The sequence below is a fragment of the Silurus meridionalis genome, chromosome 23 (assembly GCF_014805685.1).
Source record: "Silurus meridionalis isolate SWU-2019-XX chromosome 23, ASM1480568v1, whole genome shotgun sequence".
Classification (NCBI taxonomy): Eukaryota; Metazoa; Chordata; class Actinopteri; order Siluriformes; family Siluridae; genus Silurus; species Silurus meridionalis.
In genome coordinates, this window is record NC_060906.1 from 12,990,538 (window position 1) to 13,241,323 (window position 250,786).

The window sequence follows — 250,786 nt, forward strand, 5'->3', positions numbered from 1 at the left end:
AAAAAAAAGTCAAAACTTTTCGAGGAATAACGTCTTCGATGGGGTCAATTTATTTTTCTTTTAAAGGCCTATCTTGAATTCTTCATAAGCAATTCACAGCGAAACACTTGAGTGAGATAAACCAAATGTTGGAACAGGTTTGCGTCTTCTAGTTCAAGTGAAGGGAAAATTGAATGCAATCGCATCCAAAGTCATTCCATACAACGATGTGACTCAAACTTCGTGGTAACAGATTGGAATAACTACAAATGATTGGACAATTCAGATGTCCAAATATTTTTGCCTATATAATGTAGTGCTTGTCAAATATAACTTTTAAACCATTTAATATGTCTGTGATATTTAAATATCTTTTTCTTTACATACATATTTGTAGTAATCTATTTTAGAGTTATATTTTTTCAATTCTGTGTGTTCACTGCCCTCTACTGGTGCCGAAAAAAAAGTCAAAACTGAAAAACAGTATTTCAGAGGTCAGGTTCCACAGGAAACCTGCAAAGCAAATCAAATCAGTTTTATCATCATATCGTTCAAAGCATAACTGATGCTAACGCAATCGTCAGTTACATCAACTTTTATACTGACGATCGAGAAAACTTGAAATCTAAAAACAGCACTTTAACTTAGCACCTATTAAAAATAAAAATAAATAAACTTTATTTTTATCACAAAAACAGTTTTATTTAATGTCTCTGTATTATTATTTTTTTTTTTTAAATAATTAAGATTTATTCTGTTCATCAAACCCTTTCTTTTAAATTTCAACATAAACATAACGGGGCCATCCAAAATAATAATAATAATAAATCACACAAGATTGATGAAAGGGACAGAGGCCCAAAGACAGAGCAATAAAAAATACATCTTCCTCACATGTAAAATCCACACCCATGATTTTAATTTGAAATAAAACAGAATAAAATAAAAACAAGGATTTTGAATCCTGTTAGCACATCAAACCTCTAACTCCAAGTGCTTGAGTCTTAAGCCACTATAGTGGGTGGCATTGAGGAATAAGACTGGTTCAGCATTCAGAAATATGCCACATATGCAGGCTTTCATTCCAAACACTCCTTAAAAAATATTCTAGCTTAATCCAAACGGGTTTACGAGCTTCCACGTTAAAGTCCAAAGACATGAGCAGGAGACGTCCGAGTTGCCAATGTTAAAACAAATCAACTTTTCCAGTACACTGAATGAAGTTTTGAACACTGCTTTTCGAGGAATAACGTCTTCGATGGGGTCAATTTATTTTTCTTTTAAAGGCCTATCTTGAATTCTTCATAAGCAATTCACAGCGAAACACTTGAGTGAGATAAGAGCTCGCTGTGGCTCACTCACGGATGGTACCAGAACTGGACCAACATCTGTCTATACAACATGAATGGAATAAATGTTGATCGTGTTGATCCATTTTGCAGTGACATTTATGTACTGGGTGTTAAGTTTCTAGTCAAACATTTCCCCCCCAAAAAAGGACATGGGACAAATAAATTCAAGACTGAATGAAGGCCTCAAGAGTGCATGAAATAACAGGACTCCATTATGGAGAGTCTTTGGGACCACACACTATACAGAAATATATATAAAAGAATATAGACTCATGTTCTCAGGTGAAGGCTTTTCAAAATGCATCCCTTAACAGTGAATGTTTTTTTTTGTTTTGTAATGGCAAGAAGTGTATATTCTCCCCCAGTGTGAGCACACCTTGTCCTTTTCGAATTTTACATAAAATTGTCAAAGGAAACAGAGTAGAGAAGGGTTTTTTTTTTTTTTTTTTTACAGTGCTGGTGGGGGAAAAACAAACAAATGCAGGAGTGTACAGTAAAGTACGCAGCACAAGAAACATGGAGATGTGGCGTCCCTGTGGCAGAACGTTGGTTTTAGCTTGATGGAAGTATGGAGCGACGTCCAATGGTTTAGGTGGGAATGATGCCGTCGCTGTTCTGAATTCCTCGTCTCAGTTCCAGCTCTTCCAGCTTCCGCCACAAGTCCTCCCGGTCCTTATCCTTTTTCTTTTCCCTGAAACCAAAAGAAAACCCAGAGACTTGTAGACTGCAGGTGACTTTCACAATTAGTTCCAGTGTAGACCAAAAAGCTAAGAATCGTACCGCTGGCGTTCTGATTTGTAAGTTGCAGCAAGTTCATCGAACAGCGCGCTGTTCATCTCCATGAATGCTTTCAGCACGTTGTAGATTAAAGCAGATATCGCTCTGGTGATCACAAAAAAAGAAAGTAAAAAAGAGAGTTTGATTTTATAAACATGTTCGCGAACACTGCATTGAATGAACACAAATAGCACTGGGATTTTTGCAATTAAAATTCACCGTGGACATAAGAAACAACACACAATCCACAAGTGCAACCAGAGCGAATAAACTATTTGATTTTATAAAGTAAACTAATGGCAACCTCAGCTGAGCATGAGCAGCATGCACTTAGATGCTGCAGCAGCTATTAATTATAGTGCTGAAACGATTCCTCGAGTAACTTGAGAAATTCGAATATGTAAAAAGAAATTAAATAAATTTGTTCAAAATATTATTATTATTTATGCTTCGTTTAGTCCATTTAACTACACACGTAGCAGTGTGTTTCACAGCGGACCATTATTACTGACGCACCACTCTCTAAACCTTTGGAGAGCTCTGGACAGGTAAACACATGCTGCAGAATGAAACAAATGGAGGAACGGAGAGAAAACTGCGAGGGGCCACATTGAATTTTTTTTTTTTGCCTAATTCCGACTTTTCTCACAATTTTGCAATTTCAAATTTATTTCTCGTTATTCTCAAATTACAAGGTTTTTTTTTTTGCCAATCAGACAGTCATCTGGTCTGTAGGGGCAGAAATATTTACACACTGTAACCCGTTTCATTTTCAATCAATATAATCGCATGGTATCAAACTGAGCCTCCGGTCCTTGGAGAGAACTAACAATCATCTAATTCATCTAACAATCAGCTCTGGAGGAGACGGAACAAGATGAGGCAGAGGAGCCTCGTTCATACACCAACAGCTTCAAACTTTCACAACATGGTGGATGTTTACATGAAATGTCACAGTTGGGAGCTAAAAAAAATCTGAATTAGGCAAACTTTTTTTTTTAATGTAGTGGAAACGGGCTTCCACAGATTCAGACAAAGAAAACGACATTTATTTATATATTTCTATTTGCATTTTGATGGAATATGGCACTTAAATGCACTAAAAGGAAAAGTTACTTTTAAGAGACCTTTCTTATTTTCTCTTGTATATTTAGTGTTGCTCCTTAATTAAAAAAAAATTTAAAAAAAGCAAAACAAAAAGTACATTTTATCCGATTATTTGAATCGGAGTGAAAACATACACCATACATATTTTTTACAATAATGATAACATGGGCAATTAGACAATTAACAGGTCATTGATTAAGATTATAGTTTTATATACAGCGATCAGGCATAACGTAATGACCACCTGCCTAATTTTGTGTTGGTCCCCATTTGCTGCCAAAACAGTTCTGACCCATCGAGCATCAACATCATTACCTTCTTCAGAAATTTGAGCTACAGGAGCTCGTCTGTTGGTTCGGACCACACGGACCAGCCTTCACTCCCCACGTGTATCAATGAGCCATATATTTGTGTATGTATAGATATGTACAGGTATAAGGGCTTCAACAACTAATCGATAATAAAGCACTGGATCTGTTCCATCATGACTCGCACGCATCAGGTTGCACGTTTTTAGTAATAAATTTTTCCTCTTTTTAAATCATGCCTGTTAGCTTGTGCATAACTTATCTGTTTTCAGAAATGATTTACTGCGCTTTACAACCTTCAAATGCTTGTTTTCAATGTGTGTATATTTCATTTATGCAAATGATTTAATTATTATACAAATTTTTTTAAACTATTCTTCTAGAAGCTTATATCTTCATAGCTCAACAAAATGTCTGTGTATTTTTTCCAAGCATGGTTGTCATACTCAAATACTTTTCTTTCTGTAAAACAAACAAACAAAAAAGCACATGTGAATTTGTTAAAAAGAAGAAATCCCACATGCACTCCAAAAAACAGCCACTATAAGCTTTAAAATGTCAAAATTAAAAAAAAAAAATGCAAAAGCCACATATTGAGTATAAGTTTAAGTACACTTTTATGCATAAACTCCTTGAATTACAGTTCTATATAGTTATAATAAGCAAAACAGCTTAAAAATAATAATAATACGATTCAGGGCTCCAGACTGCGAATACAATTGTCGCATTTGCGACCAAAAAAATAATTAATTACGAGTAATATTTCTGTCTAGATCGCCACCTGTGACCATATAATTTTGCAGGTTATGACAGAATAATCTGCATGTTATGACTTTATATGTGGGTGTTCTGTGAAGAATGGCCTCTCACATAATTTGTTGACGTAATAAACTAAGATGCAGGCTTGAGTTAAAGCGGCAAAATAACCGGACAGTAAAGCAACACTCGCCTTTCCCCATCAAACTAAACTAAACTGAAAATATCCGACTTTTTCCAAACACTCTACATCTCTGTTTAACTCTTCCTCTGATCACACACCTGTAGTAAAAAAGCAGGCTGCAGTTGTGCCAGCGCTGGAGAAAGGAAGAACAACAGACACACTGAGAACCATCTTTCTGTCAGTGAACACAGAAATAAAAGTGCCAAAAGACTTTTGAAAAACCTCTTGGATCTAAGAGTTTTCATGGCTGATGTATGATCACCAGACGCAGAAACTGTTTTGCGACTTCCGCTCTAATTGGGACAGAGGAAAGAATGGAAAGAGATAAAAATACAATTTAACACCGCCTATATGATCGCTTCAGTTCCCGGGCCATGCTGTAAAAAGATGGCAGATGAATACACAACAAGAAGTAAGTGTTTTACATTTTTTAAAGTTGATTCTTGTGTGGCGCCTGTTGTTTTTCTCATAAGAGCCACTGGCTCCTTAACTGATTTTTTTTGTCTGGAGCCCTCCAATTTAAAAAAAAAAAAATCATCTGATTAATTGATTTATTAAAAGAAATGTTAGTTGCAGCCCTAATAATTTATTTTTTAACCTATTTTTTTAATTATTTTATTTACTTTTTATCATTTTATCACTTTAGTTATACTTTTAATATACTTTACTTTTTTAAATTCTATTTCTAGTTTACATGTTGGACAGTCATAAGAAGCATTTAACTACATGTCGTACTCTGTATGAATGTGTATTTGGTAAATACAAATGTAAATTTGAATTTATGAGACATGTAAGGGACATTACAAAATAAAGTCACACTAAAAAAAGGGAGTTAGTGTAAAAAAACATTTTGCTTCATGAGGAGATGATGTATCAGAAATGCCATAAAGATCTCCTGGAAATCCAGCCATCAATGATGCCCGATTCTGAGTAAACTTACGGGTTCCAGTGCTCTTTGGAGATCCTGTAAAGACTGGCAAACATGATGGGCAGGATAACACTGGAGTTCTCCTCTATCAGACTCATGATATATTCATTGTTCCAGTAATACAGGGCTCGCTCCGCCACCTGCCAAGCAGATTTAAAGTGTTAATACCGTGTAATTGCTGTTAAAAAGATGTGGCTGAAATGTATATAGTAAATTTGTAAGTGTGAGTATGGGGATGACCTGAAAGTGAGGACTGGATACACATCTGGAGATCTGCTTGAACAGAGGCTCCTGGACCTTGACAAACTGTGTGGGCTCAATCACATCTAGGATCTCCTCCAACTCACCAAGGAACATAACCTAAGAACATGCCAGCAAGAGAATAATAAAACAGAGCAGGCATCTGCTGTCACGGGGCAAACAACAGCTTATCGCCACGCGCAAACTTGTTGTTACACTTTTTTTTTTTTTTTTTTTTCTGCACAACAAGAGCAAAGACGAAAGACTGGGTCATAGCAGGAGACACAGGAGCAGCACACTGGCCCTCTCTGATGTTTTGATTTTAGCCATGAGCTCAGTGAACAACTTGGCAGTTAGCTTAGCCAACAAAGAAACAAGAATCACACACTGATAGTGTTACATAAGAGAACCCAATAAACTCCTGTGAAATGCTCAAGCATATTTATATTCGCAATTTAAGCTACAAATTGTCATTTACCTCTTTCTGACTGCAGGTTTTTGGCCAAAACTTTAACAAGCCCCTTATCACCTGAAAAGTTCAAAAATATAATGAGACACAGAGGGGGACAAAAAAAACTATCAAACAGAAACAGTAGAGCTGTGAGCAGGATGTCACTTACAGGTTCTGTTAGCGTGGGATCTTTCTCTAGGAATTGCACAATACAGTAGGCCAGCTGCAAGAGACACAAATGTGGAGAAGTGTGTGTGTGTGTGCTGGCTTGACAACAGCAGCAGTGAAGAATTCATACAGTCCCCCTCACTCCACTCACTGCTCTCCCTCAAGGCAATCTATAGAGCACTCACTTACTTACTGTAGGGTGTCCTCAATTTCACCCCTTTTAAAGAAATCTGCTCAGATACTGACCAATTTCTTTAATCACACAAACACCAAAACTTGGCGAAAGAAATCCATCCATCTCGTGTTTTAAATGGCCTTTGCTTTTTACAGTGTGAAATTAAGAGTAAGCGGTCACGAGAAGTGGTGCAAAGGGGAGGCACATTTCCAGTACATTTCTGGAAACTTTGCATGGGAACTTCAACTAGGGAATTTTAGAAAATTCCAAATTTGGTTCCAACTTATATGGAATTTATGAGAATTCATTAGAAATGTATACAAACTATCGTATACAAACAAATATAAACATTTTATTAGGTCAAGCTGACATGCATGCAAACTACTACAGAAAAAAAAAATAAAAAAACATTTCTGACTAATTAAACTGTTAGTATAATTTGTTGCACAATAGCTTAGACACGGCACAAGAAAGATTTAAACGTAAATGTATGCAATATTTATGTAATTTACATGACATGTTTTCACAAAATTGTGTGTGCTAGATTCAAGAAAATATCTGTATTATGGTATGGAAGGAGGCACAATGTTATAGGAAAACCTGCAATTTTGTAAATTCCCAGTTTATTCACATTAATTTCCGTTAATTCCCATGGAAAGTTTCTGCAATCCTAGTCACCAGCATGGATCAAGATGACACAGACAAAAGAAACAAAACAACCCATAGTTAAACAGGCAAAGCAGGCACAAAAGCCAGAATACCTGTGCATGGAAGAGGGACAGACTTTTCGCTGAGTGTAGAGGCAATAAAACTTTTACTAGGAACTGCTTATGTTCAGCTTTCAGAGGAAGTGCAAAACCATTGATGATACTAGAAGGGAAAGAAAAATAGCATGAATCTCATCATGGAATGAATGTGTACATTCTACACTACTATAAAAGACTACAAAGGCACACACCTTCCCAAGATCTCCAACAGCTCAGCCACTCCATTGAAGTGCTCGGTTTCATACACAAACCTGGAGAAAAGGCAATGAAAAACAGAGCACAAGAGGTCAGTCTTGAAATATTCCACATCATATGATCGGACTGGTTACTAAATAAAGTACAATGATTTCTCTTTTCTTACCCTAGAAAAATGTTGTTGATCTGTTTGCGGATGAAAGCCCTAAGACCGAGGAACTTGCCATAAATTCTGTGCAGGACAGTCTTCAGGCAGTCCCTCTCACGAGGGTCCTCACTGTCAAACAGCTCCAAAAGCTGAGAACAAACAAAGCAGAGGGGAGACAGAGGCACTTGGTCAACAGGCAGGTTTATTTAGCAGCACCCAGAAACACACATATTGAACTGGCAATACATGCTTGGTAACAGTGACCACACAAAAAGAAACAGCTAAGCAAAGTGTACAATACACATCCATTTACAAAACACACACCTGTAGTACAAATTTCTGGTCAATGTATTTTTTGGCAATGCTAGGCTGAAATTCCTGACTCTCCAAAAAGCGAATGAAGAACTCGTAGACAAGCTGGAGAAACAGACAAGGATTGGGTCACATTTTTCTGCCAAGGATAAACATTTGGATATCATAATTCTACAAACAACACAGGATGTATGGGAGCAGTACGATACGATTTGTGGGTGCAGAGATTTAAATTTTGCAAAGTTGCTCTTGATTCCACCTGCAAGTGGGGCCATGAGGCTTCCAGCGTAGGTTCATCCTCCTCTGGGTCAAACTCATTACTGTCACTAGGAGGAAGTGTCCGGAATATGTTACAGGACACCTACCAGATAAACAAACACACGGTGAAACATCTTAACAGCCCTGTTGCTTATGAATGTCAAGTGAAGACAACGACAACTGATCATGACTGGAGCACCAACCATTTTGACAACCTCTGGATAGGTCTGTTCTGTGAGGTAACCACGGCTTAGTGTGACATAATCCACCAGCTCGTTCAAGGTAGAGCGCTTGTACTCCTTCATCTTGAGGTCAGACAGTGTGTCTATGAAGTCAAACAGAGTGCAACACTGCTGCAGCTTCTTTAGAAACAACTCTGGCTGCTCTTGGGCAGACACATCTGGAGGGAGAGAGAGTGTGAGATTAAAAGAGGAGGAAAACAACAAAACTGTGTGCTGTGTGTCTCTGTGCGTGCACATGCGAGGATTTTACAAAATCAGCACCTTTTTCTCCTTGATGTGTTAGAAATGAAACCCACGCCTCAACCACTAAAAGACACTTATCCTGTTTCAGAGTTTTCATTTATCTGTTGTTCTTGTCTTTTTAAAAAAAAAAACCCTGAACTCTAAACAGAAAAAACATTGTGCCCCAGAACAACAGGCATCTAAAATAAACTATGGCCAAATGCATAGACACTTACTTACCACACTGGCATTAATATGGTCTCTTCCCCCCACCACTTTTGTAGCTATAATAGTTTCACAGTTCAAGGAAGGAATAGAAATCCATTACATTCTGGAGCATGGTGGTGGGTAGGGCACTGATAACATTGGAAAATGATGCCTTAAAAAGACCTCACCTTGTACAAGGGAATAGTCATGTGGGAACAGGCTTGGGCTTCTTAGTTATTGTAAAGCTCCCACATATACAACAGTGTTTGGAACAGTTAAGAAGGTCCACATAAGGGTGGGATGGGCAAGGGTCCACATACTTTTAGCCACACAAACTCTCTAAATAACTCTCATGCAGTATTGAGCTCAATGAATACCTGACCGTGGTGGGTTTGATACCTTTCAGTAGCGGCAGCTGCACTAGTTCGATGGGTTTGTCCTGAGACTTGAACTGAGACGAACTCTGGGATCGCTTCTGCTTAGCTTTCCGGACTGACTTCCTGGAGAAGCCGTCCACCTTGTCTACGGATGGGGGTGTGGTGGCTGCTGAAGACATAGCACTGAAAAAAAGAAGAAAAGTAACATACATATATTACTATCAAACCATATCACAAAAGTAAGACCACCGCACATACAGAACCAAAAATGTCAGGAAAATAAAGAATACACACTGGATTAATAAGTAATAACATCTCTCACATTCCCTCTGCATTTCTTTCACAATTGGTTGCAATGTATGTTGTTACTACTGTATGTTTATGGTTGGCTGTATTTTAGCTGCTGTTTTTCAGGGTTGCCTCACCCAAGCAAAAGAACTGGCCCTAGGGTAAAACCGAGCACTGTTGTCTCATTGTTCAATAGAGCATACAATACAATGCCCACATGAATACCATACACTGGTCAATGAAATATAACACCGTTGGCAGGTTAAAAGCCAGGCAGCGAGTAAAGCTAGCCAGATGAAGGATGGATGTGCTAGCAGCATGTAGGTCTTCCCTCTGACTGTCAACACTTACATAACACATCCTCACAGGCCCGATGGGGAATAAAGAGGTCTAACCTGACAGGAAGTTTTCCTCACTGCCATATGCTTCACACACACATCATTACTGAATAAAGCTGTGTGCCAAGGACATGCTTTTAATAGGAGAACTGACCCTCAACCAAACTGAAAATGTTCATAACCAAGGTTAGCAGTCTGCCTGTGCTGCACATGTCTACACTTTACTGACCTTAACAGATCTTATAAACGGTCATCGTCATGATGCACATTTCATTACATAAATTCCTACACTGTGTTTGGCAAACAGACACACAAGAGATGTTAATAATGGAAGTATGGTTTCTAAGGCATTATGCATTAAATTCAGGTCTGTTAGCTTGAGTATGTTATATTACATTCTGTCTCTAAAACTATGACAAAATAAGAAAGAATGATAGAGAGATGAAAGCAGCCATAAAAATGGACTTTGTTGCAGAAACACAGTCTCTGTAAATCTGTACCAACTTCCACATATTGAGACACCCGCAGAAAGGATGAAAAAGATATATGGTCATTTGGTAAAACCTATAGAGTGGTTTTCAAGACAGAATTTATACAAGACACACTGCATTATTTAATATGAAGTGGAAGATGAGTGGATTACTACCAGACTAAAGGGCGCTATTCTAAGATTAATAATACAGGTCTGGGGTTCTGATTATGGAAGCAGGAAAGCACAGAAGAGCCCAAAAAGGTCTTGTATTGATATCCATCATATAAAAGGGTTCAAAAGACTGGAAAAGAGATTTGCACCAAATGTTTTAAATAAAACCCAAATAAATGTGGGTACCTCACCAACACATCTAAGAAGCTACATTACCTGTAATAACCAAAATGCTGAATCTTAGTGTACAGTACTAATAGTAAATTACAATCCATTGTTACATCGTGATGATATGACCTGAATGATGAAGAACTGGAGTTGGTTGCTTCTAAGGAGTATGTTAAAATTATTGAACGTGTAGCTGTGGATTATAATGCTACTACCATGACCATTTGCCAGCACTCACAGATGCCTTTGATGTTTTCAGTACAAAACTGACTAAACAGTTAAATAGGACAGTTCATTTTCATTAGTTGGATCTAGAATTCTGCCAGTTTTATTCATAAATGTGTGTGTGTGTGAGATCTAGAGAGAGAGAGAGAGAGAGAGAGAGAGAGAGAGAGAGAATTACATGCACCAATGTCACCGACTTCTCTGATGGAGTCAACTGATTGTGCCCTTTTTGTTATATTTTCCATTTTATCATCTGTTTCAGCTTGTCAATTCCATCTTCAGCCTCTGCCCATTTACCAAATCACCATATTTTCCATGCAAATTAAATGACACGCAAAAAGGACAGAAGCCTCATTCTGTATGTGACTATGCTGGTATGTTACTATAGTTACAGTTTTTAAGAAGGCAGCATATTAATACAGAGTGGTGGTTAAATGGACTGCCTGCATATTCAATGGTTTAAACACACACCTTCCATTCAATCAGAATCAAGTTTGCAGGCAGATGATGGTATAACCAACTTTATATAACATAAAACAAATTCTAAAATAAAGACTGATAGAATAGACTATGTCAATCCACAGAAACAGGCAACAAAATGTAAATCAGCAAAAACCGGTCCTTATTTAGCTTTATATTTTGGAACAGGACTTAAAGATTTCCACTGGGAAACAGCAGTGGCAGCAGTAACAGAACAGCTAGATGTGCAGTCACTACACATAATTTGTGTTTTTGGCCTCCATTAACATGAAACTGTCTTTTTATCAAGTTGCATTATTTGTCGCATAAAAGCACAATAAAATAATTACTTGCATGAAGGGCTGAAACGATTCTTTGAGTCACTCAATTAATTAGAATACAAAAATGCAACATGTTTGCCTCAATGCTTCGTTTAGTCTATTTAACTACACACGGAGCACTGTGTTTCCCCACGGACCATTATTACTGACGCACCACCCGCTGAACTCTGGACCACTCTGGGGTCTCATTTGTAAAAAAAGATTTCCATGTGAAGGTTGTGCATGCGAAGGGCTCAGAGTTTACTTACAGGTGTGCACTTTTTCCCAGTCAAATTATTATTTTTCTATAAATTACAACCTTTGCATGGAAAGTAGCATACGCCCATTTTTAACCTTGTTCTGTGCGTATGCCAGGTTTATAAATGAGACCCCTGGACAGGTAGACACAGAAAATCCTGCAGAATGAAAAATGGAGGAATGTAGAGAAATCAGTGTGGGGCTCTTTTGGGATCATTTCAAACTAATACATAAAAACACAGTTCATTTTTTGTATTTTTTTTTTTTTAAGTCATTTGAAATTCATTTTTATTGATCATTTTTTTATTTAAAGACATAAAACTGATTATTTAAGAAACATTGGGAAACATTTTATAAAAACCCAGGATCCTGCTGTAGCAGATACTGCACTAATCCTGTCAACCAAAGTTGAGACTCGGAGGCCACCACTGGTACAAACTCAACAAAAATGGACCACTTACCAAAGCTTTTAAATTAAAGAGGACTTGGGTTTTCAGATCTACTCAAGGCATAAGAATTCCACCTGATCTCAGTAGTCTGTGACTGCCTGCTATACTTGACTGCATTTTCTTCAAACAGAGTTCATGATAGAAGCAAGCTGTACTAAAAACACATCAACATGGCCAAATAGACTGTCCTGCAGAAACAACTGCAGCTGAAGAACACATGATTTCGCCTTCACCCAGAAAAAGAAAGGACTCTTTCAATGTGAAAAATCCAGATACAAGGCAGAAGTTTGTGCAAATGAGATGTGTGTTAACAGCCTTTTGGTGATTTATCATCGTCAAATTCAAAAAACAGTAATCAAAAAGTATTTGATGGAATATTGGATGGAAAATAGGGCACAGACAAACGGTACAGAGCTCTTCCTCTATAATACAGAAAATATTTATATTACACTACGCTTTTGGCCAAATACCATAGTTTAGGCTTTTGTGTTAGTAAATGGCTAAAACTGTTCTTAACTGACTAATAAGCCTTAAAAATGTCTAAATAAAAGTCTTTTTGGATTGGATCAGGTGCATATCTCTGATCATTTTTTCCCCTATCCACTCCAATGATAAAACGCTTGCATCCTGACAGCAAAAACATTTCTACAGGGGGAACAAGTTGGCAATGGGTTGCATTTCCTATATCTGGATCTATGCAAACAATCTGGATGTTCGCATAGGCGCACATGGTCATTTCTTTAAATGCCTAATGTGATTAAATACCTAACGTGAAATTAAAAAGTAGAGATGATTAGCAGTTTGAACATATACTTGGTCTGGGTGGTAGAATCTCGACTGTGCTGCTTAATTGGGAAACCACTGGTTTATGGTTGTGACTCCTGAAGTGTCCATTTTTGTTTCAGAAAGTGCTTAAAATCTGGCAAAGGATAATGATGTATATCCGGATGGGACTACAATGATTCTTGGAAAATAAAAATAAAAAGGCAACATTTCTCCATCTCCAAACAGGATGGAGAAAAAACATTTCAAGGCCAATCAAGAAAAAATCTAATCACATAGTGGGACCTGTAAAGCAGAAATTACCCCAGGACCCTATGTAAATTATTTTTTGTTCGAATAGGGCTTATGAAACAGCCAGCAAATATTTCTGATTTTCTTTCAAATGTGTCTGGCTGGAATTTAACAAATGATGCAGGGGGCAAAAAAGCAGTAACCTTGGGTTCATCTGCTTTGACAAACAGCTGATCATTCTCATGCTAATCTGATAAATGCAAGTAATACTGTATTAAGACTGCAGGTGCATTACAGTATTACCTATTTGATTAAGCCTTGTGCTAGCCAGCTAAAAAATATTTTTATATTAATGCACTTTATAAATAATCACAAAAACACCACATTGATGGATTATCTGATGGTCAAAAGAATCAATCACCACATATCTGCTGATATCAAACTTTAAATGTATATGGGTTTTAACCGTATAGTCCCGAATACAAAAAGACCCTAATTATACAATGAAACCCCCTTTCAAAGTGTACCTTTTGGGGAAAAAAATTTTGAAGACCAATTTTGTCTTTCATAAAGAAAATGCTTTAATTTGAAAATACTTTTCATATGGCATACCATATATAATCTGCAGTCATCTGGATTTAATAATTAGCCTAGGCTGTCCATCTCATTGTGGAAAAAAAAACATGTCCGTACCCATGCCAGGAGTATCCAATCGCAGAGCAGACTTACGTACTGACATACTTGCCGGTCAATTTCATCGATGTGGCCGATTTTAGAACCACTGTAAGCTTTTCTTTGACTACAGGTATTAGCATTTCTAAGACTTTAGACTTAAACATTTCTTAAGACTGTATTGGGCTTGCCATCTCCGGATATTACATTCTGGCATGTCGTATTTTTTTTGGCTGCTTGACAGTTGTTCGATGACTCGGCTGCATTTATCACTATGATTTGAAACTTTGCATCATACGCTTGCCTCAGATGGTGGTTCACTTAGCAGAACTGCTACGTTCTGGAAAGTCAATGGTCATCATGCAGTCCCGGTACTGAAGACCACCATAGTTTATCAGGTTGCTTTAGTCCAGGAGAACCTATTAACCTGTATTTGGTGCCACCTATTTTTGCAGGTATATGGTTTTATTGACATGTAATATTCTAAAGCCCGAATACAAGATAACTATTTATTAGATGCATTTCCATTAGAAAAATAAATAAATATAGTATTTTCAAGACAATACGAAATAAATGTGAAATAAATACATGGGGAAACAAGTTGGCTAAAAGTGCATGAATGAGCTTAGTGGTTTAGAGGTGAAGCAAATCGTTGACACAATGAAAACATAAACAAACTCTTGCTCAAGTGAGAAAACAAACATCCGAATATCGACTGCAAACAAATTAAGGGCATGTGTTCAAAATAAATATAATGATGTTGACATGCAGACAGTTCAGCATACGCATAAAATAAACTTCATATACCAGGCAACATAATCACTTTTGGTTCGTGAAAGCCATAATATTTTGTCAGCCTGCACTTTCTTCTTTAGTCCACTATTATTTGCAGCTCTGACACAAGATCCACGAATCATTCTTTATGCTACTTGTGATCAAATCAAATCCCTTCAGAACATCTTTTGACAATCTGTATAATAAATCGGGTGAGTGGAGGACTTTGTCACCTCCCTCACCAGGCACTTGACATGTACACCACATCAGATAAGGAATAACTTACTCAAGCAGTTTACAGGGAAAAAATGTGTGAGCTGAATTACAGTGCATGAAGCCTTTTGGGTACACAGGGTGAAATCTGAGATCCATTAATGATCAACACTATATATATATATATATATATATATATATATATATATATACACACACACACACACACACACATAGATATACACACACCCTCTTTTTGTGCAGCATATAAATGACGTGTAAATGCAAACCCCATGCAACAAGATCATTGATTTCTTTACGAGTTTATAAGAATAACATGCAAATGCAAACTACTCGAGCTGAGCAAAGCCTCTGGTTTACTGCTGCATTCTTCAGAATGACACCTGATTGAGAGTTTGTGTGAGAGATTGAACGAAACACTGTCGAAAGTTTTGAAACCTCAAACACCGACTTCTAAACGATGCAATATTTACCTCAACCCGTCAGCTTTCCAATCGTGCTGGCTGGATACCAGGAGCGTGTTCAGGGCGGTGTAAGCTAGCGCCGCTGTAAAATGCCTGCTAGTTTTCCCCTTTTCACAGGACTAGCACGCTTTCAAATCCAACCTCCAGCTCGGTAACAAAATATCCAGGCAGCCGTAACGCAATAACCGTCGTGCAGGTATTGCGATTAAAGAAACCGCGCAGAGCAGCCAGCGTTCACGCTGAACAAGGACGGAGCAGCCAGCTACCAGTCGACCCGAGCGCGCCTCGACATAGCTAGCGAGCAGGCTAGCCGCTTCTAGAAGCTAATCCCTCCGCTACTGTCCCAGCCTGGCTGCGGTTCCCCCCCGAGCGGCTTAACGTAAACGGAATAAACCGACCGGCTACATCTCCCACTCTTCTAACATGAACTCTAACATGCTTTTTAGAATTATTATCGTTATTAAGTATTAATTTTTTTCTTGTAATAGTTATCGGTTTATTGAAACCAAACGCTAACAAGCAACCGTCCGAAGTTTTTTTTTTTTTTCCTTTTTTTCTTTTTTTTCTGCCTCAAAACAGACACAACGGCAACAAACTTTACTATTTCTTAGTCAAATACGCGCATAACGATTGGTTAGTGACAAAAGGTTCAGTTTAATGATTGGTCGAAATAACTGCCAATCTCTTGTGCCGGGAGTAGACACGCCTACAAAAGTAAACTGTCGATGACGTAGGACAGTTAGCAAGTTAGGCTGAGCGTAAGAGAGCGGAGCAGAAATGCCCGGATGCTGTGGAATGTGGAACGTCACATCCGAGCAGTTTCAGATGAACACCGTCCAATGTGTTAGAAAACCAAAACCTTTATTTTTAATATATTATTATTATTAGTTTATTATTTTTTAAAAAGAATATAAAGCACGAAATTCTTGAACACAGATTTACATTACCTTTGTTTCACACACACACACCAGGGATCTTTTCACTTAAATCATGACACTGATTAATAATAATAATATTTCCAATGACTTACCGATTAATTAGTCTCCTAAATAATATTAGAAAAAACAATACAGTTATTAATCAGTATGATTTTATAGATAATGAGCAGAAATGCGACTGTATGATGAAATTAAATTCCATAATATTATTTGCAGCTCAGGTTGTTTATCAATTATTTCTAAAGACTGTATTCTGATAAGGAAATTCTCATAAAATAAGTTTAATTCATTACAATTTAGTAGGTTGGAACAAAATTTAAAAAATGGAGAAAGAAAAAACTTCCTAGTCACCACAAGGTGGCGTTATTATTATTATTATTATTATTATTATTATTATTATTATTCTTTTACTATCCAAACCTACAAAAGAAAAAAATATATATATAAATATATATATATATATAAAATCAGTGGATTTGAGGCCAGTTTTCTGTGCAGCATATTCCAGTTCTTCCACAGCAACCTAACCCATGACTTCATAGTGATTTCTGCAAAGTGGTATTGTCATGCTGGAACATGTATGTATGTGTCCCTCAGTAAAGCTAAGTCTTAATGTTACAGCACACAGATAACCAATAGGAATAAAACCTATTTTATTACTAAGTGTTTCTTTATAGAGTATCCAAAAAAAACCCACCATAGTATGTTAATGTAGGTTCTGAAAAATTGCCCAAATATACCCAATCCCATGTTTGTGGAAAATAGTCTTTGACTGTTACATCAGCTTTCTTCAACTGGTCTTTTAAAAAAATGTACATTTGATTAATTAGTGATAAGCATATAATTGTACATTTTGTGTACTTTGATCAAATATGTATTAGGTGTTAAAAGTTTATTGCTTACCCTAATCAGTACTAATGAAGCAAATCTTGTATGCTTTAATTCATATTTGATTTTAAGGCACAGATCACATCACATACCTACCAACGCATATTGGGATGTTCCAATACTATATTTATTGTGGCCTAGTTTACATATTCAGTTCAGCATCTAAAACTGCATTAATCTAAATCACATTGACCATTTACGGACTTTGTATGCGACTTACACATTGTTCAGATTTTTCTGGGAAATAATTTCTTGTTGAAATTAACAGCAGTGTATATAACAGGCATTGAAGGATTCTCTCTTAACCACCAGACATGAGTTATGGCTTTAGAACAGCACAAGCACATAGTTCTGTCGTCTATCCATAAGGTCGGTTGCGTAAGGTGCTGCATACGAGACACTCGAACTGCTCTTAAACACTTCATAATCACTTAAACTTTCAATCGCATACAAACAGATTGAGATGAGATTTGTACAACATAATGTGATTTATGCAGAGTAATACTATATACATAGTATGCATGAATACATTTCCGTGAATATCTTCCACCTCGTTATATTTTTCAGACAGATTAGGAAGCAGTGGCATTGAGTTGTGTATTTAGAGCAATGTGATTAAAATCACTATCACAACAGCTGCAAACTTAAAAAAAACAAAACAGTACATCAAGACAATTAATCATTTAAGTAAAACAGTGTTTTTCATTTAATATCCACCAATAACTTTCTATTGCCCAACCTTAATCTCTTTAATCATATATTTGTGGACACACCCTGACCATGCGTTATTAAAAAAAAAGACCACTGTCTAATACTTAAGTTTATCTGGGCTGTAAGAGGGACAATGTTTTTGTGAACTTCACGAGTCTACTTGAGATAAGACATGCTGAACAAAAAGCAATAAAAACATTTCAAAGTAGGAAATAATACACACTTTTTGTATCATGCACTTTTGACATTGATGAATTGTTTTAAAATATTTGCATGTACAGTATCAAATCTCAAACCAAGTCAAATAAACACCTTTATTTTGACCACAGACTTCACATTTTGATTGGATTTGGATGTTACACTCAGGAGGGGCTGGGTGTAGGTTGTATTGGAATTGCATTTTATTATAATTTATCTATCCTCCGGCTATTGAATTTTAGAAATAAATGACACCACGTGATTGAAATCGTTTCTTGTGCAACAGAAGGGAAAAAACCTATGACAGTCATCTGTATTAAAGATTGGAGAGAGAGAGAGAGAGAGAGATATCCACAGAACAGTCTTCTCTCTTTGTCCCTGTGGCCGTGCAGACTTGATAACCAGGAGATTGTATGTGAGACTGGAGGCTAGAGATTTAGATTGAGCATATTTCAAATTATGCACACAGAATATAGAAACAGTAATCATCATCTCCTTGTTCAATCACACAATTTAGTATGACATGATTGTTCAGTATGAAAGATAAAATCTGAAGACACGCTGCACCATTAAGTATGACCACATATTACTAGTCTGAGAACAGTGCTCTTCAAACACAGAGTCCAATTGCATTGAGCTGCTCTGAAGTAAAGAAAAAAAATGCTTCAGGATAAAGTATAGTGGAAACAAAGAATGGCCTAATAAGGAAAAAACATAGGAGTGGGTTTGTATATACAAGTTGAACATGGACAGGCAAAGCTTAAGAGTGCAATTTGGTAGGGATCCAATGTACTGTAGAACACAATGGTGCAGGATGGGTGTAGGTAGGAAGGCTGTTGAGGAGACGGGTGGAGATAAAGCAAACAGGATCCTCATAAGACAAAGCAGAAATGCACCTAAATATTATGTTGTTCAGCTAAAGCTTTTGTTCACCGCTGGATCCCAGCCAGTGTTTTAAAGCACAACTATGTTATAGTTTCACCACACCCATAAAGATGTACCATGTAGGCTTATTTTTACTGACTGTGGCGCATTAGTTGTAATTTTTGTATTTGACAACAGTGTGGCTCAGCAACAAATCCATGTCCTGGTCTAGAGTACCCAGTTAGAGCTCAAACTATATACCATGGCTTGTGGTAGAAGAAGAATTAAAAGGTATATAACTTTAGGATTTGTACATGGATTGCATGTTGGATGCCTGCCATATTTTAGATTGGGTTGAAGCCTGTAAAAGACACAACTGTCTGGTATTAGCAGTTACAGTTTTTTTAACAGTCACTAATACATTTCTGTACACCTCATTTTAAAACTCACTATTAGTGATTTCATCCGAAACACCATTCATTTCATACAGTTGTGCAAAAAAGCTCCTTTGTCTAAAAGTGACTTCTGTGTTCTGACAAAATCATTGACACTTTGGGTTAGTAAAGAGATTTAAAAAGATTAAGGATAGAAACATTTAAAATAAACATTAAGTGTCTGAAGAAGAAAAAAAAAAAAATCAGACAAAATAAAATAAAAACTTAACTTGATAACATTAAGTGGTTACTTTCAAATACCAGCTTGGTAGACAGTCTACTTCCAAAAATATTCTCCTCAAAACTGTTATTTGTCCACATTAGTGACTATGACAGAAGCCTGATAGTGTCTTCACACCAAGTGCAGACAGAGAAAGAGCAGAGGTACAAGGAAGACACAGCAAAAGGCCACTGTCCCATAAACAAGGAAACGGTAGGTAAGCTCCACACGTGGGTCCTGCCGCGCCTTGCGTACGTCGTTAGAGGGTACGCCGAATAACTGGCAGGCCAGCGGGATGGCGATGGCCTTCATGATCGCGCGCACAGCCAGCAGAACTGCCACACCAATCAGCAAGCGCAGAAGAGAGCGTCCCAGCAGTGCGCTGGTGATGGAGGGCATCTTCAGAGGTAGCGAGGAGGCAGGTGGGTCGAAGTGCAGGCCCAGATGCTGGTTGAAGTTGCTTGCCAGTGCACCCCCTGCACCGGTTGCCAGAGCCTGCGCGGTGTCAGCACGGGATGTACTCCACGAATCCAGAGAGAAGGCGAGCACGGCCAGGCCCACATGCAGCAGCAGAATGAGTGCAGGAGCCATGCTGCCTGATAAGTAGAATGTATCGATGTCTTCCAGCACAGGGAGAAAGCAAGCCAGTATCAGCAAGCTGTACAGGAAGCCTGTAATCACCTCCTGAAAGACATGAGAAAAATTTAATAAAATAAGACCTGGAAAAGCAGTCACTAAGAATACTACCAGTCTTCCACTTTTAACTGTAATAAGGTGTCTGAATATTTGCGGTATAAGCCTCAAGTTTCCACATGAAATTATTTATTCATAAGATTGTTTTCTATTTAGGCTTATTAAATTATTCAGCCCCCAGTTTACACTCAAATTATGTAATGCAAATTGATCCCCTTTAAATCGATGCACCGGTTTAAATAATCATATTGACACACGCACACACTTCTTATATAATGCTGCCATTTTCTAGCTCTCCAGATTCTTAATAGATTAATAAAATGATAATGAGTGGATAGTTCATTATATTATTACCAATTAGGCATCATAAATCTATCCACACCATCTTCAAGTTTCAGCTTGGTGTGCTGCATGTGCCCTTTATTTCCATATGTCTATGGTGCCCTGTGAATAACAGTGTATACAGCAAAAGTGCATGAGCGAGTGGGTTTATCCCCAGTTTACGTCAAAGCCTCAATCCAGAAGTGCTGTCTTGTGTTGTCGTGTTCGTATCCATACAGACTGCTTTAACAACACTTTTAAAAGATGAAGTGAAATCAAAAGTTCCCCAAACAGCTCTTTTTTTTTTTTTGACATGCAAACACAAAAATGTCACAAGCTCTTAGATGGTGAGTAAAACAAAATTTCATAGGCCTCATCTTTGATCATTCATAGAAATATTTTATGAGTCTGTGACTCTACAGCCAGCTTTGAAAACAAGCAATGACTTTGATTGTTTACCTCCAGAGAAGTAATTATGTGCCTGTCGTAATAGCTTCCTGTTTTCACTCTCACGTGGCAATTTGGACTTCCTCTTCATGTGGGCTAATTCACTTAACAGCTTTCTAGTGGTGGCTGGTGGTGATATTAGATGGAAGGTTTAAAAACTGTATCCTGACAATCAAACTATTAGACTTTACTAATATACGATACGCTAAAGTCTCATTTATTTAAATAAAATACTACCTAAAAAAAAAAACATTAATACTAATAATAATGGTGCTGTAAATAGAGGTGTTTGTTAGATGATATACAAAGGGGGGGGGATGGGGGATGGAGAGTTCTCTGAACAATATATATTTTTTAAAAAAAGCCCACCTTTTTTGTTCCGAAAGCATCACCTTTTGTGTTATTTGAACTGCGATTAGAAAAATGTGCGCTCAATAGATTAACCCTCCAGTTTCTTCACCAAAACTATATTCAGATCAACAATGCACCTTCTTCACGTTCATTACACATGCTATTGTATCACGACTGCTGATGGCGTATGGCGGAACGTTGAATGAAATGAGCTGAAAGATTATAGCTCATATTAAACTTTTATGTATATGCGTCACTTTTAACACTGCCTTTAAATTGAGAAAAAAAAGGGAAGCCTACTAGTGAAAACTAGTGTTGTGCAATGTTTAAAAGAAAAAAAAAACCCAAACACCACCACTTTTTAAAGGAAAGATATCCACCCAGAATGACTTGCACATCAGTGTTCATGCTTAACAACTCCAGATTGAATTGCTTGTTGAACTACAGATGAGCTTAATAATGAATAACTCATCTCCGATGAAAGTATCTGTCAATTTGTCATGTGTTTTATGTATGTATGGGACTACACATTAGACACTGAACATCCAAATAAATGTTCATATGTATAACTAATACAAAACATTTTGTGCCGTAAACATACGTTAGCCCATGCTCCTAAAAGCAATCCATAGACACAAAAAAAATTAAAGTAGATATTTAGTTTTTATATTTATCTTTAAACACAAAGCCAAATGCTGACAATGGAGTTTAGGTGTAGTATTGGGAAACTTTACTTTTCTAGCCAAGATCTCTGAACTGTTACTTTTGCAAAGGAGGCACAAAAATGGTATTGATGTGGTGGCATTAGACTTTCCCTTCAATTCAACTAGGAGCTCCCAAACCTGTTCCAGCATAACAAATCACCCTGTGCACAAAGCCAGATCCATGATATGGTGTACACGGTTCGGAGTGGAAGATCTTAAGTGGCCTGCTATAGAGCTCTGACTTCAACCTGACTGGGATGAACTGGAGCGCCGTCTCACCCCACATCAGAACCTGACTTTACGGCTGAATGAGCACAAATCTCGACGAGCACACACCAAAATCGAGTGGAACATCTTCCCAAAGGCCTAAATGTGAAATGGGATGCTCAAACAGCACATATGAATCTTATCAGGTGTCCACAAACTTTTGTCCATATGGTGTAACTTTACTTGGAAACAATGTTTAAATAAGAAACATGCAGACGCCACAATGCAGCAGTGACTAAAAGCTTTCTGACAGTCAGGATAATTGATATCACAGATCGCTAAAGCGCAGAAAACGGATCAAAACTGCTAGCAGAACCAGCATCCGGTTATTAACGGAGCAGAGCAGATGCTATGAGTCATCCATGATGACTCACTGATCTACAGCTTTAGCTTGTGAGCATTCGTATCCATCCCATGGGGTCTGGACTGCGGAGGTGTACAAGATACCAATTATGAATCAGCTTTTGTTTGCAGCTTATGGGCAACTGTATCCTCATTTTACATGTCCAACTTAGAATTTATTATTTGTATTTTATTTATTTCTTTTTTTTTCTCTTTTGTCTTGGCTGGGTCATTCTGAAACGGATCAAAACAAGCTTGAATACAGAAAATAATAGATAATTGAATGGAAATTCGATTTTTTTTTTTCTTTAGTTAGAAAGAGAGAGAGAGAGAGAGAGAGAGAGAGAGAGAACAATCACAAACCTTTGTGAATGATTGAGCTTTTGAGTCGAGGAAGGAAAATGTTTATAAAATGCTCGAGTCATTATGTAAAATGTGACACATGAAAATAAATCCCTGGTGAAAGTTTTACTTACCAAGACAGAATGCATTCCCATGTAGATTCTGCTTATGCATACCAGAAAGCTCCAACATATGGCCACACTCAGTCCCAACAGGAATGGGTACTGAGACACAGAGAGAGGAGAAAGCATTTTAGACAATGTGAGCAACTATTTCCATTGTTCATGCAGACCGTTTAGACTACTTCAACTGTCACATAGATCATTTACTACTGATGGCACTGATGAACTGCAGAAGTCATAATTTGTGCCAGATGCCAGCTCAAAACAAACACACACACCCACCCACACACACCCCACACACAACAAAAGCAGTTTCACCCTGTAGCTTTATTTTACTACCAGTACATTGAACTAGAGTCTAGTTACTAGACAGTGCAAATGGAAAATTGATCAATTAGGCAGAGATTAATTTATATAATAATGTATGGACAAACGTATTGTGACACCTGACTGTTCCAGGTACCAGGGAGACCCAAACCTATTCCAACATGACAACCGCCCTGTGCACAAAGCCACCTCTTTGAAGATATAGTTTGTATGAGTTGCATGGAAGATCTTAATTGGCCTGCAATAAAGCTCTGACCTCAAACTTCAGATAAACTGAAATGCTGACTGCACCCCAGACCTCCTTAACCTGAGATCATAACCTAAGAAACGCCCTTGTGGCTGAATGAGCACAAACCTCAATAACCACACTCGAAAATCTAGTGAAACATCTACCCAGAAGAGTGGAAGTTATTATAACCACAAATGGGGAGTGAATGTGGAATGGGATGTTCAAGAAGCACGCACAAATCTTAAAACCAGGTGTCCACGAACATTTCCCCCCCCCATATAATGTAAATCCAGTATCAGTATTAGCAGTGAAAAAGCTGTATTGACTTGAAAGTTAAAAAGGGAATGAATTTATCTATTTTGCATTTATTTCTCTAAAGGAAAAAAAAAAAAAAAAAAAAAATCCTCTCATGTTAAGGTATAACTAAATAAAATTAAACTAAAATAACCAATTCATGCTACAGATTGCACAATTTTTAATAAAAGTGATGGGGGCATATACAATATACCAGGGGTCACCAACATGGTGCCCGCAGGCCTTTTAAAAAAAATAGCTGTTTTCTACTTTGTTAAATCATTGTTGATAATTATTGTGAGAAATTATTAACATGATCAGTGTCTTCACATAGATAAATATTATTCATTATTAATAATAACATATAATAAAAGGTAAATTGAGCAAATTTATTTCAGCTCAAACTGAAAACTGTGCATCAAACTGGTAGCCCTTCACATTAGTCGGTACCCAAGAAGTAGCTCTCGGTTTCTAAAAGGTTGGTGACCCCTGCATTATACAATTGTGTGCCTCTAACTTTGTGATAACAGTCTGGTGAAGAACCACGTATGGAAATACTCAGGTGTCCCAATACTTTTGTCATTGTAGTGAATCTGATAAAGTGCAATATACATTTTCTAAAATGTAGTGGAGAGTCATTCAAAAACTAATAGAAAGCTGTCAAAATAGTAAACATGCTCAGTAGTGCCACTCCCTGCTTTAACCTTCACGGCTTTGCATTCTGCTGTGCACAAAGCAAATGTGTGCCAAAGTGCAAATGATGGGAATGATTTGCACAGAGGTTTGAAAAAAGGGAAAAAAACACATATCTGCTGATTCACACAAATATTGGTACAAGCAGTATCTTTCATGTTTAAATCTGCAAACACAGCTGACAAGACACACAAAGAGAAGAGGGTCAAGCCGTGACCCGGCTCCATTGTTCTCGGTGTTCTGCTATTGCTATTCTTATCTTCTTTGTAAATGACTGAAGTCACCTCAATGTCAGGGAATTCATTCACTTTGACAAAAAAAATAAAATAAAAATAAACCACACATCAAATAAAGCCAGAACAGAACATCTGGGCTTGTTTAACCTGCTCTATTGTACTAGTTTAATGCAAACAAAGTTTGTGAGGCCAGAACACAAAGCACTGTTATATGAGGGATACGGAATAAAATATAAAACAGACCTTCAGTAAAGCATGCATCATCTCCCTATATTACATCATTTGTCAAATACAAAAAAAATTATAATGGATGAAATGCATGAAACATTCATTCTTTTAACAAAAATAAGCACGATCCTTAGAAAGTACAGCCTCTTGCTATTAGTTTTCACCAGGTACATATTACGTCGAATAGGAACCTTTAGAATTTGGACAGGAAAAAAAAAAAAAAAACTTTCTACTAAATGAACTTTAGAGCTCACACCACCGTGGATATGACATCCGTGAACCCAGCTGCCTGCACACTATCTAAGAGCTCAGAGGCCATACACTTATCACACCACAGCTCTTTGCTTATCATGACAAATCCTTAAGACTCAAACGAGCCTGCTATCAGGATAGGAATGTTATACAGTTGGGCCTTACATGTAATTAGCTTATTCATTGGTCAAATAATTAACAGAATCTAAAGACTTTAATATTTAAAAAAAAACCTAGAGCAGCATCAACCTTGAACGGGATAAAAACAAATGGCTATTATGAATCAGTCTAAATTTCAAATGCCATCTAAGTGTTCAAGAAAACTTGCTAGCCCGATACAGGGAACTCGATATCAAGAGTCTGTAAGGCTTCTTGTGATGGTAAACCTGTGAGCAATGAACAGTCAAAGAGGTTGGTGGCAATGAAGCCTGATAAACATCTGTAATCCGAGAGGTGCAAAAGGCATTAGCATACATTAGCAAGGCATCAAAAGACACACCTGACAATCAAAACTACCAGGTTCACCCAAAAACTCGAGTACAACGGTTTTGTACATGGCCTCCCTGACAATCCCTGCTGAAAAATCTGTTTTTCATATGACAAATGTATAAAAACATGCACCCAATGTAGAGAATTAGAGCTAAAGAGTAGATTTAAAATCACTGACGTTTTCTACAACACTATTTTACTCAATTGACCGATTGCATATGTGCCATTCACAAATGGTGACTTTCTCCAGATACTTCCACATGGGATTATTTATTCAATGGCGAACAAAAAAATATTAATTTGGACCTGACCTACAGTATATATGTAGACTACTGTACATGTAGCCTATATGAGGTTCTTTTGCAAACTGTTGCCAGAAATTTGCAAGGAAATTTGTGGCCTCTCGGTTCACCCGTTCCAGATTTGCAATGCCCGTGTGCACAAAGCAAAGTCACTGGAGACAAAGGTTTTTACAATTTAAGAGCCTCGACCTCAAACCTATTGAACAGCTTTGAAATAAACTAGTGCATAGACTGCATTTCAGACATCTTCACATAGGATCAGTGGGAGATTTTGGTAATATTTTTGTAGTTGAATGAGCACAACTAACATTAACACACATATACACATACATACATATATATATATATATATATATATATATATATATATATATATATATATGTGTATATATATATACATATACGTATATACATACACACACACATATATAGTATGTGTTTATTTTTATTTATTTAATTTTTTTTTCAGTATCAGTTTCATGGTCATAGTGATGCCACTGGCACTGGCATGGCATCACTGCCATTTCAGAATGCCCCTAACAGAAATAAAGTATACAAGATCTTTATTATTGCCATTATTCTGAATGACAGCTCTGTCCCTGTCCGTTACCTCCCAGCGGTTGTAAGTGAGCATGAAGAGACAGAAAGGGACAGATGCTCCGGTCATGGCATGCACTGACGGCATGCTGTACTCGAAGTTGTAGAAGACCTCCACTTTAACTACGGGTGGAGAAGCAGGTCGTGTCCATCCCACCAGGTCTTTGGTGGTCTGTCCAAAGAACAGCACCCAGACCCACACCACGATCACTTGCCGGCTCACACACGCGTCCACGTTCCACATGAGGAAGGGGAAGAACACGATGAAGAACATCTCGTTGCCCAGTTCGGTGCCCATCGTAAACAAGTAGAAGAGGAACTTGCTCTCGATAATGAATTCCTGGCCGACATCATCAGTCAGGGAGTTCTTACGGAGAGGCTTCACTCTGCCTCTGCAGTCTAATCTCTCAGTCCCGGGAGCCTCGTTGTTCTCGCCGTGGTGGGGTTTTACACACTCCCCGACCTCTTGATCGCACCGCTTCATGCACGCGCCGTTAGGCGGCGGATCTCGAGCGCTCGTCTGCTCCGGCGCGGCCGATCTGCGGGAAAACGTGCCTCTGACCCCGCAGAGCTGCTGGAACCTGGCGACATGTCGAGGGTCCTGTAGGTACTTGCAAAAGCGGACGAATCGCGCGATCAGTGTCGTCACCATTGCTACTCCGACTCGGGCCCTCCACTGTGAGCGGATCCCAAGCCCGCGCGCAGACCCGATGACACGAGGGTGGTGCTTCTCAGAGAAACAGAAACACACCGCTAACGCCAACTTTCTCTCTGCTTCTTCATGCCGCTGCTTGGATCCGGGGTTTAATCTCTCACGAGCTGAAACCACTGAAAACGTAACGAAGCTCCCAGGATCCGGCTGCAGCCTCGCGCTCACGGCCACGGGCACGCGCACTAGTCATGACGTAATAAGCGGGTCCCCGCCGACAGCCTCTTTGAATACTCCTCCTGCACTGCTCGGCCAAAAGTATATGGACACCTCAAAAAAGGTCACACCCATGTGTTTTATCCGCAGAACTGTTTAAACACATTTTGAAACAGAGTTATTTAGAAAGTCTTTATATACACTGAAACACTACAATTTCCCCTTCACTTGATCAAATACACCAACCCAGGAGGTGAAGAGAGTTTCTGATGTGATGAACGTAAAGCTGGAAGGTTGTGAGATGGAGGAGAAGAAAAAGTCTGGAGTGAGTTAGATGAAGTGGTAGAAGGTGAACCTAGGAATGAAAGATGGTGGAACAGAGGTGATGGGCAGGTATGGCCTTATGGAGAGGAATGTGGAACAGCAGATGGTGGTAGATTTTGCTAAAAGGATAGAAATGGCAGTGGTGAATACTTATTTTAAGGAGGAGGATCATAGGGTGACAAGAGTGGAGGAAGATGCACACAGGTGGACTATGTTCTATGAGATGCAACCTGAAGAAGATTGGAGACTGTAAGGTGTTGGCAGGAGACAGTGTAGCTAGACAGCATCAGATAGTGGTCTGTAGGTTGGTTTTGGAGGTGAAGAAGAAGAGGAGGAGAGTGGGGACTGAAAGGAGAATTAGATGGTGGAAACAAAGCAGAAGACTGGTGTGAGATTCAGGGAAGAGGTCAGAGAGGCTTGGTGGTGGTGAAGATGTGCTGACTGGGCAACTACTGCAGAAGTAAGACCGCTAGAAAAGTACTTGGTGTGACCTTTGAAAATAGAAAGGAAGACAGACATGGTGGCGGAATGAGAAAGTGCAGGAAAGCATTAGGAGAAAGAGGTTGGTAAAACAGAATTGGGATCAACAGAGTGATGAAAAAAACAGGCAGGAGTACAAGGAGATGCGGCAGCAGGTAAAGAGGGATGTGGGAAAGCCAAGGAAAATGCATATGAGGAGCTGTATGAGAAGTTGAACACTAAAGAAGGAGAAAAGGATTTGTACCGATTGGCCAGGCAGAGACTGAGCTGGAAAGGATGTGCTGCAAGTTAGAGTAATAAAGGCTGGAGATGGAAATGTGTTGACTAGTGAGGAGAGAGTGTTGAGAAGATGGAAGGAGTATTTTTAGCAGCTGATGAAGAAAAGAGAGAGAGAGATGGAGCGAAGGTTGGATGGTGTGGAGATGGTGAAGCAGGAAGTGGATAGGACTAAGTAAGGTGGAAGTGAGAGCAGTGTTTCAGAGGAAGAGTGGAAAGTCGGTTGGACCAGATGACATACTGATAGAAGAGTGGAGATGTTTAGGAGAGCTGGAAGTGGAGTTTTTAAACCAGGTTGTTCAACAAGATTCTGGAAGGTGAGAGGATGCCTGAGGAATGGAGAAGGAGTGTGCTGGTACAGATCTTTAAGAATAAGGGAGATGTGCAGACCTGCAGTAACTACAGGGGAATAAAGTTGATCAGTCACACCATGAAGTTATGGGAAAAAGTAGTGGAAGCTTGGCTGAGAGAAGAGGTGACCATCTGTGAGCAAAAGTATGGTTTCATGCCGAGGAAGAGCACCACGGATGCCATATTTGCTTTGAGAATGTTGATGCAGAAGTATAGAGAAGGTCAGAAGGACTTGCATTGTGTATTTGTGGGTTTAGAGTAAGCGTATAACAAGGTGCCGAGAGGAGTTGTGTTATTGTATGAGGAAGTCAAGTGTGTCAGAGAAGTAAGTGAGGGTGGTGCAGGACATGTATGAGGAAAGTGTGACAGCAGTGAAGTGTGAAGAACAGACTGGTTTAAAGTGGTGGTTAAACTGCATCAAGGATCGGCTCTAAACCCTTTCCTGTTTGCAGTGGTGATTGACAGGTTGATGGACGAGGTCAGACAGGAGTCCCCATGGACTATGATGTTTGCAGATATTGTGATTTGTGGTGAGACTAGGGTGCAGGTTGAGAAGAGCCTGGAGAGGTGGAGGTATGCGCTGGAGAGATGGGGAATGAAAGTCAGTAAAAGTAAGAGAGTACATGTGTGTGAATGAGAGAGAGGACAGTGGAGTGGTGCGGTTGAAGGGCAAAGAGGTGTAGTTCAGGTACCTGGGGTCAACAGTGTAAAGTACTGGAGAGTGTGTTAGAGAAGTGAAGAAAAGAGTGCAGGGGCTGGAGAAGAGTGACAGGAGTGATTTGTGATAGAAGGGTATCAGTGAGAGTGAAAAGGAAAGTTTATAGGACTGTGGTGAGACCTGCGATGTTGAATGGTTTAGAGACAGTGGCATTGACTAAAAGACAGGAGGTGGAGCAGGAGGTAGCAGAGCTGAAGATGTTGAGGACAAAATGTTCACTAGCTGCCTAATATATCCCTCACAATAAAAAGGTGCCATGAGATAGTGTTATTCACTTGACCGGTCCTAATGTTATAATGTAAATGTTATGCATGGTCAGTGTAAATTTTAGCACAAGATGCCTGTGCACGGGCAACAATGAATACATGGCGTATAAAGGTTTGCATGAACAATGAGTACATCCTTCACAGATCCCTGATTTCAACTCCAGTGAACATCTTAGAGACAAACAAACACTGATTTGCACTCCAACTTCAACAAAAGTGATCACAAAATGATTTACATATGACAATGAGTTAAATGTAGCCTTCCTATAAAACCAGATCTGAATAAAATAAACAGTGGTTAGAACAGATAAGGGATGTGGTAAAATGCCACAATATTGCATAAAAATTGAGGACGCATCACCTGTGCAGGGGATTTGAATGGTAATGTGAGTAGCACTGGTACTGGCCACTTTTACAACACACCTCATACACACACCTTGTGTGCTAAACAAGCTTGTTATTCTGTTTTTAGCTTTCAAATAAAGACTTTGGGTTATCCAATGTGATCACAGGCTCAAGAGAATTTAATGGGGAACACGTTCATTCCCTAAATAAATTATTTAAAATAAAAAAATAAAAAAAAGAGGAGGGAGAGAGAGAGAGGGATCTCTAATAACTAGACAGGGTCTAAAAATTGACAAATTTGACATTAATAAAACAAGGCAACAGTCTATATTGGTTTGTCCATCTATAAATAACTTAAATGTAAAAAAAAAAAAAAAAAAAAACCATTAGAACAACTATAGCCACTTTAAAATAGTGATTTCCAAGTATATTTATTCTATTTAATAAACAGTTTGACATAAATCATGTTCATTTTCACATGCATATACACATTCTGTCCAGAAAAAAAATTTCATAGGAATTCCACTGTTATTACAGAATCACAAAATAAAAAAAATTATGTCGAAAAAAAAAAGCAAGAGAGTGAGAAGAAAACCACTCCCACAACTGTGCCACAGTTCACCACTTAAATCTCTTCTTCTGTGGGCATCTTTTCACTAAAATAAAACATTTTCATAATTAGCAGTATTTTCAAGAAATCCTACCACACAATCTTCATTATGGGCTCATGTAGTAAAAATTCTTACTAGCAGCTTTGTCTTCCTCCTTTGTGCTCAGAAGCCAGTGTTGCTGTTTTTGTTCTTCTGACTCTTTCGTTGAGAAAATAAAAAAATGACATCAATTTCATAAAAATCTGTTTGCAGAATCAATAGTTATATTTAACAATATACATTTGTGTATTAATAAATCAACAGAACAGAATGTTATACTTCCAGTTATCTTTAAATAAAAGGAAAAGACCTTTTTTGCCCAGGTTTTGCCAGGTTCTCTGCCGGAGGGAGAGTTGCTTCTGTTTGTGTGGAGACAATGACTCTTGCGTGTGGTCTGTCCCAGACCCTGAGTTGTCCATCTCTACCTGTCTGTGTCTTCTTGATTTGGAAGCCTATGATGAAAATCACACAAAGCTAGAAATGAAACAAAGCAGACTGATTGATCTGTCCCCCTCAAATGTCCCTTTCAACTGATCAATCAGTCTGCTTTGTTTCATTTCTAGCTTCCTAACACACACACACACACACACACACACACACACACACACACACACACACACAGTGGTTCTACCTAAGCTTTTGATCAGTAAACTAAATTGTGCTCCCTTATGGAAAAGAAAAATATGGAGATATTCAATTAATACAATAAGACATTTACCAGGCTAAAAGGACACACACAGACACACACGTGTACATATAAGACAAACCGTTGCTAGATGCCCATAAGACTTTGACTTTATTGAAGCCAGTTGATCTGCTCTCTTCGAGTTCTGCTGGAGAGAGAAAAAAAAAAAAGAAAGAATATCATTTACTCAGATTCAAACCTAAATATTCTTTAAAGTACATGGAGTATTAACAGCTCCAAATACAAATTGTTACTAGTCAGCGAGGTTAAACCCACCTCTAAATGCGGAGTGCTTTCCTTCTCCTTTTTGCCAGTGCTTTTATTTCTTGAGTTCTGGATGCAAAATGCATAGAGATTGCAACACTTAAAATTGTCAAAAATAATCAACATTCAGCAATCACATGCAATGCAAACATGTGCTGGTAATAAATATGACACACACACTTACTTTAGTATTCTCCTTCCACTGCTGAAACTCAAGCGCACATTGCTGGAGCTGCACAGAGAGGTTGACTGGTGTCACACTGACCGAGGTGGACACTTGCAGTGCCTCCTTAATCCGCTCATAATGAGCATGCACATTTGTGATTTCCTGTAAGAACACAAACAGTAACAATCTTAAATCTAGAGGGAGTGCTGAGAGAAAGAAGGGTGGGGGTCTTGGAGGGTTAGTGTATAAACAGACGTCATATCTTACAAGGAAATATCCTGTTATTGGTATCTATATAGAAATTCTACTAACCTGAAAGTGACTTTTTAATTCATATTTTATGTATTTCCAACCAAAACTCTTCGCTCACCTCCACTGTACCTGCATTAACCAGTTCCATCACTCTAGATCTCTGGTCCTGGAACAACTCATTGATTTTCTTGCTTTTATAACGGCGCTTTCCATCAAATGTGAGCTGTTGGTCAGAGAAAGAGACATGGAAGTATGTACGTTTGAAGTATTGACAGCCAAAAACTCCTGGCATACATTTCTATCCGTTCAAGAATAGTGTTTTGCATGCACCATGATATTGGCTTACAACTTGTACTCAAAAAGAGAAGACATGAATGACAGCAAGTATTTGTCTGCTTGGTTAGGAAAACTACAGCCATGGACAATAACCTGGATGGGCATTGCAGTATAAAAAAAAGCCTTCTCATAAACAAGCTTTCTGTAGACATATACAACATCCAAGTGTTGACAGGTCAAAGCATCCGAGAGAAAGTTCTGTACACACATCCAGTCCTTCAGTGCAATCCAGATCTGCAAGGGAAATGAAGGCATGCATAAAACAACAACAACAAACGAGACAAAGGGATGATGGTGTCTATGTCGGATAAAGCACCTTTTCCTTTGGCCAGACAAGCTGTGTAAAGTAAAGGCCGTAGAACATATACAGTGCCCCCACTCGGATCTGAAAGCTGTACGGGGGCAAGAAGTAATCATACACTGTGGTAAAGACGAGCCGAGTGAAGGGTCTTTTTTCGTAGTTTGTGATCATACCACTAGAGAGACGGAGGGAAAGCAAAGAAAGAATCACATAAAAAGCATGCCTACATTCTAAAACTTAATATTGAAGCTATGTCGAACAAGATTCTTGCTAAGCCTTCAGAACATCACAGCAATGTAAACACTTGACTCACTAGAGTACATCTAGTCTCTAGAGTAAACGCTTTTAAACTTTTTTTTATTAATTTATAGTTACATATAAAATGTTCTGAAAATTGTATTGTAAAGAAAGTGCTATTTTTTCTCGCTTTTTTATTTTTTTACATTCATTTATTATTTGGCTTTGAATAAAAGGTCATTGTAAAAGGTGTATTTATTACAGAAAACGTCTTCGGCAAAAGAAAGTGGACACCAGACAAACACATCTACTTGTGGAGCTGCGATTGTCACAAAGTTGGAAAAAACACAATTGTACATGTTTGTCCATGTTGTATAACTACAATTACATTCACTGTAACTAAGGAGCCCAGAACTGTTCCAACTCTTCAGTGTGCCTGTACACAAAGTGAGCTCCATGAAGACATGGGTTGCCAGGTTGGAGTAGAAGTAGTAAAAAAGTAGCCTGCACAAAGCCCTCACTGAACACCTTTAAAATAAATACGTATAAACTGGCTGCACTCCAGGTGTCCTCACCACACAGTGTCTGACCTCACTAACCTTGGGATTGAATATCAAATGCCCAAAGCCACATTCCAAAATCGAGTGAAAAGACTTCCAAGACGAGCCCAGACTAGATCTGGAATGGTATGCTAGACAATTGCGGTTAAACCAGCCGCACTTTTTTTGTGTTGCGCGTCTAATCGTGCACTTACGGTATGGGTGGTGGGTGCGGTCAAAATAGATGTAAAGACGCTTCACAGAGGCGTTTCCGGTATAAAAAATATAAACAAAAAGACAAAAGATTTAAAAATCTTACTGCATTTTTAATTATGTTCCACATTAAAAGACTCATTCAACTCTTTTATAGGTTTGCTCATTCTTTTAAATTATACTAGTTTATAGTGTCCCTGTCTATTAGTTTATACCAAATCACTCTAAACATCAGTGCATTGTCAATCATGTTCCATATTCATACACTCAAAGCATTTTTCTTTATAGGTTTGCTCAACCTTTAAAATTATTCTTATTTAGAGAGTGTCCTTGTCTATTAAAGTCTTAAATTGTAAGTCATTTTACTTTACAGTTTTTGAGAAAAGTAAAAGCACAATCACTCTAAACATCAGTGCATTTTCAATCATGTTCCACATTCACTCTAAAGACAGAGGCAGACAGAGAAAATGAGAATTATTTGAAAGATTGATTAAACTTATAAAAAGAAAAATGTTTTATAAGTGAATGTGAAACATGATTGGAAATGCACTGATGTTTAAAATGAATTTGCCTTTACTTTTTTTAAAACTGTACAGTAAAATGATTAGAAGTTTTATATACACTAATAGACAGGGACACTAAATTATTTGAAATATATTTTACACACATACAAATATTTTACACACATACATACATATACATATATACATAATTTATTTGCACCACAAACAAGAAATTGTATTTTGTGCTTTGATTTAAAAAAAATGTATTGCTATGTTATGGTTTTTTTTTTTTTATAACGGAAACGCCTTTAAATCTATTTTGACCGCTCCCACCACCCAGAACGTAAGTGTACGATTAGACGCGCAAAAAAAAAAAAAAAAAAAAAAAGGGCGGCTGGCTTAAGCGCAGTGCTAAAACAAGCACATGTCAGTGTGATTCAGGTGAAATTTTAGGTGATTTATTAACAAAACATTTAATTAAAAAAAAAAAAAAATCGACCATACTGTTTGTTTTTAATTGTGTAATCGACTATATAAACCTCTGATTTGTCTTGAAGCCAGAACTATTGGAAATTAATCAGCACTTTCTAACCAGTGGTCGATTTCTAAAAAGCACCATGCCACAATTAACAAAATTTACATGCATTTTCATAAGAAGCTTGAGTGCAAGTCAAAGTCAACATCAAAAACCCCCCCCACAGCTCAGCTCTTACTAAAACACACTGGAGAAGTCCATCGCTCTCCATATGGCCGCAAACTCCTCATATCTCACCGACTCAACCTGTTGGAAGCGCCCCAGAAGCTCCTCACAGTCGTTTTTAAAAGGAATCCGAAGGACGTCACACGTTTTCGTGGCAGCTTTAAATAATAATCAAATACTGCGTTAAAACGACAAACGCTATAATGCATCGTGAAGTACAACAATCCAACTCACCCGCCGCCATCCCGCACGAGACCCGACAAGTGGTGGGAGTTTTAGCGTTAATTAATCTCGCCTAATTAAAGCCCTAATTAAAGCTGAGCAGGTGGGTGGAGCTTAACGGGTAATTAACTAGCAAATAAATCTGTGAAACTTACTGTTGCAGTGTGTTAAATATTAAATTCACTAAAAAAATTAATTTTATATAAACCTTTTTATGTTTTCACAAATGTTAAAATTCTGACCAATCAGAGTCGAGAATTCATCCGTAAACCAGGTAATAATACACCAGGTTTTTTTAACGTTTTGAAGTGTTTGGACACCAGATCATCACACCAACATGTGGGACTTCTAAAAAAACATCTGCTATTAGGTCATAGTGGAGGCTACAATCCTTCGACTTGCCAAGCAGGAGATATTATGCCTCTAAAATCGTGAAGACCTCCAGGTAACTGTTTTGAAGGGATGCCTTTAAAAGCAATGAAATATGTAGGGAGTGAGCAGATCCTGAACAGTTGGGGAAGGTGTTGTGAAGTAGGGAAGGAGTATACGATGGGAAAGAGAGGGATACAATGTCCAGGATTGCTAAGTATGATTTGCTCTCTGTATGATTTCAGATTCCGATCCACAGTCTTTGCAAATATGAGGAATAATAAATCATTAATGGAACACTGGCATTTGTTTTTGCACTTGTTTTGTAAAAGCAGTAAGCCACACGATGGCATGGGTGCTATTTTATTAGATATTTTATCAAGGAGGGTTTTACATCAAATAAATTCATGTAAAGCATGCTCTCGTGTTAACATTTAACATAAACGTTGTTCAATGCTTACTGATGAAAGCACTTTATTAACTGTTGCCAATTCTTTTGAAGGGAATCTAAAGAAAACGAGGACCAAAAATAATAATAATAATAATGAATAAATTAAAATCTGGTCCACAATTATCCTTTAATGATTATGCAATAAACAATACATTTAGTGTTAAGGAAATGTATGTGTACAGACTGCCAAAGTAAATGAACAGTAGCGTACAACCACCACAAAAGCAAATCTTCAGCCTTCTGCAAAATATAATAAAATGAACATATCTGCTGGACAAAGTCAACTTAGGAAAACACAAGGAAAAACATTTTGTTTATCTGAGCATTAAATGTTCTATATAACATTAGACACTTGAATAACTGTTTATCAGCGTTGCATGGTCACGCTACATTACGCTTCCAAAGCATAATAGTAAAAATCTACCCTGCTGGATTACACAGGACAAGCATGAAGTGTAGGCGTCTATTATGGCAGAAACAAAATAACAGCTAAAAATATAAAAATGTATCACATAATTAAACTCAACATCTGTTGCAACCTCTTTGAGATAGGACGTGAGAAACTCCTTGTTACAGGCATTTGCACATTGACAAAAATGTCACGTTCGATGCATTCCGATTCCCTTTTGCACATTGATGAGAACTGCTTTTACACAATGGGCTGATAAACTACACTGTCCATTGCCATAAGAATATCTTCCAGGGAGCCTAGGGATGGGGGAAAGATACACTCTTAAATGTAACCGTATACAAATAAAACTGATAAATGAGGGAAAAAAAGCAACAGAGAGAGAGAGAAAAAAAAACATGGTTATAATAATTGTTAAAAGTACATATTCATAAAAAAAATGGTTTCGTATATTGCAATGAGCTGCTGGTATTCTATCTTACGAAAATAGTTTATTGTGCGACTTTAGCTACAATACAAAATGCTGGGGGTAGACACAAACAGAAGGAACACAGAGTGTGTGGGACGAGTGAATATATGTTATTCGGGAAGTGTGCGTTTAGCATTAAGGCTCTCGACTTTGCTCTTGGTCATAGTGGAGGCTACAATCCTTTGCTTTGACTAGCAAGATAAATTACACCTCTAAAAATCATTAAGGATTTGGCCTCAAGGCCACTGGTATGAAGGTATGCCACTGAAAGCGATGGAATATGTAGGGACAGTCAGCAGACTGTGAAGAGTTGGGGCAATAGTTCTACTTTGGTAGGTAATGTGAAGTAGGGAAGGGGTATACAGTGAGAGAGAGGGATACAATGTCCAGGATTGCTAAGCAAGCTAGACTCAGTTAACTTGGTCCAGAGCACGTAGCAGCTCCTCGCCCTGCAGCAGGGGGTGACGGTCCTGAAGAGGAGCATTGACCTCGCAGTCGTAGCGTGTCAGTTGTGGTAACCCACTGATCTCAAACGAGCTGCACAGCAAACGACTGGCCACTTCTTCAGAGAAAAACAACAAAACAAGACATTACTTTTAAAAACAAAAGCAAAACAAACAGTGCTCCATTTACTATTTTACTATGAATAATAGCAGCTTCTATTGTTAAGAGCAGTAATGATTATTTTGTAGTGGGTCATTGCTTACCAGATGGTAGTATCAGAATGGTTTTGTTCCCGCCAAGCAAGCTTGAACCTTTAACCTCCAGCAACTTCGCCCTCTTTCCAGGCTCAACAGCTTCATCCACAGATTGGAGCAAAGCACCCTGTGATTAAAGGCACATTAGTGTGCATGCAAATGTAAGAAAGATCTAAAAAAAAAATCCTATTATAAAATACATTGTTTGCTGTGTGAATACGTATCACCCTTTTTTGCTTTAATTTCAACCTGACTTTCACAACGGTATCAATATAACTCATTTAAAACAATTAGCATGTTACAGTTGACTTACCAGCCCGACAGCCTGAGACAGTGATGTGATCTCCAGCTTCCTCTTCCTCTGGGAATTCTGGGCAGTTAACAGCTTTGCAGAAAGCGCCTGGTCTTCCACTTGCATTCTGGAAAGCAGGAGTTGGTATTTATTATTACTAATGAATAGAATTAATGTTATTTAAATATATCATCAGTCCATGATAAACGTCAAAATGCCTGAACATTTAATTTGTTTGCGCAGTCAAGTTAAACAATTTTGCATTGAAAACTAATGGTTTTATTTTTATGGGTTTTTATGCAATATTCCCCCCTCCAAAAATAACCTTTTTGAGAATTTGGTTGTGCAGAGAAAAATGTTAACATACAAACATAAATCAGAAAAGGCAGATCTTATAGTTTAAATAGTTCCACCATCGTCCAATCAACCAGTTCTGACATTTTTATTTGTTAATAGTTTGATGATCATTACATAATTAATTGTTGTGACATATGTTCTGTGTCATTAAGGGTAAATGATTAACACATTAATTACTTTGTAAACAATCATTACCAAGAATAACACTGACAGGCAATTGTGGGGAGAAAATGTACCTCTTAGCCAGAGGAATGCCCGTCTGTGGGGTGTCGTCAAGGGCAAAGATGCTGCTCACTTCCTGCAGCAGGTGGAGTGGAGAGGGGACGCGGGACGACGGCTCTGGTTTTATAGAGCCGTTGGAGCTGGATGTTGAAGATGGACGAGAAGGTGACTGCTGGAAAAGGGAGTTCATGTCAGCACCAGTTTGAGGAACAGAGGGAAGTGGGTCCAGAGGAGAGGGGATATGCAGCTGGAAGTCGTCATCCATCGGAATATATGGGGCGAGCATTTCAAGGTCAAGATCGGCCATTTCCTTAAAGAAAGCAAAAGGGACACTTTAGATTGTGAAACGTATTCAGAGAAAACATACTGAAGTGTTCATGCACAGAGGCAACTGGAAAATGGTCACCAGTCTTACATGTGTGTTAAAGTGGGTGTTAGCATCTGTGTCAGTAGCAAACATTTTCTCAACCAAATCCAGTTTAAATTCAGAGCCAATATCTGAATCGACATGGAAGTAATCTGCTGGACTGCTCGGCTGTAGGGAGACAGCAAGAAAGCAATATTGTTTTACAATCAAAACAAAAAAAAAAATCTTTCTTAATCATAATGACATCACCAACTACGTGCTGAAAGTACAAATTCTGTATAAACAGTGCTGAACATATAAAAAGTGTTTACCTCTGAGGAACTGGCTGAAGTGGAAGGAGTATTGGCAGTGTCTTTGGTGCGGTGTGATGTGGAGGACAATGAAAACTCCTCGGCTCCAGGCTCGATTTTATCCAAAGCTGGAGATGGGTCGCTGGGAGCCAGTGGTGACAGCGGTATAGGAAGTCTCTCGCTGGTTGCGGGCAGCATTACATCATTGTAAAGGGGCACCTCCTTCAGCAGATGCATCTCAGAGTCTGAAAAACATTGAGGTTTTGCTGCTGTTGGTGTATATTTGAAATTCAGCTTACGTTTAATAGCTTAATTGAAACAAAACATTTCTAGAGAACTATTTTACATTTACATTTCCCACCCATAACTGGAAAATCATACCATGTAACTACAATCACTTAAGTCATCAACTATACCAACAACACGGCAACTACTTTTATGTTCTGCCACTTACATGTTCAAAATGTACTATATGATCAAAGGTTGATGTACACCTTATCATCACACCAAAGTGCTTTTTGGTGCCAGTTTTAGTCTTCCTTTTTTTTGTTAGAATGAATGGCATTCTTTCAGGAAGACTCCAATACATTCTGAATCATGGCTGTTGGGATTTTTTTTTTCCGCTAAGCCATTAGAGCATTAGTGAGGTCAAACTGATGTTGGGGCGAAGAGGCTTGTAGCTCAGTCCACATTCCAGTTCATCCTTATGATGGTGAATAGAGATCTTTGACTTCAATCTTGGTAAACTTTGTAGACTATATGCATTACACACAGAGACAGTGTCATGCTGGAATGGGTTAGGGCCTCTTAGTTCCACACAAAGGGAATTTGTAATAGTAAAGCATACAAAAACATCCCGTAGGATTGTATGCTTTATTTGTTTAGTGTGATGGCCAGGTTTCCACAAACCTTTGGCTCTATAATGTACTCATACTGTAGAGATAATGGCATGTATTAACCTGCAGTGTCAAAATCAAGGGAAATAAAGGTGTCTCCGGCAGCTGGAGCCAGAAGTGTGAGGGCTTCTGGTTTATCCTTGAGCTTATCATACAGGCTCTTGGGGCTCTCCATAGAGCACGTAAGTGGGTCCTCCTTGAAGTGCTTCAACATGTCCATGACTGAATTTTTCTTTTGCTCTACTTGCAGCTCTTCTTCTTCCTTCTCCTTCTCCTCCTCCTCCTCTTCCTCCTTCTCCTTCTCCTTCTCCACAACCTTCTCAGGCACGTTCTGTTGCAGAGAAAGAACCTTGTCCTCCTCCACAATACCACTGCAAAACACATAAGTGGCATCACAAAAATTACATTTTTACAGCAAAACATGTTTATCAGAATGAGCAGAAATGCAACCTAAGCCACAGGTTCTTTTACAGATAAAAGGAAATTACCTTAGAACATAGTTGACACACACAATGCATTGTGGCTGGGAGTTCTTCGGGTTGTAAATGACTGTGGCTTGGGTTTCGACCCAAACATAACCTGCTTTCTTGGCCAGCATTCGATATTGACCTGTGGTTGCCTGGCCTTTTGCAAACACTGAATAAAAAGAAAGAAAACCCAGTCAGAAAAATTCTGTTGGCACAAACTATTATATTTTCTTAGTAGTGCTAACAAACCTTTGGTTATTAGGTGTGTGATTAGCATGCAAAAACACGTGTCAGTTTTAGTCATGAATAACCTAAGGGAAACTTACAATTATGATGAGTCTTGTTGAGATGGTCAGAGTCCAAGGCATGGTAATATTCATACACAGACTTATTTAGCAAGTCATCTGGCTCGTGTCCCATTAGCTCTGTGATTCTGATAGACAAAATGATAACATTATTCAGATATAGGACCAAGAGACAAGAACAATTAATTCCTGGCACTTTCAAGGAATAGAGATCATCATCAATTTAGCCATAATTTGCAACACATAAGAATGAAGCCACCTATATTTCAAGGCATTCGTCAATGTCATAGAAAATTATATAAATTATAGAAAAAATATTTATTTGCATGTTATCTGTTTAAACCTATTTGTTGTATTGACAGACTGTATTATTAAATGCAAGCTCATCAGAACAAGATATTTTACTAAGTGAACAGTGTTCAAATGTCTTTCACTATTTTAAGGATATAACTATTTACTACCACTAGGTGGTGATAAAGCCAAGCAAAATCCTGCCCTTCCAGTAAATACTCTGCATGATCAGAAAGCTGGTTTTCAAGACTGTGGCTAAAATCCTCATGAATGGCTGAAGGAATATGGCTAAAAATTATATAATCATAAATAAATCCATGGGCGGCAAGAATAATAAAAAAAAAACCTTAATCTTTATAACCTATGCACAATTCCAGAAAAAAAAAAAAGAAGTATGCATTCAAGTGGCACAGGTCTATAAAAGAAAATACAGGTCAGAACAGTATGAATAAGCTCTCTTCACCTTTCATCGCAGTACGAGAACTTCATGTCCAAAGTATGGCGACTTAGGAAGGTTTTGCTATCCAGAGGCACCTCGATGTTTGAGGGGTGGGGAATAGGCTCACAGATCAAGACCAAGTAAGTAATGGAGGGCTCTTTCAACCCGCCTTCTGCAGAAATGTCGCTGTGCTCCTGAACACGCACATGTCCTGTGCAGTGAAGAACCTGGAAAAAAAAATACAACAGATCAGATTGAGCAAGATTGAGCAAGAATAATTATGGTACATTTACCAAAATACAAAGTGTGTCCAATATCAACAAGTAATTCACTAGAAATCTGACATGTAACGAACTTTTCTGTTAGGTGAGTCAAGAGGAAAATAATATCCAGTGCTGTCAAGAAAAAGACTCAGTGCCTGTCCTAGATCCTAGTATCCTAGATACACACGGAGTTTGATGACAAGATTGTGGTACTTTTACCTGACTCACAATGTTTCCAAAGTTAAGCCTCCCTGTACGTCTATGCTTAGGAAGGTATAGAGTAATGAACACAAATACTTACTTTCCAAGTGGCAGACTTGATATTGACAGTGCGTCCTCTACTAGTTAGTGTGCACTTCATGCGCAGGAAGAAGCTTCGCTCTGTGTTTTGCTCCTTGGTTTTCTTGGACCCTACACATTAAGCATGGTTCACATGGTCATTAGCTAACCTTTGCTTAATGAATTTAATTAGTACCAAGACCAAACTTTTAGCTACCATGTAATGAAAATGATACGAGGCAATGCGATTGGCTCACCGGTTCTGTGCACTAGCATCTCCCTCACTTCCTCGTGATCACAGGGGTGTGCGAAATCAAAAATGCTGTGGCCGGTCAAATCAAACTGAGACGAAGAAAATCGACAGTATTACTCGGACATTTTTGAGCACGCAGATGGAACATGAATTTGGGTAAATGTCTACCTGTGTGAGGCCCATGCATTTGCAGATATTTTCGGAGAGATAGACCATGTCTCCATCCTCAGACAACACCATTAGGAAGCCCTCCAAGGCCTTCAGGTAGAAGCTGTTGAGCTGGCTCTCCAGTTCAGACTCATCCTCTCCTTCATTTAAACACAAAAGTCTGGTTAAAAACTATTAGCATCAAAATCATATCTATTATTATTATTTCCCAATGACGCTTATTCAACTTCAGCACTAGTATAAAGTCTCTTCGTACACTTACTTTCACAGGACTGCTAGTTAATTATCTGAACCCACGCTCCATATCACAAATTGATCAACAACACTGATCACCTTAAACACCTAAACTTGTGCAAGTGTCAAGTGATTTTGCTTTACATAAAAGTCTTCACTAGTAATGTTAACGATTATTCCGCTACCCAGCAAAGGATTTCCATGGTAGTGTAATAGCAATTCCACCTACTTCCAACACCTGAACAAAACTCATAAAATAGTTTCCTTTACAGTTAATAATTAGTAATGGATTTTTACTGCCTCTAAATATGATTCCTAAAATTTTGCAACAGGTTTTGGACTTTATAACACAGTACTGAAATAGTACTAAATGGATTATAAACATCCACTGACCCTTAGACTGACAAGAGTTCAGCAGTTTTCTCATGCGCAGATAGCTGATAGTAAGCCTCATGATAGAGGCCTTGTCCAGGTGGGAGGTGACATTGTGAGGCAGGGGCAGCTGGTGTGCGAGCTCGTAGAACACCTCAGACTCCTTGCCCCTTCGACATCGGGCTGCATCCCTGGACTTCTCCTTCCTGCGCTCTGAGCTCACCCTGAAAGGACAAAGAGCAAATTATTAGAGCAGTACATTTACAAAAGCTCCCGCTAAGCCTGACTAAATTCAAGGTCATCACGTTTTATTCTGCAGTTTCATCTCATTTGCATTGCCCATGTATATGTTTCCTTTTTAGCCAACAAAAAAACAAAGATCATGTAAGCTGTTGTTGCTATTGGTTAAATGTGGTGGAAAAAATTCATGGTGCAAAATAGATGTTGTTGCCAAAACAAAAGGTTGGTGAGTTATTGCCACAGTTTGTTTCCACATTTCCACTGCAAACAGAGAATAAACTAAAATTATACAATGCTTGTGAAACCAGAAGTTACTGTACAAGTTATTGCTCTGGTCAGTTATGCAGTTCCTTCCACATACCACAACAAAGCCAAATCTGAAAATATATGTAATAAATATATAAATATAACCTGATTTATTTATTCAATTATCCAAAATTGTTTTAGAAAAATATGTAGTGAAAAGCATGCATTGAGATCCTGCAATTTTAATATCTTAAAATTTCAAATATAATCTATATTTCGCCACAGTTGCGCAATGCAAAATATGCATCAAATACCGTTAACGCAAGAATTTATCGTAGCGTTCTCGAACGTGTGCTTCACCTACGCCTTTACTGACTTTCTCTAAAAAATTTCCCTTTGGCTTCAATTTTAAGTGAGTTTAAAATAAATGGAAATGGTCTGGGTAACCACCCACATGCTCAACTTCTACAAGTGTCCTTGTGGAATACAAGCGCGCTGTCTGTCTAGGAAGCAGATGAACAAGACTATTTTTAAAACAGAAGTCAGAACTAAGCAGGACCTGATCTTCCTCAGCCCACTCGATCTGGCCAAATGCATTTCGAAAAGTTAACTGGATTTGTTTCGAAAAGACTAAAATGTCCAGATTTCAAAATTATGAGCAGAAAAAAAATAGGTCACACTATAAAACTTTGGGCATGTAAAACAATCCCATCGTGGACACAACAAAATCAGAACTACAAAAAGCATGTAATTGTTTGGGGTTTTTTTGCAACAAAAGCCATCCAGCAGTTGACACTAAGTTTTGTCTCTACAGAAATAATTTTATTCTTTTTACTTTTTGTTTTATATTGCTTTATATAATCTTCAAAAATATACAGTATGAACAAGTGTCCTCAAAATATTCTTTTTGTCCCTGTTGACTGAATCCCAATTGTATTTACTTCATATGCTCTTCTATACAGCTATTCACAACTGTGCTGACAAGGCCATGATCAAAATTAAAAGGCAGATGCAATACAGAGGCTGGATTCACATTCACAAGACCCAAAATCATTGTTTTTCTAGACACAACAATCTACAGCAGTCTTAGGTGCAGCAAAGTTTGTAAAAGGTGGCTGGTGTCCTGTGAGTGCCCTTAAAATCTTCTATCATTATCCTTCTATTCTCCCAAGGACCATATATGCTGCATTCTATACCAGATAAAGCCGAGTACACATTACACATGTTACAGCTTTATTATTATATAATACCAGTAGCGCTACAGTCAAGTCGTAATGAAAGCGATCACTAACATTTCTGCACATTTGGTTTAAATCAAGCAGTCAGGATGTGATTGCAGGCTAATATTTAACTAATCATTGAGGAACTGCAGCCATTTTTACAGAGTGCTTACATTTTTACAAGCTCAAAGATAACTGTGGGGAAGAAAAAAAAAAATTAAACCTAGCAAAAAATCTGGACGATCCGAATCATCCGAAAACTTATGGACTTGGCGCTATTTAAAAAAAAATCCCACTGATTTACATGCATATATGAACAACATGAAAATACAACTTCATTTGCAAGCTACGAGGCTGGACCAAGAACATTTTCCACTTCAGGGTGTGCTGTGATGCATCTTAAATAAACACCACCTAATCTCAGCTCCCATTAAATATAATGTAATTACTTTAAACATGAAAAAAACATTTAATTATACTGAGATTACACCCAATTTGGTCACCGGCCTACACTTTCCCATCACATGACAGCTTCCAACCTACACAGGACAGAACATCATCTCACTCAATTTTGCTCTCTTGGAATCCAAGCCATGGATGACTGACACAATGCGTATTCAAATTCATGTTTTTTGCTGCTGGAGAGACCAGGTAGTGGCCATTTTACTTCTCTTTTCAGTCCTGTCATCAAAAACAGACGTGCACTATGAAAACAGTGCTGTTTTAACAAGGCACCACACTTTTCTCCCAATGTTGCTCTTTATTAGCACTCTAAGCTGCACGCAAATACAGTTTCCATGCACGACTGACACACAGGATTAGGAAAAAAGAACAGGTTTGATCATTTACTGTGTTAATATTGGCAGTCTTGATTAATTCACTTGTTAATAATTCTCCCCAAGGAGCAAGTCTTCAATCTAGACAATGGGGTGAATCAGTAGTCAGTCAATGTGCGTCACAAGTCCGACTAATCATCGCAGTTCCTACGAAGGACAAACGCTGTCATCATGTAGATGTAGCACACGTGCATGCGCAGAGCTAAACACAAACTAAATTGTTCTGCTCTTGCATAAGCAAGCTCATTTGCATATATAAACACCCCCAAACTATTTATTATTCATTTGTTTCTATTGTAAAAACTGAATATGCAGCTCAAGGCACTGTTTGTTGCAGACAACACATAGCAAGGCAAAATGTCTGAGCACAGTGGGGTAAAACACAAATGGTTTATCTTTACCTCTTTTACAAAAAGAAGGTTTTTATGGCTACATTTGTCCATTATATTGCCCCAATTACATTTAGAAAGAGGGGAAGAAAGGGCTAGGACAGAAGAAAAGAAGATGGAATTTCCCATGCAGAGGGGAATAAAAGGGCAAGTCATTTTAAACCTGTAATAGTCAGAAGCTTTTTACAAGTCTTTCCCCAGGGTTAGTTTTCCTACTGATATTACAAGCAGAACAATAAAAAGCCTTCCAACCTAAATCAAGTCATCAAGTCACACTATCCTTATCCAACGAGTTAGAAAATCATACTTGCTTGAACAATGACTGAACAGGCTGTCAGTGGCCTGCACAAAAAAAAAAACACAAAAAAAGGGAAGGAAATACATCAACACTGCAAACTGCAAACACCCTGCCAGGAAGCAAAGCAGATTGTGAAACAGAAGGTATAATAATTTTAAAAATGTGTTTCGATACAATGGTAAAAAGGATGTTACTTTTACACAAATGCATAAAAGAGGATATTGCATTTAAAAGGTTATTGGGACACTGAATCTTCATTAAGCAACTGTTATAGGCACCACACACAGATAAAGTACATACATAATAAACAGTGTATTAAAGTATCATAGTATTAAAGCTAAATCTTTGTTCAAAATTCACATGTCCTGAGAACAATAGTTCTAAAATTTATTAAAAAATGAATTTATTTTACATTATAGACTAGACATTTTAAAGCTATCACAATAGCCTTGAGTTATAAACCTTGTATAACTTTTTTTAATACGATGGCCACTGGAAAATGACCCAAGTTGGATATTTTGTATATCAACAGATACTATTATATCAACAATATAAAACTGTTTCCCTACGCACAGTGTTTGGTTGAACTTAAGGATAAGCAGCCAACAAGCCTATTTAGGAATGAATAATATCTTGGGTGAACTTATGTTAAGATGATCATAGTCATCAGAAATCTAAAAATCTAAACTTTATCTATAAATCTATAATTTATACTATAACCACCATAAAAGCCATTGCACTCTTTAATTAGCTCACACTGTGTTGTGTAGTGTTTTCGTAGGTGCTGAAGCTCAGATGATGTGCTGTATACGATATCACGGTGTACTGCAATATTTCTAAGAAATTATTCCAAACTACCAAAACCATCGCCATGCATTTGCAGCAGGTTTTCTAATAGCAGGAAGGCTAAATCGATTCAAGCCGCTTGTTCTGGCTATCCGAGTATTGTTTCACTGATCGGGTAATAAAAATTACATATTTAAAACCTTATTTTGTAATAGACAACTAGTTAAAAAATCTTAATTTCAGGGGTGAATTAAAACGAATTTAATGTTCAGATCCCTTGCTGGAATAGAGAAAAGTCCAACAACCAGAAGACCATGTTTCAATCCAATATTTGCATTAAACTCAACATGGTTTGTTGTATGGTGACTTAACACTGTATTATTTACCTGCTGCACTACATACATCAGCCAAGGGCTAAATTGGTGTCAGACAATATACTGAAGAGTGTGTGCTTACTACAAGACATACAAAGTCAATCAGCTGAATCTTTTCAAACAGCTGCTCGTGCAAGGCAGTGCAAGAAACTCAGAAAATGCTGTTTACTGCCTTATATGCTTAGATGAGTTCAAAGGGACCCACAATTGTTAAGTGTCTTTTTATCTGACTGGAAAGAGAGAGACAATGACATCCCTCCCACCTACCTCCATATGCCCACCTGGACTAATAGCCACCGATTGCTTAGACACGGTCAGGATTTAAACCCTCTATGCATCTATAACCTTTCACTATCATATACAGTTATCGTGTATTCACACATTTTGGGGGTTATATAATAATAATTATAATGATGCTAGCCAGACTCTACTATTATCTTTTACGTACAACACAAAACGGGAACAACTTTTATAACAAATTGCTGGCCAACAAACGTACAAAACACATTGTACAGCATCAGACACACAGATAAAGAGATAATCACATGGCTGCATGCTCCTGTCTGAATTTGCTTCCATTAGTATGTATTAATGCACCAAGGTAACTATACCTTTTTAGCCTGGGCCACCCAATCACACGATTCAGTCTCACACTAGAGCCGTCTTGTGCTCGGTAGATCGGTTCATGAATTTAAAAAAGCATCGCTTGCAACACTGGGTGAAGAAATGCTTCTCTCAGAATGAGAGGTAAGTATACTTTAAGGCTCTTCTCTGTTCTGGCACCGAGTTGGTGGAATGAACCCCCCCTAGATGTCCGTGACCTAACTATCTTTAAGCGAAGATTGAAGACTTACTTCTTCCTAAAACACTTAAATTACTTTCCAAGTTTGCTTTGTAGTTATATTAAGTTTGTAATCTTGCGTACCAGTGTAGATTTATTCATTGCTAGAGACTCAAAGCACTTTTGCACATCGCTCTGGATAAGGACGTCTGCAAAATGCCGCAAATGTAATGCTTAAGAGTGAAGATGGTATCCGAACTTGTATTTTTTTTTTAAAGTCTAGACGGTGGAAACCCCTGTTTAACAGACATCTTTCCTGTACATAAACTATTGATGATAAATCACAAGGATGACAAACAGTAGCAGGATTATCCGTCAGTAGCAGACACCAACCTCAAAGTGGAGAAAACTTAACACGAGGCTGTTAAGTGACTTATGAGCTTATTTGTAATTATGTTAATCGCCAAGTAGTCAATGAGACACTGCTTAAGGGGGGAAAAAAAAAAATCACACCTAATACAATGTCACTACACTAATCCTAACAGTACGAGAAATCGTGCGTCGTAACGCTCATATGTCCTCGATTAATAGATATTGTAGTTAACGTGACTGTGTCTTGCCAAACCAGTGTTTCATTATCACAGCATGTCTCATTTTAAATACAACAAAAGAAACCCCAAATGGGATCATTTCGGTATTACTATGATAACTTTTACTGCGGCTTTGACCTCGCACACAACAAACAAAACATACCAAAACTGAGAATAAATAGGAAGTATAGCAGACAAATTACTCCTATTCCTGGTAGAGAGCAGGCAAATGTATTACCACAAGCCTAAGCAGGAAATCCTGTTGACGTCAAAGCCTATGCTGAATTAGATACGAGTGTAAATCAGGGTTGAACAGAAGTCGGATATGAATGTGACACCTAAAATATGAGTGAAATGTAATGTAATGTCATCACTTACACAATGAAGAAAAAAGAAAAATACACAGGTATTACTGAAGAACTACGATCCCCATTCAGCATGCACTCAAAACGTCATAATCATAAACATCATCATAGATATCAAACTTCATTAATAAAAGAGATAATAGTGATAATAGAGGTGTATAATAGTAATAATAAAGAGATGAGAATGAGGAGCAGGAGTACAGTCTGCTACAGTATATACTCCATACAGACTCATGCCACGCCGACATACACGCTGAATACAACTATCATAAAATATAGAGAAACCTGGTCTCTAAAAATGTCTAAAAAGTATGACATTGTGATAAAAATGTAATGGTCAGACTGTAAATTGAGGTATCTACACTTTCAGCTAATAATAATCCGCAAAAAGCAAATCCAGTGTTAAACCAACGGACACAGAGGAGCTATAATTCACACAGGCGCGTCCCCAGGATTTGGTCAGATATTTACTTATAATTTAATAAACAGTAAATAAGAAACAACAATTTATTTTTTGGTTTTTGTGTGCAAACTTAAATAGTGAAATAAATGCCCCCAGACGGAGCTTCCGACGCAAAATGGCGACCCGGCTAATAGACATGTTGTTTGCTAACTTAGCTCGAAGCGTTAGCGCTAAAAATGCGTTGTGTGCCATTTAAACTTACAAAACATGCACGAGAGAAAGAGAGAGAAAAAAAGCGCTCATTCTACCTTTTCTTTTCGGTGACAACTCCTGTATCCATTCCTGGGTGAAACCTCTTAGTGTGTAAGGTTTTACCCCCGTACCAACGCCGCAACAAAACGAGTGGCTAACGCTAGCCTGGTTCCCGAGGACGAGAGAATAAAGGACGCGTCCAAAAGTCTTTACAAATATAACGGTTTTTCCCAAAAATGGCACACACGGGCCACACGGCTGGGACGCTCTCGATCCGATATTCCGATCAGTCGATTTCAAGAGGGAGGTCGGCCCTCGAAAAACCCGAAGGTCAAAACATTCGTAGTCCAACACTCCGGTATCTTCGACGCAGAGACTCTCACACACACTCTCACTACTCTGAATGCGGCGCGTTCATGAATCCGGGAGCGCGCAATCACATGCCTCCCTGGCATGGATACAAGAAACGTCACTGAAAGCTCTCTCTCACTGCAGCTCTTTCCATGGGATCTGTGTAGGCTAAAGATGGAAACAAACAATGTCCACGTGGATTAAAAAAAAGAATTGTCACCACAATCTCTACCTCTAAGCACAATATTGACATCTGACATAAATATAGAAGTGTGAGAGCTCATATGCATGTTGTATCTGCCCACTGCTTGTCTTGTGGTGATCTCTTAAAAAGGGATGAATGAAGTAAAGAGGGGAGCCTGATCATTAGGGTATAACTACAGATGGACTATAGGACCTACAGCACCTCTTCAAAATTCAATGTACAATTGCCTGAGCTGCAAAAAACTTTGCAAGGGGAAATATAGTCAAAATGACAGTGTTTCAAACAATACCAAAAAATATATTCATTTTAATTGGATCTCCATCCATCAATTTTCTATGCCACTCTTCCTACACAAGGTCACAAGGTGATGTTTCTATACACATGTGTGGTGACATACACACACCAGGCATGATGACTTTATAACGTTATGACCCTTGTAGGAAAGTCTTTCCTTTGAATTGTAATTCCATGCTTCACCACTAGAAGAAAATTCACAATGAATTCCTGATGTTATCTCTGTGACATTACAGTGTACTGCTCTCAGCTGTGCTTAAAAGGCCAGAACACCGAGCAGCAGATAGCATACAATGTTGGACAACCTATCGAGCAGCAGCTTATAGACGACTACACAACCTAACAAGCATCAAACCTTTCCGTTTCCGCAACCAACAGTGATCTATTTCATCCACTGCAAGAAAACGACACTAGGGTTAGGGTCCACCCTCACTCACCCACAAACCGTACCCATATACGTCTATACCTACCCAATACCTCAAAAGACGGAATCCATATTATTGTACCCAACTAATCAATAAAGTTGTGTGGATATAACTCTCCGAGCCATTACTCTCTAACAGGAGTCACCTGTCTTCAAGGCCTATCAGAACCCTTCCAAAGTTACGCTTCTACAAAAAAAAAATATATATTTTAATTGGATCTCCATCCATCCATTTCCTATACCGCTTTTCCTACACAAGGTCACAAGGTGATGTTTCTATACATGTGTGGTGACACACTGACTAGGCATGCCATTGTGACTTTATAATGTTATGACCGTGTAGGAAAGTTTTTCCTTTTAATTGTAATTTCATGCTTTACTACTAGAAGGAAAATTCACCAGGAATTAACAACATCAAGCAGCGGACAGCATACAATGTTGAACAACCTATCAAGCAGCAGCTTATAGACGACTACACAACCTAACAAGCATCAAATCTTTCAGATTCTGCATAACATTATGCATAATATTATGACTTTATAACATTATGACCAGTGAATAACACTGATTATCTCTTCATGGCACCTGTTAGTAGGTATGATATATGAGGCAACAAGTGAACATTCTGTCCTTAAAGTTGATGTGTTAAAAGCATAAAAAAATGTGCAAGTGTAAGGATTTGAGCGAGTCTAAAATGGGCCAAATGTCAAAATGGCTAGACAACTGGGTCAGAGCGTCTCCATAACTGCAGCTCTTGTGGGATGTTCCCAGTCTGCAGTGGTCAGTATCTATTAAAAGTGGTCCAAGGAAGGAACAGTGGTGAACCGGCGACAGGCTCATGGGCGGCCAAGCCTCACCGATGCACGTGGGGAGTAAAGGCTGGCCCACGTGGTTTGATCCAAAAGACAAGCTTCAGTAGCTCAAATTACTGAAAAATGTAATGCTGTTAAGTCAGGACCTTTTTGACAGCAGAAGGTGAAACCAACACAATATGAGGCAGGTGGTCATGATGTTGTGCCTGATCAGTGGTCATAAAGTTATACATGTACATCGGTGTATGTGCGTGTGCATGTGTGTGTGTGTATGTATGTATGTATGTATGTATATATGTATGAAGGTGTGCCTAATAAACTGTCAACAGAGTGTAGTTATGGATAAATACAACCTCGGCAATCACACATTTGACCTTCACAATCACAGTCATCTATCAGCAAAGACCCTCAGAATGACAAATGTTGAATGACTTGACAAATGTTCCTGCTCCAAGTCAATATGTCCTTCATTTCTAATAAGCCCCCACCTGTGTAATATTATCCCCAACAATAGCACTGTTTTTCAAAGACACATGCTGCACATCACTCAGTACAGTCAACTGACCTGTCAGAGAGGAGGATAAAGTGAGTTGTGTGAACAGATTTGGTTCCGAAGGTCAACACGCTTGATGCATCCATCAATAGTGTTATTAGATAGTGCTAGTATATTAACAAAAACCTTCACTAATGTCAATGAACAAAATATTTTGCAGAAAGTTGCAAAGTTGAATGAGTAATTTGTAATATTTACCATAGGTTCTTTCTTTCTTTCTTTCTTTATTTGTTCATTTGTTTTTAGGAAAAGTACACTAACATTTCGCTTTTTTGCTTCTAGCCTTTAACCTTTCTCTTTCTTCTGCATTTTGCTTCCACATTAGAATCTGGAACTCAACATCTCTAGAGCTTTCATATGTAAATCACTTTGTGTTTTATTAAGAAGGCAGAGCAGCAATGTAGACTGACTGTGGCCAGAACTGCTGCATTATTTTAGATGGGGCATGCATGTAACTGAACGACTCTAATTAAAGATAAACTTTACTAAAGTGACATTATAACCATTCATTTATTTTGTAATAAAAAAAATGTTACAACTGAACTGAAACTGCAAATCCATATCAAATTAATTGACTTTGAAAAGAAAAAGTAAGAATAAGCGAAAAGAAATCTGAGCCCACTCAGCTAAAATATGGTAGAAACTAGCTAACAGTAAAAAGTAGGCCGTAAAATATAAGTATGAAAGACTTTTCCTTTTCAAACAAATTTGAATATTGTTTTTTTGAATATTGGGTGCAGCATTATAAAACTCATACAAGATATATGGCCATATATGAGATATAAGATTAATATGGCAATAGGTAAACGGATGTGGGTGGATGTTTAACCCTTTCTCCTATCAAATCGTGCTTTAGTTGGTCTTTTAAATCACTTCATGTCTTGTACTTATTATTTATATATCTGAGAGCTAATGCTTCTAATCAGATAAGCCAACAAATTCACAGTGTCGGTACATATAGTCAAATAGTCAATTAATTATCTTAGAAGCTATTCATGATGACTTGTACATCATAAGGTTATCATTCATTATGCAAATATAGGCTGGGCGCAAAGACAAGAACACAGACTGTGGCATGACAAAAAGCAAACATAACATACCTATCATATTTACTTTAAAGATAAAGCTTTTTTCCCCATGAGCTATTGCACTACTGTGGTATGGTCATTATAAGGACGTATGCAGTTTTACATACACTACCTTTAAATTTGAATGTAGTCAACAATACTTGGTTTCATTACAGGTAAAATGCCAGACAACAAAGTTATTGATAGAAATCATTGCAGCATATAGAATAACCATTTGAAATATGAATACCTCAAAATACTGATGTAATTTAATGACAAAAATGTTCACATTCGAAACGTGCAGAATATTTTGTAATTCAAATTGCTAGAAACTTCCATTAGCCGACATCTGTGAAGAACCCAGTGAACTTCTCGGCAGTCCAGTGACTCAGTGCACTGAGTCACACAGACACCATTCAACCACATTGAGGCAGTTTTTGGCAGTCATAACTGCTGTGGAAAACGTCAGCCCAACTGAACGCATGGCTAAACTTTCATAAGTAGCACAGACTAGTTCTTGCCTGGGCCCCAGCTGGAGAACCGGTTTGCCATCCACAAAAATGAAATTGAATACATTTCCGCAAACCACCACATGATGCTTTAAAAATTATTTAAGTAAGCATTATTTTATTTCTGTTATTTCTGGGTGGGCAAGATCATAAAAATTGTGATCACATTAAATTGTAATAATCGGAATAAATTTAAAACCATTTATCCGAAACCAGCTGGGAGTATGGGAGTAATGGGAGTAATAGGAGTATGTTGAGAGTTGGGATGTTTTCTCTAAAGCCAACTAGTTGCAACAGATGTCTGTGAAATTCTTTAGAAAATAACTGCATGAATTATGTGAAGTAGTGCTGCGTTACTGAGAACAATCTTTGATCTAAAGGTCTATGTGTCTAACACTCTTCATCGAGATATGGCACCTTGCTGTTTGCAGCTCTAACACTTGGCTGTTCAATCTCAGTGTTACAGGAAAGTGTTTAAATTTAGGTTGTACGAAGCAAGAACTCCAGCTGCCTAACAGATATCAGGCACAAGGCGATAAGGAGATGGGATGTGAGGGTGTTCAGGATGCAATGACATTCACAATTCCTTTAACTGAACAACAACAATGAAAACAATATCTAAATAACGTCATGAGTCTGCTTGGTAAAATTTCAGGATTCCAAACGTGCAATGACTTTCTCTATTACATTGTTTCTGAGATATTAATAAGTGATCTTTTTGTCTGTACTATATATTACTGCATATACATAAATTAAGTAATACATGATGAATAATTTACCTAAAATATATTGCCATTGTATACTGAACCACGATACATAAGAAATGATAACGTATGGCAAAAAACTGAAATGAAATAGTTCAATTATTCTATTTATTTATCTGATTAAAATGTCTTGAATACAGATTTTGATTGTAGTTAATAAAAACTCGACTGTAGGAAAAAATGCAATCTGATTTATTCTGTTCACGCTCAGAGCAGGTGATAAGCCGAATCAAATCAGTGTACATAAACTATCCAGTTTTTTCAGTCAATTCATAAAAAGTCTTTTTTCAGTTGATATATACAGTGCCAACATCATGACCAAAATAAAGAAGTGTACTCATTTTGGCATTTACAGTAAGTGCACAGTTATTTGCATATGTACAATGTGCAATAAGGTATTTATGAACATAAAGAAACAAGATGCCTGTTTCATGTAAGAGTTAAATCTACCTTAAACCCAAACGCACAGTATTTGAATAATCCTAAACAAACAAGCAAATGAATTATAAAAACATACACAAGTTAACTTATAGAGGATTCACAGCAAATACTAGTCGCTGGATTGAAAGTATTTGTGCTTAGTCAGTTTCCAAGCAACAGTCCTGGATTAAATGTTTTCTCTTCTATAAAACACATCAGGACAATAGACTCTTCAGTGAGTCCTCTGAGGGATGAGTCAGGCTTGTCACACTCTTCTCATGGGAAAGTCACATTAAATACTATTTGTGTTTTTCTAAAGCATAACAAAAAATTACTCGTTGATTATAGGATTTATTATGAACAGATTTAATCATGTGTTTGTTTAAGCAGGAAAAACACAACATTCTGGATCTAAAACAACCAAGGTTTTGAATCACAGCACTAAAATTGGTACTCCAGGAGGATTCCAGGACAGAGTTGGGGTTAAAAATAAAATAAGGTCTACATGTTCCTGGGCGTTTGGACAGCAGTGAATCAAACAGTGCACAAATTCCTTCTGTCGTATTCCAATAAACACTTTCATTGTTTGTAGAACTAAAAATGTTTTGGCATGTTTAAAATGTGTTCATGTATGACCCTAAGTATAAATAAGCACTACAGACATATTTGTGTTTTAAGTATGCGGTTGCTCAGGAGCTGTGTATGAGAAGTCTTTAAAGTCATCTTGATTCAGTGGGATTAGTGCCTCTTCTATAGGGGTGAGTGTGGGCTCTTCCTGGGTGAAGTCGGGATCAAAATTGTTCACGTCCTCTGAAGATTTCTGCACGGTACATTGCAAAAAGGGCAGTGGTTATAAATAAAGCAGTAAACTATTTCATATTAGACAGCTGCATTCAACATATCAGTCATGGCATTTAGGTTTAAAGAAGTTATGGCCTAGCACAAGTCTAAATGAAAACCATAATGCTGGTGCTGAAAGCAAGATGGTGTCATGGTGTTGGGTGGCTTGGCTTACTATTCGAGGTTTGAAGGGTGAATCCAACTCGCGCTTCCTCAGCTTCTCCCAGTCCAAGTCTCTGAAGAAGGGGTGAGAAGTAATGGCCTTCTCCCCTCCATCCCTCTCTGCACAGCCCAGCCGACATGAAGCGTCTCTCATCAAGAACTGGAGAAAATCAAAAGAGTATGTGCTCACTGCTGAATTCTGCAATCCAGTCTGAATCCAGTTCATATTTGGAGACTCAGAAGTCTTTTGAATAGTGATGTGAAAGACCAATGGGGTAAACTATTTACTACAGGTCAGCAAAAGTCAAACTCTTACCCTTTGTGCTGACCCAGAAAGTGTGAAACTTTATTACGCACAGATGGAAACTAAACCTCGTCCACATAGGATTAGGGATGAAGCAAAATCAAAGCAAATGCACTACCGGGGAAAATCACTGTTTACTGTGTTGCTGGGATGACTTGTGTTTCTATCTACAATAGCACTTAACTGCAGAAACAGGTAATTACATTATTATATGTGTTCTAAGCCATAAATTATGCTCTATTTTCTCTTTATACCTGAAAGGATCCAAATTCAGACAGTGAGTAGCAATAAATACAAATCCTGGCAAGCAAAAAACTGCAAAGGAATATAAAAGGAAACAGAATGCCAAAGGAAACTGTATAGCACTGGGTGCATTAAACCTCAGTGTGTGTCCCTCTAATCTTCTCTCCACAAAGCTAGAGTCACATGCTGCAGGGGATGATCCATGCAGGCACAGCCTTTTAACCCTTACTGAAGTGGAATGGGATTAAATAACCATAAATGAAACTTGCCCTGACCAACAGTCTTAATATGATCCAGATCAAACCCTCACGATCTCCTAGCAATTAATCTATTAACTAGTTTAAAACAAATCTCTTAACTACAACGTGCTGCATTTTCCCCATATACACTGTCCCCACAATTACTGACTCGAAATCATGGTATAGCATGGATCTGTTAAAACAAAAATTGATCTGGAATGTCTTTGACTTTGTCTCTACTTGTTTATGCAGTAAGGGCGGCGAATCCTGCCAAAGGCTTTAGACAGGATAATGTAATTGCAAGTAGAAGTTTGGGTCATACCAAGATAATGAGGTAAATCATTTATTTTCTCCATTCACAGTCTAGCAGATGCCAGGCTTCATGGTGCAGGATTGGTGCTAATATTTACAACCTCATGATGTTGGGTTAATGTAAAAGGTTATGTAAATCTTCTGCTGGTTAATGGCCTCTGAACTGTAGAAAGATATATACAGTCTGAGACCACATTTTAAACTGGAAATAAAGAAGGTTTTAAAATTTTTTAAAGGTTTAATACAAAGTAGATATTCAATAGTGTGAATATTTAATATTATGGATTCTGTACTATTTTTATTTATTTAAATTGAATTCAATGTATGATATTGACCATATTAACTGATTTGTGCAAAAGGTCAGAGTTTCCTCATGCTTAATCTCGTCTAAAAAAACAAATTTGTAATTGAATGGCTGGTTGGGGGTGAGGGAAGAGAATAAACAGGTCTAAAAGTGAAGTGAAGAAGGAAATAATTTTTACAAAGCATTTCTTGCCATTGTAAAAGAAAAAAAGATTTGTGACGTGTTGTTTGTTTTTCAAACAAAAGAGTCAGCATGGGTAACTGGAAATCAGCTTTTCCTTAAGCAATAAATACAACTCAATGACTCATGTAGATTGACAAGTGATGCACGGGTCAAAGTATAAAGAAATTGTTGTTTTGAGAGATGACTTCACACCTCCACACCCCAGTACAGGTTTTCTGGCCTGTAGCAACACTTGAGCTTTTCTTGAAAGACTGGACGTCTATTTTTAATTATTTTCCCTCATTTACAGACAACTTTGCCAAACATTACTGTAAAAGCACTGACCTAATCTTAAACTTACTGACTCCATCCAAAGGTTTAGCTTACCCCTCGAAGGATGTCCTCTGCCTCATTGCTAAGCCACGAAGAATAGATCACTTCATCCCTGAGGATACACTCAAACAATTCGTCCTCCGTCTCTGCCTCGAATGGTGCATGTCCACAGAGCATCTCAAACAGAAGGACACCCATAGCCCACCAGTCCACAGACACGCCATATGGTTCCTCTAGAATGATCTAAGAGAAGAAATCACACCAGATGAGGCAGACACATCAAACTATGTGTATCTTACACATAACACAGACATTAGATTATTTTTACTCTTCAAAAATATTTACTTCAGGTGCAATGTAGTCTGGTGTCCCACAGAATGTGGCAGTCAGGACCCCGGCAGTAATCCCTTCCTTGCACATTCCAAAATCTGCCAGTTTACAGTGGCCATCTTTGTCAAGTAGTATGTTGTCCAATTTCAGGTCTCTATACCAATATATAAAAGTTATTAGTAATGAATTTTACAATTATTTACAATACAAATTAGCTTTACTATACAATACAATCAAGGACATCCCCATGTGTACATACTGTATAAATGTATAAATAATCAGACCCACGTACATTGCTGACTTTATTTTTCAGTATTCAAATGGATGCTCAACTGCTAAGTTGTACAAATGAGATAATCTGCATAAAATTGTAAAATAGGTGTAATGATGTTTCACAGTGAACTATAACACTGTCAAGTGATGTGAAAAGACATGCTGCTTTTCGGCCCCAAAGCAATGAGTGCTTAAGCTGCCTCTCTGCCGCAGGGATGCTATATAATGGCTGACCCTGTGCTCTGAAATGTGAAAAGTATTTCACTGTGCTGTAAACCAGATGGGCTCTTAGTGTTATGATGCAATAGCGATGCATCACATAGGGCTCGTTTCCTGTCTGTCAGTTATCTGTGTTTTAGGTCTACACACATTTTAAACATTTCCACAAAACAGAGAAGATAGAAAGCAGATATGGGTGTGCTTACAGGTGGGGCACATTAACACAAAATGTTGATCATGTGGCAGAACAACTGCTTGGATTCCGAACAAAGAAATAGGGCCACGGATATTCTGAATCCCAACGGTAATAATTTGGCACAAAAAGATGGCAGTTGTAATTACATACTGTTACAACCCAGAATAAGAGTTAAAAGCCTTCTCTGCTGGCCTAAACACTACCAGAAGCACTGACCTACATTTACAACCTAAATTCATTTTTGTATTGTAATCATTTATTCCCAACATTTCCTAGTGTTTCTCTTGGCTACAGTGCTTCCAGTATGTGTATGTGAGATTTTTTTGTCCAATCAGATTTCAGCCTCTATGTGCTGCCATGTCAGTATAATCTGCCCAGGGCCTTCAGAATCAGTAGTGCTGGCCGATGTAACTTAGACTATATTACCAATGGGTCTGTTTCTTTAACTAATCAGATTTCAAATTTGCCTCACAGGGCCAGCTAGCTCAGGGCCAGAATAGCCTTAGCATTTTTCCATCCTCTGATTGTTTGGTGTAGAAAAACACATCTGTAGTGCTCTGCACACATTAATACAAGTTTTTTCGCCCACAATGAATGACAGAGGAAGAGAAAGTGATTTCAGACCACTGGATTACAGCCTCTGAAGAGTGGTGCAAATTATGATTACACATCTTTGATGAGTAGGTTGCATTTTATTTAAATCTTTTATGTTTTTGTCATGTTATTAGACAAATATTGATTCTGAACTGCTCCAGATGATATTGGTGCACAGTTGCAGTTGTGGTGTAGAGGTTTGGAGCTTGCTTTAGTAAAATGGTATTCACTCTCCGTATGTGAAATGCTTCTCTCTCTGTAATGCAATGCGTTGTTATATTGCATTTTCATATAGTATTGATGGTTTCTATAATAGCGACGTTACAGTGGTGGTATTAAGAGGAGGATTAAGTCGGGTAAGTCCCCACAGGAGGCCCAGGTACCAAATGCACGGCCGGCCACTGAACTTCACTGATACCCCAGACAGGTTTAGTGACTGAAGATGTCTAAAGCCAGGCTTAGAAGACAGCCAGCTCTGTAGACGAGAAAAAAAGTTGTGGAAAGCTGCAAATTGCAGGCACGCCAAAATCATGTAGTTTCTCACGTCTACAATGGTGAACTGCTGGCACTGGGGTGTACGGTGCAGTGCAGTAACTATTTCAAGAATTAACCACAAACTAGAGGGAGAGAGACAGGGAAGGTTTGCATCAGACACATCAGATCTTTTTTTCCAGTTATTTTTTAGCTATTTAGCCATCTAATATAGAAGTGTACTGATAGAAATCTCTTCTATTTCACCTCTTTCACTTTGCAAGTCGTAGACTAATCCCAGTGAAATTGAGTTACAGTGATTTAAGGGAAGGATATACGCGAAATATTCATGCTTATTCAAAGATTATCCAAGCACAATTAGAAACATTAAAAAAATATTTCAATACTTCTTTAAGTGCATTCTTTTTTGAGAACTGGGCTAGGAGAAGAGAGGACACAGATAGCAGGCTGTGGACAAAGCAGGCCACAGGAAAACTTCTAGTCCAACTCTTCCTGAGATTAGATTAAAAACAGATTAACACTGGATTAAAGTGTGTACACTCCTAATCCAGGATCATTTGTCCACAAGACTGAATGGTGAAACAGACAGTCATATTTACAATGCATATCAGTAATGACTATTCATCTTAAAAACCCCACTGATGCCAAAACAAAGGATTTTTGATGGCAAAAATTCCCACATTTCATTAGAAAAAACACTGAATTCATGCGCAGGATTATGATGCAATGGCTCTGTGAAGTGACTCATTTCCTTTTGGTGCGCTGTGTGTCGAATACAGGCATGCGCTCCATTCTCTGTGTCAGAGCAGAGGAAATGTATGTAGATCCTGTGGCTGAAGGACTGATGGAATACTTACAGGAATGAGTGTCCTAAGGTGAACCATTCCACTTAGCAAGAAACAGAAAAACACAAAGGCACCACTGAATATTTTACTGAACAAAAGATTTCATAAATCTATTTAAATACACCAGTATCACGCATAACCAGTACACCAGTATGAGTATAACCAACACTTGTGACCGTGGAAACAAGAAATAGATGGGCGTAGTTTATAAGTGAAAACCTTACATGACATTTAGAACAAACACAATCCTGATCATCATCTGGCCTCATTTTACGCTCAGCCAATCACCACTTAGAAAACCATACAAATTAATAGGAAAAAAACAGCTATCCACCAGGATCAAATAAGACTGGTAAACCAATTGTAAAGTGTCAACTAACAATCTACTAACAATCTTTCCTATGCACTTCTTCGTAATCGTGTGTCTAGCTTAAAAAAAAAAAACAAGCCCGAACATGAGTAGAGTTCATAGCAGGCTGACGTAGACTAAACCACAAACTACAACATACACCATGTTTACTAAAAACACCTGCATGCTCTACAGCACTACTGGATCAACTGTAGACAGATGAGATATGCAGACAGTATGTGCATAGAAAAAAAAAAAAAAAAACAGACCACAGACAAGCTCAACTCAGTTGCACAGCATAACAACGAGGGGCTGCATTGCTGTTTCTTGTACATTTAGTGATGCATGATGAGAAACATGTTATCTACATCTCACATGAGAAAATGGTTATGCAATATGATTGAAACAAAAAAAAAATGCACAAAATAGAAACTATAAACACTATAGTGCCTTACTAACTAACACTATAGATCAAAGCTGAAATAATTGTATGACTAACCAACAGCTAATAAAAACGTGCTCGGAATTATGTTATATGAAGGTATTTAAAATCTAAACACATGGGGGTTTCATATAGTTCCATTAGTGATTTGCCTATTTAAACTAGTTAAATAATGAAATCGGTGCATTTCCTATTTAAATCTAATTGATTTTTATATTAAAATCTAATCTTTATATATATTTAATCTATGGAATCTATGTGGGTCAGTGAGCATTCCGTCCGATGACCACACAGCATAAACTAAGGCAAGCAACTTGTATTGAACACTGAAATGAAAAAGGAGTTTAAAAGCATTAATAATTCCTCATATTAATGTTACATTAAACCTGTCCCTATGGAGGGGCTAATATTTCTCACCCATTACTATTCATCTCCGCAATGCAAAAATGCTCCGTCAGTATTTACCCATCTCAATAATTTCCCGTAAGTTTATACTTCGTTTTTACTCAAAGTGCGGTGGTGGACAAAGGCAGAGCAATAAACAATCCTGTCCTACAGATAACCTAACCAAGCATTCCCAAGTGACCCAACTAACCACGTGGAAGAATACAAATTTGCTGATGCAGTCCACCAGGCAACACAGATCATTTTTGCATCAGCAAATGTTTTTACTAATTTATTACCATCCTGTCACTTCCAGAGAGATAAAGTCTACTAGTTGAACTACTAACAAATAGAACTTTCTATAATACTAAAGTTAGCTTAGGATACCTGTAAATGTTAAAAGAAATTGATAGAAAGGACAGTACAGAGCCTCAACATGTTATAATGATTTTAGAAGGAAATGAAAAATGTCACTTAGAATTTTTTATTAGCAGGTGTTTACTCGCTAACTTGACTTCCTGGTGTGATCATGTGTTTAGTTTGCATAGTGGTTTCCTGTGGGGTCTCTGGTTTTCTACCAACTCCTAAAAACATACAAGTTATATCGGCTGTTCTAAACTGCCCTAGGAACGAGTGTGCAACGGACTGGATGATAATGAGGTTTACAAAAACATTCCAAAGCTCCCACTAGAGTCGTGCAAATACCAGAGACCCTCGCAAATAATCAGGAGACAATGGCCTGTCGTTTGACTGGGCTTGGGTTGTTGTGGATTTCTTCCTTGAACCAATAGGAGCTAATAGATCACACAGGGTAAAGCAGGTCATGTGGGGAAAGGTGAGATGAGTTTGTAGTTTACCCAACTATGGGCAGAAACATCAGCTGGGGTGTGTCAATCCAGTAAAATTCAGCACAGACAGGTACAAACATACGCACTCCTAAACAAACAAGTATGGCAGGTGAAACAGCCTCTTCTGTAAATGAATAACTTGTGACGTACAGTTAGTGAAGAGCACGTTTGCTTTTGCAGACACTCATGAATGACATCAAGCTAATGAAAATCCAAAAACATTGGGCGACACTTCGAAGAGTTACATAGCTCTATGTCCAAACATTCAAACACACAGAGTGAACAAACCTGAAAACAAATAGTAGTATATAAATAATTGAGAAGCAGTACTTTACCTGTATATGATGCCTTTAGAGTGAAGGAACATAAGAGCTGAGGTTATTTCAGCAGCGTAGAACTGTGCTCGGGCTTCATCGAACCGTCGAGACTTCTGGATGTGAAACATGAGGTCGCCACCATTTACAAACTCCATGACGAAGAACAAACGGTCCTAGCAAAAACACAGACACCAACCAATGTAATGAACTGTTGAATATTATTGTTTAAAATAAAAATGCAGCACAAATACCATATTCATCTTTAAGTAGTTGGCCTTTATTTTATGCTGTGAATAACCTGCTTTAGTGTGGGTTGACATTTAGATGCTAGGAAGCAGTAGAAATCATTACAGGTCATTATGTCAGTGCCTGAGAACTTGAACTTCCTGAGTAGTAGCACAGGCTAAAACAGGCTTGTGTAGGCCAGTTCTGGTATGCAGAGAGAGTCACGTGTTTAACGGGAAGAGAGATTTGTTTTTTCCAAGCTCGCACTGAAAATGTATCACGTGCTGCCATCTACTGATTGAATATGGTTGTTCAAAAAAAAAAAAAAAAAAAAAATTAATGACTGCTATCAAAGGATCGGAATGGAAAGGAACTACCTGAACTCACAGAGAGTTTATTTATTTATTTATTTATTTTTACTTTAACCCAATTAATTAATTAATGCAGCGGTCATTTCTGTTTGACTATTTTTTTTAAATATATAAATAAATATAAAAGAGACTAAATTAAAACTAATGCAACACACGTTCAATCACGACGCCCTTTCTTTACTCAGATATGAAAATAAATAAATAAACTCCACCGATTTTTTTTTTCAATCAGTAAACATTTACTTACTGATGCACCAACTACCAAATCAGCATCAAAATCTGCCATAATGCACACAATTTACCCTCTCGGGTCGGCAAACGCGCCGGCACGTTTTGTGATTTTTTTTATTATCATAACGTCGAGACTAAATGAATTAAAGGCTCGAAATGTCTAGTTTTTAACAAACCAATTTACATTCTCTGATTATGTAATACGTATGAAAGTTGGAAAAGGTAGTTTCTCCGGTATCACTTCATTAACCGTCCGTGTGGAAACATAGCAGAGTTTCCGTTTGCTGTCATGATGATTTATGTCATTTAAAACACCACAAAATAAACATTTAAAACATTTATAATAATTTTTTGTCTTAATGATTTATGTTGAGTATGTTTTCACTAATAATAAACATACATTTGCATAAAGCATCCATATTAGTCCATGAACTTGTTGATTAGAGTATAAAAAAACGTTAAAAGTACAGTATTAATTTAAGATTCATTCACAATAGATAAATATGCTCTTAAGTTACGATTAATTGTGAGCTGACACATAAAAATCATGCGATTAATCACAATTAAATATTTTAATCGATTGACAGCCCTAATATTAATAAGAAGTGAGGGCCAGTTACCAGCGTGACACTAAAACAGGTAGTAGCAATGGCTACTTTTTACTTAAGTACATTTCAGAGCCCAAACTTTTTTACTGTTACTTAAGTAAAAAAGTATAGTAAATACTTCAACTTTTACTAGAGTATTTTTAAATATGAGTATCTGTACTTCTACTTAAGTGAAGGATGTGTGTACCTTTGCCACCTTTGGTCAAAATTAACGTGTTTCAGGTGTGTTTCAGGTGTTTTAGGTGTGATAGATGAAACAATGCATACAAGCTAAAAACTCTAATAAAAAAAATACATTCACATTTCCATAAATATTTATTACTCTGGTAGTGCTAAATGCTTAGTTATCTAAAAGAGTAAAAATATGTGCAGAAATAAACCCAATGATCAGGTGTATTTTTTCAGTTTTAATGATCTACACATTATGTCAACCAAACCCCAATAACCAGCGGGTGGAAAAATGTGACGTAAACTGTTAGCTAGCCAAGTTATATAGACTAGGTAAATCTTTTCTTGTTTTAGAGTGTGAGAGCTCTGTAGCAAATCTAAGTTGACACTTTGATATTTACTAACAACTGCCTGTGTTAAAGTGCTTCAAGGTAATGCTCAGGGTGAGTCACATCTCTCCTAGATAGCTTATTATGTAGCCAGAAACATTAAGGAATTGAGACGTGCTGTGTTAAACTTTTAAATTCACATACAATTTCATTTATCTATTAGAAGAGATAAGTAAAAGGGAAAAAAATGTGAAATAACTATAATATAATTTTCTTTTAAATCCCCATGTGAATGAGGATCATAGCAATCCAGCAGCATGAGTTTAGTATAATTCTTCAGTGAATTTAGTGCATTAGTGCAGAAGTGTAGAGAAGGGACATAGGGTATATCGGTAGGAGAATGCTGAGGATAGAGCTACCAGGAAGGAGCAAAAGAGGAAGACCAAGGAGGAGGTTTATGGATGTGGTGAAGGAAGACATGCATGTAGTTGGTGTGACAGAGGCAGATGTAGAGGACAGGGGGGTGTGGAGACGGATGATCCACTGTAGGAACTGAGTTTGACACTCTTTTTAGGCACTCACAGCAGTCTGAAAACAGCAGTAGAGGTGTGTAAGGTATGGGTGATGGTGGGCCAGAGCCAAAACCCGCTTCTCAATCATGGTGGACTCCACATCATCATCTTGGAGAATGATATCTTTCTTCAGAACCTTCACAGCATACACTTGTTCATCACCATTCAAGCGAGCCAACATCACCTGTACATGTGTGCACACACAAATTCACTTATACTGAATTTTAACGGAAACATAGATTAACGCTTGTTATACAATAGGTGTTTTCTATCCTGACTGAAAGCATAGTTTATTTGGTGGTGAACTAAAACGAGGATCGGATGGTTTCGCATAAAAAAAACATTTTTTTCTTAGTTGTTTATAGCAAACAACAACATTTTTATGAGCTTGTGAAATTCTTAAATATAAATAGAACACATGAGTCATGTACTTCAATAGTAGACATATTTGCTTCCTGTCTTTAAACAACCCTAGCCACCAGTGCTTATGGTATATTATAAATAGAGAAAACTCAAACATTTTGAGATTGAAAATAAATCTAGATCAGAAATATGTAGATGAGTTATATAGATATTGTTCAACAAGGCCAATATATGAAACATATTTAATCAATCATCATGTTATTAGAAACAAAATCAAGCTACTGTATTCTAAGTATAGAACTATTCTAAGTATAATAAGTAAAGCATATTACTTATATATTATATTGTATTGTAAGGTTAGAGAGACTCACCTTGCCAAAGCTGCCTTTTCCCAGGACCTGTAGGAATGTAAAATCCTCAATCCCTACCCTCATAACCTCCTCCTCAGCCTCCTCAGGTTGTCCTAGACTTTTAATACTTGTACTTGTAGGCTTTACTGTGGAAATGCTTATCTATTAAAAAAAAAAAAAAAAAGATTTAAAAGGTCAATAGACACACATGTACTTACTTTATTTGGTTTCATGGTCTAACAGTAGCTGCATGTTTCACAATACATCTGATTTTCTACCTGGGATTGGCGCTTGCTGAGTCTGCCTGCTTCCAAGCCAATCTCTGCCAACTTGCTTGCCAGCTCTGCACTGTTCACCCCACAATTGGGAGCAACATTGTCTTCACAACGAATATGCACGTTCATCTTACAACCTGACCATAAATGAAAAATGCTTTATTTCCACACTACTTTCAGAAGCATATGTGAAATCAGATATAGGAAGGCAAGAGGCAAGTAAGAAATAAACGTAAAAGAATGTTAGTTTCTGAATGGTTCTTACAATTAACCTTCATAATACTTTCACATTCATAGACCATTCACATTCTGGAAATAATACTTGATAGGCTGGGTTGTTTCAGGGGGGCCCAGCAAGCAATGTTAACACCTCATTGTTTCAAGGTCCCTGATTTGAAATATTTATATGGCATATGCAAGATGCCCTTATCCAGAGCAACTTACATTTATCTCCTTTATACAGCTAAGCAGGTAAGGGTTAAAGGAAACTTGGTGTATATATGTGTATATCACATTCGTTTTATATCAAGTCTAGTATCATAATTAATGAGGTACCACTTTCACGGGGATTTTGCTTTAATCCAACCTCTCTAAAACATACCAATAGGTGGACTGGCTAATAAATATTGCCCCTTTGTGCGAATTTAAATGTGTGTATGCATGATAGACTGACTTCTCATTGGGTGTATCCCTGTCTTATTACCATCCAATGTAATAAATGAATTGTTAGTGACATATGACCTGTGACACTTTTCAAGAGAAGGAAGATAAAATAACGTATGTAACGTAAATAACGTATGAGTAAATATGAATATGAATAAAGTACATAAACTTATCTTTGTTTTTATATGAACCTTTCATAAATGTTGCACCTATTTATATAAATTTTACAGTGCTTATAAATGTGTTATGAAGACCCTATAAAGTTACCATTCAACTACATTTTTTGAATGGTGACATGCATTGCATTTGCGTTACCTTTGCATTGAAGACCCTGTTTCACCAGACCATACAGGAGTGATCCACAGTGGTTACAGTAAGTGGGCACTTTATAGTTGCGTACATGAAATCGATGAGGTATGTTGATTCCAAAGCCTTGACTGGGACCCTATGAGAAAGAAAAGATTATAATGATTAGGTATTGTCAATGATTTACAAATTCCTTCCCTCTTGCCCCCCCTATAAAATATTCTCATGGGTTAAGCAGAAATTGTAGTTAATTACAGGCAAAAATGGAATCATACCTCACTTGCCATTTTTTTCATCTTGGGACACTCACTAACAACCAGGTGGTGGCATTTCTTGTGGATCACACAGGTGCATACTGACATATTGGGAAAAAAGTGTATTTGGGTTAGAACTTTTGCAATCCTTGCTCCTGTATGTGCTCTATTCCTATTTTACAGATTCTTTTTTTTTTTTTGCAATTAAAGCTAGTGAGCATGTAAGGTATTTTAACAATCTGAGCAATTCTAAAGAGGTTTACCTTGACACTGGTAGCCCTGCTTGCCAAAAACGCCCCTGTAGAGAGATAGTAGATAAACATTCAGGATTTGCGAAGTTAAAGCGAGGCCAAGCATTTAAGCCACTGTCTATATTTAAAGGCTTTATGGAGTTTTTCCTTGGTGAGGTTTGACTTAACCAGTCAAAGGCAGATAATAAAGAAGGTAAGGGTCCAAGGTTTTCTATTGTCACTGTCACTGCAGATTTTTTTCAAGCATATTAACTGTTCTTGCTTTTGGTAATTTGCATTGAATGCTGAATTTCCCAACCAAAAAACAAACCAACCTTCCTGATTTCTTCATCAGGAACACCTGTATACCCATATTATTTATGCAATTATTCAGCCAATCATTTAACAGAGGTGCAGTGAAAAACATCTTTGCTTTGGGCAGTACTCATATCAAGCGAAAATGGCCAAAATGAACTGCTGAATTGGACCAATTCTGTCACAAATATCAATGTACTGAGGTTACATTTGGCACAACCTGACCAAAACTGGACCGTTAAAGACTAGAAAACATTGCCTGGTCTGATGAATCTCTATTTCATTCTGAGGTACACAGATTGTAAAATTTGAATTTGGTGTGACCAGCATGAATCCATCATTCTAACCTGCCTTGTCTCAAAAGTCCAGGCTAGTGGACGAGATAAAATGGTTAAGAAAAGGTTCTAAAACACTACAGTTTTATTGGACATGATAAACAGTCTATTGACCTACTTATTTAGCTAGAAATTAACCAATCTAAGTCAAGTGACCATAGATACATACGTACATACATGCATAAATACATACATACAAACATACATACACAGATTTTGACCTGATGGGTTATGATATCTACCATTGTCTCAAATTAAAACATCCCCAAAATTCTGACCTCTGTGACTTTATTCATCTATTCAACTAATTCAAATTACAACATTCAAATTAATCCGGATACATAAACACATTTATTTATCTATGACACTTATGTATCTATGATTGTGTGTGTGTGTGTGTGTGTGTGTGTGTGTGTGTGTGTGTGTGTGTGTGTGATAACATCACCATATAAAATTTTTGCAGTGGCAGCAGAATGTAGGCTGCTTCAGGAAAGTGGCCATGAACTTGTGTCCATTGACTTGATGCACTTTCCTCTTTAAAGCCCTCTGTCGTTTCCTGCTTAACTGCTTATGAGACCTCCATCCATTAACAGTGGCATCATCTATTTGACCAGTACAAAATATACATAAGGTTAAAACAAACAAATATCATTGCCAAAGGACCTGAGTGTACAAATAGTTGGTGGAATAGAGAAGTTGTGATATAAAAGAGGAAGCTATGCTTGTAAGCTAATAAATGTCATAGACTTTTAATATATAGGCATAGGTGGATATATGAAGATATAGGAAGTCTGTATAACTGAGAATATACAACCTGTGTTTTCCATTGTGTTTGCAAAATAATGCTCAATTTTTTTGCTGCCTGTCTTTATTAAACCTTCTGTTCTGTGTCTCATTTCCCTGGTTGTGATCTTGTTTTGTTCCCTTGTTTATGTTCATGTTTTGTCTCGTTCATGTTATTTGCTGATCACCTGAACTGTGCCTGTTTTCTGTTTATAATTTTATTACATTAAGTTATTATACGTTTTTTTCAGATTTACATCTTCTGTAATATTATTCATTCATCATTTTTTGATACAGTTTTCTTGGCAAAGCTAGAATGTAATATTATAAAAAAAGAAACAAGTCAAGTAAATTTGTCCCATTGCATTTGGGGATGAGAAAGCTATTAGGCAGCCCAACAGGCAGCCCAACATGTTAGCATTTATTATAGGCATTAACTGAAACCACAGCCTGAATATTGGAAAGCCCATGTGTGTACATATATATATATATATATATATATATATATATATATATATATATATATATATATACACATACACATGGGCTTTCCTATATTCAGGCTGTATATATACATACATACATACATACATACATACATACAAACAAATCACGGATTATAGGAACTAAAATGTAACTGTGTACATGTCAGACAAAGTTGAATCAAAACAGTGTAGCTGCAGATACTCACCATCTGTGAAGGTGCCTGTAAGAGTCATGGAGACATAGACCTTGCCCTCTGGTTCCAGGTTAACCTGGAGAAATGGATACAAAACAATTAACAAAATGTTATTTGTAAACAATATAGAAGATAGGGCCATCTCATCCTTTATATAACATCTTTCTTTGGAACTTCTGATTATTACATATTTTTACTATCTAATTTTTTATAACATACATCATTTATTTCCATAAAATGTGATTATGTCTGACAAATATGTATGTAAATATAAGTAAAAACATAGAGGTCAATGTTGGACTGACATCTCATCCAGCATGTGTTTTCTCTGTGTGCCATGTTTCCCAGATTAGCTCTGGATTCAAGACATATTAAATAACATGGGTTTTACTCACACTAATCTAGAAGCATTTTACAAGATGGCATTTCTTTTCTGAAAATAGGAAGTGGCCAGTCATTCGGAATCCAGTAAGTAAACCGAGGCAAGAACAAACAAACCAAAAGGTGCAAAGAATGCTTCAGGTTTAGTATACATTTGTGGCTTTGACGTGTGGCAATGCCTGGTCTTTTATGCTAAAGTATCTGTCTGTCTTGAAAGCACACATACTTTCACTCTGCACATACAGCAATGTAGGGTGAAAACAAGTCAAACCTGTTCTGCTGTTCTTTTCCTAATACACACTCCTCAACTACATTTGGTACATTTTCATTAACTGCATTGAAACTTGTCATTCCTTCAAGAATTGTAAAACACACAATACAGACTTATTACTTGCTTGTTACTAATCCATCATCAGACACCAGGAACTTGAGAAATATCCTAACTTTCACAGTAATGGTCATAATGTTGTCACAATGTTTAAACTTAGAAAGGTTTTACTTATTTACATAATTCATGGCCTCTGGTTTGAGAAAATGTCTTTAAACCAGTGGCCTCGACTTTGAAGACTACTGAGCTTCAAACAGGGATTGCTGTGTTTACAGGTCATTTCTAATTACTAGTGGCATATTATGTATATTAGTCATACTAACTGGTTACCTGGATAATGATTTTGCTTTTAGTTTTTGCTGACATGACCAAAAAGAAGAAAAACAGCTGACCTTAAAATATATTTGTTTTCACTGACCAAACAGTAGTACATAAAGTTGCCATAATAATGTACACCTTTCCAAATATTTTATAAATTCAAAATATAAGTAAACATACTACTAATTTACAAGACTCCCCTCGTGTCAATTCTTAATTTATTTTAATAAAGTAGAGGTCATTAAATCACTGAGTCCTAAGTTGGTCATTATCTAAATGGAAAGAAAAGATCAATTGGGGCATGAAATAATGAGTCCATAGCATTTTACTTGTTATTTGGTTGATATTTATGTACCTCTTTCAAAATTGTTATTCAAAATATAATGCTTTCAGTATCATAATAATCTTGCTACTTCCTCTCTTTCACCTATAGCGTGGTCAGGATTGAGAAACATGTGGTTCTGTGAGATAGGGAGTAAAAGAGGAATCCAGTGGAGTTAGTTCTACTGCATACCAGCACTGATGATAAGAGAGTTTGACATCCCTTTCTGCCACCTCATCCCTGAGTAGCCAAATAACACAACAAAATAATTCACTATTACAATTGTATACCTTCAGCATCAATTCAACGAGTCTACTAATGTTTTTGCATTAACCATTTAGGAATTACAATAATTATTTTATAATTAAAAAAAATGGTCTGATTTATCAATTGATTGATTTAATGGCAAAGTATGGCCAGTTTCCATATTATTTCAAATTAAGCAGATAAAAGGTCTGCAGCTGATTTTACATTTGTTAGAGGTGCTTGGAAACTCTTGATATGTGTTCAAAGGAAATTTCAATAGAACTGAAGGAACAGATCATTAGATAAAAACAAACAAACCAAAAAAAATAGTCCTATCAGAAGCATAACTAACTAAATCTAGTAGGAGCATCCAAATTAACAATTTGGTAAAGTACATTCCTAAAAAGATGGACACCCAAAAGTCCTGGCAGACCATATAAAACAACTAATGTGAATGATCACAGAATTCATTTCTTGGCGAAGAAATAAACCAACACAAATCAAGATTACTTTTGAGGAGGTGTTTCATTGTCAAAGTCTGCAAACAAAAGACACTTGTTTATGATATGCCTATATGAAAAAGTCCAGAAAAAAAAACATTCCAAAACAAGAATTCCTTTTCCAGGATGATTAAAAAAGAAAATTATGGAGAAAAAAAATGACGGACTCATGATCCAAAGCATACAGCATCAACTATCAAACATGGAGGCAATGTTATGGCACAGGCAAATATGGCTGCCAAAAAAGAAGCAGGATGAGTTCTGTAATGCATAGATCCATACATTCTGCTCAGATTCTGTCAAAAAACTGATCAATCAAAAATATTCCAAAATGCACAATGAAAGAACCCTATAAACTTCTCAATGCCAAGCGTATCTACAGGCTGCCCAGGTGCTTGTTCAGTCTCTTGTGATTTCAAGACTCGACTACTGCAACTCTCTGCTGGCAGGTCTTCCCCTGAACGCTATTCGTCCACTGCAAATGAGCCAAAAGGCAGCTGCACGACTTGTGTTCAATCAGCCCAAGTTCTCCCACACCACCCCACTGCTGCACTCCCTTTACTGGCTTCCAGTAGCTGCACGTATCAGATTGAAAACACTGATGCTTGCCTACAAGGCCAAAAATGGACCAGCGCCATCTTACCTCCACCACGCTGTCTGAGATCCTTCAGCACTGCTCTACTGGTACCACATTCTCTCAGAATGAGAGGTAAGTACACTTCAAGGCTCTTCTCTGTTCTGGCACCGAGGTGGTGAAATGAACTTTCCCTAGATGTCCGTACAGCAGAGTCCCTGACTATCTTCAAGCGACGACTGAAGACCTACCTCTTCCTGAAACACTTAAATTAGCACTTTCCAAGTTTGTAAAATTCAAGGGTTATATTTATATTAAGTTTGTAATCTGGCATACCAGTGTAGATTTGTTCATTACTAGAGACTCGAAGCACTTTTGTACCTCTCTCTGGATAAGGGCGTCTGCTAAATGGCACAAATGTAAATGTAAATCTAAATCTAAATCTAAATGTCTGAATAAGTCATCTGAGCTTAACCCACTTGCATATGCCTTATGCTCACTGAAGACAAATCTGAAGGCGGAAAGAACTGATGGTAGCTACAGTATAGGCCTGGAAAAGTATCTCAACGGAAGAAACTCACAATTTATCATGCAAATATGGTTCAGACATCAGGCAGTCATTGACTGCAAATGATTTGCATCCAATTATTACAAATAATTCTTATATACAATAGGTCAAACATTACTGAAAAAATTAAGAATTTCTAAATTTAATACATAAATTAGTACCTTATCAACATCTCTTTTTTTCAAGAAATGGATGTGAATAATAGAAGTGACAGTTTGACTGTGATAACCCTGACAAACTTTCCCTAGCTTTATTTTAATGACAAGTGAGAGACCTATGGATACTATAGACCACATAAGAAATGCATCTAAATCTAAATTCAAACTCGCAAATAAAACATTATAAGTTAATAAGGTGATCTATTTTCGTTTTGTCATATGTAATTGATTGATTCCTGTTAGTTAGTTGTTAGTTACTGTTAGACTGAGAAACTAACTTCATGGACCCTATGACGTTGCAAAAATACAAAAAAGAGCAGTAACACAATGGGAAAAAATATAAGGGAATAAAAGGGAAAAAATTTGAAATTGTGCTCCCAAATTAAGTAATATAATACACTTGTGAACACAAGAAAATCAGCCCAAAGCAAGCCTAGTGTTGCACTGTGGCTAAATGCAGAGTTTCCATTACGCATATATGGGTTGCAGCTCTGTGGTTTTTTGCAAAGGCCTATCTAATGCATGAAGAGTGCTGTGAAGATCCTTTCAAAGGAAGCAGTTACAGGGGACTAAAAAACAAAAGGCAATTACTGTATAGATACAACTTATGGCCAGACAAATGCAACTTCCTTTTAGATTCCTCTTACGTGTCAATACATGAGCTGCCAAAATATTAGCATACTTAATCAAGCAAAAAACACAATAAATATATTTAAATATTATTTAAACAATTGACACATTTCAATGACCCACCATCCTGATTCATTTGATAGCAGTTTATATGCTATTTTACCCTCTACCTTCTAGCTGTATTATTAGCTGCCTTGACAAATACATCAGATATTTTATTTGGGACACTGCAAAAACCACTAAGCAAAGCATGTACCAGATGATATCTAGCTAAACATGCACACACATGCACACACACGCACACACGCCGCACGTGTTATTGCTCACATCTCTTAAAAATTTAAAGTATTTAGTACAGTTTTGCACTTTTAAAATGTTCCCAGATCTAGAAGGCCCATAGTCACAAGTGAATAAAGTTCTGAAGAATATTATTATTCAATACTATGGTTATATTTTGCTAAATGTACAGTTTCTGGTTTACACTTAATATATGTTTTGATTTATTAACAGATAAACGCACCATATTGCAGCTTAAGCCGGATCAAAAAACTTGACCGAGATTTTCGAGCATTTCTTTGGTCATCACTTGTAGTGAACCTTTAAAGGGAATTTCAAATTAAAACTTGTTGCTCATATCCTTATCACATTCTTATCATCTTACTATAACTCTAAAGCAGACATTAATGTGGTTTATGAAAAAACATATGTTTCCATTGCCACATTTAACACAATGTATTACACAGAACAATTACTATTGTCTAGGCAAACCACATAAAGCAATGGCATGCATTTCCAGTTTAGTATACTTCCTTTACTATGCTGACTGACAAAATACATTACGAAATATAAATCCACTGAAACAAACAAGCAAACGAACAAAAATTGCCCAACACCACTACTACCATGACTACTACTTCTACCAATTTACTTCTACTATTATTGATAACAGTGATGATAATGTTATAGGTGTTGCATTGTTGTGGTACTATGTGTATGATTTACACCTACACTTATTTTTACATTTGCATACATTATTACATTATACATTTATACATTATTTCAGACATATAATTCCTCTAGTAGCTTATTAGAGACAGAATTAAACTATATACATGCAGGAGAGCATGTACTGTATAGCCTGTGTGTGTATGTGATGGCTGTGTGTACATATGAGATCTTATTCCATACCCATCCCTCAAACGTCTGTCTGCTGCTGGTTGACGTTAGAAGACTCTCCAGCTGCATGGTGCAGTTTGCGACGAAATCATCATATCCAATCGGTGTATCGTGGAAAACGGCCAGCTCTAGCACTTTGCCCTCGCATACATACGGGCAGATTTCTTCATTGAAGACGGGATGTTTGGTCTTGGGTCTGACGGCTGTCTGGCCCACTTTAAAATTGTCCACTTTGATCACGATGTAAGGATCCAGATGTTGCGTCTTCCTCTGGTAAGTGTGGCGCGTAGAGAAAGTGGTGGGCTGTAAGTCCACTGCCTCTTTAATGAGCAGTCTCATGTAGCCCGTGAACCTCATCTTTCTTTGCCCTCAGAGGACAGAACGCTGTGCTTCAATGCGACGGTGGTCCCCCAGGTGTTCACTCGCCTTCTGAATGAGTCGAATGTGAAAGTATGAGAGACACAAAGCGCAGACGCCGACAGCGCGACACAACACACTCATGGCAGGACTGTCAAACGCTCAGGAAAGAAAACGCACATACAGGACGAAGTTTCCGAAACGAACAAAACGTGGTCTACTTGAGAGCGGGGAATCAAGTCGAGACTTGAAGGTCAGGGAGTCTGAGAACGTCCCCGTCTGCTGCGTGTTTCCTGCTGTGAATTCTTCACTCCTGTCTATCGCCAGGATCTTCCCTGTAACACGCAAACAACGCGTAACCACACACGCACACGCACACACACACACACACACTACGCCCATTGTTGTATTCAAAAGTGAAATTTTGCCCTGATATAAACCTTTGAGTTTGGATTTTCTAATGCAGGATGAATTGAGCCATCAGGGCAACTAAGGGAGATTAAAAAGTATAAAAACTTTATTTTTACAACTTAGTTTCAATCCTGAAATGTAAAAAGGTCTATCTAAGATATAACGATTAATAAGAATAATATGGTTGAATTAATATGACGCATACTGAAAGTAGGTGTGGTGAGCAAATTAACCTCAAGCAGAGGAAAAATGCCATATGCTTTGCCTCTTGGTTTCAAATAAAGTTATCAACTTGTCATATGTCATATTTTATTACACATATTTGATATATATAAATACACACACACACACACACACACACACACACACACACACACACTACGCCCACAAATGTGTATACATGTGTGTGTGTGTGTGTGTGTGTGTGATATATATTACACAAATATATAATGCTGTACTACTGATACTACAGATAAGATGCATATATGAAATCTTCTTCTGTACCAAAAAAAGTTATTTCACATCATGTAAATAATAAATGCCCGAATTATCAAGTAAAAGGTAAAATCAATAGATATAATGCTTGAAACGATTCAGGACAAATGGTTTGTTTTATGTCAATTATATGGTCAATATAAATTATATTAAAATCAAATAAACTTGAAAATATAGTGTTACTAAGGTACTATTACATAATATGTAGTGATGTTTACTTAGGGTAAATTATAGTTTAATCGTTAGTGTACAAACCTAAAATATAATCATTTTTTCTTCACAATTAAATAACCAGCAGTGAAGATTTTAAAAGTTCTCTGGATATATCTAAATTTACTTAATAATTCAATGTTGCTTATTTCTGTTTATGAATTATTTACTATTTTATAAACCATGGTCTTGTTTAAATCTACAGTTTTGCCTAAATGTACATTTTACAACCATTTATAGGTTGTGGTTTATGGGTACATGAACATACAATATGCTTTCTAGCCTATAGAGGGAGACACAGGGTCAGTAATTTAGACATAGAATTAAAGAAAACCTGTTAGAGAAACTGGGCCATGGTAGTCAATACCAAAGCTATACACACACCACCCATTGTACTAGGTATACCTCATCATGCTTAACAGCATTGCCAACATGTCCACTGTAGCCTTAGAATCCTGTGCTTATCTGACAGCAGTGGAACCCCATATGTGTATTTCTGTTATTGTAATCCAGCCACATAAAGATGTGATGTTTTGTGCATTCCAAAAAGCTTTTTGGCTCACTATGGCTGTAAAGAATGTCCTAATTTTAGTTACCGTAGCCTTCCAGTAAACTCAAACCAGTCTGGCCATTCTCTTCTGATCTCGTTCATTACCAAGGTGTTTCCATTCGTGCAAACTTGTCCTGTATCTGCATGATATGTATGCATTGTTCTGCTGCCAATCCCAAATGACTGACTGTATAATTGCCCGAAGGAACAAATGTACCTAATAAAGTGGTCGGTGAGTGTATATACGTGCATTATGATTTTCAGCAACCATTTTATTAATGATTTTTTATTATTTTCAGCATATAAATATATATCTGTCCATTTGGGTAAACATTGTTTTAACCCTTGTAATAAAACAAGCCTTCTACTCCCCTGGTTAGAGTAAAAGTGCAGTTTTCACACATAAAATCAAAGTGTTAAAATGTGTTTGTAAGTGCATACCAGGTACATCGGTATATTGTACGTAACAATGTTGTACGTATTTTGTGCATATGTTGAAACATATGTTGTACATACCAATATATGTTGAGTTGAAACTCCCATTTCATTACCAGAGGAGTAGATTTTGAGACACCACTAGATGTCCTCACTCTTTAAAAAAAGAAGAAGAAGAAGCTCAGTGCAAAGTCTTACTTCATGGTTTGTGTGCATTGAACATTGCCTGCAGATCTGAACCACATCCACTATTTTACTTCTCTTTCTCTTCCTTTCAGTAAACGTCTTACTTCCTTCTTCTTCAAATGTTCACGCCCCATTTAATGAATTCTCTTTATGGTAAAGGCTGTAATACTAATTAGTTCTCCATTCTTGCAGGTGGTAAGGTGGGGAGATAGCTGACATGAATGCTAATAGCCTTTTAGGATGACAAACAGAGAAAACATGTATGTGAGCTTCTAATATGACCACATAGAGAGAAAGAGAGAGAGAGAGAGAGAGAGAGAGAGAGAGAGAGAGAGAGAGAGAGAGTGGTATATGAGTGTGACATAAAGCATGAAGAAAGAAAAACAGCACCTGCTCTGCAATTGCAGTCCCTGCAATGTGACCCCTGAATGTCAGCTGCTCGGCTACTGAGTTACTATATTGGCAGACGGACGAGTCAGCGCTCGACAGCAGGCAGCACCTCGTACATCATTCTCTATAGGATCCTAGGGAACACGTATATCAGAACTAGCTGCACAAAAATAGATAGCCAAAACATCCCTTATATTGATGTCCTTACTTACGTACTCACACGATAATTTACTGTCAATAGAATATGTTATTTTACTGCATCTATATCAGTACACCTTATGGTGTATTTTGATGTAAAACATGCTGAGATTGTTGTTGTACAGTATATAGCTATACATTTTTCAAAGGTGCAAAACATTTGGCAACTAACTGAATAGAATTATAAGCACTCTTAAAACAAAGTGTTTCCTTTTGAAACTTAATAATCTTCATCTCGGAGGCAACCATGGTTCTATTTTAGGATGAGGAAAAACATCAGCTGAGGGATCTGAATTAGGAAATAAAGGTAATAACTACCAACTATATGATGGAAACAACTCCAAAGGTTGTGTTTTTGATGGTAGGTGTGTGTGTATGTGTGTGAGAGAGTGAGAAAGAGATAGTGTGAGAGGGAGAAAGAGAGAAAGAGAGAGAGAGAACGAAAGAGAGAGACAGAGAGTAGTAGTAGAGTGGTCTGATCAAATTAGAGATCTGAAAAGGTTCTCAGGCAATCCATGAATTGTATAGTCACCAGGAAGAAGCTTATGTATTATTGCCTTTTGGCTTTAGGAGACACTACATGTGAAACCACTCGCATGCGCTCACATAAGTGCACTCAACCTAAATGATACCTCCAAGACACGTATCCTTTATTTAGTTGCTTCTTCTGTGGCCCTGGTTTTGTTCCTTATAACTGACATTATGGTCACAGCTAAACCAAAAAATCCATCCAGCAAATTTTCAATAGTTTTTGTATTGTCCTGAGGGGAGAAGTGGATAAGAATACATAAAAGACTAAAATATTAGTGCTAAATTCCAAACGAGTGTAAAATATACCATGCAGGGAAGGGTTCCATATTTGATAAGAATGTAAGTAAAGCATTCGACACACATGGACAAGCCCTGAGAGCTATGTTTGGTTTCTGTAGAATTACTCATGATTTCCACGCATGGGCTGAGACGACGCTGTCTGCCAGCGACTGGGAAACATTTGCCTTAGTGGTGCTTAATTCAACCCATCTGTGTGAACATACCACTCTGAGGATGATGCATTGGCCACTGCGCAGAGCTTCTTGAAGTGAAAGGGGGAAAATCAGCCCAAGACATCATTTTCTCAAACCATGAACATCTCAATAAGACTTTCCCAGAGTGACTCGGTAACACATTTTGGAAACAAAGTAATGTATATGCCATATTGATTGTGCACAAGCTTCAGATAAATGTTTTCATATCCTTATAATGGACTTGAAAGCCTCAGTCTAATCCTTTCCTGAGCACATGCTTGACTTTAGTATGATAGATAATGCCTGAAGGACTGGTTCTAAAATAGTTTGATATTAATTAGGATTCAATGCAACTCTAGTGTGGATGATTTGGAATCATTTTAAAGAGTTATTGCAGGAAATGTCCCTCCCCCCCAAAAATTCACATCTAACCAGCATGAGCATGAAGCATTCTGTGCTTTTCATTAAAACCAAGCTTCTGGAAGAAAGAAAAACGAAATTATATATCCAGATTTAATCAGACATCATGCCACACTCTAGACCATGTTTTCTAAATCCTTTATTTAAATAAATACAAGTCTAAATCCCAAATCAAACCAACATACTTTGTATAAGAAATGAAAGTCACAAGTGGCATTAGCTATATACCACTATATCACTATAACCATAACCTTAAGTCAATTCAAGTCTAATCTCGACCTCTTTCTGGCCAGGCACAAACATCTAACAGACATATATATATATATATAAGGAAATTTCCTTTGACTGTTATTCCGTTGGGAAAAAAAACATTTGGATGACTAAGAAATCGTAATTATGGAAATTCATTAAGACTAGAAGGCTTGATTTAATGACAACCTCCAGGTGAATGAAAATCCGTAAGAGAGTCTAGGAATGTGGTAATCATTTTGAGCTAAAATAAATAAAGAGCTGACTCCAAATGTAATTCACTTTCCTGTAAGCAGTGACCTTGGCTCATACCACGGCTGAGCATAGCAAATCAAAACAAACAATCTGGATTTAAGCCAAATGCGTTTTTTGACCATTATTCCAAGAGTGGGCCAGCAAGTTCAGGAAATCTCTAGGAAAGCCAGGAGAATTAAACTCCAGGCCCTGGCCGGATATTCCTAAGCTTGGGGTTCAAGGCTTCTTTTGCAGTCCTCCAGCTGACAGAGAGAGAAAGAGAGAGTGAGAGACAGAGACAAATAGAGAGAGAGAGAGAGAGAGAGAGAGAGAGAGAGAGAGAGAAATCAACAAGAAAGGGCAATAATGTGTTCATTCTTAAAACTGAAGTCTCTGTTCCATCCATTCAGGTGTTCATGTCAACCTGCCTTCAGTCCATGTCTCATTTCCTATCTGTCTGGGTTTTCAAACCCTGTATCTCTTGAAATTATTTAATTTCTACTTTGGTGAACACTGGACCAAAGGCAGGAATACACACTAAATGGCACACCAATTCCACACCAGTGCGTTCTTGGGAGTTGAGAGGAAACTCGATCCTATTTGCCCCCTCAAACCATAATTAAAACGTTAACTAGCCATAACTGTTTACAACTTTTAAAAACACATGTAACGCTGCAGCCTGAAACAGTAAGCTCTTCCCAAACAGACTGTCCTTTCCTGACTCAACTCATCCAGCTGCCGCTGTAAGTCAAGACCGAGTGGGTGCTTATCATTACCCGTTACCTCTGAATTTTATCAGCTGGAGCTCTGTCCAGTGCAGGCAGTTGAAACCTGTTTTGGATTTCAAGGCTATGCTTGGATCATATTAGAATAACAAGACTGACATTAGCAACACACCCACAGTGGACCTCAGGCAAGAGAAAGAAAACAGAGCTGTAGGAGCTATACTTTTTAAAACATTGTTTTATACATTCATTGCCAAGTAAAATAGCGCTATAATAAATCTGTTTCAGCACTTCTCTTTATAGCATGAGACAATTTTGTAGCCGTTATCCTTATCCACGTCCACCATGAAGAATATATTAGCATATATCCACTAGTGACTGCAGTTAACAATATTAATGCAGTATGCAACCATGAATGGTGCAGTCAAATACAATAAATTATTTAAATTAAATAACTAGTACCACTAGCAACAACACTCTATTATCTAAGGAAAATGCCTCCCCTTTAGTCCTCTTTCTCATAACAACAAAACTATAATTACACTCAATTAGCTCATCAACTTCGGACTGGGTTAAGTGGTATTTACTCAACACAGCCTAATTGTTTGGCAGATGGTATGTGTGGTAAATAGAGGGGTAGAGGATTGTTTGTTGTTCGAACATTTGGGATAGGTTCGCTAAGGTTGCACTAAGGATTACCTGAGCTAATGATGTGGTCCCCTAGGGCAGGGAAGTGAGGCTTGAGAATTCCACTCAGTGGGGTTCCCTCCTCCCTGTGCTCCAGGCCACACAGTTCTCTGTACATGGTGGGGGGTAAATGTATACCAGCACAGGGAATACAAAAAGCGATTCAATAGCATACATATACAGCACAATTATATGAACTATAAAACGGGATCATCTACTATCAGTAACACTACCATCACTAGGTTTCAATTATGTAGAGATTTTTGTAAAAACAGTGAAAACTGCGAATTTTAAATAATATTAAATTTACCAGTTCATGTTACTGGGGTAGAAAAATGAACAGTACATTTTTGCACCTTTATGTTTACCTGGAAACATGAATATATGAGTATACATTTCTGGTGCAGCTTTGCTATGAAAGCTAATTAACTGGCACAAGTGGACATTCTAATGCTTAATAGGAAGACATTAAGTGCACTAGCGCTAAGACAAGATGTCATAACTGATTCGAATCATTTTCACATTATTATGAGGACCTGTCAAGTGGGTGATTGCTTAAAGCAGTGTAAATGTGTTCTACATATCGCATATATGTGGTTCATGTAAATAATTTATTTATTTTTTTAATAAGGGAACACTGAAATTTATTTTAAAATATTTGTGAGAAATAGCTGGTGTATTCACAATACGTTTCTTAGATTTTCCTGAACAAGATGGAAACACTTTTCCATCTAACCAAGCAGACTTTTAGAGTTAATGACCAGTGGTATGTCAGTAGCTTGTCAGCATGATGACGTATGATACCTTTGAAGTCAAACCTATTCTACCTTCATGAGCAGGGTTCTAAATCGTTTAGAAGAACATAATTATGCTTAACTGTTTAGAACCAGAAAAATTCATTTGAGATTTTTGTCACTGGTACTAATAACAAAAAGATTATACCATTATTTTGGTTTCATGTAGTTCTTTTTCCTATAATTGAAGCCATATTTCCTTAATTCCCAAATGTTTTTAGATAAACCTGACATCTTGCAAGATTTTATTTATTTTATCTTTTTCGCATACACTGAGCAGCACAGGCTATAATATTCTTGGACATTTAATTCAGATCATCTCCGAGAAAAAGACAAATGGCAGCACTGAAGTAAACGTTCTCATAACATAAAACCTCTTTATTTTAAAATATGCGTTAGAAAAATAATCATGTCTGGTTTTAGCCAACCCAGAGATGTTTATGTACTTGTAAAGAGGGAATGTGCTAGCTAGTTTTTGACAATGTGTTACATTCATTTAGACTAGGAATGTAATTTAATACATTACTTGAAATGACTCTGTTCCAAACACAATATGTATACATTTACAGAAGCACATTGTTAGAGTTTCTTTTTTTTTTTTTTGCTTTTGGAAAGATAGATTGATTTTTAACAACTCTCTGGTCAGAATTGCAATAGTTGAAATTAAACTACTATATTGTTGTATGAGGGGGATAAAAAAAAAATCTGAATTGAAGCCCAAATTGAACTAAACAAATACAGATATTTGGAGAACTAAAAAGATGTTGATTCAGATACTGGCAAGATGTACAAGTGAATGGCACCAGCCAACCCAAAAATGTTTATTTTATATTATTTTCACGTTTCTTAGTACTACATTCTGAACATGTTAGAGTGTTTACAGAGAAGTATAAGGGAGAATGTCTTCACTGAGGACACAGTGACAGCTGAGAGCTTGACTTTGTGTCGAGACAGCTCTGCAGCTGTCCTACTTGGTCAGAGTGGATTGTCTCACTGATCCTTCTCTAACTGGACAGATCCGGACCGAACACATCACCTGCTATGCCTGGCATGTCCTACACAGGGGAGGCCTGACATGGGAGGACTGGAAAAAGGAGCCCTTCACTAGTAAGAGTGTGGGATTTGAGATCTGCTGATTATGCTCTTCCATACTGCAGACCACAGTTATTACTGCACTCCAATATTTACTACACAGTATTACACTATTTACAGAACAAATACATCAGGGAAAATGAATGTTCAGCAGTAGCAGTGGCCAGGTAGAAGGGTTAAGGACTGGTAAAGCTCTCTGCCTGTAGAGAACAATAGGCCATTCTGCCCTCTCTGCACCACGATTTGCAAGATTCACTATTTAGATTTTTTTTGTTAGTCAGCGAAAGAATCGTATTATAAATTCTGATGACTACTGAACAACAGGATCCTTCTGCTCTTTATCTGTTGTCTCCAAGGCATTACAATAACCAAACATGGATGTTTTACTTGTTCTTTTCTCACCACACCTTTTATACTCATCTGAGCTGATATAGCTTTTCCTCATTGGCCCATCATGGTCTTCAAGTTCAGATGGATAAACCTGTTATGTAAAGTTCTGCTAAGGACAAGCTGAAAAAGAAGCAAGGTATGGATCAATGAGCTTTCATATTATCCTAAATGGAATGCAGTCTGTTATAGTCCAATGGGATACACAGTGATTGGGTTTATATATATATATATATATATATATATATATATATAGAGATGTTTTTAAGTGTATGTTTTATAATCTCTAATGCACAATTAACACTTTGGAAACTCATGGTACCCGAATAGATCAATAAGTTTAGAAAATTAAAGGGAAAAATAAAAACAGTGGGCTTCAGTAAAATGAGCATTACATGTGTTGACAGACAGCATGTATGTACCCCACAGAAGCATGGGTGGCTTAACACTGGCTTGAATGCAGGGCAATTCAAGTTAATGAACTGTGTGTTTGTGAAGATTACCCTTTAAAGCTTGAGATGACTGAGAAGTTGTTCTGGGGAACTATCATCTAACTGGCCTTCAGAAGGACAAGGGAAGGCTGAAATAGAGAGAGAGGAGGAGGCAGGTGTAATAAAAATGCTGATGTGCCAGGGCCACAAGGGTAAGACGAGAACAGCACGGTACAGCATAAATGAAGTTGGCACGGTGCAAAGCGATGAGCTAGTTCTCAGTGTCTCCCACGATTAGTTCTAAATAGCATTAGTGCTAGCACACAATAGCAAAATCTTTTTTAAAAGCTTTATAAAAGTTATCATTAAACACAAAATAAACACACACCATCTAAGATGATAGTGATGCATTTAATGTAAAATATATATATTAATTAAAGATGAAGAGGATGGCAGAGAACTATCGAGAGACCTGAAGGGAGAAAAATGGGTAATTATTTGTAAATAAACGCATATAAATTATTTCTATTCATACAAGCAAATAAAATAAATTATATTGAAGTTTGATGGAAACCTAGATTAAATTCTTCAAACTAAATCTTGAAAGAAAAAAGTTTCAACTATGCTAGTTCTAAAATGTGGGAATAGTACATACAAAATATACAGATATTGAATAAATTTAATATATATATATATATATATATATATATATATATATATATATATATATATATATATATATATATAAAATAAAATATATATAAATTTAAATATATAAAGGAAAGGGTGTTTGGTGGCCTGTGGATATCATTGGCAACAAAGCCACCAAAAAGCCACTATCAACTGTCACCTCAATTCATCTTACAAAATGTTTAGCACCATACTTTGTTTGTATTATATGATTTTACTCTTGAATTGTTGAATTGAAGATTCCAGTACTGCTTAAAAACAGTGACTTCTCAAGCATATGAGAACATAAAAAAAAACGAAGATATGCTTAGACATAGTACAGTATATTTGATTTAAAGTCCATATAAAGATTTTAGCTTTAGATTGTCATGTTCGATTGTCTGGAGTAATTTGGCAAACTGGATCCTACATGGTTCACCTTAAGCTGAGGGTTTACATATCCAAAAAAGCAGACACCACAATAACAGCTGAACAGCTAACCTTGACCCGAAATCTTGCTAATACTTCCTTTTCCTTATGACAACAACTCTCACCCCCTAAAAGCTGCAATAGAAGTGGATAAAGGGAATTACCCAAAACAGTGTTAATGCACACACATGATACACATGCCTTCATTTTATGTGGGCACATAAAATGCGTGATACTCTGTCTAGGAGAAAAACAGAAGTGTATTGATTAGCTTGAATAATGCTCAGGGCTATTTTCATCTATTCGGCGGCTGTCCTTCCTGGTTTGATCCCCTAGGCAACCGATGTGGTCATTCCTTCCAGAAAATGGAGAGCTGTATGTAACCAAACACCAGCAGGGGCCCCTGAAGAACCTAGAGAGAGAGAGAGAGAGAGAGAGAGAGAGAGAGAGAGTGAGTGAGTGAGTGAGTGACTGTGTGTGTGTGTGTGTGTGTGTGGGTGGTGGTGGTGATGGAGGGGGTTTTATCCATACTTCTATGCAAGAATAGAGAGGAAAGAGAAATAAATAATACAATTTTCCAATTTATAAAGTCAGAGGTGTTTCTATACCTGCCTATGAAATGTTCTGACTTGGCCTCATGTTGCAGATTTTGAGCAATGCTTCAGCTTAAGCTAAAGGATGTAGTTAGTGTTTGTATACTTTCATTCACATGATATTGTATTGATGTACGACCAATTTAAACGAATTTCAAAGCTTTGGCTTTCTTCATGTCAAGGATGACGCTCATCTGCTGGTGCTGAATCAAACTCTTTTCCCCACAATTATATCATTTTTCTTTCCTGTTTTCTTTCTTGTTTTGTCCCTGATCCCTCACTCCTTCCCCAATAGGCTCCTTCCTTTCTCATCATTGCTTTTCACCTTTTCTTTTTCCTCTTTCTCTCCCTCTCTCCCATTTCCTTCACACAGGCTGTGCCCTGCTTTGTAAGCCACCTTGAAACCCAAGCTGCCTCAAATAGCAACATCTTTCAGCAGCAGGTCCTTGCTAAAGCATTAGCTGCAACTTGATCTGGCCCTCAAACAGAGCTTTGTTATTGGGTAAATAAAGGGCATCTGGAGAGCTGAGGGAACGAATGATCCACCTACAGAGGGCGCTAAAGGAGTGGGAATTTACATACTGAAGTTTTGAAATGCTGTTGACAGAGTAAGTACATTACACACTTCGTACATACTTGGTATGGAACAGCAAGGTGAATGTAATGATATTTCTGTAAGAAACTGTTGTGAAAAACAGTTGTGTAGTTGAGATCTACCTGGAGACTAGTATGTGTTGGTATTCTCACCTAGTCATCATGGAGTTATTAGTACCACAATGAATATATATATATCAAGTCCCATCCCATTCTGCCTGAATACACCCATAGTGGCTTGCCAAGGCATGCCAATATTCTGACAGGGAATCAGTGTTTAAAAAATGAGCACAATTCATGAAACTCAAACAATCCAGAAGACAAAGAAGGAAAGAAAAGCAATATGTGTCAGAGTGCAAGGTGAGAGAACAAGATGATGGTGATGTAAAGCATTGTGGGGACAAGTGTTGAAAAGTAAAAGAGCATGAGGCGAGAGTTGGCGGATAAGGGAGAGTGTGTTTGTAGCTATGGGAGAGAGAGGTGCTCTCAGCAGGGCAGCTACAGGTCCTCTCTCACATGTGTTCTGCATCAAGGCAATCAAAGGCTAAGTCCCCCCCTGCAGCCAGACCTGCCCTGCTGTAAAGAGCCATCAAACGAAAGTGTGACAGACTGAAGGGCCTGTAATGGGTATATGAGGGGAGAGGGTCCCGACACACACATACACACAGACACACACAATTATAGACATGCATGCAGACATAAAATAGAGGAGTTTGTCTTCCCTCACTCTCACTCTCACTCCTGAGTGAAGGCAGAGGGTAGGCCCGCTGCTTAAGGAGGAGGGGAATAAAGGCCTGAAGTTCTCCCTGCTGACTGGCCTTTTGTGATTGCCCAGAGTAATTAGTCAAGGTGTCTGTGTGGAGTAAAAACAGCAGGCAGCTCATTCTCCTTCACCCAGTCCTACAAATGGCCAATACTGACTAAAACATCTACGACTTGCTCATTTAGGTAAAGCCATACGACAAAGAGAGCAGCCAGTGTCATAAAGTTGGACTTTACAACAGACCGCTCCATTAGCAGCAGCAACTAGAACAACTGCTGTCATCTGCTGTCAGTGTAGTCCATTATGCTTCATGGTCATCTTGAGGAAGCACTAAGTAACCATTGTGGACTGGACTGGTATGACTGCTCACCACTTGTGGGAATGGATACAACTAGTACAGGTTAGAGCATTTGTATTGTTTAATACTATTTGAGTAATCCTCTTTATCACACACCGCGAGAAGAGCATACGTGCTATTTTAACTAAATGGCAGGTTTGTGTAATACAGCTGTACACGCCATATGTCATATTGACACTTCTACGCATGCAGTCCAACATGTAGGCCTCTGAGTCTGAAAGCCAGGGGTGTATACGTGACAGAGGGTAAGAGGGGGGTTATGGCTTTAGCTGGGCAGGGTTGGGCTGGGTTTTGGCTGCAGAGTGAGGGATGAGTGCCACACCTGCTGGGTAATCTGTCATTACAGCTGGGGGACAGATCTCAGCTGCCCCCACTAATCACCCTCCCCTGCTATCCCCTACTCGAAAACACCTCCTACATTCCACATGCAGCTCCACTTACAGACCTGGGTGTGTGGGCCAGCACATCACATAAACTTTACACACTTTCATGGATGTGGGCAGAAGTGTATTTAAAGAAAATTGTGATTGGGGTGAGCTATATACGTGACATACAATAGTGCACATACGGCTGATTGTCTTATGACTCCTTTGGCACTATGCGGTTAACTCTTACAGTTAAATTAAAAAATAAAGTGTGGAATGCAATCAGCAACCAGTACATATTGTCCAGTCTGCTTGTCGCACATTACACAGGAGCTCGGCAGTGCTTAGACTAGTGACAGAGGTTAAGCTCATTTGTCTGTCAGCAACAGGAAGTTTTGATGGGGTCATTTCCTCTACTACTCCTCAGTGCTGATGGACCTGGATTTGTTGAGATTCAACAGATCTGATTTCACCAGCGAAAAGAGGGATGCAGAGATGATGTAGCCAAGGTACACCAGTGTTGCCCAATGTAGTAAAATGTGTTTCAAATAATACAACTGTAAAAAGAAAATACACAGAAGGTCTAAGTGTTAAGGTACCTATAGTGCCTAAGGACTGACCTGATGAATTGCACTTTCCTGACAGAATAAGGTTTCTCAAACCATGATCACATCAGCAGATGTATCTATCATCTGGAATTTACCCATCCCTCAAGGTGCCTTAATGTGTAGTCATTTTCATATGTAATCTCACACTTTTATAAGGCATTGGTTCCATCAAGTTATATGATTTTACTTACAGGCCACTGCAATAGGAATACTGGTACACCCTCTCAATCATGCAACTATTTAATCAGCCATGCAGTATTTGCAATGCAATACATAAAATCATTCAAATCCAGATAATGTTCACATCACAACATTAGAATGTGACCTTACTAATGACTGTGGCATGGAGGTTGGTGCCAGACGGGCTGGTATATGATTTCAGAAACTGCTGATCTCCAGGGACTATCACACATAACAGTCAAGAGTTTACACAGTATGGTGTTAAAATACCTCTAATGAGCAGTAGTTCTGCAGGTAGGAACACCGTGCTGATAAAAGTGCTCAGAGGATAATGGCCTCACTGGTTTGGTTACTGCATCTCAAGCAACCGCTTTTTAGAACCGTGGTGAGCAAAAAACAGCTCAGAAAGCATAACATGTCAAACCTTGAGGCTGGACTACAACAGCAGAAGACCATATCAAGTTGTATTCCTGTCAGAACAGGAGTCTACAAGGGATAACAAAAAATCCTCATTGAAACTGCATTGTAGAAGGTTGAAAAAATAACTCATAGCCTGTTTTTGAACCTGTATGATTGAAAATGTTTTACTTATTGTATGAATATGATCAAATAGTTGTTATATTATTTGATTATTAGATTATTATATATTTGATCAATTTCATATGTCAATTACAAGATGTATATAAATGCACAAATGTACAACAACCTATGGGTGAATATAAAGAATATATTCAAACAGTAGACAAGATGGAGGAATGATGAAAGTTGTAAACATGTTGTCTGCTTGGTTGACTGACAGTTTGTGTTCTGGGTTGTTTGGAGTACAGGAGCTACCTGGTGACCTAACTGCTCCTTCAGTTGGTAAGTGACCACATCTCCTGAGGCATTTGTAATGAGAAACAGCAGCTCTTGCCCCTCTGCAGACCTGGATGGAAACTCGATCTGGCTGCTTCCAGCTGCAGTGGATTTTGTGTGGTGGGGGAAGGTGACGTTTTGGGAGTACAGGAGGGACACTGGGGCAAAAGTGTGACAAGATTAAGAGTGAATATTTCCAAATTATGAACAGGCAAAAAAGCAATTAAAATTATTAAGACACAATGCATAGTTATAGAACAGTTGAAGACATTGCAGTTGCATAAATAACAATTCAACAGTCCAATGAAAAAACACAATATCTGAAAAACACTGTTTAAGACTGTGTAATATAGCACATATAATTTGAGCAAAATTCAGCTCAGTGTTTTGTACAAATTTGTCATCCCCACAGATTCTAACACAACACAGGGTGCCAATACCTCTGACCTTGGATTGAAATAAACTCAGGCCAGGATGGAATGGTAACCCCCACTACCCCCTGCCTTCCTGCATTCTCCCCTCTCCTCCCCCACCTGCAAACAGTCCCCTGGCACATGCTCCTGATCCAGTGTTTACATGATCACTTCCATTGCGATGGCAATGCCTCCAGGACAAGAGTGATGGAGTGAGCTCCTGCTGGTCAAAGACATAAACAAAGACACAGATTCACATACCGATGTGCATACATGCACACGCAAACTTGCAAATACAAACGAAAATATTTGCGCTTGAAGCAGTTCTGTGTACAAAGGTCATGTAGTTGGTTGTGAAGGAATGATATTTGGTGAATGTGGTAAAAATTTTATTTGAGTAGAGACCTACATGGCATGTTGTGCAAAAAACACAAGAAAAAATAATTGAAAACTGAACTCACAAGAAGAAATGCTGTTTCCTGCAGTAAGCAAATCTTCTTCTTCTTCTTTGTGTTTCGGCAGCTCCTGTTAGGGGTCGCCACAGTGAATAAAATTCTTTATTATTATTATTATTATTATTATTATTATTATTATTATTATTATTAGTAGTAGTAGTAGTAGTAGTATTTGTAATCTTTAGCATTTCCATCTTAATATGTGTTACTCTGGCAGTAGTGGGATGTAGGGAGGCACACACTCAAAACACCACTTACTGCTTTTCTCCTTTACCTTGTTAATGAGAGATGACTACAAGCTGAATAAATGATAAAAAAAAAATGCTTTATTTTTATCACCAATTAAGTGATAAAGGAAGAATGGGTCTATAGATTCTTTTCTTGATTAACAGTTAATGCTCAGAGCACTGTGTCCCTCCAGAATATAAATCAGTTCTCTGTACTGGGCCAAAAATAACTTTTTCTCACTTTGTCTTTTTTTGTCAGCAGTTAAATTTTTTTTCAGTTGTTTGAATAACAACAGCATGAACTCCTGCCCCTTCCACAGTTTTTCTTCCTTGTGATAAGACTACACTCTGCCAAGACACACACACACAACCTCATCTGTCAGTTATGTCCAGAAGTGCATACGTCTATAACTCTGTAAGTGTAGATGCATCATAGCGAATTCCCAGTCCAACACATCTACAATTATTAATGACTCACAGTATATTGATCTGTCTGGGAGGCTTCCTGATCTTCACTAACACACATCTCTTCTATGAGTCTGCAGAACACTCCTGCCTATCTATGTAGGCATAAACAGTTTCAGGAACTATCAAGATATGCATCTGTATTGGCAGTTTTAATCTCAGATCAAATCTGGCAAATGACCAACATGCCAAGTCATAGTAAAATTCCAATCACAACCTTAATGTGATTTACTGCTAGCTCTTACTTCATTACAAAAACATTTTCATAATGATTTCATAGAGCACACTGGAATCCTTAACCTCGAGTGTTCACCACGTGAAATGTTCTCTTAGTTTTGACCCTGCAGCTCTCACAGAGATGTCATATATATACACCAGAGAGCTAATACTGATCTCAAGTTCAAGTTCCATTTTCGAAAAAAGTAATATAGTAGAGTGTGATTTAGTGTGCGAAGGCCCATGTGAGGCCCCCACAGCTGTCTTATAAAAAGTCTCACAGAAAAAAACTGGTTTCTCATGCCTCTGAGATGACAGAATCAGCAGGAAGGAACACTCCCTATCCATCAAGTCCTTTAAGGAAAAAAGAGAGTAGCTAATACAAGTTACGAGGCATGGCTAATAGATAATCAAATGAAAACACAAACACAATAATTTATTTTCTGCTTTATAGTAAAAAAAAAAAAAAATGTCTGTTTGGGAAGACAATTTTTTCTGCAGATCAGATATTATGCAGAGGGAACAAATATCTGACACCCATGTGTAACCATGAGTCTGTATTGGAATTGGTTAGAATTTGGTAAGTAAACTGACTATATAAAAGTTTGTGGACACATTGCTTTAAGATTCATATGTACTTTTTAAACACCCTATTACACATTTAGTCCCCATTTGCTGTTATAATAATGTCCACTCTTCTGGGAAGATGTTCCACTAGGAGTGTTTTGGAGTGTTCTTGTGGAGATTTGTGCTGATTCAGCCACAAGGTTGGTAATAAAGTCAGGTACTTATGTAGTGTGAGGAGGCCTGGGGTGCAGTCAGCATTCCAATTCATTCCAAAGGTGTTCAGTAGAGCTAAGGTCAGATCTTTATAGCTCCCACTTCAATCCATGTAAACCACATTTATTTTGGAGGTGGCTTTGTGCAAAGGGGCATTGTCATGCTGAAACAGATTTGGGTTTCTAGTTCAAGTGAATGGAAAATATAATGCTATCCAAAGACATCCTATACAATTGGGTGACTCCAACTTTGTAGTAACAATTTGTGAAAAAACTATATGTTGCTGAAAAAGTCTACCCAATGTCTTATAAGAAGATAAGTGAAGATTAAAATTAAATAAGTTATATAATAAGAAATAAGGTTAAAAAAAGGACCCACAAACATGAAATGTTGCATTGGTTAATGACCTTTACCGAGTATCCTATTAACTTTAAAGATTGATCTGTATCCCACCTTATAAAATCACTTACTGGAAAACCACATATCAAAATTTGTTTATAAAGAAATAGGTGTTATGTGTTTATGGTATGTGTTTTTTTGGTTGTTATTGTATTTTCAGTTGTCCTGTGAGACGTTAGTGGTTATCAGCGGTTATTTAATAGATGAAAATAAATCTCTAACAGATGAAACAACAGTCAGAATTTGCTGTTACATCTAAAACAAACTAAAGCTGTTTTCTTCCTATTTTCCATTAATCTTCCGTGTCATTGATGGTATTGAAGAAATGTAGACATTAATTCCTGAGCTCAAATGTTGAGAATGGATTGTAGTTAAATCGTAGAGTTATGAAAGAGACATTTATTATGTTTATTAGTGAGCTAGCTGGAACGTTATTAAACGTATAAAATTAAGGATGGTATAAGAGGGGTATAAGAGTGTATAGATGAGGAGGTGAGACTCCTGCACACTTGAAGGACTACAGTTCCACAGCATCAGTTTCTTTAGTTAGACATGAGTTTTCACTGGCTTCTCTATCAGCAGGTTGTAGACTGGCATTATGGGTAATGTAGAAAACCATAGGTCTCAGTGAAAAAAAAATAACATACATTTTAAAATATCAAAAATGTCTGCTCAAAATAAGAATGAATTATGAAATACTACTACTAATAGTTTTAAATGTAATCAAAGTTTTTAAGATAACATGTTAAAGATGATATGAAAGGTATTTTTGTTAAAAAGTTGTTTTGGTATATTTTGTTAAAAAGACACCGTGTAACCGTTTTAGAATTAGTATTGTAGCTCTGCCTTGAAAGCAGTCATAAAAAGCTGAGCAAAGCAAAAATAAAAAATAAATAAATAAATAAACAGAGAGAAACAGAGAGAAAACACAAGTACATAAGTAAGAAAATGCAGAATCTTTTTATGTTTGATGCATGTGCATGCAAAATAATTCTGATCATTTCAAATTTCTAATCATTTTCTTTAACAGTACTAAGGATCATGCTTTTAAATAAATATGACCTGAAAATGTCTGCGTTTTCTCCCACAACAGCTGTGATCTACAGATATAATTATTCCCAGCAGATTCCAAAATCATCTGTTTTATATTGATATTTATTTTTTACTCTTTTTATGTTTTGGTATGAAGGTTTTAAAAGCACTTTTAGTATTTTATAGATACAATCTCATGAAATAAAAATTGTGAGTGATGAAAAGTAAACACCTGTAAAAGAAGTTGGCTTGTCGCCAGCAGTGAGACTCACTAGGGCAGAAATTTCACTGTGCCAGTAAGAGGGAAAAAACCTGACAGTGCACACGTCTCAGCACTAAAGCCTCAGCAGCAGCCCCTATCCATACACACACACACACACACACACACACACACACACACACACACACACACACTGTGATACTATAAGATAAGGGTTCCCACATTCAAAGAGACTAAAGGAGAACCTACTGTATGCATCTCAACACATTCTTTATATGCTACTTCATGTCAACTTGTGTAAAGAGGATGATCTGTGTTAAAATAATAATAATAAATAAGGGGTAGGTGTTGATGTACAATCTTCAGTTCTGCACCTTTGTCTGTCTCTTATCCATCTCCCAATCTTTCCATCATCCATCTATCTTTTTAAAACTTGGCTGTCAGTAGAGCATTAGACTTGCAAACACAGCACAAGGCAAAGCTCTTGGCTCACAGTAAAGACCCCTCACTGAGCAAGACTGAGGCTTGTTTGAAAGTAATTACAAGAGACAACAAGAACCACAAAGAGCTCTTTATCCATGGTTTGTGTGTGTGTGTTTGTGTCTCTGTGTGTGTTTGTATGTGTGTTTGTGTATGCACACTGTAATATGCCAAATAATACAATACTCTAAAAATACAATGTGAGCTACGTGGCATTGCTGTTTATTATGGATTAATTCCCTACTTTATTAAAATTTTTATATCTTGATTAAAAATAGTCAACAATAGAAAGGTATGGCATTTAATGTGTCGTTCTAATGAAATATGCATTTTCTATACTTTATCAGTAAATAACGAACAAAAGCCTTTGTGAAAAAAAAACCCCAAAAACCCTTTTATTTTTGTATGATGCTATTGTTGTAACCAAACAAATACTCCAAATACCTTTTAAATAATAGCACCATTCAAAGAATGCTTGTTCTATTATTCCTTAGAAATCAAGTAAAATGATTGTGGAACTGTGAACAAAACTGTGTAAAAGTCATTTAAACCAAATGGCCATTCAGAACTTAATTATTATACAGTACAATAATTCAAGTAAGTATTTATCCTAGGTCATTATTAATTATTCCATATGAAATATTAACTTTTTTAATGCTGTCATTAACAAAAACTCTAAATATATACATACATTGTTTCAAATATTCTAAAAAACTACTTAAGCTTTCATTAAAATAATTGTTCTTATGATTGTGAAAATTTCTCTCATTCCCCAGAATATTTGTCTGTATCACACATAGCCATAGGGGGAAACTACAGTGTTACATATAAAAGAGACAGATGGTTGTTGACTTTCACCAGTCAGGTAATTGATTTGAAATATTAGTCACCATTTACAATACAATCAGGGCCATACTTTAAAATTAAAGTGTGGATTAGTTGAAAATGTAGCAGAAAGAAATGTATAAACACACAACCTGGGGGCTCTTCTAAAGACTGATGGCATCATAAATTACCCCTAAGCGGGGAAATAAATGTGTCTGCCTTTGCCAGGAGATTTGAGATTTGACCCAAGATAAAGCTTTCAACAAAATGATGACACTTAAATGCGCATAAAAATGACAGCAGGTAAGCGAAAGTAATGTTTTGTAATGACCATCTAACTAAAAAAAAACTGCGGTCTGGATGGTGGAGGTAACATACACAAACATCAGAACATAAACAATCTTAAAACAGATAACATTTTGCATTTTATTAGATGTGACAGGAAGAATCTCAATGTTGATATTGTCTCAAAGGGATGCTTTCATAAATATTAAATTTTTGGGCCAGGAAAAACTTAACTTTTGAGCGCAGGAATAGTGTTCAAATGAAACCTGTGTAAATAAATTCAAAATCAGTTGACTCCACGTGTTATTCGTTTTATATAAGTATTGCTGTTAATAAATATAAATAGCCTGTCAATAAAACTATTTATATTCATTCGTTTATTGTCAGGAATTGCTACTGGTCAGGTTCATTGCGGGTCCAGAGCCTATCCCTTGAACATGGGGCATGAGGTGGGAGTGTATTTAACATCTCGTTGGCTTATTTTATTGATTAAAATAGTTTAATACAGCGTTGGTCTATATGTGATGTGATGTGAAGTGATGTGATGTGATGGGAGGTGAGGTGAGGTGATGTGAGGTGATGAAGCTGTACTGTGAGAGTGTGCGTTGTTGACAGTACACAGGGCAAAAAGACACACCCTGCACTGAGGGGCCTGGGAATGGAAGGTTTGTTGGCATTACAAAACACAGCATTGTCATCAAACCAAAGGTGACCTACCAAGAGAGGAGGGGTGTAGAATTAAAATGTTTTAACTCGATTTTATCAGAACAATGATTTAAATACACTGTTGGCCTGAATTAATGCGTCCTTCGATAAAGTATGTGCACTCCACTACCTAATGATTTATGCAATGTAAACTACCATACTGTACCATCCTGAATCTTCACTAAAGCCAAGCAATCACATGTACATAATAAAATCTATTATGATATTAATATTTGCTAATTCTTTACACCCAATTTACAAATGTGTTGAAATACTACCTTGCTTTAGAACTAGAAAAACTAATTACAGAAGGGGAGGTGTTACTTGTCAGATAACTCAGAAAAGCACAATGAGTCCTAGCAATCAGGAGGGTAATCTTTCTGCAGTCAAAAACAAAAGCTCTTTCTTCCAGGTAACACAGTCATTCACAATTGTCAATCACATGAAGAAAGAAAGATAAAGTCGGCTTTTCCCTCCAGCGGTAAGTGACAAATAGATTAAACACATGCCTGCTCTACGGACTGTGAATCTGTGAAGTAATAGTATTAAGCTGACAGGAATGGGAAGGGGAGATCCTACTGCACATTGAATTTCCTACAAGCAGTAGGCCTAACTTGTTATATTTTGTGATTAAGCAAGTGGTATAGACAATGTGTTAATAGTCAACAGAAGACAACAACAGTCCAATTCTTAACAGACAAACCCTCATGACTATGACAACTATACTACACAATAGGCTGGATGGAGAATCTACCTTTATTTTACAGAATGCAGAAAAGACAATGAGTGCAGACATTTAATACTAACACTCATTTTTTTCAGTAGATTTATAGCATTGCTTGAATATTTATATTCAGAATCTTGTGTATTTACTACGGCCAAGAATCTTCATTTTATGGGCCACTTTGTAGCAGCGAGAACAGGGTAGTGATTATTAGAAACTTTGGCTGTATTGCTTACATTCCATCTGAAACTCAGCAGTGCATTTGAATCAACGGCATTTTGCGCATTGATTGCTTAGATAACATTCTGACACTACACGAGAATAAAAAAAAACAAAAAAACAGGCAAAGACTGGTCGAACCAGACATAGGGGAAACTGACAAAGTCAATACACACACACACACACACACACACACACACACATGCACACATACATTCAAAAAAGCTGAGCTATGGGTTTCTCAGTGTGTTTACTAACAAGCTTCAAACGATTCACTCCTGTTGCTTTTCTGCCTCACTCATTAGCCCACCAGTCATCATCCATGTTGGCTCATCTCTGCTATGTGAAGAAGGGGTCTTTGTTGTGGGTGAACAGGGGCAGGTGTTTGGTGGTAGCCCTCAGGCCCAGGTTCAGATGGATGGGGAACATATGGAGAAAAGGGTGAAGGTTGCACTGGGGTTGGGGACGGTCATGGCTCTGTGCTGGCCGGACCACAAAGAACCCATTCATGGTTGTAGCGTCGGACATGTGGATATGCCAATAGCGATAAAACAGACACGTTGAAGAAGACAAAAAAATATCACTGTCCAGCATGAACATACATTTGAATGACTTGGCGACAGCTGTGAAGACCACATGCAGGCACATAAAACCCCTGTTCCAAAACCTGCAGGCAATAACAGTGGAGGGCTGTCCAGGATTAATTATATATTTATAATATATATATTTATATTTATAATAGAAAATCTGACTTAATTATAAAAAAAACTAAGACTTGTTATAAGTGATGTTCATCTCCCTGAATAAACAATTTTTTTTTACTCTGATTAAATGCAAGTCTGCCTGACTTCCTCTCTTTCTCCCTCCCTCTCTCCCTCTCTCTTTCTGGCTCCATAGATCCTTCTCATTTGAACAAATATATAACATGTGTTTTGGCTCATCTGCTGATCCTCGGGACAGCATTGGGCACAGAGGGGAGCAAAACTGGCAAGAGCTCTCTCAGTGCCTATAGCATGCACAACTCACCAGGCCTTTTTCACACAAACACCAGATAAAGACTTTTAAATCTCATAATCCCCAACAGGAATATCCTTACCGCAAAAAAAAAAAAAAAAACTCACACCATTACGAATCATAATCGGATCATTTTATGCGTTTTGAAACAGTTCAGGGACCAGTGTACAACCCTGAATAGCTGAAATACTAAATAAATGTTTCAGGGAGTGATTGATTCCGAAAACTGTGTTATGCCTATACCTGTCAGTCAGGATGCTATTATGACAGTGACTAATTGCTTAGAAATAGTTGGATTGTTGCTTCACTCCCTAAGCAGAGATACCTTAGGCCATATACACTGATGGCCACCACCATTCCAACCCCCCCATATAATAAAAGAAAGCATGTGAATGACTCCCAGTGCACAAAGCTGATGCCAGGTATTTGCAGCATTGCTGGGTTTAATTTTAGGAGGCACTCATGTCAAACTGTCCTCCGCTTTTTGCTAGAAGCTTCAAGGGGCTCCGTCAGCTGTTGCGGTTCCTGGCTCCTACACAGCCCTTGAGTTTCCAGTAAACAGCACGAGAGAAAAAAACTCAGGAGATTTTGTTCTTTAAAATTACATTCAATCAATAGATGGGAGTAAATGAGGTTTAATGCAAGTTCAATTACTGAGCAATTAATGAAATGTAGCTGTTCGAATGGGTTGACATTCCTCAAAAGGATGATGTCCCCGACCTGTGTGAACAAGTTTGTGTATATAGAAGCGTGCCGCCTCGGTGATCAGGCAGGTAGCCTCTGAGCTGATCATCATCACGCCTGCTTCTGCGAGCGCAAACATTTGTCTCTGGATATCACTCGCTCCTCCCCCGCGGAGCTCGAAGCGGCCAATCGGCGGGCGTGCGAATGTTCGGACCCCCTTTCCCATACGGACTGCGGAGTTAAACTCGCGCCGGAGCTCTGAAACTAAGATCTTTATTCTCTCTGCGCGGCGACCGGACACCTGATCGCGCTCGGATGGAGGGGTGAAACCCGATCTTCCGAATGTACTGCTGCCCACGAAACTCGGAGGAGTGACTCACCGCCAAGGACACGTGAAAAAAAAAGAGCCATGTCTTCTTCTTCGAGTGAGGTGATTGGCGCCGATGAGATCAAGAGGGAGAGCTCGAGGGCGCTGGAGACTCGGGGGAGTGTCAAGCTGACCGCGCTCGATCCGGCCGGGTTGTCCATGGAGAGCTCCGGCACGGCGGCGGTGTCAGTCGAATGCGCACCAGCGTCTCTCGCGTTCTCGCCGGAGCAAGTGGCGTGTGTGTGTGAGGCGCTGCTGCAGGGCGGCAATGTGGAGCGCCTCGCACGCTTCTTATGGTCCCTGCCGCAGAGCGAGCTGCTGCGCGGCAACGAGAGCATCCTCAAGGCGCAGGCCATCGTGGCGTTCCATCAGGCGCGCTACCAGGAGCTCTACTGCATCTTAGAGAACCACAACTTTAGTCCGTGCAACCACTCGTCCCTGCAGGACATGTGGTACAAGGCACGTTATACCGAGGCGGAGAAGGCACGGGGCAGGCCGCTGGGCGCCGTGGACAAGTACCGACTGCGCAGGAAGTATCCGCTTCCACGCACCATCTGGGACGGCGAAGAGACCGTGTACTGCTTCAAGGAGAGGTCGAGGAACGCGCTCAAGGACATGTACAAGCGCAACCGTTACCCGTCCCCGGCAGAGAAGCGGAACCTCGCCAAAATCACGGGACTTTCTTTGACGCAGGTCAGCAACTGGTTCAAAAACAGGAGACAGCGTGACCGGAATCCATCAGAAGCTCAGTCCAAAAGGTAGGAAACCATTTCCAAAAAAGTTTGCAACTTGAATCACATGCATCCACTTTATGATTCAGAAGGGAAAACGTCTTCTTTTTGCAATGGCACCACTAGTGCGTATACACAGCAGTGGTCATGGTGTATGGTCACACACACTTTCACAGTGTTGTGAAATACGAAGCTTTGGCCGTTCAAGTGTCGTTTTTAAGAATGGCAGCGCGCACTGTATGCTCAAGGGCAAAGAAACAGAAAAATGCCCTACTGAAAATGTGTCCTCAAACACCTTAAATAAAAGCAAAAAATTTGGTGATATCATAATCAGAAAATTATATCTTTTTTTTGGGACATTTAAATGTTTTTTTGCCTGTGACAAAAATAAATAAAGTGGCACTTTATAGATATGAGACATTACATTAACATACTCATTGTGTGTTTGTTTGTGGATTTTAAACCCATTGTCTTCTCCTCCCTAGTAATCACTCGAGGAGATCTATCCATTAGGCCTTTATCTCCTGTTGTGGATACTGTGTCCTGTGTGTGTGTGTGTGTGAGTGTGTGTATGTAAACTAACCAAACATGCAACTCCCTGAGTGCACCTGGTCTCTGTGACATACTGACACTCGATTCAGCTCACAACAAAAATAACACATTTCTCACTCCACCCACACCCATGTCTTAGGTTGCTTTTATCATTAATAGTACATAGTATAATCTCGTAAATAAGGGTCAGACTTTTCCATGCACATCAGCAATGAGAAGACACGTAGATGTTCCGCACACAGCAAAATCCATAGGGCTGACTGTTTACCTGGGGGTTGAATTCTCTGAGTTCATTTCTGTTAGGGAGAACATTGGTTGTTTATCATGATACATCATCTACTATGAATGTCGTTGCAAATACAAGAATTTTTTGTAAATAAAGCGTATCCGTATCTACTGGGTAAGCTAAAGCTAATTGGTTAGTTTGTTGGTTGAGCTTAGTGTATCCACAGCTGTCAGAGTCAGTAAGGAGACCCCAAGTCTGCCAAATGCTCACAGCTTTTTATTTGTTTGTTACCCCAAGGACAAAAAAGTCACTTTTAGAGGCTCCAAATGTTCCAGTTTTATGTTTCACATTTTTCTTGGCAGATCATTGTTATTCCTGACATAAACAATGAGCCTTTATTTAAACTGACAAGAACACAAACATTTTCTAGAATATTCATTGCTCCATTCCTAAATGTCTCATGGACTTACTATGTGCCAGTGTTACAAAAGATGCATAGTGGGTTTTTTTTATGCTGAGATGATTAGGAGGGATGGAGGCACATCCATTATTGAAGGGAATATAATCTGTTATCAGAAGAGAATAGGCCTGTTAGATTTAAATGCTACCACCCAAAATGCTTTTGGATTCTGTAGGGCTTCATCCTGCTTATATTTAGTTTCACATTTTCCTTTTTTTATTGTGTGCATTTAAATTTAGCTCAAATTATTACAATTTGAAATTTGAAAGGAAAACAAAAATCTCCTCAAATTTTTTAATAAATGTAGGTTGGATTTTTTTAAGCAGCATTTTTTTTTCCGAAATGACAGATGACAACTGTTAAAACAAAAAGAACAAAGCTGTAACTGAAATAGAATAAACATGAATTTGTAAAAATTTGCATACCATGATTACAAATTCACAGCAACAGCATATAACACAGCGACTCTTAAATGCACTGTATGCATTCATCTGTACTGCACGGTCACTAACTATTATACTGGATTAATCTAACATTTTAGCTTAGAAGACATCCACTGAGTTTACTCTATGTAAAAAAGTTAAAGTAGGCTGTATAAAAAAACGTCTTTTGTGTTTTGCAGTGAATCAGATGGCAATCATAGCACAGAGGATGAGTCAAGCAAAGGACAAGAAGATCTTTCTCCTCGTCCTCTCTCTAGTGGCTCAGCCGGTTCAGTTGCTCTTGGCACTAGCCCTGCTGTAGCTTATGCCGATGGTGCCACTACTGTCATCCAGCAGATCGGGGATGCCAAAATGTCTTCACTTGCCACAGGAATGGGTTTCAATGGTGACCTAACAAACGCCAACTCTCAGTATCTTAATGGTGGAGCATATGTTCAATCACATGGTAGCAACAGTCTCCTGAATGGACTTGGAACCACAAGTGGTCACTTTTTAACCTTTGATCCCCAGAGGGTCTCCCATGCCCAAGAGAGGCTACTGGGTGGCTCCTCCATGTCTTATGCCTCTTATGCAATGGGGGGCCACGAAGCTACAGTTGGAAAACTAGATGGTATGCAGCCTCTGGTTTCACATTCAGAACATGGAGCAGTGCCTTCAGTTGTCACTTTTGCCACCACAACGTCCTCTTCACCCTCTCCCTCTGGAGCTCCTCATCTCAGCAGCTACACCATGGGCAACCTTTCTGGGGTTGAAAACAGTCTGGGTCTTCCTCCTTTATTGCTACCATCATCTTCTTCAGCACCCTCTCACGGTAGGAGAAAGTATTTTAGATCTTATATTATATTAAGTTATATTATATTATATTATATTATATTATATTATATTATATTATATTATATTATATTATATTATATTATATTATTTTATATAATAGTGTGCATAAATGCTTAAAATATTTGTAAGATTGCCTTATTGACATTTTTGTTTAACTCACTTGATAAATGTTAGAAGTGTGTAAGACGTAAATCTCTGTTTATTAGTGAAAGTTTATTTACAAAAAAGCATTAAAGTTCTTTGTTTCTTGACAAAGAACTGAATGCTTTGTCCTACTTAGAGATCAGTGGATGAAGGATTTGTAGAAGAGGACTGTGAATCAGGAATAGGAACAATGTATTGTGAATAAAATAAAGTGGGAATGAGACAGGAGGGGTGGTGGTGGTGGTGTGTGTGTGGGGGGTGGATCAGGTCAAGTTTGCGATGACTTCAAGATTGCAACAAATAACAGGCCTCAATGACATTATCCCCACCTCCTCTCCATGGCCCTAACCACACACTAATGGTTCTTTCCATGAATATTTTATAGCCACATCAATAACAGCAAGGCTGACTGGGTGCTGCTGCCCTCTCCCTACAACCCTCATCTTTTTTATCCTTTAATATGCAGTTTATGAGCCACATAAAAACAAACCCACCCCTGGCTGAACTTTTGATTTAGGAGGAAAATGGTTGAGCTTAAATGATCCACTGAAAAAAATACAATATTAAAATTGTTTAGCCAAAACCCTCTTTTCTTCTGCCCATAATTTTAAGGCAATCTAATAAAATATGAATCAATAAAACAGTGGTTTTGATGTCCAGTGCTTCAAAACATATGAACCAGCTGTTTCAACTGCATTTTCCATTTAACGGCGTTTTAGTCTGTGACATAAAAATGTGTATATGAATGACAGAGCCTATTATAACAAAAGGGAACACACACTAATATAATTTATTGCATAAACATATGCATGCCTTGGAAACATTTATATTAGTATTGGTTTATGTTTTATTTCTGTTTTAGCTAAAAGAATCTGGGGTGGGGGGGTGTTCTTTCTGTAGTAAATGAGTTGGAGATTGTACAAGGAGTGGGTTTGAGCTGTCTGATTATTTATCAGACAATTCAGCAAGGCTAATGGAAGAAAATATCCTGGCCAAAAGCCAGTATTCTATCACTCTGGGAGTTATGTGCCAAGAGCTACATTCTAGAGTTACAAGGAAATCACAAAGAATATAACCGCAAACAGAAAATGAAGGTGTTTCATTTTATATTTCACATTAAAAGTACTTGCAAAGATCATGGTGTACCATAAAGAGGGGTAGAAATTGGGGAAAGAAAGAGGGAAATTGAAAGAACTATGAACGATGCACTTAATGTATATAGAAACACATAAAAATAAAACTTTGTTAAGATACCATTAGTCCTTTATTTTACCTCTGCATTATTTACTGAGGGGCTAATAGTTATTATCTGAGGGAAAGACTAGATCTACTATCTCCTTTAAGAGCACAGAATTAACAGGGGAAAATATCTTGATGGTCAAATCAGGATTTAGATCAGGGTGTGTATTATAGGATTAACCTGTGGTCAGCCTGGTCAGACAGGGCGTGGTGGCTTACTTTACAACATTGTCTTATTTTATTTGTTGCCCCCAGCAGGCTCAGCTCCACTGGATGGGGTGGTTAGTGACTCATCCCAGCACTCAGGCCAACCCCTGCTCTACACGCTCAACCAGGCCGTCAAGCAGGAGCCTTTGGACATTGGGGTGGCCTATGCATATCCCTCCAGTGTACCTCTTGACCACAGTGGCAACTTGGGCTACACAGCGTCCCTCTTTCTCTCCACCAACCTCAGCCATTCGCCCAACAACGGAGGCCCCCTGGCCCCTGCAGCCACAGCTGCTATCACCTCTGTGCTCTCCAGTACAGAAGGTCATGCCGGTCTAACTCACACCGCCCGCGGCCTCCAGGAAACTGGGGGTGCTCTACCCTCAGACTACAGGGCACAGGAAGCACAGCTGCCCCTGTCAGACAATCTTGAGACCCCTGCAGGTACTGGTGAGGGCCTTCCTGGAGTGTGTGGTGATCTGGACATGGAAGGAAAAGAGCTGGCCAAGCTGCAGACTGTTCAGATGGACGAGGACAGCAGTGACCTCTGACCCCTGTAATCATAACATCTAAAGAGCTGTATTTCATTAGCAGTTGATTTTCTTGCACTGCAGCGTTAACTATAAAGGTCTCCTAAGCACACATCAATCTTTTTATACTTTGTCGCTTTTACGATAATGTATGCAAGATGTGTGCAAATAGGTGGAACACATGAACAGTGCCTTTGTATCCCTAAATAAATGTAGCCTCTCATGTTCTGACTTGCACTCGGATGGCTGCAGAATGTACTTGTTGATGCACTGACCCTGAACAAGATGTCTCAGCACTGTCTTTTCTCTCCTGTTTGCTGTAATGGAAATTTTCATTCTGAGCGAGACGAGGAGTTATAGAGCATGGTGGACTGAACCACAGACAGAGACAGAGAGAGAGAGTACGGTATAAACTAGCAGATGTGTTTGATGAGACTTGCAAATGTTCTGCACTATCATTGCAGCTTCATAGTGATTCTTTCATTTACTCTTCAAAATTTTAAAGCACAGATGTTTAATTTTTTCGGTTGACGTTGGGTTTTTGTATTTAAATTTGTTTTTTGAAGCTTGAAATAACAATGTGAAAAACATTTGGTTATGATTTGCTTGTTAAGCAATTTACGTTCAACAAGAACTTATCCACAGGTGAGAAACTATTTTTGTCCTAGATCTGAACATACTGTATTATGGGCATTCAACAAATGGTCTCCTGTACCATCCTTACAGTAGTAAAGGATTTTAGTTGTAGTAAACCAGGTATTAGGCAATTTTCGCATTTTTGCTTTACTGTATAAAAATAACCACGACAGCTCATTAAATGAATCTGCAGACTATAAACTTTAATGTATGAGTTTTAGACACAGCTAGCAAATCACATGCCGTAAGTGTTCTAAAACTTCAGCCCTACACTTAGAAATGGAACCAACTTATTTTTTTATAAACCATTCACCTTTATTAAATCTTTATATTTATACATGCATAATGAATGGTGAACGGATTTTATGTGTCACTGACACCGGTATTTCACACTGGAATCCTGGTTTGACATTTGGATAACTGAAGAAAATGACATCACCTGGAATGAATCATACATTATTGGAAGCAGTAGGTAAGTTGGCTCTGTGTTTTACCCGATAGTGTGACGTCAGCAGCAAAGAAACACAAGACTCTCCATTTAACAAGATTAGACTATGACTTGGGCCTCTAGGACAGCTGGCTATGATGCTCAGACATTACTAATGCATGAATGTATGCATATGCAGCATAATGGAGATCATATTCTCATAAGCTCAAATTCTCACTATGGGTGTCCTCTCTGATCGTTTGCCAGTGCCTGGCAGCTGCATGTGCCAGGTCATTTTTAAAGTGCCATCCTAAATGACAGAGTGGATGTGGAAAAGCTGCATATGCTTGTCGGCTTTCCGCACATGACAAAACAGGAACGGGCTTCTGCCGAGCATGAGTTGTCGTTTGTTAGCACTAGATAAAATCTTGTCTTGTAGGAACACTTTTACAACGTGTGCAAGATTAGAGCTTGCTTCGCATGTACATTCACATGTAAGTGCATGCAATAGAAAAGTTCATCAGATGCTTCTTTATGAGGATATGTAAAAATGTTTATCGAATATATGAGAATTTAAGGGTGGTATGGCTTTCGTGACGGCATCGGGCTTAAGTCTTCGCTATATCGTGGGAACATTTCCTTCTTGTGACACCAGGGCATGTGAGTCCAAACTAATTGAATGGCACCAAGGTAGGACTGGTTCACACACACAAAAGGGAAAAAATGCCCAGGCAAAGAATCTATTGTTACCTGTGCAAAGGTGACCCTGTCGCCTAGGGCAGCAGATTAGCTGATTGCTAGGTATCAAATGGCACCTCCTGGAATATTGAAGAGTAAGAAAGCACTTTTGTTTGGGGCTTTTGAGCTAAGAACCAATGGCCACGGCAAACGGACATGTGTGTTTCGTGTCCCCCATTTCCCTTGGGCTGCCTGTGTGTCAGTCAATGTGTGTAACCTGGGGTATCTTGTTGCCTTGCTGTATTGTTCATATCTGGACGTCACAGCGTCTCCATGGCCAGTGAATGGGAAGGCTTTTCGTGAAACCTTTTGTGAGCTTATCATCCCCTAGGACATAAGTACAGCACAGAAAAACAAAGTGAACCTTCACTTCCATACAATCTCGGATTTCACAATAAGTATGAGGTAAGAGAGAAATACTGGTGGATGAACGTTTGATATCAAGATACTGCCCATTATCTTAGTATTCCAACATGTCTTTAGTCTTCAGCCCTTTTAAGAGATCCAACCCCACCTTTTCTGTTTGTCCTTGTGTACATTTTCAAATCTGGCAGAGGCACATAAATGCTGGCTTCAGCAGGCTGTAAAAAAAAAAAAGAGAAGAAAAAAAAGAAAGGAGGGAACCCTGTAGAAGTGGGCTTATTAAAGAAGCTGACCCCTGACTTTTGCATGCAATTTCAAAGCATGACATTTAGTGGGCTGCCGTAGCCTGTGAGGCGCGGGTAACCTGAGCTGGAGCCCAGCGTGCCCCAACCCTACACACTGTGCTAATGTGAGGTCAGAGGCCAACTGGGTCTGTATGATTCACAGACCCACCACTTCACACACAGACATACAAGCAAGCAAGGCAGGAAAGCATCGAGATGATGAGGCACATGTTCAGTGTAATTGTTTGTGAGAGAACATAGTAAATGTGTAATTGTTATGACCAGCATTTGGAGAGAAGAAATGATTTTGGCTCATTTCAGTACATAATTAGTGCCCTGGAAAAATCCCATCATTAAGAGAGATTGATAGATGACCCATAAGAGTAAAACTTCTAAAATCATATTCTCTGAACACTCAAACACACTTGCATGTCTATAAGACAGAGACATGACCTTTTTGTGCATGATGATAACTACTGAAGCGGAAACAGAATATATCCCTGAAATAAGAGTAACATGCCGGCCAAGAGGGAGACAAATTTTCTCCAGTGCAACAGAGGTCACTGTGGGTTATCTGTGTCCCATAGAAATGATGTAGAGGAGATTCATAAACTCGTCTGAAGGTACTGGGAATATATTTATAGTTGGTTGTTTTCTAGACAGATGGGTCACGCTGCACACAGAACAATTATATAAGAACATATTTGTCTCTAATAAAAACATGCAAATCTGATAGATTTCCACAAAATAATTAAAGATGCGATCAAATAGATTTCATTCAAATAAAATATGCATGATCCTTGGATGATTTGCATAAACGCTAACTATTAACTATTATTATTATTTGTTGAACTTAATCCAACATTCTTAATTATTTGGTCTGGTATATATTTATACCGTTTTTTTTTCTTTGTGTTTACACATAACACACACAGATTTTTTTATATTTATTTATTGAACGATTTTATATCCCTAATCATATAAATATCCTATTCACGGGCGGTATTAAATGGGCTGGCTTTTAATAATAACACTAATCAAAACCGTTAGATTTTAATAAACTGCTTTTATTTATTTATTTATGTATTTATTATAATCAAGTTACAGTGCAATGAATCAAACATTGTAACATTATAACTATTTTACACGTCTAAATTGCGATTTAGATCGATGTTACAAATACCGGTTGAGATAATGGACGCAACAATTACATTTTTTTTATGACGTTAAATTAAGAAGATAGCGTTTTGGTATAAAAGGGTGAATCACTCACACTTAAATAAGCTAATTTTATTATATATTTTGGTATAAAAGTTTGAATTACTCACACTTAAATGAGCTCACTTTATTATAATAATTAAAACAAAAAAAAACAATATATATATATATATATATATATATATATATATATATATATATATATATATATATATATATATAAACTAAAAATTTCTTACCGGTATATTTCATATTATTTTATTTTTAATTGCAGTTATGTTTCTTAAATTATAAATAAATTAGTTAATCAATTAATATTTTATACAATAAAAGAAAAAATAAACCAAAAATAGGACATAATTACACTTATAAAGAAGAATATTATTCATTTTTTATTACCATATTATTTGTGTAAAACATTTTAAAACAATATCCAATATTAAAAATACACAAATAAACTTGAATTTAATTGAATTTAATTGAATTTAATTGATATAAATTGATGCCGATGACACATGGCTCAGTAATTTACACCACTGTGCTTTCTTATTTATATATATTTTTTAATATATCATCTCTCTCTCTCTCTCTCTCTCTCTCTTTCTCTATCGTGCGTGTTGGTTTTCTGCGTTGTGGTCTACAGCCCCTCGCCTTCAGGCTGTAAAAGAGCACATCTTGAAATGATCAGGGTCTAAGAGCGACCAGAGGCTTTTGGTTCAGCTTTAAGACGGGCGTCTCAGTGTAGAGGAGACATGAGGACAAGCTGAGCTGTCCATCACTGACCTGAGAGAAGAAAAAAGGTCTATAGAGCAACTAATAAATGGCTATAAGTCGTTAGGTTTATGGGAAGATCTAAGATTCTTGACTGTTACCTGGCAAAGGCCGTACATATAAAGCATGTCTGACTGCAAATATTCGAAGTCTAAAATCTAATATAAAAATATCTGTGTTGTAAATAAAATATATATTTTTATTTTTTAACAAACGTATACACCATTAATTGCCATTAATTAAACAATGAGAGATTAGCATTTCATGCCGACTTCTTTGCTCAAACATATGTTTAAAAAGAACATTAAATATTGACCTATGATGAGATAGGGTAGATAGTTTTTTTCCGGACAGATGGATGAACCATCTTCACAAGACTCCTCATCTCGCCGACCCTCTAGAGAAAGTGGGCAAAACAATGTTTTCACAGGTGCCTGGATTGCCCTCCAAACCTAATTAAGCCCTTACTTTATCTTTGTGACCCAGGGCTAAATTCATAGGACAATCCAGACATCAGTGCAGAAGGAGTTGGATAAGGAGCGCGTGGGCCACTCAGTAGACTCTGCGGTTCTTCTTGAAAATGGACGCTCGGTCTCCAATTAAATTATAAAGAGGTGCTCCATTCCGGGTGAGTGATCGTGAGCTCCGCGTCGCCCTGGTGTCATATTGCAGATTTCGGCCCAGATAAAGAAATGCGATCTATTCCTTAAAACAGCGACTGGGTAGCAAAGAGCTGCCACGAACACAGAACTCATTTACTAATGCACCGGTTTTCGGTTTCACTGTACAGAAGATGGGGGTGAAGCCATAGGGCGAGATGGGGGGAAAGACTTGCACAATGTTAAAGGAAAACAAATTACTCAACCGAGGAATCTGCTCACGCGCTTAAACTGTGTGTATATATATATATATATATATATATATATATATATATATATATATATATATATGGATAAGATAAGATAAGATATACCTTTATTGTGTGTGTGTGTGTGTGTGTGTGTGTGTGTGTGTGTGTGTGTGTGTGTGTGTGTCGTCGTCCTTATTACACCTTTCAGAGTGAGAGTTGTAATGCGTTAATAAACTCTAAAAAAAAAAAAAAAAAAAAAAAAACTCTATATGTCATAATTAATCATTCCGAGGTTTTGGGCGCTTTTACACTTGGGGTGTGGATTGAACTTGTGTTTAATGTACACTGTAGTCAAATCGTATGCATTGAAGAGGGGGTTTCAGCAACCCTCGGTTTAGGGGGCTTATCTCTCAGCAGTGTGGTGTTATCTCCCCACCTCTACAGCTTGATTGTTTTTTAATGGAACTCTAAGTATCTAATCACCGCAGTGTGCGCACTGGGACCTCACGCACCGCGCAGTGTGTGTGTGTGTGTGTGTGTGTGTGTGTGTGTGTGTGTGTGTGCCTTCACAATAAACACCTGGCAAACAAAAAAGCAGAGAAACCTGTGTGTCAATTACGTGCCTAAATACAGTAAATTAGCTCAACAAAAAAGATCCACCCACTTCTTCTGTGCATTATTGCTTTGTTTGTGTGGGACTTATTTGATGAAGCAAGTACAGTAGGACACGGTTTGGACAAGGCTGCATGTTTAAACTGGAGAAATATTTCTTTAAAGGCTATAAGCGTTTCCACATCCCCTCCCAATCCGCACATTGCGCTACATGCGTCTGTTCGTTAATTCATGAATAATTTAATGGCTTTAAAGTTGTTTAAGTAAAATGTAATATCAGTAAATGGGCAAAGTGGGCTCAAGGTGGGGATGAGAGTGAGTGTAACCTTCGGAGACCCACTGTAATTGATTAGTATCGAGGTGCTCCACTCCCTCAGGTAAAACTGGAGACGGGAGATCTGGTTTCAGACCACCGAGTTCCCGAGGGAGGAAATGGCAGCAGAGTTGCTGCTTTAGCGCTGTTCGGATAGGGCGCATGGAGAACCAATCAGCGCGCGCGCTGCGCTCTTTTAGCGCGACACCACTGGACGAGGAGCACAGCGTCTCCAACCAACGTCCAAAACTTAGGAGCTTGTTGACACGGACATCTCCAACCAAGACATTTTGTAGAAGCTTTTCCGAAAACGTTTAATTAGCATCCGCGTAAACGAAACCGGATCATTCCGACTCCTTATTGCGCGCTTTCTGGCAGTCCAAAATAAAAGAAACTGGTTTGGCTGACAGGAGTAACGCGTCCGTCATGTCCATGTTGCCCTCGTTCGGCTTCACGCAGGAGCAGGTCGCGTGTGTGTGCGAGGTGCTGCAGCAGGGTGGGAACCTCGAGCGACTGGGCCGCTTCTTGTGGTCCTTGCCGGCTTGCGACCACCTCCACAAGAATGAGAGTGTGCTCAAGGCCAAAGCTGTTGTGGCGTTCCACCGCGGCAACTTCAGGGAGTTGTACAAAATCCTGGAGAGCCACCAGTTTTCGCCACACAACCACCCCAAACTGCAGCAGCTGTGGCTAAAAGCCCACTACATCGAGGCTGAAAAGCTGAGGGGGCGACCGCTGGGTGCAGTGGGTAAATACCGGGTACGGAGGAAGTTTCCTTTACCGCGCACCATATGGGACGGAGAGGAGACAAGCTACTGTTTTAAAGAGAAGAGCCGCGGTGTGCTGAGGGAGTGGTACACGCACAACCCATATCCCTCTCCTCGGGAAAAAAGAGAGCTGGCTGAAGCCACAGGGCTCACCACCACACAAGTAAGCAACTGGTTTAAAAACAGGAGACAGAGGGATCGAGCCGCCGAGGCCAAAGAAAGGTAAACCCCAAATCACAGAATTAAAATAATAGTTGAAGCTATAAAATTGCTCGCATACCTTAATCCCTTAAGCTTAACCATCAAGTTCACATGAGCATCATAACCCAACCGTGTACTGACATAACAAAGTATGACGTATTTGTTTTTAAAATAAAATGATACAATTTTTCTTAACTATTTGCATCAACATTTTTTTATTAGATCTTTTTTTTTACAATTTGTCCTATAAATGTTTTCAATAATTTTTGTATATTCCACACAAACGTTATGCGGTTGTGGTTGTTTGCAAAACCATAAAAGTAGACCAGAGAAATGCAGCAGTGTTGAATGAACACTTAATGAATGCATTAGTGCACAGTGTAAGTGACATTTCTTGGGCTCTATTGAAAACTACACAGGATTATTTATTGCTGATGGATCTGCATTGTGTGAAAAATATAGCCTGAAAAAAAAACAAACAAACAAAAAAACAACAACGCTGTTTTAACATATTTCAGGAAATATGCTGGCTCACCGTCACGTGCTGTATTAGTTACACTTAAAATCAAACAGGGAAGGAATATATAAAGCAAGAAATATATACATTTCCTGAATAAACAAATGCTGGATTTTAAAGGGCTACTTAACCGATAAACAAACAGTATTCTTTGCATTAGAGAATGACGAGTAAACACAAACACTACCAGCTGACATTTGCATATTTTGAAAATCAGACACCGTGACATTTTTCAGTGTCAATGACAACCGAAAATATGACGTTTTCAAAGTATCCTGAAGAAAAACAATGTAATTTGTAAAACAATTATTAGCGTCTTTTATCGAGTTTTATTTACATGTTTTGGAGCAGCCGGTCGTTTTCTCTGTTAACTACTTCGATCAATAAAAATGCATAATCATAATCATGCAATACACATTCTCATCAATATAATACTGCGACTTGTATATAGTTTTGTATTTCCCCAAAAGAGCACGCATTCTGGAGATATGGTTATTAATGCACAACACCATTTTAGTTATGAGCTTGATTGAACCCTAGAGCATGTAAATCACTGATTCAAATTATTCAAATGATTGGGTTGGATAAAACCACAAAACTGCAATATTGTTTTTAATTTTGTGCATACTGAAACTAGACTGATTTCACTTTGTTTTACTGAATAAACACTTTCCAACCCTGAAATACATTTGAATAGAGAACACATCTGCTTAAACATCCTAACATGGCTGCTTTATTGAATAGTGTGATGGTTATAATCCAAAGCACTTATCTTTTCATATAATGTTAAAGAACAATTGTATCCTTTGTGTTCCCCTTCAGAGAGAACAGCGAGAACAGCAATGCAGGCGCAAACAAACAGAACCAGCTGTCTCCGTTAGACGGCGGCAAGTCGCTAATGTCAAGCTCAGAAGAGGACGAGTTCTCTCCCCCGCAAAGTCCTGAGCAGAACTCCGCTCTCCTGCTGCAGGCCAACATGAACCACCCCGCCTCCTCCTACAGCATGAGCGGCCTTGCCATGCAGAGCCACCCGCACCAGCACCAGCTCCACGACTCCATACTGGGACCTCTGACCTCCAGTCTGGTGGACCTGGGCTCTTAAGCCATTAAGACTGCAATTCTATTTATTTTCTTTTGTTGTTTTATTTTGTACGGATCAATAGAGCGAGCTCTTCTGCCACTTTGCTGTAGATATAAACCTCGAACGGTGTAAATGTGAACACCAGAATCTGTAGGGTTTCTTTTCGCCTGGTAAAGTTTCACAGTAGGTTTATACCGCAGAAGCAGGCTGATAGCCGCATGGACTGACATTTGCCAAGTCGTTAAACTGGACAGAGGACAAAACCAATATCAGTAAATAAAACCAGTCTTCATCACCCTTACGACGCCTTTTCCACTGATTGATTTTGCAGCCACTACAGCCATTAATTTCATATACAAACATGAAACAGTCAGAAATATTTATAAAACTATAATAACTATTTGACTATTTTCCTTTTTAGGAGGTTAATAACAATGCGACTGCAGAATGAGCAAAAAAGTGAATACGAAATATACAGTATGCAATAGTAATAACACACATATATATATATATATATATATATATATATATATATATATATATATATATATATAAAATTGATTTGAAACAGAAAATCGGTCGAACATACGTCGCATTTTACATCGAAATGTTTTTCAGTATTAATTCTAAAATATTATTAAGAAGTTCTTGATATATATATATATATATATATATATATATATATATATATATATATATATATATATATATATATATCCACATACATACACACACACACATAAATCAACAAAATGCGATAACAGAAAATCGATTTTACTTCTATTAATAATAATAATGATAATAATAGTAATAATAATAATATTAATAATATTAATAATAATAATAATAATAATAATAATAATAATAATAATAATAATAATAGTTATAATAGTAATAATAATAATACATTAGACCGGTTAGTTATAATAGATGACTTTGTAAAAGTCTACATGGACACACACACACACACACACACACACACACACACACACACACACACACACACACACACACGGGAGAGGAGGATTGTTGACTTTCCTGAGCCCCGAGAGACGCGTGTTGCTTATACGCTCGCAGCGCCTCGTCCCGTTTCTTTGGCTGCTGTTTGCTTTGCGCTCTCACACTGTTTGCTCTGGCGGTTCAGGGCCAAAGACAAGACACCAGCAGCCCTAAGCGCGCTCACGTGTCTTCATTCATAAGTTTTCATGAAAACAAAAGAATAAGTAGAACGCAAACATATTAGGCCAAGCCGGTGTTTGGCTTGGATGATAACTTTGTGTTTTGGTTTAGGTTTTTATTTATTTATTTATTTATTTTAATGTGGCCTACGCTTCATCAGATTTCCGTATACATGTGTATCTATAGGTTTTGTCAAACAGATAAATGACGTCAAAATACTGACCAGCACTAAATGTACATCTTGTGATATATTATATATTGTATATTGTTAAAATTGTTTTCTTTTTAATACAGGGCTTCTGACATGGAGCCTGACTGATACTTCCATCCTCTGAACAAGGGAACATGCAGAACGTTTTCAGCTGAGTAGCAACCATTTGGTCCTTTTGACCTTTGGTGTCGATCCCTTGAGGCAAATATGACCGCGCCCATTCGAATAGCATCCGTACGTTTGAGTAGATTAGGAGTCCAAAAACTCAAATAAACAGTGTCAGTAGTACACAGTAAGTAGTATTGTATATGGGTTAGGAAGAAGCTCTAAATATTCTGTTGCCATACCGGACGAGAGTTGTTTATTTTAGACGTTCAGATCTTTATTTTTCCTTTGTTTGCTTTAAAGTTTTGGTACCCCACCGCCTCCCACCCAGCCCGACGCACGCATGTCACACTCAGTTTTGAGCAGAGAGCACCGCGGATTTCCGGTCGCTAATCAGAACCAGGCGCAGGAGCAGGAGCAGTACTGAGCAGTGTGTTAGAGAGAGCCAGTGCTGGCCATATACACAAACCCTCTTACATTCCTTTCTGCTCAGCACCCTCTAAAATTTATCTAAAGAACACTGCTTTGACCATATTCACAGCAAGGCTTAAAAACTTTAAACATTTTAAATGACATTGCAGACGTCATAATAAATAAATTATCCGGTTACGGAAAAAGTGTTAAACAGAGTAGTGGCAAATCCTGCAAGAATTCCTGCTTGGTCTGATGGGCTACCAGCTGCCAAAACAGAGCTGGTATAAAGCAGAGTTGAACAGACCAATTTTTAGCTGGTTTGTTTTAAAAAATAATGCAACAATAAGGTAATATTAATTGAGTCATGTAATCATATACAGCATAATAAGGAAGTCGGAAAATAACCATCTAACAAACTAAGATTGTCCAAAACAGCCCAAAACAGCCTGTGTTTTCGCAGTGTTTGATCAGAGAATTAGTATTTTTATTTTGAGTGGGTTTTTTTAGTCATTTAAATCATCATTGAATATATTATTATTATTATTATTATTATTATTATTATTATTATTATTATTATTATTATCATCATCATCATCATCATCATCATCATCATCATCATTATTATTATTATTATTATTATTATCATCATAATTATTATTATAATTATTATAATTATTATTATTATTATTAGTAGTAGTAGCAGCACTATAGTAGTTTTTGGCAGATCTTTTATTGTTTCTATATTATCTAACACAATGGACTTCATATTATAATTATCAATAGTAATATAAAAATGTAATATAACAGAAAAAAAAACATCACATCAAAATCATTACATTTTGACAATTATCAAAATCCCAGCGAGGACTTATTTAGTATTTAAACAGAGACTATATGATTTATTAACTTGTAAGCAGTACCACCGAATTTTAACGGTTAAATTATTACTTGTGCCTGATGTTAAACCATGGATGAACTTTCAAAACTAGATCTTTGACTCCTGCACTTTCTCAGCTGAACCATTATTTAGTTATTGCCCGGAAAGCCAGTGGGCTCGGTACCAAAGTTTGGTGGTTGGCCAAGGCAGCTTTTAAGATGGTTCAGGTTTCTCTTTCCTTGCTGCTGCTCAGAGCCAACTCTCTCCTGCACCAGTAAATCAAGGTGAGCACACAAAGCGTCAGTCTGTGCTAGAAGTGAATAAGACATATAGGGAGTTTCTTCTGTGGGAAGAAAAGGGTTTAGCTGTAATGTGAGCAGTCCCCGTGGGGTTGAAGTTGGGTGTACAAGTGAGTCCTATTCTCTTCACTCATAATGTGGGGGTAGGGGTGGGGGTGGGGGGGGGGGGAATAGAACAGGTGGGCCTCATATCTTCCCCTTCCCCCACTTACACCCTTACCTTCTGTCTCCTGATCTTTTGCTGTCCAACAATGTCTGACCTCAGTTTTTGACTAAGTTAGTTATCAGGGGATTAAAAACCATGACTAATTCCGAGTCAAACCAAAAATACATTAAGAATATACACCAAGAGTATCAGCATATCTGACAGTTTAAGATAAATATCTGCATGCCTATGATTACTGAAAAGAAATTGTATGTAAAATAAAGTAAAATCAAAATATTTATATATTGTTGTACAATTTTAGCTGAAAAAATATATCACCAATTAGAACTTAAAACATTAATACTCTCACATTTTCAGATTTTCATAATAGGTTTTTTGATGATTGATGTTATAATACCATGACAAAATAAGTGTTTAACTGTTTTGTTAAGCAGCTGATTATGAATTATTGGAGTAGTGGGAATAGGCTAGGCATTTTAAAAAGGTATGTTAAAGTAGTTTTCCATATGGAGGTGCATCAAGGGGGTTGACCTTTTGGAAACATTTGAAATGCCAGACTGACTATATGGATTTTATGAACCCAAAGGAATAATAGCTTATGTTTGTGTTCTAAGCAACATTCAAATCTATTGTGCAAAAAAAAAAATGCATAAATGAGGAGACTATATATAATATTTGAAGCGCTGAACAATTTTGATTTAAGTAGCGTTACCCTGAAATACCCTTGACAAGAAATCAAGGCAGTTGAGTGGGAACAATGTAGCATATCATATCAGATTACATGTCTAATGACTGATGCTGTCATCACCATGAGTTTATCACTTAGCAGAACCAACTGTGTCCATAACAAAGTAACAGGAACTTTTGGACCTTTATTGACATTATGATAATACCAACACTAATAAGCAAAAGCCCAGGAAAAAGACCTAAAAACACAGCCACACTACAAACTGATATTTCAGTTTGATATTTTGCACAACAGCTGATTAATTTATAGACAAACAAAAACACAATCGGACAGACAGAAGCCCCCAAGCAAACCCATGACACAAAGGCCCATGAATAGGCAAGTAGACCGGTCCCTGCTGCACACCTGCCGCTCTATCTACACTCTCCCTTGCCAGTACAATGACGACTGATTTTAGCAGCCTTTTGCATGTCACCTACAGATGCTTCATAAAAACAGCATGCATTGTGTTATTATTTTGGACTCCCTTCATGCTTGTAATGGTCCGAAGTGGAGGGTCACACGCTCTTCACCGTAGTTTCTTTGGTCATGGCTGATTGGTGCAGTGCTGGATAACGGATTACAGCAAGGCGGTCACAGAGGCTCGGGTTTCAAAGTCCAGGCAGGCTGATAGATGAGCGGAGGCAGTTGTCTCACAGGCCGGGAGCTCTCCATCAGCAAGGTTTAAGGTGATATAGCAGGGTTCTGCTCCTGCTCTCACCCTGCCTGGCGTCAGCCCCTTGCTGGGTTCACACAGCAGGTATGTGTGGATGATGACCGGAGAGCAACTTTGGAGCAGCAGCTCAATTGAGTGACACTTACACAGTGCACGCAGCTGCACACACACACACACACACACACACACACACACACACACACACATTAGCTAAATTATTATACTTAGTAACTACTTCTTAGAAACTATTTCTACTACTTTTTACTTTACTGGTTACCTATTAATAAAATATACATTTCTACAATGCATTAAAGAAATGCACATATAACTCACAAGCGAGAAATCATAATCAATAAACAAAAGCCACAGTATTATAAGTGGGTATGGCAACTCCTTTTGTGCCATCTGCTAAAGTATTTGTATACTATATGATCCTGTGTTGTATTTGTTTGTGTGTTTGTGGACGGAGAAGAAGATTGACAGGGAGAGTCAGGTTTCAACTGTCGAAGTAAAACTAACCACCATATCTATCTACACTATAGACAAAAGTATGACATATCCAGTCAAATGTGGGTCTTCTTAAAACTGTTACTGCAAAGTTCGAGGGAGTTAATTGTAGAGGATGTCTTCAGTCCACTTGAACTAGGAAACACAAACTATGCCACTGTGCACAATGCAAACTCTATGAAAGATCTATATATTTTTTGGGGGGGGTGAGGGGCAGGGGTGGGGGGGTGGGTGGTTGGAGTGGAAGATCTTGAGTGACCTGCTATAGAGCTCTAACCTCAAGCCTCCATACCCTAAATCAGTACCTGACTAACACGCTTGTGTCTGAATGAGCATAATTTACACAACCACACTCCAGAATTTAGTGGAACATCTTCCCAGAATAGTGGAGTTTATTATAATCCCAATTGAGGACTAATTGCAATGTTTAAAAAACACAAATTAATCTCAGGGTCAGGTGTCCAACAAACTTTAGTCCATGAAGTCTATCTATCTACCAATTTATCTATCTATCATAAATTATCAACATGACATATGCCATTAGATTGTACATAGACATAAAAAAATGCAAATAGCCATTTTGTGTACACTTCAGTGATTAGTGAATTAGTGAATAGTGAAGCTAATCTGAATTTGTGATGTAGCCTTATACATTTAAAATGTGACTAGCAGTTGTGTCATATTCATGCCAATATAAAGTGCTTATTGAAATAATTTTTGCATTTTGAGTGAACAGAGTTTTCTGTTATTGGTGAGCCATTTACTGCTCAGACATGAAATAAGGTCCTGAAATCTTAACTGTATTGTGCCTGCAACAATTTCATTTTGAATTAAAGCACCAAACTAAATATATGATAAATAAATACATGACTAAATATAGATAAACATAACAAATAAAAAAAATCTTAACTGCATAAAATATAGTAAAAAAAAAAAAAAACAGAACAAAGATTTATATACATATAGATTGTTAACTATGTAACAAAAATGTTTAGTGAAGCTGAAGAAAACATGAAACCACATTGGTCAAGTTTTTTTAATTATTCATTATAATTATTATTATAATTATTATTCTTAATAATAATAATAATAATAATAATAATAATATTGTTGGTGTTGTTATTGTAGTTGTTGTTGTAATTGTAATATTAATTTTATATAGCGTGCCACTGTGACAATGTGTAGCATTGATGCCTTTCAGGGAATTAATTTGATTCTGAGCTTGAATCACGGCTAACTTTTTATGTGTGTGTGTGTGTGTGTGTGTGTGTGTGTGTGTGTGTGAATGGTGTCCTGCTATCGACTGCTACTACTCTTACTACCACTACTTCTACTACTACTAATAATAATATTTCACAAGAATAATAAATTACCCTGAAACTGTAAAATGTTTTTCTTCTGCATTAAAAATAAAAAAGATTATCCTAATCTTTAGGGTGTACAGTGAGAGCAAATCCTTTGGAAACCAAAGCTGAAGACATGCATGATTAAACTAGGTGAATATGAGCATTGTGAAAAGAGCCAAACTGGTAAGCTTTGTACAGTCGCTCTGCCGCAAGACACAATGCAGATATAATTTTTGTTGAAAAGACGTAAGTTGAATGATCTTCACCTTTACAAATCTGCAGTCACAGCTAAAGCATTCAGGAATGTGAAGTGAATACAGTTATTAATCATGTGCACAGTATAACCTGTATGTGTTTTGAGGAGAAAAAAAAAAAGGATGTGAATGGTTGGAAGTGTACATGAGCTTTCAGGTCTTAGCTATGAGAATACTGTTTGTCCATTGATAGCTGAGTGACAGGCCAGGTAACTTGAGTCCTGCCTCTCCCTCCCTCCATTTCAGTGTAATGGGCACTGATAAAACCCTGGATGTTCCCTCAAACATTTCAGGAAATGAAAGTTTGAAACACGATCCCGCTGAGCCAACAACCCTCCATCCCACTCCCCCACCCCCACACCTACACTGAAACAAAAGCTGCTCACAAGCCAGCAAGCATTTTACCCTACAGATGATGGAGGAAGGAGTGATGGAGAATAAAAAATGAAAGCATAAGAAATAAAAAAAAAATACTATGAAATCTTTACTGCTAAGTATAAAGTATATAATGTACAGAAACACAAAAGCAGAACGAACGCAATTCAACATATAGATCAACCACCCACCCACCCACACGCACACACACACACACACACACACACTCACACACATACACACACACACACACACACACACACACACACACACACACACACACACACACACACACCTGCCCTCTTCTCCCAGCTTTGTTGTGTCGTATAGTCACTCAGGACTTGACACCACTGATCATGCTCCATTGAAGCACATCTGGCTAAAGTGAAGGAGAGCCTGAATGAGTGGCAGCACAAAATCACAGGATGAGGTTAAAACGCCTTTGATGTCTTTTGCATTTTCTAAGTCCAAATTCAGACACATTTGGGAAACAAATGACCACTTTCCTTGCCCAGTGATTCATCTCATAACATGTTCATCACATGCAGCACAGTCTCAGGACTCAACTAGGTTTCATATGGACTTTCATGTTAAGTGAATCCAAGACCAAGGGACTGTTTTCGTGCTTTACATTGGTTAGCACCTGCTGTCCATCTAAAGATCTCGCAGGCTCCACTGACACCAAGGGTATCATGGGTACCAGGGAAGAGCTTCAGTGGGACAGCAGACATCTGCAGAACTTCACCTCAATTATCAGGCCACACACGGTATTGACCATGATCAAGGTCATACTGCAAGACACACTGCCTTAAATTAGAATTGTTAAGATGCAAAGATGTATGTTTTTTCATAAATCAAGGAGAATCTATTTAAAGCATAACACTTTCAGGGGCACAAATAGCTGGCACTGAGCCGAAGTATACATGGCATTCGCAATACCCAGGATGTCTACTATCACAAACAGAATCTCACAATCTACTGCACTACAAACATCAACTGAGAGTAAATTATGTATAAAATTAATAATAGACAGAACAAGCTTGACTTGAATAACATTTTCTTTATCACAGTGCATAAAGAGGATGCCACAATTATTGAACAGAAACATCATCCAACAACTTGCTGTGTGTTGTGAGAACTTAAGCAAACAACATAGATGATATTGGCATTGGAACACAGTCATTCTTTTCCTAAGGAGATAAGTTTCCTTTCGTCCATATTAATGCACTTAAATAACAAAGCTTGTGCTGTGTTATTAGATTATGATAGCTATCGGATTTTAGCATTGTCTATAAGGTTTCTGGGCAACTAAAACTTTGACTGAACAACCCACTGGAGCCTCTACTTGCCTGGAGGGCTAGCTGTTTTTCCCACAATACCATAGTGTGATTTTGATGTCATGAATATCTTGAACGAATGTGATCTTTCGGCCATAGTGGTGCACACGCTTCATTTCCTTCTTAAGAAACATGGTAAGTTCTTGCCTGGTCTGCCATGAATGTCTCAACTGCTAAAAGTTCACTGAGCCTTGTTGGGTTTTTACCCAGCTCTCTCACAGTGCAAAATGCAGGAATCATCCACAGTAACAGCTGCAGTAACCAGAGACCTGAGTTATTTATAAGACCTCTGGCAGACTTTAAGGCAGTATACTTTTTCAGATGTGCATGCTCATTTACTAGCTCAACTAGTGTGCCTCAGTGTGTAGACATGTTTTTGCAAGGTATGTGGTTTCATGTGTTCCATAGAATTTTCTTATGTAACTGTGAGTTGACTATAAAAGATGTTTTGGATAAAATACACGGATGGCAACATAAGCACAACTTGTACAAGGGGTAGAATTAACTAGAAATCTATAGTGAAAATGAAATAACAGTTTTAATAAGTGTGATGCTGAAAATGAACTGCTAATCATTTCCTTTGAACTGAACTCTTTCAGTGACGCACGGTACATAAACCGTTTAGATCTGATTGGGTGTGCTAAGTGGCATTCATAATGGTTATTTGTACAGGGGACAAGGTGTGTCTACAGAAGCCAGGTGCAAAAAGGACACAGGACAAAAACAACCAATGAACTTTGCAATGAAAGCTAATGCTAATGCATTAACCAATAGCACAATTCTCTCTTTTACTTTATATAAACAGCTAAATACATATATTCTACATGTGGTAAAATTGCATCAGTTTTGTTTTTATCTCCAATTTATTTTCCTTACAAACTAAACTCATATTTAAAGCTCATGTAAATATAATGGTTGTAGCAGTGATATAAATACTGCATACTGAAAAACTGACATGTTGTACATGATGTTACATTTATCTCGCATTTCCAGTGAAAAATACCAGATAATGCTTTATTGCAATGAAGATAATTACAACTATTTTAAATGGCTTTTTGTAGATTTTAAGCCTTAAACATTCTTATATTGGCAAATTGCTTCTTTATATAAATAAATAGATAGCCAATAGATAAATTATCTGCCAATATCACAAAGTATTTGATTTATTGTGATCCTATGATAAGATTCTACTTAAAGTTCAATAGATCGTTGCAAAAACCGATCCAAATGTTTCAGTTTAGTCATATTTATGGTTTGTTCATCAGGGTGCCATCTGAAATAAAACGCCTGGTTTGTGATAAACATCAGTAAGCTTAGGTCTATGTTTTCTCTCTCCCTTTCTCTCTCTCTCTCTCTCTCTCTGTCTGTCTGTCTGTCTGTCTGTCTGTCTGTCTGTCTGTCTGTCTGTCTTGTGTACTGTCTGTCTGTCTGTCTTGTGTACTGTCTGTCTTTTTTTTTTAGATAAATGCAAATTGTTAAATGTTTTTATAGATCAACTTACAGCATGTACTATGTAAAGCATTATGGGTGAAATGGAGGCATACCTAGGGCACTGGATCTAATTACTGTTTGTGCCTTGGAGATAGAAGTGCAATTTTGGTGTCCTTGACACCAAATCTGGGTGTAAATTGTTATTGCATTGGCTTGCTTTTGAAGTATGTTTCAAGCCATTGTCTATTTAAATTGTAAAACACTGTCCAAGATATCCTTCTGCTTTTGTCATTAATAAATACAAGCCAGCCAGTTCCATTAGCAGTCATGCCAACACCAAAAATGAGGTGGTACTTTTTTACTGTACATCATGAGCAGTTCTTTTCTCCATACTCATCATTATTTTGGCTAGCTGTTATCCTTATAGATGTTTTTGTTCAAGGTGGTTTTTTTTTGGCTATTTCTAATCTGGTCTTCCTGGTTTGTGGCCTTATCAATGGTTTACTTGTGAGATTTTGTCCATCCAATGACAATAAATAAAGAATAAATATTAAGCTGATAATATAAAATATACACTTTATACATAGTCCAAACTTTGTTTCATGTGGTATGTCTATAAATATTGCTTTGGCCACATTTTGCCTATAATAACTAGCATATTTTCAAAGAGTTGGGAAATTAAAATCTGCAACCATGTGATCATTGATGAAAGAGCTATTCAAATTGACTCGTGCAACAAGACACTGAATGATAATGACAACGCTTCCATCTGCTGGTTCGAACTTGTATTACAATAAATTTGCAAACACGTGTATTTATGAATGTCTGCCCACTAGTGCCTAGTCGGGTTATACACCATTTATTCCATCAGAAATATTCTTTTCGTGAAATCCTTAAGATGTCCTTTATATATATGAAGTGAAAATCTTTATAATAAATTCTAAAAAAAACTGTCTTAAAAGGCATTTTACATTAGATAACATAGAAGTGTCAAATCTATTAAAATCAATTTTCAGAAGCGATGCTGAGAGAAAAAAAATGATTTTCTATACACATGTCTCTCTCTGCTAAGCAGTGAACACTCAGCACAAGGGAAAATGGACCATTGTAAATGACACACAGGTGGTTGCATTTAAAAAAGACTTTTAAACCGCACCCACCGCTGCGAAAGAGATCACCACTGAGAAGACACTTTGCCAGGTCTGGGCTTCTGAAAAACACTAACTGCTGTTAACTAGCCCAAGTTTTCATTATTGAAATTTGCACCATTTTCTTAACATTATGAATTTCTTCACATCACCTTATATCACATTATATACATTCACACACACACGTACACATTATGTCACCAGCAGCCCATGATACCTATAGGAACATTGAAAAGAAGTTTTGGGATAAAAATGTAGATACTAAAAAAACTTGGCTTGTTGTCTTACAGATCTACTTTTGCTAACTCATGGATGGTCCTTTGAGCAATTTAATTGGCAGATATTCAGCAATAGTGTTAATTCCTTGAACACCCAAAGCTAAAAGAAAAGGCCTGGAACAAAGCCTTTACAAAAAGACACTAGTTTAAAGGAGCCGACAACATATGGAAAAAGACATAAGCAAAATATCCACCAACGATAAAAGTATAGATCAGGACAATAGTAGTATAGATCAGAAACAGTGGTCTCTGACATTGTTCCTACTACAATCCTATCATTCAGAGACTGAACAAGGTATTTTAAGAATATATAAGGTCAATCATGTGGCTTTTCCCTGAACCAGTTCAGCCTGCACAACGAGAGGTTGTGACCTGGTCCAGGATGATCTCCCATTCTCCACAAATGTGGACTTGACCTACTATTTAAAAAATAGCCTATTACCCACAACCATCAAAATTAATATATCTGGACTTTTAGATTGTAGAATGTTATTTAGTAAATATGTTATTGAAGAGTTTGACTCCAGGAAAGAAGGAATGCAAGTAAACAACTTACCTCAAGAGGGAGCTACCAGGCAGAGAAAGAGCAGAAATCTACACTGTTCAATTTGGAAAAACACATAGAAGATAATTTAAATTTAGTGTGGAACTAATATATAGGCTACAGTTGTTCAATTTAATTAGCACTTTAATGAAAGTTTGTTTACATTTGTGATAAAATTGGATTTGGTTGTCTTTAGGTGATCTAGCTCCCTCTTGCTTTCAGAAAATGCACCCAAGGATAGCTGTGGAACTGGTTGTTTCGACATCAACAGGTGAATACTCCAGTAAAAACAATGGCTCATGCCAAAATAAATATGTAAGATGCTGACATGCTAAAATGATATGCTCGCAGGCACACAGTCAATAAAGCAAAAGGGGACATACCAGACAGAAAGATATTCAGAAATATATTCAAAAATGACCAAGGTTTTAATATTTTATTCACATTATTGCTGAAAATCTACATTTCTAAAATATTTAAATGAGAAAGAAGCTTTAGTTATCAAAATAGAAAAAAATGATCAGATAGAAATTGTCAGTATCAGGCAGTCAGTAAGAGTAATGCTCATGTATTAGCATAATAGAAGAGACCTGAAGAGCAAGTGGTTTCAGACTGCTCTTTTTACCAATTCTGTTTGTGAAGCACAAACTTAATAGCGATGGATGATGCACAGTCAAATGTAAACTTTCTATTGTGCTAGAGACACAAGATTCACCATAAGATTGTGTGTGTATTGACTAGAATAATCCTGCTTTTCTAATCCCTAAAGAAAATTGGTGTCTTGCAAAGAAGGCAGACAATTTACACAATATATTTCAGCTTGGATTATAAAGACAACAGCAAAGACCACAGTTATGGAACAGCTTTCCAAATACTCTTCATGTCTCAATCTCAGATTCAGGCTCATTCTTAATGTTTAGGTAAAATTAACATTTGTTTAGTCAAGCTGGCATTTCTATTTTCTACTCTAGTACTTTCCTGTGTTTCCATGGGTGTAATAATAGCATTTATATTTATTTTGTAAAAAGAAATATAAGATTTGAATCAGAATAGAAAGAGTGATATTTGGAGCACTTCACAAATATAGTATTAATATTACTTAACAAGTAAATATAGCATTGCATGTGTGTATGTGAAACAATATTAGTGGAGGGTACTGTTTGTAAAACACATCACCCTGAACTGCATGCAACTGTTTCATACATTCTTTCATACGTCTATCATTTTAAATGTTGATTTTCTTTCCTACGTTTGAATTTACCTGAACCATGTTTAGTAATTTGGGACATTACACACTACTACTTTCTACTTTCTGACAAAGTAAACAAAGAAACGTCAGAAAATCCCGAGCGTCACTGACTCTGGCCATGGTGCTGAAACAGAGAGGGCTGTTGTTAGTTGTTAAACGGTTCCATATCGGTTTTAATCTAGTCTGACCCTCACGATGATAAATGTAGAAAGAGAATTTCAAAGATAATAACACAACAATAATGCAATTAGAAGAATCTCCATCAATTTAGAAGTAACTAGGACAATGGTTACCAGCTTGACTGGAACAGTCTGTATTCAAGCAACCAGTAGTTTTATGCAGCATGATTTTTCCAGCAGGGCGCGTGCTACTCCATCAAAGCTTATAATGATCCCACAGCATGAGCACTCCTACTAATATTCCAATCGAAAGAGCCAAAATTCCTTTACGAACGTGCACCAATGGGAAAGAGGTTTACTCTAGAGGCGTTATCCATCAACTATTATTTATATCACAGGAATCCATTAATCAAGAGGCCCACCAAGTGATAAAATTGGCTTTAGCTACCACTCTACTTTTGAAAGCTGTTGACAATACTTGAGTAATTGTACTTGTTTAATCCTTTATTTAAGCAGCAATGTGGCATATCTATACTTATTCTTAGTATAAATATATTTATAGTATATTGAAAATAAATAAATGTTTATTAATGATCCAGTTTAAGTAATAATCAAGCAGAAGAATATTTATTTAGAGCTCCAAAGAACGCATTATAAAAATGTCTGTTGATCTCTTATCTAGGCAGTTGCTGTATGTTGTACATCAACCGCACTGGCTCAGTTTAGCAGGGATTTATGAAATCCCTGTCAATTCTCCACCAGCCTTGAGCTGTTGTACAGTATAATTTTCAACGTTACTATGTTATTTTATTAAAAATAAATCCCAGTGTAAAACTTGAGAAAGAGAGCCATGGCCCTTCCTCAGCAAAATGTGTCAAATAACAAAGACTCGTATAAAATTAGGTCTTTAATTTGGCTCTATAAACATTAAAATCCCCATCTAATTAGAAAAAGTACGTTTAGGTAAGTTTTGCATAATAATATATATACATAATAAATTATGTTCTGAATAAAGTAGCATTTAAAAAAAAAAGCCTAATAAGCTTAAGTCATAGTTGTATTAAAAAGTGACAAACAAGTCAACGTGGTATGTCTTTGCGTTCCGACTCGGCGGCTGCTGAAAATGTTTGGGGAGTTCGCGATTCCAAAACCATTAAGATTAAAAGGAATTTGATGACATCAACTGTATTATATCAACAACCATACCATAGAAAAAGGAGAAACTCCTAAACCTAAACCTCATCTCTATTTACTGGTATAATGGTAGTCAGCAGACATATAACAAGTCAGAGAGCCTTTCATTAGGAAACATTCTTGGATACTCTCAGACGCCTTACTAACACAATAATATAATAACACAAGTAAGAGTTTCCTTTTTCCTTCGCTATTTTCTAAGTCGTTTGATTATTTCTGAAGGTGAAGTGCAATTAGGAAGAAACAGAACTGGAAACCTACCCACAACTGCAATAAAGTCCCTGTTTTTCAACGCAGTAAAACATGATACAAATATATCAGTTGATCTGCCTTATGTCAAATAGGAGTTTAGGTTATGTAGTCATGTACTCATAATGTATAGCCCCTACACTAGAACTGACACAACTACATGATTGTTGTATTCTCAAATTGATATAATGCTTGTTCGAGGTACAATTCTTAAGTCATTTATTCTATTTAATGCCTCGTTTCTTGGTCAAACGTATACTCCCAAAGTCGTACGCTTGAGTAGAGTCATAAAATATATAATAAGAATGGCACTTGATTTACACTTTGATTGTCACTGGCGTTTAAAACTGATATGCACGTGCTTCAAACCTCCCACAACTGCACGTTTTGAATGGAGTACTCTCAACACAGTACATTCTTAAGCATTGCATTCGCTAAAGAATTGTATGGGTTCAGAAGAATAAGACTTTCGTATAATCAGTTGATTATTAAGCTATACAGCTGACGTTAAAGTGTCTTTATGCAAAACCATATTAGATCATATAGAACGAATCTAGATCTATAGAAAGCATGTCATCCTATATGGAAGTTGAATCCTTTGACTTATTATAATGTCTTCAATGCTACAATTGAAACACGACTCATGTTAAATTACTGGGAAATGAACTATCTAGTATTAATAAAAAACAAAGATAGTTTGGCGTTTGCATGTATGGTCTAGAGGAAGTGAATTAAGTAGACAACAAGTAAGTGCAATTTCATGTGTATTAGAAGTAGGCTATTTAACGCTTTTGTGTGAAAAAGGGGACTCCATAGTGCCACAAGTGCAGGTGGCAGTAGTAAGAAAAACCTCTGTCCGTGCCTGAAACAGTGGTTGAATTTTGTAAGATTAAACGTATCAATCTAATGAGTTCAGCGAGTAATATCCAAATAATTAGGCTAGGTTCACTTTAGTTTTTATCATTGCTTGCAGTTTTCCACTAGATCATTAAACATTTCATATTCACATTTAATATTCGTATTAAATATTAAGTACACATTAACGTCTCAAATGTTAAAGCGTTACTATAATAGTCTGCCTGCATCAGCAAAGTTAATAAAACATGTTTTTATTTAAATAACAGTCTTGCGTTCACTATACAACACCAGAATTGTTAATAATTGTATCTAATTTTCTCTGAAATTCTTACAGCTAAGGGACGCTATAAGCATTTCAGAGAAAATGAGATAAAATTAGGTTTGATGCAATGTTTTAGAGAAGGCTCAGAGCACACTTTATCATTCCAGCTGTTTAGGATTATCATTTAACTGAAGCCACATACTGTAAACAACAGCATACATCAAGTTCCAGTGATAATGAGTATCCTGCAGGCTAATTTTCAGACTACCTATTTTCGCAGTCCATTACAGTCCCGGGTAAATGATTTTCTATTGTGAAAAGAAAAAAGAAAAAAAAAAAAAGCAAAGAGAAGACTGGTTGGGTTTGAAAACGAAAATCCAATTATGATGATGAGGATAATGCTTATGCTTTTCACTAGCAATGGTAGTAATGTTTATAATAATAAGAAAAGAAAATAATAAACAAAAAAAACTCGTGTATTATGTTTGGTTTGGCTCTTAATACTAGTAGTTTGGATACAACTTTGACTTAGGCAGGTAGACTAGTTTTTTCCATCACCACCCCCATCTCCCCACCCCTCTCCTCACCAGAACTTTTGAAGGCTTTTTGTTCCCGATGGGCTTGAGAGGCCATCATTACCGCTGATTAGCGCTGAACAGTTTGACAGCCTTATTGACTGCCAGAAACGCTCTTTTCAGCTAACCTCTTCCCTTTTGTCCCTGCACAAACTCAATGAGCTTCTCTCTTCGTTCTCTTGCTTCGACTGTTCCTCCATTTATGTCGCACTGACAATTAGTTTGCACCAGCTTGCCACCCATTTCAGAAACAAAAGAGACATAAAAGAAGATCTAGCTGTGTGTTATGACTTGGGCCTATGTCAGAGAGAAATAAACCACACGCGTTATTGAACGTGAACTTCAGGAAGATTGAGGTATGATAATGCGAAAGTTTTCTCTGAACCGTGGTTAGAAGAACAGTCCAAGGTTCAACGATCAGCCTGGATTTTTCAATCATTCTGTATTTGGGTCTTGAGGTTACACAAACGCAAGTGTTGCTTTTGTCGACGAGTTTCTACCCAAAAAAGTATTGTTAAATTACTACCATATAAATATTGAATTACATCATATAGCATCGGCAGTGTTTAATATATTGAATTGTACATATGAAAATGTTGACGTTGCATTGCTCTCAGATATACATTATGGTTTTAACAATATATTTTTTTGTGCTTGTTGAATTGAAAATATGTATGATGCGTAATACTTGTATTACGTGTCATTTCTCTTTCATGAAGCATCAATATTTATTGAAAAATTGCAATAATTAGAAAACCCTTTTTCTATGGGTAACCTGTATTGTTTTAATAAAGTGCAGAGGATCCAACAAAGGAAGAGCATTAAGTATTTTTTTTCACCAAAATAACCATACATTAAAAAAAAGAGTATTGCAGAAAGGACACAGCCCGCAGTTTGTTCGTGATGAGAGCATTATGTAATTTCTATTAGTGATATGTATTCAGTCTTCTTGTTTTGAAAGCGAGGAGCTGCGCCCTTTGGCTGACCTTCTCCTGTCAGAGAGAATTAGGGTGCGCGATGCCAACAACGCTGCAGTTAACACACACAGGCACAAAGTAAGGTACCACCACTATTGCCCACATTTACCCATTACCACTCATGCACCAACCACACACCATTTAAACACGGACTCTAATAACGCCAAGGCAAAGGGTCCAGTCCAGGGTCTCCATGTGTAAACAAAGAGGCAGCATTCACCAAACACATTTGAGCATGCGCTGGAACTGTTTTTAATAAAGAGTTTGATGAAAACCCGTATCTCGAAGCGTTCAAGTCACATTAATTGGATGTGTTGCGTAGTTTTAAATGGCAAGCAAATCATTAAGGTAAAAAAATAACATGAACGGTTTCCATGTAATCGGGTCAGTTCAAGGCTGTACAGTGACAAAGACAAGACTATTTATTAATAGAACGATTCTTCTTTTCTTTTAAAAAAAATAATAATGTAAAATAAAAATAAAAAAAATGTACTGACCGAGTTTTGCTTTTATATTTTAAGAGACAAACAGCAATAATAATAATAATAATAATAATAATAATAATAATAATAACAGCAATAACAGCAATTATAATAATAATAATACTAATAATATTAATAATAATAATAATAATAATAACCTAAAGTATTAATGACAATACGTCTTTGATCATCAAACATTTTATTAACTTAACGTTCTTAATAAAATGAAACATATGGCCACTATTCATCGCAGTCTAAAAGCCCAAAGACACACCAACAACAAAAAAAAAACGACCGGACTTCAAATAAAACAAGCAAATCAACGTTTCTATTAGAGCCAAGACTTTTAATACGTAAACATCTTAGAAAAGAAAATCATGAAGTCCTTCTGAGAGCAAACAAGAACGATGTTCTGCGTTGTTCATATTATTTCTCCGATGCATCCGTTTTCGATGAATGAAATGAGAACCCGGACAGGAGGATCTCTCTCTCTCTTTCTCTCTCTTTCTCTCTCTCTCTCATTTATCAATTCCATCAAATCTGTTCGTGTATTTCACACTTGGTTATGGGTAGAAAGAAAAAAAAGATAAATACAATTTTTTTTAAGATCGAGCATTCCGTTTATCTCTGGCTGGTTTGACAGCCATCCAATAAAACAACAGAAACACAGCCTTTAACACTTTAAGGCAGGCACCGATGTGCTTGTTTGTCTTGATGATTGTCTGCCTCCAATTCCTCCGTTAATGTGTTAATGTTTGCGTCGTGCCCCCTCGGGGAGCCTCGTGCCGCGCCGTTAGATGTCACATTCGCTGTCACTCGATGTGATGGAGATGGCGGAAGCAGCAGCTTGGCTTGACAGGCCGGCTTCCGGGCTGGACGCGTTACCGAGCCGGTCCGCGGCGCCGTCCTCCGCCGAAACCGAGCCGTTAGTCAACACCTGCTGTTGTAACCTTTTCGGGTGAATAATAAAGGTTTAGATTTGTGACACTATATAACGAGGATATAACGCTTAAAATGATATGACACGCTTCAGTTACCCGAGGGTCAACAGGGTTATTTTAAGCACGTTTGTGTGAGATAAACTGATGCAGAATGATGTACGACAAAGTAAAGCGCGTTAGCAGGAATGCCCCGGAAGAAGAACGTTCTGTACGCTAATATCAGAGGGTCTGTGCAGAAAAAATAATGCAGAATGTACTGGGTTTAATATAAAAAAAAACAAAAAAAACACGTTTGACAACGTCTAGAAATAGTGTGGAAAAATAAAGAAAAATTATATATATATATATATATATATATATATATATATATATATATATATATATATATATAAAATATTACAGTACTACTTGCATTAAGCTTCTTGCAAATAAATAAATAAAGCAAGTGTATATAAAGCAAGACAAAAACACAAAACAAACCAACAAACAAACGCTTTGCTATAACCCGTACAGCTAGGCAGTAATAATAACAAAAATAATAATTATAACATATGTTTTGAATGGAATAGTGTGCATTTGGTATATGTTTTTGTTGTGGACTTTTTTAGTTACAAAAGCTCTAAATACTGCAGTAGGCCGATATGTTGGAAATAAAAGATAAATAACTTATATTTTTATGCCATCACCCATGTTATGAGTGGGTAAATAAGTCTCTGATTTTAAATAGATTATAATAATACCACTATGATATTGTGTTTAAATGATGAAAGAAAAAAAGAATATCTATATTATTATATATTCATAGTTTTCTTCTTCTTATTATTATTATTATTAATAAATGGACAATCATCTGCAATGTGTACATGGATAAGTTTATGCCATTGAATTTCCTGCACACGCACAGTGTGCTTGTATGTGCAGAGTTGATGAGAAGAACACACACCTGTTCTTCGCTGCTGCTGCTCTGTCTCTTTGTCTTCGGTTTTTAAACCAGTTGCCCACTTGAGTAGGAGTAAGTCCTGTGGCTTGTGCAAGCTCCCTCTTTTTGCTCGGGTTCGGATAAGGGTCCTGCAGATACCATTCCCGCAGCAAATGTCTGGTCCTTTCTTTGAAGCAGTGCGTCTTTTGTTCTCCATCCCAAATAGTTTTGGGCAATGGAAACTTCTTCCGCACCCTGTATTTGTCTACTGGCCCTAGCGGGCGGCCCCGGAGCTTTTCCGCTTCCCGGTAGTGCGACTCGAGCCACAGAGCTTGCAGTTTCGAATGCGAGTCTTTGGTGAATTTGTGGTTCTCCAGGATGTGGTAAAGCTCGCGGAAGTTGCCGGTGTGGAAGGCCACGATGGCGCGCGCTCGCAGCACCGACTCGTTGCGGTTTAGCACCTCGCAGGCGGCGGGCGCCACAGGCAGCGACCACAGGAAACGACCGAGGCGCTCGATGTCGCCGCTTTCCTCCAGAGTCTCGCACACCCCCGCGACCTGCTGGGGGCTGAAATTCAGCATGGGCAACTGAAACATGAAGGCTGCACGTTTTCTCCCCGCCTCGAGGTGCTCCGTCTCTCGTGCTCGCGCGCTCTTCTGTCGCGTTTTTTTTTTTACCTCCCCCTTGCCTCCTCGTCTCAATCCCTTCTCTGGTGCAGACAGGCAGAAAAGCAATGGCGGAGCAACGAGACAAGGCGTTAGATGATGCTCAGAAGAAAATGGATGGTGCCACTTTTGGACTGGCTCAGCCTCGGAAGGCGATATGGAGAGCAGAAGGGAGCGAGAATATAGTTTAGGAGCAGCGATATTTTTTTTTTTTTTGAGGAGGGGAAAAAAAAAAAAAAAAGACGCCCTGTCCTCGTCTGATTTTCTATTGGACCTGGCAGATTGATTGCGTAGTTGCCCATGAATTCCTGTCAATCACTGTCAAGCTGTGCCAATCACATGGAATGGGGTGCTAATAGATTTCAGCACCTTTCAGCACCTCCCAGTACGTTTTCGCTTCATTTTATGGACGTGTTTTATGGACATTTCATTGGGATGTTGTAGGTTCTAACATGTTCAATGGCTTCTGGACACAATAATGGTGTAGAGAACAGTATTCGGAATAAATCTGGTTTAATCCACAGACCAGGCTGTGTGTCAAAGGCAGACTTCAGCTGTCACACATAGTCTTTTTCATAACCCACATAATGCACATGTGAGCCGACAGAGAGATTGTGCTTTTGCAGTTCGCATCAGATCTTTGAGTAGAAAACTGCGCCCAAAACGCTTCGACATGGGAGAGGCTTGGATATCAGAATGACAGAAGAGAATAAACCAGTTCGTCGTTCCGGTTTAGAAATCAGTGGTTCCCACATGAAGTTTAATGACGTCAGAATGAGGAGGAGGACACAGTATAGTTATCTCAATTATGTATTAAACAATAGAGACAGCCAAGAAGGTCGACAGTCAAAGCGCAAAACTCATTTGTCCATTCCAATACATTTGTCCAGTCAGGATACACTGGGACATACAGTGTGTAATGATATCTGTGATTTATTTAAAGTTTCGTACCTGCTCATCATTTCAAAAACTCCTATACTGGTTATCTAGTCCTAACACACTCTTTGTACACTTCGTTTTGGTTTGGATCGTTAGGAAAATATCGAAGCATTTTTATATTCCTTAGGCCTAGTTCCCGGAGCATGCGCAGAAGAGTGAGTCTGCTTGGTAAGAGAAAGAGAAATAATGAGAAAACCTTGTCAGGTTCAGCTCGTCGTGGGGGGAAACGCCGTAAAAAAAGGGTGGACGGGCGCAGTTTAGTGTCAGCCACAGTTCGCTTTGTGGTCGAGATGAGACGGTAAGGAAGACGGCGGATAGATAGCGCAGATGGTTTGAAGTGTCGGGTCACATCATTTCACGGCTGCCTACAGTAGAAAGTTCATTCTAACGGAAAGCCCCTGATACAGTGGTCGCAGATCCAGATTCAGCTAAAGAAAATCCCCAGACCCTTTGTGCATTATGGAGGTGCAACTCTGGAATCGGAACCACTTTCTGTACCAGAATACTGATTACATTTCTGATTATTCTAAAGCCAATGTGTGTAAATAAATGTTTACATATTATATAGACAAAAACTAAATTACTTCTACTACCACTACTACTACTAATAATAGATAGATAGATAGATAGATAGATAGATAGATAGATAGATAGATAGATAGATAGATAGATAGATAGATAGATAGATAGATAGATAGATAGATAGATAGATAGATAGATAGATAGAACTTTATTGTCATTGCATTGTACAGGTACACAGCAACGAAATGCAGTCTGGCATCTACCAGAAGTACAAAAATGTATCAATCGTGCAAATAGTAGCATATGAATACAGCATGTGATATACAAGTAAGCATATGTACAGTGAATAAATATAAATAATAATATAAATAATAATAATAATAATAATAATAATAATAATAATAATAATACATCTAAAAAGTAAAATAAAAACAACTAAATGAATAATAATAATAATAATAATAATAATAATAGTTAAAAAATGTACTTAAATAATTTAATGCAATATTATACAAGTATTACGTTTATATATAAAGGATAATTATAATAATTATTATTATTATTATTGTTGTTGTTATCATTATTATTATTATCATCATTATAATCATTAATAATTATGATAATAATGAAACAACATTGATAATAATAATAATAATAATAATAATAATAATAATAATAAGAAGAAGAAGAAGAAGAAGAAGAAAAAGAAGAAGAAGAAGCAGTATAATACAGCGTTCCCGTGCGTAAAGATCTTGTGTAGTTATGGGGTAATGTTTGAATTCAAGAATATATATAATATCATTTGGATTGTATCATATCAATTTATTCATCCTCGCATGAAATATTACATATTTATTGTCTTCAACACGTGACAACTGCTATTTTTGTTTCAGAAATAGCGATAGCCAAACGAGACGGTGTGCAATGGAAAGTGGGCTAATGTCTTGCTAAATACTAGATTTAAAGTGCAAATCCAACCTGCACTGTAGTAGCTCTCATTGAGACTGTGGATGAAGTGTCTGGTGTGCTTTGGCGTGCTCTGGCTTTCAAACATTTACAAATACACAAGACACCACATTTAATATTTCATTTGATGCCTCGTGCATTTGAAACAACCATTGTGTCAGTCCTCGGCATGGCAGGATAAAAGAGCAGCAACCTTGTAACTAAATGATTAGACTATTGTGGGTGGTCCCTCCACCGTAATTCCAACAACAGCTAATCAAATACTATTTTCCTACAGATTTTTCTCGACCACTGTGGCTTTTTAATCGCCCTGGGAGAACAGACGGCTCATCTGCTAATCACAGCCAAATACTCAAACGCGAATTAAATAATTCTAGCCTTAGAATAATTGACAAATGTCTCAAGACCGATTATTTAGTCATTGCTGTAAGATGGGGTGTGTGTGTGTGTGTGTGTGTGAGGGGTTACTACGAAAAGCCCAAGGTCACTCATTAGAGTAGAACTAACGCATGAATAGGCTTTGGAAATGAACTTTTAAACTGGAATTTTTGTATTTATCCTAAATACATACATACATACATTATATATATATATATATATATATATATATATATATATATATATATATATATATATATATATATATATAATGTTAGATATAATATTTATATACATAAACTGGACATACGGCTTAATACAAAAGAATCAGCATTAGAAAGCTAAAATGTAAGCTACGCTACAATCTACAGATTTTATTCCTAAACACATAAAGGAAGTAAGATATCATTCATTCGTTTATTTATACATTAAGTGAGCGCTTTATCCTAAAAAGGGGTCCATTAACACTGGGCAAAAAAAACATAAATGGGGGTCACCAAATCATCAGTAAATTTTCCAACAGCACTTCTTTTGTAGAGTCATTCTCTCATGTATCTCTCATTCTAAAAAAGAAAATGCAAACACATTACCGACTTTCCCAAGTCGTAAATATACTGCTTTTGCCTAGAATAGTCTTCTCGGCATAAGTGAATTATTTTCCATTTTATTCGCATTCATTCATTTGTTCTCGACAATCACTTCCTGTCTACACTGTAAAATACTGACTACATCAAGAAATAACTTGAAAACAGTTCAGTAAGTTTCCTCAGTTAATGTTTACCTTAACAGATTGATCCAATATTTATAGATTTTATAACAAAATCACAAAATCTTCACATATAGCTTTACTTGCATGTAGTGCAATTTTGTTGTTGTTTTGTATTCTCACAGTCTATTCAAAGAGTACAAATTGCATCGTTGTTTTAACCCGTTCATAGATGTTGACACTGGTTGTGTCTTTAAAAAGCAATGTGTGTAAATGCGTGTGCGTGCGCGTGCGTGTGCGTGTGTGTGGGTGTGTGTGTGTATACTGTAAGATGTTAGCTAGTAGCGGTTAGTAAAAATTAGTGTATAATAATAATAATAATAATAATAATAATAATAATAATAATAATAATAATTTTATTATTATTATTATTATTGTTATAAATATAGTCATATTTTCAAATTCAGTTTATTGTAGCTTTTTATGGTATGTGTAAAATTTATGCCATCTCTGCAGCATTTGAATCTTTTTAATTATTATTCTTTTCATGGACTCTGAAAAGAAGGCAATGAAGAACCAAAAAAAAAAAAATCTGAATTGAACATATATTTGACATAATAATTGCTGGACATTCATTATAACAAACTGTTTAGAAGCACAAAAGAAGCTCTTTCTGCATGCGTACCATAAATCGCATAGCTTGAAATGAAGCGAGGGGTATTGGATTCATGGTTAGACACCAAAGTTAGATGTTTTGACTGAGCACAGTATCAGTATGTTTGCAAAAAGAAATGAGGACTACATTTAGTCAAACGCATTTGATACTAAGTGTAAAATGGGAAGATGAATGACTGATGATTTGGGTCTGTGTTTACACGAGTTGTAAAGGAGCTCTTGTAAAGGCTAAAAACATCATGAATGATTACCAACTACCATGATTTTGTAGCCTGTGATTGCAAGGTTTAAACAATGCAAATATTGGATATGCAAATATTGGCAAAAATAGTGAATATTTGACCACAAACACACATTTGAGACACACATGATGGACACCTTATTAATTACATAGAAAACCTATTGAAGTATTTACTTCATAAAGAAGTGGCCTAAACTTTAATAAAGGTAATAAAGGTCATGTAAAATTGCACATAAAAGCTTAAAAATGTCTCCAGGAATGTTTATTTGTTTTTATTTAGTTTTCTTAACATCAATGTTGTTATTATTTAAGTTTCTTAAAAAAAAAAAGTGCTGAAATTTGTGTTGTTCCTGTAGTTGTTGAAAATGACAAAAAAAATGATCAGGATAAAAACAGCATTCTATAAAATGGTTAATATTCAGATTGTTGAGCTGTTGTGGGTTATAAGCACATGATGGCATCAAAGAATGTGACAGATAGCGAAAACAGCCAATAAGATAAAAAAGAAATTACAGCATAATATGTTCGGAAGAAACCAAAAGAGAAATAAAAAAAAATTATTATTTTTTAAAATTTTTACCATTTCTCTCTTATTTTGTTGTGACGCTAGTATAGACAAGTCAGCCAATTCATTAGAAAATTTGTTCAGAACCCAGCTAAGAAGCTTTTAAGATTGAGAACAAACTATACATGGCTAGTAAAAAGTGATAGGTGGAAGATGACAAAATACAGAAAGACAACAGACATTTAAGAAATGGGAATGGGCAGGAATTAGAGTTTTGTCCTCCATCATATAGCAGATCAGATTGGGTCAGTGGTGTGCAAAAACTACAGTTTTACCAAATGTTTAAATGTTTACCAAAGCTTGCACTTTTACTACCAGATTGGTTTTAATTATATATATATATATATATATATATACATATTTAAGCTTTAGGAAAGATAAAAATATGGTGTAAAATATAGTGTGTTTCATGTAAGCCATATTTGTTCTGTCTTTTTCTGATTGTGCTGCCATGAACACCAATATTTTATGGGCCTTCAGAGGTCATACATAGGTCACTTGATGTAGCTCTCTTTTTTTTTTTTTTTTTTTATCTTTAACTATTTAACTGCTTGGCCTTGAACACCCACTCCTGCGAAGTTTGGCACCTGTCTTGTAAACAATATTTCATACTGAAGAATATTGAATTTTACATTGTTTGGTGAAGGCCTTATAATTCTTCCCAAATTGATTAGGAGCAACTATTGCTTCTCTAGGTCATGGCTGAAGGTTCTTTCTTCTGGCATGATATAAACACACATATGAGTGCTACTGAACAAAACCTCTTCATTTATATTGGTAGTTGGGCTTTGTGATTATTAACTATTTGGTTGCTTATTACTTATTTTAATGATTGTCTAATTAGAAAGAGGGTATTTTTTTCCCCTTACTGGTTTCTGAATGGCCACATAATAAAATCAGATGTGTTTTTTTCTGGTAGTTGTCATCACCTAGATTTTTTTTGTTTGTCAAAGTTAGTGTTTGGTCCTAAACATCTATTTTTAGACATTATTATTAACGTTCCATACATTATCTCTGTCCCTCTCACAGTCCTTCTCTCGAGTCACATTTTAGACCTGGGCCACTGAATCACCCCACATGCTACCTGCAAGCACTGACCCACTGTTTCCACTGTGCGTACTGGAAGATAAACCTTGACTTCATTTTATCTCTTTTCACTTCTTTTTACAGCTATTGTAACATACTCTTTGGTTCATGGGAGGAGGAGGAGGAGGGGTGAGGTAGTTGGTAGTTAGGTGGGGGATAACTCAAAAGGGCTTTTTATCTTTCTGTACCTTGACGTTGGCTTTTTGGATGTTTTTATTTTACTTCACACATGCAAAACAGGGCTCTATGTTGTTCATCTCTCTTCCACTTAAGACTTCCTTCTCTCTGCCCCCTTTATTCTTGCCACACCATAATGAAACACCCAAGATTCATTAGTAAAATTTTGCACAGGTGTAGGATTCTAGCCACTCACTTTTCTTGTCTCTAGCTTCTATTCACAAACAATGAACCGTGCTGGGAACAAATATCTTTGTGGTTCTACTCTATTTTTGTTACCACAGCGCTATAGTCTCTTGCTGGTTATCTCTGCCTTGGCATTTACAGACTACTGTATATTCACCAGTTCTCTAAAGTGGTGTCTTAGTTATAAATTTTCTTTACTCAATTTTTCAATGCTTGTGACATTTGCCTGATATTTCACATCTATGAGTATGAATTGACTGAGTGATTTTGAATGCTTGTTTTTTTTATTCTGTTGCAATGTACACTTTTTTTTGCAACTCTATTTAAACTAGAATTGTCAGTTCTTATCCACAGGCAGGTGTTACATTCTGTCCCTTTTATTTTTGCTATTCAATAAAGACATGGATGAACATGGGATAACAGGTCAGATTTTCAGCTATATATTCTTGTATACCTAGAAGTGTTAAATGAAGCTATACATGGAACTTTCTGCTTAGACCTATCAATTTCCCTAAGCAATTTTTGGAAGATGTGTCTGGTAGGTGTTTCTTGTTGCCCAGGCCTACCCAGGTAGATTGACTAAACAGTTAATAGGTCTCAATGTCTTCTCTAGGTCTGAGCCCTTAGTTTCACATATCAGCAGTAGAAGTCAAAAAGGCCAGAATGAATTTGCAAAGAAATACAGATAAGAGAAATACAAGCTGTAGAACCAAGTGACAGAATAAATTAACTGTGAAGAAAGGATCTGCTCATGATCTAAAACATGGAAGTTCATCTGTCCAGCATGGTAAAAGTAGTGAAGAAGTAGTAGAGAAAATTAATTATTTTTATGTGTGTAATATGTGTGTAGTATATATATATATATATATATATATATATATATATATATATATATATATATATATATATGTGTGTGTGTGTGTGTGTGTGTGTGTGTGTGTGTGTGTGTGTGTTTGTGTACATATATTTCTTTTAATTTTGATGATTATGGCTTACAGCTTATAAAACCAAAACATTCAGTATGAAAATGAAAATGAAAATGTTCATATTGTGAAAAGTTTAATATTGGTGTCTTTTTCAGAAGATGATCACTGACACCCTGCACATGGAGTGTAAGACACAAAAGGCTGTTTACAGAGTGCTGTATCCAAGCACATTAATAAAAAGTTGAACGAAAGGAAAAAATATGGTGGAAAAAGAGCCACAATGGTCAGGACAATGTCTACAACTGTCAAGCCACTCTTGAAACAGAGACAACATCAGAGGCAACTTAACTGGGCTGAGGACAAAAAGGACTGGACTGTTGCTCAGTGGGCCAAAGTCCTCTTTTCAGATGAAAATAAATTTTGCATTTCATTTGGAAGTACCCAGAGTCTGGAAGAAGAGAGGAGAGGCACATAATCTAAGTTGCTTGCGTAAAGTTTGCACAGTAATTTTTGGTTTGGGGAGTCGTGTCATCTGCTAGTGTTGGTCCACTGTGTTTGATCAGGTCCAAGGTCAGCACAGCCGTCTACCAGGAAGTATTAGAGAACTTCATGCTTCCCTCTGCTGACCAGCATTATGGAGATGCTAATTTTATTTTCCAGCAGGACTTGCCACCTGCCCTCACTGCCAAAAGTACTACCTGCACAGTATATGTACTTAGTGAAGAGGAAGATGCGTGACACCAGACCCAATAACGCAGAAGAGCTGAAGGCTGCTATCAGAGTAACCTGTACTTCCATAACACCTCAGCAGTGCTATAGACCGATCGCCTCCATGCCACGCCGCATTGCTGCAGTAATTCATGTAAATGGAGCTCAACCAAGTATTGAGTGCTGTACATGTTCATACTTTTTAGTGGTTCAACATTTCTGTGTTAAGTTTTTTATTGGTCTTAAGTAATATTTACATTTTTTGAGATAATGAACTATGGGTTTTTATCAGCTGAAAGCCATAATCATCAAAATTAAAAGAATGTGTGTAATGAATCTATATAATGTGAGTTTCACTTTTTAAATGTAATTATTGAAAAAAAAATCTACTTTTTGATATTCTAATTTATTGAGATGCACCCATTTTTTGGAATGTGTACAGCTAAAAGGAAAAAAAAAACGTAATTAAATAGATGTGTCTCTTGTGTAACTTGTCAACTGCAAGCCCAACCTATAATAGAGATTAGTGTAAAGAATAGACTTTCCTAGAAAAAAAGTCTTTTTACATCTTGATTGAGAAATAGAGTGCAAACATATTAGTACTGTCATGTAAATACTTTACAAAATAATCCAGCACATTTCTAGCACAGTGATTAAAGATCTTTTTTTTTTCTTTCAAAAAAAGCAAAAAAAACAACCTTTCTTTAGTGCATGTTGTTTTACACTGTTTTTCTTCCATTTATAGTATGTTGTTAAAGATATGAAAGTACTGTCACCAATGTGGCATGTGTGGATCTTGAGCTGTTGAATAATAGAGGAAGCAGCGGCTCCTATGCATGTTTCATAATGCCTGCTCTCCGTGTCTGTGCTTGGGGACTGGCAGACCTTGTGAGTTTCAGCTTGTCATACAGAGGCAATAAGTACACTCTTAGTTCTGCCTGAAAGAGCATAACTACATTTCTGCTTTCACAAGCATATAGAAGCCTGATGTGGCTCTACCTAGTTCTGTACTATAAATCTGCTTGCTGGACACTTTTTTCCTTGTGTCATGATTTTAATGAACCCAGAATGCGTACATTTTTTTTGCTTATCTGGAAAGAATTTCATTTGAATTCTATTATTACTAAAAGGCTCAGGGAACTCTAGCGTTAACAACACAAATCTAAAAATACCCATTTAAAGGCTGTTACATTTAAACAAGTCTAAATTATGTTATGTTTGTACATGTACTGTCCACTTTATTAGGAACAACTGTACACCTACACATTCATGCTGTTATGTAATCAGCCAAGTGTGTGGCATCAGCACAATGCTAAAAGAAAAATGCATAAGGATTCATACATCAGAATGTGTTCCCCTGTGACAAACTAAATTGGTTTATTTTGATCATTGTAAAAAATGCTTATTTCCTGGGAGACTCTGCTCACAAGATGTTTTTTTTTCTTTGTACGCACTATTCCGTCAGTAATAATCAGCAGTTTATGAAATACTTAATTCAGCCCTTCTGGTGCGAAATCTATAGCAAAACTGGTCTGATGCATGGAGGTGAACAAATACAATATTTTTAGTTAGAAATAGTAAAAAAAAAAAAAGAAAATGATGTGTTGGTGCTACTGCAGCATTTTAGTCCATCAAGTTCATTAAATCAGATTCTCCAGGTTATTGCATTTTCTCCTTTTTTGTACATGTAAAACAAACTGAACAAAACTGTACCACATCGTTCAAACATTATTTAAACTTTCAAACAAATAATGAAAGCAGATTTTTGAATCAAACACACATAACCTTAAATATTTAAGGTTTGTAAAGCAGCTTAAGAAAACACTGGCTTTTTAACCGATGCCAAGCCCTGTTGCCTGAATCAGTGTGTAGTTGAAGAAAGGCTGCACTTTATAGAAGGATGTTATCTGTCATTCTGGGCTGTTTGCTGCTGACCTCTGAGTGACACATGCCCTGGTGACCTGCAGTGTGGGACTATAATGCCATCTTAGTGTAGCAGAGCCTCTTGAGTTGTATGTACTGTACCACTCACTCGGGCCAAAGGGGAGATGATGTTCACAGGTAAACAGGCGAACCCACACAAGCATGAGTGACAAACACATCTGATTTACTATCCTTGTATCCTCATGGATACACACACACACACACACACACACACACACACACACACACACACACACACCCACAACACACACAAACACACACAACGGGTGTACCCTAAACCAAAAACCTACCACAACTCAATCTTTAGAGTTTAGCTAAATTACTCATGTTGACTATTATTCTCAACTAAAGATGTAAGTGTAAACAATGAACAAATCCTTTATAAAAAAAAAAAAAAAAAAGGAATGCAAACCTGCTGGTTTCCAGTTTGACTGGAGTAGTTCTATCAGGTTTAGAGATCATCCTATTAGACACAGCTTATTCAAGCTTTTGAAGAGAAAGGACCTGGTGCTTGTTAACATGATCAGTAGATCTTAAATAGAATTATGAGTGGCTTGGAGGGTAAGCTCATAAAACAGACATTATTGCCTAATCATGCCCTTGTCTATGGCAGAAGGGAGGGTCAGGATAGCCAAACATTAATGATCCCAGCCTTTTTCAAAGCTAATTTATTGGAGTAATGCCCAGAGCCCTTAGTGTTTTTGGAACTCTTTTCCTAAATCACAAACAGTAGCTTAGGGAAGGTTGATATGTGCTCTAGGCTACCTCAATGGAGACTGACTAACCAGCACTGGCAGACACAGTATGCTGGGGAGCATTTCAGTCTGCATTGTTTGGTGTGCTTGCCCTCTTAGCATAACAAGCATCAGCACCGCGTTAAGAAATGATTCAATAAGAGAAAAAGGGTTTATGATCTACAAAGTTATTGCAAAAAATGCCAATGCTAAGGGCAATCACATTTGCCATTCATCATGCATAGCATTACATTTTTGACAGCCTTGCAGTGCTAAAGTTTGACTACACAGTGCTCTCATGTGAAGGAAGTTCACACATGCCTGCCAGAGCTCTTTTACAAAATTCAAAATTTTCTTTATCATGATGCCATATGACAAAAGTCTCAGAACCAAGATTAAACTCAACCAAGTACAGTGAAAGTGAACATAGTGTCATGGCTTGAGCTTAACCCAGATCTTCATCCAATTGAGCATGCACTTCACCTTCTGAAGAGGACACTGAATGGAGAAACCATGCTAAACAAGAAACAACTGAAAGAATCCATGGTTTAAGACTAAAGAATTGTCACAAAAGTAGACTGCAGCAGTTTGATGATCTCGGCGAGTTGCTGGATTGATGCAGTTACATGCATCCATATGTTTCGTGCTATTCACTTTAATTTACTTTAAGACTATCAGTTCCTATACTTTTACTGATCTTGATAAAAAAAAATACAGGTACATTGGTACAATATAAGGGAAATGAAAGCCAGAATTCTGATCCATCGTCTCATATTTATCATTTGATCTCAAACCAAAATGTCTTTAGTGTATAGAAAAAACAGAAATTGTTTTGCCATTTCAGCACTTCCAGAGGGGGCTGAAATGCTAAAATGGTCAGAAAGGCTCCAAAGTTTATGGTGTACTTCTCTCATGGTTTGAACATTATAAAATGTCTCGTGGCCTCCACATCATTCTGCTTCTCTGTGTACATTCAGTGTACAGTATCTGTAGGCTTGTTAATGATTACTGCAGTAGGAGACAAATGATGTTGCACTCTGTAAATGAGAACAGTCATGAGTGGGTTGGGCAGAGGGACAATGTCAGCCTTAAGAATGTGAGATCACCGTAAGCTCGGAGACAGCGCCGCAATTCTGATGTCATGTGACTAACAGTGTCTGTGGTGCCCGTTCAAGTTTCACTTTAAAATACTTTCTTATTAAAATGCCACTGTATTAAATATACAATAAACCTTTATTTATTATTCTTCGTGCTTTATGGGACTTTCAAGTAATGTAAAAATCTTTTGCTCACAAGTGGCCCAAATACAAATATTGTATTAGTTTATACACTACCTGAAATAAACAAATATCAGAAACTCAGTGCTGTATTCAAATTTCACACGAGTGTAATTGTGATTAAATGCTCTGCTAGCTTTGTAGGTAGAAAGAGCTACAGTTCAGCGTACTATTGTTGGCTCCCTTCTTTTAGAGACAGTAGAGAAGGGAACGTTAAGAACAATTTCTTTCCCCTCTGTACCTCTTTATTTCAGAATAAGTGGTATGTAAGGGTGGGCAGGAAAGGAAGGGGGAGCAATCCAAGCAAAAAGAAGGATTGAAGAGTAAAAATGGGCAAGGAAAAAAAAAAATGACACGCAGCAGTTGTTAGTCACCTAGCAACAAGTCCTCCATCAACCCCCCCCACCATCCCCCTCCTGCTCCTGCAGCCTCTCTTCCAAAGTCTCCCCACTGTGTTCCTTAATTCAGTAAATGTGCTACGGATGTGTGTACCTCCTCCTCTTTCCCCCTACATCCCTTGCCCCTGACAAAGCACACTGTGAGGTGGGTTGTAGGACATAGGCCTCCACCTTACACACATCCACTCATCCGTCCCATTGACCGCCGAGGCCTTTCTCCCAGCATACAGTGGGCTTGGGAACAAAGCACTGAAAAGAGGGGCAGACCAAACAGGGAAAACATTTGCTTGTAATTGTGATTGACTGCATAATTAAAATGATGTTCTTTTTTTCATGGGGGGCTCTAAATGCTGGGGAGGGGCAGAGGGACCCTTGTTAAAGCCTGCACTTTGTCACCTTGTAATGAGGAGAAAGCGTTCCTGCTGAGAAGAGGGGCAAATATTGAGATCGCTCCAGGAACAACTCAGAGCGCCTCTTCAAGTGTTTTCACAAAGAGGACAAAAATGCAGGGAGATCTCACCCATCTCACACTTACCCTCAGAAATAAGTAGGCAGTTGTGAGAAAACAAACGAAAATAGGCAGGGAAAACTGAAAAGCATACAGATGGAGAGGGGGAGATGCTCAAACTCACACATATTGTTCAATATCTGGGAACCCACACATTTAATAAAAGGTGACAATGCTACACTTTCTCTTCTTGCAAAATACGTTCTGTACTAACAGGTTTTGAGGTTTGAGCCAGTATATAAATACATATGGGATGAAACCGTTTTAATTGCTAATGGGATGTAGGAGGTTGTGTGTTTGTTCAAGAAATTGGCTACACACAAACAACAGATACTTTCTGCTTCCATAGATGCTTCAATTGAGACTTTTTCAGAACAACAAATTGGAGGCATTTGCCATCAAACTCCCACCCCAGGGGGCTCATAGGCAACATTCATGCCCACCCCCCTTCAAGGTCAACTTGTTTTTCGCTGATTTCCAATTTCAGGATTACCTTGGCGACCATTCTCTTCTGTCAGTGGGCTGTCTATGCTGTTTCTCCTCTTTGTCCCAAACCTCTGTGGGTCCACCGAGGACCAGAGCTGGCAACATAGAAAGTCAGCTGGGTACATCGTCTCTGGACCAAATAGAAAAAAAAAATGACATTATTGGCAAACATACATAAGGTTTATTAAATTATGTAATTTTTTTCTTATGCATGTTTTATTTTTCTTTCATTTTGTTTGTCATTATTTATTAATAAGTCCCAAAATTGCAGATGACATAAAAACAAACATTTCACTGCTGGTTTAACAACAGTAACAGTACAGGAATGTTTATGGTAGGGTAAAACATTTCAATGCTATGTGTGAAATTTGCTCAAGAATGGCAAAAGTGGGTGATAAATATCAGAAAAATAAACAGGGAAAAAAATTGGGCAACTGTTTTAATCAAAGAGAGGCAAACTTACAAATTATTTCATAAGTAACTAATAAAAACCTAATAAAAAAAAGATTTGCTGTACAGTTACAAAACAGACTCATTTGTCCATTTGGTAGACCCCCTTATCCAGAGCAACTTACAACTGAGCAGGTGAGGGTTAAGGGCCTTGCTCAAGGGCTCCACAGTGGCAGCTTGGTGGTGCTTGGATTTGAGCCCAGTTTCGACAAAAGTGTAAGAGTAACCTTTTAAATTTCCCATTTCAGTATTTATGCCAGTTACCTATAATTCGAGCTCTAATGTAAATTTGCATGGTCGATCAAAGCGCTGGACTCAGTAGCTTTCACATTTAACTATGTCATTAGAAGACCACAAATGATCTTTTTGTACTATACCAAGACAGTGAATGTGACAGCCTTGTCATGGGCAATATAAAGTTTATAAAGATAGGCTTTAGGACTGTGGTAAATACTGTACATCAGGGATTAATAAAAAGAAAATCACCTGCACAGTATGTCACATGGGCATGTATTGAGTTCTGTCTTGAATTCCTTTCTTAGAAGCAGATTCAATAGTAGGCAGCTTTGATGAAAAGTAAGGCAGCTTAATAGGAAACATTTAATGTAAAGCTTTAAAAACCAAGCATTTACTCTACATTATAGATACTCATTGGATGCTAGAGTTTTGACCAGTGCAAGTGAAAAGACCAGGGTCCTTTAAAAAAAAAAGGAAAAATTGCAATTGTCCTTGAATCTACAATGTGCCTTTGATCACTTTAAATAAAACAATAAAGACATAGAAGAACTTCGATGAGGTCAGTAAACCACAGAAATTGCACTAATTTTCCTAGGTTATTTCTATGAGTAAGTCTTCATATGCTGTATTTAAATAATTATTGAAAAGATGACCTTTAGCAAGTTTTGGCAAAAAGCCTTATAAAAATTGTATTTTCAGTGCTGGTTGGTTTTTTATTAGTTGAAATAATGAAATAAATAGACTTTTATATGCTATGTTTGTAAGCTATCAAAATGTGTTTACATACAAAAAGATCCTGCATGATATTTTGCACTGTGGTTAGTACCTGTTAATAGTTAACAGTCAAAATGCTATTATTTTGTGCTTAATAAACTGAAATCATCCATATATAAAATCAGTTTATCTGGTTTCTACAAAGAGATTAGAGTAAATAAGTGTTGGGAATTCGTCCACAGATCTTTTTATGATCAGTCTGGTCTTTGTGGCAGCTTTATGCTGTATAGGTGATCTGCATTAACAGAGCAGCTCACTGACTGTCTGACATATGTGTGTGTGTGTGTGTGTGTGTGTGTGTGTGTGTGTGTGTGTGTGTGTGTGTGGACACCTGACCAAGATGCATATGCGTTTTTTTGAACATCCGATTTAAGATTTATTCCACATTTGCTGTATATATATATATATATATATATATATATATATATATATATATATATATATATATATATATATATATATATATATATAATATTAAAAGAGTTCTAAAATGTCAAGAGTACACAATGGATATAGGTGGGTGATAGGGTCAAGGCCAGGTCAGGTGGGCTCCTGCTATGACAAGCCCTCACATCTACAGTAATGTGTCTCGGCAGCAGATGAGCAGAGTTGTAAAAGCACCCTTTTTACTCCACACCTCAGCCCATATCTCTCTGCACACATTCTAAACCAGTGCCAATTAAAGAGATTATAGCTCGGTTCATAAGGAGCCCCGGTCTCCCCTTGCAAGTGAGAATATCTGACAAAGCTTTTAGAAGTCAAGCTGCAAGTCCACGACTTTCCGAACACTTCTGAAGAAATCTTTTCTCCTGCACAAAGAAAAACATTGATTGTGTCTATAGCCACAGAGACTGTAAGCAGCATTTCACTGAAGTAAATATATATTTTATCAATCATATAAATCTCATTACAAAAGAAATGGGTATTTTGGGCTTTGGCATTACATGTTGAACAGACATCATTCGTCTGCACACAATATAAGCCTAGCATGTATAGTCTTCTAAACACGCCAAGGTCATTTTTTTTCCTCACAGAAAATTGCCTTATGGTTTGAAATGCAATTTTGATCATAGAAAAACAAGAAATGATTTACATGGCATCCTTTGTTCCATCAACAATACGAAAACCATAGAAAATATCTCTTTCTCAATTTTTCTCTCATTTTCTCTCCCCCTTTATCTCTTCTTGTAAACTCTTCAATCATTCTCCTCTCTCAAGCACAACCACACATACACAGATCCTGACACGATATATTAGTGTGTTGTTTTACTCTTTTATTTTGTGCACTATCGATTCACATAGTCAAGATGTAAGTCTTTTTTTTCTTAAACCAAAATGAAATATTGATGTTACCTGTGCATTTGAAGATTGGCAATTTTAGCTTTCAAGAGAAATTAAGAGGAATGCAAGTAATTGATACACGACTTGAAAAATAACTTTTATATTAAGTTTTTGTGTGCCATCTTCCTCCTATTGAATTAGAATTATAGATTTTCACATGTAATTAAAATTTTTCTCAGTACTCTCTAAATATTAGAGTCAGAAACAAGGATTTAGCAAACATTTTACAAGTAGATGTTCTCAACAAATAAGAATACAAATATGCACCAATATGTATGTAGCTTTCTGTGGGTGATAATAATGAGCTGAAGAATCCTGCAGAGAATTCAGGCACTCAGAGTTGATCAGTGGATGATGATAAATGCTGAACATCTTCTGGAAATGAGGCAAAATTCTTCAGAAGGGTAGATTAACACACACTAAGCAATGCTCTTTGGAGTGGTTGTTGAATTTTTAACCCAGACCATTTTTGCTGCTAGGTAATTTCATTCATTGCAAAGTCAAGGTCTGAGTTTGTGTGTTTTTTTTTTTTGCCCTTTCTTGTCTGTTTGCTGTAAAACTGTTTTGAGGTTGAGTAAGGATTATATTTACTGTTACATTTCCAAAATTCAAAGTATTAATCTGACTTCAAGCCACATCACCACCAAGTGTGGCACAAAATAAATAAAAAAAACCCCACAAATATACTGGATCCATTTTTACATAATCTTTGCAATTCAGGATGAGAGACACAAATGTAAGTTTGGCACTTTCAATATGTCTAGGCTCTCACAGATCACTTCTTTGTTACTTTAGGTCAGAAAATAAAAAAAGGAGCTTCCTGTTTTCTGTTTAAGAGTGACTGGCCAGCAGCTGATAGCAGCAAGTCAAATCCGCCTGAAGGGAAGTGTCTTTATGCTGGATCTCCGGATACTTCACAATGTCCAGCAGCTCAATAGGCATCCAAGAGGCAGGTGCACTATTTACTTTAAGAAAGAAAAGAAAAGAAAAAACACCACACTGAATGAGGCTTAGAGCATTTTGTCTCCTTTTATAAATGCATTTATTGGATTGTTAAAGAAACCAGATAATTGTGTTATTTAATGCATATATGTTTGTATTTAGTTCAATTTAACATACACTGTGACTTAATGTGTTTAAGAGTGGTTAACAGACAAGTTTATAGTATCAGGTATACTACATATATGCATATTAGCTTCATCGGTCAGTGGATCTTGCAGGGATAAGGTTATTATTTTGGGAGAGTATACATATTAACATAAAAAAAAACAACAATAATAACAACAATAGATATAACTTTAGTCATCTGTTGTTGTAAAGCCACCGCATGTCACTGACTACACAATAACTGGCTGTACAATAAACTACTGTATTCTAAGTGTACTAAGTATGTTACTGGATTCAGTGCTTGGGAAGTATATTGTTTGATAACGCATTGCAGGCACCAAATGCTGCAGGCAAAAGAGGTTATCCAAATATTATTATGAAGCTTTCAATCAAATCTTTGCCTTATGATAATGATTCGGTTGCATTGTCTCAAGTGAGGAATCAAAGCAAAGATTTTTGCTGAGCCATGTCTGGCCATTTATTCAAGTAGAGATGTAATAAACACTGATCAGCACCAAGGCATTTGGCACACTGCTGGTGGATTGGTTCAGTCAGTGGCTACGTAAGCACAAGTTTTGTAGCACAGTTATCACGTTGAAGGAAAAACAAACTCCAGTCAACCAAAATGCATGTCGCTCAAAACATAGGGAGACAAGTTTACATAGCAGACTCCACAGTAAACCTGTGTGACATGGTATGGTATGATATGGTATGGAAAACCACTCAAACACACAAGTGGAATGCAACCACAGGCGTTCTGGTTAGCTAGATGACAAGAGAATTGAAATACTCTGAGGAAATAGCACAAAGGGAGAACCTGCTGAGAGGAGAGATGTATATATGTGTCAACATGGAGCAAGGTTTTCGAGACACTCTTGAACCACAGTTAATATATTTGGAAAAACGTGAAAAATTTGGAAAAATCTTTATAACCTAGTACGCATTTTACTAGGTATATTTCACACTTTGTGTCTACAATAATTTGTCTTTTTTATTATCTTCTTTAGACCTACTACATAGGTACACTCTGTTAGTACAATAACTGGCTTTGATGCTTCTCTTGATATGTTACTGTTCCTTTTCTACCATCAAACAAGGAAAAGGAAGCAGCATAAGACTGGTGCTGACCAGACTTTATTTTAGTGGTGAACAATTATTGATACTTACATAACAAGGGGAAGGTGGGATTTATCAGGTTTAGCAGAATGAATGTTTTTTCAAAACTGTGCCTCAAAGAAAAATAATCTGTAACTGTAAACCTTAAAAGAGGACCAACAAGAGATGCATGTCTAATCTAGTATCTGGTGGAATACAGAACAAAACAAACAAAACAACAACAAAAATCACCTTATACAATATTACCAGCAGTAAACCCAACCAAGAAGATGCTACTGGAAGTATCAGTATTATTGGTGTAAAGTTATTCTACAAACAAATAATATTCAAATAGCACTGGTACTGTATCAGTCCCTTTCCACTCAATATTGAAATTCTGGCAACATAAATGGACTACAGTATACAAATGTGCTACACAAATGTGTAGTAGCTAAAAATGGCTAAACAACAGAGGCCTGCTGGTTTTGCATTTTGTCTTTGTCCTAATAAACCAGCATCAGAATGTATTTATGTATTTTTGCATTTATTTTTGCTAGACACTTCAAAGCATTTCTGTTAGTCGCTCTGGATAAACGTGTCTGCTAAGTGCCATGAATGAAAATGGAAAAGCAACTTCAGTCGAATTGTAACATAAGGGAATTTCTTTAGCAAATTACATTTACAACACAATTCTCTATCATGCAATATTTACATTGCATTTTAAATAATATCTGTGTGTGTATTGTAAAGGTGGAATTAAATACTGTACCACTGAACGTATGCTCTCTTACAAATACAGGGCCTACTAAAATACACATATGCAGTAGTACAAAACGAGGTCCTTTTGAGAGAAAAAAAATAAGGCTATTATACATCATTGTTGATGTGCGATTGCTGACAGACAAAGGCAGGTAGCGCCATTAGACCTGAATCTGCACGATGCTCTTCAAAGAAAGACATCACCAGCTTCTCTATAAATACAATCGAAATAGCAAGGACAAAACCCAAAATCAAAATATATGAACAGTAAAAATAACAAATAAAAAATAATGTGTTCATTAAAAAATTAACTAATACAAATACTGGGGAAAATAATCACAAAAAATATATTAACATTAATCTGATTAATGTGGCAATAAACAAAAAAACCATAGACTGTATTTTCTATATCTATTTTGTTAGATTTTAAAGATTTATGGCACAAAGCAATGGATATTTTAATGCAGCAACATGAAGCATTTTAATTTTGCTATACCCCCCCCCTTGCATATTAGAATTTAAATATTATTTTACCTCACAATACCGTAAATGCATAGATTTCCTATTTCACATTATAATTTTCTTATTTTACTAACATTCAAAATTACAGTAAATTATTTATTTAAATGCTGGAGTATATTTTTGTTTGTGTTTTGGTCGTACCTGCTTGTAGTATATTCCAATCAACCTTTCTTTCTATTCAAAATATAAGCATTGCAATAAAATAAACTACAGCAACGTTAACTATGGTAATGCAGCTAGGATGAATAAATCAATGCTGTAAACACAATGAATCACATGTACCCCAAGTACATGGCTGTGTTTTGTGAACCCTTTTCATCTCGAAAGCTTTTTATTTGCCTGTGTGGTCCAACCTGCAGGGAAAAAAAAAAAATGTACACAACTCTGTTTATCCAAGCTCAGCCTGATTTCAATAGGGACAAAAAAAAAAAAAAAAAAGACTTTGGTCAATATTGTAAAATGCACAATCAGCACAATACAGTAAAAAGATGTTGCTTAAGAATGTCTTGTGGATAAAACACATGCTGTTGACATGCAAGAAAGGGACACCAAGCAGAGAGGCTGTGACCCTGAATTCTATGATTTGTTGAATGGCTTTTATTACAAGTGCGAGGTAACTTCCTGACCCAGCAGGAACTGCAGGCACAGCCTACAGTCAAATCCCAGGGCACAACTGCAAGAACAATGTCACTGTCAGAAAACGACAGGCAGACAGGTGGCTGATCTTTCTGATCTCTGGAATAGCTGATATATTCATTTCTCTGGTGAGGAAATGAGTGTGAGTAGGAAAATGAGTGTAAAAAAAAAAAACATCCATCATGCAGTTACATCTTTGGGAAGCATCATAGTAAAGAAAAGCATGCTGATAGCCTAGAGTCAAATATATTTAATTTAAAGGATTGGACATAAAAAAAAAAAAGCGAAGTGAATGGAAGATGTGTCGACTGAGCCAGAATGAGGTCAACGACCTCACGGGAATTAGAATGGGCAGAAAAGCAACGCAATCTGGGCATTGCTGCCCTTAACATAACAAATTTACAGATTTATTGAACAGACTTTGCTACACTTAGTGAGTGTGAAAGTAAACAAGCTTAGAGAGCTCTCTCTCTCTCACACACACACACACACACACACACACACACACACACACACTATAAAGTGTAATGCAAGTCAACCTGTTAGCACCTTAGTTAAAGGTCACATGGTGCTGCCATTTTATTCACTGTAAGAAGAAATTGTTGGGTTTGACCTTGTAAGCATTTGCCTCTAAAGCAGGGAGATGGTTTACAGGAAATCAATAGAACATGGCAGTATGCAAAATCTATGGACAGAAAGTGTGGGGAAAAAATGGTAAGGAGATATATAGAGGCATGGAGTGATTCACTGTCCTTCATTAAATAAAGATATCCTGAGAATGGAAGTCAACTGGAGGAGAGGGGGCTGACATCAGATCTCAGGGCAGAGCAGGCAAACTGCTGTGCAGACTTGCCAGTCTTGTTAGTCACACTTAATGGTCTCAGCATCTCAACAAGCCAAACGAAGCATGAGGACATGGGCTAGATAGTGTAAGAATCCACAGCTAGTCTTAAAGTCTGTAGAGCGCTCATGGTTCTGGGTGAAGCTGTGTCTTTAGTTCAGTTATTTATGCTAGTAAAGAGTTCTTGTACAATTTGAAATCTAAAATGTGCTCAAGTAAAAGCATTGACACAAAAAAAGGACACAGTATAATTTTTTAACATCTTCAAAAGAAATTTTCCTTACAAAAATAAATATTTTTTTGTCTATTACCAAAAATGAATCCTCATACAGGTCAGAGTATGATTGTGACTCCATTTGAAGGTTTTTCTGGTTAACACTGATGTTAAATGTAGCTATTAGCACTATGACTGTGCATAAATATCAATCTTTTTATTAACAAATTCTCTTAAAAAGAAAGTCAATTAAACTGCCCATTTTATTTACACTTGAAGCTTTGTGGATGGTGTAGCCTTGAAAAAATAATGCTAAAAAGCATGCAACCGTTACAGTGTGTATTTAAATCTGGAGTGTGGTAGGAATGTTATAGAGTGCAGTAAACATGGTAAACAAGACATGCACAGGCTAGGGTGCGATTGAAATAAGTACCCAACAAAGAACTACCTAGAATGCCTATTACGAGTTCCAAGAAAAGTAGTGTAATAACAGTGTTTTATTCTCCTTGATTGTGTGTAACTGTATCACTGTGTAAAAATGGAGAATCCTTACTGTAAAAACAAAACAAAACAATGCAATGGCTCCAAAAAGTAAACTAAGATATTTTTCTGTATAGAAATCAGGTAAAATAATTTGATGTTCAATAATACAGCTGAAATGAGCAGTAATCAAAACTGGGAAACCACAGATATATTGTGCCTGATAAAGACTAAAGCACAAAGAGAAAAACTCTAGCTCCCTCTAGCCATGGCATTCGGCTTTGCTTCTTTTCATCTGTCCTGAAGTACAGCTGGAAAGAAAAAACAAAGATACATTTCCTCCCTCTGGAACAGGAGCTAAAACACTGAAACACTATTAAATCGTAGTTAATCTCCAGAGGCTGATGCATTATGTGTGAAAGCACCATCACTGGGGAGAGAGTAGTGCAGCAACCAAATGTAATTTAATCTGCTATTAAGAAGTGATACAGCCGTATGAGCATTCATAGCTGGAGAATTCTCTGCTCGATCATGCACACCTCATGCACTTCATGCCAATCAGATGATTTAATGAATCAAATAAACCAATCTCTGATCACCAGATGTGTGCACGTTTGTTTGTTTGTATTATGCGTGCAGGGGAAAGGGATCAACCCTGACCCAACCCTAGCATCCCTCGTTCTCTCTATTGCTCGCCCCCATGCCTGCTGCTCCAGGGCAGGACCATGTTGAGCTAGCAGCCCAGCACTAAGCCACCATATGGCTTTAACAGCAGCTCAGTGCTCCAGATAGAGCTGAACATCATGCATGGGTGATCAGCAAGGCCACTAATGCTGTAATTAGACAGACAGGGCCAGGTCAGCTGACCTGCTGAGTTCAGCCTCGCAGTGATCCTGCAGCCTCATTAGTCAGAGCCAAAACAATGGAGGCCTCACATCATAGCACAATGTGTGTGCATAAGCATGTAATGCTCATTTGCATACTCTCAATATATTCAACAAATTAGACATAGTGGAAGGTCACCTCATGTAGAAATGAGTCAAACATTTACTAATGGTTATTTCTTTTTTGTCCATTCATTTTTCATTTCTGATAGGATTATAATTTAATTACCATATATGCATGGGAAATATGAGTCGATGAATAGTCTTTTTTTTTTTTTTTTGAAGCAAGATATATAGTGCTATGGAGACAAAGTCAAGAGACACCATCACTACTGATCAGTGATAGGTCATTATTAGTCAAATCTATGACAAGGAAATTGTGCATTATGCGTTCAAATGCCATACATTATATATGGAAGGTTTTAATAATGTGTAATATTTGAACACATTGTCCATAAAAACTGAAATGAGCATAATATATTTTAAAGCACATCACCTGTCAATCATTTAAGAGCAGTCTTTTAAAGAAAAGGAAATAAACCAGATATGACCTTGACTAGTTATGTCTTAATGAGTAGAGAACAAGAAGTAAAATATGCCATTCAATCCTTTTTCTTGCAAGAAAAACAGACAAATTTACAAAAAGGGAGAAAAATTAAAAGATTCAATTAGCAGGTTCTTTTGGTTTCAACCTATTTAAAATTAAAAGAGAAAATATGGAAGCTTGATCAACCTTTCACTACATTATAGCATATGGAGTTCGGAGTAATACAGAGTTCAGTAATGCTGAGTGTTTAAAAACAAGAACGTTAATACAGAATGTATAGCACACATCATGTTTCATTCACTGAACCATTTTAATTTACTGTTAGTTGTCACCATTTAATTCTCTGAGGGCCAAAGATTCCAGAATAAAGAGAAGGCTTCTGTATATTCTGAAAATATTGATAACATGTTGAATTAGTGATGATATTCATTGGCATAAGGAACCAAATGGGGGGAAAAAGGAGGAAAATCCAGAAACACAAAAAGAATGTCAAGTACAATCTTCTGATGTAAAATGTACCCATTTATCCAAAGTCAATAATAATTCACCACATCATGTCACATCATTTAACAATTACAAAAGAGACAAACACAGTGGAGGGAAAAGAGTAATATATTTGCATAAATATTTTATTCTTGGTCATAACCAACTTAGTCAAAGCTCATTATACAAACACAAATCAAGAGATTCCACAATAAAAAAAAATTATATTTCATCTACTGACATGGCCACTATATAGCCAGAAGTATGTGGACACCATCGCACCCATATGTGATTCTTCACTAAAATTGTGTAATACAAATTTGACACACGCACTTGAATGCTGCAGCTTTAATGTAATTAAAAGTCCTGCTCATTTTGCAACATGACAATACTCCTGTGCGCAAAGAAGACATGGTTTGCCAAGGTTGGAAGAACCCGAGTGAGCCCTGACCTCAACCCCACTGAAGCTTTGGGATGAACTGCAGGACATGACTGCATGGGCCTCCTTATCTAGAACAAGTGCCTGACCTCATTAATGCTTTCGTGTGCCTAAATGGGCAAATCCTTAGCCACAAAAGCGTCCCCCCCAAAAAAGTGGAGGCTGTTGAAGGGAACCAATACTCAAATGGGAGGTTCAACAAACACTTATGGGTAAAAATAAGGTGTGCGCACAGTTTTAGCTGGTATCATTAGTCCAAATAATAATGCTCATAAAAATAATTCTTTGCACAGAGGAGCATGCAGTGCTTTAAAAGTATAACATGGAAAGAAATACAAAGAGAAGTGTATAAACCATGAAACACTACAGAACATTACACATTCAGTAAATTCAGCTCATTACTATACATTTTGGTGGAGCAGGTTATGATGAAGATGAACACATTTTTGTTCCACACATGACATGGAGAAATCTTTGAGTTTCCCTGGAATATTTAGTCGTCTAATCTAGAAGCTCATTTCGAGGATTTGGTCATCTGTGTCTAATCCTCCTTTCCCCTCCTTAAATCATTAAAATATATCTTTACAACAGAATTGGTTCTGGACTTCAGATACACTAACTGCACTAAAAGGCAGTTTGCATTTGCTTGCAGAAATTCATTAGACTTCATTTAGATTTCTTGCAATAAAACAATGTTTGGCAGCTGCAGAGCACATGTAAAATTTCCCCCTCTTCCACTGAAAATATTTAAAGAGGGAGCATGAGGCAGCATAATGTCTGCTGCAATAGACCTCTCTCAGCGCTTGTTGCAGTTCTTATTTTGACCACTAGGTGAAATAGCTCTATGGTGCTAAAAAGGGACGTGTGAGCTTGCTGCTCTGCAGTTGTGCAAAATCTAAAAAAAGGTTGGGAGATAAATGGACCATTAGTCTGGTCACTCAGAAAAGTGATCTGTAATTCAAAGGAATTAAAATAGATGGAGCTGAGCAGCTGATATATAAATGATGTGATTCTTCCCCATCTGCCCCAAAGAACAAGCTAGCACTGCTTTCAACTGCAACCAAATACTAGACATTAAAGTAAATGAACAGTGTATTATAGTGTATTCTGTATGTTAAGAAGAAATCAATTCTTTTTTTTTATTCAATTTGCATCGTGTTATTAGGCATTGTGAGATACGCTGTCGGCGTCATTCAATTAGGTGTGTGCATATCTGACACACGCTCAAAGGGATGTGGAGCTTATTTTAGCCACAGAGGGCCAAAGTCTCTTGCTTTGATGTTCAAAGCAAAGGGTAGGCAAACAGTCTCGATATGATCAGTACTCATCTACAACATTTTGTGAGTGGAAGACCAGTAACAGGAACAAAGCAAAACCAATTGCACTGATCTAAAAACAAATTCAGGGACTGAGAAATTTCTGATATTGATGGTCACTGCTGAGAGCTAGCTATTGTTCATTTAAAATCTGGGCAATTAAACCAACAACAAAATAAGAGGTAAGTCGGTTAAGAGGTAGAGACTTTGCGATAGTAGACTGTCAGGCAATGAAATAATAAAAAAAAAGCTTCGCCAAAATTGCATATTTCCTGATTTGATAGCACCATATGGATGGTATAGTGAAAACTGTTCCATTTACTATGTACAAGCAGTTGAATGCTTTTATGCAGTTTTATCTTGCATATGTTTTGTACATGAAAAGTAAAAAAAAAATTTTTTTACTTGCAATTTATTTAAAAATGGGGAAAAAAGAAAATCTGCAATTATTAATGAACATAATATATATATTTCTCTTGACTCAATTATAAACTAGTTAATTATTTTTATGGCTTTACGATGACACGTCAAAACTTTTGCACAGTCCGCAAATACTTTTTCTACTTTTTAATTTTATTAAGTTGATTTAAAAAAAAAAAAAAAAAAAAAAAGGAACTGTGTATTACAATTTGTAGAAGTAAAAAGTCATTTGCTGCAGTGGTTATCATTTTTCATCTCACTCCAATTACAGTCCTACATAGTTGCAATATGTGGAATAGGAAGAAAAAGGCAATACATTTTCCCTCTGATTCACCAAGACTTCTCACTTTATATACAATCATTCCAATTATAACATGCAAAAGAAAAAGCACTTGTAATAAACACCAGTCATATTTACAAAGACGGTTATAAGAAGGCATACACAAGTAGTCGTTTATTCTTTAGGAATTGCTTTCAGTACATGCTACATACACTCGCTCAAAGATTTCTATTGCCCTCGTTAATTATACCTGCGTCTGTCTGTCTTTATTGACAGTATTTAAGGCAGTATACAAAGAGTGGAATTAGAGGTAGCAGTAGGTCTTCTTACAGTAGTTTTGAAACTGGATGCAACTGGTGCTGTTGTATCATGATATCAGCATCTATTCTCTTCAAAAAAGTGTGTAAAAAGTATATGAGGAAACATGAGGATCATGTTTAGAGCCTGGAGGATCCACATACATTGCCCCAGTTGGTGGCTCCACACTGAAAAAGCATGTTTAACACAGGCTTAGTGCAGGGGCATTTTTTCCCTCTCACAGTATACAAGTCTCATTACCGTAATTTCCGGACTATAAAGCGCACCCATATATAAGCCACACCCACTGAATTTGACAAAGATTTTTATTTTGAACATAAATAAGCCGCACCTGTGTATAAGCCTGTCTACACTGAAACTAATGAACTTTACACAGGCTTTAATGAAATACAGTGTCTGTTACACGGTGTAACAGGTGAAATATGTTGTGGCTCCTTTAAGAGCAGAGCTGCATTTTGGGAACAGCCTGCCGCCACATTTTTCCGCTATTACTGCATGTGTGCAAGACCGAGGAATATGTCCTTATTATTTTCTGATGCTCAGTTTCTTTGACTAACCCGTAACACTGTTTCCAAAAAAAAAAAAAAGCATAAGTTTTGGAAACCTGTCAGTGCTTATATGATTTCTGTTGCAAATAGAGTTAGTGAGCTCTCCCTTCACCCAGACTCAACGCGTTACAACGGCTTGTATCTAAACAGTAGCCTACCAAGAAAGTCATTGTTCACTGTCTTCCTCCTTCCTCTCACAACTATTTCTCTCAAGAGTTTTTCTTTTGGCATCGTCGTGCGTTTAAAAATCACCATCGGTGGAAGCTTTTCTCCTGATGACGTGCAGCTCAGAACACAGGTGAAGTGCGTATTTTCATGCCCGGTTGTTTTCAGCGTGACGAATAATTCGTTTTTTTGGCTTGAAGTTTGTGAAACCGGGAAAAACCCAGAAAAAATCCATATATTAGCCGCTTCGTCGTTTAAGCCTCGGGGTTCAAAGCGTGGGAAAAAAGTAGCGGCTTATAGTCCGGAAAATACGGTGCTAGGTTCAGCATATTAATACATGGTGCATGTAGTTATCAATGATATTTATGGTGATATTGGGTGAATACATCTCAAATAAAGTATCCGCATTATTTTTAGGTCACTTACATTTAACATGTAGAAAGACATGATTAAACAAAGACCCACCAGGCCAAAAAAAAAAAAAAAAGGAAGCAGTTTTAACAGCATAAAAAGTAAATGTTCTGCTTGAGGTTACTCACTGTGCTGTCACTTTGGTGTGGGTTGAGTCTATTGTACATTTCCTCCACGACGCTGCGTCTACCGAGACAAAACAGGAAATGGCATGAGTAATGGTAAAAAAATATACTGTATGTATTTGAAATGTAATTATACTTTTTTTTCTCTTTGGATTGTGAGATCTTGACCCGTTTTGTTTCGAGCCAGCAGTATGGTAAACAGGCAGCATTTCCTAGATTCTGTAAAGTGCTGTGTTGCAGTGTTTTGGCCTACATTTCAGCAGCTTATCACTAACGCAGAAATGACAGATAATCAAAATTCTCTCTCTCTTTATCTCTCTTTCTATATATATATACATACATGCATACACACGCATATACATAACAGCTAGTGACAGTTGCAAAGCATATAAGAGGGAGTGCTGGGAAGTCGATGAGAATTCTCTAAGCTCATTTGTTTATTATACCAAACCATAAATCTAAAAGACTCTTCTTCTGGACAGGGTTTAAAAATGCATCAGCTTGGCATGAATAATTTAATTTGTAAGGTAATGAGGAGAGATGAGAATGGGAGGTGAAAAGAAATGATCTATCTAGAAATGACAGTAAATTTTTGTTCGGCTCATTTTTCTAAAAAATGGATCGTTAACATTTAAATTTTCCTCCACCACCGTGATTTTTTTGTCTGCAACTGGACGTTGGAAAGGTTGTTTGAACAATATATTTTGCATGTTTTGTATAAAAAGCACTCACTTGCTAGCCAGATCTCCCCCGGGTGGAAGGTTCGGGATGCTCTCCGTCGCTAACACACACATCACATTGGCTAAGTCTGGAATGCTGTCCACACCCTGCTTCTTAATGAGTTCTGAGGAATCACAAGGACTTTTGAGGTGAGTTAGATTAGTCCAGTGAAAGCAATGTATATGTGTACACAAAAGCCACACCTTTTTAAAAAAAGATTCAATAATATTTAGATATCATAATGAAATTATCCTGGCATGCATGAAGGCTGAGCCTTATGGGTGAGTCATCATTGCAGGCATCCTGCCAAAGGTTGTCTTCTATGACTCATGCTACCCCCAACCTGTTCCTAATAGAGGTATAAATAAATGCTTTTCAAGAACATGCTTCCTTCCATACATCACTGAGCTGTTTTAAACATCTGACTTTAAATATAAGCTCCCCGATATCATTCTAATTTGAAACAGTCCACGTGATACGCATCTACATTTCCTATAAGTCAGATTTCTCTCTAGATTTAACCCCTTCAAAAACTATAGCCTACTTCATGCATTAAATAAAATAAACATCTCCATATTTTAGTGATGAATCATGAAACAGGGTATTATGTCTAAATAAGAAAGCTCACAATCTCAAGAGTTCAATAAGTAACTTTTATTTGAATCATCATTAACATCTAAGAATAACATCAACAATTCGTCTCTACATAGCCAGTGTTTGGGTGCTAACATACAAAAATAGAAATCAAACAAATAAAGCATAGAAGGCTCATCCCCCTTTTTAAAATAAAATAAAAAAAAAAAAAAAAAAAGCTTTGCTACTGAATTTCCCTTTTATGGAACCTTTTGGTGAAATCATTTCAAATCAGGGCAATATGAGAGTTCCCCTCTGAATGGTAATGAACAGATGCAAACAAACATACAGAATGCTGAGACTCAAAGACTGTAACACCACCCTTGGATAAAACTGATCAAATAAAAATACTAAGAATTTCATTTGGAAATCCATGTAGTGTGCAAAAGAGTTCACTGGAGATGAAGTCAAGGACCCAGAAAACGTCTGATCAACTCACAAAACCTTTAAGTTTACAATTAAATAAACAAGCTTCATGACACTGGTACACAACTGACAGATAAACATTAAAACAGGGAGGAAAATAGCTTCGTTTATAAAAATTAGTGTTGTTTTTGGCTGAATAAATCGGAATGCCTGGGTTGTTTGGTTCGAAAGAGGTAAATAATGTTGTCAGAATAAATAATTCAAATAAATACGTGTCTTCGGTTGCTCATTAATTAAATTCCTGAAAGACAAACGTGTAACATAGGGACGACCACTTTACAAAAAGTGGGAAAATAACGTCTCTATCGCCTTAGAAAAGTTTTCCAAGTTGATGTTTATAGGTTATGCAAATGGTATGTATTTTTTTGTTGTTTTTGTTTTTTTAGATAACGTTACCTAACCAGTGCCTTACAGATTAAAACCTGTTCAACAAGTCGAGCCAGAAAACACTGGAGTTCCAAGGTTGAAAGAAGAAAAAAAAAAAAATCTCAAAACCTGTCGCACCAAACAAATCCAAGATGGGCTCCACTGCGATAATCACTGTAAGTATTGGAAAATAACTTAAAGTTTAGAAAACCTGTAATACATTGGGCCTCGTTTATCAATCTCTATCAAAAAGGGTACGAAAAAATCTCAAATACAATTTATCAAAGGCATAGAAATCTCTGATTTGTGCAAAAATGGCCTCATCTGCTGATAAATTTGATCAATTTCACCTGAGCCTTAGTGGAATGGGCATGTACATAATGCTCAATTACTAGACACCGGATCCATTTTACTAGATTTTATTTAAAAGCTTGGTTACGGATAGGTGCGCACAATGGCGAGAGCGAAAAAAGTAATGCTTCAGGCTTTGAAAAGTAAAAAAAAAAAAAAGAAATAAGAAAAGGGTCACAGCAATACATAAAATGCTACGTCTGAATGTTTTATTTAAGTCAGTGGATCCAAACTGACCTTTTAATGGTGTGACCTGAGTTTAATATGGGTGCATTCTCAGTGCTCTGTCTCAATTTAACTCCACATTTGACAGCCACATAAATCATTTAACATGACTGTTTCAAACAACTGCGCTCGTTGGTGACGTTCCAAAAAACCCCAAAGATGAGACTTTCATTAGATATATGTATACCATCAATCTGGTCACTTTGTAATTCTTTTACATATCTGCAAGCTGCAATGAGAATTAGTTTACAAAACCTTACAGCAACACATCAGTAATAATACCTCCACCTGTTGTGCATTCTAAAATCATAGCATTATCTCGCACTTACGCTTCAAAATCACAAAGTGTGAGACCGTCTCATCATGTCACAAAGAAATCCAGTCTGGATGAAGTAAATCTCATCATACACTTGTGTTTTGGTAGAAGAGACAGATAAGCCGGGTAGTCATTTGTCTCTTATGCCAAAGAAGAAATCATAATCAAATCTGATTGTACACACACTCAACAAATATGAGTTTCTGACTGCACTTCCAGTTATTCAGAGACCCACTATCTGTACCGTGTCAGGTAATGTTTGTCTCCTATTGAGCATACTTCCACGTAAAGAACAACTGTCCTAGAGTGGAAATGATGGGAGGTGAATATCACCATTCCTTTAGTCAAGCTACTAGTCCCTGTTTGGTATTAACTAGTACCTGTGCGTGTGCGTGTGTGTGTGTGTGTGTGCGCATGTAAATGAATGTAAAATCCTTGTTTCCTCACTCAAGTGTTAGTGCACTTTTTTGCTATATGCTACAACTTTAATTTCAGACACACCTGCACACACAATGTGCAAAAAAAACAAAAAAAAAACAGAAGAATGAATATATAATGCCTTATGCTTAAAAAAACCCACTGCAAACATGGGACTTGAGAGATGAACAAGTGAAATAAAATGCAATTGGAATAAAGGGGACACCACACATGCTTCAGGTTTCAAAAAAAAAAAAAAAAGAAAGAAAGAAAAGAAAAAAAAAAGAAAGAAAGAAAAAAAAGTGCAAGAATGGAAAACCACAAAAAGCGGCATGAGTCAATCTGAGCGATGTTTTGAGATTTCCATTCATATTCCAATCAGCCCAATTAACAGAGGAAAAGATCATTATTCTTCTCAATATTATTAGTAGTACGTTAATACTAGTAATAGGAAGAACAATAATAAAGCTGTAGTTGTAGCACATTATATCTATATCTCTATATCTCTATATATATACCTCCAAATTACATACTTCGTGCAGGTGCTACCAAATAAAACATGGAAATATTACACATCATATCAGATTTCTTTGCGTGAGCTTAAAGAAACAAAGAAAACGTGCCAAATTTGGGTGGTTAAAATCACAAATGGTCAACTGCTGCGTGACATGGTTGTGCCACCTAAATGGAAACGCTATTACTATGGATTTCCAAAGGTAAACAATTTTTGTTGAATAGTGAAGGTAGCAAGACAAACCCGTGTTGGCATCAGTAGATATAAACAACTGCTTGAACGTATTCTAATAGTACATGTTCAGACTTTTTAAATACTGTGTTCAGCTCTGGTCTAAGAGAAGAAAAAATTTATAGAGGAGTAGAACATCATTCCAAGCGTTCTTTCAGACGATGACGACTCGAGTCTGATCAGGAGCAGTACCCCTGCTTTTTGTGTTGTTACGGAAACGTCTTCTGCTTTGCATGCAGGAATGCATTTAAAATCATCATGCTACTGGTATTATACATGCCCGTGGACTATTTCGAAATAGCTTTTACTCTTGAGTTAGCTAGTTAGTTTTGACAACTAGCAATACGGCAACAGCATTCCTCGTTACAGGCAGAAACCAGAATCATGCAGAAAATGAGTATCAAGGCAACCCAAATTAATCACGTCTACAAATGCACCCCTGAACCTGAAGCCTCACTTTGTGCCTGTAATAGTTCAGTAATGCTACAAGCAATTACATCTCTAACATTTGGTTTCATTCGTTTTAGCACATCAGCTCAGGAAAGTACGAATAAACATGGTGCCAAACTCAAACACATGCTTATACAAGAGAATCTGAATGGAACACTGTAAGGCCATCGGAGTACATGAACATGAACAACATGTATCACTACACTAAGCGTTTTGTCTTTTGTTAAACAGATAGCTACCACCAAAAATAAATGTGGTTCTGAATTTGGTTTGTTTTCTACATTAGATACCTCTAAGTATAGCAGCTTTCATATATAACTATGGAGCTAGAAGTCGAGTCAGCTTTCTGAAGCCCTGTTGTATGACTGGACTGCATCATGGTGAACCCTGGAGTTAGCCAATCGACAACTCAACGCAATACGCACGATCATTCGTCATACCGGGTCAAACTGTGGGAATGCCTTTGGCACAAGTATATCAAAGGATTCTTTTACTTTTAATTCTCACTATAATGTTTTGATCGATTCTGATAAATGAGTCCTTTCAAAGCTGGGTTGTGAAAAGTTTCAGAATGTGAAGATCAACTTACGATCTTCGTTCTATTGGCACTTTTTTGGGACACCACGTCATGGCATGTTACATAATAAAATACATCTGGGTCTTTTAAAGACATCAACTGATTGGCATTGAGGGTGCAGTTTTCCTAAAACTGCTCAAACTTCTAGAGGTGTTTTAATGTTCAACGTGGTAATGTAACTTATTTATTAGCCTTTTTGGATGCTCCACCTTCTATTTTGTTCTGCAAGTACTTATCCAGCTCTGCTTCTCTCTTCACAGCTTCTGGATTGATCTTGGGTGCACCCGGAAAACATACCAGTACCACGCTCATGTTGTCACGGCTACCCTGTGTACAAACGAGAAAAAACAAAAAGAAAGGAAGGAAACAGTTATGCAATGCCAGCTACACACACTGACTCATTGTGTACTGATCTAAATAACACACTATTTTTTCCTAATATATTTATTGGACCTAAAAACGATTGAGCAACTTTAGCAGTCAGGCCGTACCTTGTACAAACAGGTGTCCACAATTTCATTACACACAGCCTCCAGGTCCTCGGTCAACTCCAGCCTTGAGCGCACATAGTCACACAGTTCCTCGTTGGTCATGACGTCCCAGATTCCATCACAGGCTAGTACTACAAACTCATCCTCTGCATCTGACCGTTCGATCTCATACACTTCAGGCTCTGGGGACACCAGTTGCTCTGTGGGGCCTTTCCCATGAACGCACTTGTAGTCAAAATCTCCGAGAGCACGAGAGACAGCCAGAGAACCGTTGACCCGCTGAATCATAACGGCACCACCCGCGTTCTGAATCCTCTCCTTTTCTAAAGGGTTGCTGGGCTTGTGGTCTTGAGTGAAGAAGTGGACCCGGCCACCACGGCTCAGAAGAGCCCGTGAATCCCCACAGTTGATGAAATAAAGATGACTAGGAGAAACCATGATTCCTACGGCCGTGGAGCCGCTGCGGTCAGCGCTGTGTTTGCGCTCCGACATAGCTCGCATGTGCTCGTCGATCTGCAGGAAGCCCGTGCGAATGCCACTCTTCACGCTCTCCACCGACGGCTCAGCCTGAGAACCCTCACTGCCTCCACCTGGGCCTCCGGTGTGGAAATCCGGGTTGCTTGTGATGTGCTCCAGCAGGTGTTCACAGCAATACCGGGCCACCTGAGATCCAGCGTGGCCGTCGTAAACGGCAAAAAACGCCCAATTGCTCAGACCGTTTGGAAGGCCGATGACCGCTGTGTGGGCGTCCTCCATCTCGACCCTCCACCCTTGCATGCTGCTCAGGCCATAGCACAGGCCATTTCCCTCTCCGTGTGCGGTTAACTTCTCCATCTTTGGCTTGTCCAAGAAAGCACCCATTGTTGTCTGTTTCAACCAAACACAAAGAAGCATTGCAAACACATACGCCACATACTAATTAGGTGGTTTCTTTATCCTATTCGCTTACTTTACACTTACGTAGATGTACAAGAATGAAGCGTGAATAAAATAGTTATGCAAATACTTTGGAAAGTAAAAATTTTTTAAAAAAAAACATGATGGAAAATTTTCAGACCCATACACAATAACCACCTGTCACTCGGCCACGCCCACATCTGGACTACTGACTAAACAACTTAGCTCGTTTAGTAACTTTTTCAGCCAATCAGACTCTAAAACATAGTACAAGTGATCGTTAACTAAATCAAAACCTGTCCACGTGTACCACACCTGGTTTCTGTTCCTAAAGTATGTCCAACACGCTAACACAAGCTAGCTCGCTAACCAGAATGACTTTGATATTAACTTACCAGTCTCCTTACAGCTCTTTGTTGAAGCCGAAATGAGTAGATTGAAGAGGTTTCCTTCTGTTTAGCTCCACGAGGAGCAGCTGTCTCACTAACCAGACGCGTCACTAGTTGCTAGTAGACAGGTATTAGCTAAGCAGTTAGCTAGCGTTGTAGCAGGACTCACTCACTGACTAGCAGGCGAGACAGGATAGGTGGAAGAGCTGAGATAGAGAGAAAGACGTGCGTTTGTATCCCAGAGAGGAATACTGACGACGTGCATTATGGTCGTCTCATGCAGTGGTCTACACCGAGCTCCATTTTAGCACCTGTGTGTGTGTGTGTGTGTGTGTCTCGCTGCGGTTGTGTCTTTCCTCTAACACAGAGAGGGAGGGATCCGGTCCGCCGACTCCCTCCTCAAACCAGCACATCTCCGCAGCGACGCTCAGATCCCCGGATGTAAGTCGCCCATAGGCTGATTCTGTCTCCGGATTGACGTCATCGCGGGTAAATGGTGCTTTTTTACCATCGCTGCCTTCTTGACCCAAACTCCTCTTTTGTTTTGATGAACACAAGGACTGCATAGGCAGAAGTTTGTAGACACCTGACATTTCCATGCATGTTACTATGTGCTTGTTGAACATGGCATTCCAGAACCCCCTCCATTTACTCTCACCACCATCATCACCACCATCATCACCACCTTTTTTTTCATGTCAGCCACTACCCAGGGAAAGGTTTCCTATTCTTTCTGGAGTATGTTTTTTGAGGATTGCAACCATCACTGGTATAAGCTTTGCTACCCCAACCCTACAGTTAAATCACATATAAAAGAAATCTGCACTAAATTTATGCCAACTAAATGACATATGATGTGAATAAATCAACACTGTAGTGCTTATATGGCTTGTAGGGTGCCATCGAGCAATTACGAGCCTCAGTACAAGTTCCTAATATGGGCAGTCTGTCAAAAATGTTCCTAAAATGCCATTTTATTTACATGAACAGATGGGGTTTTACTTTGGGATGGTCCGGTTTTGATCAGCACCTTCCACCTTCTTTGGTTCTCTGTAATGTACTATTCTGAGATATCTATCATATAGGTCTGTTCTGAGCCAAACTGAATCTTTGGTTAGGCCAATACTCTCACTGCATAGCGAGAAGTTTGTGGACATCTGACATTATCATGCACAATACATGCTTGTTGAACATTCATCACATTGTACCACCCCCTTCCCCCAAACTTACCGTCTTTTTGTTATAATGACATCCACTGCTCAGGGAAGGCTTTTCACCTCTTTCTCGAGCAAAGCTGTGGGGATTTGCCTATTGACTTAAAAGTTAGCAAGTAAGGAGATCTGGGGTGCAGCCAAATTGTCAAGTGGGGCTCAGGACCAGGATCCAGGAGTTCCTTTACTCCAGTTGTGGCACACTATGTCTTTATGAAGCTCATTTTGTACACAGAGGCATGGTCATGCTGGGACATGTTTGAGCAGCTTAAGTTCAGTGGAGGAAAATTGTAGTGTTGAAGCATGCAAAGACGTCCTATAAAACTTCATGCTTGCAATTTTGTAGTATAAGTTTGTGGAAAACCGACAAACTGTTGGCCATATAGTGTATTGGTTTAGTTTTGTTCTAATTCATATCTGGTCTAGGATTTAATAAAACGAGTAAATAAATAAACTGAAGCCATTAATAAAACAAAAAATGTTGCTCGATGGAAAATATAAAGCTGAAACCATAGGATACTCATAAAACTCTTTCTATCATTGAACAAAAATGAAAAGGGAGAAGATCCAATATATATTTTACCTTCTAATTTATACCTAACATTCTAATTTACTTTATATAGCTTTTTCTTTGTATTGAAATGTATGGGGCTATGCTTTGTAGGCACAGGATGGCACAGAATTCAGCGTCCATATGCAAACTAAATGTCATATCATGTTGATTTAAATCAACACTGTATTTCCTAAATATCTTGTGGGGTACCATAGAGCTATTACGCACCTCAGTACAATATGGACAGTCATTTAAAAAAGTTCTTTAAATGCCATATTATCCTATAAATAATTAGATAGTGTTATACTTTGCGATGGCCCAGTTTTAATTGGCCCTGTTCCCCCGTATAGCATCAGATTCCTGTTATTGGCTGACAGGCATGAAAATTGACAAGTCTTTAGCAGTTGCAAGCCTTCCATCTCAAGGTTCTCTGTAATGTACCATTCAGAGATGTTTTTTGCTTACCACGGATGAATGATTAAGAGTGTTTTTTTGAGTGATCGTAGCCTTCCCGTTTGCTCATACAAGTCTGGCCATTCTCCTCCGACCTTTCTTATCAACAAGCTGTTTCAGTCCACAGAGCTGCTGTTCACTGGATGGTCTTTTCACACCATACGCCAGTTTCTAAAATTCTCAAGCACTTGAATGGTATCTTATTTTATGCATTGTGCTGTTACCACATGAAAGGCATGAATGACAGGATAATTGCACGAATTAGCCGGTGTATATGGTTTCCTAATAAACTGGACAGTGAGTGAATATATAGTACAGTATATATAGTACAGTTAAGTGGGGTCTTCTTTTGTGCCATGTAGTTACAGTGCTGCAATTTTACATGAATTACAATACTAAATAATTTATCCAGGGCTGCAGGTCCAAATGAAAAGCATCTTATGTTAACGACTGGCCAGTTGTCTACTGGCTGACCACATTATTTCTCGCAATGTGGCCTGCACTTAGGCACTTAAGTACCTTGTTGCTTTAAACACTACATGCATTATAGCCAAACGAGGCAAACAAAAAAAGATGCTGCTTTTCCACTATTATATGAAGCATTCATTTTTTACTTTCTCTCCCACTCTCTATCTTTCACATATGATCGGTTTTACTCCTGATCCATACCAGCGCAGTTCTAAAATGAAACATTCTTTTTTAATGTCTATGTCCAATTCTTTGCCCAAAAAAAAGGCAGCCTGCAGACAATCAGTCATGTGTGAAGTTTTTGAGGTATCCGGGACAAAAGGGCTCACACAATGTTTTTGTGAAATACCAGACAATCTATATGGATTTTTCTTTTGGTGGCAACAGCTACAGGAAAGAAAGCTACAGGAAATACCAAAACAAGGTTTTGTTACAGCAGTGAAACTAATTCAATATGTTCTTCTTTATAGCCCTAAAATGGTATGTAGTGCATGAAATAGAAATTCAAAGCCAAAAATGTGATATTGCACTTGGCATGATGGCTGGTACAGTTTTATTTGATTTTTAAAAAAAGCTTTTTTTGTTGCTCTTTTTATCTTTTTAGATAACTTTTTTGGTACTTTTTCACCTGGTTCTTGTAGGCGTATCTTTTATTTTAAGAAAAAAGCTTGATGGCAATGCACTGTTATTGGACCCTATAAAAAATATCTTGGATAAATGGAACAAATCGTTGACGAAAAGGCGTAACACCACGTTGATACATTTTACAATAAAAGCATGTTCTGCTTTGTGTTATTCCTCAATTAGCAATTTACCACCTTTAATATTTGTAAAAATTCATTAGAGGATAATGATTTATTATTATTTGTTAATAATACAAATAAATTTTTTTATAAGTTGCATTTAATGTTGTAAAATATTTGCAAAGCATGTAGCTACCTGTTAACACAGATTATAACAACTATAAACAATTGTTCTTTTTTTTTTTGCTCTTTCTCCTTTTATCTCTCTGAAGTTAATAGGAAACAAAAAAGCATCTTGTCATGTTACTAATAAAACACAAAATTAAACCCTGAAGACATTCGTGTTTTAGAAGTTTAACGTTACAGCTTTACTTCTTACCTGTTACAGTGGAGACTCCTTCCAAATAATGGGGTTGCCATGTCACCAATTATAAAGAACAAAGTAATTATTTTCTCTTCTCATAGAGATTCAATCATACATGCCACTTTGTAAATCACTGTTATAGAAACAGTAACATTAAAGTAAGCAAATCAGCATAGAAGTACAGAAAAAACACCTTCTGGCCAGTCAGAATTCAATAGTGAACAAAAATAATTCTTGCTATTTTTAATGTAATAGTTGGATTGGTATGTCATCCAATTGTTTTTCACTTCAGGTCAACATGTGGCTTGTTTAAATGTACAGTGACAGTACAATACATTACTATTTAAATCTGCATTGGTGGCACAGTGGGTAGCATTTTAAAGTGACAGTTCCATTGTTGCTTCTATTATTCTGAGGGTTTTCAAATTTACAGAAGGACTGAATAAATGAACGAATGAATGAATGAATCTATCATGATACTGTGGCATTTTTTAGCATTGAAATCACTGCATGATAAAAAAAAGTCTGCTTCATGTTTTATCTTTCACAAAAGACCAAGGCTAACGATTGCTTGTTGTGGTTGGTAAGTAATGCCCTATTCAGCCACTATTGAATTATTAATAGCATATCTTTCTGTTGGGCATTTGTCGAGTATTTGTTGTTGCCAGTTTTTTAACAGGTCTGTGCCACCAGAAGGAAAGACTGTGTAATGTGTAAACTATACTTTTTGAGAAATCCACAGCAGATATTAGTATTTGTATTTTAAAATCAGTGCTAGCTTGTAATTTACCCTCAATCATGTTGTTCCCTGTTCTATAATTTCTGCAGTAGCAGCAATATAACACTACTTTGTTCATATTGCAATTTTTTTTAAGAGAGAGAACAATAAAACAAACATCACTGTCTACATGGAACGAGTGTAAAGCAGTTCAGAGCTGCAGTGGCACGTAATAATAACAAATACATGTGTTTTAGTTACAAAAATAAAAAAGATTACAATTGAAAAATCTCAGTGTTCAGCAGTGATATTGCTCCACAAGTTAAGAGTGCATGCAATCTATTGCTTTTATTGACCTTGAATTAATGACACTGTCCTATTTATTGTTTTATGATCATTTTCACAATTCACACAACAGCAGCTTATGCTGTATTCTTACAATGATAATTGTATTCGCTTACCATCTTACGAATTACGAATAAACCTTGACAGGAGCCAGAGTCTAAAAGGAAGACAGCGGAAAGTGTTATTATACATAATTTCCATCTATAACTGTTTTATATGGTCATTAAATACAATTAATTGTTGCCAGGAAATTAGGATAACATCAGTTGCAGTCTGTGTAGCTTGACAGAGAGAAAGAGAGAAAGAGAGAGAGAGAGAGAGAGAGAGAGAGAGAGAGAGAGAGAGAGAGAGAGAGAAATCCTTAACTAATACATAAATCCAAAGCTACACAAAATGCTTGTTAAATCTTCCTTATTTAACCTGTATATGTAGTGACCCTTTTAAAAAAAAAAGAAAAAACAAACAAACAAAAAATTGGCACGAGTGTCGATTTAGACATTGTTAAATTATTAGGTATTATTAGCAACTTATTCTTATTGTTTTGTAAATAAAATCAAGAATTGTGTATTCAAATGTAATGTTTCCAAACCTGGTAATCATGAATTGTCTCCCCTTCTGTACTTCTTTTTTCTCCCCCCATCTCCTGTTTCTTGCTCTACCATAATTTCATGCAGATGTAGAGTAAACACAGCCTGTCACATTCCATACCATTAAACAGGTCACGATCATTCTGTCTTCACAGTGTAAGTAGGAGGGTTAAGACAGGAATGGATAGAAATAGTGATGCTTTCAATCAACGATCTCTACTCCTAATGCAAATGACATTGAAATTAGGGAGAAGCCGTAGCTTTGCAGCACACACATGCACTCTCAGCATGGAATTGCATTATGTTCAGGAATGCCTGGATGAATTAATTTCATTGGCCATTAACTTGGCCTGCTGCCGCTTTTGGATCTACATAATCAGCACTCTGAGAAAATCAGCGACTTACCTCTGCAGACTAGAATTTCTGTAATTTTCTTTGCATTAATACAGAACAATGTATGCAAACACAGCTATTATGTGTGGTCACTGCAAGGGGGTTAGATGCAAATCATTGAGTATAAATGGATATCCGTGCAGCATGACTCCTCTGTGCGTTGTAAAGTCTTTTTAGTTATTTTTTATCTCTAGTATTTGAAACAAGCAATAAGCAGCATTTAAATGCATAAAACATAAATGAAAGTGCTGGAAGTTCTTTACATTCTGTAAAGATTATGACGTCTTAGAATGACCTCTCTGCCAGATGGTTTTAGCTGTTACTCAGGACTGATTTTTACTTTTCAAGTTTAGGCATGAGGGCCACCTAGTGGTTTCACACTGCACATTTAGGTTACATGCATAACAGTGGTTAAATAATCATTTATGACAGCTATATCTCCACCATTTATTTTTATGGCTGAAAGTTAAAATAATTATAGCAAACTTATGGGTTGTGTATGTGGTTATATAAGGAAATAAAGATGCAAGCTATTATGAGAAATGTTACCACGTCAAACAATATTACAGTCACCTATACAATATAATACAATATAAACTTTAGCTACCTTGGGGTAACTGTGGACAATCAACTGTCCTTTTCTTTTCAAGTTGCTAATCTAACACATTTATTATGATTTTTTCTTTACAACATCCAGAGACAGGAGAGCTCATGGATCATTCTGGTGCTTGTTCGGTCCCTCATCATCTCAAGACCTGATTACCGCAACTAGTTCCTGGCAGGTCTGCCTCTGATAGACATTCAACCTCTGCAACTCATCCAGAATGCAGCCGTATGACTTGTTTTTCTTTCCCAGTTTCTTCCACATCACCCACTGCTACATTCCATGCATTGGCTTCATGTAGTTGCATCAGATTTTGTAAACAGTGATGTTTGCCTAAAGCTAAAAAAGGAAATCATCCTTCTACTATTCAGCACTTTATCTCATTCTGCTCTGCATCATGCTCGGTCCAATCCTCAACCATTGCTCGACTGGTCCCACTATCTCTCCAGGTCATGCCACCAGACTCTTCTCTGTCCTGAGGTTTTGAAATAAATCAGTCAATGTTTGAACATCTGAGACTCTAGCAGTCTTTAAAAGACATTCTAGATTCAAACTATTTTCTTCTCTCAACAGAAATTAAGACTGACAATGTTCATAGTCTGTGTCCTATAATGAACCAGTATTAGGATGAATTTATTGTTGGAGAAAATGCCATAAATGTAAATGTAATGATTATCCTAACAACAAACAGAAACTCTAATAATGTTTTTGTTATTTTGCCAATTAGTAGAACTTTTGGTTATTTCTAAAAGACGTTTTTGTCCATCAAACATACATCTTTTTACTTACATTGCAGTTGATATTAACAATTATTCTCTCTTTCAGGACAATTCGTCTGTTTTGCATTTGACTTTTACTTATACACTTGTTATAAACCTGTATTGCATCGCAGTCTGAACTCTTCAGTCAAAGAAGTGTTAGAAATTTTCACCAATCAGTACTAGCATTTCAACAGCAATTTGTTAATAATAGCAATTACTGTATATTTTATAATAATAATAATTATAATAATTCAGTAGCTTTAACTATTTGATTACTTTTGTGTATATCATCTGACTTAATTATTTGGTGCTGTAATGAAAGATTGGACCTGAACAGAGATTGCTGTGTTGTCGTCAGCCCATTTAGAGCTCTTTCCAGTTTATGTTCTCATATGAGTGTGGACAGATTTGTGCTCATCCCAAGAGGGATTTAATCATCAGTTGGCAACTTTATCTTACAAAAGTGACCAACATCTGTGACCAGATTTCACAAGAAGCCATTCAAATGAACTATTTAATTGTGTTTATTATATTGACAGTTTATAATGCCACCAGGATTTACATATATTATGTCATTAAAACTGACAGGGTTGTAAATATATTGAACAAATAGAGTTCAAATGTCGCTCTACACATTTTCTTTATAAAACACTAGAACAACATCGATTGATCAGTCTTTAAAAGTATGACTTTCAGAAATAAATTTCATGATGAAAAAAGGAAAATGTCATCTATTTCCTTGTTTATTTTGTTTAATGTTATTTAACTGTAAATCCGGATGCCCTGTTCTAGTAGAATAATGTTTTGATGGATAGTTTCCTTGGCAGTAACTAGAGCAGAAAGGAAACTTTGACCTTTGGGAATTTCTGAAGCCCGTGGCAGACATCAGAATGTTCAGAATGTAACATGGACACTTCCAGAGTGACCACACCAAAATAACACTCCAATATACATGTAATAATAAAAAAAAATATATATATATATATATATATATATATATATATATATATATATATATATATATATATATATATATATATATACACACACACACACACACACACACACACACACACACACACACCAAATATCTGACCATGAGGATAAAAAAAAAAAAAAAAGACATGTTGAAAAAAGGATTAAAGCTAAAAGATATCTACTCTGTTGCAGATTGTTGCAGCATTATACTTCATTAATATGTTATGTACTACTGTAGTAGTGAATTACGAGAAACTGAGCTGTTATAAAGTGGAAAAAGTCCAAGGCATCAGGAAATGTAATATTGATTGTGCATAGACTGCTATTCTGCTTTGTACTTTATATACAATTTTTTGGGGTGTTTTTTTTGTTTTTTTACTATTATTTACTAACTCAACAGTCTTAAGGACTTTTTTATAGATATTAGTAATTGGTGTATTGGTAACACCTTAAAGAAAGCTTCCTGTTTGCCTTTTTTTAAATGTAAAATAAGATTACCTGTATTTCTATCTGCTGTATTAATGTATTTACATGCAAGAAAAAATGTCATTTGAACATCAGTGTTGCATTAAAATTGTATTATGTATAACTTAGTATAAATATCATAAATTCATTATCATTTTTTGGGGGAAAAACAAAAAGGATAAGAAGACCTGAATGAACTCATCATATGGGATAGAAATTAGGACAAATTTTGCTTTGCATTGTAGAACCAAATATAATATTATATGAGGCAATGGTGAAATATAAAAAACAATTAATAGAGGAATTAATTATAATAAATTAATTTTATTCAAAAAATAAAAAACCATGGTAAACTTACACTATGCCTCCAAAAGTATTGATTCACCTGGTATGTTATTTCGCTATGGTATGTTATTTTTCAGCATTACATTCCACATTTAGTGCCATTTTGCACTTATAATTCCTTTCCGTCTTTTGAGAAGATGTTCCACTAAATTTTGGAGTGTGCTTTTGGATATTTGTGTTCGTCAGCCACAATGGTATTACGAAAGGCAGGTACTGATGTAGGTGAGGAGACCTGGGGTGCGGTCAGCATTCCAATTTATCCCAAAGGTGTTCAGTAGGGATGAGATCAGAGCTCTTTAGCAGGCCACTCAAGATTTTCCTCTCCAAAGCATGTAAACCAGCTCTTCAAGGAGCTCACTTTGTGCACAGGGGCATTGCCATGCTGGAACAGGTTTGGGTTTCCGAGTTCAAGTGAATGCAAAAGTTTATTAGAGCGCATCTAAAGATGTCCTGTACAACTGAGTGCCTCCAGATTTGTGGTAACAGTTTGGAAAAGAACCACATATAGCAGGAAAGGTCAAGTGTCCCAATACTTTTGGAAATATAGTGTATCATAAACATTACTCAATAATGACTTATGTGACCAATTTTTTTTTTTTTAAAGGAAACTATTAGCAAACTTGAAAACATGTTAGATCTTCACAAACTTTTCTTGTTTTATAAAGTTGTCTTGTTGCACCATATACCCTTATTCTGTTTCAAATGATTGATAAGGATTGTATCTTCCTCAGGTCAAAACATCATGGAAGGTGAAGGTTGTTTGCGATTAAACACAAGATGGCGACAGAGCACAAACCTGAATAAATCCTTTTGTATTTTTTTAAAGATTGAGTTCAGACTGTAAAATTATTATAAAGTCATCAGCTTTATGATTCATTTACTACATCTAATGTAACATCTATGTGATCAATAAAGCTTTTTCATAATAAAGTCTATTTCATTTCTGTTATAGTCTATAGAGAGATTGTAGACTTGTAGATATTGCGAATTAGTTCTACCCAATAGCCAATGGTTCAGTTAGTAAATTAACAAAAATCAAGGAGTCCTTAAATCACTGAGCTACTACCATCTCTTGTACACTGCTTTTTAATTGATAGCCTCTTGTGACAGGTGCTAGTGTAGTTCAGTGTGTATAGGTGTGTGTTGGATATAATATCATTCAGTATATAATATTATATTGATAGGGCCAGTTTGCTAGTTCTTCTTCTTCTTCTTTCGGCTTCTCCCATTAGGGATCGTCCCCAGCGGATCATCCGTCTCCATACCCCCCGTCCTCTACATCTTTCTCTTCCAACCCAACTACTTGCATGTCTTCTCTCACCACATCCATAAACCTCCTCCTTGGCTTTCCTCTTTTCCTCCTTCCTGGTGGCTCCATTCTCCTACCGATATACCCCATGTCCCTCCTCTGCACATGTCCAAACCATCTCAATCTCGCCTCCCTCACCTTGTCTCCAAAACGTCCTACATGTGCTGTCCCTCTAAAAACTCATTTCTAATCCTGTCCATCCTTGTCACGCCAAATGAAAATCTCAACATCTTCAGCTCTGCTACTTCCAGCTCCACCTCCTGTCTTTTACTTAATGCCACTGTTTCTAAACCATAGAACATCGCAGGTCTCACCACAGTCCTATAAACTTTTCCTTTCACTCTTGCAGATACTCTTCTATCACAAATCCCTCCTGTCACTCTTCTCCACCCACTCCACCCTGCCTGCACTCTTTTCTTCACTTCTCTAACACACTCTTCATTACTTTGCACTGTTGACCCCAGGTACCTGAACTCCTCCACCTTCTTCACCTCTTCTCCCTGCAACCACACCATTCAACTGCCCTCCCTCTCATCCACACACATGTACTCTGTCTTACTCCTACTGACTTTTATTCCCCTTCTCTCCAGCGCGTACCTCCACCTCTCCAAGCTCATTTTAACCTGCTCCCTACTCTCACCACAAATCACAATATCATCCGCAAACATCATAGTCTACAGAGACTCCTGTCTGACCTCGTCCATCAACCTGTCAATCACCACTGCAAACCCAGAAATGCTCAGAGCCGATCCTTGATGCAGTCAAACTCTCACCTTAAACCAGTCTGTCGTTCCTACTGCACACTTCACTGCTGTCACACCGTCCGCATACATGTCCTGCACCACCCTCACATACTTCTCTGACACACCAGACTTCCTAATACAGTACCACAACTCCTCTCTCTTCCCATAACTTCATGGTGTGACTTAATTCCCCTGTAGTTACTGCAGGTCTGCATATGTCCCTTATTCTTAAAGATCGGTACCAGCACACTCCTTCTCCATTCCTCAGGCAACTTCTCACCTTCCAAAATCCTGTTAAAAAATCTTGTTAAAAACTCCACTGCCATCTCTCCTTAACATCTCCCTGCCCTATGTCTTCTGGTCCAACCGACTTTCCACTCTTTGTCCTCTTAATTGCTACTTTCACTTTCTCCTTTCTAATCCTATCCACTTCCTGCTTCACCATCTCCACACCATTCAACCTTCTCTCTCTCTGATCTTCCTCGTTCATCAGCTGCTCAAAATACTCCCTCCATCTTCTCAACACACTCTCCTCACTAGTCAACACATTTTCCTGCACTTCCTCATTCCACCACCACGTCTCTTTGTCTTCCTATCTATTTCCAGATGTCACACCAAGTACCTTTCTAGCTGTCTCCATATCACTTCTGCAGTAGTTGCCCAATCTTCCAGCACCACTTCACCACCACTGAGCCTCTTCTATGAACCTCACACCAGTCTTCCTCCTTCAGTTTTTACCATCTTATTCTTCTTTCAGTCTTCACTCTCCTCCTCTTCTTCTTCTTAAAATAAGTGTTCACCACTGCTATTTTCATGCTTTTAGCAAAATCTACCACCATCTGCCCTTCCACATTCCTCTCCTTAAAGCCATACCTACCCATCACCTCCTTATCACCTCTGTTCCCTTTACCTACATGCCCATTGAAATCTGCCCCAATCACCAATCTTCCATTCCTAGTTACACCTTCTACCACTTCATCAAACTCACTTCAGAATCTTTCCTTCTCCTCCATCTCACAACCCGCTTGTGGGACATAGGCACTGATGACATTTATCATCACCCCTTCAACTTCCAGCCTCACAATCATCAGAAACTCTCTTCACCTCCACTACACTCTTACTGTACTCTTCCTTCAGAATCACCCCTACACCATTTCTCTTTCCATCCACAACATAATAGAACAGTTTAAACCCACCTCCAATGTTCCTGGACTTATTCCCTTTCCACTTGGTCTCCTGAACACACAACATATCTACCTTTCTTCTTTCCATCATATCAGCTACCTCTCTCCCTTTACCAGACATAGTACCAACATTTAAAGTACCCGCCGGAAACTCTACTCTCCTACACTTCTCCTTTCCCTGCCGTCTCTGTAGACATCATCTCTCCTTCTCCTCCTTTGGCCAACATAGCCCAATTTCCACCAGTACCCTGTCGGCTAACGATACCTATGGTGGGTGTTGGTAGCCAGGCCTCGACCGATCCGGTATGAATTTCTGTTTTGTAATCCGCATATTTTATTTGGTTTTACACTGGATGCCCTTCCTAACGCAACCCTCCCCATTTACCCGGGCTTGGGACCGGCACTAAGAGTGCACTGGCTTGTGCAACCCTAATGGCTGGGTTGGCTAGTTTGCTAGTTGGTTACCAATAATCTGCCCTTGTATCCTCTGGATTAAATCTCTCTAAAAAAAAAAAGGTAGTACTGTAGTGTAGAGTTTTTAGCTAGCCTTTATACCCCACATGCCTTAATGGACCTTGGGTTCTCATGATCCTGTTGCCAGTTAACTAGTTGTCTTTGCAAAAAAAACTTTCTGGTACTATCCACCAAATACCAGGAACATCCCATAAGACCTACTTTTTTTGGAAATGCTCATACCCAGCATTTCAATTCTGCTTCCAATAACTTAAAGAGATGACTGTTTAATTACATTTACACTTTTATCCAGAGTGATTTACAACTGAGTGGTGCTGGGACTCATGACCTTCTGATCAAAAGTCCATCGTCTTAACTACTAAGCTATCACCTCCTGTACACTTGCTTTCTAATTAAAATATCCTGTCGTGACAGATGCTATTGTAGTTCAGCATGTGTGAATGTATATGTGTGTGTTATTTATAATTTCATCCAGTATATAATATTGTATTGATAGGGCCAGTTTGCAAGTTGGTTATCAGTAATCTGCCTCTGTATCCTCTTGAGTGAATCTCGATAAAAAATAAGGTAGTACTGTAGTGTCATTTTGAAAAAGTTGTGCTCTGGGTTCCTCTAAACAGTGAGAGTGTTTTTAGCCACACTTTAATCCCCACATAGAGCCTTGTGTGCTCATGATCTAGCTGACAGTTATCTAGCTGTCTTTCCATGGACCACTTTCTGGTATTATCCACAGCATCCCAGGAACATCCCACAAGACCTGCCATTTTTTTGGAAATGCTTAGAAACTACTTCTTCCAATAGTTTTGAGAGCTGACTTATCATTTACATTTACACCCTTATTCCTAGAGACTTTCAGCTGTGGTTTAAAGGAGTTCTGGATGCTGCTGGGATTTGAACTCATGACCTTCTGATCCAAACTCCACTGCTTTAACCACCAAGCTTGCTTTCTAACTAATATATCCTCTTGAGACAGGTGCTATTGTAGTGCAGTGTATATGTATATGTGTGTGTGTGTGTGTGTGTGTGTGTGTGTGTGTGTTATACAGTACATGCCAGGTATTCACACAGTATATACAGTAATATAGTATTGATAGGGGCAGCTTGCTAGTTGGTAATCAGTAATCTTCCCCTGTATCCTCTGGAGTGATTCTCTATAAATAAAAAGGTAGTAATATAGTATTATTTAGAGAAATTTGTTTTCTCGGTGTCCTGACCGTAAACAGTTAACAGAGTGTTTTTCATCCTCAGTCCGCGCCCGTCCTGAGCCTCAGACACGGTGACGTCAGCGTCCAAGTGCTGAACTGAGCGAGCCATTTTCGCAGGCGCGTGAGGACGAGCTCAGACCGACAACGCTCGCGCGCCGCTGTCTGTTTTTATTTATTTTGTGGTTGTTGTCGTTTCGTCCTCCCTCCCTGTCCTGATCGTCTGCTCCTGTAATTGCGTAATTTGTTTTGGTTTTTTCCCCCCAAGAAAGAAAACCGAGAAGGAAAAAGGATCAGTGTGTCTGAGGCGCATCGCGCAGACATGTCGGTGAAGCCGAGCGACGAGGAAGCATCCGAGGGCGCGTGGTACGGAGACGATCTGGAGAACATGGAGCTGTTCGGGAAGAAGAGCACCTCGGGCCGCTTCGAGGAGCGCGAGGACGAGCACAAGCAGCACTCCCAACATCCGCCTCACCCCGTCACCATGGAAACTGCATCTACAGGTAACTTTCATTAGGCCAAAGAAGGCAGTTTTACTTTTACTTCACGCTTTTAGTCCCAGAGGAACTCCTGAGATCTCAGGGTTTGTAGATGGTGACTCGAGAATAACAGCTGCTTTTACCGACTAACTTTTATCCCGAGGCCATTGGACCGGAAGCTCTACCTGTGTCTGTCCAGAAATTATAGGGTAGGGTTTTTTCATAGTCACGTGGACTGTTGTTGTAAGTGTTACAGATGTGCTGTAGTTGATTTTATTGTTAGTTAAAATGTTACACTTCTTTCAAACCTGGACTGTCCACATACCCCAGCGTAAACACAGACACATGGCCATCACATCCATTATGTGCCTCATCCCCAAATGTTTATTCAAAGTCTGAAGCACACAGCTGACCTGAACATCTCCGACTGTAGCGTTACAGTTTCCCTTCACTGGAACTAAGAGGTCGTAATGTGTCCCAGCATGACAATGCTCTTGTGCACAGTGAGCTACAAAGACATGCAAGATTGAAGTGGAGGAACTGCGCAGTGTCCTGCACAGAGTGTCCCGGACCTCAACCCTTTACCGAACACCTTCGGGATGAAATGGACCACTGACCTAACAGACCTTCTCACATTACATCAGTGCCTGACCTGTGTAATGCTCCTGTGGTGGAATAATCGCAAATCCCACAAACCCCACAGCAATGCTTCAAAGTGTAGTGGAAAGCCTTTTCAGATGTGATTATAACAGCGTAAAGGGAGTAAAGTTTAACAAACACAAATGGATGTGACTGTGAAGTGATAGATAGATAGATAGATAGATAGATAGATAGATAGATAGATAGATAGATAGATAGAACTTTATTGTCATTGCACAGTACAAGTACACAGCAACAAAATGCAGTTTAGCATCTACCAGAATTACAAAAAGTAGCAGTTGTGCAAATTAAAGTGCAGATAAATATGTAGTATATGTACATCATGTAAATATATATATATATATATATATATATATATATATATATATATATATATATATATATATATATATATATGTGTGTGTGTGTGTGTGTTTGTGTGTGATGAGATTGAGGAGTATAAAAATATGTAATATGTACATTGTATGTACAACTGCACAGAAGTTATATACAGTGTTTATACAGTGATCTAATGGTGTAGTGTAGAGTTCAGTAGGTTGATGGTGGATGGGAAAAAAGCTGTCCCTGAACCTGCTGGTTCTGGTGCGTATGTTCCTGTATCTCCTTTTTGATTGAAGGAGGTAAAACCGTTTGTGACTGGGATGTGAAGTGTGGGTGATGATGATGTTGTGAGCTCTGCGCAGACATCTGCTGGTGTTCAATGAAAGGTAGTTGGGTGCCGGTGATGCGATGGGTGATTTTGATCACCCTGTGCAGGGCTTTACGTTCGCACACAGTGGAGCCTCCGTACCATACAGTGATGGAGTTGGTCAGGATGCTCTCGATGATGCAGCGGTAGAAACTCGTTAGAATCTCCAGTGGTACCAGTATCTTCTTAGTAACAGAGCTGACATCTGTTAGCAACATACCAAAACTTCACCAGCACGTTAAGAGTCAATGTGGACTATGATTACTTGGAAGATCTGTATCACTGTGGTCCAATTCAGATAATATTCAATCAGTCAGTCCAGTATAAGCTTAACATGGATACTTGGAACAGGATCACATTCCTTATTTGGAAGCATTTTAGGTTGCAATTAGCTTTTGTGGTAGTTGTGGATGCTAACAGCTTCCATATATTAGGTCTCTTTTGTCCATTCTTTTAACAAAAACGTATCACTTCTTGCCTCGCTGTTGTTTTGAGTTTTAATGATTTTGTTCTTTTGTTCAGAGAGACTAATGGAAATCTAAGCTCTATGCAGGTGTAATATAATGTCTTATTTGCTTCTTTTTGCTCTCGAGACTCAGGAAGTAATAATTAATGAGCGTGATATAAGTGAGCAGTAATGTTGACTGATCCCTTTCTAGGATGTGTTTAGGATTTAATAGCTGAGGCTCATGCATTTATTTTATTCCAGTGATAAATGAGTACTTTGCTAAACTAATGTTGACTGACTGCAGAGGTTCTTTTGCACATCTGACTCAGGTTCTTCTTAAATGTGTTAATATAGTAAAAATAGATGCCCTCTCTTCACTCAGTTTTCTCGGCTGATAATAAAACTGTTTTTTAAATACTGCAACTAAACATTCAGCTCAGATTTATGATATAAATATGTGTATGGCGTTTTTGTTGTTCTTTCAAAACCCCATGCTGAAGCTGACTAGCAGCTGCTAGTTTTTCCACATCGCCCGAGGGGTAATCATGTCCAATCACGACTTTAGAACATTCTGCCAGCTTTAACTGTTTCTCCCTTCTTTCCACTGCCATCTCCTCTGTCTTGGGTGTTAGTGCGGTTTTGAAGCGAAGTTATATTGCAGCCCAAAACAACATCAGATTTTGTAACTGAGCCTCCAGACAGAAAAGTAGATATATCTGTTTATAAAGCCTTTGTTGCTATGTTTGCATGTTTCGCATTGTCAGAACGCGCAGATAACTCCTGGAAGTGTGGAAAACAGGAACACTGGTGTTTGCTAGAGTGGAGCAAGTTAGGTCAAGGAAATCACTATCATCTGTCTTTTGTCTGGAGCTCCAGTTACTGAGTGTAATGGTTAAGGGTATCACTTTATGCTTACATCATGGCCTGATCTGTCTAATCTGACCTTGTGCTCAGCGATTGATTTGTCCTTTCCCGGCTTAAAGTGAGCGATTGCTTCTCTCTACATGGTGTCTTATATTTGTTTGTCATCACAGTATAGGCCGTGACTAACCTTCCTATAACTATAGATATAAGTGCTGATTGAAGTTCAACACATTTTTGTATTCAGGTCAGTTAATAATCACTGAAATAGTGTTTTACAACTATGCCTTGGGTACACTGTATCCTGTTTGGCTAAGAAGCCAATATAAAGAGATTTCTGGTTTGTCTTGTAACCCTCAATTATACTTCATGGACTAACACACATGGAAACTGAAAATATTTCATTGGTTTGTTTTTTTGGACCGCTGCTGCATAAAGATCAACATATGATACACTGGGAATTATTACTTGTTCAAACTGGAATGTGTTCATGTGTCATTAATGTGTTTTGATAGAGACGAATTCATATAATATTTTGTAATGAATACTAATTTTAAGGATTTAATTAAAAGCAAATAATGGTGTTCTAAATACAAGCAGAAAGATCGGGTTACTTACTCACGAGTCCCACAATATGCAAGGGTTCTTGTATTAATTTCATATCTGGGTGATGTAAAGGCCCCTTCCTGAAGCCGAGACAATGGTAAGAAAACGCCCACAAATGATGTTTGTCTGGTCAAGGTTATCTATTGTTGTCTAACAGCAAAATGTTCAATCCCATGAGCAGTTCATGTACGCACTTTACCCCTCTTAAAACTCATACTATATTTTCTCAGTGGATGTGCTTTATGTTCTGTTTCAGGATCTAATACATTATGCGAGGAGAGTGAAGAAAGTGAAAGCTAGCACCACATTATTAGCAGCTCTATCTGCAATCCCTCATACATACGAAGTGCACAGAATAGAAGAGATGAATATGACTGATTGGAGCTTTGCTGTGAATGTGCAGCACAGTCACTAGCTAGGAATGTGGCTCACATTAGTATATTTTTTTTCTTCCTCAGTCATGTTGTGTTTCTGTCTATCTGCAGTTATTTCCAAGCTGGCAATAAGGCTTAAAAACAGATTCATAAATAACCATGTGTTTTGTTTTGTTTTTTCCTTGAGCAATTATCTGTATATATGTATGTATAACACATCCACAGACATTGGATCAAATGGAAATTAGAATTTCTTTTCATAGTCTATGAGGTATCTCATTATCTTATCCCTTAGCAACCATGCATCTAACATTAGCATTGATGAACATTTCAATAATAGCATAGTAGTTGCGCAGAGCTGCCGTGGATGCAACGCATTGCTCAATTCTCAACTATAAGCAAGATAAACATAAATGCTTTAAATTCATACATATGTTCATCAATGAGCCGCCATTAAGATCAATTGCATGGTTATTAATTCACATACATGCAATATTAAATGGGTTGTTGGCATGTTCATGAATGACTTGTACATTTAGTATAATACAGAATGTATGTACAATATAATAATCTGTGCATAAAACCATTCTCTGCGGTAAAAAATATATGTCCACTACACAGAATTATGTACAAATTATATATTGTACTGTATGTGTCTGACAAATCAGTATGTTTACTGTATGAAGCTTTAGTAAAACAATTATAAAATTTATTAGGTTGTATTATATTAGATATGTACTGCACATGCACACCGCTTATCTTATAAGCTTAAAAAAACAAGCCCTTAAAAGGCTTTCATTTGCATTTACACCAGTGTACAGTACATCCATGTCTTCATACATTTCTTTTAAGTTTGCTTTGTGTTTAATAAGCAGTGGAACGGCCATGTTAAGTTACTTCTATGGGCCTATTCTCTTGTATTATAGGAAAACTATAAGCAATACGTTTTTTTCTGTTGTATTATAAGACGCATTGATCTTCAGTGGTTTATCCTAGCCAGACTTCTAGTTCATAGTTTAGTTCTTTGTACACATTGAACTTCATGTCCACTGAGTTAAGCCATCTTCTTTTGTGTGAAGAGCTTGATGATTTTGAGGATGTCATTTCCTGCAGGTGTTGACAGAGGTTAATCGAGGTGTGCTCAGATTTAGCATTGGTTGGTAAGAAGTTTTAAGTGTTTCTTATAAGTAGAAATTTACACACAATGTCAGCCTTAGTACCGGTTCCTAGCAGCTCACCTTCTCCCAAATCACACAAGATGCTGAATGAATGACAGTATGATGTGTGATATGGTATCAGAAACTTTTAAGACTAGTTTTGTAATGCACAGTCACAGGGATCACCGACCTTCATAAGTCAGTGTGCCAAAAGATGTGTACATCGCGAGCTGTGCAACTGGAGCTAATCCGAACACGTGCATTACCACGACTGCTATTCTGACCACGTGCGCACTTTCTCACCAAACTCCCCACGCGGGTTTGTCTCCGGAAACAACACGATCTCACTTCTGCATTCACAGTAATGTATTATGTGTTAGCGGCCGGAGCAGCCCCTTTAAGAAGGTAGCGGATGGAGGTAAGGCATGTGACCGAGGCATCATGACATGCATCAAGAGTGAGTCATAGACAGATGTGGTGGAGAGAATCCGGAAATGTTCCAAAATAAAACATCTTTCAGAATCAGATAATAAATAAAATTTAAATAATGTGGCCCGGTACCAATTGACCCGTGGACCAGTGCCAGTCTGCGGCCTGGGGGTTGGGGACCACTGAGCTAACAGATACTGCAATTCCGTTATTATGTAATGTGACCTTTTTTGGAACATAAGGTGAAGGTAAAAAGGTTAAACCAATAAACGTTATAGGTTTATAGGATAAAGGCTGTTTGAAAGTGCAAAACAGAGGCACCACATGCACATGAACCAACATTATATAGTTGATGAATGCTGTGCTTTCCTTGTAAATGGGTCTCAGTTGTACCAGAGTGCTTCAGTTTTATGTTAAAATGTATCTGACTGAGGAGAATGCATCCATAACTCCACTAGTTCTCAAACTTGTTAAATTTTTCACTTGACGTGAGTTGGCATGCCCGTGATTGACAGCTGTGAGGTTATGTTGCCCCGTCTGTTATTGAGCTCTTCCATTTGCGCATAAATAATGGAGTGGATGGTGAGAAGCATAAAAGCATCAGTGTGAGACAAATGAACCGGAACAGACGCGGGAAGAAGCCTATCCAGTTTTTACTCCCAGTCTTCAAGACACTGTTCCACTGAGAGTGCATATTAAAGTGTTCATTAAAAAGGAAGTAGTTTCACCTTTAATGGTTTTGAAAGTAGTAAAAGGTGTGATTCAGTACAATTTCCAATACTTTTTTTGACCTCTCCTCAGGCATTTACGATTGTACATTGAATGTCATCAGATTCTGAAACCACCGGCAGGAGTGGAAAAAAAATCACTCACCCAGGCACCTTGAATAAGCAGATTATGTATCAGGCCTATTAGTTTGTTATTAGTTGTTGCCAGGTGTGCAGGCTAGAGATCCTGCACCTGTTTGTGACGTATTTTAGGAAGTACTGTATATTTAAACAAAATACACATTACGGCTTAACCACAATGCATGCGTTTTTGTAATGATCTGCAGAAGAATTTTACACATATCTGCTTTTAGATTTAATTAGCTACAATAATAAATTGAAGATTCACACTGTCTCGCGACTCTACGTCCAGCTTAACAGCCACAAATTATATTTTATTATGCAACGTGAAGAGACACAATGCGTCATGACCAAATTTGGCATTGCATATAATTTGTGTAAGGGTGCAAACATGACACACCTCCTCAAACACTGGGCTAGAACAGAAAAATAACTATGACTGACAAAGATGTTTCAGTTGTAAACAATACTCTTAAGCTCTAAGCATTTTGCTCTATTGTGTACTTTTTGTTTACAAAGATTAAATTTTTTCAAGATTAAGTTTTTGTGGTGGAAGAAGAATAAAAGGAGAAACGTATTTTTGTATTAAAGTTGCTTTAAAAGCTTTATTATTCATAATTAAAAGTACACTAAAAATACTTCTTTTATCTTTTATAATTTTACTAACATTGTATTACAATAATACTTTTTTTTGTTGTTTTTTTTTTTACCTTTCTGTTTTCCACTTTTGGACATCCATTATTAAAGAGTATCCGTACTTAGCTAACGCTTATAAATAAATCCCATTCATTCATCCACCACTTTTTTTCTCCATTAATTAGGTTTTCCTATCACTCAGGCTTTGTTTTTAAATGTGGTTTGCTTTGTTTTGTTTCAGAATCCATTGCTTCATTCATTAGAGCGGCTGCAATGCAAATTCAGGCTGTAATAAAACCACACATAGGCTTCCGAGCACGTGTGCTGTCACGTGCCGACTTCGGTGTTGTTAGTCCCTGCATGGAGCATCATTCAAAAACTAGTCAGAGAACAAAAACGAGTGCAGAGAAATTTGAATTCCCACTGTGATATCTGAAGTGCCTCCAAATCAGCCATTAGCTCTGACTAAGAGCTACTGACCTGGCTTTTCAGAAGCTTTTAAAGCTTTGGGAATAGATTCACTTTGGCACATATCCAGGCACCATGGAAACATGTTCATGTGCACTACAATGATTAACATCATCTACAAGTGACTTCTCGTTATTATTAATTTACTTGCAGGGCTTCGATTGTTTTGGTTTTTAAATATTTTACTGAATTATGTCCAAAATATTTGAATACTCTAACAAAAAAAACTAAAAGTTTATCTTACACGAATGATTGAATAAAAGAATCCCGACAACAGGATACAAATTATATTGTATGCAAATCTAAATAAACAGATTATTAACTTATTAACAGTCCAAAGTGTCGGCTACTGCACTCTCATTTACTTACCTTTAACTGCAGGTTTTTAGCAATGCTAACTATTAAACCAGAGCAGCATAGGACACATATTCAGATTACATCTGGCTGTAAATACTGTTAAATTACTGTTAACAGCTTGCAAATAGAACTGTAAGTCAATTTAATAGGGAGAATGGGGCCTTTTTCCCTCTTAAAATATGGGTACATTTAGTTTTACAAACGGCTCATTCTAATTAAGTCCATTTCCAGAGATTGCAGTTTTTCAATGTATTCACTTGGATGCTTCACTATTAGACTAATACCTTTCTTTGTTACAGCAACAATTCTTTGCTTTACTGTAATTAAGCACAGTAATATAGGTAACAGACCAATCCTGTAAAGAAATATAATTCATTATATTGTAAAAGTCATGTTGAATTCCAGTATTTTGACCTGGTTTTATGGCTTGTCTTCTTTAAAAGAGCAACAGTAATAAAGGATCTGGACCAGTGTGTCTTCTGGAAGCTACCTGACCGCCTTGCCTTGTTGATATGCGCATACAAGAGAAACACAAGGGACTTCAAGAAGCACACACATTTTAGTAGAAAACACATTAAACAGATTATTTCAGCAGAATACATTAAAAGCTAGCAGGCCTATAGAAGTACTCCAAGGCATTTCTCTTGGCCATAAGACAGAGAAGACTAATCCACTTCCAAAAACCTGCATAATAAAACCTTTAAACATCAAGGCTGGTCTTGTTAGTAATGTGCAATCTCGCATTAAAGAAAAAATCACTTGAAGAACAGAACAGTGTCTGAGAGACCAAAAAAACAGACTTGACTGGAAAGAAGCAACATCACAGCTTATACACAGGAAGACAAATTAAAGCCTTTCAGAAAGAAACACACTGTGCAGCCTCATTACTGAACATCACTATTAGCCCAGCGGTACAGTGCTTACACTAATAAACATCCATCTCTCCAATTTCAGCTGCAGTGCATCGTTAGCTCTGTTTCCTTCAGCCAAACACTGCTGACATTTAACATCTCTCATTTTTGACACATTTCTGTCAGTAGTAGAAAAAGTGCTGAGAAATACTACATAAATGATAGTACAGTAAATGCAAAAAACTCACTTAAAATTAGAAGTGTCTTGTCAACTGATCAAATGAAACATTTATATAATTAAAAAAAATGGTTTAAAAATAATTTTCAGTGTAAATCATCTATTGTATAGCTGACTATTCAGCTGTAAGTAAAATATCATGTAAACCAGGGGTCACCAACATGGTGCTCACGGGCACCAGGTCGCCCGCAAGGACCACACCAGTCACCAGTGGGCCTTTTCTAAAAAATATCTCACCATAGCACCACTAGTTAAAGCCTTGGAGGGACGCGTGGCTGGTGGTTTCCTGACTAGATATATATGAATATCATACATTTTTAATAATAACATATAATTAAAGGTAAATTAAGCAAATTTGTTCTTTCAGAAGTGTGTATCAAACTGGTAGCCCTTCACATTAATCAGTACCCAAGAAGTAGCTCTCAGTTTCAAAAAGGTTGCTGACCCCTGAACTAGACTCGCTGACTTGACTTGCTGCTTAGCCAATTTATATTGGCTAGTCTAACCTAGTGATAGCAAAGGAAACAGGTTAGCATTTAAATAAATCAAGTTACCAAATTAGCAAAACATAATGCAAATGTTTTTGCAAAGTAAATGGAGTTCATGCCTTGTAGCAAGGCAAATTAGGCACCACATTTTATATACGTTTTTGCATTACCCCCTTTACGCCTGCTCATCCTCAGAGTCAACACTGTTTTCTAATGTGAATAGCTGTTGCGTTAATTAGACTGAAAGGCATGAGAAGGTCACAGCAGATGGCGACATGATTTTTGCATAATTTTAGGATGCTTTAAACTGCAAAGCAAATGCACAGAAGCCCCTTTTAGTCATGTACAGCATACAGGCTTTATAAGAGAAGACAGGACAGATTTTTAACAGCTGCTTTTAAGGTCTAATTAAAAATGTAAGGAGCAATGTTTTTTTTGTTGTTGTCAGACACATAATCAAGTAAAAGTAAATAAGTAAGTTTTCAATTTGATTAAGAGAAGTAAATCAAATTATAATCCCAACCCTGCTTGATTCAAAGATTCTATACAATTTTATTTAGATAAGGCTTTACTAATTGTCTGGATTAACCTGTGTATAATGATGACAGGAAAGGGATCAGTTGGATGAGGTAGCTGAGACTAACTACTGGTTATTGGGACAGTCAATCTCAAGTACAAAGCACAGAAATCAGTAGATTAGTAGACACTTTACTTGAACACCTACACTATATGGACAAAGGTCTGTGGACTATAAGATCTGTATGTGCTTTCTGAACATCCCATTCCACATCTAGTCCCCGTTTGCTGTTATAAAAAACCTCCATTCTTCTGTGGAGATGTTCCACTAGATTTTGAAGTGGTGCCACAAGTACCACAAGAGTGTTAGTCAGGTACTGATGAAGAGTGTGGAGGCCTGGATTGCAGTCAGCATTCCAATTCATCCCGAAGGTGTTCAGTTGGGTTGAGATAAGAGCTCTATAACAGACCAATCATGATCTTCCTCTCCACCCCATGTATCTATATGTACCATATCATCCTGGAGCTTATTGTGTGCACAGGAGCAGTCATGTTGAAACAGATTTGGGGTGAAATGAAGAGAAATCACTTCTAAAGACATTCTAAACAATTGTGTACAAAAATAGAAAAAAACTTTTTTGGGGAAGAACCACATATGGCTGGAAAAGTCAGATGTCACAATACTTTTGTCCATGTATTCACAGTGAAATTGTATAAACTAGGAGAATTCAGGCTTTATGTACATTGTAATAGAGTGTTTTACTGCCTCACTGCCTAGGAGCTGAGTTTCCCAGACATAATTACAATAAAAAAGCAAAATATACCTTAATTAATGCTGCTGTATGTAAGATTTTAAAATGTTTCCCACTTCATTAGAACTGATGATGTGACTTTTGAATTATGTAAATTTGTGTTGGATTTTGCCCTTGTCCACTGTGAGAGTTAATTTCACATCACCAAGACAATATGCACTTAGAGAATCTCCAACATTCAACCAAAGGTAGTTATTTAGAAAGCTTTAACAGTTACCTAACAACATGGCATTGCATGATCCAGCATCAGTGTGTTTGTTTATTGCCAACTGATCATTTGTGCCATGGTGTAACTGTGGACAATCTGCAAGATAAAAAAACAGCATAGGGTCTACAGAATGAGGCGGTTTCCTAAGGTTAGTTGACTGTAGTTAAAGCTGTGCTTGTTTAACAATAATCACAGTAAATGTTTGTGCATGACCTCGGGGTGACATGACTCACTCCCGGTGGTGCTTAATGCATTTCTGAAGCTAATGGTAGTGAGCTAATGTGCCATTTCCGAAATACTGTGTGGAGAACAAAAAAAGTCCAGCCAGTCCTGAGATGTGGTTTATTTACAGTATATATCTCTATCTATCTATCTATCTATCTATCTATCTATCTATCTATCTATCTATCTATCTATCTATCTATCTATCTATATATATATATATATATAGTTTTTGTGGTATTTGCTATCTGAACAAAGTATTTACTGAGCCGTTTTTGACTCCTATATGAGCTGTAAAACTTCTATATAACCATTTAATTGTGAATATATAAGCTAAAAGACAAAGATCACTGGAGATGAAACATTCTCTTTGCAGCTCCACATCTGGGAAATGACACAAATTACACACTACATTATATAACAGATAAATGCCTTACCTGTAGAAAGAAAGCTTAACCTTCATCCCTCCTTTTCCCTCATATTGGACTCTCTGATTCCCCACTTTCCTGATTGGCTGCCAAAATTTTGTCCAATAGTAAAAAGCTTTGTAATTTGGACAGGCATACACAGAAAGACAAAATCCAAACCTCATAGAGTATGTGTTTTGTATTAGCCTGCACTCTGCCACCATCTGTGCTCAAGCCACACACAGAGTAACTCGTTGTGAAGATGAGGAAAGACCCATCGCTTGTCAGTATGGATAAAGCTCAGTGTCATCACTGGACTGCTGCTTTAGGATCATGTAGGCCCACACTGTCTGTCTAACACTGCTGCTCGCTCATTCACACAAACACACACTACTGAAAGGCATGGCCAAAACCAGTTTTCAAATGGAGATTATAGAGCTAGTCACAGAGCTATGGTTCTCTGAAACTTTATCACTTTTCACTCCTCTCTGTCTCTTTCTTATAGACATATTTGAACACATGAAAAGTGGGCAGCTCGTCTGTGTCCCTGTCAAGAGTTCTTGTTAACAGTAATATACAGTGGATGACAGGAGCCTGTTTGCTACGTTTCTTGCCAATGGAAAGAAATATCAACAAAATATTTTAAGAATATAAGAGGAGTGGTGACGCTGAGCCAATACTCTGGATCGTCAGGGGGCTGATACAAGCGGAAATGTTGGATCGTATATCAAAACGGAAAAAGAATGAATTTGATCCTATAACATGATAATGAAAAATAATACAAGTTTGATTCCTCTGGAACTGAAATGTTTCTATTTATGCTTTATAAAGCATTATATTCATTATAGTTGTAATGTAAACGATTTGTGTTTAACTGAAACAAAAAGTGGTAGTTACGTCAAAGTCATATTTGTTAGCTACAATTATATGTAGCTTCATTTATTTTGAATATATGCAAAGTTGTAAATATTCATATCGAAGTATACTAATGCAATTCATATTCATAATTCATGAATGGATATCGATATTGACTACTTGCTCAAGGATATGGTATTGGAAAAGTTAAAAGTATTATTGTGCCATCTATACGCATCCTATACCTACTCTGTGGTTCCTTTAAACAGCTAGGGCTGAAAATATTTACTGCTTGAGCATGATTTCACATGTCAGGAAAATGCAACGGTGATAAACTGGCATTTGATAAAGACACGACTGAGTCCTGCACAGCGACTCTTTCTAGTAGGAAACGGATATTGAATATAAATGGATGAATAAATGAATATATGAAAAGCTGTAACCTAATTAGGTGATTTCTAACAATGCGCTGATATTGTATTTATCAGTGCATTGAGGTTGTCATGCTCTAAAATCAGAGTGAACACACAATAGCAGCATTTAAACCCTAGTCCACTGTAAGTACCATGTGCATAATTGCACAATATCAGGTCAAGGCCTGTTCATTTTGTTTAGCAGATAACTTTTCAGGGTCTACAGGAGTGGGATTTAAACCACTAGTGTGATCCATTGGTGGCTCAATGCAACCAGACAGCTGACCTTACATTGCGTTCTTAATAATGGTGGTGTAAATTGTAAAAGACAAAATGCTTCCTCTGGCTGGTCCTCTCCTGTCATGTTCTTCAAAATCTCTGGTTCGTTGTTCTGCTTTTTTTGGTGCACAGCACCATAAAAGCATACTAGCATATGGCGATATGGAACTGTATGATGCTAATCTAATCAGGATAGTTTCAGTGCTGTATAGCATTGAGACCCATAACAGCAATGCTCTTCAGCAGCATTAGTCACGTAAAACCTGATGGGAACACTATGCTAAGAGGCCACATCAGCTGTTGCTTTGGATCCCTGTAAAAGGGTATTATCTTTCCTCCTGCCAGCCCTGTTTAAAACCAATAAATCTGTTATGGATAATCTTTATTACCCGTTTCTCCATTTACCTCACTGCCTTTTTCTCTACTTTGAGTCAGTAGTACCAAGAATGAATGCTATGCTCCTGTCTGCTTTTATTACATTTACACACAGAAATCTCTTTTTGTTAGTCCTACATCACTTACACCTCAACCTATAGCTGTGTCTGTTTCCACTTCTTGAGGCCCAGCTACAGAATAAACTGAATCTTCATAACAGATGGCAAAACTCTGCGATTTTATTTTTTTTGATTTTTGATTTTTTTTACTAGGCTGCATTTTCATTCATGTAATTCATAGATCCTCTTAGTATAATTCCTTTCTAGGTGCTTTAGGGGAGGAGTGATTAGCTGGCATAAAGCGCATTAGTGTTAGCACTGTAGCAAAAGCCTGACACACCAGTAGCTCAGCCGTCCTTAAAGGTGTACTCTAGCATTTTTCTGGTTGGAGTATAACATTAAAGAGTATTTATAATGATTAAAAAAAAAAAACACGGTCCATTGTTAAAATCCATAGAGTGTAGAGAAGGGTCTACTGTATGTTATATTATGTTACATTATTTTCAGATATTTTTTAATCCAGCAATGTGCCCTAAAAAAACCCACGTTTTCATGTTTTTCACTTATATAGTACTTGTTTTTCTCTTCTACTCATATTTTGTTTTTATTCAAAGCAGATTTCAAGCAGATGAAATACTTTCATAATCTGCTGTTGTTTCAAACCCGAGTTCAAATATTTTATAAAATGTTTCAATAAGGTCCACCTACATTAAAAAAAACATACTATTTCACATTTTGCCAGTATTGTTGCATTTTCACACACTTTTTAGTGCTGGTGTGTGTGTGGTGTGTGTGTGTGTTGAGGTAGTGTAAAATTATGAAGTTCTGACTGCAACAAGCAGGTCAGCTCTTTTGATACCTGACCTGTCATTAACACCAGGCCATGACAACACAGCCAAAGATACTTTGTTTTTGGCTCACTGTGTTATATCTAGCATTTTTTAGCGATGCATAACATTATAACCTGGTCTTGCAGTGCCAGTTAGTGCATTTATCCCCCTTTTTGGGAGTGTAATTAGAAAAAAAAATGCAGTTTCATAGCGTTTTTCTACTTCACTTTATTTCTAAACATTATATTTTTCATCATTTGACATGGAAATCTTTCTAAAATAATGATTTTACACATGAAAGCCATGCGAAGCAGCCGTATCTGTGTTTAGAACATTGATAATTGAAAATGTATCAACTATAATAATACAGCAATGTGATCTGTTTTGTTTCAAATCATCAGTCACAGCTTTATCACTGTCATTGTCAAGGTGGAGTCAGATTCGCTCTCGATACTCTGAATAGGGCACTAGTCATATACCCATTCACACCTCAGGGCTCAGGTGATGGGATTTGAGCTTATGACCTCAAGCCAAAAAAGTCTTAACCACTAAGCATTGAAGAGGAAACTCATGTAAACTCACAGAGATGTGAAACTCTTCCCAAACATTAACCTGAGCTCAGGATTGAGTTCCATGATGAAGGTTACAGCCAGAGATAAGATAACCTTCATTACTGATGCGCGTTGATATGTTTGCCTCGTTTGTCTTCTCTAACATTGAGATCATTACGTGTGTCATTGCCGTCTCACCTCCTCTTTCTGTCTCTACTCTTAACAATGTGGATGAGTCATGAGTTCCTCCACAGAATGCCTTATGTAGCGGGTGGAATGTGGGCTTGAGAGTAAGTGGTGATAGCATTTACACACACTAATGCTCTCAACCTGAGTGAGTGGCCTCCTATGTCACATTCCTGTTTTTCATCTTTTTCTCTGCTAACCATCAGGTTTATACACTAACTCACAAGACTTAGTATTTGTCTGCTTTTTTTCTTTGATCTGGCAAACATTTTAGAATGAAACACTCATCTTGAACAACTTTCCTCATTCAAAGTGAAAAGCACTTTAAATACAATGCCTTGCATAAGAATTTCCCTCTCTGAGTTTTCCATATTTCATTGTGCTATGGCCTGGAACTGATGTGGACTACTATATTATGATTCGACTACCAGTCTCACAATCGAATCTTTACAGAGGTGTTAAGCAACGAAGATCATGCCATTTTGATTAAATGGGGGTGCTCAATGTATGATTTCACAAAGAATTAACAATTTTCTCCCAATAAGTTAATATACAGCCTATTATGATAATGTTGTAAATAAAGATGTGAAAAGAAAGAAGCTTTTAATAAATATTTGCAATGTGCGTAAATAAATCCAACCACCCCTGTGACTGATTTAAGTTTTACTTTTCATGATCTGTGAATGACACAGGAGCATCTTGCCAGCAGGGTTTTAAAAAAATATAAAAGTATAAATGTAAAACTTTCTGGAATATTCGGTAAAGGTATATTCTGTACTAATTCAACTCTGTAAATACATTTTTTTCAGAGCATCGATGTTGCCCCCAGGTCGACAAACACAAACACACACATGATTCGACTATCAGTCAACTTTAGGCACGACTTGACAAGTCTGATTCGACTATGTAAATCCTTCGTTGAGGACACCCCGATATAATTTATTGAGATTGGGCAATCAGTTGCCACCAGAAGGATGCTCTAGCATAATTAATTTAATGCATTTCACCTTTGGACAAATTAAAGTGATCTCACATCATCTCAGTGTTAATACTTCTCTTCCTGAAAGGCCCCAAATTTATTTAGAGAAAATCCCAAAACAAACAGCATTCTGAAGATGAAGAAGCTATTGTAGGGTTCAGCTTGGTAATTACATATGATTCTGGTCAGTGAGAGTCACACACACACACACACACACACACACACACACACACACACACACACACACAAACCACTGATAGATCAAAGAGGAAAATCAAATCCGTTTCGATATTATAGATTTTGATCTAATAATGTTCTAATACAGATATATTTAGCTGTAAAATAGTACATTGGTGGAAAGCAATGCAATTCTGCCACTCACTGGCTTTTATTGTCCATGACATCATTGTTGGAGACCTTCTTCCTTTGTAACGTCATCTCCTTCGAGCAGTGGAGCCCCAATAACAGCACAGATGTTGTTACCAGTAGCCTTCTTGATATCTTTTCATGTGTATCTTTGTAGATGCTGTGAGCTAAAAATAGCATCCCAGTGGTGCTCCTTAACCCCATGTATGTAGGACAGTGTGGAGCTGGCTGAGCAGATTTTTTTTCTAGAGAAAGGTAGGGGTTTAGTAGTGCATTTTACAAGAAAACACCCACAAGCTTCGCTGATTCTTCCGCAAAGTCGTGTTTACAGTCGTGTGGTTGTAAGTACTGACCTGTTTCTGAGCTTTGAGAAATGTCTAGTGAGGCTGAACAACACAACTTACCACAACAGGACTATTTGTGCCACCTACACACAATTAGAACACCTCCACTACACTTGATACCTGTAATTTTAAATTGACTACATTTGAACTCAGTCTTCAAAATGTGCGTATTGCGTGAAAACAAATGCAGTGGCAATAGTTATGCTGCAATGGGAACTGCTGTAATCCCTGGCAAAAAGTATGTTAACTATTATCTCAGTAGATGTGCTGAGACTGTAATTAAGAGGATGGAAATGTTTACTGTAAATAATCAGACTCTTTCTGTGTGTGTGTGTGTGTGTCTTCCCAATCCTTGTGTGACATTGTTGCAGTTAGACAACAGATAAACATGTTTTTTTAAAGAATTCAGATTATGCGCAATTTTTTGTTCATTTTAGTTTTTTTTTGTTCCCCTGTTTTTCTCTCAACAGATAAATCAGAGACAGATCTCTTGAAGAAGTCCATCATTGATATGGGTGACCCATACACATCCCTGCTGTCCGGTTATTCCTCAAAGATGGATACCTCCTACTTCTCGGGTGATATCAGTGGAGAGGACCAGAAGCAGAAGGCTGGAATGGATGACTTGATCTCAGGCCTGGATTGCCAGTCTGCCATGTTCAGCTCAGACTCTGGTATCGAGATGACCCCAAGTGCTGAGCTTGGCTACAGCGCCCATAAGCTGCGTGACTCAGACAAGACCCCCGATTCCACCTACAACTACATGGACATCAGAAGCAGGGAGGATACCCACAGCCAACAGCAGCCTTTGGAGGATTGGGGGATAAGTGAGGCAATGGAATCTGCCCCTCTATCCAGCCTTAGGGGAGGGCATTACTTGGAGAAGAGTCCCTCACCTGTGGAAGTGGAGACATTGGGACCCTCTGCAGCTGCACTTGATTCACACACTTTCCCCTATGTAGAAGAACCATCCGATGACGAGCTCTCTGACTACCAGGCCAACCGCTTACCTGGTGCTGAAGAAGGTGCCAGTCTAGTAAAGATCACTTTAACCGAGACACCCCCCTTGTCAGTCTCTCCAGTGGACATCCAGCGTTCCTCACCTGTTGGTGTTTCTGAGAAAGAAAGCATCCTGAGCTTGGGGCTACAGGGAGTGCCCACTGTCACACTGTCCGAGCCAGAGGATGAGAGTCCAGGATCTTCCACTCCACCACTCACAGGTGAGCATTAAAAGGTATAAATTAGCATAAGACTGCATAGGGCGATCTATGAATTGAACTCATTTGAATTTCGATTGACCTCGTTTAGTCCAAAATGAAAAAATGTTGTGGAAAACCCAAATTAGAGAAAATGAACAGCAAAATTATTTTGTTGAAGTACAGATGGAGAAATAGAACTTAACTCGTTTTAATATTCTGCTTTATTAAGAAGTGTTATTTATACACATTAGACACCAGGCATAACATTATGACGTCATAGCATTATGACGGTGAGTGAATAACACTGAATATCTCTTCATCATGGCACCTGTTAGTGGGAGGGATATATTAGGCAGCAAGTGAACATTTTGTCCTGAAAGTTGACGTGTTAGAAGCAGGAAAAATGCACAAATATACAATGCTATAAAATCTCAAAGACCAAACTAACATTGCTAATATGTTATTAATAGGAGAAATTAGCACAAACATGTTCAGAATAAAGTCTTTAGTGTATGCAGTTTGGTGCTGAGCCTCTGTCCCTCTGTGTAACAGATTCCACACATGCTCTCTCTCAGTGGGATTTCTCAACACAGCAGATGGCTACAGCCAAGCAGGTGCTGAACCTGCAACAAAAACACTCACCTCTTTTCATTCTTTTTTCCCCTCTGTTGCTATAGAAGAGTCTGACTCTCCATCTGATTCCATGATCCATGCCACTGAAGTGAAAACCCAGGAGAAAGCTCCAGAAACTGCATCACTGGTCTCTCAGCCTGCCCTCAAATCCCAAAGTCCTTCACTGGAGTTTAAGAGCACTCCCACTCTTCCCCTATATGCCAAGGTTACAGATGCCAGCAGTGGAGACTCAGGTGATTCAGAGATTGAGCTTGTGTCTGAGGAGTCAAGCCCACAGGCTCCCAGCTCTGCCTACATGACCTTCAGCAAGGCTCCCAGCACCCCTCCATCAGCCCCGGCAACTACTCAAGCTCCTGTTTCTGTCTCTGTCCCTGCCTTTAACCCTCCCCCTGGCCTTGCTTCCGCCCCCATCTCTGCAGCCATGCAGTACAGCATCCTGCGTGAAGAGCGAGAGGCAGAGCTGGACAGTGAGTTGGCCCTTGAGTCCTGTGAAGAAGAGAGCCCTAAGAGATTTCTCCAGGACTCCTCCACCAAGGTAAGCAAAGTCAACACACAACCAGCTGAACCACCATCCCCCTCATCCACAGTGACCGCTGCTCCTCCTGTGAGCCCTGCACCGCCACCTGCTGCTCCTGTCTCTGTTGATGCTCCTAAAGAGAAGATAGCAAGTGAGGCAGAGAATGAGAAGACAAAACCAAGCAGCAACATTTCAACCCCTAGTCCAGTCCTGCCTGAACTGAAGGTGGAGAAGCCTCCTGAGGAAAGGCCAGCAGAGAGGACACTTTCTCCTGATATCTTCCAGGGAATAACTAGAGAGAAGGGTAAGGCTCTATGAAATTTTAATTCTTAATTTGAGAAGTGAATAAGATTGACGTGTGCTAAATGAACAGCAAATTAATAAAAGTAATTCTTAGATAGATCTTAGGTGGCTATGCAGGAATATATTTACTGTAGTCTTGATCAGGGTTTTAGAACTGATCTAGTACATTGAGTTCTACAGTGCCCTAAAATATAAACTTGGAATGTCTGAGGCAAAATGGCCACTCCTTGCTATAAATATATGGGTGGAAAGAAGTGAATTTGGCAGCAAAACCAGGAATGGCTGGTTTTTCCCAAAGCACAGTAATCAGTCATCTGCCAATAACTTCTGACTTTCACTGGTTATAGGGCCTATATATATATATATATATATATATATATATATATATATATATATATATATATATATATATATATATATATATATATATATATATATATATGTGTATGCCTGGGTAAATTTTTACCTCTAAACACAGCTATGATAATAGAGTTTAGTTAGAATACTGGTTTTGTTTGAACCCAGGTTCCCAATGCTGGATTAATAATTTGCAAATCAGCAATTAATAAGTATCAAGGCTATAGTAGTAATAATGGCCAATTCAAAGTTAAAACCACTTCAATTATGTATCTGTTACACAAGCTGCATAGTAGCAATTACATGATCCCACTGTTAAATCACTGTTTCACATAAGAGACAAAGACTTTCAGCAGAATTGAGAAAAGTTTTGACTACATTATTAACTTCCAGTAATGTTTTTTGTCTTTTGCCATATACAATTTCAAGGTAGACCTAAAAAAAGAAGCATTTTTGTACATTTTAGGCACAAATCAATGCCTGTGAAAATACAGCGGTCCCAGGGGCCATACCCATTAATTTATAGCTATAGACATAAATGTGTTCCTCGTGGCTAGAATGTGGTGCATTTCCATTTATAACAGTAATCGCAACGGGACGGTTACAGTCATCAATTTGGCCAATGGTGTGCCACAGCATTTCGGTATGAAACCTCTGTTTCTTCCCTGTTCTTGCTATAGATTTGCTGCAAACAGTGTAGCTTCTGTCTGACTGTTTCAGCCTGATGAGTATCAGAAAAGACAGGAAATTGTAAATCCCTGATGTCGAATGTCTCGATAAGGGTGGGGTGTGGTTACTCATCATTTCCTTTGATTACCTTTATGATCAAGATAGTTTTGTATTTCAGATTTTACATAGTCTGTGTGTGACTTTTTAATCTAAAGCTTAGAATATATAAGATCAGACGCTTAGTGGTTTTTACGAACACATGTTGAACTAAAGTCAGGCAGGTAGTCTTGCTACTGGATGCACTGATTACAAGCCTGTCATTGCAGCGTGTATGCCTGCTCTTTTATTAACATCTTGAGTGCACTCTTAAATGCATAAGCACCCATCATAGGAATAGCCCAGCAACTCGCACTATCAATTTTGCCAAGGCAGCCTTAATACTAGCCTGTAGCTTATTCATTGCTAGTGCTATGCTTCTGCTTTATACACCAATCCTCAGGCTTCTTCAGTGTTCAGCCACCAGCACTTTCTGCCAAAGTTATTTTATCTGTATTTATCTGAAAAGTTTAATCTTTGAGTTTGCTCCTACCACTGTAAAAGTAAAGGAACTCTGTAGCCATACCAGCTGTTTGTTTTATTCTTTATGTCTGCTGACCAACAAAGGAAGGTGATGAATAGACTGCAGTATTTTTTATTTCCTATGCGCTTTGTGCATCACTAATGGCATTATGCTGCAGTTAGGGCAGGGCTCTGTAAGTGCCTGTCGCATAATTTCAGGTCCAGACAAGATGGCCATTGATCATGTCCATCCAAACTTGCTACCTATAGCCCTATTCAGAATGGTTGGGAAACTGGCAAAATTTCAACAGCTCACACATGTTTTAGGTTTATGGGCTTTCTAATATTTTAGAAAACAGCATGCTTCTTCATGCCAACATAAACACAGTTAATTGTGGGAAATTAGAATTAGTGAAATATATTTCAAATACATTCACTTTTGGTGCACCTCATTACACACACTCTGTCTCGCTGATGTTATTGCTAAAATCTGCACCAGAGACTGAACATCTGAGGTCATGGTTTTAAGTTATCCAACATTGCTATTAATACTTAGCAAGGAAATGAGTAAGCAGGAAAATTCCAGCAGTTCTTAAGGAAACCACCCCTGCTATCCAGAACAAAAAAAAGCAGAGAACCCTAATTAACATACACACACACACACACACACACACACACACACACACACACACACATATATATATATATATATATATATATATATATATATATATATATATATATATCATGGAATATGCTATATTCTATAATAATATATATTAGTATGGAATCAGTATAGAATATATAATAATAATGGATAGATCAAGTATTTTGTCCTAAATTATCTGCTGAATGTTCAGATGTTTTAAAATGTCTAAAAATCTAGATGTCTGTGTAGAACAATAATATCAGCAGTATGTTTTTGATGGAAGACAAAAGTCATTTGTTCCAATCAACCAGTATTGTGTTATGAATTTCAAGATTTGTAAGTTTGAGCTTGTCAGTATTGCAGAATAACACCAGGTCCAAGGTGGGAGAATTCACCCCATATGTAATCCCAGTCTACTGCAACCAGATGTTCCAGATAAGTGGAAATCACTTGTTCAGGAAATGCCTTTTTTAAAGCTATAGACAGCATATACAGATTCATAATAGTTATTACTGCAGAGTCATGTCACATGCTGCTTTGTGCAGGACAAAATATTGTGAAGTCACTTTCTGGAAGTCACCCCCCTTCTCCCAGAGCAGCAGTAGAAGGGCAAATCGTGGATATTGAATCATTGGTTTATAGGACAGTGGGCGTAGGATGATCAAGGAAAGACAAAACTAGAGAAAGGACACAATGCTTTACATAACACATGACCTCCATAGCACTTTATACTTTTCACAAACACATATTTAGACACATGGGGCTCACATTTCTACAAGGCATTTGGCCTATGCTACTTGTGTAAGAGCAGCTCAACAACCTGCTTGTATCAACAGTAAAACAATGCTTACATAACTAAAACATTAAGCTATTACTGGCTGTAGTATGTACATACATAACATCACATAAGTATTTTTGCAAACACTACCATTTCTTTTTGCCATGTCATAACAGCAAACCTGTGTTTCTGAGAAAATATTTTTTTTAATGATGACTTCCTGCTAAAAATAATACTTAAAAATAACTATAAATTCAGAATAATTTTATTTTGCCTGATGATTCTCTAGAGTGATGTTGCTGAAATATAACATTTGTGATAGTGGGATGCTTAGGATGAAGAAGCTGAGAAATAAAGCAATAAAATAACATTAATAGATTCCTAATACCTCAAAAAACACTGACTAATGAAGTGACGCATCTCTCGGTAATTGAAAAACAAATCAGTCACCTCTGTTTGTCCTCGTGCAGTAGTGGGGTGTGTGCCATGCCGAGCAGGATCTAGAGACACTGCAGTGCATGAAGAAGCATCCAAAAAACATCCGTCATGTCTCCGCCTTACATTTACAAGTGCTGGAATTTGAATCTCGGCTCTAATGAAATCTCCGAGCTGAGAGTCTCAGAACGTGTGGTGTCTCCTCTAGTAGGCCTTTTCTGAGAAACTGTACTCATTTGAACAGCCCCAACCCGAGGGTCCTCTTTACCAAGATTATTATTTCATATATCAACATCTTGTTATGCAAATATTTACTCATATATTCAAATAAATATTTCTGTATGTGGCACACATTAAGCACTTCTGTTTGATTAAGGCTAAATGTGACACTTCCTTCAGTTCTACAGCATCAAAGATGAGTAGTGCTGCCCTCCCATGTTTATGTAGACTTACTACAGCTGCAAAATAGGAAAGCACATAAAGGAGTCAGACAATTGATTATAGCTGTTTAATTTTAGACTTGGATAATTTGCTGTTTCTGAGAGTGGTGTAATGTCTCTGTCACTACATGAGGCTGGGAGATAGCTGAGAGGGAACTGATGGTGACATTTACTGCTAATGCAATGAGAAGTTCAGCTTTCAGGTTTCTTAACCCATCGATATTTTGAGTCGAGGGAAGGTGAGACATATTGTTTCTTATTTCTGAAAGAAATACAATTCAAAACACTACTAGGTTATAAAATAATAGACTTTTAATCCTAATGGCATTCAGGTCATTTCTAAGAGATTGTTTTAAAATAGAGCAAAAATTAATTTTTGAGAAAAAAAAAAACCTGAAAATGTACAAATACAGATAAATTGTTGTCAACAGACAACTGAATGTATTCCGTAATTATAAGTATTATTAATAAAGAAGTACTGATCTTACCTTTTTAATTTTAGATGTTCGAGTACTACCTTTTGGCAAATACTTGATACTGATTTGGTATTAAGAGCTAAGCCAATTTTCCTTCACACTTTTGGTGCCAAGTTATGCAAAATATTAGTGTCCCAATAGCAGCAGGCTAAAATATAATATATACTGCTTGGGCCTTTTTTGTGTTTTTAGATAGTAGTAGCCCTTTTCCTTGTTCTTTCTATATAATGGCATATAATTTGTGAACCATAGATTTTAAAAAAAAGATTTTGGCTGTGACCTGTGTTCAGTGTTCAAGTCTCCATCGTGTCTTTATTTCTGCTTTGCAGAGTAATTGTCTGTAGTCTTATATAACTATTTTGCACTGCAAAAAAACATGTATTTCGAGGTCAATGTTTCTGCATCCACCAATTAATTGTAAATAAAATTCCTATAGCACATAATCTGCTAGATGTCAGCAGCTAGTGAATCGCCCATATGTGGTGTTTAATTGAATGATATTTATAACTTTTGATGTTTAATGCATCTGTCTAGTGCTGACTTCAGAGAGAACTGACTTTGCTGGAGGCTTTTGGAAGCAGGATATCATTCAGGGTGCTGCATTCTGTAAAAAACTATGACCAGTGAACTACAAAGAGGGATTATTACTTTCCACACTAATAATAATTTGGATGTATTTCATTTTAATCAACATGATCTGCAAAAGCCATTTTTAGCACAAATGTGGATGATTCTTCCACTTGCATGTTTTCCAGCTGCCTGACTGACATAAATTCACTAAATTATTATTATTATTGGTTTTTTTGCATTAACAATTTATTTCACGATATTGATTTTGTAATGAAATTTCTATTGGAGTTGTCACGTGCATTCATTTTATTTCCTTCCATTAGCTTGCTAGCTTCCTTGACAACGCACAGTCATGGATAAGAAGCGTAAGGCTAATTTTATTACAGCTATCTTTTAAATGCAATAAGGCTCAATTATCTACGAGCATCAGGGTTATATGATCTAATATGTTTCATGCTTTCATTGTGTTTGCTGTCTCATCTAGATATAACCCTTTTATGCGTGATTTTATATACATTTGCTCTACAGCGGTTTTTCAGATTTTTTTGTAGTTACAGGAAAGCGGAGGCTCTTTATCTAGTACCCGTAGGTGATATTTCCTTTGCATCAGTGTACACTGTCCTAAATACAGGGTGTGGTGCAGCGGCTGGAGCTGGAGTGTACATGCTGGCTTGCTCATGAGAAACCTCTAGAAGGATGCTTGTAATTCCCAGTTTCAGCCAGCAGAGTGCTCAGTACTCGAGTTCTACAGTTTTGCATGAGTCACTGAGCACCAGCCCATATTTGACAATGCTAGCATATACTTTTACCTCTTCAAAAGAGTTTTTTGGACTGAGTGAACCAGTGTGATGTTGTATTTACTGATAGAGACAGATTTTAAACAGTCTCTGGATGAAAGTACACAAAGCTGATCCTGCACAGGGATCGAGCTTAACATTAGTGTCAAGACAGAGATATGAGAATTGGGTTTAAATGTAGAAATATTATTTAGGAAAAAAGTCAATTGACAACATTAACAGTTAAAGCCATAGAACTACTTGTTTTCATTTTCTCAAATCAATACTTTTAGTGTAAGAAGAATGGCTCATGTATTTTATTACAAATCTTAACAACTCTCTAATGCGTGTTTGTGAAATTGTTTAAATAGCAGCGATTGAAGCACTGCATAGTTTGAAAAGCGTAGAAGCCAAGTTGTCAAGACTTTGTTGCTTTCGAAAAAAATACAATCACGATAGTCATGAACAAAAAAAGTGGATTGTTACAAATATTTGAACTCTGAACAAAGATAATCTTGATCATTGTGTTTTTGCTTTGTGTGTGGTTACACACTTTTTAGACATGTAAATTAATGTCATTGATGTAGATCATTTGCTTGCTTATTATTACTTATTCTCCTCATTTTAATATGTTAATCATCCATCATTATACTTGCTCTGGCAGAATGAAGTCTGTACAGCAGGCTTTTGTGTCCTGTTAATATTCTTAACAAAGCATGGAGTTTTTTTTTAAGATTTGAATACAAGCACACAATAGATTTCTTTTATCTTTAATATCCTTTTATTCTCGATATGCTATTAGTCTACATTAATAATGTAAGCAAGTTGTTATTTATACGGTTTGGGTTTTATCACTCAGCTACTGAACACAGTTTGAAATGTGATCTATATTACTTAAAGATATCATTAGCTTCAGTAAATGCAGTAGCAGACTTCTTGAGATGATAAATTGCTTAGTCGCTGCTATATGATTTTCATTTTCATCACTGCCTTTAATTATAGTGTGACATCATCATATCCGTGACATCATAATCAGGAACATACTGATGACCCTCTCTGAGATAATTCCAGGCTTTTCAGGGTTCCAGATTTTGTCATGGTATAGCTGTGATCCAACAAAACTATGCACATCTTTAATTGTGGACACACCGGTTTGTTTTAAGAAAATGCTAGGAAAATCACAATCTGTACTAGTATGTATCTCAGTATGATGCCTATTAGGGATGCAACGAAATGAAAAATCTGGGACGAAACCGAAGATTTAGGATGCACTTGGCCGATAACCCAAACCGAACATGGTTTATTTTAAATGATTGTAAAATACTTTCTGTATTATGAATTGTATTCATATTTGATTTTTTAATTTTGCAAAATTGTTTTAATCTGAACTGAAAAACTACAAACCAATAAAATAATCACACTGTTATAAGTATTACAACAAAATGGTATTAACCTAAATATTTTAATAATTATATTAAATATATTATTCTCCACGGGATTTTTGTACATAATAAAATGTAACAATTATTGTGCAAAACAGCAGTAATACAAAACTAAAACCGTAATCTAAAACTGTAAACAACAGATGTAGGCAGAAGTTGAGAACAAAGCCCAGGTGTTTTCAGGTGGTGAATTTTCAGTTTATGTTTTTGGCCTTTTTTTTCTTTCATTGAAAAACATTTCCAGTCAAAAATGCTGTGCATCCCTAATGCCTACTATATATTTGTCCTCATGTGTCCTATAGCTGGAGGCTAACAGAGAGTGCTGAGTCATTCAGCATATCCCGTATGATGTCACATTACGCAATCACACATGCACATACTTATCTTTAGAAGCTATTGGAGAAAAAAACATACTAATTCTCAGAAAACCTGTTAGTAATTAGGTTAATGGAATATATTAGATCAGATAAAATGTATACATCTGATTTATTTATTTTTTTCATTGTATTAATTGTAATTAAACAACCTGCTCGTGCCGTAAAAAATCTTCCAATCAGTCGTTGATTATTGTCGTATGTTAGATTGGCTTTAGTTATCTATACGTACAAAATACTCTTAAAAGCTCTTGTCTTCTTTTTATATCTGGCCATCCTCCTTCTAATCTCCACTAGTCGGCAGCAATTACACGATCCACCATTACACACTTGTTCTCCTCCTCCCTTTGCTCACTATCCCCTCCCCTTTTGGCTCATTCATGCACTAGTGTGGGGTGGGGAAAGAGAGAGAAAGTGATAGAGCGATTGAAAAAGAGAGAGAGAGAGAGAGAGAGAAGTGGTGCAGCAGAGCAGGAGCAGAGGCACAGCAGATTGTTAGCGTGTTAGCAGTAGCCGATCATCACTTCCTCCCCTCAACATGCAGAGCAGCACCACAGTAGCCGCAGACTCCACCAAGATGGAGGGATTCTGGAGCAACTGGAAATGCCAGGGTATTTATTTGTGTGCATGTGCATGTATGTGAGATGGTTCAGGTTGTCTAGAGAGAGGATGAGGATTAAGATGAGGATGAGAATGTGTGCGCAAATCATGATTGGCTGATTAAACAAAGAGGAGAGACGAGTGTGGATGCAGCATGGAGAGATGCTCGAGGTTATGCAGATCCTCAAGTTTAGACTACCGCATAATAGGACAGTCTGCTGCGTCTCCTCGTTTAAGGGTCTTGTCTGCGTCAAGGCAGCCGCCATGATGAGCATCAAACGAAGGGGGGGTCTGAGACAGTCGGACACGCCCTTACTCAACCCCCACCCACCCACTCTTTTCATCTTATCCATGCATTTTTTTTCTATATTCTTTCAGCATACTCAAGACAAAGCTATTAGAAGAAATTAATTTTCACCTATGTATCAATGTGTGCATGCATTTGTGCTTCTCCTGCTTTGTGTCTGGCTGTCTGTAACGTTTCACACCAGCGGCAGTTGTGTGCATGAGGGAGGTTGGGGTGTGGCTACGTATAGCAGGCCAGCTCCAGGTTGCCATCAGCAAATTTGCCATCTTTTTGTGCAATAGACAGCTGGTGGTCTGTGCCAGACATATTTATAACCATGTGTACCGTATGTGTACAAAACTGTGTCCGTTTCAGGCATGTTAGTGATGGTGAATGTGTTTTAGAATATTCTGTGGAAGAAGGCCTGTGGTATTAGTAATAATCTAGTACTTGTGGGCTTTTAATTCTTTATTGATAATACAGGGTCAACTATGCGTATGTAAAATTTGGACCTCTGCAGTACCACAAGGACCATCCACATAATTTTCATTCTAAAAGCTAAATGTACGTAGGTAATTGATGCTTTTTGGACTTCATATACAATCAGTTACCGTTATCTTTAATCTTCAGCTGACAAAGTGTACTTTAATTATACATTAATGCCCGTATACTGTATATTAATGCCCGTATACTGTATATTAATGCCCGTATACTGTATATTAATGCCCGTATACTGTATATTAATGCCCATTTGGCTAGATTTGTTATTTCTCAGTTTCTCCAAACGTTAGTAGGCAGAACTGCAAAACTAACTAACCCAACACGTGTTTCACCTCTGACACTCTTCTAGCATCTGCCTTCATTTTTGTATTTCTCCCCGTTGTGGTCTTTATAATTAGATTTAATATGTCAAGCTGAAACACTTTTATATTTTATGAACAGGAGTTAAAAAATAAATAAAAGTAGATACTATTTTATAGAAGAATAACCATTTTTGTGGAAATACACCGCCATTGTCTTGTTTAGCCGCATGATGTCATTGGCCCTTTTTGATCGATTTTGCGCTTCAGAAAGATACAGACCTCAGCAGTGAGGTAGTGCTGGCTCTTAGATCAGCATTTTCTGCCTTTAGGAATGCTTTCCAGAAAAACCTAGGGTGTGAGAAGCCATCTTGGCTGTGTCACAAACAAGGCCTTTCTGAGAAAAGCTGGCACAAGATGAGGTACCTGTTCATGACTCATGAAACAAACTGACTCAACTAGCCTTTCAGAATATAGTTAAAACTAATATAGATGCTAAACTAGTATATAGTGGATAGAGTTCTGTACAAAGCATTTTTGCATTCAGTGAGCTCCAATCAAAAGAAGACAAGATTATGGCTAGATTAAAACCCGAACAGAAGATCAGATTAGGCACAAGAGATCCCACTAAGATCAGCAGAGCGACAGCACATCAGGGCCTTCACATCAGTGTGTTACAGCAGACGCTGCTTTTGATAAATCCACCCAATTTAGTTAAATGTAGATCTCCATTGGGAATAAGTAACCTAGAATTTACACAGAGGATCCCTCTGATTGGTAGTTTTATTCTGAAACACTTGCACCAGCTCTACTCTCCTTATCTGCATGCACACCAAACTGCAATACCAATTTGAACCTTTATAACATTTATTATAAGAAATAATAATTATGCATGGGTTAGTGATTATACCATTTGGAGAAGGTTCCTATGTTAACAGATGTTTAGCCATCAGATCAGTAATATCTCTTGTGAGTGGATTTTAAGTGTGATCATCAGTTAAGGTTTTAGTCTGCTTTCTAAAATTAAGAGACAAATGAAGAAAAGAGTCTTGTCTAGCATGCATGCAATTCATATTATTTAATGATTTCAGTAATTGCCATGCTGATTCATCAGGCTGCATTATGTCCTCAGTCTGGCTGCAGGCTCTGGCTAAAGATTCAACTGATTGTTGTTTTGTTGTTTTATTTTCTTATTATTGGACACAATTTTGTATTTTAGCATGCTGTAATAGTATAACATTAGTCTGGTCTTCTGTTTGCAGTCCCCATGAGGGCACTAAGCTCAAACCCCATGTGTGGCTGGAATAGTGATTAAACCGGGCTTTTAATTACAGGTGAAATTATCAACCTTGCTTCCAAAGGATGTTCGGGTGCAGGATCAAGACCTTTAAGTTATTTGGAAAACAATATATATTAAAAAATCTGATTATATTTTGCACAAAATCTTGCTAGTAATCACCTTATGACTTTATACATATATTCAGTGTGGCTATTCGCTAGTTATAATCACATCGCTTTCAGTTTCGGGATCTAAAATGTATCGCAGACATTTATTTATTGTTCCGACTGAAGGCGAATGCAAAACAGAATTTCTTACTGCAACACTGGTGTGGTTTGTTTACACACACCCAACTGTATTTGGATTTGAATTAGGTTGTGAAACTTTATAGTTATTTGACTTTGTTATTCCATAGAATTGATATTGCAGGTTGATTCATGGTACTCTGAATGGTCAGCTAAGATTTCTTTAGATTTTTGGTCCTCTTAGTGCATCTGCTACCCAACACCACCACCCCCACCACACGAAATTGCTTTTATTCAAATCGGTTGTGTTTAATTACATTAGTCATCTGGTGAAGTATATGGTGCTCGATTTCCCTTTTTGCTGGCAGACACATCCGACTGGTCGACTTCTATAAACAGTGTCTTAAAATGTAAAAATAATATTATGGTAAATTTGGTTTTAAGTTCGATACTTAGCACACCATCACAGCTCTTATACGTTTTCCTTATAAACAAAGGTTTCCTTTGAACAAAGTTCATTGCTTGTAATTTGAATAATATCTTAATTAGATTTCTCATCCTTGTTGAGATCTAAACTTGCCCAGGCAAGATCTAGAATATTTATCACATTTAAAAAACTCAGTGTTTCCTCCTACTTTGTTAAACTTGAACTCATTTCCAGAGAGGGCCTTTATCTGTTGCATATACTTTACAGCACAGTGAAAGTCTTACTTCAAATATCCCGGCTTGTTAGAAAGCTGAGGTCAGAGCACCGGGTCAGCCTTGTAGCAGAGAGGGTTTAGGGCCTTGCTCGAGGGCCCAAAAGTGGCAGCTTGATTGTGCTGGGGTTTGAACCCCGACCTTCTGATCAGTAACCAGAGCCTTAAGCCTTTACTCAATTACTAACTCAGTAACAGTATCCACTGCTCCTCAGGTACATTTATGGCTTTTGGCAGACAGCCTTATTCAGAATGACTTACAACTGGGCAGGGTTTTTGTTGGAGTATGCACACTGTTTGGTATTTTAGTAAAGTGGGGGCCTTTTGGGGTCCATGTAAAAAGATGGTAAAAGTTAAAGTTCTGGATTGCATTGTGAAGAGCAATCATACCTTTTTCTATGATTTAATTTATATGAATTATAGATCAAATCTAGTACTAACAGTAAAGGTTCAGAATCTATGAGCTGTTACATGGCAGGTACGTAACATGTGCAGGATAGCCTACTAACCTTGATTGGAACAGTAGCTGTAGGGTTGATAGATATTGATCGGTACCATTGGTAACGGTGTAGAGACAAAGGATGTGACAGTAACTGACTTTCCACAGATGTATTTGATGAAATAGATGTTAAAACATATATTTGACATACAAAAGGATGTTGTCTTAATAATGTATTGTCTCAAAAAAAAAAACCTTTGTTGGCTAATGGAGCAGAGGCAATAAACACGAAGAGAGAAGATAAGAGATACATTCCATTGAATTCCTATTTGTTATAGCTATTGCACAAAATTAGCTTCATTACACGTATCTTAGAGTTTTCACAAATGTTCTAGTGGCGTAACACAGCTATAATTATGAGACTGGGTATAACTGGCAGATGAATCTGTGTTAGCACTAGCTTATTCTAGCTAATTGATGCCCGTTTGTTTGTTTTTTTCTCTCGTCTATCGTCCCAGTTCTTGCCTGTGCTTTCCTTTCCCGTCTAATCCTTCCCTCCCCTCTCACCTCATCAGAGCCTCGTTACTCTGTCTGCCAGGCCTGTCATCTCTGCTTTTCAGAGACCAAACGAGGCTGGGATTGCCTGGGAATGATGGAAGACGGTTGCTATGGAAACTGCATCAGCGCTCACTCCACTGCACCCATCTCTGTTTCCGTGGCAACCGTGCACCAGAGGAGACATATTTTTTTTTTGACATGCAGGCTTTAATTGGAAACTGTGCAAATTCTGGGAAATGACGGGTCTCGGAGAGCGAAAATGCTCATGTTCATGCGTACGCCTGTTCACGGCTGCCGACGTTGTTTGTGCCATGAGAAAAAAAAAACACTTTAGTGCTTGCAGGCCGTTCACTATTTGTACATGAGATTGATTTGAATTTGTAATAAAAACACTTTAATGCCCCTTTAAACACATTAATGGCAAAAACAAACTACTCTGTGTATGTAGTGTATGTTCTAGGTGGGTGTTTTGAGTGAAGCCTTAACCACACCCTGCTGGCACACTCTCACACACACACACACACACACACACACACACACACACACACACCACACACAAAGGACCCCAGCGAGCATGTGCAAACCCAGTGTGGAGCTTTCTGGAGCATCAGCTGCTAGCATAGCATGCTCAAAATAATGCTCCAGTTTTTAAAGCTTGCTAGTAGAGATGGGGATGTGACACACACTAGTGTCTAAAAAGCATATTGTAAATGAAAAATTGTATAAGAGAGCGCAAGAGAAAGAGAGAGAGAGATAATATGGATAATAATCACTTATTAATATACTTATATTAATATGATATGAATAAATAAGCACTTAATAATTTACTCAATTACTAAATATTATTTATATATATATATATATATATATATATATATATATATATATATATATATGTAGTTTGGTTTATAAAATGAAGGTACATTTTATAGATTTTTTTGAAAGGTTGTTATTTTGACCGTTAAATGATGTTCTCCGGCTGTATAATGAATGTGAATTAAAGTCACAGGAAGCATATTGTGAACTGAAAGGGGGGTTGGGGGTTACAGTGTATTAATATGCTAATGTATGTGGGCACATATGGGGACTCTTTATTTTCGTTGCCAGTCAGGTAGGAGTCACATTTTTGGTAGTCTTTTTTTGTTTTTGTTGTTATTGTTTTTGCTGGTTTATTTTTACTCACCACTTCAGTGATTTAGAAGTCTTGGACTTTTTGAAAAGTTTGTCTTACAAACAATCATCGTCCGTATAACCGAATCACATATCTCATCATGTTAACTGGCCATGCTGAGCATCTGCTCCCAGTCTGTTGCCATGACCACCATGCTGCCCTTTAACTAGAAATGGAAGGATGAGAGGAGTGTGCTGAAGCAGAATGAGGGGGGGGGGGTGTTAGTTATATGAAATACGGTTAGATGGAGAAGTGTGACAACAAGAGCAATCTTAGCCATTTAGCTGATTTGTCCTATATTTACTTTGATGCTATTTTAAGCTCAGGGAGGTTTTGGCTCACACACAGACAGTGGAAGATAATAACTTGTTTACTCTCTCTGTCGTTCTCTCACTCTCACTGTATAGCGATGGAGCTGTTGTACTGGCGTGATGTAAAGCAGACAGGCCTGGTGTTTAGCAGTGTGCTGCTGCTTCTCTTCTCTCTGACTCAGTTCAGCGTGGTCAGTGTGGGGGCTTACCTAGCCCTGGCCGCTCTCTCTGCCACCATCAGTTTCAGAGTCTACAAGTCCGTCCTCCAGGCAGTTCAGAAGACCGATGAGGGACACCCTTTCAAGTAAGACTTGTCTATGCATGTCTCTGTATATGTTTTGAATGGAGCAATATTAAAAATATAATGTACATTTTATAAAGATTAATATTTCATTATTAGGGGGGAATAAATTCTCTAACAGTATGGATTGTCATAATTGTTTGTTGTGATTTTCTCTTAGGGAATAATATTGTAGTTTATCCTAATGTCTCCAAATAAAAAATTTGGACCCAGTGGGACCCATTAGCTCATTGTTTAAGCATAATTCGTCTGTGATTGGTCAAAGTCAAACAAATATTCACGAAAATTCGGACATGTGCAGAGGAGGGACATGGGGTATATCAGTAGAAGAATGCTGACGATGGAGCCACCAGGAAGGAGGAAAAGAGGAAGACCAAGGAGGAGGTTTATGGATGTGGTGAGGGAAGATATGCAGGTAGTTGGTGTAAAAGAAGCAGATGTAGAGGACAGGGGGGTATAGAGACGGATGATCCGCTGTGGCGACCCCTAATGGAAGAAGCCGAAGAAGAAGAAGAAGAAGAAGAAGAATATGCCATCTCTCCCAACCAGACAGCATGGCCAAATTTGCTCTTTGGACTCAAATTCTGATTTGATTTTGCGTTTGTCAGATAAATGACAGGGTGAATGCTTTTTTTGTCCCATCACAACAGAAACCTTACGTTTTATTCATGCTGTATTTTTGTCTTCTCAGCATGAGCGTTTCCATTAGAGACTGAGTGCTTGTGCGTTTGTTGTGCAGGTCATATCTGGAGTTGGAGATGTCCCTGTCACATGATCAGATGCAGAGGTATGCCGAGAAAACCCAGCACTACATTAACAACACTCTGAAGGAGCTGCGCAGGCTTTTCCTTGTGCAAGACCTGGTGGATTCACTAAAGGTATTATTATTATAATAACATTAATAATAATCATCATCATTTTTATAGAGGATTTGTTTATTGAGTATGACAGTAAAAACAACTTTGTTCCTATAATGGCATACACACTATGTGAGAGAGTTTTAATAACGAAAGATCTGAGTTTCTCCACTGCATTTCTTTTATTATTATCTGTAAATTGTGTGCACATTCGCTTTATATGCATAAACAGCAGGAAAAAACGTTCAGATATGGTCACACACTAATATTGAGCATATATTATTGCTAATATTATTATACTAATATCATGTTTGCTCAGTTCGCAGTGGTCATGTGGCTGTTGACCTACGTGGGCGCTCTCTTCAATGGCCTCACTCTCCTCATCATGAGTGAGAATTCATTTTATTACAGCTCCCTTTATAAAAGCAAACGTTACTTTTTCTTTTTTTTTACATTCAAAGGATCTAACTGAACTGATCTCTTTTAACTCCTGTCCTATAGCTGTGGTGTCCATGTTTTCCATGCCGGTGGTGTATGAGAAATACCAGGTATGTATAACGTAGACATTGTTCTCATTGTGCTTATAATTAGACATTTCCAAAGTTTATTTTTAAAATCTCTTCCTCTCTTTTGTCCCAGGCACAAATTGACCAGTATTTGGGACTCATAAGGACTCAAGTAAACACGGTGGTGGGGAAGTAAGTCGTGGCATCCTTTCACACCACAGACAGCACTACACTGTTTATTTGTAGCCCACTGACCACACTGAGGCTAAGAGACGAGATCATTTGTTTTCTTGATGCACAACTACTGTTTTTTTGCTCACACTTCTCCGGCTATCTGATTATTGGGCTAAAAATCCAAATAGTGTTCCGCTCAATGAATGTGTATCAGATAACTGTTTTCTAACTTGTGTAGTTCACAGTATTCACATTAAAACATTCTTAGAGAATCAGCTTCAGAAACAGATTTGATTCTGTCCTGCTTTTTTTTCGAAACTAAAATTTTCTGATTTGCTAGTAATTGCACGGAAGTTGTATTTGAATCCTTTTTTTAATTTTAAACTGAAAATACAGAGAACGTTTTAGAATGTTCTCAAAAAATGTTAGACAAGAAAGAAAAGCCTGAGATGTTTAGTAGTTTTTAGATCACTAAACATCTAAACATGCCTGTATAGAACATGGTTTCTCAAATATTTGTATGTTCATATTTACATACAGAATTCTTATATCTTATAATATAATACAAGGTCCACAAGACTACAGAAAGTGTAAATAGAATGGCAAATATAAGACAAACATTTACAAAAATACAATTCTTTGCCTCTACAGGATCCAGGAGAAGATTCCAGGGGCAAAGCGAAAGGCTGAGTAAACATCTCAGAGCCGCTGGAGAATACAAGGAGGTCATGACAAGGCTTTCCCTTATTATAGGGAGAGTTTCTCATTAGTTCATGGGATTACACCTAAACACACACACACACACACACACACACACACACACACACGTATGTGCATTAATAAACACACACTCACACACACACACACACATGCGTAAATAAATGTACAGAAACACATGCACATGTACAAGTTACTGGAGCGTAGTTCTACTTTGTGCACACTGTGGTGTTTAGAGCAACAGTCGAGCCGTTCAGAGAAGTCCCACCCATGCCCGATAGCTATAGAAAAAAAAAGAAGACAAAAACATGCTGTCTCTCAAGCACTAAGCTCTAGTAAATAAAAAAAAAAAGAACAAGAGTTGTAAGAAAAACGGAACCAAAAAAAAATCTGTGTTTTTGTGTTGCTTATTAAGTGCATGAAGTCAAGAGTCTTAAGTGCTGATGCGTTTCTTCTTTTCTTCTGGTTTTCCTGTGCTCTGGGCTTTCTCAGCTGCGCTGAAGACATTTCTCTGTAGTGTGTGAACGATGTCTTCGGCTTTAGTGCTCTCCTGTGATAGTCTCTTCTAATTCCCCTTCTTCTTCTTCTTCTTCTTTGGGGAAAAACGTCCAATAGCAGCTTTTTTTTGTGTGTGGCACTGGGTGGGTCTACTCTTTTCTCACTATACCTGGAAACATATACACTTAAATATTCTATCAGCTAGACATGTGGACATGCCAAGGTTTAATTTCTTTGTGTGGCAAAAACAGCCAGTATTTAGCAGTGATTTTCTGATTAGGTATGGTACACTAACTTGTAAATGTTTTTATATATATATATATATATATATATATATATATATATATATATATATATATATATATATATATATATATATATGTTACAGGAACTACAGAGATTCATGTTTTTAGGTACTGTCGTCAAACTTCTTTTAAGTGAAACGCAAACGGAACGAAAAAAGAGACGGAGGAGGAGGAAGCTTAAAGCAAGAGAATGCCAGCTTTGGTGATCGTGTCCATCTTTGTACCCTGTTGAGTGTAGTTCTTCTTTAGCCATGGACTCTTAACTATTTGCACTTAAAATGTACTCACTGCTGAATGCGAAAATAAATGTTCTTAAATGTATGCTGTCCAAAATCTTTTCTTTAATGCAAAGATTATTTTTGATTCCATGGTGTCAGTAAAATGGATGTTTTGAGGCAATTTTTTTAAGTCTATTTTTTTTAAAGATAATTATTGTATGACTTTCACATTATTGGTTTGGTAAAAAAAAAAAAAAAAAAAGGTTTACTCTTCCAACAAAACATTCTATGCTGCTGAGAAAATTGTGAGAATGAAAGATCGCATTACATAATATGTCACTTTTCAGACAAAAAAAAATATGATGAAGGTTGTCGGCTTTTACTTGAAGCATGTTTGACAGTCAAAATCTTCCAAAATGCCGTAACAGATTCTCCAAGATGCTTTAAAAAAATGCTACATATAAATCCTGAGACTATTGTTACTGTACAGCGATCAGGCATAACATTTTGACCGCCTGCTTAATATTGTGTTGGTCCCCTTTTTGCTGCTAAAACAGTTCTGACCCATTGAGCATTAACAGCATTAAATTCTTCAGCAATTTGAGCTACAGGGGCTCGTCTGTTGGATTGGACCACACGGACCAGCCTTCGATCCCCACGTGCAGCAATGAGCCACTGTCGCTGGTTCACCACTGTTTCTTCCCTGGAGCACTTTTGATAGATACTGACCACTGCAGAGCAGGAACATCCCACAAGAGCTGCAGTTTTGGAGATGCTCTGACCCAGTCATCTATTTATCACAATTTGGCTCCTGTCAAACCCATTTTTTTTCTGCTTCTAACACGTCAACTTTGAGGACAAAATGTTCAATTGCTGCCTAAAACATCTCTCCCACTAACAGCTGCCATGATGAAAAGATGTGTTATTCACTTCACTGGTCTTAATGTTATAATGTCATAATGTCATGCCTGATCTGTATTTCATAAAAAGACCAAACCAAATATTGCACTTCTATACATGTAGCTTAGACTTTTCCAAAGTACTGTATATGTGCCCCAGGATGTAAGGTTTACATAGCGGAAGCTCTGTGCTTAAGCTGATTAGGGTTGCTGATAGGAGCACACCTCTCACCGAGGCAGGATATCAGGATGGTGTCCGTCTGTCAGCTCCCAGTGCCATGCTAAAACACATAAACACACCCGGCACAAGAACACACATACACACACATACACACACCCCTGTGCCAAGAGCAGGTGGCATAGACACAGGTGCTGTATGGCAGTAAGTATAACAAACCATCAGGATTCTCTTAAAGAATAAATCCTAATGAACACTATGATAAAGGTGCAGGAGCTACGAGAGATCAAGTTTCCCAAAAAAAAAAACCAGATGAGGTTTATTTTGCACACATCTGACAACTAACTGAACCCATAAAATAACAGATGTATAATATATAATATGACCAGCACTAATGATTTGTTTTGTATAGTGATCAGGACATTGTTGTCTTGTAGGAGAACAATGGCTGCTTAAAGGAATATCAGATATGAGCTGCTTCTTCCCCCTGCTGGTGAAAATGATTTCACTTCTGTTAGGTTCTAAAAACTTGCATCACCTTCAAGTGTGAGGGTTTTATTTAATTAAAAATTATTCCAAAATATAAACTATTATTAGATACAAAACTACTGAACCTGAATTTTGCATGAATTCAGTGCAATTTTGGTTTAAGTATGTTTAAATACGCTGATTCAGTTTTTATTGTATTGCACTTTTTAACAATGGACATTGTCCCAAAGCAGCTTTACATAGAAATAAATAACAAATAGGTTATCAAATATTAATTTATATGTTAGTTTTTAGGTTTAACCCTTATAAGCAAACCAGTGGCAGTGGTGGCAAAAAAAAAACCCTGAGATGGTATGAGGAAGAAACCTTCAGAGTCAAATTAGACCCCATTCTCATCTGGGACCGAATGTCCATTCATTACAGTTCCATCATTGTTGAGATACCCTGTTCAGTGACAAGTCTTTAAATGTAAAAGTGTCCATGCTAAAAGCCATTATAGTAGCCTGTTTCTATTCATTACCATCCAAATCCATCCTCATAGTTTTAACTTCACTGATCTTTAGGTTGTTCATGTGGCACCATCCTCAGCTGCACAGAGTGTCTACAATAGAAGAGAACTAAATCCAGGGTAGGAGATCGGGATGAATCAGGCAGATCCAAAGAGAAGAAAGAAACAGAGGCTTAAATGAAGACTGGTTTCAAACACATGAGGGGAATTGCCAATGTAGGTGTTACTGTCATCAGAGCACTGAAATCAGACTTTAGAGATACAAATCCTTGGGAAAGAAAGAAATCACAAGTTTATGTAATTATTGAATTAGAAAATTCACCAGAATTTAGAAAGACGCCTAGAGATGCCCCTCCCTTTCAAGACACGCCAATAATTACCAGAAAATAAAGCTCTGGCTCTGGGCGGCCTTAGTGTCTAAAAAGAAAGGATGACTATGTTACATTTATGGAAAGTGTCTGCTGAGAGAGACAAAATAAACAGCATAAAGACATCTGTATGAAGTCTGGCCATTATTTAGACCAGTGCAGGTAAACTAGGATCAAAAACTGAGATGATTCAATGATTTTTTAATTTCTATCATCAAGACATTTAGTGTGTTATGCACCAGTGATGTTCTTTCTATATAAAAAGTCAGTGTCTGGAACATGATATACATATTATCTCGGATAACTTTAATCCTGTGTCATCCGTATGCATTTTTGACTTGAAAACTACTTGTGTGGCCAAAAGTATCTGGACACTTGATCTCTAAACCAGTATGTGCTTGTTAAACATCCCATTCCAGATGTAGCTGGTCTTTTTTGTTGTAATGAACTTCACTTTTCTCAGAAGGGTTTCCTCTAGACTCTGTAGGGATTTGTGATCTTTTCACAATGAGAGCATTAGTGAGATCTGGCACTGGTGTGATTAGGGGATCAATACGTGTTCCAGTTCATTCCAAAGGTGTACAGTGAGGTTAAGGTCAGGGTTCTTTGCAGGACACTTGATCTCTTCTATACCAATTTTGGCACACCATGTTTTCACAAAGATTTCTGTGCGGAGGGATATTGTTTAGCTAGAACTTTTGGTCTTCTATGCTCCAGTGAATGGAAATCTGACTGCAACAGAATACAGACATTCTTTACAGTTGTGTGTCTTCGTGGAACAGTTTGGTGTTTGGGTGTGACGAGAAAAGTCTACATACTAATTGACCATGACCGCAACCGTTACAGAGCTGTGCCATTTTTTATTTGCCCCCTTCTTCCTGAATAAAAAAATGGCACAGATCTTTAACGGTTGTGGGCTAATTCATTGTTGTGGGCTAATTTTATTGAAACGTCATAACTGAGCCAAAGCAAGGGGAAAATGTGCTACATTATTTTTTGTCACAGCAGCGCCATCTTGTGGTTAATACAGTATCTGTGTTGTACTGAACACTAAAATAGAAACAAAAGAGGATCCAATGTGCAAATCAGATATAGTATGGGTGGGATTTAAAGATGTCCAATGATCAAATTCGTCTCTCTTTATAAATTTACCATTGAGAATCATATTTCAAGGTTTCTTTATCATTTTAAATGTGCTTGTCTCTTTCCATCGAGTTAATTACTATTTACTTTACTATTTACTATAAACAAATTCCATGTCATTTAACCTATCACTAAGGAACTCTGGATACTTGTTAGAGAAGTTGTTTGGAGTTGCTTCATGATCTACTACCAGATATTCCACAAGCTTTTCTCCAGGGAGCCATGCAATCAGTATTCAGTGCGCTTTTTTTGGTGTGACAGATTTAAGGTATAAGATTTAACTAAAAACGTTTACCCAAGGACACAGCATTGTCAACCTCACATCCATCTAGTACAAAGGTACACATCCACACACACACACACACACACACACACACACACACACACACACACACACACACACACACACACACACACACACACAAAATAAACCAAAGCAAAGTCTGTCTGACATATGACAGCTGCTGGGTTTCACATACCCCACAGCCAGAGCAGAAGATGTAGCCAGACATGACTTGTTAAATTTCTCTCCCTGTTCCCACTATTTTTTTATGCTGTCAGTGTGCAACTGCATCCTGTATAGAGTCATGCAATTTATTCCTGATTTCTCACCCAATCCATTAATGCCATTTGCCTTTAATAAAACAAAATTGCCTAATACATGATACTTTTACTATGTGATCTCTGTATTGTCACCTGATGGTCACAATTTTACACAATTCTTTTGCACAATGCACTTCTGTACTTGCACTGTCATTTGCACTGGACTGGATCTTGTATTGGAGTGCTTTGAGTACAATTCACTCATTCTGACCACTGCTTGTTCAACATGGCACCTCATTGCAAAAACTCTCTGAGGATCTGAGAATTAGAATCGTTGCTCTCTAAAAGATGGCCGAGGCTATAAGAAGATCGATAACACTCTGAAACTGTGTTTCAGCACAGTGGCCAGGGTCATACAGAAGTTTTCCAAAATGGGTTTTATTGCTTTAGAGGTTGCAGAAGCGGAATATTCCGCCTGTCAGTGCTCAGACCATGCGCCGCAAACTGCAGCAAGTCGGTTTGCATGGCCATTCTCCCAGAAGGAAGCCTCTTCTGAAGCTGGCTCTTGCTGAAGACAACCTGTTCAAGAGCATGAATTACTGCAATCATGTCCTGTGGTCTAATAAGACTAAGATAAACTTGTATGGCTCAGATGGTGTCCAGCATGTGTGGCGATGCCCTGGTAAGAAGTCCGAAGAAAATTGTGTCTTGCCTACAATCAAGCATGGTGGTGGTAGCATCACAATCTGGGGCTGCTGTTCAATAAAGGAAACATGGATTCCAACATGTACTGTGACATTCTGAAGCAGAACATGACAGCATTCCTTCAGTGACTGTGCCGAATGGCAGTTTTCCAACATAATTACGACCCCAAACACCCCGCTACCTTACTGAGGAAGCTGAAGGTAAAGGTGATGGAGTGTCTAAGTTTGTCTCTAGCCCTGACCCCATTGAGCACCTGCAGGGCATTCTAAAGCAGAAAGAGGAGAAGCTCTATGTGTCTAACACCCAGCAGCCCTGTGATGTCATTATGGATAGGTGAAAGAGGATCCCAGCAACAACCTGTGCAGCTCTGGTGAATTCCATGCCCAGGAGGATCCAGCAGTGCTGGATAACAATGGTGCTCACACAAAATATTGACACTTTGGACACAGTTTTAAAATGGTCACATGGTCACTTACAGTGCACTCACTTTTGTTGCCAGTTATTTTGACCTTAATGGCTGTATGTTGAGTTATTTTCAGAGGACAGTAAATCTGTACTGATATACAAGCTGCACATTCAGTACTTTAAAATATATCAGAATTTCATTGATATAGTATTGAGAACATGTGAGGGATGTAACTTACTTTTGTATGTTGTTCAATTATATATATATATAAATTGGTGATTTCAAATTTTGAGCTATTGTATGAGTTGCTAAGTAGTTTCTGGTTCCATAACCTCAAATGAATGTATAAGACTGTAGAAAGAACATTATTCATAATCTTACATTCAGGTGCTCATGTTAGTTCTTACTCTCCAGTGTTCTGTATTGTTTTAAAGACTATGATCACACTCTTGATGTCACCCAAATGAGGATGGGTTCCCCTTTTGAGTCTGGTTTCTCTCAAGGTTTCTTCCTCATAACATCTACGGGAGTTTTTCCTTGCTACAGTCGCCATGGCTACTCATCAGGGATAAATACTGTTGCTATAGAAATCAACTTGACTTGACGACTTTATTTTGTCAACACAAAATTTTTTATCTTTATAAACACATTGAAATCCGTATGTATTCAAATTTAAATAACAACATGTGGATGCTTGTTAATTTTATTCTTATGAAGCATCTTTAGAAATGCATATTAAACATCGTGTAAATATAGTCATAGTTTTTAAACACATAAGATATAACTGTGTTGCTCAGCACATTATTGCGTCTGCTTTTCTTCTGTGAGTCAGACAAGCAAATAGATACACTGCACTCATATATATATATATATATATATATATATATATATATATATATATATATATATATATATATATATATATATATATAAAGAGAGAGAGAGAGAGAGAGAGAGAGAGAGACAGAGAGAGAAAGAAAGGAAGAGAGAGAGAGAGAGAGAGAGAGAGAGAAAGAAAGAAAGAAAGAAAGAAAGAAAGAAAGAAAGAGAGAGAGAGAGAGAGAAAGAAAGGAAGAGAGAGAGAGAGAGAGAGAGAGAGAGAGACACATTAAATCAAGCCAAACATTATGTACATTAATTTAAGCCGTTTCCCTAATTTTTTCTTGTAATGTACACAGTAAACAGTGAACAGTGTACATTACTACACTGTAGTATTAATTGTGCACTGTAATTTAATTAAAAACCAGAGTGTGTTGTTGCATTCACAGCAGTGTGAAGCAAGTAATGATGCATCATCCCCTGCCACCCTGTCTCGCCATTTCAGGTCAGGCTATGCTGAGTGTAAAGGGAAGGTCAGTGTGATATTTAGGCTTGATGATGTACAATGCTCCATTCTCAACAATATGACGCCCAGCAACAGAGCCATGCCAGAATATCCCCCTATCACTCGAAAGTGAATGATGACTCATACAGTGGCATAGACAAAGCTCGTCACCTTTGGTGAAATAAACAGAGGAGTCTGAGAGAGAGTCTAATAAATACCAGTAGAACACTGAAGCGCTCGAGGAGCATGGATGACATGTCAGTCGCAGTGAATTCCTAATTCGCTCCTCCTAGAGATGGCACTGTCAGAACCTGTAAATGTAAAAGAAGTATTTGAATAGGGGAAGACACTCTGTGGTAAAAAATAGCAAATCTCCTGTACAGACAAGCCCGAAGACTCGCTTTATGTACAATCCATGCTGCACGCTGTTAATCGCAATTATAAAATATTTACAAAATGCAATATAATAATGGATGGGAAGGTTAATCCATTCTCATGCAAAGCGCACACCTATAAAGACAGATCCTCTTTGGTGAAAATCATATTTGGATCAACTTTCCTGGAAAAGAAAATATGTAGAAATGAATAGATTAAGCTTTAAGTATATGAATATAACCACCTGTACAACAGGTGATTAATAAAAACAAATATACAATTCATCAAAAAAGTATAGTATCGATTAATATCGTAGTTGTTTATTTAATAATGTGACACTTGCTATTTGTGCACAATTTCTGACTGTGACAAAAATGTAGACCCCCTGATCTCCCAGACTAACACAAAAACATATTACGTACAGCATTACAAAAAAAACCCTACCCCTCATTTTCTTCACTCTGACCACATCATCTTCTCCATTTGCAATTTTGATCATACTACATGATAATACAATTAAAGTACATGCAGTGAATGTGCTGTAAATATACCGATTATGTTCCAATTTTTTAAATAATTTAGATTTGCTTAATTTGGCATTGTTTTCTATGGCGTATTTGATCTCAACTAAGCTGTAATGTAATGCTGACCAATGGTATGTTTCTACATGTGCACAGATGGACCTGCTTTGTTCATATGGACAGGACTGAGGTCTGAAGCCTGACCCAGTATCAAATAGAACCAATACCAGCTGCACTTCTCTGATTATGAGTCTCAGAGGACAAACAGGCCAGAAGGCCACCCAGAGGCTTCCATATGGCAACCAACTGCTCTATTTAAGAGGCGGTTCTGACCCCAAATACTTTTTTTTTTATCCTTTTTTGACTTTGAGCATGGTTGGTTGAATGGTTGTCTTTAAATGTGGGCATTACATTTAACTGCCAAACCAACTTTCTTTGCTTGTCTTTTTGGGGAAAGTGATACCAAAGTGATACCACAGACAAATTATTAGGGAATTGATATCTGAATCAGTGTTAGGACAATGGAGCTCATGAGTTTAATTTCAGCATTTCTCTGCCCTTGAGCAAGGCCCTTAACCCTCAACTGCTCAGATGTATAGATAAAAAAAAATTGTGGAACTGAATAATGGTGTCGTCAACGTCAACGATTTGTGTTTAAATGAGGTGAAGTATCAATTGCTGCTGATACTCGCCATTATACCTCTATTTATTTATCCTTATTTATATTTATAATGCAATGGATCAGACATTAGCTCCAACTGTAAGATTTATACCAATGCATTTATCTAATACAGAGACTTCCATGTTGGATGCTTCACTTAAACAGATTTTAAAAAGTGTGTAAAGATTTTTTTTTAAGAGTTGCAACATCTGAGGTAAAGCTGTACATTTTTTGAGCTGTCCAACAATCAGCGGGACAGAAGGGGTTTGCAGTTCACTGGAAATGGATAGAAAACATGAACGAGAGTGAGAAAGAATGGAGACAACAGTTTATAACTGAAATGACACATGATGATGGGAACAATCTTGTTTAACTATAAACATAAATAAACAACTACTTGTCATTCTTTATTTCAAAAAATGCTTCATTTTGGCAAACTTGTATAGAATTAGAGGAAAATTATTAATTATAAAGTTTTAAAGCATTATTATGCTACATCTTTTTCATGATTCTTATAAAAACATGGTTTGTGTTTTGTGTTTTAAATTGTTTACTATGTAAAATCTCATTCTATATATAAATTTGATGGTCTATAAATGAGTAATAATTGGACTGTACTCCAGAAATACAGTGATCTGTAAAACTTGTTCATGAGTTCATAGATTCATGAGTGGAAGTAATTTGAAAAGCTTGAACGCATAAATCCTTCAGGCTAAAAACTTAATAATGTTTATTTACATACAACCTGAATATTCTTCATAATCTCACCTTTTTAATAAACACTGATTTGAGAGGCTTCTGTGCAAAGTGTGCATGTGTAAGCCATCACATCTGTGTGTGTGTGTGTGTGTGTGTGTGTGTGTGTGTGTGTGTGTGTGTGTGGTTGGGGGTTGGATTGAATGGAAACAAGGTCAGCAAGCGGAGGCTGGTTATCAGAGCAGGGAGACAGAAGGCAGTTTGCTGTTGGCAGGAGAATCAGTCACTCTTTCTCTCTCTCAACTTGCTCAAACTGCAAAATCTCTTACACATTCTCTCATTCATTTATTGTCTTTCTATTTACCAGTCTCTCTCACCTGTTTAATCTTTTCATTATTTCAAGATTTACCCTATGGAGTCACGGCATCATGGGTATCATTCTTTCAATCCAAGGTGAGGAGATTTTTTAGTATTTATTTAACATTTTGGTTATGCAATTGACTACACATGGCTGTATCTTTTTTTCATAAATTATTCTCATTATTTTAAACTCTTCTTTGTTTTTCTGTTTATTTCTACCTGCCTTATTTCAATGACATCTATCTCTCTTTAATCTGTCTGCAGTTTTCTGCCTAACTCCCTGCCTAACCGTCTTCCTTTCTACATTTTATACCTAACTGGGAGTAATTGGTGCCTTCTGTTTGAATTAATTTGAAGCTAGTTTTTCAGTTCATTTTTTACCCTAGATAAAACTATTGGGAATTTGGTGTGTCTGTATTTTTTCTAACTGTGGTTCATAAACAGCATATTTTTCTTCTAAATGACCACATGTGCTGTGAGTAGTTTCCCACAAGAATTATATAAGTCGATAGACATGACCTGAAGATGTTTTCTCCATTAGAGTTCCATTCCATCTAAAGCGATCTTAAGGCTATATAAAAAAGTGTAACTTGGAGTGGGAAGGAACTGAGCAAGAAACAAGAATGAGTAGTGACCATGAGTCTATGAAGAAACAGAGTAGGCTATAATATAGAAGATAATTCATTTAGAATCTAACGCACAATTGTGTACAAAGAACTTATTACTTATAAATACCAATGGACTATTCAACCATTACCTCTTCACATTGTTCTTAAGATAAGATAAGATAAGATAAGATAAGATAAGATAAGATAAGATAAGATAAGATAAAACTTTATTATCCCGTAAGAAAAAGGAAATAATTTGCTCTAACAAAGAATGCAAACACGTAATAGTTATAGTAAACATTATAGTTATAGTTAAGAAAAAAATTAGAAAAAAAATAATAATAATAATAAATAATGATAAAAAAAGATATAATATGTTTGTCTGTACTTCTCTATCATAGTCTTACAATGCCATTCCAGACCTGGTTGAATTCCTCTCATCAGAACGATGAGCAGGGTCCAAACTGTGTGGCTTCCATGGGCCCGAGCCGTGTGTTACTTCAGGAGCTTCTCTGGCAGTTTGAGCAGAGAGAGTGTACGGCTCTTGAGGAAGAGCGCCGACGTTCTTATGACTCTCCAGCATATAGCCGACCTCCCACCCGGGACAGCTTGCTTGCCCTGATACCAGCATCTGAATGCAGACTGTTAGAACGTCTGTGTGCCCAAATCCCACCATCACACACAGCCACTGTTCTCTTCAGGTATATGTATGTGTAGCTGTGTGAGTATGTGGTGGCACCTGATTATTAATAACCATAGCATGTGTGTTTGTGTGTTTGTTATCTCTTCTAAGATTCCGTGAAATTCTGGCTCACAATTATGTCGTTCCCTGGGAGCTTGTGTGCATCTTCAAGCAGGTGCTCAGGGACTTCCTGAAAAGGCAGGAAGAAGTGGCGTACAGGAGATCTTGCCCTCCAGCCTCACCAATGCTCCTTCCCGTTTCTCCTCCATTTGCAGACGCCAACACTCGTGACCGAAAGACTACAAAATCGTCTTCTTTGGAAGGGCAAGAAAGGCATCGAGAGGAGATCCCAACTATATCCAGCTATGTGGACAGGCATTTGAATAGTGCTTATTTCTATACTGTACGAAAGCACTGTCTTCCCTACTGTCGCTCTTTCCCGTATGACTAGCCCAAGGTCTACCGTGCTAAACCATGAGTGGCAGAAATAGCTCAGAGAAACCTTCCACAGTGTCCTTCCCACAGTCAAAAACCCTCCTCTGGATATAAACAAGACAGCACTAGAGAGACCCTTTTTGAGTAGCTCCTTTATTAGCGATCGATCATTGCGGGACAAGGAGAGTGCTTGGATGAAGTCAGATCATTGCTTATATACATGAAACAGTGAGCACAAAGAGTCTAAAAAGTTTACCAGTCAGTTGGTTTTGATTAATTTCAATATCCACTGATCAACTTGATAGGAATTTACAACTATACTGTGTCATTACTAGTCACAAAATTAATCCAAAGATTTATTTCAAAATCATGAGCCATTTAAACTCAGTAAGCAACAACACAACAGTCAGCGAACTTGCACAGATAAATCAGCCTGTTTTGGGCTTTTTTTTTCAGTTATATATTTAGATTACAATGCAGCACAGATTAGCCTGAGGGGAAAGAGCAGGACAGCTCTCTTTATGCTTCAGTAGATCTCTGGATGCACTGATCACACAAAACACAAACGTGTGTGTGTGTGCGCACCAATTAACTAATGCAGTGTTTTCCCATCTTTGTGTAGCAGCTAGGTGGAACAGGACATACCGTGCACAAGCTAGAGCTAAAGCAGGACATACCGCACATAAGCTAAAGCTCGAGGAAATGCCGAAAGGAGGGACATTGTTCCCATGAAATACTCGCTGAGCCAAACTGGCATTGCTTCAAGGTTTTCCTTTTTATATAACTGTCCCTCTGTGGGTATTTATGTATCATAGACCAAATATTGCCATTTCAGCCTACAGCCAAATGTTGCACTGTGTTTTGTTATTAAAATTTGTAATGTCTTATGTAAAACTTAGGTTACTTAAGTACTTGCAATGATTAAAAATATGAAAAGTTGACAAATTGCTTGTGATGCTTTATTTGGTCAGAAATGATTTCTATCAGTTGCATTTTCAGTAAGCGTTTTCGCTTCGTGAGGAAAAGAAGAACAGAAATAAATTGTATTACATGCTTAAATATGTTCATTGTGATAGAAGGGTATCTGCAAGTGTAAAAAGGAAAGTTTATAAGAGTGGTGAGACCTGCTATATTGTATGGTATAGAGACAGTGGCACTGGCAGAAAGACAGTAGGCGAAGCTGGAGGTGTCAGAGTTGAAGATGCAGATGAACATTTTCATTGGGAGTGATGAGGATGGACTGGATTAGAAATGAGTTTATTACAGGGACCGCACAGGTAGGAAGTTTTGGAGACAATGTGAGAGAGGCGAGATCGAGATGGTTTGTTTATGTGCAGCGGAGTAACATGGGGTATATCAGAAGAAGAGTGCTGAGGATGGAGCCACCAGGGAGGAGGAAAAGAGGAAGGTCAAGGAGGAGGTTTATGGATGTGGTGAGAGAAGATATACAGATGATTGGTTTGAAAGAGACAGATGTAGAGGACAGTAGTGATGGGTTGTTCATGAACGATTCATTAATTTTCCACTGGACGCACATGAGCAAAGCATAGGTCATGTACAGGAAACAGAATGGAGTAGTTCATCTCATGAATCTTCTGGTCCTAATCATTCGTTCTTTTGTAATGTGGCTCCCAGAGACGCTACACAATGCAATAGATCGGGTTATTTTTAGTCTGACTCTTGACATTATTATTAAAATAAATATGGGAGTAAAAAAGAACAAACGACACGGCCCAGAAGATGTGCGAGGTGAGATACTGGTTCTAGTTATCATAATATGCCCTTAGCTGCATTGTCATATTTTCGTTATTGGAACTATAGTCAAAGTTCCTGTACAAAGACATATTGAAGGATCTGCTTATTGAACATTTTATTTTATTTCTGATTAAATGAACGAAATGAGTGAAATATCTTTCATTTTGATGAATGAGACTCAAAGAACCGTCAATAAAATGATCCGATCTTCCCATCACTGATAAACATGCACCTTCTCCTCACTGACACGAGGGTCAGAATGGTATGGAGACAGATGATCTGCTGTGGAGAACCATAACGAGAGCGACTGAAACAAATAGTAGACATGCTGGAATATGTAAATAATAAACATTTGTCCTATAATTAAATATATCTGAGGATGGCAAAAGTGTATGCAGAAATGCAAATAAATAAATTAATAAATGATAAAATAAAAAAAACAATATTACTAAATAAAGTAATACAAAATAAATAAATAAATAAGTGACTTTTCTCCCCGTTCGGGAGACTTTTATTTTGACGTAACGCAGCACTGAAAGACCGGAAGCCTCGGTTGCGCTTCCGCTCATCTGTGCGTCTTGTGTCGCGGGCTGGCATTCAGATTAGTGACCTTCTGCGGGTGATCTGCTGCACTTATTACAGTTTAGAGGTGAGTAAAAAGGTTGGTCTCAGGCCGAGTTTATAAGGCGGTAAAATGGGTGTTTAAAAGGCAGAGTAGTGAAATTCTTCTTGCAGAAATAAATAATAGGTTTCTAACATGTCTTATGAAATCCAGGCCTCCGCCGAGTGACACTCAGGCGAATGTATAAGATGCGCGGAAAAAACAGACAAAAGTGTGAGGTTTAAATAAAATCCAAACGCGTTCTTTCACTCATTTTAAGCAGCAGTTCATTCTGTACTCATTTCTTTATTATTTAAGACTTCTCCGTGCGATGAAACACATTCAGTCAGAGTTTATACTCTACGCCCTGATTGGTGCAAGTAACTCGTGTCCTCGATTGTGATTGGCTAAAACAACTGTCACTCTTGAATGTCGAGCCTGGTAGCCAATCATAGTTCAATAAGGGTGGGACAAAAATGCAATCAAGTGTTTTATATGCCTAAAGGAGCAGGAGTCCATGTTTTATTTCTTATTGAAACAAATGAATGAATTGACATCCTTGTTTAAGGTTTTTAAACAAACTTAAGCTTCATAAAACTATTTCTGCTTTACCGTCTGAAATATGTGCTTCTCATTGGCTTGCCCTCGTGTCAGTTATTTTATAGACCCGCCCCCATCTCACCTTCACAACCAAATCTGTATGAGGAGAAGGTGCATGTTTATCAGTGATGGGAAGAGCGGATCATTTTAGTGACTTGATTCTTTGAAGCTCGTTTTTCAAAATGAACCAATTTCTTTTTTTTTTTTTTTACTCATCATTTAATTCCTTCGATCAGAAATACAATAAAATGTTCAATAAGCAGATCCTTCAACATGTCTATGTACAGGAAATTCGATTATAGTTCCAATAATAAAAATATGACAATGCAGCTAAGGACATATTATGATAACAAGAACCAGTATCTCACCTCGCACATCTTCTGGTCTGTGTCATTTGTTCTTTTGTATTGCGACTCCCGTATATATTGTAACAATAATGTCGAGTCAGACCAAAAAAACCCCGATTTATTGCATTGTGTAGCATCTCTGGGAGTCACATTACAAAAAGAACGAAGGACTCGGACTAGAAGACTCATGAGATGAACGGCATTCTGTTTCCTGTACATGAGCTGCAGAGATTTTGCGATGCTTTGCTCATGCACATCCAGTAGAAAATGAAAGAATCACGCTTAAAGACTCGTTGTTCAGAGTCACATTAAAGACTCGTTTAAAATGAGCGAATCGTTCATGAATGACTCATCGCTACTGTTTATTGAGTTGTAGCTGTCAAACACTTCATCATTCTGGCCCACGCACTAATGCTGTAGGTGACCCACGTAAGTTGTCGATAGTGTTTTGCGCACTCGTTTCTTATTTAACTCCAACCATTTAATCACTAGAGACCAATTTGTCTCTATCTGGAGTTGCTGTATTACCGGTTGAATAATTCACTGACTGTACATGGTTGCTGAACTCTTTCTTTCCATTCACGTTGTGTGTGTATTTCTTTCGGATCACTAGATGGCCGGAGGTGTGTTTGGAACCTGGTGGTCTCGAGTCGGCCCGTACTACTCCAAGGCGTACCAGGAGGTCTGGGTTGGCCTGGGAGTCATGACTTACCTTTACTACAAACTCTCCTATGGAGGTAGGCTCTCAGCATCTACTGTAGATGTAGAAGTTTACTTTTAGAGCTTGCATTCTGTCTGGTCACAGGATGAGTTTTTTAATTAATATAATTTTTTTTTCCCTTTTGTAATGATTTTGTTTGGTTCTTTTTCCACTAGGAAAGAAAGCAGTGAAGTCTAGTAAGTATTTCTCCTCTGGTCCTTTTTTTTATTATTTTTATTTTGATTAAATATCCATATAAACGCAACATATTACCATTGAGCATAACATTAAATATTGCGTCACTATTTGTTTGAAAAATGCTGCTGTTTTAAATTCAGTCTGAACTCTTATCGGATCTGGCTAACCATCTAAATTACAGTTTTCCACTTGATATGCAGTGTGGACACTTTCCTCTTTCTATACATTTCTTTAATTATTTACTCATTTTCTCTGACCAGGAACCATACAATCAGTTGATCTGGATGAAATGTCATTTCCTAATCACACTATTAATTGCCAACGATGGTTATATAGTAACATTTTCTCACAAACTGTCGTGTAACAAATGCTAGGTATATTGTTTAATATTGAAATAATTTTTACTACAAAATAATCACAATTAGCTCAAATGACTATACACATGCTTCAGCAAATCCACTTTTCAAGTGATAGATTAGTTGAATATGTCCGACTTTAGTTTAAAAGTTCTTGGCGGTTATTGATCACTGAACCGTAGTCTGATAAACATAAACATGCTGTTGTTTCCAGATTAAAGGCTTCATAAAAAAAATTCGAAAAAAGCCTTTTAATCATTTAAAGCATATACAGTGGAACCTCGGAGCTCGCGAGGGTTAGGGACCAAGACCGGTCGCGAGTTCCGAATTTTCACGACCTTTTGATATGCCCCTTCCAACCCAGTAAAAACCCAAAGAACACTATACGAAATCGATTTAAATGAGTAAATAACACTATTTCACTCCATAACACTTAATTATTAGACTATTTTAACAATACTTTATGTAAATTAACAGCAATTACAATGCTTAATTAAAAAAAATTAAGTACAGGTACAGTAAAGTATGCAGTAGAGAAGTACAGAAAATACAGTACAGTACAGAAAATACAGTAATGGGTACTCACTTTATATAGTATGCTGAAGTGTGTTTTAATGAGATAAACCTTGATTAGAAATGTTAAAACTAGCGTTTTGAGCAGCTCATGTTGCTCACGAGCCGATCTGAATGAGAGTCGCCGGTCGGAATGAAAGTCGCGAGCGCTGAGGCCGCGAGCTCCGAGGTTCCACTGTATTTTCAACTGGGGGTCTGCGGTGGTACTGCAGGGGATTCGCTAATTAATGTTAAATCACATACATTTTTGGTTAAAAAAAAAAACACGGGTAAACATGTGAAGTGAACTTTTGATATTATTGTTACATTAAAGTCATTTAAATGAATGCTAAAGATCATGTAAATGTATTATAGTCCTCCTGATAGTAAAAGGGTAATGTTTGAAACTGCAAATCGATTAAAATGAGACAATTGTGAACAATTTATTAAAATTGTGATTTAAAATAATTATGTTGCATCGTTTTGAAAGGTATGAAAATATACAGACAATAATGCCTGTACAACAACATGGTTCTAGTGATCTTAGCGTAATATGATTGATAAGCCACTGGTTTTAACAGAAAACAAAGTTTAACACATTTTGTATCAGGGAGTCCCTGCCCCATGTCTCTATTGCCTAAGGGGGTCCTTGACCTGAATTTCATTTGAAGACCCCTGATTTAAGGTGTTTTCTTTAGGCTTATGTAGGTTTTACAGCACATTTGAGTTTAATAATTCAGACTTTAAACAATATTTACACCCAATTCTTTAGATAACATATTAATAATAAAGTACTGAAGCCAGATGTTATTACTAGGTTTGGCAGAAAACCTTTGCCAAAATAACAAAAAAGATTTGTCATCATTCTGGTGATAAATTTTCAAACTCATCTGCCTTGTATATGTTTCATTAGTTTAGTTGAACTGAAGGAGGTGTCCAAGTTTTTGTCTAACAAAATAAACAAAACTCATTGAACAATTTCACCAAAAGCATTATCTCTTGGTTCATAGAGCTGTTATCTTGTTTTTATTTAATTAGTGTTTAAAAAATACATTTTGTCCCACTCTAGAGTCTGACCACTCGCACTGACCAGACCACCACACGATGTGACCATCCCCTGCTCCCACTGTGTAAATCTGCCCCCAGAAGAGCTTCACTGACTCCACAACTTTTATCTGTTTGTGAAATTAATAAATGCTCTGTTTGGAAAACCTGTATAATCTGTGTATTTGTGTCTGTTTGAGCACTTGATCTGGAAATGTTAAACTAACAGGCACATTTGTCTGTATCTAGATAAGTGTCCAAATATTTTTTTTTTTTTTGTGGACTGTAGCAATAAGAGAATCAGAAATAGCTTTATTACCAAGTATGTTGACACACACAAGGAATATGACTTGGTGTCAGGAGCTTCCAGTGCAGAAGTACAGACAGAATGTAACTGTAGTAAACCAGACAATTGAATAATACAATATATACAGAGTAGAAATATTGTTTAAATGAATGTACATGTTATTTACAAGTGTGTGTGTGTGTATAAATGTGAGTTATGATGGCGATAGTGTGTAGTTATGAATCTTTTAATTCATGCTGATTATAGCCTGTGGGGGGAAAAAACTGTTTTGGTGGACGGTGCTCTGTAGCACCGACCAGAAGGCAACAGTTCGAAGAGAGAGTGGGCTGGGTGTGTGGGGTCCAAAGTGATTTTCATAGCCCTCTTCTCCACACCAGCTGAGTAAAGATCTTGGAGATTGGGCAGTGGGGCACCAATAATCCTCTCAGCAGTCCTGACTGTCCGCTGTGGCCTCTTGATATCTGATTTGGTAGCTGAACCAAACCAGGCAGTTATAGATGTACACAGGACAGACTCAATGCTTGTGAGTAGAACTGTTTCAGCAGCTCCTGTGGCAGGTTGAATTTGCAAAGGAAGTACAACCTCTGCTGGGCCTTTTTAGCAATAGAGTCATTGTTATTGTCCCACTTCAGGTCCTGAGAGATGGTGTTAGGAGAACACTGTTGTTAGGTGCACCATTATACAGGTCTACACATTCAATAAGATAGTAAAACTACCTGTTATTATTATTGTAATCCTGCATCTCATGGGCCATTTCATTAAAAACTAATATAATGTTCATCCAACAGACGAGCCCCTGTAGCTCAAATTGCTGAAGAAGTTAATGCTGTTGATGCTCGATGGGTCAGAACAGTTTTAGCAGCAAAAGGGGGACCAACACAATATTAAGGAGGTCCTTATGTTATGCCTGATCGCTGTACATAACCAATAAGCAATATGACCAATATTCATTAAGTATTAATGCCATTATTATACATCAGAATGAAGAAAAATCTCTGTGACTTCAGTTGTGTCATGAAAACATCAAACCTTTTGACGGATAGGCTCAAACCACATAAAATTCCACTTCTGTCAGCTAAAAAAAGTACTCTGTTTCTATAATGGGCACAGTTTCACCCAAACTAGAGAGTTAAAGACCAGAAAAAAACTTCACCTGGTCTTTTTTGGTCAGCCTATTTGGCACCAACAACCATTGCACACTTAAAAGTAACAAGATCACACTTGATCACACTTGATGTAATGTGTACATCACCGAAAGCTTTTGACCTGTGTCTGCATGATATTTTGTTTCGAGCTGCTACAGAGTGGCTGAAGGATGTTCCTAATAAAGTGGATGAGAAGTGTATATTCAAATATACAGTACACTGGTTTCCAACTCTGGTTCTGGAGTCTTCCCTTCCTGAACATTTTAGTGTTTTCTCTGTTCCACCACAAATCTTTAACTCATTAAGGGCTATTTATTAGCTCTTTAACTGAAATAAGTGTGGGGAAAACACGAAAATGTTTAGGATGTCACTGAATTTTCCATGGTCAAGGTCATAGGTGACACGAAGCCTTGAAAACTGGAAAAGAATACACCTGCAGTTTTAGGGTATTTTGTGCACTAGAGATCTAAACTAGAGAAGATTTTTTTTGTACCCATGATGTATGTAGTAACAGGAATCCAGTGCTGTGCGATCCATTCTCTTCTTGCTGTCAATCAACTCGAAAGCCACGCCCCCAGGCACTATAACCACAGTCAGGGTGAGATTTAAAAATACCGCATCTAGCCATTAGATGGCAGTCGACACACTCTATTTCCAACTTCTGTAACACAGTCCGGTTTGTATGAACCCCTTCACACATTTATCATAACCCAGTTACAATGGCATGCAATTAGAGAAAAAGATGGTCAAACATAAATAATAAATTTCAGGTTCTGCCCAAAGTCATGCTTCATGTCATAATAATGAGAAATTGAATGTTGGTAATGGAGACAGCAATACTGAATTCACAGTTCAAGAATCTAAAACATCTAAAACATGTAGTTGTGCTGAGTTACGAAGAGATCTGTGGTTATGCATGAACACATTGGCGGCTGTATCAGCATGGAAGCTTTAAAACCAGATCTTTTTGAGATAAGTGTACAGATGAACAGGTTTAAGAGCCGGACAGACTGAAGGATGGAAGTGCTGCTGCATCTGTCTTTTTTAGGTACAGATGTGAAACAATGGCTAAATTCCACTAACTGCTATGTGAGTAGTCAAAATAGACTTATATTTCTATGGAAAATATTTAAGCTAAATAAAAAGAGCTACACAGTAAGATGTATTTTATAAAATGATTTCTGCAGGAATGTCTCAGGAAACAATTTTAACGAGTGTCTCCATGTCAAATATAATTGATGCTTTGTATGTGTTTTGGTCTTTTTGTGTTATTAATTTTTTTTTTTTTGCTAAAATAAATCTAAAGTATGCATTTAACTTTTTTAACATTTGCTTTTGTCTCCTGGACAGAGTGAAATTATATATATTGCAATTATAAAGGAAATTGGATTACATTTTTTTTTATTATGACTAAGGAACTGTATTTATACAGTTTGCTCGAATGGTCAAATGTCATGTATTAACACTGTTCTCACACTTCTGTGTCCTTTTCACTAATAAGTCATAAACATACTTGCTGCTGAGACATAAAGAGAATATTGCATATTTTAACCTTACAGTAAACATCAACCTTGGGAACATTACAGAAACCCTGCAGCAGGCAGTAGCCTCACATCTCCATGGCCCTGGTTCAATCCAGAGGAGAAGTTATTGCCTGTTTCAGAGTTTCTCATGTTCTGGGTTTCCTTTGGGTTCTCTGGTTTCCTTCCACCTCCTAAAAACAAGCAAGTGCACCCAGAAAATTAATTTATTTGTACCTATTTAGATATCATAAATCAGATGAACCATAGCGACTTTTATTTTAATATAATGGTATAATCCAGCATTGCTTTTCTCAGCCCTCAGCCAACACTCAGACTTGATTTTTGGCCCTTCCTGGAAAACAGTTTGGGCCCCTCTCAAATAATGAGAGCATTATATAATATAGAGGAGTCAAACATTTTTCTTTTTTTTTGGCTGCAAACAAATGACTTTATTACACTTCTAGTGTCATAGCTCATGCTGCGTGTAATTATTATGTTATTATGATGTTATTACAAATGTTATCATGTTTTGTTGTAGTTTAATCACAGCTTAAAGTGTGTGTGTGTGTGTGTGTGTGTGTGTGTGTGTGTAAGTGCATTTATGCACATGTGTGTGTATAAGTGTGTGTGTATGTGTGTGTTCATTTATGTGTGTGTAAGAGTTTTGTGTGTGTGTTTGTACAGTACAGTACAGTATGTGTGTATGTAAGTATGTTCACGTATGTGTGTGTAAGAGTGTGTGTGTGTGTGTGTGTGTGTGTGTGTGTGAGAGAGAGAGAGAGAGAGAGTATGTGTGTGTGTACAGTATGTGCGTGTAAGTGCGTTCATGTATGTGTGAGTATGTGAGAGAGTGCGTGTGAGTGTGTGTGTGTGTGTGTGTACAGTATGTGTGTATGTGTAAGTGTTCATGTATGTGTGTGTGAGTAAGAGTGTGTGTGTGTGTGTGTGTGTGTGTGTGTGTATAAGTGTGTGTGTGTAAGTACGTTCATGTGTGTGTGTGTGTGTGTATATATATAAGTGTGTGTGTAAGTGCGTTCATGTGTGTGTGTGTGTGTGTGTGTGTGTGTGTGTGTGTGTGTGTGTATATATAAGTGTGTGTGTGTAAGTGCGTTCATGTGTGTGTGTGTGTGTGTGTGTGTGTGTGTGTGTGTGTGTGTGTATATAAGTGTGTGTGTGTAAGTGCGTTCATGTGTGTGTGTGTGTGTGTGTGTGTGTGTGTGTGTGTGTGTGTGTAATGCGACCTGCTGCCTGGCTCCACATTCCTGGCGTTCCTCACAGACGTGCCCTGACATCATTCACTACACCAACAAATCAGTGGTGTGTAATCACCTCTGCGGCTCCTACACACTTCCTCTGGCCACAACTCGTGTTTTTTCATTTATTCCAAAAAACTCTGTTACAGTAGATCAAAAAGTGTGTGTGTTTGTTTTATTATTCTGAAAGTCTGCATGTTTGCAGAAAGCCCTGGCTAAGTTGGCTGCTAGCGTGCTGCTGCTGCAATCCGTCTGGAAAGCTCTTCTCTGCTGCCAGGACCACCACAGCCCTCTCTCCTGCGTTTAACCACACGCTGTTTGTCTGTTTCACCCGATTTCTCCTGGTGTTTACACGTAAGTAAAACGAAAAACTTTTGCCATATGTCGCGTCTTTTTACTTCAACTTTAGTTTCTAGCTAGGACCGTTGCTACATAGCTGAAGCTAACCCAGGCTCCGTTTAGCATTGTTCGTGTTAACAGTAATATACTTAGAATAGTTTCAAACTTGTAACATAAAGTACTAATGATAGTTTTCTTTCAATATTTCCTTTCGATAGACTGCGAGAACGTTATTTATTTAATATAAAAAGGGCGATAATGAGATAGCTAGCCGTGTTTGTTAGCAAGTTAGCAAACACGAGCACTGCTCACTCATTTAAATGCCTGCTATGAGGTTAGTGTGGATGACTGGTCATACTGCTACCATATCATTTCATCTTACACAGAATGAACATGTAAGTTATTTTTATTTGATTTAAATGGGTTAAAATAGGTAATGATGTGCTTTTGATTTATTTCCAGGGCAGCCCTGCTGAGCTGTATTATGGCTGCTTGCGTGTCTCTTCAGTGAAGGTCCACGTGACCGTTTATGGGGCTCATGTGAGATCAGAAGATAACGTTATTAGGACGACCTGAGCCCTGATGTTTCTCTGACATCTATAAAAATGATGCCTGTAAGTATGATCTATGATTTCACTGGCATTTGGTGTCAAAGAGATTCTTAGATCCGCTTGTTGATTGAGTCCAGTCAGTGTTTTCTAAAAGTATACAGTCATTATTAGAGGCTTTTCTAATGATTTAATGTATAAGGTGTCATAATCTCTATTTTGGGGTCAAAAGGTCTCTTTTGGGGTCATGAGATGTTTATCTCCTGTCTCAAAGGGCCTCTTTTTTAACGTCCATTCAGGGCAGATCGTTCTGTCTTTCAGAACGTTTTCTAGTGAAAAGGAGGTAGGAATAAAGTTACGATTTGAAGCTTCTAGAGATATGGACTCTCTTTGACCTCAAGAAAGAAAAGCATGCCATTCCTTCTTTTTTTCGACAAGCCATAATGGCAGTAATTAGTTTTATGGCACCGGCATGAGTGGAGTGTTTTCGCTTCGCCGTAATGATTTGATGATTCTGTCAGTCCCCAGTCAGCAGTTAAAGAGACCGATATTGTCCACTGAGGCCAGACCTGGTTTGTTCGAAAGCCAGCAATCTATTATATGCAATTGCAAAACAAATGTTGTTCCAGTGTTTGACAGAAGTGTTTGACAGTTGTTATTTGATGTTGTTTAAAGAAAAGATTGCATATGGTTGGATGGATATTGAATTCATACGAGACCAAACCCAATCCAGGAAACTGCAGTTTAAAATTGGTTTTAACTCTAAAGGAATGTGGCGCCGTTAACATTAACCTTGGTGCACGTTTGCCCCCGAAGCTATAATACCGCCAAAGAAAGACACATCCTTATCACCTGCTTTGGTAATCTGGATGAAGTGGCTGATTTACCTTCAGGGCTTGCCTAGTGCGTGTCTGGTTATCTAATCTAATGTTTGTAGCTTGGTGTTCAGGCACCGCTTAGTTCTGTGTCTTATCTCCTGCCTGCCTAATTGAGAGCAACAACGTTCGATACAACAGTACCTTTTTTTTTTGCTCATTTTTTAGAATATTAAAGAGTCAGTACTTGAGTTCCTGTTAGAAGATGCAGCAGGGTACCTAGGGAAAAATAGGACCATTTGAGCTTTTGTTTTTATAAACATGCTGCCACAACGAGGAGTCGTTGCCAATTTCTGTGCTGCTGCAAATGTGTCATATGTTTACTGTATACATAACATTATACAATTTAGCTTATATTATATTATCGCTCAAAACATTGTTGGTAAGAAATTAAAAATGTGGGCCTGCTGTTAGAGATTATTAATCGTGCGTGTGTGTGTGTGGGTGTGTGTGAAAGCTTCACCAGAGCAACATCTATATTTCATTATTAAATAGTATATTAATATATTTCTACAATTGTGTACACTAATGATTAGGGTTAGAGTGAGGACATTAACATAGACTTGTGATTAGAATTAGAGTTGACAGAAATGCTGTAGCTGAATGATGAATTTAATCAACCCCTTTTGATTGAATGTGATTTGAGAATTCAGCAGTGCAGTGGTGTAAGCTTCTATTATTAGTTCTGTTATTTAGGGCAGTGTTTCAGTGTTCGGAGTCTAAACTGTAACGTAACCTAGATTGGACCCCTAATGGTTAAATGCAGCTTAGACTCCTAAAAGAAAGAGTTTTTGTGCTTAATGAGAAGCAAAACGAAAGTTTTTTTTCCTCCACCTGAATGAATGCTAATTATCGACAGTTATTTGAATGCCTTAATAGTAGGATAGTGCTCTTTGCTGCGCCTGTGTGATTTCACCCAAAAGAAAGACCCGGACAGAGCTAAAAAGACGGAGGAATTCAGGGTGTGACATGAGTTCGGTTTGAGGTCAGTTTTGGACAATGTGTTCCATTCAGTGTGCAGCTGTGAAAATGGATTATCTGACTGATAAACACACACCTCATTCCAGATAACCCATTATCTCTATCCATGGCATGGTTTGTGCAGAAAGACTGTCATCATCAGTCTTTAAAAGTCATCATCATTGTTCAAATGTATACAGAAGGTGGTCATATAATTCATTAACAATACAGGCAACGCTACTACACCTGTGGACAGATGTTTTGGCGGCACGTGTTGTGGTAGTATGAGTTGATGATAATTGGACATTTTAATTGTATTTATAAATACGTGTGTGTCGCCGGTGTATTTACATTTTGTTTGATCTGGTTGTTACATGAAAAGAACCCAATGTCCGAGTGTCCCACATAGCACATTTCAAACACAACGAAGCCAAAACAAAACCCTGTAGTAGCCTTATCACAGCACACATACAGGATGACCTAGATAGCTCTTTTGTACTGGGAGTGAAGAGATGCATGATGGGAAATACCTACATCCTGTATGATCTGCCTGTGAGTCTGGGAAAAAAGCATTTAGCATTTAGCAAAAGTCATTTACTCGTGCACAAAAATAGGAAGGCTTTTGTTGAACATGGCTTTGTCTTAAAGGGAAGTTTCACTCATTAATAAAAAAAAAAAAAATGGCACTGCTCCATACAGGGATTTTGTCACTTTTCCATAGCGGTCTACTTACAGTAATGTAAACAGAACCTATTTTTGGACTCTACCTGCTTTTCCTGTTTATGTTCGCATAAGGGGACAGTGCAGTTCACCTCCGTTTACATTCATTGCCCTGCAGGTCCTTTAGCACAGTGGTTCTCAAAGTGTGGTCTCCAAAGCATAGCAATGTTGTCTATGGATATTGTTACAGGGACGCATATCACAAAAGCCCAAATGCTCAAATTTCGTATATGCAGGGGCTCAAGCACCAAAATCAACTCTTATAACTGTCATCTGTTCTAATGATTTGCTGGCATATGTGAAATCTTCACAGCGAGAAGCTGCTGAGCCAGAGGTGCTTGCTTTAACAAGGAATTGACAAATGGCTGGCAGAATTTGCCAATAAGCGATGAGTTTCCTCGACAGATCTGCCTCGCAGGTTAATAAGCACCGGGAGAAAACGGAGTTAATCAGATAAATCGGCCCAGCGCAATGTGTCTTCCTCAGCATATTTGTACACACACCCCATCAGCACGAGTTTCCGTTCCGTCTCATTTCTGATTGCATGTTGCAATGGAGCCACATCGCATGAGGTGAGGGTGTGTCTGTGGAAAAGGTTTATGACCGGACCGTGCAGCTTGTTTTGATCATACGAGTGTGAGGAGGGGTGCGGTGTGTGCCACAGCAGTGCATTATCAGTGAATGTATTGTCCTAAGTAGTCCTGTATGTCCTACAACAGGACAAATCATATCTGTTTTGTATAGACGTGTCCTGGATTAATGAGAACAAATGTATTGGTTTGAATTCATTATCCATATTCCTTATAAGGGCTGCTTTGTTTGAGTATTATGCGTTAAACATGTGTCATGTTTATTCTTTATCAGGGATTAAGGTAAGGGTCGGAGTATTCCCCCCCCACCCCCCTGTTGACACAGTCTAAGTTTATCCAAGAGGTAAATTTGGGGCACCGTTTGAAATGCATTACTTTGCAGGTTGAGCACCTCACCTAATTTCCATAATACAAAATGTGTCAATATGATAATGTAGCACTAAGCTGTTCTGTGGTGGTGATCTGTGGCTCTCATGTGTGTATGTGAATGTTTACCCAAGAGTGCAGTGTATTGATGGGACAGCTGCATGTCATGCATGATGCGTCTGGTTTAATTAATATTGACCGCAAAGTCTAGTGTCTGCATGCTGTCGAACCTTATATTGAATTATAGTTTCATTAGTGGACACTTGAGTAAAAAGGAAGATTGTGTGTGCTGCAGGCGATATCATGGTTTCAAGTTGTTTCTCTTCAGTATGGCGAATTATTAAAAAAATTGAAAGAATTGTTTCCTGAAGTGAAACGTGTCTTTCTTTTGCACATAAAAAAAGCTATAAAATAATCAACACCATGTTTGTCTTAAAGCAGCTATTGTTTATTTAGCGTATTTTAGTTTTATGTAGTTTGATATGTAATGAATACATTGAAATATAAATAAAGCAATTGGCAAGCTACCAATTCAAAACCTCTTTAGGCAGATTGACTGTTTTACTATCACTTTTTTTTTTTCATTATCTCTCAGATTTAATAAAAACTTTACCATAACAGCATGGTTTCTTCCTAAAGTCGATGTGACAAAGCATATTATCGGGAGGCAACAAAAACCTGTTATCAGAAGGGTTTTGCCAGCTTCCCAAATATACACCATATGGCCAGCAGTTTGTAGAGACCTGACCATCAGACTCCTTTGTGTTTGTTGAACGTCCCATTTCAGATTTAGTTGTAATAATCGCCCTTGTGAGAAGGCTCTCCCCTACCTCTCCCCGAACTTCTAGAGGTAATGGCTGTGGGGATTTGATCATTCAGCCATGAGAGCATTAGTTAGTTCAGGCACTGACGATGTTGCAGTTCTGTTTCAGTGGATTTGAGGTCAGGACTTCATGCAGGTCATTTGAGTTCTTTTACACCCACATCTGGCATTCATGCACCATGTTTTGTGGAGAGAATGATTGTCCTGGTGGAGCATGTTTGTGCTTTTCAGTTCCAGACAAAGGCAATTATAATCCCACAGCAGACAAAGACAACCTGTGTAATTCTCAATGCTTTCCAACTTTTTTAGCAGAAGTGTGGGGAAGAGCCACATCTGGAAGTCATTCTGTATCCAAATACTTTTGGCCTCAGAAGCGTTTAAACATCATCCTTGTGTAAATATGCTCTCGTATGAACCCCTCTCGTAGACCAGCGTGGTTTGTAGGAACATGTGTAACAGCCAGTGAGCAGTTACGGATGCCTGACCAGGCTGTCAGAATAGTAGCCTTTTCCTGACACTGTGCTTTGCTGTGACTTGTGCCCAACAGCATCAGTGTCACACTGCCAGTCAGCTGGCGTGCGTTCCTCTTTCTGTTCGCATGGGACTCCGCCAACCAATAGAGAGCAGGGGATTGAGTGTGCTGGATAACACGCTGTTGTTGGGGGGACTAAGCAGAAGCAATGCGCAACATCTTCCTTATCATTTTCCACCATTTACCCTGAGAAGTTTATTTTAAATAAACTTCATGTCGGCCTCACATTTCATTTCCACGAATTCATTACACATTCATTCACTTTCCTTCATGCGTTCATCTGAGTTGTTGACCTTGAATTGAGGAACTCCTCAAACATGAATGCTGGCTTCTCTAAAAACCTTTAATAAGAATAATAAGAAAAGAGACAAAGTGCTTCGGCAGAAAGCTTTTCATCAACCCCGTGCTATTTCTTTCTTTTTCGCAGCGTTGGCAGATTTTTATAACTTGTTACTCAGATTTTGCAATTTATTACTTTTATCTTTCAAGGTAAATTGTTTTTGCGCATATTTAATTTGAGATGCCTTTTCAAAAAAACCTTTCAAATTTCACTAAAACAAATCATTGTTTTTTGGGATTTGTAGTAGTTTAAACGTACAAAAAAAAGAACTTAACACAGGACATGTCTCCCTAATCAGACAGTTTAGCAGTGACAGCATGTGGTGTAACTCTTGCCAGGACACTGAGGGAACGCGTTGCCAGTTCAGAGCATTAGTACGGCCAGTTATTGGCACTACGGTCTTTAACTGCTGTGAATCATTTTCACTTGTCTTCAGGAAGCTGCACTCAAAGCCAAGAGGAAGATTTTTTGGGCAAACGTGTATGAAAATGTTTTTTGATGTCTGGTGGTTTTAAATGAAGAACATGTGAGTGCACAAAGGATCCAAAAGTGCAATGAAATATTCACCTACACGCGGTAAAACAATATTGGGCAGCATCGCATCTACGTCATTTGAATCCACCATGCAGGCATCACCCGAGGCATAGAGCACAGACTGTTTAGCAACGCAGATCACTGCTCTGATTCATGGATTTGCAATTCCAAGTCGTACTTTTTTTTTCCCTTCATTTTTTTGATGCCGAATCTAATTTAGCATTCATAATTAGTATCCATCTGTCTGAGTGAAACCAGAAAGCCAAGATTTCCAAGACTTTTCTGTGATAGTTCAGTAAGGACTTCATTATTCAGAAATCCTGTGTAAAAATGGCTGTGCATTCCTTATTCAATTCATTTTTGTCTCTTCACTATTTTGTGTTGGTGTATGTTTTTGTGCACGTGTGCAGGACTGAGTGTCCTGCTGCTAGTACCTGCATGAGGATTAGTAACATCACAATAGTTGCACCTTAAGAGATTTGTTTCAATTTGGCACACTTACAATTAACAAATTTGTGACACATAATCTAGAGAGAGAGTAACCGAGTCTTTATCTAACCAGTTTGGAGACACTTGTAAAGTGTTCTCAGTGCACTCCAGCCTCCATTTTTCAGACCCTGCAAAAATTAATTTCATAAAGGTAGCTCCGCCTGCTCAGAGCGGTCCACAGGCAGTCATCATGAAAGACATCAGTAGAGTAGCTCCTTAGAAGCTAGCCAGCTAGTTTAAAAAACATGAACTCTGCTAATAAACGGATGGTACCTGTTAAACTCACCTCTGCTCCCGACAGCTATTGGTGTCTCCGGTTTCCTCTACAATCTGGAGATGCTCTCAGAAAACACTTGTTTCTTGCTAAGCTTCAAAACAGCTTGTTGTGAGACTTTTTGTTATGTAACACTTCTTATACATCGCTCCAAGGCCCAGGTCTAATGCTCATATGCTCATGACCTTGTCGCAAGCTCACCGGTTGTCCTTTCTAGTGCCACATTTCTTAGGCACTACCCACTTCATACCTGGAACACCCCACAAGACCTGCTGTTTTGGAGATACTCTGACCCAGTGATCTAGCCATCACAATTTAGCCCTTGTCAAAATTGATCAGATCCTTATGCTTGCACTTTTTTTTGTTTGCAAGACATGAACTTGAGAACTGACCGTCCACTTTCTTCTCCTTGTCTAATCAAATTCACATCACCTGTCAGTGGTTTTAATGTTCTGACTGATTTGGTGTATGTTGTGGTTTAATAAGTACCAGTCACCAGTCACTCCAAATGTACTCAAGTATCCAAAGTACTACTATTTATTATATCTATGTTCCTATTATCATTTTTGTCACCAGACTCTTTATTTATCAACTCTGTGTATGTGAAAAGACTCTGATGTTACTTTCAGTGGCAATTTATTAATAGAATGATGTCAATGGGTCAAAAACTGATGAATATTTATTAAAAGTATCATGAGCCCAAAACCTTTTTGTCAACTACTTTGGAAAAAATAATTGCACAAATAAGGCCACAGGTTTTGTGGAAAGACTCTTCCATCATTTCTTCCTCTAAAAATGTTCTGCTTGCTGTTGAACTGATGCCGAACTGCATGTTGGTGATAAGTAGATACCACCAAGCGACAATCAAAACCAGTTCAGAACAGAGCGGCGCTCGACTCTGATCGGTGGCTTGCTGCGTGATTGGCCAAGTTTTTATTCGCTCATAAATAAAAAGGAACGACTGATTTCACAAAATATAGTTGAGTAGAAAGTAAGATATTTGACATTGAAATGTAGTGAAGTTAATACATTTACTCAGTTACTGTCCACCACTGAGATTTTCCGCCTATACCAATTTTCCCGCACTTGTTTCATTCACAGTTTTTTCTACGCATCGATAACATGGGCTCCCACTGATTCTGTATTATGCTGACTTGTTACATTTTCATTATACATGTAATTATTCGTTCATATAATATGCATAATAGTATTATAATATGTACATTATTGTGTTTAGTTACATGCGTGACGTATAAGTGGGAAATATTTGACCGCAGGCTTAAAGGGTGCATGCACACTGATACACACTACTTACTTGTAAACCATTAGTGTGATATGTTTGCATAGTGCAGGGACGCAAGACATATGCATCCAACATTGTCTTGTATTGTCCTGTTCTCTATGAAGCTTTTCAATCTTAATAAGAA

The 250,786-nt window shown here is 37.6% G+C and overlaps 12 protein-coding genes and 1 long non-coding RNA gene across 21 annotated transcripts; 6 read left to right on the top strand and 7 right to left on the bottom strand.

The window, feature by feature from the left end:
- Nucleotides 1–876: 876 nt before the first annotated feature.
- On the bottom strand, nucleotides 877–16,045 carry ppp2r5ea (protein phosphatase 2, regulatory subunit B', epsilon). Its single transcript, XM_046835854.1, has 14 exons — nucleotides 15,469–16,045; nucleotides 9,176–9,336; nucleotides 8,309–8,505; nucleotides 8,107–8,208; nucleotides 7,860–7,952; nucleotides 7,554–7,684; nucleotides 7,384–7,443; nucleotides 7,187–7,295; nucleotides 6,252–6,305; nucleotides 6,110–6,160; nucleotides 5,632–5,751; nucleotides 5,404–5,531; nucleotides 2,112–2,213; nucleotides 877–2,022 (listed from the first exon to the last, which is right to left on the bottom strand). Exons 2-14 carry the CDS (start codon nucleotides 9,330–9,332, stop codon nucleotides 1,920–1,922), a joined length of 1,407 nt encoding a protein of 468 aa, XP_046691810.1. The 5' UTR covers nucleotides 9,333–9,336; nucleotides 15,469–16,045; the 3' UTR covers nucleotides 877–1,919.
- A 1,709-nt stretch (nucleotides 16,046–17,754) lies between these two features.
- Nucleotides 17,755–27,890, bottom strand: sgpp1a (sphingosine-1-phosphate phosphatase 1a). Its single transcript, XM_046835855.1, has 3 exons — nucleotides 26,962–27,890; nucleotides 23,314–23,403; nucleotides 17,755–20,396 (listed from the first exon to the last, which is right to left on the bottom strand). Exons 1-3 carry the CDS (start codon nucleotides 27,598–27,600, stop codon nucleotides 19,845–19,847), a joined length of 1,281 nt encoding a protein of 426 aa, XP_046691811.1. The 5' UTR covers nucleotides 27,601–27,890; the 3' UTR covers nucleotides 17,755–19,844.
- A 3,083-nt stretch (nucleotides 27,891–30,973) lies between these two features.
- Nucleotides 30,974–35,709, bottom strand: snapc1a (small nuclear RNA activating complex, polypeptide 1a). 2 transcript variants are annotated; one of them, XM_046835883.1, is made up of 11 exons: nucleotides 35,654–35,709; nucleotides 35,433–35,577; nucleotides 33,243–33,402; nucleotides 33,020–33,160; nucleotides 32,709–32,813; nucleotides 32,357–32,500; nucleotides 32,185–32,241; nucleotides 31,991–32,053; nucleotides 31,534–31,675; nucleotides 31,320–31,382; nucleotides 30,974–31,229 (listed from the first exon to the last, which is right to left on the bottom strand). In XM_046835883.1, the coding sequence occupies exons 1-11, from the start codon at nucleotides 35,661–35,663 to the stop codon at nucleotides 31,192–31,194; spliced, it is 1,068 nt and encodes a 355-aa protein (XP_046691839.1). In that variant the 5' UTR covers nucleotides 35,664–35,709; the 3' UTR covers nucleotides 30,974–31,191. The 2 variants fall into 2 exon arrangements, with proteins under 2 accessions (XP_046691839.1, XP_046691838.1); XM_046835882.1 differs by having other exon boundaries at nucleotides 31,991–32,056.
- On the top strand, nucleotides 35,643–36,767 carry LOC124376678. 2 transcript variants are annotated; one of them, XR_006923881.1, is made up of 3 exons: nucleotides 35,643–35,744; nucleotides 35,951–36,086; nucleotides 36,256–36,767. It is a non-coding gene; the product is annotated as an uncharacterized LOC124376678 (long non-coding RNA). The 2 variants fall into 2 exon arrangements; XR_006923880.1 differs by having other exon boundaries at nucleotides 35,706–35,915; nucleotides 36,012–36,086.
- Nucleotides 36,570–50,731, bottom strand: hif1ab (hypoxia inducible factor 1 subunit alpha b). Its single transcript, XM_046835881.1, has 15 exons — nucleotides 50,369–50,731; nucleotides 43,554–43,756; nucleotides 42,927–43,066; nucleotides 42,763–42,847; nucleotides 42,528–42,637; nucleotides 41,988–42,190; nucleotides 41,255–41,361; nucleotides 40,950–41,097; nucleotides 40,525–40,832; nucleotides 39,587–39,810; nucleotides 39,324–39,443; nucleotides 38,923–39,218; nucleotides 38,351–38,456; nucleotides 38,047–38,164; nucleotides 36,570–37,901 (listed from the first exon to the last, which is right to left on the bottom strand). Exons 1-15 carry the CDS (start codon nucleotides 50,398–50,400, stop codon nucleotides 37,750–37,752), a joined length of 2,352 nt encoding a protein of 783 aa, XP_046691837.1. The 5' UTR covers nucleotides 50,401–50,731; the 3' UTR covers nucleotides 36,570–37,749.
- Nucleotides 50,732–56,042: 5,311 nt separating this feature from the next.
- Nucleotides 56,043–76,893, bottom strand: prkchb (protein kinase C, eta, b). Its single transcript, XM_046836357.1, has 14 exons — nucleotides 76,170–76,893; nucleotides 70,969–71,032; nucleotides 69,940–70,096; nucleotides 68,878–68,912; nucleotides 68,636–68,715; nucleotides 68,370–68,499; nucleotides 67,395–67,528; nucleotides 67,138–67,278; nucleotides 66,414–66,587; nucleotides 63,918–64,072; nucleotides 58,956–59,094; nucleotides 58,665–58,853; nucleotides 56,727–56,873; nucleotides 56,043–56,531 (listed from the first exon to the last, which is right to left on the bottom strand). Exons 1-14 carry the CDS (start codon nucleotides 76,512–76,514, stop codon nucleotides 56,385–56,387), a joined length of 2,037 nt encoding a protein of 678 aa, XP_046692313.1. The 5' UTR covers nucleotides 76,515–76,893; the 3' UTR covers nucleotides 56,043–56,384.
- A 23,063-nt stretch (nucleotides 76,894–99,956) lies between these two features.
- six4b (SIX homeobox 4b) lies at nucleotides 99,957–106,684 on the top strand. Of its 2 annotated transcripts, none has more exons than XM_046835640.1 (3): nucleotides 99,957–101,094; nucleotides 102,928–103,559; nucleotides 105,221–106,684. In XM_046835640.1, the coding sequence occupies exons 1-3, from the start codon at nucleotides 100,379–100,381 to the stop codon at nucleotides 105,721–105,723; spliced, it is 1,851 nt and encodes a 616-aa protein (XP_046691596.1). In that variant the 5' UTR covers nucleotides 99,957–100,378; the 3' UTR covers nucleotides 105,724–106,684. The 2 variants fall into 2 exon arrangements, with proteins under 2 accessions (XP_046691596.1, XP_046691598.1); XM_046835642.1 differs by having other exon boundaries at nucleotides 105,224–106,684.
- A 5,446-nt stretch (nucleotides 106,685–112,130) lies between these two features.
- On the top strand, nucleotides 112,131–114,778 carry six1b (SIX homeobox 1b). Its single transcript, XM_046836497.1, has 2 exons — nucleotides 112,131–112,900; nucleotides 114,219–114,778. The coding sequence occupies exons 1-2, from the start codon at nucleotides 112,341–112,343 to the stop codon at nucleotides 114,496–114,498; spliced, it is 840 nt and encodes a 279-aa protein (XP_046692453.1). The 5' UTR covers nucleotides 112,131–112,340; the 3' UTR covers nucleotides 114,499–114,778.
- Nucleotides 114,779–118,580: 3,802 nt separating this feature from the next.
- On the bottom strand, nucleotides 118,581–170,017 carry ppm1ab (protein phosphatase, Mg2+/Mn2+ dependent, 1Ab). Of its 3 annotated transcripts, XM_046836327.1 has the most exons (7): nucleotides 169,665–170,017; nucleotides 168,373–169,239; nucleotides 168,091–168,208; nucleotides 163,388–163,499; nucleotides 162,659–162,716; nucleotides 148,271–148,393; nucleotides 118,581–119,290 (listed from the first exon to the last, which is right to left on the bottom strand). In XM_046836327.1, the coding sequence occupies exons 2-6, from the start codon at nucleotides 169,231–169,233 to the stop codon at nucleotides 148,304–148,306; spliced, it is 1,239 nt and encodes a 412-aa protein (XP_046692283.1). In that variant the 5' UTR covers nucleotides 169,234–169,239; nucleotides 169,665–170,017; the 3' UTR covers nucleotides 118,581–119,290; nucleotides 148,271–148,303. The 3 variants fall into 3 exon arrangements, with proteins under 3 accessions (XP_046692283.1, XP_046692285.1, XP_046692284.1); XM_046836329.1 differs by lacking the exons at nucleotides 118,581–119,290; nucleotides 148,271–148,393 and adding an exon at nucleotides 151,748–152,030 and having other exon boundaries at nucleotides 169,665–170,015; XM_046836328.1 differs by lacking the exons at nucleotides 118,581–119,290; nucleotides 148,271–148,393 and adding an exon at nucleotides 161,133–161,573 and having other exon boundaries at nucleotides 169,665–170,014.
- On the bottom strand, nucleotides 132,081–135,023 carry six6b (SIX homeobox 6b). The gene is made up of 2 exons (XM_046836330.1): nucleotides 134,201–135,023; nucleotides 132,081–133,266 (listed from the first exon to the last, which is right to left on the bottom strand). Exons 1-2 carry the CDS (start codon nucleotides 134,770–134,772, stop codon nucleotides 133,110–133,112), a joined length of 729 nt encoding a protein of 242 aa, XP_046692286.1. The 5' UTR covers nucleotides 134,773–135,023; the 3' UTR covers nucleotides 132,081–133,109.
- A 13,627-nt stretch (nucleotides 170,018–183,644) lies between the features above and the next one.
- rtn1b (reticulon 1b) lies at nucleotides 183,645–220,790 on the top strand. 3 transcript variants are annotated; one of them, XM_046836350.1, is made up of 9 exons: nucleotides 183,645–184,061; nucleotides 201,019–201,768; nucleotides 202,425–203,201; nucleotides 217,208–217,415; nucleotides 218,152–218,290; nucleotides 218,589–218,658; nucleotides 218,771–218,817; nucleotides 218,909–218,967; nucleotides 219,601–220,790. In XM_046836350.1, exons 1-9 carry the CDS (start codon nucleotides 183,881–183,883, stop codon nucleotides 219,641–219,643), a joined length of 2,274 nt encoding a protein of 757 aa, XP_046692306.1. In that variant the 5' UTR covers nucleotides 183,645–183,880; the 3' UTR covers nucleotides 219,644–220,790. The 3 variants fall into 3 exon arrangements, with proteins under 3 accessions (XP_046692306.1, XP_046692307.1, XP_046692308.1); XM_046836351.1 differs by having other exon boundaries at nucleotides 202,428–203,201; XM_046836352.1 differs by lacking the exons at nucleotides 183,645–184,061; nucleotides 201,019–201,768; nucleotides 202,425–203,201 and adding an exon at nucleotides 211,151–211,335.
- Nucleotides 220,791–229,736: 8,946 nt separating this feature from the next.
- On the top strand, nucleotides 229,737–232,522 carry rd3l (RD3 like). 2 transcript variants are annotated; one of them, XM_046836567.1, is made up of 3 exons: nucleotides 229,737–229,956; nucleotides 230,873–231,172; nucleotides 231,265–232,522. In XM_046836567.1, the coding sequence occupies exons 1-3, from the start codon at nucleotides 229,916–229,918 to the stop codon at nucleotides 231,602–231,604; spliced, it is 681 nt and encodes a 226-aa protein (XP_046692523.1). In that variant the 5' UTR covers nucleotides 229,737–229,915; the 3' UTR covers nucleotides 231,605–232,522. The 2 variants fall into 2 exon arrangements, with proteins under 2 accessions (XP_046692523.1, XP_046692524.1); XM_046836568.1 differs by having other exon boundaries at nucleotides 230,892–231,172.
- Nucleotides 232,523–233,857: 1,335 nt separating this feature from the next.
- Nucleotides 233,858–237,914, top strand: atp5mj (ATP synthase membrane subunit j). The gene is made up of 4 exons (XM_046835701.1): nucleotides 233,858–233,992; nucleotides 235,505–235,628; nucleotides 235,768–235,788; nucleotides 237,767–237,914. Exons 2-4 carry the CDS (start codon nucleotides 235,505–235,507, stop codon nucleotides 237,784–237,786), a joined length of 165 nt encoding a protein of 54 aa, XP_046691657.1. The 5' UTR covers nucleotides 233,858–233,992; the 3' UTR covers nucleotides 237,787–237,914.
- The last annotated feature ends 12,872 nt before the right edge of the window (nucleotides 237,915–250,786 follow it).

Excerpts from the sequence above, each read along its gene's own strand:
- six4b (XM_046835640.1), top strand. The coding sequence starts at position 100,379 with ATGTCTTCTTCTTCGAGTGAGGTGATTGGCGCCGATGAGATCAAGAGG. Across the intron at positions 101,095-102,927 it reads TCAGAAGCTCAGTCCAAAAG|TGAATCAGATGGCAATCATA; the intron begins GTAGGAAACCAT and ends TGTGTTTTGCAG. Across the intron at positions 103,560-105,220 it reads TTCTTCAGCACCCTCTCACG|CAGGCTCAGCTCCACTGGAT; the intron begins GTAGGAGAAAGT and ends TGTTGCCCCCAG.
- atp5mj (XM_046835701.1), top strand. The coding sequence starts at position 235,505 with ATGGCCGGAGGTGTGTTTGGAACCTGGTGGTCTCGAGTCGGCCCGTAC. Across the intron at positions 235,629-235,767 it reads CTACAAACTCTCCTATGGAG|GAAAGAAAGCAGTGAAGTCT; the intron begins GTAGGCTCTCAG and ends TTTTTCCACTAG. Across the intron at positions 235,789-237,766 it reads AAAGAAAGCAGTGAAGTCTA|AGTCTGACCACTCGCACTGA; the intron begins GTAAGTATTTCT and ends GTCCCACTCTAG.
- snapc1a (XM_046835882.1), bottom strand. Across the intron at positions 32,057-32,184 it reads AAAGCACTCCGCATTTAGAG|CAGAACTCGAAGAGAGCAGA; the intron begins GTGGGTTTAACC and ends TTCTCTCTCCAG. Across the intron at positions 31,230-31,319 it reads GGAGGAAGACAAAGCTGCTA|TGAAAAGATGCCCACAGAAG; the intron begins GTAAGAATTTTT and ends GTTTTATTTTAG.
- rtn1b (XM_046836350.1), top strand. The coding sequence starts at position 183,881 with ATGTCGGTGAAGCCGAGCGACGAGGAAGCATCCGAGGGCGCGTGGTAC. Across the intron at positions 218,291-218,588 it reads ACCTGGTGGATTCACTAAAG|TTCGCAGTGGTCATGTGGCT; the intron begins GTATTATTATTA and ends ATGTTTGCTCAG. Across the intron at positions 218,968-219,600 it reads GTAAACACGGTGGTGGGGAA|GATCCAGGAGAAGATTCCAG; the intron begins GTAAGTCGTGGC and ends TTGCCTCTACAG.
- ppm1ab (XM_046836327.1), bottom strand. The coding sequence starts at position 169,233 with ATGGGTGCTTTCTTGGACAAGCCAAAGATGGAGAAGTTAACCGCACAC. Across the intron at positions 168,209-168,372 it reads TGGACACCTGTTTGTACAAG|GGTAGCCGTGACAACATGAG; the intron begins GTACGGCCTGAC and ends GTTTGTACACAG. Across the intron at positions 162,717-163,387 it reads GGGGGAGATCTGGCTAGCAA|ACGCAGCGTCGTGGAGGAAA; the intron begins GTGAGTGCTTTT and ends TTGTCTCGGTAG.
- hif1ab (XM_046835881.1), bottom strand. The coding sequence starts at position 50,400 with ATGGATACAGGAGTTGTCACCGAAAAGAAAAG. Across the intron at positions 42,638-42,762 it reads GATGCTAGTGCACAGAACCG|GGTCCAAGAAAACCAAGGAG; the intron begins GTGAGCCAATCG and ends CTTAATGTGTAG. Across the intron at positions 38,457-38,922 it reads GGCATTCCTCTGGCTAAGAG|AATGCAAGTGGAAGACCAGG; the intron begins GTACATTTTCTC and ends CCTGCTTTCCAG.
- ppp2r5ea (XM_046835854.1), bottom strand. The coding sequence starts at position 9,332 with ATGTCTTCAGCAGCCACCACACCCCCATCCGTAGACAAGGTGGACGGC. Across the intron at positions 7,296-7,383 it reads CTGTTGGAGATCTTGGGAAG|TATCATCAATGGTTTTGCAC; the intron begins GTGTGTGCCTTT and ends TTTCCCTTCTAG. Across the intron at positions 5,752-6,109 it reads AAACCTGCAGTCAGAAAGAG|GTTATGTTCCTTGGTGAGTT; the intron begins GTAAATGACAAT and ends GCATGTTCTTAG.
- sgpp1a (XM_046835855.1), bottom strand. The coding sequence starts at position 27,600 with ATGGTGACGACACTGATCGCGCGATTCGTCCGCTTTTGCAAGTACCTA. Across the intron at positions 23,404-26,961 it reads TCACTTACAACCGCTGGGAG|TACCCATTCCTGTTGGGACT; the intron begins GTAACGGACAGG and ends TCTGTGTCTCAG. Across the intron at positions 20,397-23,313 it reads TGGGAATGCATTCTGTCTTG|GAGGTGATTACAGGCTTCCT; the intron begins GTAAGTAAAACT and ends CATGTCTTTCAG.
- six6b (XM_046836330.1), bottom strand. The coding sequence starts at position 134,772 with ATGTTTCAGTTGCCCATGCTGAATTTCAGCCCCCAGCAGGTCGCGGGG. Across the intron at positions 133,267-134,200 it reads GCAGCAGCAGCGAAGAACAG|GTTACAACAGCAGGTGTTGA; the intron begins GTGTGTGTTCTT and ends TCACCCGAAAAG.
- rd3l (XM_046836567.1), top strand. The coding sequence starts at position 229,916 with ATGGAGTCACGGCATCATGGGTATCATTCTTTCAATCCAAG. Across the intron at positions 229,957-230,872 it reads TATCATTCTTTCAATCCAAG|TCTTACAATGCCATTCCAGA; the intron begins GTGAGGAGATTT and ends TCTCTATCATAG. Across the intron at positions 231,173-231,264 it reads ACAGCCACTGTTCTCTTCAG|ATTCCGTGAAATTCTGGCTC; the intron begins GTATATGTATGT and ends ATCTCTTCTAAG.
- six1b (XM_046836497.1), top strand. The coding sequence starts at position 112,341 with ATGTCCATGTTGCCCTCGTTCGGCTTCACGCAGGAGCAGGTCGCGTGT. Across the intron at positions 112,901-114,218 it reads GCCGCCGAGGCCAAAGAAAG|AGAGAACAGCGAGAACAGCA; the intron begins GTAAACCCCAAA and ends GTTCCCCTTCAG.
- prkchb (XM_046836357.1), bottom strand. The coding sequence starts at position 76,514 with ATGAGGTTCACGGGCTACATGAGACTGCTCATTAAAGAGGCAGTGGAC. Across the intron at positions 68,500-68,635 it reads TGAAAAAAATGGCAAGTGAG|GGTCCCAGTCAAGGCTTTGG; the intron begins GTATGATTCCAT and ends TCTTTCTCATAG. Across the intron at positions 64,073-66,413 it reads ACTGCTGTTTTCAGACTGCT|GACCGTTTGTTCTTCGTCAT; the intron begins GTGAGTGCCTAA and ends TGTTTTTGCTAG.